Source organism: Mirounga leonina, unplaced genomic scaffold (genome assembly GCF_011800145.1).
Source record: "Mirounga leonina isolate KUSES-001 unplaced genomic scaffold, KU_Mleo_1.0 Mir_180, whole genome shotgun sequence".
Lineage (NCBI taxonomy): Eukaryota > Metazoa > Chordata > Mammalia > Carnivora > Phocidae > Mirounga > Mirounga leonina.
Window position 1 is genome coordinate 10,015,284 of NW_023270469.1, and position 282,985 is coordinate 10,298,268.

At 43.3% G+C, this 282,985-nt stretch overlaps 2 protein-coding genes across 2 annotated transcripts; one reads left to right on the forward strand and one right to left on the reverse strand.

Annotated features, from left to right (window-relative positions):
• Positions 1–69,726: 69,726 nt before the first annotated feature.
• LOC118023854 (ubiquitin-conjugating enzyme E2 E3-like) lies at positions 69,727–70,380 on the reverse strand. Its single transcript, XM_035025314.1, has one exon. It carries the CDS (start codon positions 70,348–70,350, stop codon positions 69,727–69,729), a length of 624 nt encoding a protein of 207 aa, XP_034881205.1. The 5' UTR covers positions 70,351–70,380.
• Positions 70,381–83,279: 12,899 nt separating this feature from the next.
• On the forward strand, positions 83,280–230,530 carry ADAMTS18 (ADAM metallopeptidase with thrombospondin type 1 motif 18; the record flags this gene model as incomplete). The annotated part of the gene is made up of 23 exons (XM_035024511.1): positions 83,280–83,315; positions 83,821–83,902; positions 86,755–87,074; positions 155,400–155,682; positions 157,946–158,139; positions 158,410–158,493; positions 160,564–160,723; positions 162,024–162,129; positions 163,871–164,008; positions 166,792–166,945; positions 174,386–174,481; positions 179,054–179,202; positions 185,432–185,604; positions 189,503–189,633; positions 190,383–190,506; positions 191,238–191,482; positions 209,816–209,957; positions 212,543–212,669; positions 215,739–215,943; positions 218,797–218,982; positions 220,375–220,587; positions 222,592–222,739; positions 228,640–230,530. Coding segments are annotated over 23 exons (3,612 nt in total), but the record flags the coding sequence as incomplete, so codon positions are not given.
• Positions 230,531–282,985: the final 52,455 nt, after the last annotated feature.

Below are 282,985 nucleotides of genomic sequence, written 5' to 3' on the forward strand. Positions count from 1 at the left end.
CCCAAATAAATTCTATAATCATTAAACAGTTACATACTTAAAAATGAAATTATAAAATGTTGATTTTTACTTTAAAAGATAAATGCTCCTTTTAAGTGGTTGGGGGAAAAAAAATCAAAGAGTCCAAAGAGGAGAATAAAAATGAACTATAACCAATCAGAAATATTCACTGTTAACATTTGGGAGTCTTTTTCTCCCCAGGATTGATCTCCCCCTCCCTCTCCCCATACATGTGTATCTTGCACTTACACAATTTGATTGCTATCCTGGTGTATAATTCGTTTTGAATCCTGCTTTTTTTTTAATCCAACTTTTAATCAATAACACTTTTTCCCATTTCATTAAATAGTCTCTTAAAGCACCCTCGGATTACTACCTGAATGGATGAGCCACAATTTTTAAACTATTGCTCCACTTGTTCGATGTCTAGCTTATTTCCAATGTTTATGCCAAAATAATAAACATTTTTCTATATATGTCTCTGTCTGAGTTTTTTCCCCTTTCTTTGTCTGTGTGAATATTTTTGTTACAAGTACAGAGAAATATGTAAGTTTAATTTTCTTAGGATAGATTTGGGAAAAATCACTGGGGAGAGCAAGGGACATGTGTTTTTGTGGTTTTTTTCTGAAGGATTTCATGCATATTATAAAATTATTTTCCAGATAATTTGTACCAATTTGCATTCCCACGAGAAGAGAATTAGAGTATCTGTTCCATTTCTCCTTTGCCAAAAATGTTTGACTTTTAAAAGCTTAGTTTATTTGATAAGGAAAAAAGAAAATCTCATTTCAATTTTCATTTTCTAAAAATTCCTGGTGAGGGGGGCCTGGGTGGCTCAGTTGTTAAGCGGCTGCCTTTGGCTCAGGTCATTATCTCGGGGTCCTGGATCGAGCCCTGCATCAGGCTCCCTGCTCTGTGGGAAGCCTGCTTCTCCCTCTCCCACTCCCCCACTTGTTTTCCCTCTCTTGTGTTTCTCTCTGTCAAATAAATAAATAAAAATCTTTAAAAAAATAAAAAAAATTCTTGGTGAGGCTAGACATTTATTCATATCATTAGTCACTTTTTATTTTTATCTTTAGGTGTTATTTAAAGCGGTTTCTGTTGTTGTTATTGGACACTAGTATGTCTTATGTGAAAGGTACACATTTTTAATCAAATTTTTCCATTGGGATTTTTTTTCCATTGGGATTTTGAGCCTTATAAATTTTTATGAGTATATTTCACTTACTTATTTTTAAGTTTTACTTATAATTTTTAAAACACATATTTCTTGATAGGAAGTCCTGCCAATGGTGTGTCATGGTGAATTCAAAAATACTTATGCCTAGGCACATCTCGGTGAAATCTAGAAACAGATAATTTTTTTGTTGTCTTTCTGAAAATACTCTAAGTTGGGTATGGTACCTTCTGTCCTGATACTCCCGTATGTCTCAGGAAATAAAAATACCTCATATTGTCTCTGTGTCTTTTCAGTTGGTTTTCTTGGAGGTTTCCTTAATGTTTCTGTAGACTTTTCTAGGGTGCTCCTTTTTTTTTTTTGTCTGTCTTATGGATATTATAAGTTTTCAAATCTCTTTAAGACATTAATAAAAATTTGCCTTTAAAATGATCTTCTGTACCCTGCATTATCTCTATTTTCTCCAGGATCAGTTCTTTTTCTATTTATCACGTCTTCTCTAGTTTTTATATTGGACATTTTCCTCAACTGTGTAATGATTGATATTTAGTATTGAACTAGGGTTCTGTGTATCAGGGTAGGGTTTGTGGAAGGGTGGACTTTGTATTTGGGGAACCAGAAGACAGTGAGTAGCCATCACACTGGGGAGTACAATATGCTATGACGTGAACAAAGATAAGGTGAGGTGGATGACATCTGCAGATAGAATTTAAATAAATGTCTCTTCCTATCACCCACTCCTCCATTTTCATCCCGTATCTTACTACAGTTCTCAGTAGTGCCCATATTTACAAGTTCCCCAGACTCTACAGGACTCCATATGACTAACAAACTCCCTCCTCCACAGAAGGCTCATTCACACACCTGGACTGTGACTTCTCTCACTCTGTGTGGCAGATGTTCCTGGAGCCTGGCCTCACAGCCTTTCAGCCTCACCACTAGTGTCCACTGTGGCTGCAGCTGATGGTTCATGTGGGTTTGGACTCACTTCACACTGACAGTAATTTGCCTCAAGCATATACAACATGAATTCCACATTTTGACCCAGAGTTTCTCATTCTTGGCAGATGTTAAAACATGCCCCTCGTGAATCAAGTGCAAGAAACCTATGAGTTTATGGAAATTTATGTCTCCATCAACAGCCTCAATGAGTGGGGCAATGGAAGTGAATGGATTGGTACTACTCTCAATTAGTCCTTGGGTGTACAGCTCATTTTGTACCATCCTCAGAAAATCTGGGTGAGATTGAGCTTCAGCTGCCCATAGCAGTGGCCCTGATAATGTCGATAACACACTCTTATGTTGGCTTTTCCTCTTTCTCTGTCTCTCTTTGGTCCCTCACTACTGTTCCCTGGATTTCAATCTACCTCAAGTCCTGTTTCAGCTTGACTTTCAGGAGAACCCAAGATCCCTCAATAATTACCCTCTATCTTCTTTCTTTGTTTTTCTATGTTTGCTGAGGATCCCTCTCCCATTCTCTTCAGAATTATGGGATTACATTTAGAGACCACATTCGCTATCATTCTGGTATGAACTCAGTAAGGAGTTTTGAATGTGTTATTAAACCTATTGACCTTTCTCCCTGCATTTTTAAAATTGCTCTTGCGTTTAGAGTATGCACTGTATACACTCTTTGAGGGTAGGCTTTATGTCAGTTTCTATAGAGAAAACAAATAAATAATTTACCGTGCCTGATTCAGAAAGTTTGTTGAATAAATGAACATACTCACAATGCCCATCAGCCAGAGACTACATCTGCAGTTGAATAAAATAGGATTTATTAACTTGCTAATAGGGAGAAAATGCGTATCATTGGAAATTGTGGGTTTTCTCAAGAGAGGGTGTTTGGAAGGACTCATTATAGGCTTGTGTTAGGTGATTGTGGGGAGGGCTCTAGGAAGTGGGGCTTTGCTCTAGACTGGATGCTGTCAGGATGGCAAAGGTAATTCTGTAATTAGATGTCATAATAATTTCTATCTAGAAGGCAGGTGGAATAAAGCAAAGCTCACGCTCTAATTGGTAAAGTAGTAGCAGTGGTTTATAGTTGCCAGGGAAGGATGATGCTTGGTCTTTTCAATGAATAAATGAATATGATTATCATTTTTTTGTTTGAACAACGTCCTTTTTTTTTTTTCTGCATTTGCTCTGTCTTTTTTTTTTTTTTTAAAGATTTTATTTATTTATTTGAGAGAGAGAGAATGAGAGAGAGCACATGAGAGTGGGGAGGGTCAGAGGGAGAAGCAGACTCCCTGCCGAGCAGGGAGCCCGATGTGGGACTCGATCCCGGGACTCCAGGATCATGACCTGAGCCGAAGGCAGTCGCTTAACCAACTGAGCCACCCAGGCGCCCCTACATTTGCTCTGTCTTGATTACTGAGTGGAGTTGTCCTTGTCTTGCTCCATCATGGCATTTTCCCAGCATTGGTGTTCGGTGAAATTATCTGTGTTCAACAGGGATATGTGACAATCTGCCTTCAAGTGCCAGAAGGTTCTTACCGACACCAAGGTGTGCCTGATAGTGCCAACCCCATCCCCAGTGGTTAGGAGCTGCCTTTCTCTTTCTCAATCTTTGTGAAAGTTCTTTGTAAAGTATGATGTGATATAATTTCCATGCAAGTTTGCTGGGGCCATTGTATATTATTAATATTAACAGGTTTTGAACTCCTGTTTTCCACTTGCTAATGTATTTTCTTAACTATATTAAGCTCCCTTAGTCCATTCCATCACACATGCAGGGTGATAATGATCCTCAGAGAAATCTTATACAAGGACGTAATCGATACAATAGAATAAGTACCCAGAAGACCAGCTGATCCCTAATAGGCACACACAAAATGAAGTTCTCTTCCTGTGCTTTCCTTTCCCAGTTTTGATAAGAACATTCTCCTGAGAAATCATTGTCCTTAAGGGATCTCCCTGCCCCTGAATGGCTATGAATACATCCCTCTCAAAAAAACTCAAATAAACGCGCCCTCCTGCCCACCTCCTCCACCTCCTCCACCACTTTTCCTCATCTTCCTCTTAGTCTTGCTCATGTGGCTAGTTTTCACTCTGACACATAGTTGGAAAGCAAAGATCTTGTTTTTTTCTCCTAACTGAGATTTGTATTACATATGAAATGTTTTGGATCTCCCCCCCACCCCCGCCTTTTCTTCAGAAAGCTGGTAATAATTAATCCTGCTGTACTTGCAACAATGGAAAAATTGGTAGACGTTTTAGAAGCTGCAAAAACCCAAACACAATCTGAAGTGTTCTCTCAAAATAATGTCCTCGTGACCATAATGTGTTATATTTAACTTTAAGCATCAACTTCTTGGGCATAATTTTAAGTAATTAAAGAAATACAAGAGAGTGTAGAAAAATGGGTGTGAGCCTACAGTTGTGTGATGGAAGTTATGAGCAGAGTTCACACATACACCAAATTTTCTCTGATGCTTTTTGGCTGCCCTAGAAGCAGACCCTGGGCAAGGATTTGAGCGTAAGCACTTTATGCGGAGGAGGAGAGAAACACCACTAGGGAATGGACAGTTGAGATAGGAAAGAGAAGACTACTAATAAAGCCCATGTTATCAAGCCAATAACTCCTCTGACCACTGACTCTTAATCTTGCTGGGACAAAGAGCCACATTCCTCCATGTGGCTCTCCTGAGACACAAGCAGCCGGGGCATTCATTCACTAACTCCCTCCGGTCCTTGGTTGAGGGATGTTCCCAAGGGAACTCAGTTCCCAGCACTTACCGGTAGGCATTTGCAGGTGGACAGGTGCAATGCACTTCAGCAGCTGGAGAAGGCACTCAGGGAGAAGCCAGCGAGTACTAGAGTGGTAAGAGTGAGGACACAGGGGCGCCTGGGTAGCTCTGTCAGTTGAACATCTGCCTTTGGATCAGGTCATGATCTCAGGGTCTTGGGATCGAGGCCTATGTGAGGCTCCCTGCTCAGCGGGAAGTCTGCTTCTCCCTCTTCCTCTGTTTTTTACTGCTCTGCCCACTTGTGCTCTTTCTTTCTCTCTCTCTCTGTCAAATAAATAAAGTCTTTAAAAAAAGAGAGAGAGAGAGTGAGGACATAGGGTCGGGTACTAAACCCTACACTGATGAACACAAATTGAAATTTGAGTTTGATACGACTTAACAGAAATGTCTTATTTTTAAAGGCAAATAGCTTTTTAAGGCACATTATCAGAGTGAGAAAGGTAATGAGGTTGGCGAGCAAGGGGCGCCTGGGTGGCTCAGTTGGTTAAGCAACTGCCTTCGGCTCAGGTCATGATCCTGGAGTCCCGGGATCGAGTCCCACGTCGGGCTCCCTGCTCGGCGGGGAGTCTGCTTCTCCCTCTGACCTTCCTCCCTCTCATGCTCTCTGTCTCTCATTCTCTCTCTCGCAAATAAATAAAATCTTAAAAAAAAAAGACCTAGGATGTGAAGTCAGACAGGCTTGTTTGCAGCTTTCTCACGGAGGCTGCGTTGCTTGGATTTCTTTGGGTTCTGGTTCCCTTATACCTTCTGAGGTCATAGCCAATGTCAAGTAGCTGCTCCACCCAGCGTGGAGTAAGGTACTTGGGAGGCATTCAGGGAACTGTAATTGCCTTTTTGTTGTCTTCTCAGTAAATTAGGAAGTTCATTTGGCCCCAGTTGCTTTCAGAAATGGGTGAAGAGAAACTTAAAAGAGGAAAAAGAGTTTGAGACAACAGTTTCACCCTCATGGGTTCTGACTGTTCAGCAGCTGGATGCTCCCCCAGATGATGCAGAGAAGAGATCTGGGTCCTGGGAGTTGTATTTGGGGGCCTACTGCTGCCAACTGCCCTGCGTAGAATCCGGTCGTCGTGTAGGACTTTCCACGTTCACTCGTGGCTTCTGATTCTTGAAATAAGAGATGTTCTTTCATCCTCTGAAATCGGTTCTGATCAGGTGGCCTCAGTCCGTTCAGACACACCAAACCTAGGAAAGCTTTGAGCTCTCTTGGTCTTTGCGTGTGTTTACTGATGGAGGTGGTCACCCCCTTTTCCTTTCCCTGTGACTCAGTCGGGAGATAGAGTCTGAGGCTACAGATACCTTCTCTGACTCCTGCCCCCACGACCACCTCCACTGTGACTGTGATCGTGGTGCCAGTGACTATAACTAGTCTTGCTACATACTAATGCTCATGCCATTATTACTGCTAATAGGCCTACTGGTGCCCCTGCTTCTGGAACACCTCTGATAGCTATTGTCCTTCAGTGTGGCTGGCACAGTGCCTGGCAGAACAGAGAGACTCTAGATAATATGTACATAATATATACATACTGTTTGCATGCTTAAAATGTTCATCCTCACAACATGGGGAGGCAGGCCCTGCTTTCGTCCCATTTTCCAGATGGAGATCTGAAGACTGAGAGAAGCTAATTAACTTGTCCACCAGCAAGAATGGGTAGATGCCAGAAGCCTCAGAATTTGATTTTCGATCTGCTCAACACCCATGCTTTGCTCTCGATCTTTGAACACGCCCTCTCATACTCCCCACTCTTTGCAGAAGGTCAGGCCACACGAGTGCAAGGCAGGAGGGCTGGGTCTTCTGAGACGGATGTCGGTGGGGTGATTCTACGCAATTTAATCCCCGTTAACAAAGGAATGTGTTAACGGGGATGGGAAAACCACACGACTGAAAAGTATGGGAATGTACAACAGTCTGCATTCTCTTGAACAAATCTCTTAGCCTCTCTGAGCCTCAGATTTCCAGATCCATCATGCTGAATGTTCGATAACACCTAACTTCCACAGTAGCTCTGAGGACCAAAAGGATGATTTCTTTGTGAAAGCCTTTTATAAATTATAAACATATTCAACCATAACCAGTTGCTCTAATAAATTTTGAGGCTGCGTGATGATTAGACCAAAAATGTTAAACAAAGCTCATAAATAAAGGCAATTAAGCAGTAGTTTAAAACAAATTTCTTTATTTTTCTAGTTTGCTTATTGTGCAAAGGACAATCATCACATGAAAAATATGTAGGGAAACCGTCATTTGATGTTGCTGGTGGTCCTGGGCTTTGTGGAGATGGCTAAGTGGGGCAGAAAATGTGCCCATCTTCCTTTCTAATTCCTGGACTCTCTCATCCCTCATCTTACCCACAGCAATGCCTGAGGGATGGGGTTGTCTACTTTCATCCAACACCGTCCTGCTGGCTTCTTCCTGCCCTGTGGGAGGGAAGGAGGCTCAGGGGCAGGGTTTCTGACTCTTTCCTTTCCCAGACCTCCTATGTTGAAGAATTTTAGAGTTTCAGAAAGATGAGGGAGGAGTGAGTCAGAGCTTCTAGTGTTTCTGGCACTTCTAACAAATTAATCCTTATTTGTTGAATGAATGAATGAATGAATAGCTCATGGGTTTTTCCTTTAAGAAGGGATTTAATTATCCCTCCCTTCCATTATTAAGCAAACTTATATTAGCTGATTAAATACACATGTGTTATCTGAAGAATACATAATGTAATCATTTATTTCAAATTCAGATCCCATCTTCCAATTTATACAGAATCTGTGGAAAGAATGGCCCCTGTATGGTCTTCAACTTGTCCCAACCCCACCTCACACTTTAATGGGTGTGGGTTAGATGACATGGACTCTTCTCACCTGGTCCCTCTTTTCCCATGGTCAATAGAGGAGCTCTTTTTCTGGAAAGTTCCAACTTCTCTCTCTCCCCTTTCCCTCCATGGCCACTTAGATCATTTAGCCCCTCCTTTTCCTGTTCCCAGAATCCCTCTTCTAGGTGGGTTGTCCATCATTCTGTTCCAGTTTAGATAGAACTGGGTTGAGGTGGAAAATGAGGCCTGTAGATCTAATTCATCACACACAGGAGCCAATCAAATTGCTCAGACTGACCTTCATTGAACATGCCTCTTTTTCCTTTTGAGGCCCAAAGAATCATTTATTGGCTTCTGTCCTACTTATTTGCATTCAATTCTCCTCCACTATTCCTAGAGCCTAGAATTTATCTAATCAAAGATTCATAATGAAGCTTGAAGAAGTTTAGTGATGAGTGCATAGTAAGTATTAGGAAATTATTTGCTTGATGAAAGAAATAACAGTGTAGATGACAACTGAGTAGTGGAGGCTCAGGATGTTCAGCCATTTCCATAAAGAGAAGGAAGCTTTCTGTCTTGTGTTTCCATCCCCTCGGAGGGTTTTTCTTCATCAGCCTGTTATTTCAATCATATTTGAGTGATTTCCTATTTTGATGAGTTCAGGTCACAATTGAACAAAATGAAGAGAAGTGACTTAAACTTTCTTAGAATGACAGAACATATCATTCTTACCAGGACAGATGTAATTTCTGGTAGATGTGGATGGTGTACGGTCATAGAGCATATTTAGAGATTTTAATTCAGTTCCCTGATTTTTCATCTAAAGAAAGTGACTTGTTACTGGGTGGAGTTTGGCCCCCATCAAAGTGCGTTTTATAGAGTTCAGAGGCTGAACTTGTACATCCCAGAGGGAATTGACAGTGACCTGATCTGGATGCAGTGGACCAAAGTGTCCATTATGCCTAGCCCCAAGATCCCTCTCAGATGCTTTCCTTTGTGGTAGGAACATAGGCCCAGATTTTCACCATTAGGTTTTGTTGCATGTATGTTCAACCAAGCAGAGACATAACAATAAAACTAAAATTAAACATTATATTGTTGGGCCTCTAACTATTTTATTTTAACCTGGGATGTAACATGCTTTGGTATAATTAGGAAAAATCAGATGATATTAAGGAAATCATGTTTTTTACCTCCATCTATTTGGACAAACCTCCTATGGCTTAATCTCAAAATAGATCACCTCTCAGCTAACATATAAGTATGTCCTTAGGTCTTCAGGTTGAAAGAGTTAAATCTCTTTACAGAGAGCAAAGAAGACACATGAGCACCTTTAGAATAATAGCTAATGAACAAAACACTTAACAAAGGGTTTCTTGAACGCAGTAAAATTGCTACCTTATTCCCAAATTTTGAGATCTGGGAGATTCCAGTCTTGCAAAGTATATAAACTTGATATCTGAGGGGCAGTGTATAAGACCTGCAAAACCGTCTATTGAGGTTTAATTTGTTTGTCTGTTTTTCCAACAGAATGAGTTTTACAGATAACAAACTCCATTTTGTTGGGGGTCCGGACCATCTCTAGCATGATTGCAGGGCTAACAGGCAAGGCTGGTTGTGAGCTGCAGTTTTTTCTTAGTCCATTTATATATCTTCAGTCACGTATCCAGCTTATCTCCTCTGCTGCTCCCCCTTGGTTTTCTTAGCTTCTGCTTCCGGCCAACGAAATGGCAAAGCGTGTCCAGTGTATACAGCTCTTCTATGATGCCTCCTGTTTCATCCTCAACATTGTACTCAACCCTGCTTCCTCACGCCTTGAGAGCCCTGCCCCTCTGTTGAGCTGTAAATCACAGGTGGATCTGTTAAAGGAACACAAAACCGAGCACAAGACATTTCTCTCGCCTGGCTACCGATTGGTCTTGCGCCCATGTTAGAGGCACCGTGGTGGGAAATGCTCCCAGGTGTTGCCCAGGCTTGGGGAGAGGTGGTAGGAATGCTCAAAGGTCTGCTGTCAGCACCGGACCAGAGAAATAAGTGCAATTCTATGACTCCACTCTGCTGGGATTTTAACACGGGAGGCCTTTCTGAAAGTCCTGTACATTGCAGCAGGTGAGAATTTGGCTCCCGGTTATAACTAGAATCGAGAAGCACTTGGGGGTCTTAGCAATCTTTTAGGCAAGGCATGGCTTTCCTAAATGGTGATTTTCCAGGTTCTGGTTAAATATGAACCCTGGTGAGAGCTCACTGTCTCCCCAAACATCCTGAACGAATATAATGTTGGCTAGTCCTTGCTAATAGTAATTATAGTGGTAAGACCGCAAGAACTAATATTTATTGTGAGCCTTCTTACGTGTCATGCCTATCCTAAACATTGTGCTTTTATTAAGTTATTTATACACTGAGCAAGGTACTGATGTTATTTCCAGTTTACAGACAAAGAAACTGGAGCTCACAGATGTCAAGTTATTTACCCAAGGTCACACAAGTTTAGATTTCTGAGCCTAGTCTCTAAACTGTTGCACATGTTACACAAATTCCTACTCATTCTTCCAAGCCAAGCCAACGCTCCCCTCCTGGTCACACTGTTGCATCAGGTCCGAGTCTCTGCTCTGGGGCCACGAAGAGCAAGCACAGCTCCCTCTTCTCCTATTTGTATTCATTCTGAAGACATGTAGAGAACCCATCTGTGCTCCAGCCCCTTTGCACACAGGATCTACGTTGACTGATACGCTGCTCCTGTTGAATACATGTTAGTACTTTCATGTTGTCGAAGAGTAACTTCCAATCCTTTCTGGGATCTCAGCTCTGTTCAGAGATGACCCACGGCCCTTTTGACTCAAGCTTTCATTCATCCAAGGGAAGGAATATCCTTGGCATGTTAGAAAGCATCCATTCCCATATCCTTTGTTAAGCATTTTATTTATTGTCTGGACAACATACAATAAAGCGTTGGCTAATCATCTCAGGGTTGATTAATCTTTTCACACACGTTGGATATTATTCTCTTGGCACTTAGTATACATGCATATGCCTTTGCCAAGAACTGTGTGTGGAAGGCATAGGCAAGAGTTGATTCCTTTCTATGCTGTGGCTTGTTGAGATTCTGATGAGTCAGATGGTTGTATTTTGAAGAGGACAGATTAGGTTTCTAGAAGTGTTCTCGGTTAGGGGAAGAAATGAAACAGTGGAATCTATCTACCTCTTCCTGATCAGCCTAGAACTTCATTCTGGACTTTGGTGTTGAATCCCCCACAGTCTGCCAGCTTCTCTCTCTAGCAATGAAGTATCCATACAGGTTTCAAGACAGCATTGAGAGGCAGTAAGTCATTTTCCTACTGCTTTTCTTGGACTCCCCCAGTAGGCTAGGCGAGAGGAATTTCCCCTGAATGAATAATTTACAGTCCTCTCACAGATGATGGATTTACAGTTTTGTGGTGAAATGGAGCCCTCATCCCAGCTACCATTTGCTTAGAGGCCACACTTTGGGAAAAACACACCTATTTAAAATTACTTTAAGCTTATATGTAGCCCGACTTCAAGTATCAGGAATCACAAGTTGTTTATATTATAATTATAATATTATGTTAACAAGCTGTTAATATTTTAAATATTTTGATGGCTCTTTTACTGTGTTAAAGAGAGACTGTTCACTGGGGTGCTTGGGTGGCTCAGTCGGTTGTCTGCCTTTGGCTCAGGTCATGATCTCAGGGTCCTGGGAGCCAGCCCCATGTGGGGCTCCCTGCTTGGCAGGGAGCCTACTTCTCCCTCTCCCTCTGCCACTTGCCCTGCTTGTGCTCTCTTTCTCTGTCAAATAAATAAATAAAATCTTTGAAAAAAGAGAGAGAGAGAGACTTCACAGTTGGAGGGTCTACTGGAGACTCCCTTTTCACAGAACATGGTAATAAAAAAAATCCTGAGAACGTACTTTGATCTTAAAGCTTAAAAATCTAGTGTGGACAACATTTTAGATGATTTTTCCCCTTTGATGTTCCCTGTCATTGGTCGATTTATGTTTATTTTCCAGGATTCTTCCTGAGGTCAGGAGAACAGTTCATATGTTCATTAGTATATCATGGTGCCTACGTTTAGTGGATACTTTTATCATTTGACATTCAAAAAATAATGAAAGTAAATGCAGTCTGAAAAAAAAAGTTAGCTGCAAGGGGAATTTCTGTAGTTTATTTTTTCTGTTTTAATCCACACATGAAACAGGGAATCTCTCCTAGCATAGTATTAGGAGACCCTTCTCCACCACCCACTGTCCAATTCTAGTAGGCAGAGCACCTCATGAGGCTGGAAAGAGCTCACCCCACATAATGCGCAACTAGCTTGTGCCTGTGGGGAAGAGTAAGCTATACTCCTTTCTTTTTCTTATCATCCTAATAGCAGTTATTCTAAGACAGCATTTTTATTTATTTATTTATTTATTTATTTTTATTCTGATGTTAATCCCCATACATTACATCATTAGTTTTAGATGAAGTGTTCCATGATTCATTGTTTGTGCATAATACCCAGTGCTCCATGCAGAATGTGCCCTAAGACAGCATTTTTCAGACTCAGCACTGTTGACATTTTGGACTAAATGATTCTTTGTGGTGGGGGGGCTGTCCTGTGTCTTGCGGGATAGTTAGCAGCACCCCTGGCCTCTACCCGCTAGGTAACAGCACTGCAGTCTCTAGCTGTGACCACAAAAATGTCCCCAGACTTGGCCAAATGGTCCCTAGGGTGCAAAATCACCCTTGGTTGAGAACCAGTGGTCTAAGCTCTTACACCCTCTACCATTTTCAGTTCATAGGGGCAGTATTAAGAGCTCTTGGGATTTCTGATAAGCTGGCTTTCCATGGTTAGGGTCTGTGTGTCAATTATTTCTTTCGGGTAGTGGTTGATTGGAGAAGGCAAGGAGGTACACTGGAAACAATACTGTCTTTAGAGTGGGCACCACCACCTTTTAATTGCAAAGTCTCTAGTGGTTTTCCTGACCTTTCTGAGACTAAGTTTCCTTTTCTATAACCTGGAGATAATAATCACTGTATTGATATGCCTGGCTCAGAGTCCACTGTGAGTATGAAATAAAAGAATGCCTCTGAAAGATCTTTGCAAACTCCAAAGGGTTGCACCAATGAATGGGTTCAGCAATACAATGTTAGGTTGCTAAAGCAAAAGAGTTAGTGATGATACATTCGTTAGGCTGAATAGTGTCTCATCTATTCTGGCAAAGCTATGTAGAAATTATTCTCATGTCCCAATTATATACTATTTGCTGTAGCTCAGAAACAAACATGTACATGTGGGTGCATATAACCCGAGGAATATATAACTTGGATGACTAGAAAATTAGAAAAAAAAATTGGTAAAGCCTGAATTTGACCATTCCCAGCGACACTGGGAGGGTCTATACCAGAATGAACTCCCAGAATTGGAAAGTGCACTTGCAATGTGACATAGGAGTCCTGGGTAAGTGCTTTGTGCACCCCTGTTAGATCAAGAAAGGTGCTGAGATTATGCCAAACCCAGGAGACTAGAATAAGCTGAAGGAGCTATGTGAAGACAGAGATTCTTTAGGGGTGGCTATACTTAGAATCTCATCAATTCAAATGCTAATGAACACTCATTTGTTTATTCTTTCAGCATAGATTTAGTAAGCATCTCCTGTGTCCTGGGTATTGAGATTATAATGGTGAATGACAAAAATAAGGTCCTTCTAAATCCAAATCAAAACCACAAAGAGATACCACCTCACACCAGTCAGAATGGCTAAAATTAACAAGTCAGGAAACGACAGATGTTGGCGGGGATGCGGAGAAAGGGGAACCCTCCTACACTGTTGGTGGGAATGCAAGCTGGTGCAGCCACTCTGGAAAACTATATGGAGGTTCCTCAAAAAGTTGAAAATAGAGCTACCATACGATCCAGCAATTGCACTACTGGGTATTTACCCCAAAGATACAAAAGTAGGGATCTGAAAGGGTACGTGCACCCCGATGTTTATAGCAGCAATGTCCACAATAGCCAAACTGTGGAAAGAGCCAAGATGTCCATCGACAGATGAATGGATAAAGAAGAGGTGGTATATATATACAATGGGATATTATGCAGCCATCAAAAGGAATGAAATCTTGCCATTTGCAACGACGTGGATGGAACTGGAGGGTGTTATGCTGAGCGAAATAAGTCAATCAGAGAAAGACATGTATCATATGACCTCACTGATACGAGGAATTCTTAATCTCAGGAAACAAACTGAGGGTTGCTGGAGTGGGGGGTGGGGTGGGAGGGATGGGGTGACTGGGTGATAGACACTGGGGAGGGTATGTGCTCTGGTAAGCGCTGCGAATTGTGCAAGACTGTTGAATCTCAGATCTGTACCTCTGAAACAAATAATGCAATATATGTTAAGAAAAAAAAAAAAAGAAGAAGAAGGTAGCAGGAGGGGAAGAATGAAGGGGGCGATATCGGAGGGGTAAACGAACCATGAGAGACGATGGACTCTGAAAAACAAACTGAGGGTTCTAGAGGGGAGGGGGGTGGGAGGATGGGTTAGCCTGGTGGTGGGTATTAAAGAGGGCACGTTCTGCATGGAGCTCTGGGTGTTATGCACAAACAATGAATCATGGAACACTTCATCTAAAATTAATGATGTAATGTGTGGGGATTAACATAAGAATAAAAAAAAATAAGGTCCTTCTACTTTCCTGGGGTTTATATTCAAGTGGGTTAAGACCAGACAAGCAAACCAATCAATACAGAGTATGATTAAGCTTATAGGGAAGGAGAGAGGGGTGAATATGCAGGTCACACATGGATGGGAAGAACCTGAGCTGATGTGCAGGGAAGATTCCTGTGAGGAGGAACATTTATTTGACCTGAGGCTGAAGGAGATAGGTGAATCAGCAAAAAAAAAAAAGTGAGGGGAAAATACTCCAAATAGAGGGAAGGATAAATGCAAAGGCTGAAGAGAGAAAGGAGCTTGGCGTGTGAATCAGGGCCAGTCATTGTGGTTGGACCCAGTTGTGAAGAGGGCATGATGTCCACTCAGGAGGGCCTTGGAGGCTATAGTTAGGAACTTCAATTTTATTTCAGAGCCGTTTGGGGAACAAGAGCTTATTTGTTTAATGCTATATGGAGAGTTGAAGGGAGAAAGCCAGCTATTATTCTCTATTGCCTGAACACAGCTATCTTGGCTTTGGAACATGGCAGTGGAAATGGAAAGACACAGAAGGATTCTAGATATATGTTGGAGATTAAAAGCCATAAGATTTATGATGGATTGATTAAACTAGAGGGCAAGAGAAGTGCAGGAGTCAAGGATGACCATACAGGAAGGTGGGTGGATCAACAATATGAAAATGTCATTGGGCTTTCAAGGTCAAAAAGAGTGGGACCTGTGAATTAATTATAGAACACATGGTCTTTCAATGACTTGATCGGGATTACTTTTCATCACCATGACCAGCTTTTGTAAAGCTCAGGTGTCAAGAGCATGGTATACCTTCTAGATCAGTCGATCTGATGGTCTTACCTGGATGGCCTGCAACGCAGGATCACTGGAGCCTAGAATGCTCCTGATTGTTGAGTTCAAAGATTTTCCAACCCCGATCCTCAAAGTCATGGATATCAGAGAAGCTTCATGATCAAGCATAGATACATGGATTGATTTACACCACATGTTGGGACTTTTACTTGCGAAAGGACTTCCCCTACAGGATAAGAGGTTTGAAAATCACTTAGCCCAAACCACGAACTTTGCAAGTGAGGAAACCAAGGAAAAATATGGCTACTTCCTCCCAAGCAGGCTCCAGAATTCTTGCTGTCTATCTTCTTTTTTCCCCTTTCTACAAAGATAATGAAGCCACTTGGGGTGATTTTAAAAGCATATTTATATACATCTCACCCTTAATTTTCATCTCTATTTGAGTACAAGATATTATTTCCATTTTCTAGGTGGGGAAACTGATGCTTGGAGAAACCAAATGTCCTGCAACTTGAGTTTGGTGTGTACAGGTAGAACTTGATACCAAGACTTCTTACTCCAGACTTAGTCCTGCTCCTGTTCTCCTAAAATAAAGGGGAAATGGCCTGGATTTTGCCATTCCCCAATTCATTTAAAACTGATGGAAAACTTACCGAAAGGAAATGGTTAACGTCAGATCCACAGTTTTAAAAAAAAGTCTGGTTTCAAATCTCATCTCTCTTTTAGTGCTTGGAGTATATGAGTTTGAACAAGTCACATAAACTCAATAGGCATCAGTCGTCTCATCCACTAAATGGAGATGATAATGCATATTATGGAGGGTTGTTAGAAGGATGAAGGAAGAAAATAACATGAAAAACAGATGACTAATACAATAATAGCTGTTAGAACATGGTTCCAAACTAGACACTATTATAAAGGCAAATCTGAGTAAACTTTCTTTTTATCCTAGAGTTTCTTCGTGTGAGTGAGAGAGCAGAACAGAGAGACCACATGGTCTACTCAGGTAGTTCATTGTTATTAGTGCACTTATATGAAAAAATAATTGTGACCCTCCCCCCTTTATTCCTCCATGTCCCATTTAGTACCACAAAAGACAGACCATCTCAAATAGGAGGGCTTTGGAAGATCTGATGGAGAGGGCTGGAATGGAGGGGTGAGGGGAGCCACCCTCAGATAAGACCTTCCGTGCCTCGGGTGCTGTGTGAGGCACTTCGTCCTTATGTTGCTTCTTGTTTGTGAAACAAAGGGAGGCATTCCATGGTCAGCTGACATTCTTCAGAATTGGGCTTTTGCCCCATAAAGAGCTTTCCCTACCTTTCCTCTGGAATAGATCTTTTTTTTAAATTTTATTTTATTATGTTATGTTAATACCCATACATTACATCATTAGTTCTAGACAAAGTGTTGCATGATTCATTGTTTGTGCATAACACCCAGTGCTCCATGCAGAACGTGCCCTCCTCAATACCCACCACCAGGCTAACCCATCCCCCCACCCCTCCCCTCTAGAACCCTCAGTTTGTTTCTGAGTCCATAGTCTCTCATGGTTCATCTCCCCCTCCGATTTCCCCCCCTTCATTTTCATCTTCTCCGTGGTTTGTGGAATTTTCTTTGTCGAACTCTTTGATGCAGATGACATATTAAGTGCAGGATGTGTCCATGCCTCATTTATCCCAACAGACCATAACTCCTTTGAAGAAAAGACTTCAGTATTTGTGTGTGTGTGTGTGTGTGCATGCACATGTGCACACACTTGGTATAACACACAGACCCTAAAGTCAGATGGCCTGGGTTCAAATCTTGACTTTACTTCAGTTCCGTGTCTTGTTTAGTTGCTTCATGTTCTCTACCTTCTATTTCCGCATCTGTGCAAAGGAATGATGACAGAATGTGCTTGATAGCATTTTGGGTGAAGATGAAGTGAATTAGAATATGCAAGACACGTAGCTCTTAATAAATATGTGTTGCTCATATTGCATGGAACACTGGGTATTATACGCAGACAGTGAATCACGGAACACTACATCAAAAACTAATGATGTGATGTATGGTGACTAACATAACATAAAACAAACAAACTAAACTCAGCTTCCCTTTCTCCTCAGTGGCCTTTTCTCCTCATTTTATCCTCCCCAAGCAAACAAATAAAACAAAGTGATATAAAAAAATGTGTTGCTGTTATTTTGATTATGATTCTTACTTCACGTGACTTTGTTCATGTTTCCTGAAATGCTCTTCTTCCTCATATAAACTTACCAAAGTCCTGCTCACTCTTCTAAACCAACCTTGGATGTCACCTTCTGAGAGAGGCCGTTTCCATCCCCTCTCTTCTTTTTTGGCTCCCGGTGCACCTACCTGAGTATTCCTCTTCAGGGCATCCCATGTTGTTTTGTGAATTGGGGGACATTAAGCCTTTTAAAAGGCACTTGGCACCAACTAGGGAGTTTACAAAGAAAAGCACGGAAGAGTAAATGAATATAGAGGAGGATCTCAGTTAATTTTGTTCAATTGATTTCAGTGAATTGAAGTAAATGGGTTGAATAATTGGTGGGCAGATACTCCAAGTAACTCTGAAAGAGTTTAAGAAGTTGGCTCAGGGAAGGCATGTAATTTTTCACGTTCATGTGCCTTTAAGAGAACTAGCCAGTTAAACCCAAAGCAACAAGGATGCTAATTAACTCTGATTAGAGAATTTATTCTTAGTACTTTGTAGAGGGATAGATAATTGTAATGTTTGTAGTGAACAAATTACTTATTATCTCTTTGAGGCATTCCCACTTGGCCAAGAGCTCTTTGATCATGGGGACAAATACACACAGGCGATCGTGTATTAGTTCCTTTAATCCTTATGGGACAGAAAGATTTATCAGTGGAAAACAGATCTGAACCCTCCTGACCTCACCTCGACACAGAAATCCTTAATTCGTGTATAAGGACAGGCTGGAAAGAGCAAATGCTTTTAACTAACGTCAACACACTCTGGCACTCTTTGTAATTAATCAGGGCAGAAAATTTGCAGACAAGAGAGTAACATAGGCCCTGCAAGTCATATTCCTGTCTAATCAGCAACAGCACATACTTTTTCTTCACTGCACTTGGCGTTTCCAAAGGACCATCATTTGAAAATGACAACTGCTATTGTTGGGGATCACTGGAAACTTGGTCAGCCTTTGAAGACCGAGTGTTTATTGTTGCGGGCAAGGAATGGTAATGCACTGTGGTTTCAGTCAGTTATCCCAAATAATTCCGCCCCTAGAAACCCCCAAATCCAGCCCTCTCGCTGCGACAAAGCCCGTCTCTATTAAATCTGTGTCTTATTTTATAACAAGAGCATGTGTAAAAGCATGGAGAAATGATGGCTGAGACTATAAATAAAAAACACAAATGGAAGGGCGGGAGTGCAAAAGCGGATGGTGTTAGGAGAACCACGTCAGAAGGAGGTGACTTCACAATCCCAGCACGCGCGTGCCAGTCCTCGCTGTGCTGAGAAGCGAGTGGAGTCGGGACGCTTTCCTGTGTTTATCGTGAGTCGGTAAACACATTAGAGACGACATCTTAGAACGAGATGGGGTTAGCATTTTTAAGTGAATTGGAACAGTTGAGAATAATCCTCATATTTTTAATTGAGAATTTATTTTTAAATAGCTTTCGTTACTGACCTCAGGAAAGACTCAAGCTGAAAGAGGCCCAGATGTTGGCTTTGAGCAAGTTAACCACCCTGAGCCTCAGGCTCTTATAAAATGAGGCCAGAAATGCCTACTTTGGAGGTTTATTTGGGGATTAAACGAGATCGTTCCCATAAAGAGTCAGAATATAGTAGGTACTAAATGATAGTGGCTGTTATGTTTTTTATAACTGTTGAGGAGCTCACTTGTATTTTAGTGTCTGTGAGAATAGAAAGGAATACATAGGCCAGAAATATTAAGGAAATGGGGATTGTGAAATTAAATGTCTTCTAAAACGTTTCTGTAGAAAGTGATGACATTTATAATATTGAGCAGCTGGTTTGATGTAGGCACCAATCAGAATGGATGAAGGTCACATCCCTGGGGTTGGGAATGGGGGGCTGTCTGTGCTAAGCTTTAACCCTCTGGTTGCTGGGCCATGTGGAGATGTTGTTTGGGGGCTGCTGGAACAGCCAGAGGCTCTATAGGGTGGGGAGAATCTTGGAGTAAATGACTATTTATCCAGCTACTTGGTTTCTAGCACATATAGAAGTATTTCAATACATAAATAGCCAAGACAGATATACCAAAGCCTACCTTCTATCAGCCATGTTCATAGAGAAACCAGTCATGAGAATACTGCTACCCAGGTGCTCTAAGGATTGTGTTAGGGCTGAATAAGCCTAGCACCACGTAAGGGTTGGGGGGGGGGCATGGCTTGGGAAGGGTAGGGACCCGGTTCCATTCATCAGGGACCAACTTCTGCTCCTAATGAGGCCCGCCTGGGACTCAGATCTGACTCTGCTGTGTTTCACTTTCCTGTCAAGTGAAGTCAGACCTCTCAGATGGGCTCGAGTTCCCCCATCTGTGTGGGGCCCTCGCAAATCCAGGAGCTCATCTGGCCCAGTCTTAGGGCAGCATCGCCTTCACAAACCACGCTTCACCCTGAACAGGCATTACTGGCATCAGTTGAAGGACACTGAAGGGGAGACCCAGATTCACACATAATTATACTCATTAATCCTCTCTAGTCATTTTCCTTCTACACCTTAGCATCTTTCTCTGAACTCCCCTGGTTGGGGTCTATGTATGTGCTGTGCATGTATGTGTACTCGCTTGAATGCATGCACTGTCTGGGAAGAATTCACTCCTAACCCAAGTATACTCAGCATTTTTTTTTCTTTCTATCTCTTTCCTTTATCATTTAACTAAAATGAACCTCTACCTCTGATGAGCAAGGAAGAAGGGAGGAGGGTGCTAGGCTGATAATCATAATATTTTCTTTGGCTAGTTGGGTGAAAAAGGAAGACTTGGGCACTCATAGGAAAAAGATTCATGGTTTATTGCATTCAAAATGAAGTCTTTGGGTTCAGTGTCCACTTAGATACCTTTTAGACCTAAATCTAAGTCAAGCATCTATATTTTTAAAAGGAAAGATAGAATCTGTTCAGAATTGGAAAATTCCGTATTTTAGGATGTCTCCAATTTATATCTCCCCAAATTGGTCTATAGATTCAATGCAATCCAAATTAAAATCCCATCAGGCTTTTTTTTTTTTTTTTTTTTTTTGAGAAATTGGCAACTTTATGGCATGGAAATATAAAGTACCCATAATAGCTAAAAGAACAAAGAACAAAGTTGGATGACTCACATTGTTTTGGGAACTGCTAAAATACTACAGTCATCAAGATAATGTGATGTTAGCATGAAGATAAACGTAGATCAAATATATTACTAAATCCAGAAATACATCAACAGAATTAAAGGTACTAGGGTAATTCAATGAAAAAAAGGATAACTTTTTAAAAATGAGGCCAGGACACCATTTATTGGATATCCAAATGGAGAGAAAAACACCTTGACCCTTATTTTCCACCATATACAAAAATTAATTAGATTCATACACTTAAGTACAAAACCTAAAGCTTAGGAGATGATGCATAGAAGAAAATCTTTGTGACTATGGCTGAATAAAGTTTTATTAAGGAATAAAAATCATAAACCATAAATTTTTTTAAAAACTCAAGTGACTTTTAATAAAATTGAAAATATTTGCTCTTTGAAAGCCATCATTCAAAAAAAATTTAAGCCACAGACTTGAAGAAAATATAATACATGTATCTGATAAAGAACTAGTGATCAGAATATTTAGGAACTCTTAACAATAAGATGAATAAACTAATAAAAAGCAGACAAAATATTTGAGCTGACACCTCATGAAAGAAGACACGTGAATAGTTAATAAGCATAACATCACCAGTCATCAGGAGAATGCAAATTAAACTCAAATGAGACACAACTCTCCATCCACTGAATGTCAGAGATCAAAAAGGCTGACAACAACAAGTGTTGGCAAAGATGTGAAGTTACTGGAATTCCCATACATTGCTGATGGGAGTATAAAATTGTATGGCCACTTTTGAGAACACCTCTGGCAGTTTCTTGAAAAGTTAAACACGCACTTACTATACAGCCCAGGAATTCCACTCTTAGATATATACCCAAGAGAATGCAAGCCTAGGTTCACACGAAGATGTGTGCACAAATGTTCATAGCAGCTTTATGAATAATAGCTCAAAACTGGAAACAGTTCATCAGGAGATGAATGGATGAACCACAGGTGGAACATGCATGTGATGAATACTGTTCAGAAAAACAAAAAGAAGAAATTACTGAGACATGCTCCAGCAGGAGGGAAGCTCAAAACCAGGGTGCTAAGTGAGAGAAGCTTAATGCAGATGGTTACATGTTGTAATGGTTTCATTTATTTACGTGATGTAGCCAGAAAAGGCAAATTTGTAGAGAGAAATCAAATTAGTGATTCATTTAGCCAGAATCTGGGGTCAAGAGTTAATTGTAAAGAGAAAAGAGGGAAGGTTTTAGGACAATAGAAATGTTCTATCATGATTATAGTGATGCCTACCTACACGAATAAACCCATCAAACTCTGCATTTTATTGTACGTGAGTTATAGCTCACAAAGTTGACCTCAAATATTTAAATACATAGTAAGTAATGCACAAAAGAATTAATACTGTACCTTGTTAAATGAAATAATGTGGCAGGACCCTGGAAAACAGTGGGCTCACAACATTTCTTTCCTTCTTACTCCTGCCTGCCTTCCTCCCTCCCGCCCTTCTTCCTGCCTTCCTGCCCCTCCCCCCCCTTCCTTTCTACCTCCATTCATTCCACATTATTTTTCTGCTTGACAACTCACCAGTGCTAGTCTTTGCTAAGGTGTGAATGGCCAATGGTGTGTCAATGCGTGGTCGCTCTCAGGGGTCTCTTAATGAGGAACTCTTGAGATAGTCTGTCCATGGCCTTTGTGAGGGATTGGTCCCTGGGGATAGAATTTTTTTCGGTGGAGTAGACTTTGAAAGAAAGCTGTTATTAATTAGCTCAATGTATTCTTGGCTGGGGAAATGTAACCATTTATTTAGTAGAAAAACAAACATAAATCTCCAGATAGGCACTTTGTATTAATCAGACAAGTGGAATTTCCAGCTTTATTTCTCATGTGTAGTCTTTGTTGCTGGCGGGACCAGAATAGCATTTATGGAAAGAGCATCACCTTTGAAGTCAAGCGGACCCCAGTTTCAATAATAACACCGCTTGTTAGCTCTGTAACGGGGAACTCCTATTTAGGTTCTGACTACAATTTGATATTTGGAAACCAGGCATTAGAGAGAGAAATGAGCCCAGCTAAGGTTCACACTGACATAAACAGAGAAGGTTCAGTCCCCTCGGGGGAAATTGTAAACTCAGGTTTAGGGCTTTCGCTAGTCAGGGGACATATGGCTATTTTGATGGAATAGGACCCAGAATCTGCATTTGTTCTTATATTCTTTAGAGGGTACGGTAGTTCGGATGACCAAGAGCAGATGATAGAGAGGTTAGGTACCTGCAGATGATAGAGAGGTTAGGTACCCATCTCGTTAGTTGCTCTGGACTCCAGTTACCTGAACTGAGGTCTGAAACTAAAGATGCAGCGTATATGTTAAAATTTCCCAAACGTTGCATTCATAAAGCGACTGCTTTGTTCTTTCAAAGGTGTCTTTGCATATGTCATTCTGTTTGATTATCACAAAGGCCCAGGGAGGAAGGGGTCTAAAGAGAGCATCCATCTGTGTTTTAAAGGCAAAAGAATAAGAGTCTGGATATGGTAAGTGGTCGTTCAAGATTCATAGGTCGTTGATGGAAAAGGCTCACCCGGGGTCCCCATCTTCCCCGTGGCGCTTTGTCATTGGGACACGCTGGCCGTGGCTGTCCATTCCCCCTGAAATGCAGTCTGCGGTCTCATCCTTTGCTGTGGTCCTTGTGGCCATCATCAGTGGCCCTTGGGTAGTGTTGGGCCTTTACAGATCTGGGTCCTGGGTGAAACATTAGATCATCTTTGCCTTCAGATTCAGAAAGGTCTTTGTGGAGGTCGCACACCAGATTCCCATGGAGGCAGCCTGGTTGAGTGAAAGATACGTGGGGTTGGGAATAGGGAGAACTGGGCTGATGTCTCTGTTCTGGTGTTCTCTATTTGGGTCACGTGATGCACATTTCTTACCACCACCAGGTCTCTGTTTCCTCATCATTCAATTAAATCCCTGTGAGAAGTGAAATGACGTCTGCACAGTTCCTGGCCTGTAATAATTACCAACAAATGATGATTCTCCTTTTCCTCTTCCCTTCCTATGCAGTTTTGGCCTGGTTTCATCTTATGTGGAAAGTAATAGTCAATAGGAGGGGTGGTCAAGTCACCAGAGGAACCAGGAGGAAAACAGAGATGCACCCCTGCCTTACCTTCGGGTGCTTTGTGAGAGATCTTTTGCAGTTCATTATGGTTAATTTTCTACCACTGTTGATACTTTTGAGGAATGTTTTAAACTCAAGGATAGTTTTTAATGCTCAAAGCAGAGGCTGAAAGGAAAATGAGACAACTATTTATTTTCAGTTCTTTATCGAAACGTAGCCTCTGTTCCTTCTTGCTTTGTCTGCAGAAAGATCTTGGTCTTCTGTTCACACACACACGTCAACATTGAACTATTGATTTCTCTCTGGGGAAAGCTTATCAGAACTTCTGGAGGGTCTGGGATGTAAGCGTTCACTCTCTCATGTGCTGGAAGGAGCTTTAGAGATTATATGGCACAATCCTTTCACTTTACTGATGAAGACACTGCAGCTCAAGATGGGGAAGTGTCTTGTTCAGATTCACCCAGGGAGAAACGAGTGTAACCTTTCAGCTCCCCTGAAACTTCTTCTGTGGACTTATTCATTATGACACCTTGATGAAGAGTGAAAATCTCAGAGGTGACTCTTTGGCATCATTCAATAAACCTTTTTAGTGACTTTATCAAAATGGGAACTTTTCCATAAGAAACAAAAGCATTTCGAAGAAGTTTGGAAGCAGGGATTTTACTTATTTCAAAGAGTAATTTCCATGCATAATTAATTTACCGAGCAAACCTTTTCTTTCTAGAGGAAGGTCCACGGGTGGTCTCAGAGGGAGCCACGAACTCCTAAAATTAAATGCAAAACTTCATGTATGTTTCCTGATGAGAGGGTCAGGTCGATTTCAGAGACCTCAGAGTCAGCCAGACACAACCTCCTTTCAAAGCCTATTGTACATGATAACAAAGGAATAATTTCTTGACTATCTTTGGTTTTTAGTTGGAGAAAGCTCTAGGCTTTTTTTTTTTTTTTTTTTTTTTTAGACAGGCTTACGCCCACTTTATTATGTGTGCTCATCAGTGGAGACTGGGAGACGTGCAGTGGAAACTCCCATCTCCTTTCCAGAAACTTGGTTGGGCAGCATAGAATAATCTAGAAGAATCTTCTGACCTTCCCTCCCCACCCCCACCATCACCCCAACATGCTTGTCCCTAATAGTGAGCAACATATCAACCCCAAGCCCTCAGCATCCCTGATAACAAAACATTACTTCTCCTCTCACACTTTTCTATTTTCTTCCCTCTTTAGGGAGTTTTTCAAGGGTAATTTTATATTATATAGGATTTGTTATTTAGGTCATGACTTTAAAACTTTATACTTGAATAATGTGTGACTTCAGTGTGCGTGTGAGTGAGTTTATCTCGTGGCACTCTCACTTCCACATCTGTCACTGTCTCCGTCCCTAGAGCACTCTTTTCCCAACATGCCCTGCTCTTTTCAAAGTGAGAACAAATGCAACATAATATACTGTGGGAATAACTAATCCCCAGATATTTTGGACACCACATATTTTTATCAGTGGTAATGGGAGCTGTGAAAAATGAGAGCAGACTAGACATTTTCATGCTACCATAGGCTATACAATTCCTTTTCCTGTCCCCTGCCATTGGCCAAGCACCCACTACGTTTGATGTGTGGGGTAGGAGGTAAAGCCACCAGGCCTGCCTTCCACCCAGTGGCCATGTTTTATACACACACATACACACACACAGACACATACATATACACATTTTATAACAGCCAGTTAGATAGCTTAGGTTTCCCAAGTCTGAAATGGTGTTGACATATCTTATTGGAAAGTTTTAAAATGTGGGGGAAAGAGTTGCTGGTCATGATGAAAAACTCTCAAGTGCTGGAGGGTGCCATTGAAGAACCTTCCTCCTCAGGAAGTGATGGCCCACAAGATAAGCAGAGATCCAGGCTCAGAAATCTGTGCCAAGAGTCACCCTACTGGGGTCACCCAGCCTCCCAAATGGGCATGCCCATCTTCCTCCCTATCAGCCTGTTTGGGGTCCTGCCTCTGCTTGGTTTGCTGAGCTGGTGTGTCTGTTTCCAGAGGGGCTATTGGGAAAAGCCTGCTGGTGTATGGCTTGTCACAGGTCCCACATAAAGTGTAACAGTCTTGTTCATTTTTCTGCCTTAGGTCTTTTTGCTGGAGAGAGATTTTAGGGGATTGGTGTGAAGTGTAGGACATAGGGGAGAGTTGAAACATCCAAGAAGACCCCTGACCCAGAAGAAGAGCTCTGAACACCACAAATAGGCACATGCTTTGGTCATCTGGCCCCTGCCCACCTCTCCTCTCATCCTTTACTTTTCCTCCCTTTGCCCTCCAAACTTCACCCATTTTGAACTACTTCCTTCCTGTTCTCTTTGACTCTAGGAAATTGCACCCATACTTGCTTTATCTGAACTATTTCCCTCTTCCAGTTTGGCTAACTCCAAATTGTTCTTTATAATTCTCTTTGTATCTTCTCTGTTAGCAAGCTTTCTAGAACCTTCCAGATGAGATAAATATGTCTGCTCTGTGTTCTTGTAACCCTTTGTTCTTCCCCCGACGTAAATTTCATTCACCCCACTTAAGGCAATTGCTTACTTTTCCTTGCAAACTCTTAATAAAAGAGACTCTGTCCTCAGTACAGAACTCAGGAAGTGCCTATTGGAGATGTGTGGAAGGAAGATAAGATACTAGAAATATCTTGGGGTGTAGAGTGAGAGTCTGAACCCTACTTTCTAGCTGTGTGATCCTGGATAAGTTACTTAATGTCTCTAAATCTGATTCTTTGCTTTTAAAGTGGTGGTGGTGCCCCTCTCCTTGTATGACCTAAAGATCAAAAGGAGATTTTTAGGAGATAATGGACATGTTTATGGCATAGACTGTGCTGATGGTTTCACGAGTTATACTCATCTCCGAACTCATCAAATTTCTGCATTAAAACGCACAGCTTTCTGTACATCAATCATACCTCAATAATGTTTTATAAGAACATGAGAAGACCAGGAGCACAACATACTTGATAGACGTTATTCATAAATATTAAAGCAACTTGCATGGGATGGGCAGCAACAATTTGAAAGAGTATATCTTGCCTGGAATAAAGGAAACAAGATTCTCAAATGTGGGCATTATGAGGGCCAATTGGAAGTCTTGCAAAAAGAAGTACTTATTTTTAGAAGTCCTTTCTGAGCTTCTTCCTCACCTACTGAGGGCCCACATACAGTGCACTTTGCATGCATTATCTCGTCAATTCCGACAGTGACTCTGTGAGATAGGAATTAACGTCTCCATTCTTTACATGAGAAAGAAGCAGAGGCTCAAGGAGAGTGTGCAACTTTCCCAAAGCCGCAGAAATTGCAGACTAAGAATCTGAAGCCGTATTTGTCTCTTTGCTGTTTTGCAATCGGCTGATTTTTACCAGCCCCCTCCCAGGGGACCTGGGGCAATATCTGCAGACATTTTTCAATGTCACAAATTGGGGGAGGAGGTGCAGCTGGTATGTGGGTAGAGGCATTCAGTGTCCTGCAATGCACAGGACAGCTTCGACCAGAAAGAATTGTCCAGCCCCGGGTGTCCCTGGCGCTGAGCTTGAGAAGCTTCCCTGGTCTAGTTTCACTGCTTCGAGGTCTCCTTTCATTCCCAAAGATAAAATGCTATTTCCTGAATACGGTTTTGACAGAATGGAGTCCTATCAGAGGGCAGGGTTGTTGCAGGGAGCCCTCTGTGCCAATAAACTCAGATGACTCTGTGCCCTCCCAAAAGTGATGAAATAAACATGTTCAAAGAGACACTGACACCCTGAAAACCCAATTAGAAATTTGGCCTGTTTAAGGTTCAAAAAGGCCACGCCCAGGAATCCTGGATCCAGGAGGGGTATGGAGTGTCAGGAGTGGAAGGAATGCAGGCCGAGGAGTGCTCTACTTAGCAGCTGCTTGTCCTTGGGAAATTTAACTCCTCTCCCAGGAGTCGTTTTCTGTATCTGCAAAATGGGGATGTTAATGCCGGACTCAACGAGTCGATGGGAGGATTATATGAAATCATGTCATCAAGCGTTCAGTGTTGGCTGTGGCACACAGGGGGTGTTCCGTGTCACCCCCAAATGAACCTGCGCTATGAATATGGTTCTTGGCCCCATCCTCTGCAGTTCAGTGCGAGAAACTAGATTCGTACCCAGTGTTGATTCTGAGGTCTGTGCTGTTCTACACGTCCCTGTCCCTGTCACCTTCCCAGCACTCACCTTTGCCTGATAGGATTGGTACCTCTGGAATTGGGGGTGCCGACCCTCCTACCCCCAGGAGCCCCCAGAAGAATGATGACAAAGAATGCTTTCCTTGGGTAACAGTCCCTCATATTCTTTGTCCTCACATTCCTCGCCCTCCTCCAGCTGCTGAGGGGAGACTTCTCTGGTTACGCTGCAGTGGAGCGGGGCACCTCCAGTCTCCTGAGAAAGGATGCTGAGGGTATCTGGTCTCTCTGGTCATCTTCATACTGAACCTGGCAGATTTCCTCCTTTCTCCGCCATTTCATATAAGGTATTCAGTTGAGCAAAATGCCACTTGCCCAACACCTCCAACATTGCCAGAAACCTTGTAAGGGCTTTATATGCCTTATTCTATTTTCCCATGGCGCCCAACAAATTAGTCAATAAATGTTTGTTTGAAGGAATGATTTCTACAATGATCTCATGAAGCCAAACCACATGGCCATATTATGGAGTCTCAAGGAGGCTAAGGAACATGCTGAGGGTTCACACAGGAGCTGCAGGGAAGGGGCAGCGCTAGGACCCCAGCTGTCTAGCCGGGACCAAATACTAATGTGTAATGGGCAGGAGATGGTGCACGCCAACCAGGGGCTACTGGAGTCGTTCCTGGTGCCGGCTGTTTATGCACCCCACTCTCTCTGACCCTCTCCCTCATACATTCATTGACTCAAAGGTGTTTCTTGAATTTCTACTACATTCCAGGAATGGAGCTGGTGTGTATAGGGTAAGAAAAACAGACTAAAACTCCTGCCCACGCACATTTGACACACCCATGAGTGGGAGGTGGTGGTCCCAACAGAAAAGTATATATGTGGGCGCCTGGGTGGCTCAGATGGTTAAGCGTCTGCCTTCGGCTCAGGTCATGATCCCAGGGTCCTGGGATCGAGTCCCGCATTGGGCTCCCTGCTCCTTGGGAGCCTGCTTCTCCCTCTGCCTCTCTCTCTCTCTCTCTCTCTCTCTGTCTCTCATGAATAAATAAATAAAATCTTTAAAAAAAAAAAAGTATATATGTAATGTGCACATGCTGAGTGTTACCAAGGAGATGAAAGGACTGGCCAGGTAGAGGATAAAGGAGGTCTGAGGGAAAGCCTGACGGAGCAGGTGGTATTTAAACAGAGATCCTGGAGAAGTCACGCACGCATAGGTCCTGGGAAGCATGTTTTAGGCTGAAGGAACAAAGACCCTAGGGCCCCAAGGACCTGGCATGTTTAGGGAAGTCAAAGGAGGCCGGCATGCCTGTAGCGTAGGAGAAAACGAGGGAGTACAAATGCGTGAAAATGACATTATTCTATTTTGTTCTACTGTAATAGATGCAGGATGACTGTATTGCTCACAAACGGGCACTTTATCGTTAATAACTGTTGTGCATTGAACTGTGCAAAATATACATCCCGGCCCTAACCCCTGGTACCTGTGAACGTAACCTTATTTGGAAATACAGTCTTTGCAGGTGCAATTAAGATGTAAGTTAAGATGAGGTCATAGTGGGGGGGGCGCTAATCCAATGGAACCCATGACCTTCGAAGAGAAGGACACAGACACATAGGGAGGAGAAGGCCACGTGGAGACACACACACACACAGAAGACAGCCGTGTGATGAGGGAGGCAGAGGTCGGGGTTATGTAGCAGCCGGTCAAGGAAGGCCAAGGATGGCCAGCCATGGCCTGAAGCTGGGAGCGAGAGCGTGGTTCTGCCAGGGCCTTAATTTTGGGCTCCCAGCCCCTAGAACTGTGAGAGAACAAATTGCTGTCTCATACCCGCCACTTTGCTGTAGTTGGTCAGGGCGGCCCTGGGAGACTAATACAGTAGCCTGTTATTTGCAGTGATTCTCCCACCTGATCACAATGTTTTCCGGCTAAGAGCTCTTGCTCATGGCATGAGCGTCTCCGAGGAGGTGAGGGGCTTCTCCTGCATCCCTCAGCTGGTGACAGACCCAGAGGGAGCGCACCTTGTTGACCACAGTGCCTGAGTGCTTTCTCCACTCTTGCAGAAGGGCTGCATGGCGCCTCTCAAAGTGGGCTTTGTCAGAAGGCAGGACACCTTGAGGACGGCCGGCACACTGTTCTCCAAGTCACAGAAGCAGGGGGCAGGCCCACATTCGTACCTTGACCTCACTCCTGACTGTAGCGTGAACTGAGGGCTTGCTTATGTCTCTTGGCCCAGCAAAAGGCACCTCACTGTCTATGCTTATTGGCGTCCTGGCTTCTTTTGCTCCAGAAGGGTCACTCCCAGGTCCTCATATGTCCTGCAGTTGAAAAAAGGGGAAAATATGGAATGGGGTTATACAGACTGCATCCTCTCTGTGGGGAGGTTTGGATTACCCTAACATGGACTTCAGATAATTAAGGAAAAAAATAGTTTCATTTGCCCCAGAGAGCTTCTTTGCTTGAACAAGTGTTCCTCATTAACTAAACAGGGTTGGTTTTTTTTTTCCCCCACCCCGAATGGCGATTGCCTCTTTTTACTAGCACATCATTCTTTGTCTAAAGAATTTTTCTTAAGGAATGGAAAGGGAGTATGTTTGAAGAATAATGAATCCACTGGTGGCAAAGAAAGAGTCTTATAGCATGCTAATGGCAGGCATGGGTTCGGTTAGATTTGGGCACCAGCTTGGGAACAACACGGGTTAGTTACCTTTCTGAGAGCTGTAATTCCTACTCTGTGGAGTTACTGTGAAATGAGATATGAAATCATGTACATTAATTTCTCAGAGTGTGGGCCATTTGTGTCCCTATCCCAGAACCTTCCGAGGTTGCATCGCCGGAGGATGCGCTAGATAGCTGAAGGCTTTCTGATATGCCACATAGGGGCATCTGGACCTTGGTTCGGTGCCAGAAGACAAGATATACGTCTGGAGTCCTCTGTCCACTCCCTGCTTCCCCAGGGAAGCGTCCAGTGTTGTGGGGTCTGAGCTGCTACCCTACTCGCAAGCTAACACGTGAGTCTGCCAAGGATTCGTGGATGTTGGCTGGACTCAGGAGACTCAGGGGTCACCGATCAAGAACTCTATTACCCCAGGCACAGCGACAGCATAAGTCATGTTTCTGTCAGCTTCCCTTGTGCCCGCTCCCACAGGGCAATGCACAAAGGGCCAGAGGCCACATGACAAGCTCTAGGGTGTGTCACAGAAGAGGAACCGTCAGCTTAGGGAACCTGAGTCTTTACGCTGACCAGTAAGCATGGCTGCCCACAGCTCCAGAAGAAGACACTCTCTCTGTTCCAAGGCTGTTTGCTACATATCCTTAAAAAGATGGTACCTAACAAAAACAGTGTCTCTGTTCACAAGATGTGCAGGAATGTGTAAGACTCACGCAAAGTTGTCTTTTTTTTTTTTTTTAAGATTTATTTATTTATTTGAGAGAGAGAGAGAGAGTACAAGTGGAGAGAGGAGCAGAGGAAGAGGGAGAGACTCTTCAAGCAGACTCCCCAGTGAGCTCGGAGCCTAACGTGGGGCTCAATCCCAGGACCCTGAGATCATGACCTGGCCAAAATCAAGAGCCAGACACTCAACCAACTGAACCACCCAGGCGCCCTGCAGAATTGTCTTCTAATGGTATACCTATTGCTATTTTGTGTTAAAATTACAGAGCACTAGTAGTAGTTTAGAAACTACCACATGCCACTTTGTTCTCCTCCCTTTTTCTCAGCCCCCTCCTGCTTTTAATTCAGGGAGAGACTATGGTGGAAAGAACACAGTCTTTGGAACTTGGTATGGCTTGGGGCTGCTGGTATTAAAATCTCGATCTGCTTCTGATTCATTATGAAACCTAGGCTTATCCTTGAGCCTTAATCTTCCCATCTGTGAAATGGGGATAAGAGTGTCTGCCTCACAAGATGAAACTGCTTGGCACATGATAGGTGCTTAAAATATCCTGTCTTTATCTCTAATTTGAATTGGCATGTGATTGCATTCTTGCCATGGGTCATTTGAAAGAGGAGGATGAACTCTGGGTGCTCGGGTCTCTGCAAAAATGGTACCAGAGTGGAGGCTACCCTGAGCATGACTGACATATTTTGGGCAAAGTTGCATAAATGGGAGCTTGCTTGCCCCAAGCTTCCCTCTGGGTTCCTTACAAAGAAAGCTCACATGTCATCTTGGTGGGAGGCTCATGAGCGGGCCAACCTTTTCTCAACCGTGACCTGCATGTATCCCTTTATGTTTTCCATTTCGCTTCTATTAATCTAATGCAAAACGCCCTCCACACTCCCACCCTGCCCTCCCTGGCCTGTTTCTGCATCATCCTCACCTCCCCAAGGCCTGCCTCTCAGATTTTTTTCCTTAGCTGCCGCTTTGACTGTGTAGGCAAGCTATAATTCACTGTCAGCACCTCCTCCTCCCTTCCCAATGACTCTGTCTCTCTTCACTCCAAATGGGCCTTGGCCAGCCTCTGGAGGGGTCGATGGGGTAGGCGGGAGGAAGTCAGATATACTCCTCCATGCTCAGCGTTCAGGACACAGGTAGCTGAATTCCTGCCAGCGACCTCACTTCTGCTCTGTGAGTTTCTAGTGGTTTGGATTTCTTAGGCAGAGAAAGCCAACTAAACCCTCAGCTCCTCAAAGGATCCAGAGTTAAGAGGAGTAAGAAGACTGCTGATCACCAGGGTTCTGATTTCACCCACATCCCAGTGAGGAGTGCACCTGTCCCATGAGAATAGCATCTTTCTGCCAGTTTCCATATTACCATCCTGGTTGGTGACTGCACATGGAGAGAATGATACAGTTCCTCATACTGAAATCTCTTTTCTGATATTTAGCTGGTGTGTCACGTCAGATCCCCTTTTAGAATGACTTCAGAGAACTGATAGTGATGGAGAAGGAAAATGTCAGCTCATTCAAACAAAACTAAACATTAATTACCTATCCGTCCATCCGTCCACGCACCCACCCACCCATCCATCCACCCACCCACCACCGTTTGTCTTTCATTCTTTCTCTGTGTCTGCCTATCTGTCTATCTATCTTTCTTTCTATCTCTCTACTGGACATCTATTTCAGATGACCTAAATGTTACTGATTAAAGCTGTGGCATTGAGGATGATCTGGATTTGTTTGGTTTTCTTTAATTTCTTTCCTGATGAGGAGAATCTGTATGGTTCGAAGTTTTACAGACATGGAATATTTGTTCTGTGGGTTTTCGGATCAGTACTAACAAATATTCATTGGCCATTAAGATTTTGGTATTGGGCGCCTGGGTGGCTCAGTCGTTAAGCGTCTGCCTTCGGCTCAGGTCATGATCCCAGGGTCCTGGGATCGAGTCCCACATTGGGCTCCCTGCTCAGCAGGAAGCCTGCTTCTCCCCCTCCAGCTCCCCCTGCTTGTGTTCCTGCTCTCGCTATCTCTCTGTCAAATAAATAAATAAAATCTTTTAAAAAAAAATTTTGGTATTATTAGAAGTCTCATTCAGAACCTTTTATTTAACTGGAAGATTTTCTTTACCCCTTCAAGAAGAAAGTTTAATTTTTGCTCAAAGGAAAAAAATGCAGAGCAGCTCTGAGCCCAGAGTACAACTCCATTCTTTTATTTTTTCTTTTCTTGTCTTTTTTCTTTTCTCTTCTTTCCTTTTCTTTCTTTCTTTTTTTTTTCAGTGAAAGCAGGGGATGCCTGACGGATCCCCCATCACTGTGTGTTCTCACAAGAAGAGGTAATTCCCAGAAACTCCAGCAGGCACTCCATGACAATCAGGAGGAGCCACTGCAAAAGGGGAAAAGGGAAAAACAAAAGGCATAGCAGTAGTCCTGGGGGTGGGGGGCTCATGTCTTTATCAGAACAGTGCTGGGCCACGGGTGCTGAGTCATAGTGGAGGGCAGCGCAGAAACCTCATTTTCAGAGCGGGGTCTCTGAGTAGAACCAGATCATCAAGTATTGAACTAAAGCCTGCTTCAGTTCTTTTACCAATGGCTTTGGAGTGGTCCAAGAGCCTGGCGTGGGCTCGCATGGCCTCAGTGACATAAAAGGAAGGGATGTGAGGGTTTGAGATGCCTACAGAGGTTTACCCCGAGGCCCTGCAAAATGGTGAAATGACGATTTATGAGTTCATTCTTTTTAATGAACAGATTTTTAAGCTGCATGTATAGAAATAGAATGGGTTGTTGGTGACTTACTGAAGCATTCCTTTTCTTAAAAAACTGACCTATGAGATGTTGAGGGGTATTTGTTTAAAATAGGCATTTTATCTAATCCTAGACAATGGACAGACACAGTAATGCTTGCTGAAGGAATGAAGGAGTAAGTAACAGGACCAGGCTATAGGACAATGTCACAATTACTAATCCACCCTTTACTAATCCACCCTAATCTTGAGTGCAAGAAACCTTAACCATCGGGGCCATCTGCTCACCAGGGAAGAGATGATGTCTACCTTCCCCTGCAGTCACCCAGGGTCCTTGGTTCAACATCCTTCCCCTCATCTGTCCTTCCTCCCACCTCTTTCTATTGCAATCTGTCCTCAAAAAAAGACATAATTCTTGGTCACCTGTATTTTAGTGTGATTGTAAGTCACTGATTCTGCAGCTTCGCATGCATTTACTTCATTTCTCCTTGGAAACAAATGGTCCATGTTCCAAATGGTAACTATTGTTATCCCTGTCTTTATTATCACTATGAATATTAGGGGCCAGTTCAAAGCACAGGAATAATTGAGACTTTCTAAAACATATTACCTTTTATTTTAAAGCTTTAGAAAAGCCAAGTCTTCCCTACACTGAAAGACCTTGGAGATTGCATATAAAAAAATGATCATAATGCAAGCTTGCGCTTTAAAGCTCACAGAGGACCTTGGCAACGAAGCAGTTCCTTTAAGAGTAATGATGACGGAGTAAGAATGCATCAGCCTGGGTGTCCCAACCGTAAGGAAGCAATCCTAACCATACAGAAAAATTCACACTTCAAGAACCCGCCTTGTAAATGTGAGGACACTATTTTCCTCCTGGACTTTCTTGTTGGAATTTAAGTTCTTTTGGAGACAGATGTATCCAATTCAGACTGTGGTTCAAAAACCATAACATACTAAATGCTGTGAAGCGTCAGGGGTGTTCGGGTTTCTAATTTCTGGGTGGACATGTTGGAACTTCTCAACAACTACGGGATGTCCGGGTACTGCAAACATTCCTGCTGGGACTCAGGCAGCCCCAAGTCGAGCTGGAGTTCACGTGAGCTGAAAGGAAAGATGGAGCAGAGCAAGGAGTAGCCTGAGTTAGACAAGGGCCGCCCTGCTCCCTTCTGTGCTCTTCCCAAGTGTTCACTGACTACGGCTGGGTGACCACTTTGCCCCCTACCTGCTGACGAGACAGCAGTAAAGATGCCCAGTCTGCCACCAAGGTGCTCACAGCTTGATAAGAGGGTCACATTCACAGTGATAATATGTGCTGTGCATGCCATCCAAGTTAAGTACAAAAGGTCACAGACGCATAGCACATGTATCTGCTTAAGTTTCTAGGCATTTGGGGAAGGCTTCTTAAAAGACGTTGTTATAGACTGAATGTCTGTGTTCCCCCGCCCCAACTTCGTATAGTGAAGCCCTACCCCAGTGGGTTGGTATTGGGAGGTGGGGCCTTTGGAGGTAATTAGGTGTAGATGAGCTCACGAGGCTGGGGCTCTTGTGATGGGATTAGTGCCCTTCTAAGAAAAGGATGAGACACCAGAGCTTTCTCTCATCACCATGTGAGGACACGACGAGAAGGTAGCCATCTGCAAGCCAGGAAGAGGACCTTCACCAAGAACCAAATCTGCTGCCACCTTGACCTTGGACTTCCAGCCTCTAGAACTGAGAGAAATAACTGTTTGTTGTGTAGGCCACCCAGTCCATGGTATTTTGCTTTAGTAGCCCAAACAGACTAGGATGTGGGTAGCACTGGATTTGACTCTCTTAAGGATGCCTCTAAGTTCAACAGCAAGAAGGAATGTTTTCAGCAGAGGGAACAACACGTGGAGGGGAGGAGAGACACCTGGCATGAACACCACAGCTATCTCTTTTTCCTCTTTGTGACTGCATTGTATGGTAAGGAGAACTCTCAACATAGCCTACAGAGTCGAAGCAAGGACTTGGCAGGACAGACAGAAGGACAAGTTTCAGAAAATATCACAGAACTCATTCAGAAAATCTGTTTTCCACTGAATGTTTTCTTAGGTCCAAAAGAACCTGAAGACAAACACAGCACAAGGCTGTGGTCTTTTTTGCTTTCTGTTCTGTTCCGTCCCTGAGTTTGGCTGAAGGGATCACTCAGGACTCAACTTGCTGTGTCATATGCATTGGACTTTAAAGAAAACCAAAAACCCAATGAATGCCAAATATTTCTTTTTGATTCATCTTTAATGCCCTTCTGAACTTGCCTCAGATATTGGTATTCTTTCTCCAGATCGTGTTTAGTTGGTATTTTAATATTTTAATCAGGGTTTATTTAGACTTGCAGAGCTTGACTTTTGCTCAAGTAAAGTCTCTGGAGCTGAAGCTGCGCTTGGGGAGTACTGCAAATGCCGAGGAGCATTTCTCCAAACCACACATACTTGCTTTTATCTCTCTTATATATTGGGGTTCTCCATAAGATTACATTTGGAAAATACAAAAAGAGACACAGTGAGAAAAAATAATAAAATATCTTAAAGTGTCCCCCAAAACCACTGATTTTGAGCATCTGCAAAAGATGCTGGCCATCTACACCATGGTAGATGATATTCATATTTTTATTTAAAAAACACTTATTAGTATAATTTGTTGAGTGTTTACCTATGCCAGGCACCTGGGTGAATTTATTTCCCACTTCAGTGTGTCATTCGTTCAATGCAAACATATTCTTAATCCCTAGCAGAGAATAAAACATGCTCTCAATCAAGACAACCAAGACATCTTGATCCCTGCTCTTTAAGGGTCTAGTGATGAGGCAGAAGACACAGTGATCACCATGACCTGTGATAAGGCTCACAGCAGGATCCAGTTTGGCAGAGACTCCCTCTGTTGACTAGAATAATTAGAAACACCCCTCTTCACTTTTAAAAAGGCCCTAATTTGGAAGATAAATTAGATTGTCCACTCTAGCTTAGGCCAATAGGCCAAAAGTCGTATGTGTGTTAAAAAAAAAAAAAAAAAGGCGTCTTTTGGTAAAACCAATCACATTTTCTGCTTCCACTTCAACAAAAGTTGATCGTTGACATTTATGTATTCAACTTATATATTGATAGTTAAGTTACATTCTGGGGGTTTGCTATATCATAAATTATTGGTAATTTTCTAATTCTCTTGACCAATATGTAAAACTAGTCTTGCTTTACCCAGGTTGAGAGAAAATGAACTTTAGTTGGCTCACTTCTTTCAGCTCTGAGAGTTTCCCAGTTACCATGGACAACATTCCTCCACTGGAGAGCATAAATATCTGCTTTCCTATATGGAGATGATGAGTATCTTGAATTTCTGGGGAGGGAACCTACCACCCACACTGTACTTTCTTTTACTTTCTACTCCTCCAAGGAATAATTGTGAATCAGAGAAAACCTATATGGAAATCAGAGCTGAAATAGCCTATAAATCACACTTGTCATCGTTTTCCCAAACTGTGGTTGATTTATGAAACACCCTAATGCCTCATTGCTATGGCGACACCATTCTCGTGATATGAAATCACACACACACACACACCATCAGGGACTACTTAAAGACTATACAAAGGGAGAAATAAAAACAAAACAATCAAAGCTGGAGAGCAGTGAGCCACGTATGGGATGCAAACACATCAGTGGGAAATCTGGGGGATGCTGGAAATACATGTTCACACTATGTAGAGCAAGAGGGACAGTCATTTGGTCAACACTGGATTATCTAAGCTCATGGAGAATGGAGGGGGGCTCATGCGAATACTGAAATAATCAAATTTGTGTCTCTAGAGACAAAGGAGCCCCCAGTGGCTTTATCCTTGGGCACTCTGAGTTGGTTATTTCTAAGCAGAGGAATGGTCAAGCTTCACTCCAAATCAAAGCTGGGTGAAGGCTTCCCAGTCATGTTGGTAGCGCTGTGTGTTCAAGGGAAAGTTAAGAGTATGGCCAGGGAGAGGAAGAGTAGAGAAGTGGGGCTGACTAATTGTCCTCTTCCACCCTTAACTAAGCCAGACGTTGGGGATCTGGGGAGAAACTTGGGGAACTGCCCCCTATCCATGTCCACCCAGATTAAAATCACAGAGCTGGGATTCAGCTTCTAGTACCCATCAGTATTACCCCAAGAACGTACTTCCTCGGATGAGTCAATATTTAGGCTTGCTCTCAGTGGAATGTCCTTCATTTAAAATATGTCCAAGTCCTATGTATTCCAGAAATCTGTCTGGGATAATTTTCTAAAATACTTCAACAGAGAAAAATAGTCAGTGATGAAGTCGTGAGGGAAGCTAATGTGAAACCTAATTGTCATCCTTTTGGGCTGCCATGAATGTTGAATGTCCAGGGCACGTCCAGAATCAGCAAAAATCCATCACATCACAGCAGTGTATGGAATGGGCAGAGACACAGAGTGAGAGGGATCTGGATTGTGCTTCCCTTTGCCAGGGTAGCCCTGTTTCTTCCAGCAGCCTGTCTCTTCCAATTGTAGATGATTTTGCTGGTGATGGTTATTGGGAGGTGATTCCACACTTGTGGGTCTTCTCCCTTCACATGTTCTGCCACTTAATTTGTTGCATTTTGCCTGGTTACTTATCATCACATCAGGAACGAGCACAGTCTCGTGGTCAGATAGACTTGAGTTCAAGTTCCAGCTCTGTCTCTTACAAGCTGTGAGACTTTGATTGAGTTATCTGATCTTTCTGAGCCTCAGTTCTCTCATCTGCAAAATGGAGGTGATAATAGCTATGATGTAGAGTACTTATGAGGATTAAATGGATATAAATAACCTGGCATATAGCCTGATGTATAATATAGGTCCTCAGTATGACTGTGTATGTGTGTGTGTGTGTGTGTGTGTCAGAGTTCTCCAGAGGACAGAACCAACAGGATGTGTCTATCTGTCTATCTGTCTGTCTATCTGTCTATCTATCTATCTATCTATCTATCTATCTATCTATCTATCAGTTGATCGATCAAAGGGAAATTTATTTTAAGGAATTGGCTCATTCAATTGTGGAGGCTTGGTACATCCAAAATCTAGAGTAGTCTGGCAGGCTGAAGACTCAGAAAGAGATGCACCTCTAGTTCAAAGGCAGCTATCTGGCAGAATTCCTTCTTGTGTGGGGGAGGTTAGTCTTTGTACTATTAAGGCTTTCAACTGATTGGATGAGGCCCACCCACATCATGGGAGTAATTTGCTTTACTTAAAGTCTACCTATATAAACTGTCAATCTTATCCAATAAACTCCTTCACAGAAACATCCAGAATAATGTTGGACCAAATATCTAGGCACTGTGGCCCGGTCAACTTTGACCCATAAAGTTATCCATCATGGTGTATATCTATTTAAAATGGGAGCTGTGTAGCTCCTCATATGTGTCAAATAATTATAGGCAGTGTTGACTTACTAATACCTTTTCAGTAGTCACTGACTTTATGTGGAAAAAAAAAAGTTGAATAACTTCGGCTGGTCATTCCAGACCCCACATTTTGGATCTTTCAAAATTTATTCCACTCCAGCTCTTTGTGCCAAATCTTGAGTTAAGCAAAACTCCTCTCTCCGGCTGACCTGAAGCAAATCTTTTGGAAAAAAAAAAATGAAGCATGTCTAGGCAGAGACATGCTAAAAAGAAAGAAAATCCAGTCACTCTCTCCTCAAAGAGACATGTGACCCCTTCTGGAACTGTAAACTCCTCATTTTGGCTTTCTTGGTGCCATGCCACAGCTTTGATGGAGAGACCATTTAGCTTCGTCAGTTCCTTGAGGGATATGGGCCTTCTTGGAGTGGGCAGGGGGATATCCATTCTGTTACCACCCTAACCACATGGAATATTTTTCACTCATGGCAATCCTTGGACCCCCTTGAAATGAGCCTTTTACATGTAGAAGGGTGGGCCCACCCGAAGGAACTCTTGGATTGTCAGGTGGAGTTACTAATATTGCCCACCTATGGAACCAACAACTATGGTTCATGAGACTTGCTTTCTCTGGCTTTTGAGACATTAGTCTTGGCTTCCCCACTGTCTCTCTCAGATTACGTGTCTCTTGGTGTCACTAAATTATATATGGCTTCGACCATAACCATAAGCTGCCTCCACAGAAGAATATGGTTGAAAAAATGCTCTGCTTCCCTGGTACTCCCCCACTTTCTTCTTCTTCTTTTTTTTAAGATATTATTTATTTTGAGAGAGAGAGAGAGAGAGTGGGCACGAGCGAGAGGGAGGGGCCCTACTTTCTTCTCGATGCTGACAACCATCTTAGAAGATCACACTGATGTGAAACACGTTAGGGCAAGTTAGATAGATAGGTCTCCTCAGATATTTTAGGTTGTTTTTAAGACGGTTATTCCAGACTGACCACATTTCCATGGATTCCTCTGGTGGAAGGTTTCCCACATCCCAAATATTTTTCAAGGTAGCCATTGTTTCTACTTTTTAAAGCTTCTTCCACCTCTGTTTTTAGCATCCATGTGAGATGAAGGCTCTCTTTCTCATCTCCACATAGCCGCTCACATATCTGTGCCATTTTTTTAGATTACCCACTCTCTCGCCTAATGCACTGTTTACTCATCCCACAAAGTTTGGTTCAAACATAACTCCTTCCAGGATGCCTTCCCTGGAAAGTCAACCACCTTCTTCTGTTTCTGTAGAATCTATATATATTTATTGCAGTTCTTACCAGATTACTGTAACTGTTGGATACATGTTTCTCTCCCTGCTGCACTATAAGCTCCCAAAACGGGGAATGGGGAGTTCTTATCTTTCAAACTCCATCATCTTGTATAGACAGCAGCAAAGAAGACCTTTAACGGAAGTTTGTTGGATGGACGGGTAGAGGGATAGAAGGAGCCTTCAGGAAGATCTCGGAGGTATCCCAGTTGAAGTTTTAGTGCTGACTTTACCACCAACTTGCTGTGTGACATAGAGCAATTTGCTTGCTCTCTCTGGTTTTTCTTATAGGTCAAAATGAAGGTGACTTTTATTTGATAACTGAGTCCTTCCCTGTTCAAATAATCTGTGCTTCCAGATGATTTGCTCTTAGGTGTCTGTGTGGCCAGCAGCTTCTAAGGCAAGAGTCATCACTTTTATATGGTTTTAGCATTCTACAGCAAACCTGCGTCATGTCCTACCAGCTAGGACTCATGCAAAAGTCTTGGCGCTTTCACTGCTATTTATTGCCTGATTCACTGGGCTGAGAAAAAGCATCACTGCACTCTCAGAAATACTTCTCTCTAGAATTCACATACCCTGTGAAGACAACTTGGCAGTATGGTCAGGACATATACACCTTGGTGACACCAACAGGCAGCAGAATGGTTCTAGAGAGTTTTGCCGTAACCATCTTAGCCACAGCACTTTTGCCCCATAATGAATTGGCGATTTTGCTATGAAAGATTAAAAAAAACAACAACAACTGGTTGACAGTTCGGTTTCATTTCTCCATTGACAGAGTACTTTTATTTTATATTATATAAATGTCAGCCCTCATAATGGTCCACAGTGGTGTAGTGATGAATCCATATTTCCTGTAGAACTTTGGAACATCTATCGACAGACAGGATGCCAAGAACAAACAACAGTGTAGAGGTTTCCACAGCACAACACAAAGCTCAGTTACAAATGTGCAGCATAGAATTTGGAAACTGATACCTCTGTTAATGAAGGAAGAAATTTTAGCAAAAAAAGAGAAAGTGATGGGACACCTGGGTGGCTCAGTCGGTAGAGCATCTGCCTTCGGCTCAGGTCATGCTCACGGAGTCCTGGGATCGAGTCCCACGTCAGGCTCCCTGCTCCCTGGGGAGTCTGCTGCTCCCCCTGCTTGTGCTCTCTCTCTCTAAAAAAAAAAAAAAAGGAATGCCGAACGAGAAGATGAATCCACAAGCAATAAAAAAAAAAAAATGTAGACCATGAATGAAAGACTTCGAAGACAAATGCTTAGGTACAGTCCCCAAAATAAAATCAGTTACTTGCAATGTTGCCATGAATATACACTATACATTTGGAATGTATTCAGATATTTTGCATTTTGCAATAGCATTTAATTTTGTTCATTTTTCATGTTTCATTATGTCCTTTTAAATGAATGTCCCTCTTTTACTTTTCATGATTTTATCTTTTATGGAAAAAGTGCCTTATGGCCAATTAGTTACGCAGCAGAATTGCTGTGGCAAAGATACCAGACACGCACCACGATCTGAAAGATACGAGTGGGAGAGCCAAGATCGATGGATTAAAAGCTAAGAGGCAAGTCCTGAGCATCATAGACACCCAATGTTGGAAAAGACCTCAGGTCAGTGGCTTCACCCTGGATCAGAGACATCTTTTCTCAGTGGACATTCTTTTTTTTTTTTTAATTTAAGATTTGTTTATTTATTTGAGAGGGAGAGAGCAGGGCAGGGGCAGAGGGGAAGAGAGAAAATCCTCAAGCAGACTCCCCACTGAGTGTAGAGTCCAACGTGAGTATTGACCCAGGACCCTGAGATCATGACCTGAGCTGAAACCAAGGGTCAGCTGCTTAACTGACTAAGCCCCCCAGGCACCCCTCTCAGTGGACATTCTATACCTACTTGATTCCCCTCTGTGATGTGTAGCTCACTACATGATGATGCATGCCATTTTGTCATCAGACACTGAGAAGGAATAATGGTCAAATTCTACTCAAACTCTACTCAAGCTGGAGCCCACATTGAGAGCCCAAAAAACTATGATATTAAATATTCCTATGTTCCAGCAATTAGGAGTATGGGTTCTGCATTCAGTTGTCATGAGTACTCATACAGAGTCAGCCATTTGTTAACTGTGTGACTTTGTGCAAAATACTGAGCCTCTGTCTCACCTGCAAAATGGGGGTATTTGTAGTACACAACTTACAGTATTGTTATGAGGTTTGAAGGAGATGATACATATAAAATGCTTAGCACAATGATTGGCTCTAATAACATCTATTGAGCACTTACTATATCTAGTAGCATATCAACTGTCACTCAGAGGATCCTCATTTTCCTCTTGTTAGCAGAGAGCTAATTGGGACAGATACCAAAACAGGTACTTCTAGCCACCAAATCCAAGAACATCACAAGAAGGGGGTTGAGTTTAGAATCACAGTAATGGGTTCCAAGTCTCAGTTCTGCCACCTCCACTAGCTGGATTGCCTTTTGCAAGTCACTCTGGGATTAGTTTCCCTGTCTATAAAGGAGAGGTTGTTACATAGTCAACATTGCTCACTTTTTAATAAGCGTAAACAGCTCAATCCCTCGAAATTCCAAAATGGATTAAATTGTTTGAACAACAGTAAATCTAAGCAGCGAGATGGTTTTTAAAATATTTTTAAGTGTGTGCATGAATTTTCTCCTGGGAAAATCTGATGTGTACTTTCCCATTTTCTCCCCTCCCCATAAGACTCATCCACACCAAGTTAAAATCCCTGTCCTAGACAGCCTCTAACTTTTCTCTTCCAGCCTAGAAATGTTTGCCCATTATGCTCATGAAAAACAACCAATGAAAGTTATTACTCAAGAATTATCATAGACATTTGTTCATCTGTCAAAAAGTAACAAGAAAATTGCTTTGAGGGGAACAGTGGTATAAAATTTCATGAGCTCTTTCAGTAGTATATTTTAAAATAAGTGAAAGTCAACGTGTAGTGGAACAAAAACATGGTGGATCAGGATTAATATCCTAAAAAAAAAAAAAAAAAAGAGAGAAAAAAAACCAAACTTGTGCACACCCTGGACTCCAGTACATTCATATTATCCACCCCACACAGAATTGAAAAATCATTAAGCCCACAGAAATTCCATGTGTCCATCGTGTCTGCACTCATTTTCTTTCTCCTCCACCCATGCATCCATGGCTCTGTGTTTCCCTTCTTAGCAGGTTCTGCCTCATGCCACTGCCCATCTCAGCCTGAATTAGAAAAAAAGGAGGCTTGCAAATACCTGAACAATGGGCTTCCAGGCTGGATGACTTCCTCCCTCCGTCCCTGTCCCTGAAGGCTGCATCTTTGCCCCCACACTTCCTTGGCTCCCACCCCCAAAGGCAACCAAAGATAACAATAGCTGTCAGCCCCTGCCAGGCTGGGTCTTTCTGAGATACAGATGAATAATCAGTTACTGGGTGAGTGTATCTCAGTTTCCCTGGCTGTGGTCCACAGGCCTTCACAACATCAAAGTCTACAGGAGCGGGGCTGCCGGGCCCTCCTCCCAGACGCTCGCACCAGCCTGCCGCTCAGCCCCAGCCCTCAGCCCCAGGCAACTCTTGCCCTCGCCAGCCATCCTTTCCACAAGGTGTCTGGCAAGAAAGACCACTGTTTCCTTGAAAAGGGACCAGTTGGAAAGGAGAGACGGTGCAGACAGCAACATTTGGCAACTTTGTGCCTGGGGGCGAGGACCAGGAGCTATGAAATAGATACTTCAAACAATTTTTATTTTTGTTTTGCTACCTTAAGTGGCTATATGAAAATAAAGCCAGTAGATCCAAACTATGAGGACCTTCCACAAGAATCCAGGGCCCCGAATGCCCTCCTGTTTCCACGTACCCAGAACCCACATAGTCGGAGAGGGTGCCTGTGCTCCTGGTTGTTTGCGGGGTTTACTGTAAGAAAAGTCAGAAAATCAAGTGATTGAACAGAGGCATCTTGCCAGCTTGAGAGCAAGATGGGAAACAGTTTAAGGAATAGAAAAGTTCTTGTCTGTGAAGATGGCCAGTTTTCCTGAGTGTTGGTGTGGATATTTATGTCACTTTGGGGCAAATGATGGCACACGCAGGATGCCTGATAGGAGGGTGGTTGGCGGGCAGATCAGACAGCAGGTTGTAAGGGTTCAGCTGAAAAACAAATATTGTTTATATAACAGGTCGCACACCCAGGCCGAAGTAAGTCCTGCTAAAACAACATTTTCTCAGACTTGGGGATTTTGCATTTTTTGGCTTGGCTAAAGCTGAGGACCCAGATCTGTGTTGAACAGATGGGTCAGCAGTTCTCAAAATCAGCCCGTGGGTGAAGGGGAGACAGACTCCAGTGTTCTCATCTGTCAAATGGGAGCTATGAGTGTTCCATTCACAGACGTCTGTGGTGGAGGCAAAATGAGATCATTACCGGCTGCCAGATAGTGTGATTTTATTTGTTTATTCTGGACACCCAGAGAAAGTGATGAAGTTTACCAAAGTAGCAATAAGTAGTTTGAAAAATCCTTGGGGGGACTCTTTAACTTGAGCATGTATGCTGACAACAAAAAGATTTTAACTATGTCCAGTGTGTATTTATGGAGTGCCCACTACACGCGAGGTGCTAGGAATGGAGATTTGTACCTATTTCGTGCATTTGAAACATAGAAAGTAGAGTGCTTGTTGTTTAGGGTTGAAACAGGGGAGAGAAAAGTGAGTGACTGCTAATGAGTATGAGGTTTCTTTTGGGTGGCCCAAAACTCTATAATTAGGTCATGTTAATTGTTGCACAGTCCTGCAAATATAGCTAAATACATTGGCTTGTACATTTTAAATGGGTGAATTGTATGGTGTGTGAATTATATCTCCATAAGCCCACTTTTGAGGGCGCGTTCTGCATGGAGCGCTGGGTGTTATACGCAAACAATGAATCATGGAACACAACATCAAAAACTAATGATGTAATGTATGGTGATTAACATAATAATAAAAATTATCAACCAAAAAATACAGATATATATTCAATATAACATATCAAAAGGCAAAAAAATAAATAAAATAAATGTAGAGGAAACGATAAAAAAAAAAAGGAAAGAAAAAGCAACAAAAACAAGATGACAACAACAATGAAACCAAGTCTTATGTGAAATTGACTTGGTTTCTACCCTCATGGAGCCTGATGTCTTGTGAGATAGCCACACATTTGCTAATTGGCCAAATAGAGACTAAATGGGAATAGGGCAGTGTGGCCAATACTGGCGATTACCTGGCCATATGTGTACATGTTCTTCTGTTTTCCTGCTGCCAGAGGTCAGAGACTATGCTTCCAGGCATCCTCACAGCCGCGTATGGCCCTGGCACTAAGTTCGTGGCTGGTGGGGTGTGCATTTTCCAAGTCAGGTAGGTTCCTTCCTTAGAACAAACTCTCTTTCCTTTCCTGCTCTCCCTGGGGACTGGGAAACCAGTATCACCCCTGTGAACGGGTCAGCCCTTGGCAGATGGTACAGAAGAAGACAAAAGGCGTGGCCGACGTCTTGCTCTGGACTGCCCCTCTGTCTCCTTTCTTGCCTCGTTCCCAATAAGAAAGTTGCTTTCATCTTTATCTTAGCTTTCCTGTACATAACATGTCCCTTGTTCTCTGGCTACTTTTTTTTTTTTTTAAAGATTTGTTTATTTATTTGAGAGAGCGAGAATGAGAGAGAGAGAGTACATGAGAGGGGGGAGGGTCAGAGGGAGAAGCAGACTCCCTGCTGAGCAGGGATCCCGATGCAGGACTCGATCCAGGGACTCCAGGATCATGACCTGAGCCGAAGGCAGTCGCTTAACCAACTGAGCCACCCAGGCGCCCTTCTCTGGCTACTTTTAAGAGTTGCTGTTTATCACTGGTTTTAAGCATATTTCAATGATGAATTTGATGATTTTGAGCAGGTTTTGATTGCAGTGTACTAATTCATGTCTCCTGTGCTAGGAAGACATTGAGTTTCTTGGATCTATAGGTGTATGGCTTTTATTAAAATTGAGGGGGGATTGACCGATATTTCTGCAAATATTCTTCCTGCCCACACCTATTCTCTTCTTCATGGAATACAATTACACATATATTAGGCTGCTTGCAATTGTCCTTTGGTTCACTGATCCTCTTTTCTTTTCTTTTTCTTTTTTTTTCTTCTGAGTTTTAGTTTGAATAGTTCTTACTGCTATAGCTCCAAGTTCACTAATCTTTTCTTCCTCAGTGTCTAATCTGGAATCAGTCTCATGCAGTGTATTTTTCATCTTACACACCATACATTTCATCTCTAGAAGCTCAATGTGGATCTTTTTTAAAAAAAGAAATATCTTGTAGGCCTTTTAAAGTCAAAGCCATCTTCAATTAAAGCTCAACTTTTGAACATCTGGAATACAGTTATAATTGTTCTAATGTCCTTGTCTGCTCATTTTAACATCCGTGTCCGTTCTGGGTCGGTTTCAGCTTATTCATTATTTGCCATTTGGGTCGTATTTTCTGGTTTCACTGAATGCCTGGTGATGTTGGGATGCTAGCTGTGGTGAATTTCACCTTGATAAAGGTTTTTGAGGTTTTCCTGAGATGCAGCGAAGTTTCTTGGCAACAGCTTGATCTTTTTGGATCTTCGCATGTATGATTTGCCAGGCAGGTTTGAAACAGTGCTCCGTCTAGAGCTAATTATTCCCTACTACTGAAGCGAGACCTTCCTGAGTACTCTCCCCAGTGCCCACAAAATGAGAGGTCTAGCTGGGGTAAAGGGCATTATCCCTGGTCCTGCGAGAGTACCAGACAACGTTCCCTTTAATCCTTTTGGATGACTTTTTCCCTTTCTTTTGAGTATGTTTCCTCCCTTGCATGGGCTGATCACTACTCTGCTGAGTATTCAGGGAAGGCTGTCTTGCTGATCCTTGGGGTTCTCTCCACGTGCAGCTATTTCCTCTCCAAAATTCTGCCCTGCATACTCGAGTCACAGAAGTCTGCACTCTAGCCGCGTCAGTCTCCCTGGATACTCAGCTCAATGACTCAACTCCCAGAGTCTCCCAGGTTCCTCCTGGGGTCCCCTCATCATGCCACAGACTGCAAGCCTTGTCAAGGAAGCGAGCTGGGGCACTCATAGTGCTACCTTCATTTTTCTCCATCTCTCAGGGATCACAATCCTTTGTTGCTTGATGTACAGTGTCTTGAAAATAATTTTTCCCTGTATTTTGCCTCTCTTCATTTGTTGGTTTGTTTCAGGTGAGAGAATAAATCTGGTTAATTTATCTTCTCTGGAAGCAGAAGATATGCTTCCCAGTATCTTACTTAACCTTATCAACGAGGCTTTGAAATAGCTAACCTATCCTCATTTGCAGGAGAGGAAGGTGAGGTTCAGGCGGGCACCATAACTTGTCCAGGCTCACACAGCTTGTAAGTGGTAGAGCCCAGACTTCATCCCAAGTTTGCGTCTTGAAAATAGTTGTTTGTACTCTTTTCTGTGCTCTGCATTCCCTTCACTGGAAATGCTCTCGAGGGGGAGGGGAGAGTGGGAGGAGAGGGCTTGAAAATAGGAGCACAGAACATTTGTTGGAGCAATGCGGACCACTTCGCTGCTCCTTTAGGGGGTGAGTTAAGTCGGGGTGGAAATCGGGACATGTGGTTCAGACACGGGGACCACACCAGCATTGGTCACCATGCTCCTGTCTCATAGCAAAGGAGCCTCTAGCTCAGCAGGTCTCAATGTTGAAAACAAACAAACAAATGAACTCTTGGTTGGGGAGAATATACAACGTCTTGAGTTCTTTTTTTTTTTTTTAATTTTTTTTTTTAAAGATTTTATTTATTTGAGAGAGAGAATGAGATAGAGAGAGCATGAGAAGGGGGAGGGTCAGAGAGAGAAGCAGACTCCCTGCTGAGCAGGGAGCCCGATGCGGGACTCGATCCTGGGACTCCAGGATCATGACCTGAGCCGAAGGCAGCCACTTAACCGACTGAGCCATCCAGGCGCCCCACGTCTTGAGTTCTTAACAACAACAAATTGGAGAAAATAAAGATTAAAAATTAATACACTTCGTTTCTTTCCTGAGGTTCTGGTGTGTGCCCCCCATGCGAATTAGGGAGAGAAAATTCTTTGACACAGAGAATTTTGTACTCTGAGTGAAAGTGTCCAATTATCGCTCTCTTTCGACACCCCCTTTCTTCTGTGGATAGGCGCCACTGCATTCAGAGTGGGCCAGCAGAGACATGGTTGGGCATAGACCGCAGACCCAGCCAGCCATCAGAACCACGTGTCTCCAACCATGGCAACTGGGCCAACCTTTAGTTCCATGCCCCAGGCTGGGTCACTCCAAGTTCTTCCCCAGGACTTTGTTCATCTGGGGCCGAAAGAAGAGGAGTTTTGTCTTTTGGGATACAGCATAGGAAGGCATGAGTCAGAGCTATCTGGGAGCCATCTACCAAACCATGCAAAGACCTTGTGTGCAGTAGGAGAGAATAAGACAACACATAAGGCAAACATAGGCAAGAACTGGAGTACAGTGGGGCTGGGCAGGGAGTGGGGATGATACATCAGAAAAAAGGAGATCATCAGGGTTTAGGCATTCATAATCTGCAGATCATCTCACCGGATCTGAAGCCAGTGCTTGGATTTCACAGTTACACGATCCGTTAAATCCTATTTTATGCTTAAATTGATTTGAGTTGTGTTTCTGTCACTTACAACCGAAGAGTCCCAGTAAAACAGAGAGAAAGTAATGTATGCAATACGAGGTCCTGAATTGTAGGGAGGCAGGGATGAGACTTCTACTCATTCTATATCAAATATGCCAGGCAAGAGAGAGAATTTAGGACCCTGTTTCTTCATCTTGGGGTGAACAAAGGCTGCCCCATGCACAACCGCCACTCAGTTTTTATCGTCATTGGTATGTGCCTGTTGAAGGCATAAAAACTCAGTGCTGGGCACATTCTAAGGGTTTTGTGTGATCCTTCCCCAACCAGTGAGGAAGCTCTTGTTATAGTCTCCCTTTGGAAGGTGAGAGAATAGAAGCTTGAAGAATATAAGTGCCTCAAGTCCAGAACTGGTTAGTGTTGGAGGCAGGATTCTCAGACGCAGGCAGCCTGACTTTTCAGCCGTGTACTTGACCGCTGTGCTGGTTCCTTAACAGCCTTCTGCCTGAGCACCAGGTGACGTCAGGAAATGATCTTTGACCAGTCTCTGACAGCATAGTCTGAATTGTCATTCTGTATCAGAAGGTTGCCTCCAGATGTCCCCCTGAAGGATGAAAGAGCTGGAGGCGGCCGCGTTTTAGAGCAGAGGATGAGGGGAACAGGATCGCTTCCCTCTTGTAAAGCTGTCTTCTCCCACTTTAGCCAAACAATTCCTCATTTGATGTTTGCTACATTTCAGAGAGTGCTGATCAAGGTAGCTGAGAGTGAACCCTGGTGCACAAGGGACTATCCTTAGCCTAAGTTCCCAGAAAGAGTCACTATCGCATCTCAGGTGTCATTCTAGCAGAATTCAGATGCGGTTCCTGCCGAACCACTAAATCAGCGTGCTTCTTTGATGACACTGAAGCACTTGATTTTACAGAATTCCCAGTGGCCCCGATTACAAAACAAACGAGAGAAGAAAAGCCCAAAGGGAAAAAATGGGGGCCAGCACAAACTTAGCAATTTTCAGTCTCTGAATGTGTACAGAATCCATCTGCGATTCAAGAGGATGCATGTCACTCTAGGGGGACAGATGCCTGTTTGGACAAGTGAGGCCAGGAAGTGATTTTTCCTTTGAAATTCTTTTTGTTAAAAAGTAAGTGGGCTTTCAACTATCAGTGGGAACTGCATCTAATAAACAGAAGGACACAGGCACCTCTGGCATTTTCTACAATGGCTTTTGGTTTTTATCAGCGGTAGGGTTTGGGGAGGTTTTGCTGGGCCAACCAAAGAGAGCTCGGTAGGGGCTGCATGTTTAGACAGGGTGGGGCTGGGAAGCAATCACAGAAGGCCCACCCCGGGTCTGGGTTGTAGGAACAATAAACACAGGGGAGACTCCCATGTCATAGGAAGGAAGAGACCATCATTAAGCTCTCTGGAAGAACGGAACTGCGGGGTCTCCAGTGGCTTTGGGGCTGGTGTCATCCCATCCCTGAGGTCATCATCACACATGTCTTTCTCACACACCAGATGGTCTCTGCCTTGGAGTTGGCAAGCTGACGCTCCTCCTATCCCAGTTGGCCAATACCTACAGGCTAGAGTTTGCAGGAAGAAAGTACATTTGGAATCACAAAGAGGGGACTATTGCCCCAAACCCACTGGGGCAGTTTCGCTCAGCAGATGGCAAACAGGGAGCCGGGAGTCCCTGCATTGGCCCTGCCACTTACTAGCCCTGTGAATTTGGGCAAATTCCATTACCTCTCTGTGCCCCAATAGTCTCATCTAAAAAGCAAGCACTTACAGCCTGAAGAAGCCTTAGAGATTATCTAATTAAAACAAGCTACAGCTCTAAAAATGAAGAGAATATCCAAGAGACCATTGTTCTACTGCACACAGAATTTTCAGGAGATTAAAAATTCCTCTTTTTTATTCTCTACCATCAGGTTGCAAGTAAAGGGGCAAAAAAGTAGATTATACAGAAACATCAGAATCCCTCAGCACATATTCAGAGGACCCTGTGTACTAATATTTCCTTAATATTTGTCTTTAAGCCAACTCACATTTTTTCCCAAATAGAAATACTTAAAAAGGAATCTTTATATCACTTGCCATAATAAGAATTTTAAAACATTGTATTATTTTCACTGTATTTTTTTCCCAATTGTCTTCTAATTAGATACTGTTGCCTGCCAAAGGTTCTAGCCCCCAGGCTTGTTCTTTCTTTAATGCTTTCTAATCTCTCTTTTTAATAGAGAAGTATTAAAGACCTACTCATTCTGAGCCAAAACACTTCCTCTTGATGTAATCAGCAAGTGAGAAAGCGGGTCCCTTTTGAGTAATGTTCAGCTCCTGAGATTTCATTGTTGTTTTCTTCATGTGCTTGTGAAAACCATCTCCAAAACTACCACTGGTGCCTGGTTCCCATTTTCTGCGCCCGGGAATAGGAAATGTAGGCTCTCTCATGCCTAACCAGGAGTCCAACTGAATAGTCTAATCCTGGGTAGGCTGAAATCAGTCATGGCCTTCAAAGAGATTTCCCTGCAAAGGGCAGGACCCTGGGCCTTGATCACTGTGTACTTTGGTGCAAGCTTTATACAGGTCTTCCATAAAAATAAACTCTTTTCAGACAACACTGGCCCTGTCCAGTCCTTCCTGGAGAGTGACAGAACGGAAGCTTTGGCAACTAGGACCAGGCATTGTACCGGCCACCCCTCTACCCGCTTTGAAAAGTCAAGCTTCTTGGGAACTGATAAAGTTTATATCAGACATGGCTATGGAAGTCAGGCTATTCCTATCCACACAAAATATGCATGAGCAAGTCCACATGGGTCAAAATACTTAGCACAGCAGTAAAATGTAAAGGTGGAGAGGTTTGGTAGAAAAATCCCTGTTTTTCTTTTTTCTTTTCTTTTCTTTTTTTATTATGTTCAGTTAGCTAATGTATAGTACATCATTAGTTTTTGATGTAGTGTTCAATGATTCATTAATTGCGTATAACACCCCATGCCCATCACCACACGTGCCCTCCTTAATACCCATCACCCATTTACCCCATCCCCCCACCCCCTCCCTTCTGAAACCCTCAGTTTGTTTCCCAGAGTCCAGAGTCTCTCATGGTTTGTCTCCCTCTCTGATTTCTCCCCCTTCAGTTTTCCCTCCCTTCCCCTGCGGTCCTCTGTGCTATTCCTTATGTTCCACATGTGAACGAAACCGGATGATAATTGACTTTCTCTGCTTGACTTATTTCACTTAGCATAATCCCCTCCAGTTCCATCCATGTTGATGCAGATGGTGGGCATTCATCCTTTCTGATGGCTGAGTAATATTACATTGTTTTTTGTTTTGTTTTGTTTTTAAGATTTTATTTATTTGCGAGAGAGAGAATGAGAGACAGAGAGCATGAGAGGGAGGAGGGTCAGAGGGAGAAGCAGACTCCCTGCCGAGCAGGGAGCCCGATGCGGGACTCGATCCCGGGACTCCAGGATCATGACCTGAGCCGAAGGCAGTCGCTTAACCAACTGAGCCACCCAGGTGCCCCCACAATCTTATTTCTAAAACTTTGTCATCACCCCAAGCAGGAACTCTCTAACCCTTAAGCAGTAACTCCCCGTTCTCCCTTCCCCTGTCCACTGGTGACCTCCAGGTCTGCTTTCTGTCCCTCTGAACTTGCCTATCCTAGATATTTCATATAAGTGAATCATACAATATCTGTCCTTTTGTGTCTGCCTGATTTCAATTGGTGAGACGTTTCCAGGTTTATCCACATTGTAGCACGTGTCAGAACTCCATTCCTCTTGATGGTCGCCTGATACTCTATTGTGTGGATAGACTGCCCTCATCTATCCCTGAATCTGTTTGTGGATCTCGGGTTGATTTCACCTTTGGCTATTGTGAATAGTGCTGCCGTGAACAAGGATCCGAATGTCTTTTCAGTTCTTTTGAGTATATACCTAGTAGTGGAATTGCTGGACCTCAATCCTACATTTAGCTTTTTGAGGAACATCGCGCTATTTCCCACAGCAGCTGCATCATTTTACATTCCTATCCCCAGAGTACGCAGCTTCCGATTTCTCAACACCCTCACCAACACTTGTCATTTTCTGTTTTTTTGATTATAGCCATCATAATGGGTATGAGGTGGTATATCATTGTGCTTTTGATTTGTATTTTCCTGATGACTACGTTGAGCATCTTCCTATATGCCTATGGGCCATCTGTATATTATTAGAGAAATGTCTATCTAAGTATTTTGCCCATTTTAAAAATTGGGTTGTTAGTCTTTTTTGGTGTCGAGTTTTAGGAGTATATATGTGTGTGTGTGTGTGTGTGTATTCTGGATATTAAACCTTTATTGCATGATTTGCAAATGTTTCTCCCCATTTTGTAGGGTTTTTTTTTTTTCACTTTCCTGATAATGTCCTTTGATGCACCAAGTTTTCAAGTTTGCTGAAGTCTAGTTTGTCTATTTGTTGGGTTGTTGTCCGTACTTTTGGAATCTGTATTAGCTTGTGAGGGCTGCCCTCACAAAACACTCTGGTTTTTTCTTTCACTGTATCAAGAATACTTTGGTTTCCTCTGAGGCCTCACTCTTTGGTTGGCAGATGACTTCTTGTTACCACCTCTACACATGGTCTTTTCTCCTCCCTGGTGTCTCTTCATGTGTCCAAATTTCCTCTTCTTCTTCTTTTAAATTTTATTTAGTTATTTGAGAGAGAGAGCACGAGCAAGTGTGAGTTGGGGGATGGGGCAGAGGGAGAGAGAGAAGCAGACTCCCCACTGAGCAGGGCACCTGACACGGGGCTCGATCCCAGGACCCTGGTATCATGACCTGAGCCAAAGGCAGACATTTAACCGACTGAGCCACCCAGGGCCCCCAAATTTCCTCCTCTTATAAGGATACCAGTCATTCTGAATTAGCTTACTTTCTTGTTAAAGGAGACAGAAAAGAAACAAATAAATGAGATCATATTTGATAGTAATAAGTTCTATGATGAAAAATAAACATAAAATTTAGAAAATGACATGCCAGAAGAGAATAGAGAGTGAGTGAGAGGGGGAGAGAGACTGTACTTCAATGATACGGGAAGTCCTCCCTGAGAACTTGGTATTTCACTGGCACCTGGACCAGTTATTTAAAGGTTTGGGAGAAAATTGCGTCTCATTGCATAGGAAACCACACACTTGAAGTCAATACCCTTGCTCACAGTGGGAGAGCCGAGATTTGCATCCAGGTCTCTCAACTAACTTTCAAAATAAATTGTATTATGCATTTCAAGATTAATTAGCCAAATTGAGTGACTCAGTATCTTATCACTTGGGAGAGAAAAGGTAAAGGGGAAAAAAAAGGGGGGGGGAATGTGATTGATTGATTTACCAAATGTATGGATACTTTGGTAACCATGAGGGGAGTAATCAAATGACATATTAATTTGACCAGTATTTTGACAAGCTGCCCTGGCATGTAGGTCCCCAGAATTCTGTAAGATCAATAAACAACATTTCTTGCTGGGTAAGTTGGCAGGCCCCTGATCACACTATCCTGGAAAGGAATGCGATGCATACATTCCATTCTCCAGACCCAGGGCTGGCCACAGTGGGATTTCTGGGTTGTCAAGGAGAAAAGAAGTTGCAGATGCTTGGTCTTGGGTGGACTTGCCTGATGAATATCGAAATGACAAATTGTCTTTCATAGTCCCTAGTGTGGGATGACAAAACACGGTGGTAACTCAGTGTACAAGGCACATTCCACTCTTACAGGCTTGCGACAAACCCAGCCCAGTTCTCAGAGTCCTTCTGGACCCCAGACCAAACTCTCCTCCTTGGGAAAGCCCCACCCAAAAGCAAACACACCCCAAACACACTGCATTCTCCCACAGCACAGCTCCCATAGAATTGCGTTGCTCAGCACAATCTCAGCTTTTAAAAAACACACCAGAGGAGAAGACCCTTCTCTAGGGAGAAGAGTTTATTTCTGATTCCCTAGGACTTGGCCTTATTTGGCACTCTTTTCTAACTTGAGCAGTAGAGAAAACATCTCTTTTGGGTTCTGATAAGTCTTTATCACCAGGAGCCCCACCTTCCCTTCCTGCTTACGCAGGGAACTTTAAATCCCAAATTCATTTCTCCAATCTCTGTCCATAGCATCTCATACATTCAGGCATTTTCCATATTCTGCCCCCAATGTCCATGCTTTCTTTTCTTTCTTTATTACCTTTCCTCAATTACATGTTTCTGAATATAAGCATGTTATACTCATCTTTGCTGATAGGACCACGGCACCTACCATGCTTGGGATAAATACATTCTCAACAGTTTTTTTGGGGGGGAAGATCAAGTTAGTCAGTTTTGAGAACTACTTCATATTTTGCATGTACTTTTACAAAGTTGAGAGCTGCCATTGTTGGCTTATGCAGAGCTGAAATAAAGTTAGCATCAGAGCCAACTCGGATAAATGGACTAGACGGATACTGTAGAAAAAATGATGTAAGGTTGCCACATCACAAAATCTAATTGCACTATTTCAAAAGGAGAGGAATAAAATGAAACAGAACCAGTTTCTTTTTAGTTTACCATGGGGGAAGTTGCTGTAACAAGTGTCACAATTGGTAGACTGTCCAAATACCTACAGCCACAAGTGTAAGCTTGATAGGACAATGTACAAGGAAAGGCTCTCTAAGAGAACAGAACACGTGAAAACTTAACAGGACATATGATGAAGCTGTAGTTTTAAACCACGTAGATGGTGCCTGAGTGGGAGCACTATAAATTATTGTATTTTTTATTTATTTATTTTTGAAATTCTTTTTTAAAAATTTTTTATTGTTATGTTAATCACCATACATTACATCATTGGTTTTTGATGTAGTGTTCCATGATTCATTGTTTGTGCATAACACCCAGTGCTCCATGCAGAACGTGCCCTTTTTAATACCCATCACGGGGCTAACCCATCCTCCCACCCCCCTCCCCTCTAGAACCCTCAGTTTGTTTTTCAGAGTCCATCATCTCCCATGGTTTGTCTCCCCCTCCGATTTCCCCCCTTCATTCTTCTCCTCCTGCTATCTTCTTTTTTTTTTTTTTTTTACATATATTGTATTATTTCTTTCAGAGGTACAGATCTGTTATTTATTTATTTTTATTTTTTATTTTTTTAAAGATTTTATTTATTTATTTGAGAGAGAGAATGAGAGACAGAGAGCACGAGAGGGAAGAGGGTCAGAGGGAGAAGCAGACTCCCTGCCGAGCAGGGAGCCCGATGCGGGACTCAATCCCGGGACTCCAGGATCATGACCTGAGCCGAAGGCAGTCGCTTAACCAACTGAGCCACCCAGGCGCCCAAGATCTGTTATTTATTTTTTAAAAGATTTTATTTATTTGAGAGGGGGAGAGAGAGAGCGCAAGCAAGAACAAGAGCACAAGAGTGGGGGGGGGCGGGGAGAAGCAGACTCCCCCCTGAGCAGGGAGCCCAACACGGGGCTTCATTCCAGGACACTGAGATCATGACCTGAGCCAAAGGCAAACACTCAACCGACTGAGCCACTCAGGCACCCCTAGTTATTTTAAGCATAAATAGTAATATCCATTAAAAGGAATGAAAATACTCAGGAGCAGCGTCAGACCACATGTCACTAGCCTGGGGACAGGTCCTGATTCAAAATTCAAAGTACCGTTTCTACTGAATGCAGATCACATTCACACCATCGTAAAGTCAAAAGATCCTAAGCTGCATCACTGTAAGTCAGGGACCATCTGTACAGACAAGATCTTTTTCCTATTTACCCAAAAATTAATTTGAAAAATTATGTGGTTGTTAGACTTGCAGCTTTTTAAGATCTACCTTATAGTCTAGGCAGCTGATCTATGACACTTTGCTTAAATGTTGCTACTAGACAATAGCACAAACTAGGATATGCTTTGATAGGAGTTTTCAAATGGGAATGTACAAGCATATCAATGATTGCAAATAGGTAAAATATTCATGCATATAGGCAAAAACTGATTTCTTGTAGTTATTGGGCTGAAGTGACCAATTCAAGAAGCTTGTGGAAATGTAAAGACTTTTTTCTGTAAAGTCTTGTAATTGTAAGCCAATTTTCTGAATTCAAAAGATAAATAAACTAGAATTGACATAAGGAAGAAGAACTAAGATTGGTTTGATTTAAAAAAGGTATTTATTTTTATAAGGTATTTATTTTAAATAAGGTACTTATTTTATATTTATGTCCATTCCTCCCTTGCTGGTCTGAAATGAAGCTCTATCACTTCGTCTTCTAACAACAAAGAAAAGATCAAATAAATTTTTGAAAAGCGGAAACTTGCCTAAATAGGAAAGAAGATAGTGATCACATACATAAAAGTAGATACTTCCTTCAGGGCTTGTGAAAACAATTCTAGGGTCTGAAGACTCATTAGCGTCATTTTCTATAAATTTTGCATTTTATTAGAGAATAAGAAGGATGCCATTCGACTAGAAATACCCAAATGTTCTAAAAATGGAGATCATTTAAGTCACTTCTGAAAACCAAAGAAGTGACTGAATCTTTTTAAAGAGAAGTAATCTTGTCTAAAGAGCCTGGTGCCGGTTGTTAAATTGATGAACATTTACAAATGCGTGTTTAGACTAACACGGTTTGTATTTTGTGCCAAAATAATGCCACAGATTATGTTGATGCCTTTACCTTGAGGCTGGAGGAGCAGGGGACATTGCATCCTGGTTTCAGAGAAGCATTTGATGAAGCTTCTCTGGTAGTCATGTGTGCAGGACTATGACATGGGAACCAGATTGTAGGGCTTCTGAACACAATCATACATGACTCAGGAGGTTGATTAATGACTTGTCAGCTTGGTGGGAGGTCTGCAGCACAGTGACATGGGCATCACTCCCCGGGTCTGTCCTGTTTGTCTATTTTTTATCAGCCACTTGGGTTAAAAGTATGCTTATCACATCTTCAGTGCCACAACGTGGGGAGGGATTGTTAATGGTGTAGACGACAGAACCAAGTACACAATGAAATCAACAGGTGGGAACAGGGTTCACCAATGGAATGTAACGGGGAGAAAAGGAAGTCTTACTTTTTGGACTAATAGGAAAATTAGTAAGTTTACCATAGGAGACATGAGACTTGGTTGGAGATCAGAGAAAAGAGGTGTGATTTTGTTTGTTTGTTTCATCCATTTCTAAGGCAAACAAGGATCTTTGGAATGATGAGGACATTTAAATAAAAAGTCAGTGTTTATGCCCTGGGGCCTGGCAATTCTACCTTCCTTTGAGTCGGGTACATCTACAGAATTATGTCTAGATGGGAGCCTCACATTTCAAGAGGTTCATTTAAAAAATTTAGAGAAATCAGAGGAAGGTCAATGAAAGAATGAAAGGGGAAAGAAAGCCAACAGGTACTAGATTCTTACTCTGTGCCTGGTACTATGCTATACTGGGAACTTTATATTTTACTCCCCAAAAACCCTATGGCATAGACAGGTGTGTTCATCAATTTATAGATGAGATTAGGACTCAGAATTTAAGGAAGTTGTCCAAAGACTAATAACTAGCAAAGGGCCAACCTGAAATTTGAGTCCAGGACTATAAGTTGCCTAAACCTAAACTACTTTCTCCTCCAGCAAAACCTTCCAGGTTTATTGAGAACACAAGCATTGTCTTCATATATTTCAATCATTAGCATATAGAAGAGGAAACAGACGTAGTTATATGGGTTTCCATATACAAGAACTACGGCATTTGGCATAATTTCTTAGCGCAACCAGCTCTGCTTAATTTAAGGAAGAAGTTTTAACGCACAGAATTATCCAACAGTACAAACATCTGTCCACGTGAATCTTGAATTTCCATTTACTGGAGCTATTTAAGCAAAAAATAGAATGTTATCTATCCTGGATATGTGGAAAATGTTCCTAATCTCTTTCTGAGAAAGAGGTTGAGCTCAAAGACCTGCATCATCTCTTCCAATGCTAAAAACCCCGAGTCTATAAGTCAAGCCCGCAAGAACTTCCAGTATATTCAGAAAGGATCAATTTGCCAATTTCTCTGCTTCAGTACTTTTGAGTTACTGTTTTTTTTTTTTTAAGGATTTTATTTATTTATTGAGAGAGAATGAGAGACAGAGAGCACAAGAGGGAAGAGGGTCAGAGGGAGAAGCAGACTCCCCGCCAAGCAGGGAGCCCGATGTGGGACTCGATCCAGGGACTCCAGGATCATGACCTGAGCCGAAGACAGTGGCTTAACCAACTGAGCCACCCAGGCGCCCCTAGTTCCTGTTTTTTAACCCCATGCGTTCCAGATGGCTGGGATTTAGCTTCCAGCTCTGCAACTTGCTAGCCCTGTGACCATAGACCTAACCTTTCCACTACCATCTTTCCCCCCCTGCAAACGGAGGTCATAATAATGCCTTCTTCAAAGGCTGTGCAAACAAGAAATGAGACATTAACTTAAAAAAAAAAATACTAAGCACCATTCCTAGATCACATCAAAATCCTAATAAATGTTAATGATTGATAGTAACAGCATTGTGATGCTAGTTATGATAAGCAAAGTGATTTACATGTTCTTTTTCTTTCATATTCTTTTTTTTTTAAAGATTTTATTTATTTATTTGACAGAGAGATACAGCGAGAAAGGGACACAAGCAGGGGTAGGGTCAGAGGGAGAAGCAGGCTTCCTGCCGAGCAGGGAGCCCGATGCGGGGCTCGATTCCAGGACCCTGGGACCATGACCTGAGCCGAAGGCAGACGCTTAACGACTGAGCCACCCAGGCGCCCCTTTCTTTCATATTCTTAAACTCTTCAAGCAAGGATATCAAGCTGCTCCATGGGGCAACTTGAGGCTTGGATGGGCCAGAACATCTGAGCTGCCGTCTTTCCTATTACTACTCCACTGCACACTTTCCTTAGGATCAACTCAGTCCCTGGCAGGGTGCCAGATGTTCTGCGGAAGGACACAGACATTGAATTCCACTTGATATCACTTGATTCAGGATGCAGATCTAGGCCAAGAACCCCTCCCATGGGCACCTTTTGTCTTCTTGCTATTTTCATTCTTAAATGTCTTTTTAATCATTGACATGTATACATGAGGAATGCTCATTTTTAACACATTCAAATGGTTTGGAAGTATGTGAGATACAAAATGGGAATCCTCCATCACGCCCAGCCCTAACACACACCTCTCCACACATACACATTCCCTAAAGGAGAGCTTGCTTGAGAACTTGATGTGTTACCCTTCCAGATTTTCTATTTCTGTCCAACCACAAAGAGTTCCCACTTCACTATTTCATTTATAGCCTCAGCAATCATGGGAGGTATTACCACTTTAAATATGATGACTGTAAAGGTCCGAGAGGCAGAGTGGAACATTCTACAGGTAGTAAGTAGCCATTAGGGTTGGAAGTATTCACTCTGTTGATTCTTATCCCAACAACGGGTGCTTAACCAGACAACCAAAGGTTGCTTAAACCAAACTTCTGGCTTCTGGCACAAAGAATCATGAAAAAGATTATGAAATCAAAATTAAATTCATTAGTATTTGCTTTGAAGCTTTCACATTTAAGAGAAAACTGATTTATAGGACTCTGTAAAGAAATATATAACCAAACCTGTATCGTCAAAGAATGTGTCATAATTCTTTTCTTTAAAGTATAAGACAAAGCAATTACACTTAAATTTTTAAGAGACAATTTAGATATTTTGATTTCTTTTATTTGGAATAAAATATGATTTGATATAACCTCAATTTTTAACTAGTTTAGTCTTTTCCTACCACCAGCTTGTGGGAGGAATTCAAAACGCTGCAATTTAGGGGAAGAAAATGTTTGTCTTTCTTCATAACGCTTCCTTTTTTGGGAGTTGTTTATTTAATAATCACAATCAGACTTTTTTTTTTTTTGCAGGCTTGGCAAGTGGCTACCAGTTTTAGATTCATTCTGATTTGATTAATTGGACCACAGAGAAGACAGTGGAACAGAACTGACTAGATGTTTCTTTTTTTTGCAACTAACTATTTGGACTTTGCTGCCTTTTTTTTTTTTCCCCATATACATGAGACCACAGTGTTATATTCTTAAATCCACTGTTGAATTTAGAACATTTCACATTTTCTTTCTCTTTTTGAAGTTTAAATTCAGAGCTCACGGTACATGAAATGTTCAGCCTTCGGGTAACATGTCAATGACAGGTCCCTTAGTGTGGCTAGGGGGGCCTTCCATATGTCACAGGATGATATGTGGTCAGGTCCTGCAGACGGGAGTTTCCCAGGCAACCGAGTCTGTGCCCTATGGGGATTCCTCGGGAAGTTGAAAAAAGAGGATGGAGATGAGAGGTCGGGAGCCACCACGTCTCCAGGCCATTGTTTTGCTTTCTTTTGTCTGCTCTCCTGCCTTCCCCTTGATTCTAGCCTGAGTCTCCAGTCTCCAACATGGGGAATGCATTCCTTTGCTGGCCACTCCAGAAGCTCCTGGGTGGGTGGGGGAGGGGGGCACAGAGAATTTTAAATATATTTTACAGCTTGATGTTTTAAATGATGAATATATTCACATTTGGTAAAATCACTGTAATGTTTGTAAAGTGATTCAAGTTACATACATTTGAGTAAATAGTTCAGGTGGAACACAGCTTTGGCTAACAGGAAAAAGAAAAACACGAGGTGGCAAGGAAACCATTGGACATAGTTTCCAAAATTTCTACCATTTCTTGTTTTTCTGTTTATAGCATTTTTCTTATTCCTTAACAGTAATGGTGCTAATGATACCTAATGCTTTATTTTCCTTCAAATTCACACAACTTTTGTATCTATCTATATAACCATATGATCTTTCTTTAATTTTTTTTTTTTTTTTAATAAGGAGGAAGTTATTATTTGTTGGCTGGAGGGAGGGAGAGAGAGAAACCTACAAGACTGCTTCCTGGTTTGTGTTAAGATAGTTTAGTCTGGAGTCAGATAAGCCTTTATCTTAAGCCCGGCTTCATTGTTCACTAGTCAAGTGGCCTTGGGGAAGTTATTTGATCTCTCTGTGCCTTAGTTTCTTTCTCTGTAACATGGGGAGAACAACAGGACCTTCCTTGTAGGATTATTGATTGGATTCAATGGCCTCTGCATACAAATGCTTAGCATGGTTCTGCACACAGGAAGTACCCACTAAATTCTAGTTATTGTGTATTCATCTCATGAACATGTTTCTAAGATGCTGTTTATTCCACAACACCTTATTTCACAACGCTTCGAATGTGAAGAGAAGTATGTTTCAGAAGGATGGTGTGTGAAATCGCCTCAGGGAAGCTTTTGGAGTCCTTATAAACACCTTGCCAGTTTGCATCAGGCATTAGTATTATCCCCTTGTAATTAATGAGATTTCTGGAGCTATCCCTGATTCCGAGACTTCCTCCCACTCATGGTCATTGGCTGAGGACATCTTTGGAGTTAATAATTCTCCCATCATATCTTAGGGCATGGCATTTGTGGGATAGTGCTCCCCCGTTCTCAGAGGGCTAAGCAAAGAGAAAGTGAAATTCCTTCATTTGATCCCAGGAATATACTTTTTTCTTTCTTTTAAGATTTTATTTGACAGAGAGAGACATAGCAAGAGAGGGAACACAAGCAGGGGGACTGGGAGAGGGAGAAGCAGACTCTCCGCTGAGCAGGGAGCCCGACATGGGGCTCGATCCCAGGACTCTGGGATTATGACCTGAGCGGAAGGCAGATGCTTAACGACTGAGCCACTCACGCGCCCAGGAATATACTTATTTCTAAACAAAGATATAATAATGCCTTTAACCATTTTAAAAGTTTGCTTTCTTGTATCAATCCTGGCTTTTTTTGTTTTTAAAAAGCAGATCCCAGATCACCTTCTACAAACATAGCTATTTGTCCAGCCATTTTGGAGTCTCTTATAACTCTTGATAATTGCCTTTTAATTTTATTGTAAACGTGCACTACAGATGATAGTTCTGAAAGAGGTGAGATCTTCCAAAGTAATACATTTTTTTCTTCTTTTTTGAGAGAGAGGGAGCGAATGAGTGTGAGCTGGGGGCCAGAGGGAGATGGAGACAATCTCAAGCAGACTCCCATTCTGAGCATGGAGCCCAACTCCAGGCTCCATCTCATGACCCTGAGATCATGACCTGAGACAAAATCAAGAGTCAGATGCTTAACCAACTGAGCCACCCCCAGCCCCATAATACACATTTTTCAAAGTGATGAGTGTGTAGGGTGAGTGAGAAAGGTCAGATGAAGCAATTGGCATAATCCATCCTGATACATGTAATACAAGGTGACACTTCTTAGAGAAAGCAACATGACAAAGATAGTTTAATCTTTTTCTTTTTCTTTTTTTTTAAATTTTGCTAGGATGAAATCATGCCTCAGCCTTTTCCAGTTTCTCTAATAAGGATAGAGGCTCAAAGCGAATGCCCAAGTTTACTGGATGGAATGCAAAGCTCAAACACACTCCCTTCCCTGCCGCCCCCATTCCATTATTACACATTGGATCTCAAAAAAGATAATTCTATGAGAAAGGAGATTGAGAACATTATTCAGTCAAGCATTCATTTATGTAATAATTCCATAAATAACAGTAAGAGTCTTTCCTGTGCTTTGCACGGGGCGGTAATCACTAAGCTTTGCTGTGTGTGAAATGTTACATCGTAGAATCCTGGAAATACATATATGAGATATAGACCACTTTCTCCCCCTCTTACAGATGGAGGAACATGCTTCTCTTCACACTGGAACCAGCTTGCAAGGAATGAGTAGCTCATTGGATGGCAGCACCAGAGTTTTATTCCAGTGCAGTCCATGATACTCTTATCTTTTCTACCTTTTTCCTCCTTTCCTCTTCATGTTACTATACAAACTGTTACGGAGCCCTACCCATTGAGTCCCACATACCGGAGTCCCTCTAGGAGGGATCCTGAGACCTGTTATCTTCTCATCCTAGACTCTTTCATTGGTGCGCTTCAACCCTGAGACACCAATGTGGGCGTCGCCTCACAATTTTGATATTTCCAGCCCAAATCTTTTCTCTCAGAGCCTACTCCAGGCTGACCCCTGTAAGTCTCAAGGACAGCTAAGACTCAACATCTGAAAAAGCTTACTTCTTTGCATCTCAGCCCCGACCCTGTCCCAAACCTGATGCTTTTCAGAGATGCTGCTTCACTGAATGGTCTCCCCATCCCTCTAGCCGTGTGAGCCGGAAACCACACTCGCTCTTGACACCTTTGTCTCCCCTCCCCCATCTCAGGACTTGTGATAGATTTGTGGGGTTCTCCACGTCCACCACCCTGATGATCCCCCCCTACCTCATCTCTGGCCCAAACAACTGCACTGCCCTCCAGATTGGTCTTCCTCCCTGGTCCCTTTCCAGTCCATTCTCCACACATCAACCAGAGTGGGATTTTTCCAAATGCCGATCTGCTGGTGTTGCCCTGCCCCGTCTTCAGACTTTTCAGTGGAATGCCATGGATCTGGTAACAGACCAGTATTCTAACATGGTTCCAAGTCTCTTTAACGCATCCTGTCTCATGAGTCTTTGCCCTTTGATCTCTGCACTTAGGCCAAGCTCATGCTCCACCAGGTCCTTAAATGAGCCACCTTCAGCCACATGCAAGGCTTTGACATATTGCTGGTGGCCTGAAAAACCACCTCCATTCTAAAGTTTACCACCATGATGTCTATGTTGCCTTTATTTCCCAGCTCAAGTACCACTCCCTCGCCTAAGCTTTTCTTAATTTCCCATACTGACTTAGGTGTGTACATTTTATTCAAAACACTTTAAATAAGCTCCTATACACTTATCTGTGTGTTTCTTTGATTAATATCAGTTCTCTTTACCAGAAGGTAAGCTCACGAGAACAAGGACCATGTCTCCATATTTACCGTTATGCCCGCCTACGCCTAGCATAGAGCCTAGGACGTGGGAAGAGTTGAATATGTATTTGAATAAGTACACCGTGATAAGGCACAATACGATTATTATGTGATTCAACTATCTTGTGTTCTAGTTGTTGGTGAAACAACGATGTCTGTCTCTAGAGTAGGGATTCGCAAACATTAGTGATGATCAGAATCACCTGGAAACCTTATGGAGCATACTGGCTCCCATCCCCAGCATTTCTGATTCAGTAGGTGAGACTGTGTCAAAGCTCTGCGTTTCTAACCAGTGTCCTGGTGAGACTGTGGCTGCTGGTCGGGGGACCAGACTTGGAGAAACACTGTACTGGCCCACATACATTTTAGAATACAGTTCTTACATTTTTGAGAAATCATGCCTTCTTCATCTATTGCACTAGGCACAGCACAGATGCTACAGGAAATGGACAGGTTTGCTCGTCCTTAGTCATTTCTAGCCCTTCGGAGAAGCTCCTAGATTTCAACAGCCGTGCCTGGCATTGCTCAGGGATTCAGTTTCCCGCAGGGATTTACTCACTAGCAGGACTCTCATGATTCTCAACAGGGATAAGTGCCTGCAACTGAAACGAAAATGGGGAGGGCGGGCACGGAGGCTTAGGTTTCAAACATCTTTCACTGAGGAATTAGTTGTAAAGAGACACACAACAATAAAGCATGAACTGAGCCCAGACACCGTCATTCACAGCAAGCGTACCCTCTGAAACTGGCCCCACGCCAGCTCGGAGCCAGGTGCCTCTCTTGGATCTGAGTCAAGTGCCCTGCGGCCACCTACGGAGCACTCAGGTAGGATCCTGAAAGCCCCTCACCTCCATCTGCCCTGCTTGATTACTATTTCAGGTCCCACCGAAGGACTCCCAGCTGGCTGGCTGGGGTCCAGCCGCTCAGGCTCGCCCGTCCCATCATCTGTGCCACCATGGGGAGGCCGGGCAGGACGGTCGGGAGAGGAAGGACAATTGGGCCACCTTCTTTGCTTGGCGCTCACCTCAGAGAGGTATTGTTTACACATGATTAGAGTGTTTATGGCTTATTATCCTGGGCCTAGTGGCTGCAGAAAGAAACAGGAGGGCCAGACCTTCAAAGCTAAGATACAGGTTTTCATAAGAAACAAAACAGAAGACTAGGACGTTCTGGGGCGTAGGCGGGGTGGAGGGGCGGAAGATCAAGTGTACGTAGAGAAGGGCATTTATAGCAGGTCGTGCAAGCGGATAAGCTCACTGGCTGCACACATGATGCTCGAGTGCAACGGGGAGGGCGGGCACGGTTTGCCCAAGGGCACGTGTCTGAGTACATGCACGGCTAGCTGAATTGAAGGCAGAGGATTTGTGCTGGTTTTAGTAAACGTTTGAAAGTACCTAGTGTGATGGTCATGTGAATGCTTCACAAACACTCAACTTCAGGCAGGGTAATGGGCCGAATTCCGTGGCTGCGTTTGTGACCCGGCCATGCTTCGGGTGGACTCCTCCTAGCCTGTGAGTGAGTGAGAGCGGCCGCTATGCTAAGGCAGACCCCCGGCCACACACACACACCGCTAGGAAACGCAGCACTCCTCTGCTGGCTCGCTCCGGCTTGAGGGCCCTTCCGTGGGCTTCTAGAACCTTCTTAACGTTGCACAGACATCTCAGATGCTCCCACCCAGCCACCGTTCCCTCTCGCCTTCACTTGGGGTCAGAGTCACGTCACGGACTGATGGGTTTGCCAGACACCCTGGCTCCTCCCATTTCTTCTCACAAACATTTACCCCCAAGGTTCTCTCACAGTTTCTTCTTCTTTGCAGAGTGTCCTCGTAACATGGGAGGGTACAGACTATTTATTCTTCACCCGGGTGAGGAAACAGGAGCTCCTACTGAAAGGGGCAGATTGAGGTTCTAAGAAATAGAGATGTTTCTTTTGTCCCTTGGTCCAGGCCCTCATTATCCACATCATCTTCCCGGATTCTCTCTGTTTTTTGCCCTCTGTTAAGTTCCCCTCTCCCAACACACCCACACACGCACCTGCACATGCATGCATGCACATACACACACACACACACACACACTCATTCTTCTGCAGAGGGTCTTCAACAAAGGTCATCATCCCTGGAGAATAATTGGGCATTCAAGATCCCCTCTCTTCATGACCCCTTTTTAGACTTCTTCTCTCCCACCTCAAATGATAGTCCAGCATCTCTAAAAACCACCCACCATGGCAAAGGTCATCCTCAAGTTTCCAGCCTGAAAACCTACTCTATTTGTGGAGTCATAAAATACAAAGAGTGAAATAACCTAACAGCCCTATGATGTATATACTATGATTCCCAGTTGCTTTTTATCTGGTAGGCAATTGTGTGCAATTGTTATGGATCAGGAAACGTAAGTCAGATGCTGTGTTGCCTTAGGAATCCTACTCAGCCTCTCTGAGCTTCCATTCTGTCATTTGAGATGGTGACATTACAGAGCTATTGTGAAGATTATAGAAGATAATATTATATGTGTGAAGAGTTAGTATAGGACCCTACACCCTTTAATGCTTATTGGGTGCTTACTATTATTAATGCAAAAATAATTACTGTAAAGAAGTAGGAGCATGGTGGCGCGCCTGGGTGGCTCAGTCATTAAGCATCTGCCTTCAGCTCGGGTCATGGTCCCAGGGTCCTGGGATCGAGCCCCGCATCAGACTCCCTGCTCAGCGGGAAGCCTGCTTCTCCCTCTCCCACTCCCCCTGCTTGTGTTCCCTCTCTCGCTGTCTCTCTCTCTCTGTCAAATAAATAAAATCTTAAAAAAAAAAATGAAAAAAAGAAGTAGGAACATGGTGATTCCAACCCTGAGCACATGGTATGATACATAGACAGTGCTTAATAAATATTTCCTAAATGAATATCCTGTAAGATATGGTTTCTCAATCTCAGCACCATTGACATTTTGGACAGGATAACTGTGTTGTGGGGGTTCTGTTTTGTGCAGTGTAAGATGTTGAGCAACATCCTTGGCTTCTACACACTAAATGCTAGTAGCAACCCCTATCCCAGTTATGACAACCCAAATGTCTCCATACATTGCCAAATGTCCCTTGGGTATAGGGAATGTCCCCAGTGGAGAACCACCAGTTAAGATAGAATTAACTTAGCCCCTAACCCTCAGAGGCTTAAAATCCAGCAAGGAGGCTATCCCACATTATTTTAGTTTTTGGTTTAATTTCCTATGTCCTGTGACAGAACAAAATACTGAATGTTAGAAGAGCACAGAGAAAGGTCATTGACCCATTATGGCGAATTTGGGGGGAGTTTGCTTCCCATGAGCTCAGGCTCATGCCAATTATGGTCTATCGGATTGACCTTTACAAATGGACGCATTAGGTCAGTCTGAACTCATGATGAGATCTGGCTTCGTTTCTAGCTCTGTGGTTGGGAGTATGTGTTCCAGCTTTTATATTTTAGAAATTGACAACGTGAAAATTAATAAAAGGAAACTACCTTTAGAGTGGAGCTGGGAGGCCTGCAGGGGGAGCTCTCCCACTTAGCACTCAATTGCAGACCCAACAGGCAGAGAAGAATGGACCTTGCCGGTGGATACTGCTTTACCATCCCAGCCGGACGAAGAAAGACTTTCCTTCTCCCCCAGCAACAGCCCAGCCAATGAGAGAGTGTTACAGTTCAGCCAATGAAAAGCCACCATACTTCAAACTCCCAGTTTACTCCAATGGCCTGTGTGTTTACAACAGCCTTGCCAACACCCCCGTTCCTCTGTAAGCGAGCCGTCCTCTGTTTTGTGCCGTGGGTTTGCCTCTGGTTTCGCCTAGTAGCTTAGCTTCTGCGTCTTGCCCTTCTCCGGTATTCCCAAATAAACTCTTTTTTTTTTTTTTTTTTTTGGCCTTCAGGAGCATGTTTATTGTGTTTGAGATGATACATCAGGTGCTCTCTGAGCCACAAAGGGTAAAAGGAAATCCTCTCCTTACAGACTGACAAAGGTAGAAGGTAAAACATTTTTCACAACAGCGAACCACATACTCAGAAATAGATCTGGGTTGAATACAAATGACATAATTCCTAGTCATCTACGGCTACTTTTTTTTTTTTTTTTTTAAGATTTTATTTATTTATTTGAGACAGAGAATGAGAGACAGAGAGCATGAGAGGGAGGAGGGTCAGAGGGAGAAGCAGACTCCCTGCTGAGCAGGGAGCCCGATGCGGGACTCGATCCCGGGACTCCAGGATCATGACCTGAGCCGAAGGCAGTCGCTTAACCAACTGAGCCACCCAGGCGCCCCATCTACGGCTACTTTTATAACTTCATACAGATAATGAATTAGGCTAAAATGCACTATAATATTTGGTAGACTTCAGGACCAGTACCCTTAGTACATCACAAAATACATTTTGATATCCCAACGAAGCAAGACTTGCAAGTAGGCATTTTACACGTAACTAATCTACAGCGACAAAGTTCCACTCTTGATAGCATTTACCTTTTTGGGGAGTCCCCTAGTCTCCAAAAGATAAAAGCAGAGAGTACAATCAATGTAACATACACACAGAAGTCCGTATTGTAAAGTCTGTAAAGATTTGCAGCATAGTGGGAAGGGGCCTTCTGCTCCTTCATGTCGCATGCAAATTCTGTGAATTATGTGGCGTATCTTTTGGTCCACTGTCTGGCTATCCTGTCATGTTCTGCTCTGTTGGTCAAATACTGAATGGCTATGCTTCCAACCAGAGGATCTGCAGGGTTGCAATCTGTCAAAAGAGAACAAATCGACAGCAAAACCTTTGAAATAGTCCAAGCAGGAGTCCAGTTGTCTTTAAGGATGTCCAGACAGATGACTCCCCGACTGTTGATGTTGCAGTGATAGATTCTGGTGCAGAAAGTAACCTTTGGTGGCTTAAATGGATAATCAGATGAAAAAGTGATATCCAGAAAAAACACACCACCTTCATATACAGAACCTGGTGGACCAAGTAGAGTCGTTCTCCATTCATAAATGTTACCTCCTTTAGGCCCAGCACTGCAGTTAGGAGGAGGATCAAGAGTTATTTCAGCTAGCTCCTTCTGAATTCTTTTAGCACTAGTGGATAACTTAGCAGGGGTTTTGCTGGAGAGTTTGGTGTTTTTCTTCTGCTGGGTGGCAGAAGGTTTTCTTTCTTCCTGTTCTTCAGGCTCTGGAGCGGCTGGGTCTCGCTGGTCCGCATCTGAACTACCACCTCTGGTGTTGGGGCTCTCATCATCAGACCTTTGCCTATCAGTGGACATCTTGGTGAAGTTATTTCTTGGAAAACTCGGCCGCCCGCCCGGCCCGCTCGTGCGCGGCTACGATGTGGTGGAGGGAGAGAGAAAAAAACCCTTCCTTAAGGAAATGGAGGCAGCTGGGGGGCAGGGGGAGGGGGTGGGCAAATAAACTCATTTTTTTGCTGATAAAATAACTGGGGGTTTTATTTCTAAGTTTAGCAACAACAACAACAACAACATTTTTTTGTCTCACACCTAAACCAAAGATTAATATTTCTGCTTTCTGAGGGTCCGGGCACTCTCCATAATCTGAGGAAATCATGCTCTTTTCAGCTTCTTTTCACTTGGGGAGACTGGGTAGTCAGAAAGCGGTCTGAGGGCGCCTGGGTGGCTCAGTTGGTTGAGCGACTGCCTTCGGCTCAGGTCATGATCCTGGAGTCCCGGGATCGAGTCCCGCATTGGGCTCCCTGCTCGGCAGGGAGTCTGCTTCTTCCTCTGACCCTCCCCCTTCTCATGTGCTCTCTCTCTCTCTCTCATTCTCTCTGTCTCAAATAAATAAATAAAATCTTTAAAAAAAAAAAATAGAAGGCTTTCTCCCCCCCCCCCCCCCAAAAAAAAAGAAAAGAAAGCGGTCTGAGACACCAGCGCTTCTGTTAGGTGCTCTTCACTACTGATGAGGGAAGCAAGGGATGGACAACCTATTATTTCTGCAGAGCATCGGTGAGTTATTTGCTAGGCTAAGACAGGTTTGGATCTGGACAGAGGTGGAGGCTAGATAGTTCTGCATAAAAAGCAAGGAAAAAAGGAGAAGAAAGGAGAGTCTTTGGGTTTATGGAGACCTCCAGCAACATGGTGACTTGTAAGAAAGGGATATCTGATACCCCCTTAAATCAGTTTAGTCTCCACTGTAAACCCATTTGATGGCGGTGATGGTAATACACTATTGGGGATGCACTTAATGCCATCAAATTGCACACTTTCAGATGCTTAAAATGGTAAACTTGATGTTATGTGTACTAGTGATGGTTCATTTTATGGGTCAGCTTGACTGGGCTAAGGGACGCCCAGATAGCTCCTCAAATAGTCTTTCTGGGTGTGTCTGTGAAGGTGTTTCTGGAACAGATCAGCATTTGGATGGGCAGTCTGAATAAACAAGATCACCCTCACCAATGCCTGTGGGCATCATGCAGTCCTTTGAGGGCCTGAGTAGAAGAACCAAAAGTGGGAGGAAGGATGAATTCACTCTCCCTGCTTGAGCTGGGACATCCACCTTCTCCTGCGCTTGGACATCAGTGCTTCAGGTTCTCGGGCCTTTTGGATTCAGACCAGAACTACACCGCGGGGCTCCCCTGGTTCTCAGGTCTTCGGGCTTGGACTGCAACCACCCCAATGGCCTCCAGCTTGCAGATGGCACACTGTGGACTTCTCGGCCTCCATAATCAGGTGAACAGACCCCTGCTAAAAGCTATGTTTCTATATATCCGCAACGTTCCTATTGGCTCTGTTTCTCTGGACTAAGACAGTATTTCACTACAACGAAAAATAACAAGTATCTGAATCCCCACACTTCGGTAACAGCTGCTGTGGACATAGATGGCTCTCTTGAGTGGTTTGGGACAAATCAGACATGGTGCTCTTTGTTCGGTCGATGCAGGACAGAGAGGAGAGTGGAAGAGGTGAGAGTTGGTGACATTGAGAGTTTGGTGGGAGCCAGGGGACACGTGAGAAAGCACATGTCTGGGGAGCCCCTCAAAATCTGGCAAGGCTGCTAGATGTCCAATGGTACAAGGGACCTAGGGGCCACACCCATTACGTTCCCATTTTAAGGGACGGGGTGAATTCAGTTGTCATCCGGCTTCCATGAAGATGGAGCTTAAAAGGTTCAGAAAGACTATAATCTGTCCTAGCTTAGGGCTTATCAATTGGTATTTATATTACTGATCTCATGGGGCCGTTTTAAGGGTTGAAGGAGCTAAATAGCTCTACAAATTTAATACATACCAATGTTTCATGTCTGATGCTACTTTTCCACACACTGTTCCCTCCCTTTGCATCTGTTAAATGGTTTCCTGGTCTTCAAATTACATCCATTTGATAGTTATTGTCTTTGGTTTTTGTTCTTTAAGTTTTTAGCCTTCTAACTGTCCTCCTCCCTCTGGCATGCCCTGATTTTTCCTCCCTCAACTCCTTTCCCCCCTCATTTAAGGATACACATGCCATGCTGGGTCCAGCCTATGACTTTCCTGGATGAGCGTTCTGACACGCAGGGATAGCCCAGGTGAATTAGGAAGGTCCTTTTTGGTGTAACTCTGAAAGTTAGGGATGAATTCCAAACACTCTCATTCTGAGCTGAGGTCTGGTCCGGTCAAGCCTTCAGGGCTGGCCACACAGACATCTGCTGGTGGACTCCAGGAATACAAGGGTTTCTCTTCCCACACAAAGACTCCCTAGAAACCTCCACTACTGATTGGGGGTGGGTTGTACCCCCCCCCCCAGCGCAATGCATCATGCTCCCCAGGAAAGGATGGTGAGATGGGCCTCACGTGTGTTTCTACCACTGCCACTTACCCAAATTTTGTCAGCTGGTAATGTCCCAACTTTGTTGTGCATTGGACAGTCTTACTTTCATTTCCCAGTTTAGGAAACTGTTTTGCACAGTACTTGGATGCTTATTTTTTTTTAGCGTGCATGGTGCTGGGCAGTCAACGGGTGGGAGTAACTTTGACCCTCGCTGTTGTCATGACTGTTCATTTCTCAACCAAACTGGAGTCTCCCTCTGCTACAGTGGAACTTTCTGAGATACACGTATGCCCTGTGCCTCTGTTTTCCTAGTTCTACAGCATTGATTAAGCCTATGCTATCCTTCATATGCAAAACTGAATTCTAAATTGTGGCTCTTAGGAAAAGATACAGCCTTGTGAATCTAATGTTTGTGGGTGCAATCCCTGGGTGTGTGAGTGATGGTAGCCCTAAATAAAAGGTATTTCTGCAACCTGTATTCGTTGGGCACTTACCTGTTGCATGGTTTGAGACAAGTAACACTTGGGCTCCCCACCTCCCTTCCCCATCGTAGGGGCAATGACACAGATGTTCCTGTTGCTGCCATGATTTGTTTTTTGTTTGTTTTGGAGGTTTTTTTTTTTTTTTAAGATTTTATTTATTTATTTGAGAGAGAGAGAGAGTGTGTACAAGTGTGGGGAGGGGCAGAGGGAGAGGGAAAGAGAATCCCAAGCAGACTTTGTGCTGAGCATAGAGCCCGACCCGGTGCTCGATCTCATGACACTGAGATCACAACCTGAGAGGAAATCAAGAGTCGGAAACCTAACCAACTGAGCCACCCAGATGCCCCATGCTATGATTTGTAATAGCTCAGTGGTCTCACAACAAACGGAATTCTAAATTTCTGCTAAGTGTGTTATGTTATATTCCTCTGATGGATTATGTCCCAGCCATTCACACTGGCGGTGCAGGAAATCTTCATACCTGCAACATATTCTGTATATAATGCCAGTCAAACAAAGTAGTTCACAAAAGTGAATCCAGCCGGATCTCAACTGTGTAAAATGGTGCTTAAAGCAGGAAGATACTATGTTATCTGTGGTCATCTTTGAAGGGTAGATAACAAATTATCTGGTTCTTTCATTCCATTTCTCTTTATTTTCCAAGACTTTCAAAAAGAGCTTGTACTGGTACTTACTACTATTTTTAAATTAAGTAATTTCTTCAGTCCCTCCGCAGTAGACCTACTCTGCCAGTTCCATAGCATATGTGGCAATTTATCTGCTTTTTTTGGGTGGGGGCTGTTTTTGTTTTTGTTTCGTTTTTGTCTGTATTCTCTTTATGTGCTTTTAAACCAAATAAGTGTTTTATAATTAAAGCAGTGTGTTCAAAGCTGTGTGTCTGTGAGAGATCTTTCATTTACTGTACAGTGAACTCATTGAACAAAGCAATATTTAAGCAATTCTGAATTTTTTTTTTTTTTTTTTTAGTCATGGGGGAGTATGGGGTGGGGGGAGTTTCAATTGTAATGATTTTCCTCCGTGTCATTTAGCAGTTTTCCAGGGCTTTTCATTATGGCAGCACTGGGCCATTTGAGGTACTTGCTTTCTAATCAGCCCTGGATGCCTTCCAGTGAGCCTGGGCGGAAATTCATCGGGCACAGGGTTTAATTGGGGCCACCCACCATGGAAGCGCTTCCCCCCTTTGTCCAGAGAGATGGAAGCTCTTAACGTAATGCACATAAAAACGTCCAGTATTGCAGGGCAGGAGCAAGCAGGCTCTGATGTCCCGAGGCTGTTATTATGTCCCAGTTTAATGTTAGCTTTTCAGGGACACTCCATCCAATCACGGGGGATGCGAGAACTCTACGGAAAGAGAGCAATATAAAGTATTAGGTTGCCGTCTGAACGCAACCCCTGATGTTTGGAACCTCTCTAAATAGATCCCAGACTGCTTTAAAAATAAGAAATACCCCCTCTCCTCCCTTCTCCTATAATCCCTCTGGCACCTTGGATTCCTTAAATTAATTCGTTGCAAAAGCCGGTTGAGTTCCAATAATTGGTTTTAAATGATCTGCCTCTTGAAATTGTGCCTTGCAGTCTAGTGGAAACGCCAGCCTCAAGCGCGGTGGGGCCAAGTCACTCTGCAGCTTCTGGAAACAAATTGCCTGTGTAATGGGGTGCAGGCTCCATACGGCACTCCCAGCGGGATGGTGATTGTGTAACTGGGGAAGGCAGCGTGTCTAGAAGGCCAGATCATGGCGGTGTTTTGGACGATGCAGCTAAGTCAAGGGAGCTGTGACCTCTTTGCATGCTTGAAATTGGAAATGTTTAATTTGGATGTGACTATGGCATCTGCAAGCTTCTTATTGGCTGTGCTTCCCGGGGTAACACAGCCAGCTTCCTGGGAATAACGATTATTCTTGCTCTGCCCTCCCCTACCGCAGAGGGTAGAGGGATGAAGAAAAGGAGAGAGAGTGGTACCGAGGCCACTGCTTATCACGTGTTTAATCTAGCACTTTACCTGATGAGCAGGATGATCCCCCACCCCCGCTCCGTCCCTATGAGACAGCACTATTACTACCGCGTCTTGTAGATGGGAAACTGAGGCTTACAGTGGGGAGGAGACTAAGTTCATCCAGTTAGTGGCTCTGTCCTGCCTGTTTGACTCTACTGCAGCCCTTGGGAAACCTAAGGGGCATACAGTCACCTGGGGATCTTGGTCTAATGCCGGTTTTGATTCAGGGCTGGGGCGGGGCCTGAGACTCTGCATGTCTAATGAGCTCCCAGAGGATGTGGATGCTGCTGGTCTGGGGATTGCCCTCTGGGCAGGCAGGCTCCAGACAATGGCGGGCCTCAACTGACCACACATCCCATTCATCTGGAGCCAGGGGCCTCTGACAATACTCCCGATAACCTTTTAAGACCCACTGACTCAGAATCTCGGGATGGGGCGCAGGGAGGGGGGGTGGGGGAGGGCCTGACTGCTGAGCACCCAGGCTGAGAACATCAGCCGAGGTGGGGAATGGTAAGGCTTCAACCCAGGGTGAGCATCGGGGCACTTAGACTTAGTAGAGCAACAAAACTCAGGAAGGGAAGGAGGAAAAGACCACTGTGTGTTACAGGGTGAGGGAAGAAATAAAAATGGGCCATGGTGGGGGGTGAGGGAGGGGGCGAGAACAACTGGAGCTCCTTCACAGGCAGGTGTGGGACATGCTTGACTGTGGAGCCTGATCCTCACGGGAGGCCCTAGAAGCAAGGTTCCCCACACAGGGCTGGCTGAAGAGGTCAAAGAAAGTGTCTGTCTCGGTGGTCTGGATCAGTTTCCTTCTGGGCAACGGGGGCTGCGTTCCCGTTCAACGTCTTTCCAAACGTGTATGTGTCAGCCCTGTTCTCGGTACTAGAAACGGAGAGGGCAGAGTTGGCCCGGCATACTCTGCTCTAGGCAGCTGGGGGGGGCAGCCGTGCCTGGGGCGGGGAACAGCCTCTATAGCACTTGTCACCCAGAGCTAAAAAGCCCCCCCCCCCCCAGCCAGGGTGATCTGGGAAGTCTGTCCAGGATGCTGAGGGCTTGAACTAAGGCAATTGCCATGAGGGTGTGGGGGACTGAGCCTATGGCATTTCTAAAGCGGGTTTGGTGACCAGCTGAGCACCCCCATTCTCTCCCACATCCCAGGGGGGCTCCCAAACTTCCCAGCTTGGGATTTGGGGCAGATGGCAGCCGCTGGAGAATAACTGATGGCATTTGCTTGGTGCCTTGTTGAGTTTAAGGTGACTCTCGCACGTCCAATTAAAAACGTCCCATACATGGTTGGAAATGTGTGTCTAGAGCTTGGCATGGAGATTCAGGTTGGAATAACAGCTCGGGGAGTCATCAGCTATTCTGATGGGATCTGAATACCCAAGGGGAAGAGAGGACCTAATTAGAAAAGATAAGAGACAGGGATGTCAATCTGGGGAGAACCAATATTGAAGGGACACCAAAAGGGAAGGGAAATAATTGATGAGTAAAAATTAAGAAAAAAAAAAAATCCAGGATATAGTAATGACCCGGAAGCTGAGGAGGTGAGTGCTTTTTGTGAAGGAAGCAGCAGTGATTATTAGTTTCAAATGTTACAACTATTTTAAAAAGATAAACACCGACAAGGGCTTCCCCTCTCTAGAACATTTTTTAATGGTTCTCTCTGAGTGAAGGGAGCGGGGTCTACATCTTTCTATTTTTAAATAGCTTGATTCTCATTCCACCATTATGAAATTATCCTTTAGAATCTGGCCACCTTGGGGACTGTTTCAGGGGACTTTGGGGCTCAAGTGAGGGGCAGGTGACTAAGGGCATGATGCCTTTGCCTTCAGCTGCAGAGCCCAGTCTTTGAAGGGCTCCCTGACACATGGGAAGGATGCTGGGTAAATGTGGGAAATGATAAAATTGGTGATTTAGAGGGGCGCCTGGGTGGCTCAGTCACTTAAGCCATTAAACGTCTGCCTTTGGCTCAGGTTATGATCCCAGGGCCCTGGGATCATTCCTCATGTGGGGCTCCCGATTCTCCCTGTCCCCACCCCTTCCCCACTTCTCATGTGCTCACGCTCTCTGCCTCAACAAATAAATTTTTTTTAAAAAAATTGGTGATTTAGAAATAGTAGCAGTACATAGTGGTAGGTGGGATGAGTCTTTGCTTCTAGTCAATCTCCCAATTCAAGATAAAAAAAGGCCTAAGAGGAGATTGCACCCCAGGCTGGGCACCATGAATGGTTGTGTCCTGCCTGGGGGCTGAATTGAAATGAAATCTACTAGGTCCTAGGCTTCCAAATCCTGTCCCCAAAAGGCGCCATTAGCTCAGAGGGTCTTCTGTTGTTCTAATTTGCATAGCTTCCAACTTTTGGCCACTTTATGTGCTTGCCTGTGCAGAAGGGAGCATTGTTTTCTGTTTAATTTATTTATTGAGGCATAATTGGCATACAATATTACATTAGTTTCGGGTGTTACAACATAATGATTCAACATTTATATACATTGAGAAATGATCAACATAACAAGTCTAGTTACCATCTGTCATCTTACAAAGTTAATAAGATATTTTTGACTATAGACCCCATGCTGTACATTACATCCCCATGACTGTTTTATAACTGGAAGTTTGTACCTCTTAATCCTCCTCGCCCATTTTGCTCCCCTGTCCCCCACTCTGTGGCAACCACCAATCTCTTTCTGTGAGTCTGGGTTTTGTTTTGTGTTTTAGATTGCACACATAAGTGAAATCTTGCAGTAGCTGGCTTTCTATCCAATTTATTTCACTTTGCATAATATCTTTAGGTCCATCCTTGTTGCAAATGGCAAGATCGCATTCTTTTTTTTATGGCTGAGAGGTATTCCACTGTATAATACACCACATCTTTATCCATTCATCTACTGATGGGTGCTTAGGTTGTTCCTATATTATGGCCATTGTAACTAATGCTGCAATGAACACGGGGGTGTATGTGTCTTTGATTTAGTGCTTTTGTTTTCTGTAGCCCAGCAGTGGAATTGCTGGGTCATCTGGTAGCCCAATTTTTTTTTTTTTTAATTTTTAGGGAAACTACATACTGTTTTCCACTGTGGCTGTATAAGGGAACATCATTTTCTAATGCACACCTAGGCATCATATCCAAGAGCTACAACCTGGAATTGGATGAGAAATATTAGGGGTCCCGTCTGGGGTTTGGATAAAGGAACATTCGGGTGACACCATCTCTGAGCAAGAGTTCACAGCCTCAGAAAGTGGAATGGCCACAGGAATAAGGTTCAAAAGAAGTTCAGGAAAGGGAGAAGAGCTACCGTTTATTGAGCACTGGTGGTTCTGGGTTCTGCCTCAGACATTTTATATACGTTGCTCCCTGCAACTCGAGTGGAAATAAAAATAGGTGAAGGAGGGACTATCTTCTCAGTGTGAACCACGATGAGCACATTAAGACTTGGTGTCTGCTTCTCCCTCTCCCACCCCCCCTGCTTGTGTTCCCTCTCTCCGTCAAATAAATAAATAAAATCTTTAAAAAAAAAAGACTTGGTGTCCGAGGTCACAGAGCAAAAAAGCACTAAAACTACTTCTGCTGAAATTAATGGAAACCCAATACAGACCAACTCAAAGGGGGAAAGAGAGTTAGCTTAAATGGTAGTGATTTCAAGGATTAAAGGAGAGGGTACAAGAATCATGGCCTCTGATGAGAGCCTGTTTATTTCCCTCTTTCCTCCTCGAGGAGTTTCATTTATTGCAGATCAGGAGGATGGCTGCTGACAAATCCAGGCTGTAATCACACATTTTGACAACCTCAGCTGAAAGATGGGTCTGTTCTCCCAAATGGTGTAGATAAACACCAGTGAACGATTCTCCCAGGTCACACTTGAGTCCAGATCCCACCTCTTCGGCCAGTAATTCTGGCCCTGAAAAAGTACTATGACATGTTTGGGCAGGTCTAAATCACGGATTAAACCAGAAGGAGGGAGATGGAAATGTTTACAAGGCAAATTAGCCTCTCCCACCCCAAAATCTAATCAAACAAGCAACAAATACTTACTGCTCATCCCTACAGCAAGGATTCAGTCCCACGGCTGCCCTTTATGATTTCTATTATACTTTGATTTTTCCCCAAGTAAGGAGTAACTCAAAGGCACCTCAGAAGCTGTAAATCCTGTTGACCCAAAAGTAGCATTGGCATTTAAGCGAAGGTGTAAGTACAGTGGGCCACAATGAGCTGTTTGTAATACATTTAGTGACATCAGAAACAACCAGGTGTTGGTTAAATGACAAATCCTGGGCTTCATCCCGGACCCACTTAACTGGAATATTCATAGGGATGCCCAAGAGCGTGGTTTGGACAATTATCCAGGAGATTTTAGTTAGTAGTAATACTTCCCAGTCTTGGCTCTCTGCGCTGAGTGAGGACTTGCTGGCCTTAGAGAGGCGAGCTTGGGAATCCCTGGGGCAGATGTCTGAGCCTGCGTGTGCTGAGATCCTGGTGGTGGAGAAGGAGGAGAGAATAGGTCCCATAGACAAAAGTTATTTCCTTTTCTTCGATGGCCTGATTTTTTTCCCAGAGCTTTTGCAAAGTCTCTATTCCACTCTTCCCCTGTGCAGAGAGCTCAGCATTTGGCCTTGAGTCCGGTTGTGGAAATAAGTAATCTAGTTCTGATACAGCCTCCTGGGCCTTGGGCAAACAAACGACTTTTAATAGTAGGTCTTGGGAAAGCACTAAAAATAGAACAGGGGAGCAGCATGCGTAGCCAGGGCGGGATCAACAGAGGCAAATGGAGCGGAGGAATCTCATTGCACAGAGAAGTTAGGACACAGGCAGGTTGTAAAGCTAAGAAATCAAGGTCCATGTCCTAAGAAGTGCCATGAAAGACTGAAATGTAACACTAGAGGGGAGGAGAGCGGTTGACAATTCCTAAATGGTGCTTGATGACAATCTATTTCTAAAGCTAGCTATTAAGCTAAGAGGTTCTACTTCCTATATTGTCACTGACAAATAAAAAACAAAACTGGCTACATGTCACTTGTTTGAATTTCACTCTTTGTGTGGCACGCACCTTGTCTTTCTGGTTATCGCTAAAGAAAATGGAAAAAGTTTGGACCTGCCATTCTTTTCTCTCTCTCTCTCTCTCTTTCTTTCTTTTTTTAGGGAGGGAGGGGGGAGAGGTAGAGGGAGAGAGAGAGAGAGAGAAGATGACTCCCCACTGAGCTGGGAGCCCAATGACACAGGGCTCAATCCCAGGACCCCAAGATCATGACCTGAATGGAAGGCAGATGCTTAACCAACTGAGCCACCCAGGTGCTCCAGTGTTTGTTGTTTAAGTCACCACTGCTATAGAATTCTCTTATAGCAGCCTGAAAAGATTGAGACAGATGACTATGAACTTTAGATATTCATTAATGTGTCTTAGATTCGTAGTTTTAAAATCAGCTAATTTTTTTTTTAAGATTTTATTTATTTGTTTATTTATTTGAGAGAGAGAGAGAGGGAGCACGAACGGGGGGAGAGGGGCAGAGGGAGAAGCAGACTCTCGGCTGAGCAGGGAGCCCTACACGAGGCTTGATCCCAGGCACCTGGAATCCTGACCTGAGCCGAAGGCAGACGTCCAACCAACTAAGCCACCCAGGCGCCCCCAAATCAGCTAAGATTTGTATTTCCAAATAACTTAAGAGATGAGTGCTATTTTGCAATTCACAGCTGAAGGGCCAGACCTTATGCTCCTGACTCTCTGTCACCATCTAGAGGCAATTTATACATATTGCAGGGCTAGTTCTGGGAATAATTGAATATATACAATCATCTCAGAAGTTAAGGCTGGCTTTGCAGTGTTTATATATTGGCCCTACAGAAGACAGTGGACCCAGTCATCTGCAAATGGATGGAATTGGAAGTTATGATCTCTCCAGCCTCCACTCCCTTGGTGTCCAATTCTTTACTGAGACCACATAAAGCCCGGAAGTCACCTGTATCAGAAGCCCCCACAGGTGCTTGCTACAGATGCATATCTGGGCCCCGCACCAAATCTACCGAATCAGAATTTCCGTGGTGCATGGCCCAGGAAGGTGCATAGTAAGCCAGCACCCCAGGTGATTTTGATGCACATTAAAATCTGACATCGGATGTACGAAGTCACGGAAATACAATGTATCCTCTGTTCTCACTTTTAAAGTCCACATATAAAGTGCTCAGAAAAATACAGTCAATCCTTGAGCTATCCTTCCGATGCATTGTGTTTATTCCCGTTTCACAGATTATTCAATGGAGGCCACTAGAGCTGAAACAGATTATGTTGGGAAACCCTACTGGTTTGTTCAATCTGGATTTCCTCACTGCATGGCCTTTCCCAAAGGCATTCCCTAGCAGGAGGGCTCTGCTCGGGCAGCCTGGAGGTCACCTTGTCGCTGCTGTATCCAGGGACACAGACTACGTGTACTGAGCTGTCACTTGTCCTAAGCTGTGATGTGGACCTCCTCTTAACCACCTCGGTACTCTTAGGACTGGAGCAGGGTACATGTCCCCCTCTCCTGCTACCATCCTGGTCCAGGAGGTGTCATTATTAACCTTGATTCTAGCAAGTATGCTTACCTGTTCTCTGGCCCGACCTCAGCACCGCCAGCCCCTATCCACACACTGAGACTCTGTATTAGAGATAATGCTGTCCTCCACACACCCTCTCTCTCACATCTTAAATCTAACAGATTCCTACATGCTTCCCCCAGCCTACAAGGCCCTGGCAACTTGGCCCTCTGCTCTCTGCCTCTCCCTCTGGCCTGTAACTCCCTCACCAGGGCGAGCCCTTTTCATGCCTGAAGACCTTCACTTCTGTTGTGCCCCCTCTGCTGACACACAAGACCTTATTCCTCTCTTCCCTTGTAAAACCAGCACAGTCTCTTTGGTCTTATTTGAAATGTGAGCTCTGAAGAGACATCTTACACACACACTCTCTAATCTCCACCCTTAGCTAAATTAGATATAGCTGTTATTCTAATTTAGGAGCCTGTTCTGTTCCTTTAGAGTAGTTGTGATCATCTGGGTCCTGGCATTGTTGAGTTATCCAATGAGAGTCTTTCCCACGGGCCTCGCTCGGAGACGCTATTCGGTTCATCCCTGCGAACAGGAGGGATCCAAAGATTAAGTAAATGTCTTGAGTAGATGAACAGGCACGCGGCAAGTGAGCCGCACATTCACGGTGATGGCAGCTCTGTGGGTGGTGGTTGAGTTCTCTGACTCGTGTGTGGTGTTTGGGGCCGGGATTCAGTCTCGAGAAGTTGGGAGACGGGGTCACAGGGAGAAGAAAGCGGAGAAGTGGCTAGGCCACGGCCAGCCTGCCTTGCGCTGCAGGCAGTGACCGGGCTCAGGGTTCCAGCCCTCCAGGCTGCCCTAGACTGGCCAGGCCTCCGGTTTCTTTGGGTAGCTAGGCTCTCTTGAGCCCAGCTGAGCCCGGTTTCCTCCTCTTCCTCGAGGGGTTAATAATTCCCACCTTGCAATGATAGGGCCGGAGGTAAATGCGATGGGGTGGGATGGGGTGCGGTGGGGAGCACCTGGCGCTTGGGAGGCGTTCAGAACGCCGAATACCTCGGCTGTCTCGCCGGAAGACTTGGACAAGAGGAGACTGCACAGGCCGCCAGAGGGGTCGCGCCACTTACCTGAGCCTGCCCCCTCTCAGCTCAGCCCGCGGTGCGCTTCGATTACGTTTTCCAAGCCTGACCCAGCGCGCTCTCCCGCCTCCCTCTCCTCCACTCCCCCCCCTCCCCTCCCCCTCGGCCTCCTCCCTCCGAGCGGGAGCCGGGGATCCCACGCCCTTGCACCAGCCCGGGGGCTCGGACGGGCCCGGGAGCCGCTGGTCGCCAATCACCGTGCGGTGGAGAGGCGGGCGCTCGGCTCGGCGCGCTGGGGGAGCCAGCTGGCGCGGCTTTCCCCGGGAGCCTCAGACGCTCACGCGGACAGACAGACGCTCAGACCGGCGGGCAAGCGGGCGGGCAGGCACGGACAGAGTCCCCCCACCCCGGCCGTCTGCGCTCCGAGACGCGCGCCCGCCCGGGCCGGCGGAGCCCCCGTGCCCCCCGGGAGCGGCCGGCAGGCGGCTCGGCGGGCCGGCGCCGGCAGCAGGGAGGGCGCGCGGGCGGCCGGAGGAGGGGAGGCCCCGGCGTGCGCGGCCCGCGATGTGAGCGGCGGCCGCTCGCACCTGGCGCCGCACCTGGAGCGCCGCGCTGCGGGCCGGCGGGGAGAATGCGCGGCGCCCGTGCGCTGCGCCCGCCGCGTCCGGCCGCCCGCAGCCGCCGCGCCCGCCCCTGACCATGGAGTGCGCCCTCCTGCTCGCGTGCGCGCTCCCCGCCGCCCGCTCGCGCCCGCCGTGCGATGCGGCGGGGCTGGGGCGCGTGGCCAAGGCAGGTGCCCGGGCGGGGCGCGGCGAGAGCGGGTGGCAGCGGGCGCCCGGCGCCAGCCCGGCCGCGCCCCCTCACGCGCGGTGTCGCCTTCTCTCTTGCAGGCGCTCCAGCTCTGCTGCCTCTGCTGTGCGTCGCTCGCCGCAGCCTTAGCCAGCGACAGCAGCGGCGGCGGACTAAACGTCGGTGCGTATTTGCTCCCCACCCCCAGAAGGGCCTTGCCAGGCACTTGCCCCTTCTTTCCCCCCCAAAGAGGCAGAAGTAGAAAGGCGGTTCCGCCACCCCCCGGCCTGGCAGGTGTGCGTGCGTCCTGGGAAGGGCTCCTGTTTGGCGAGGGGGGTGGTGGGGATGTGGCAAGGACTCGGAACTGAGCAAAAGAATCCATGCCTCAAGCCGTAAGTCCCATAAATGAGAAAACAGTACTTTCCTTCGTTCACAAATGGCTTGTTTAAAAAAAAAAAAAAATCCTTACTGTGGTGAGAAATTAGGAAGTGGACTAGATGGTTGATACCAAAAGGCACCTTCCTCATTTCCTTCCTCCTCTGGGAAAGCCTGCAGGAGCTAATTCTTGGTGGGAGATGAAAAAAATGTGAGCCCTCCCCTCCTCTCCTCCTCCCATCTTCCCTTCTCACTTTCCTGTCCGTTTGTGTGCCTGATCTTCCTTTGCTTTTCTGCTTTCCCCTGCCCTTGTGTCATGGATTCCCAAAAACTGCTTTTAGAGAGAGGAGAGCGGGTAGCTTGAGGTCTCTGGGGCTTTCATCTCTTCTGAGGTTCCCAGTTGCAGGGTCCCAGAACACTCTTCCCGTCTGTCGTTTATTAACTTCTTGCTGGGACCCAGTGGAAAATCCTTCATGCCATTGTTCCCACCAGCTACAGGAGAACAGCTGATCCAGGTGTCTAGCAAGACTGTGATGTCCAACCCAGATTCTAGAATTTTTAGCCTTGCAGGGTCATCTCCCGCTGCTGAGGGAGAGCACGGCATACTGGGGAGAGGGGGGATGGCAGAGTCATGGAGTTAAGGGCTGGGAAGATGTGGGTGAGTGAGGGGACGGGAGAGAGCCAGGAATTAACTCTTGAGAAATTCACTTTTTGTCCACCGGGAGAGCGAGGCCGGCTGCAGTTTCTACAACAACCCCTCATTGTTCCACATGTAGTTCCCTCTGTTCTAGCCACCACCTGTAAGGACCTCATCTTTAGCCCCTGAGCAAACGGATTAGATCACTCTCGGCAGGAGGCTCTGACTGCCGCTCTTTCTCTCGAGGACCGAATATTACATCCACCTGCTCATTCTCCCGTTGGAAACAAACTAGTAGCTCTGTTTGGGGCAGGGCGCTTTGGGGGCTGATTGCTTGGAAGGCTGGCTGGATAAGGCTGCCCCAGGGCCTCCTAAATAGGAGCAGGCAGAGTTGCGGGTGGGTCTGGACAAGGAGGTAAGAAACGACTTCTTGCAGAGACTGGAGCACGAGCAGGTGGGGTTTTCACACTTAGGTTTTAGTACGGTGGAGGAAGGAGGTGGTTTTTTGCTTAAAAAATTTGCATTTAATCAAGAGTCGCATAGCTGTAAAACAACGTGGCAGATTTTTAAACGAAAAATCGTGTATGGCCTGCTGAATTTTTTTTTTTTTTTTTAGATTAAGAGAGGAGAAAAAGTTTTCTAGTTTAATACGTGTGTCAGATAGTATTTCTAGTTAAAGGAGTCAAGGAGAAAATGGGAGAGGCAAGACATAAAGTCCATTGTGAGAATGGGAATTGCTCAAGCAATTAGAGTCACAGATGGTTCATACAGAAGAGAACAGTTGAAAGTTATGATCCTGTTGGGATTTTTTTCCCCCAAACGTAGGCTCAATTAGAATATCCCTCATTGATCCCTGTTAGCTACAAGGCTTCTGTTCATTCCTGAGCTGTTCTTATTTGGTTGTTGACTATTTTGGGAAAAGGGAAATTCCTCTTTCTTTTCCTCCTCCAATAATCAAGGACCCAAGTGACTCATAGATGCCTCTTAGTTATTCGGAATCTTTCTAAACACTTTCCAAATTAGTTTCCCATTCTGTGCCTAGAAAGTGGAAATGCAGAGTGTGTTTGAACACGCAGAAGCCATGCTCCAGATCATCTTGTGATGATACTTTTCAGTTTCAACGTTTTGTGATAGAAAAAAACAGTGTGCCGGCTGCAATTTTCCAGCAGCAGATAGGTTTTTTTTGGTTTTTTTTTAGTTCCTCCCCTTTAGAACAAGCAGCAATTAGTGCTGCTCTAGAGAGCAATGGGGAAAGTATTTTGAAACATGTCTTTCCAGGTGTCCCCTGACTGACACTCCCCCACCAACATGTCTGAGCAATTTTAAACCTCAGACTCTATAGGAAAGTTCTGACAATTTTGAGGCATTTTTATGCATCCACTATATTTTAGTTTACAGTGAGATGGGATTGTCCCTGTAAAAGCTCAGAGTAAAATGTTCAGAGCCATACAAGTGCTGGGGTTTTATTATCACATATAGTTAATATCGGAAATAGGAAACTGCCGGTAGGTGCTCATTATCTGGGATGCCATCTCAAGTTACTTACTCAGCACTGTGAGTTATCATTTGAAATTTAAGCTCGGCCTCCCCAAGTGCTCCCAATTCAGTTTAAACACAAAGATGTTAATCTCCTGAAAAAAAAAATTGTTCTTTTCTCTCCTTTTGTGGTTTTATTTTGTCTCTAAAAAAAAAAAAAAATCACTTTTTATGTATGGATGGCTCTGACTCATCCATCTGTCTCTCCAGCCCATGAGAGAGAGTTGTGGCATTTTCCACAAACATTCTCGACATGCATGAAGCCTGTGCTTGACTTTTCGTTTTTTGTAGGACTCACTGTCACAGAGCTCATGGCAAAGGCCACAGAGCTCTCTTCATGAGCTGCTCTGAATTGTTGTGGATCTAGGTGCACTGCGGTAGGAACAGAGCCACCTTTGAGCTGCGTATTTGCACTTAAGCCTGTTGCAGGGTGACCCTCTGGCACTGTGGATTCTTGGTGCTGACAGCTAAACCTTTCCCATTGCAGATTACGTCTTTGTCACCCCGGTAGAAGTGGACTCGGGCGGGTCGTATATTTCACACGACATTTTGCACAACGGCAGGAAAAAGCGATCGGCGCAGAGTGCCCACAGTTCCCTGCACTACCGATTTTCAGCATTTGGACAGGAACTACATTTAGAACTTAAGCCCTCGGCGATTTTGAGCAGTCACTTTATTGTCCAGGTACTTGGAAAAGATGGGGCTTCAGAGACTCGGGAACCTTCCGCAGTGCAGCGATGTTTCTATCAGGGATTTATCAGAAATGACAGCTCATCTTCTATCGCTGTGTCTACGTGTGCTGGCTTGGTAAGTACCCCACACTCGGGGTCGACTCCCTCTCTCGTGTGTTTTGTGTAACTTGAATGAACAGATGTCTGCAATATTAAGTATTCTTCCAGCCAACTCGACACATTCACACTGTCAGCTTTGATACTTATAATATTCTCAATTGAATTAATCTAATCTGCTCCCAGAAAAAGAAAATATAATAGAACTTTAATTACCATTTAGAACATTCTTTTGATGTTTAATGGTCTGGGCCTCTTTATTCTCCGTGTTTGAGACGATCCCCAAGGAAATTAATTTGATGGATGCCGTTCGCTTTGTAAAGTCTTGGGAGACCCAGGCATTATATAAATCTAACAAGCTGCATGCCTCTCCATTGCTTTGAAATGGGAAAACTGTATTTCAATGCGAAATTGTGTTCAGCCGCCCCGTGAAGCCCAGCCTTCACTGTAGTAGGGAGGCCTTTTGTTTTCTTTTAGCTAATCTGTTCGTGTCCTGCTCACATAAGACATCCTTTTAGAATGTGGTATGGTGTGCTTGAGGGCGGGCAGGCTTGAATGTGGCATCCAGGATGCAAACCACTTGAAAAGGATTTGGGGCAAGTGTTCTTTCCTCTCTGTGGAATCCTCAACAGTGGAGCTCCAGGACAAGGGTATTGGTGTAGAGGATACTTGTCTCAGGATTCATTCAAATCTATGAAGCAGTAAATGGGGTTCTGGGTTCGCATTGCAATTGACAAGTATCTTGAATGGATATCAGAGTGTGTGTCTGTTGAGACACATCATGGCCATGCTCTGGCATGGTTGGAAGAAGGTAAGTGTGAGAAAGTCCATTTGAGGATGTAGTTGGTAATGGACGTGGTACATCAGGACACAGAGCCAGAGGGGCTGGTGTGGGTGCCGGTGAATGAAAACTCCCATGTTCTCCGCTAGTCAAAACTTTATTATTTAATTTTTTTTTCACATTGTGGCCTGAAATTTAGCTAGTACCTTTCATCACAGAGTTTTGATATTCTTTGGTATAATCTTGGAAGCATAGAGCGAAGCAAAGATTTAACAATTCTCAACCTAGCTTGATCAATTTAGACGATCGCTATAACTCACTAATGACTTATATTCTGACATGGTTACACACACACGCACACACACACATGAATCCTGGGATTTTGTTTGTTTGTTTTGCTTGGTTGTGATGAGTCTCCTGCTCTTTTCTGGGCATTTCCCCATATTCCCCCCTCTTCTGTCTGTTCCAGTATCCTAACATCTTCAGGAGGTCAGGCATCTCACCATAGTGGCTTAAACTATCCCATTCCACATGAAGGTGGTTAAGAGCAGTCTGTTCAGGACCATTGTACCCCAGCACTCACTAGTAAGTAGGACTTTGGACAAGTTATTAACCTCTCTGTGTCTTAGTGTCTTCATCTCTAAAATGGGAGTAACAAGGTTTACATCACAGGGCTGTGGCGATTAAGTGACTTCTTCCATGGAAAATGCTTCCATGGAAAATAGCAGTTCCTGGCAGGGAATAATCGCCCTAGAGTTGTTCTAGTTCCAGCAAAACTTAGCCACCTCATGGTGATTTCTCTTGGGAATCCACTCTCCGAAAACAATAGGAAATCTGGTCAATTGCTTCATTTTAATAGATGTCAGGTTATTTATCCTAAGGAGGAGATTCAAAGGGAGCCAATGATCACTGAACACCTAGGAATGAGGCAAGTTAAAAATTTCCATCATGATGTAAAAATAGTGATGAATGTGGAAGAAGTAACTCACAGTCACGTCTGCCTGTGTATAAGGCCCATGTGAATTGGAATCAGGAAATTCGGATTCTGTCCCCACTGCTCAACAGACCAGATGCATGTACTTAGTTAAATAACTTCTCTAGGTCTCAGCTTTCTCTCCTGAATCCTGTAAAATTATTTCTCAGGCCACTGCCATCTCTAGGCATCTGACTCTGATTATCCAATTCGTTGACCCTGGCCAGACCCGCTTGCTATGGGATAGGGCAAGAACCAAGCTTACCCCCATTGCATTACCCACCTCTCCATGACCCAGCCAAACAACTGCGAAACACAAACACATACACCCAACCTCGATAAGAAAAAAAAAAAAGAAAAACATGAAAGAGAATAGAAATACAACTGAGAAACTGGACGCCACTCAGAATTAATTTTTATAACCGTATGTGGAAGTATAATGTATATACAGAAAAATATAAAACATATACAGAAAAATGGAAAAATCATAGGATACAGCCTAATGAATTTTCACAAAGTTCGCACCCATGTAGCCACCAAGGAGATGAAACAAGACATTCATTACCAGTGCCCCCAGAAGAGCCCACTGTGTCCCCCTTCCCAGTCACTTCCCCCGAGGAGGTAACCACTATCCTAACTTCTAATGTAGCTTAATTTTGCCTATTTGAATATTTTACGTAAGTAAAATTATACAGTATTCCTCTGTAGGACTATTTCAGTGGTTCCATTCAATTGTTGGTGGGCTTTTAAGTTGTTTTTGCTGTGGGCTGTTCTGGAGTACTGCAGAGCATTCTTGTATATGCCTCTTGGTGAGCATATGGACATTCTCTTGGAAGTCTACCTAACACTGAGCTGTTGGGTCCAGTTGTACTAATTTGCACTGCCATCAGAGTGTATGGGAGTTCCAGTTGCTCCACATCCTCACCAACACTTACTGTTGTCTGTTTTCCATTTTAGCTACTGAATTGATGGGTGTGAAGTGGTACCACATTACATGGGTTTAGCTTGTGTTGTCTTTTTTTTTTTTTTTTAAAGATTTTATTTATTTATTAGAGAGAGAATGAGAGAGAGCACATGAGAGGGGGGAGGGTCAGAGGGAGAAGCAGACTCCCTGCCGAGCAGGGATCCCGATGCGGGACTTGATCCCAGGACTCCAGGATCATGACCTGAGCTGAAGGCAGTCGCTTAACCAACTGAGCCACCCAGGCGCCCTAGCTTGTGTTGTCTTAATGGTTGATGAAATTGAGTACCATTTCTTATGCTTATCAGCCATTTGTATATTCTCTTTTGTGATCTGTTGTCCATATCCTGTGGACAGATAGTATAAATGTTTCCAGCCTACATTGTGGTGTTTTTCCTTTTCTCTGTGAATAGAAACAAGAGTTCTGAGCAAAAACACTGCTTTGCTGACTTAACATCTCTGTTATTATGGCTCCGAATCTCTAACAATGCATTGATCTGCTTGTGAAACCTATCAAATAGCAACAGTGAACTCTGTGATATCATCTGAGCTCAGTGAGGGGACACTGGACTAGAAACATTGAGAGATGGTGATGGAGAAATAATCATGGCAGGAAGAAGAATTTCTTCATCCTTCTAGCCACCTAGAACACATAGACGTCCCCTGCTTCTTTGGCCAAAGAAGGGGTTCATACCTTCACTAAAGTTAATTAGCAATTACTATAACAGATTCAGAACAGTGAATGATTTAAGAATTCAGGAGAGGGATGAACCACTAAATGCTTTTTGGAGTGACTCCTCAGAGTTAACATGCTAAAGGAGACGAGCAACTCTTCTTGCATTGACCCAGAAGCTGATGTGAGATGGAGGAGACTGAGAGGTGGAGCCTCTTCCACTAGAAGTCTCCACACCAGGGTTTCTACCTCAGTAGAGCTGGATGACTGGCATCAGAATGCCTTTAGGGGTTACAGCAATCTCCTGTAGTGCATGCAGTGTGTATCAGGACATTAGGTCACCTTTCAAGAGCAAAGTACCCATGGGAAAACTAACCATGATCTTGATTGCCAGGGAAGCCCCAGGAGAGAATGAAAAAACAAAGGAGGGTTATAATAGTAAAATATACATGAAGGTACAGGCATGCCCACCTGTATACCTACATTTTCCAGTGAGGATTTCTCCGGCAGGGAATTTGCCTCAATAATTCAGAATTAAACTGTGCTTAAAATATTTTTTTTGTTTTTTTTTTTATTATGTTAATCACCATACATCACATCATTAGTCTTTGATGTAGTGTTCCATGATTCATTGTTTGCATATATCACCCAGTGCTCCATGCAGAACGTGCCCTCTTTAATACCCATCACCAGGCTAACCCATCCCCCCACCCCTCCTCCCCTCTAGAACCCTCAGTTTGTTTGAGTCCATAGTGTCTCATGGTTCGTCTCCCCCTCCAATTCCCCCCATTCATTCTTCCCCTTCTGCTATCTTCTTCTTCTTCTTCTTCTTCTTTTTTTTTTTTTAACATATAATGTATTGTTTCAGAGGTACAGATCTCTGATTCAACAGTCTTGCACAATTCACAGCGCATTTTGTTTACTGAGATTAAGAATTCCTCATATCAGTGAGGTCATATGATACATGTCTTTCTCTGATTGACTTATTTCGCTCAGCATAACACCCTCCAGTTCCATCCACGTCGTTGCAAATGGCAAGATCTCCATTCCTTTTGATGGCTGCATAATATTCCATTGTATATATATACCACATCTTCTTTATCCACTCATCTGTTGATGGACATCTTGGCTCTTTCCATAGTTTGGCTATTGTGGACATTGCTGCTATAAACATCAGGGTGCACGTACCCCTTCGGATCCCTACATTTTTATCTTTGGGGTAAATACCCAGTAGTGCAATTCCTGGATTGTATGGGAGCTCTATTTTCAACTTTTTGAAGAACCTCCATACTGTTTTCCAGGGTGGCTGCAGCAGCTTGCATTCCCACTAACAGTGTAGGAGGGTTCCCCTTTTTCCGCATCCTCGCCAACATCTGTCATTTCCTGACTTGTTAATTTTAGCCATTCTGACTGGTGTGAGGTGCTATCTCATTGAGGTTTTGATTTGGATTTCCCTGATGCCGGGCAATGTTGAACACTTTTTCCTGTATCTGTTGGTCATTTGGATATCTTCTTTGGAAAAATGTCTGTTCATGTCTTCTGCCCATTTCGTGATTGGATTCTTTGTTCTTTGGATGTTGAGTTTGATAAGTTCTTTATAGATTTTGGATACTAGCCCTTTATCTGATATGTCATCTGCAAATATCTTCTCCCATTCTGTCGGTTGTCTTTTGGTTTTATAGACTGTTTGTTCTGCTGTGCAAAAGCTTTTTATCTTGATGAGGTCCCAATAGTTCATTTTTGCCCTTGCTTCCCTTGCCTTTGGCGATGTTTCTAGGAAGAAGTTGCTTCGGCTGAGGTCAAAGAGTTTGCTGCCTGTGTTCTCCTTTAGGATTTTGATGGACTCCTGTCTCACATTGAGGTCTTTCAACCATTTGGAGTCTTATTTTTGTGTGTGGTGTAAGGATATGGTCCAGTTTCATTCTTCTGCGTGTGGCTGTCCAATTTTCCCAACACCATTTGTTGAAGAGACTTTTTTCCATTGACATTCTTCCCTGCTTTGTCGAAGATTAGTTGACCATAGAGTTCAGGGTCCATTTCTGGGCTCTCTATTCTGTTCCATTGACCTATGTGTCTGTTTTTGTGCCAGTACCATACTGCCTTGATGATGACAGCTTTGTAATAGAGCTTGAAGTCCGGAATTGTGATGCCACCAGCTTTGCTTTTCTTTTTCTACATTCCTCTGGCTATTCGGGGTCTTTTCTGGTCCCAAACAAATTTTAGGATCATTTGTTCCATTTCTTTGAAAAAAGTGGATGGTATTTTGATGGGGATTGCACTGAATGTGTAGATTGCTCTAGGTAGCACTGACATCTTCACAATATTTGTTCTTCCAGTCCATGAGCATGGAACGTTTTTCCATTTCTTTCTGTCTTCCTCAATTTCTTTCATGAGTGTTTTATAGTTTTGTGAGTACAGATTCTTTGCCTCTTTGGTTAGATTTATTCCTAGGTATCTTATGGTTTTGGGTGCAGTTGTAAATGGGATCGACTCCTTCATTTCTCTTTCTTCTGTCTTGTTGTTGGTGTATGGGAATGCCACTGACTTCTGTGCATTGATTTTATATCCTGCCACTTTACTGAATTCCTGTATGAGTTCTAGCAGTTTTGGAGTGGAGTCTTTTGGGTTTTCCACATAAAGTATCATATCATCTGCAAAGAGTGACAGTTTGACTTCTTCTTTGCCGATTTGGATGCCTTTGATTTCTTTTTGTTGTCTGATTGCTGTGGCTAGGACTTCTAATACTATGTTGAATAGCAGTGGTGATAGTGGACATCCCTACCGTGTTCCTGACCTTAGGGGGAAAGCTCTCAGTTTTTCCCCATTGAGAATGACATTCGCTGTGGGTTTTTCATAGATGGCTTTTAGGATATTAAGGTATGTACCTCTGTCCCTGTACTTTGAAGAGTTTTGATCAAGAAAGGATGCTGTACTTTGTCAAATGCTTTTTCTGCATCTATTGAGAGGATCATATGGTTCTTGTTCTTTCTTTTATTAATGTATTGTATCACATTGATTTGTGGATGTTGAACCAGCCTTGCAGCCCAGGGATAAATCCCACTTGCTCATGGTGAATAATCCTTTTAATGTACTGTTGGATCCTGTTGGCTAGTATTTTGGTGAGAATTTTTGCATCCATGTTCATCAGGGATATTGGTCTGTAATTCTCCTTTTTGATGGGGTCTTTGTCTGGTTTTGGGATCAAGGTAATGCTGGCCTCATAAAACGAGTTTGGAAGTTTTCCTTCCATTTCTGTTTTTTAGAACACTTTCAGAATTATAGGTATTAAGTCGTCTTTAAATGTTTGGTAGAATTCCCCTGGGAAGCCATCTGGCCCTGGGCTTTTGTTTGTTGGGAGATTTTTGATGACTGCTTCAATTTCCTTAATGGTTATAGGTCTGTTCAGGTTTTCTCTTTCTTCCTGGTTCAGTTTTGGTAGTTGATACGTCTCTAGGAATGCATCCATTTCTCCCAGATTATCTAATTTGCTGGCATACAGTTGCTCATAATATGTTCTTATAATTGTATTTCTTTGGTGTTGGTTGTGATCTCTCCTCTTTCATTCATGATTTTGTTGATTTGGGTCATTTCTCTTTTCTTTTTGATAAGTCTGGCCAGGGGTTTATCAATCTTGTTAATTCTTTCAAAGAACCAGCTCCTAGTTTCGTTGATCTGTTCTACTGTTCTTTTGGTTTCTATTTCATTGATTTCTGCTCTGATCTTTATGATTTCTCTTCTCCTGCTGGGTTTAGGCTTTATTTGCTGTTCTTTCTCCAGCTCCTTTAGGTGGAGGGTTAGGTTGTGTACTTGAGACCTTTCTTGTTTCTTGAGAAAGGCTTGTATTGCTATATACTTTCCTCTTAGGACTGCCTTTGCTGCATCCCAAAGATTTTGAACAGTTGTGTTTTCATTTTCATTGGTTTCCATGAATTTTTTAAATTCTTCTTTAATTTCCTGGTTGACCCATTCATTCTTTAGTAGGATCCTCTTTAGCCTCCATGTATTTGAGTTCTTTCCAACTTTCCTTTTGTGATCGAGTTCTAGTCTCAGAGCATTGTGGTCTGAAAATAGGCAGGGAATGATCCCAATCTTTTGGTACCAGTTGAGACCTGATTTGTGACCTAGGATGTGATCTATTCTGGAGACTGTTCCATGAGCACTAGAGAAGAATGTGTATTCTGTTGCTTTGGGATGGAATGTGCTGAATATTTCTGTGAAGTCCATTTGGTCCAGTGTGTCATTTAAAGTCTTTATTTCCTTGTTGATCTTTTGCTTAGACGATCTGTCCATTTCAGTGAGGGGGGTTTAAAGTCCCCCACTATTATTGTATTGTTGTCAATGTGTTTCTTTGCTTTTGCTATTAATTGGCTTATATAATTGGTTGCTCCCATGTTAGGGGCATAGATATTTACAATTGTTAGATCTTCTTGTTGGATAGACCCTTTAAGTAGGATATAGTGTCCTTCCTCATCTCTTATTACAGTCTTTGGTTTAAAATCTAATTTGTCTGTTATAAGGATTGCCACCCCAGCTTTCTTTTGGTGTCCATTAGCATGGTAAATGGTTTTCCACCCCTTCACTTTCAATCTGGGGGTGTCTTTGGGTCTGAAATGAGTCTCTTGCTGACAGCATATTGATGGGTCTTGGTTTTTTATCCAATCTGATACCCTGTGTCTTTTGATTGGGGCATTGAGCCCATTTACATTCAGGGTAACTACTGAAAGATATGTATTTAGTGCCATTGTATTGCCTGTAAGGTGACTGCTACTGTATATTGTCTGTGTTCCTTCCTGGTCTATGTTGCTTTTAGGCTCTCTCTTTGCTTAGAGGACCCCTTTCAAGATTTCTTGTTGGGCTGGTTTCGTGTTTGCAAATTCCTTTAGTTTTTGTTTGTCCTGGAAGCTTTTTGTCTCTCCTTCAATTTTCAATGACAGCTTAGCTGGATATAATATTCTTGGCTGCATATTTTTCTCATTTAGTGCTCTGAATATATCCTGCCAGTCCTTTCTGGCCTGCCATGTCTCTGTGGATAGGTCTGTTGCCAATCTAATGTTTCTACCATTGTAGGTTACATATCTCTTCTCCCGAGCTGCTTTCAGGATTTTCTCTTTGTCTCTGAGACTCGTGAGTTTTACTATTAGATGTTGGAGTGTTGACCTATTTTTATTGATTTTGAGAGGGGTTCTCTGTGCCTCCTGGATTTTAATGCCTGTTTCCTCTCCCAAATTAGGGAAGTTCTCTGCTATAATTTGCTCCAGTATACCTTCTGCCCCTCTCTCTCTTTCTTCTTCTTCTGGGATCCCAGTTATTCTAATGTTGTTTTGTCTTATGGTATCACTTATCTCTTGAATTCTGCCCTCGTGATCCAGTAGTTGTTTATCTCTTTTTTTCTCAGCTTCTTGATTTTCCATCATTTGGTCTTCTATATCACTAATTCTCTCTTCTGCCTCATTTATCCTAACAGTTAGAGCCTCCATTTTTAATTGCACTTCATTAATAGCCTTTTTGATTTCAACTTGGTTAGAATTTAGTTCTTTTATTTCTCCAGAAAGGGTTTCTCTAGTAACTTCCATGGTTTTTTCAAGCCCAGCTAATATCTTTAAAGTCATCATTCTGAATTCTAGTTCTGACATCTTACTAATGTCCATATTGATTAGGTCCCTGGCAGTCGGTACTGCCTCTTGTTCTTTTTGTTGAGGTGATTTTTTCCATCTTGTCGTTTTGTCCAGAGGAGAATAGATGAATGAGAGAACAAAATGCTAATAGGGTAACAACGTCCCCAGAAAATATATACTAAACAAATCAGAAAAGACCTGAAACGGGGAAAAGAAAGGGAAAGAAAGAGAAAAGAAAAAGGAAAAAAAAAAAAGAGAGAGAAAAAGAAAAAGATAAAAACAAATGAAAACAAAACAAAACAGAATATGATCAAATATGATCAGGCTGGTGCATAGATCAGTGCCACACACTAGATTTTGGGCATAGTCTGTTAGAAGAAAGTGTCTCTCAAAATTTTAAAGAAAGAACAACTTATATATGTACAAAAATAAGGGTTAATATGATGAAGGGATGGAATATGACTCTAAAAATGAAAAATAAAAATATTTTTTAAAAAAGGGATTGATAAGATGTTGGTTGAAAAAGGGAAAAAGAAAAATTCAAAAAAAAAAAAAGACCATTAAAAAAAAATTGAAAGACTAAAGAGTCATGGTAAAAAAGGCATGGATTCTATGTGCAGTAGTCCCCTAGCTCTGGAGTTCTGCCGTTCTCCTTGATCGGTAAACTTGGTCTTGGCTGGCTGTTCTCGCTGATCTTCTGGGGGAGGGGCCTGTTGCCGTGGTTCCCAAATGTCTCTGCCGGAGGCGGAATTGCCCTGCCCTTGCTGTCTGGGCTGAGTAATCTGCTCAGGTTTGCTCTCGGGAGCTTTTGTTCCCTGCACAGTTTCCGTACAGCTTTGGAGGCCTAGATTGAAAGTGGCGGCCTCCCAATCTCCGCCCCGGAGGAGCCGAGAACTCGGGGCCCCGCTCCTCAGTGAGCCCCCAGAGAAAAGCAGTCAGTCACTTCCGTCTTCCTGGTCTCCGGCCGCACTCCGTGCTCACCTGGCCTGTGACCGCGCGTTTCTATCTCTGGCACCCGACCCTGGGTGGAGTCTGCAAACCCAGCAGATCCCTGCGGTGTGCTCCTGCGCCTCTCCTCCTGGGGGAGGAAGGTGAGTCTCCCCGGATCTGCCGCTTGTTGGGTCCCTGCTGGAGGAGCAGTGGCCCGACTGTGCTGCGGATCACGGTCTATGGCCACCCCGAGCTGAGAGCCCGCTCCTCGGCTCCGTCTCTGCAGCCGGCTTCCCCACTCTGATACCTGGGAGCTCTGCCACACTCAGGCACCCCCAGTCTTTCTGTGACCCCGAGGGTCCTGAGACCACACTGTCCCATGAGGGTTCCACCCCTCGCTTAGCCACCAGAGTGATGTCCCTCAGCGGAGCAGACTTTTAAAAGTTCCGATTTTGTGCCCCGCGGCTCTATCACTTGCCAGAAGTGGCCGACAGAGGCCCCTCCCCTGCCGTCTATCCTCCCGAATATTGCCTCGGATCCACTTCTCCGCACGTCCTACCTTCGAGAAAGTGGTCGCTTTTCTGTTCAGACAGTTGTTGCTATTCTTTTCTTTGATCTCCTGTTGAGTTCGTAGGTGTTCAGAATGTTTTGATCCCTATCCAGCTGAATTCCTGGGACCAGAGCAAATCCAGGTCTTCTACTCCTCTGCCATCTTGCTCCGCCCCCGCTTAAAATATTTTCTTAAATGCCATCCTCTCCCCACAACTGAAAGGGCTCACTTTATTCAGGAGTTGAGCAGGTAGTTATTTACTTATAATAATGGACAAAACAGAAGTTGCAAACTTCCCTGAGTGAATCCTGCCCACTGTGATGTTTGGGCAGGATTATTTTTAAAAATTTTAAATGCCTTTACACAGGAGCAAACGTGCACTCCATGCCCCCTACATCTGAGTGCCTTGCACTCTGGGAAAAGGTGTCTGGGTTTGCAAACTTTGCTGCAGAATCTTGGGGTCACAATTAATCTAATCACCATCTGCCATGTACATCCCTTCTACTATATCTAGCCTCTCCTTGACTACCACAGTGAGGAGAACGTGATTACCTCCAGGAAGCCGGCACCATTGTTGGGAGATTCTTCTTGATGTTGAACTACCACCTACCTTCTCATGACTTTCCCCTGTATTTCTTAGTTCTGTCTTCTGAGATCCAAAGGCCTTTCTGCTCAAAAATGTTTGACCCTAGAGCTCCTTTTCATTAGGACAGTGTTTTTCAGAGTGCAGTCTGCTGCCTTAACTTTGCCTGAGGTGTTGAAAATTTCAATGTCTTTACCCACAACAGAAGGTCAGAGAGGCTAAGCTCAGGAATGTGTGTTTTTAATCCCCAAATGATTCCTAATGCATACTAACGTTAAAGAACCATTGGATCAAGACGATGAACGTAAGGCAAATTGTTTTAATAATAGCTGTTAGAAAAAAAATACCATTATTTTGAGACACTGATCCCATATCTGAAACTTAATGGAAATGTCCTATTTTGAGAGCTGACTGGAAGGACACATTGAATGATTATTTTATTCAGCAACTATTGATGAGCTTCAGTTCAGGGCATGGTATAAAGTTGCAAACAAGTTGGATGCCATATTCTAGTTTATAGAAAACGTTCATGGAGTAGGATTTTAAAAATGGGGGAAGCATAGTCAAATTAATGTTAAAGCCACCTTTCTGAGCTTTACCAGGCAAATTAGCATATTAACAACTTAGAAATGCCTACATTAAAGACCTTTGTTTACAACTAGAACTTTCCTAACTTATTTGGTCATGGAAACTTTTTTTTTTTCAGGAAGCATCTCTTCACAGTCTGGTAGTGACAAGAAAATCAAAGCAGTGCTTCCCCCAAAAAGATATATCATGTATTGTTTTCTATTGGTGAGAGGTACTCCAGGGAGAAAAGGATTTCAGGACCATATAAGTGGTTTCCTGGCCAGATATTCCCATAGAGTGAGGGAAACTTTAGGTTTAAATGCAATTAGTCAGAGTCTTCTCTGTGATACATTTCACACCTTTTAATATGCTAATGTGCATTGTGAAGCTCCAGGAGGTGGAATTGTAATACTAATTGGACTGCTCCCCTCTCTTTAAGGCATACATACTTCCATCAACAACTTGTCCAGGTTTCTGCGTTCACCAGGAAAGAGCAACTTCTAGATCTAAGATTAATTGCACTTTATTGGTACCTGATAAACCTAATTACCAGGGGTTTCAGTTGGGGAAATGCACCCCTTGCTTAACAGACTCTTAACACCAAGCTCCCCTCACAAGGTGAAGAGCAAGAGACAAGGCATGCAGGTACTGCCACCATCTTGCTTTCCTGCCCAGATCTGTACGAGGGTACTTGGTACTTCGCCTTCGATGAATAACCTCCGCCAACGCCCAGCCGGCAAGAGTGGCGGAGTGGTCTGCTGGCATCTTCGGTCATCTCTGATCAGGACCCAGCCTCAGCACCGCATCAGGGGCTCCCTGGAAAGTGTGCCATGATCAAGGCTGCAGGAGATCCCTCCAGCCTCCATTCCTGACACGCCGCCTAATTTTGTCTTTTAGTTTTTCTTTCGTTTCTTTTCGCTTTGTCCCCAACAATTAAACCTTAAGTGGTGTTTCTCCTGCATGGTTGGCTGCCCCAGTGTCCTCGTGTCTTTCTCACTGGTGTCCCTTTTAGACTGCGACTGCAGGGACCCATCCTCCAGAGAGCCTGGGTCCCTGCAAGGAGCTTTGGAAGCAGTCGGGTTTCAATAGGCGGTAGGGAAGCTTTGATCTCCCCTTTTCAGAAGTATTTTATGACTCAGAAGGCTCGGCCATTGAGTGGTCTGCTGGTGGCCATTGACTGCACAGCAGTCTTTAGAAAGCTGGTTTCCATTCATAAAAGGGTTGAAGTTAAATGACCTTAGTCCAGAGAGGCCGAAAGAGACCAGTTTCTCTTGCTTTGTGGGCACCTTGTTAGCTAGACAGGGGTTTGCTGAATTACATACACCCCCTTGGAACTTTCCAATCACTTGAGAGGATCATGTGAAATTAAGGATTAGACTGGGCTGTACTGATAAGTTTTTGGATACAGCCTCTCCCCAGTCAGAGATGTTTTCTTAGGCTCTTGATTCATCAAGGGTAAAAAGATTTTTTTTTTTTTTTTTTTTTTTTTTGGCCACTCTTCAGAGGTGATTTGTGAAGACAATTATTTGCTCATAGCAATACTTTCAGCAAAATGCTGGCCAGTCTCTTTTGAAAACCTAGCCGAGGGTCTTGCCAGAGAGCAGGATCCCAAGGCTGATGTGAGGGGTGCTCACATGGGAGGGCAAAGGGCTGACCCTTCCTCGTGCTCTCTATGCCTGTTAGAGGGTGACCCCTGGAGGAACGCACCCCTCAGGCTCCAGAATTGTGAGTACTGCACTTTCTGCCTCGCTCAACACCTGTTTTCTCATCTGTAATGTAGACGGTATCTCTCTCTCTCCTTTTCTTGGGGGACTGTGCTTAGTGAGTGCTTAGCCTGACATGCACTGGGTGCTCTGTCCTTGATTATTACTCTTGACTTTGGACTAGGAGGGGGTGGGGGAAGGAAATGGCTCCATTTCTGGACCTCCTCAAGCCTGTCAGGACAGGAAGAGGGCACCTGGGTGGTGGTAACATCCTGCTGAGGATGTGTGGAGATTTTGTGGGGAAAGTCACCACTACATTATCTACCATGAAGAAAGGAAACAGAGAGAAAGATAAAGACTCCAAGAGGAAGGATCAACAAATCCATAAAGGTTTGGATCGGGCGCTTACGGGACTGCAGTGTGATACACTGACTTCAAGCTCAGACTTAGAAGTCCCAGCTCTGGCCTCTGCTAACTGCACAACTCAGGTCAAGGTCCTGATCCTCTCTGTGCTTAATTTCTTCATTGGTAAGATGAGGATAATGGGGCTTACGGATACTGAATTGGAAGAAAAATACTCTCCGTGCAATGCATAGGACAGTGCCTAGCACATAGTAATAATGTTAGTAGTGGTAACGAGAGAGGAATAATCATCATTATTGCAAACCTCCTTCCATAAAGGAGTTTCCAAAGCTGGCTAATGCCCATCATCCTTACCACCCACAGGCGGGAAAGTTTTCGCCAAGATAATAATAATAGTTTCTCTTTATTGAGCACTTCCTGAGTTATTAAAACTGGAGCCATGGAGAGGAGAATTCAGCTAAGACACAGGCCGAGGCCTTCATAACATTTAACTGCCAGTGAGCATCTGGGTATTCAAGGTCTAAAGTGGCATTTTTTATTCCATGCATTTCAAAAAGACCTAGGCCCTTCAAAACAAACCCCCAGTATCCGATATTTAGGCCCTTCCTCAGAGAATTCCATGGGTCGTGGGTAGAGCCTAGGTGTCCATTTGAGGAAAGGAAAGAAAAAGCTTCACAGAGGGTCCCAACCCGGCGGGCGCTGTTGACTGAATTCGTGTCCTAACTGTATCCACAAAGAATCTTCTCAGGGGATGTTTGTTTTTCATGAGACTGCTGGATCCTCTTTGGGACCATCGTTTTTGCTTTATGGAATGCATCACGACGTGTAAGCGTGACTGTCCGTGCTCTGACTCCCATCAGCCGACCTGTACGCTAACAGGGGCAGGTGGGGGTGGCTCGTGTGAATTGAAATACAGATTGTTCTTATTTGTGTGTCCTAGAAGTTTCACTGGCAAGTAGGATAACTCCATCTCAAACTAGGTGAAGCATAAAAAATATATTTTTTTGGCTCTGAGGGAATTCGAGTTCATGCTTCCCACCCCCACCCCCTCTTCCTTGTCTTAGGATGGCTAGCTTTCAGCAGGACGGCCTCCAACGTACCCAGTGACGTCATCACTGTTGTCTTTGTCTGACTCAGCTCTTTGACCTTGCTGCTCTTCCTTCTACATGCAGGACCTCCTGCTTTCCAGGGAGGAGGCCCCCATTTCCTTGGGTGCCTGGTGTGTCATGTGCCTTACTCAGCAGTGATGCCACAGTTGTAACCTGTATCCTACGTGAGAGCGAGGGTATGGAGCTCTGGACTTTATTTGCTCTCTCCTCTGTAAGCCTCAGAGGGCCACGCTCATTTCATCTGTATATCTGAACAAGACCAACAAATTATGTCTTCACTTATGTATGGATATGTGAACTAATGCATGGAAGGAAGTCAGGGATGATGCACAGCAAGCCAAGGATTCCAGTTAATGCTTGGAAGTTCCTTTTGAAACCAGAGTTTATTACGACTGGGTGTGTGTTTGTGTGTATGTGTGTGTGCCCGCATGCATGTGTGCACTTTTAAAATATATGTAAATTGTATTACCCAACACTTTTCCTGAAGCATTTTCTTTTGATGGGCAGGGGGAGTGCTTAAAAATAATGTATATCTTGGAGTTCCTTCCTTATCAATACATGTACATCTACCTTATTCTTATAACCGATACATATTTAATCATTCCCTTCCGGTTAATGTGTTTGTTTCCAGTTTTTTGCTGTAGCTGAAGAAAACATGTATATACATGAGTCTTCGTAGTTGCATGCAATTCTATATTCCATCAAAGAGACACCGAGAGACCTACTTTGTGAAAAACTGAGGTGCCAAACATATACTAAACATTAGCTCTTCCTTGCTGATATTGATATTAGACACCCAACATCACTGGCTATCACCTCGGTGGTAAATCATGCAAAGTTCCCTTTGAACTCATTTCACCTTTGTTTTTCATGAGCCTAAGAAAGTCACATGGTGCTGATTAATTCCTGAAGTCCAAATAGAAACAGGCCCAGGGAGCACTGCCCATTAAGGCTTTCATGACCAAAACCATGTGCCCGGGCTTCCTACCCATCCTCTGTCCACAAACCCAGGAGTTCGCTTTCAGTTATATCCAGTTATTTCCATGCAAGCCTGTTCCCACGGTTTCTCTATCCAATTACAGGGCAGAGTACACTCAAATGCCGTAATACAAGTCTGGTGAGAGTGTTCTATCTGGACGTCACGCTCACCTCTCCTGAAGGGACGCCTTTGATGTATCCACGGATTTCATTTGCAGCTCAGTTCTTTTCATTGCTTATTCATGCCGCTGAGCTCCGGAATATTTTATCTGCCCTTATTACTACTACCAGTCAAGGGGGCATGCTTTCTAATATAAATTAGATAATGCACAACACTCATTTACTGGAAGTCGGCTACCCTTATTTGAGAGACGGCACTTGAAAGGGACTGACATAAGCTAGTAAAAGGAGATTATCTCTCCAGTGATTTCCCAAGTTCTCTCTCCAGTAGTAAAAACCTCACACAGACACTGCTTTTTAGGGTCTCTGGGTTCATTCTGTGAATTTATGATTCCTCATCTCCCTTTCATAGTGTCCTTTGCCAGTTCCAGGAGGCAGATGAAGAGTTACCCAAAATTAATTTCTCTGTTGATAAAGAATGAACGCAATTATTCTCCAACCTTTGTTATGGAGTAGGTCTCTTTTAGGCAGCATAGCGATGTGGTGGAGAGAAAAGACTATTTAAATGCACTCTTGTTCTTTATGTATACTTTATATATATATATATATATATATATATATATATATATATATATATATACACACACACACACACACATACACACACACGTAACATATACACACACACACATATATATGTATATACTGTATTTTCCTATGTCTTGGTCTTATCTCAGGGCTTTACAGACATTTTTCAGTGAGATGCATTAAGGCAAAATTAATTGCATTCTTCTAAAAGGACTCTTTTTGTGTGTAAAGCAAATACTAATTTCTGTTTAATCCTGCATATGTAACGATGATTAAATCATGTCTAGAGCAGTGATTCTTTTTTTATTTAAATTCAGTTAATTAACATATAATGTATTATTAGTTTCAGAGGTAGAGTTCAGTGATTTATCAGTCTTACAGAATACCCAGTACTCATTACATCATGTGCCCTCCTTAATGCCCATCACCCAGTTATCCCTCCCCCCACCACCCTCCCCTCCAGCAACCCTCAGTTTGTTTCCTATGATTAAGAGTCTCTTATAGTTTGTCTCCCTCTCTGATTTTGTCTTGTTTTATTTTTCCCCTCTGTTCCCCTATAATCCTCTGTTTTGTTTCTTAAATTCCACATAGATCAGTGATTCTTAGCATAGAGAGCTTTAAAAAACCCAGATGCCCAGATCCCACCCTAGACCGGTTGAAGCTAAATATCTGGGAATGGGGCCCGAGCATGTGTATTTTTTAATGGCTCCCCAGCTGGTTTTCATGCACAGTCCAGATTGAGAACCCCCTGGTCCAGATAAATGCCAGGGGCTTCAGAGGCCCTGTCACCTTAGAAATGTCTTGTGCAATAGTTTAAGAGGGCAGGATGGCATTTTAAAACGCGTGAGATTTTAGAAGCCCATCACTTTTACTTACTAGTTACGTGATCTCGGCAGAATTATTCTTTTTGAAGACATTTTATTTTGGAATACTTTTAGACTCACAGGAAGTTGCAAAAATAATACATAGCGTTCCCATGTATCCTTCACTCAGCTTTGGGAAATTATCAACTCTCTGGGAATCTAGCACACGTGGCCTCCCAGTTATTCATCCAGTCACTAATTCAGGTACTGCTGGGAAGAGATCTTGAAGATGTCATCAATTCTTCAAATAAGTTGACCTTAAGATAAGGAGATTTTCCAGGTAGGTTTGACCCGATAATCGTAGGATCCTACAGAATCAGATAAGGTCAAAGAGGTTCATAGCTAGAGGGATTTGACATGTGAACGTCTCCATTGCTGGCTTGGGAGATCGAGGGGTCCACGTGGTAAGGAATGCTGGTGGCCCCTAGCAGCTGAGAGTGGCCTCTAGCTGGCAGCCGGCAAGGAACAGAGGCCTTAGTCCTACAACTGGAGGCAACTGAATTCTGCCAACAACCTGAATGAGTTTAGAAGTGGATTCTTTCCCAGAACTTCCAGCGAGGAATGCAGCCCTGGCTGACACCCTGATTCAGGCCTTGGGAAACCCAGAGCAAAGAACCTGGTCACACTGTGCCCAGACTTCTGACTTGCAGAACTGCGAGCTGATAAATGGCTGTTATTTTTAAGCTGCTAAATGTGTCATGATTTGTCAGGCAGCAGTAAAAACCTAACACAGAAAAGTTCTACATTGCCAACTCTGCAGCAGGTGGGTCACATAGTAAGTCCCTTCCATTTCCAGAACCATGGTCCTCTTACATCATCTGCCAACTGCTCATGCTACCTTATGGGGCATGTGAGACCATGGGTTCAAGGAGAAGCAGCAAGTGTCCATAGATATCCCCTGTTGAAAGTGCTTAGGAAATTGTTTCATGATTTAGCATCGGATTTCTTAGCAGGGCGCTACTCACATGGATGGATGCTTGTGAGACCTGTCCTGTGCATTCTAGGATGCTTGACCATTACCCAGCAGATGCCAGGCGCACCGCACAGCTATGATTGATAAATGCTCCCGGATATGGCCGGGTGTCCCTGGGGTATGATTGTCTTCAGGTGAGGATCATGGATAGCGCCCGATCACAAGCTGGCTTCTTTAATAGAATTCATTTATGTAAGTTTGTCTTTTTTCCAGAGTATACTTGCTTTTGATTTCAGAGTCATTAAGAGCGATGATTTCAGTAATGACTTTAACTTTTGAGGCATGTCGCTGGGGAGACCATGTATGAATGGTGCATGGGGACTGGGGGTGGATTGGAAGGCAGCAAAAACACCATCTGGAAATCTTTTTAGAGATGTGTATTTGTGGCGTGCCTGGGTGCCTCAGTTGGTTAAGCGTCTGCCTTCGGCTCAGGTCATGATCCCAGGGTCCTGGGTTTGAGCCCCACATCCGGGCTCCCTGCTCAGCAGGAAGCCTGCTTCTCCTTCTCCCACTCCCCCTGCTTGTGCTCCCTCTCTCACTGTCTCTCTCTCTCTCTCTGTCAAATAAATAAATAAAACCTTAAAAAAAAAAGATGTGTATTTCCTTTTGTATTTCACAACATGCCAACCCAGACTGCTGAAAATAAATGGATCTCTGAAGAAACAGAGATATATTTTTTAAGATATTTATTTATTTATTTAAGAGAGAGAGAGTGCATGCACACAAGCAGGGAGGAGGGTGAGAGGGAGAAGCAGACTCCCCACTGAGCAGGGAGCCTGATGAGGGGCTTGATCCCAGGATCCTGAGATCATGACCTGAGCCAAAGGCAAGACACTTAACTGACTGAGCTACCCAAGCGCCCCATAGAAACAGAGATATATTTATAATAAATTTTACTTTTGCATTCTTACAAGGGAGGAAGGAGGGAGTCTATCCATGTGGATGTAGATTAGAAGTGTGGATTCCATTTCTGGGTTTGCTGCCAACCTTATGTAAACCTCTGTATCCTGTGGATCTATAACAATGAGGGCAGTGGGCAGCTCTGGAATGAGATCTGGAATGTTCTCTGTGTTTTATGAATGTGTGCTCAAGTCTGAGAATCTTGTCAACGTATATTGGATTTTTCTATCTACTGCATGTAGTTGGGCATACTTAAGTTCACTGTATTTGAAGGTTCAAGGACCTCTGTTTTAATTGGAATGCATCATAAGGGAGCTAATTCTTTCAGATGCATAGACTGATCAGCTGACCTGATTATTGAACCCATCGCCTCATCCCTTCCTTGAATAGACCCGTCATATGAGAATGCATAGTACACTAGTACCTCGTACCTATATAATAGCAACATCCTTTAAATTACCCAACTTCTTTATAAATCTCATAGGTAAGGAAGGTTAAGGTCGTTTGGGGGTTTGTATGCCTGGCTAATTGCTTGACACTTCTTTTCCCTTCCTTCCTCCTACCTACCACCCCCCCATCTCTACACCCATGCACCCCCTTCACCCACCCATCCTTCTAACCCAAAGCATTTATTTCCAGCCTACTATGTGCTTAAGTACTATGATAGACCATGGAAATACAAAAATGATAATATGATTCCTAAATTCTAAGATATTGCAGTGTGAAGGTAGAGAGTAATGGTGACAGGAATATAACACATAAGGACAGTGCAACAAAATTAATATTATAATTAAAGTATCATTTAAAGCACCATGAGAACACAAATAAGTGTTGAGTGACTACTTTTAATATGGTGGGCAAGCAGTTTAAATGCAGATGTCTAAATAGCAGGTGATTTTATACACCTGTCCATGTACATTTCATTGCTCATGGGTCAGTTGAATTGGGTATTTTGAAAATATACCCAGTTCTGACTACTTGATAACCCCTCTCGTGCTACCACCGTGATGCACGCCCCTCTCCTCTCTCACCCGGATTCCTGTAGCAGCTTCTAGTCTGATGCTTCTCCTTCATCTCTTGTGTCCTATAATCTATGCTTCTCACACTTGCCAGATTATTTCACCTTTTTTCCGCTGGCAGCTAATGGCTTTCTATGACTCATAGTTTGTAATCCAAATTCCTTACCACGGCCTGCAACGCCCTATGTGATCAGGCTCTTTTGGCCTAATTTCCTATCTTTTCTGCCATCGTGCACTCCTTGCCCTCCAGCCCTTCTGGCCTCTGTCACCTTTCATGGCCCCAGATGCCCCTATTCCATTGACTGCTCTTTGGATGCTCTTCCCCCAAATATTCACCTACAATGAACAATAACTTCAGTTCTCTGTGTAAATATCATCATTGCAGAAAGTTCTTCCCTGCACTGGTCACTCCGCCATCCCCTTACCTTGCTTTCTTCTTCTTCATCCTCTTTATCACTCGTAATAAAGACTTTATTATCTTGCATGTACTGCCCTCCCTGCCTGAATAGCAGCTTCCTGAGGGCGACACTTCATTTCTGCTGTTAACAGCTATGTCTACAGTGGCAAGAATGGACCCTGGCAGATAGTAGGCACTCAATAAACACTTGTTACATGAACGTATGTAATTAACATCCTGGTCATTTAGAAATAACATACATCATTTCTGTTTGGCATGCATCATGAATTGGATTTTTCTTATGCATCCATGCATGCATGCATTCATTGGAAAAACTCCTCAGTAGCTATCCTTATTTGCAGGTTAGCTATGGGGATTCAGAGAGAGCAGTTGGCCACCTGTGATTTCTTGTCTGCCCGGCACCTGTTTCCCCAGTCTTTTGGTAAAAACATTGCAGTTTTCCTTGGGGAACCTACGTTCTCCACCTCTGCCTCAAGTCTTTGGGATTTGGGTGGAGGTGACATGTTTTCATAGCGACCGGTCAGAATATCAGATATCCTTGACTACAGTGATTGGTAGGGATTCGCATGTAATGGGATCAGAGCCAATGAAATAAAATTCTGGGACACCTGGGGGTAGCAAAGAGGATGGAACGTAAGTTCAGAGTTGCTGGCCACCTTTATGTCCCCCGAGAATAGTCATCACAGTCTTGATGCCCAAAATTAAAGTACTTCAGACCTTTCACTCTAATGAAACATATCCCCCTTTCTTGTTAGTCTGGTTTAACGTTAGTTTCTGTTGCTTTGAAATGAAAAGTTCTAACTGTAATAGGACCGTAGAAGTTACGGACACTTTCTGCAAAGAGCCTCCAGGTCCCGCAGGGGAAGCAGGCAAGCGTAATGCCACAGGGCATTCAGCACATGTCAGCCAACACGTAAATGCAGTGACGTCTTGCCTACACTTTGTGAATTGACATTTCTTGGGTGCAGAGCCCACTGCATGGAGCGAGAGCACATCTACCGTTGTCAGTAATTGTTCGCGACTGGGCATCTTGGATGCATCATCTATCTTCTTGATTCACTACTTTGTCACTTGTCTTGTTATTACACACCTCTCCATGTCTGCCGACAATAACTGCAGATGGATTTGACACAGCAAATCCAAGTGAGCATGTTCCATGCCTGTCAGTGAGCAGTTGGAGAGAGACCGCTCTCCACAGTTGGCTTAGAGGATGACTTCACGCTCCATAACCACTTTGAATTGATTTCTTTGATTTGTTTGGACGATGACATGTGGGGAAATGTTGTAAACCAAGAATGCTTATTGATGGATTACATTGCCCAACGTTCATATGCAGCTCATTTGCGTCTTTGAAGATATTTATTTTAATGAGTCTAATTTTAGTAGGCGGTGGGTTTTTATTTTTAAATAATGACAACAGAAGTGTGTTTTTTTTCCCTCCCCCATGCATGCCCTGTTTCTTTTTTATGACGTATGGAATTCCATCTCCTCTTTGCTGTGGCACAATGCTATCCAGTAGAACGTAACACAAACCAACATATGTCATTTAAAATTTTCTAGTAGTCTTCTTTAAAAAAAAAAATGGCAAAATTTGTGTTGGTATATTTTATTAATCTAGTAGATTGAGAGTGTTATTTCAAAATATAATCAGTAAAAAAAATTGAGATCGTTTGCTTTTATTTTACCCACAAGTCTTCAAAATCCAGTGTGCATTGTACAGTTCCTGCACATTTGGTTCAGACCATCCGCATTCCAAGTGCTCAGGACCAGAGTCCATACTGGACAGGATAGCTCTAGTCCTCTCCTATCTGGAAGTCCTGGGATGTATACAGTGAAAGTAAATGGGCAGAAAAGAAAGATTCCCTTTTTATCTAGTTTGCTATGGTTACGTATCTTCCAAAAAGTACTTCCCCAGTGTCTTTAGTTTTCTTTTGAATACTCTCTGGTGTATACAGGTTGATATTTGGGTTTGGAGGCCCTTTGCCATTATACAGTTCCGTAGACAGTTGGACATTTCTGATGGTGGAGATCAGATGTAAAATAAAGTGAAATATTTCTTTTGAAGATAATTGAAGGTACTAGGTTTTGAAAAATTTCAAAATTTACACATGGATATTCTTCTAATTATTTTTGATCAAAACTTGTTTGCTTAATAACTTTTTTTTTTTTTAAGTGGAAACCTCTTTATTAGGTCTCATTTTTCGAATCTTCATAATAACTTTGGCAGTTCTGCTCATTAACATATGTAGAAACCAGAGCTAAAATAGAGTTTTAAAAAGATCCAAGGTCGGGTCAGGACATTAAGAGGTAATGTCACACTAAATTATAAATTCCTCTCTCTAAAAGAAGGCTTGGGTGGCAAAAATAACCCAGATCAGTGAACAGTCAAAAATACATTGTATCTGACCTAGGATCATATTTAATGTATCAGAAAATTTAGTTACCTTATTATATTTTTGCTCACATGGTGATACCTGAGCGATTTTTCCTTGGCAGTGGCCATGCTCAAGGAAGCAGGCCACTCCACAGAGCGGCAGGAGAGATCAATCGATGGATGAGTGTGTCCATGCCCTTCCCAGCTGGGCAGCTACAGCTGCTGGACTGTGGTTCCGGTGTGATAGTCTCTTGCTGGGCCCTGCCTGCTTTAGGCCAGAAGAGTGGAGGAGAGTTTTCTCAGGAACACTTGAAATGAGGAGCCAGTGGCTTTTATTCTAAGAAAGGAAGGAGGCCTCAGTGCAGGGAAACCCCAGCAGGTGCTTTTCAGGGGAGGCCCCTGGCCCTCTCCATTCCTGGTGGTAGACTGAGCATGCCTGGGGCTGTGTTAGGGTTTCTGGAGAAACAGAAACAAGTGTGCGTATATTATATATTATATGTGTGTAATAGTAATATGTATTTATATCAATACTATATTAAATATTAAGATATGATTAATTCATAATTGTAGAATAAAGAACATATTAATGTATTATGTATATTTTATATGTATATATACATATGTGTGTTTGTACACACATAAATAAATTTATATATACATATATATATAAATAAAACTATGGGATTGACTCACATATTAGGAGAAGCTGAGAAGTCCCAAGACGTGCAGCTGCCTAGCTGGAGAGCCAAGAGAGCTGAAGGTGTGGTTCCCGTCTGAGTCTGAAGGCAGGAAAAGACCAGTGTCCCAGCTTGAAGACCATGAGGCAGGGAGCAAGTTCTCATTTCCTACACCTTTTCATTCTGTTCAGGCCATGAGGGATTGGCCGATGCCCACCCACACTGGGGAAGGAAACCGGCTTTACTCAGTCTACTGATTCAATCTCAATAAGAAACACCCGGAAAGACATACCCAGAATAATGTTTATCTAATTTTTGGGGCCCGGTCAAGTTGACACGTAAAATGAGGCATTGCAGAGTCTTTCTGCCATCTTTGGGCACAGTCGGTTTCGCACCTCTTCTTCTCATACGTTGTGCTTTCCCACTTCCTAATGTGATCATTTCAGTAATGCCTATCTCCTACGCTCGATGACAAGTGTCACGAGGACATGAACCCTATCTTTATAATTTTTCTCCCTCATCATTGTATTTCAGGCATCTGTCAGGGCGCCTGGCACTCACTCATTCACACACTCTGTCTTGAAATACATATATGGAAATACGTATCTAGGCAAAAATGCACCTCCACATTAGATATTAATATAATGAAATAGTAGTATTTCTTCAAGTGAATTTCCTCACTTATCAAGTGTGTACTGAGTGCCGACCAGGACGCATCCAGGGAGCATCGAGCCTGGTAGTTCTGAAGAAGGGCGTTAGCCTCCTACCGCCTCCACCGTGAACCTCGGCATCTGAGCTTGTGAGCCGAGAGACTCTGAGCAACCTTGACCTCTGTGTGTTTCTCGTTTTCCTCATCAGTAACATATGGGTAAGATCACCTGCCTCTTACGGTTGTGGTGAGGCTTACGTTCTTCATGCAAAACCCGTATCACAGTGCCGTGGGGAGACCATAAACATACAAATGGGTGAATATGAAGTAAGTCAGAAGGTCCCAGTGCTCCACGGTGGGTGAGGGAGGTAAGGAGTGCCTGCCAGTGAGGAAAGGCTGGGGAGGGGGTATTTGCTGCTCCCTGCTGGATACTCAGGAAAGGTCTCACTGAGGAACTGACGATTGAGCCAAGACCCCACGAGGGAGAGGAGCTGTGGTGTGGCTATGCTGGGGAAGAGCACCCCACGAGGAGAGTCAGTGAATGGGAATGCCCTCGGGTAGGTGGGGATGGCCAGTGTGCTCTGGGAGCCCCAAATACTGGAGGAGCACCTGCCATCACAATAAATCTTTGCGGTCGTGCACCCTCTTCAGCTCATCACCCGAAACAGGTAGGCAGTAGGTATTTACACTTCATTGGCGCCTTGCAGGAAAACCAGGGTTTCACTTGGAATAAATGAATCAGTTTAAAATGATGGGAGGATCTTGCCAAACTGCTGGTTAAACAGAGAGTATCTGAAAGGCTAGATATTATATTCCTGGCCACATTCTGAGGTCTGAGGATCAAAGGGAAGGTTTTGGACAGATTCGCTGAACACATTGTGTTGCCATATTGATTGGAAGGGAGACAGGGTTGTCAGCTACCTGTGCTCAGTCCTGGGTTTGGTTCTAGCTAATTTCCACCAAGGGCCCTCTTATATTATTAGCCTTCTTCCCTGCTAATGTGCAGTTTTATTGGTCACTTTCTCAACAGAGGTTAAAATGGGGAAAAATGGTTGACTACCTGCTCAGATGGTCTGGGAGCCTGGACATTTGGTTCTAGTCCCAAGGCTCTTACTAGCTACTCTGTAACCTTGTACTTATCTGGGCCTCAGTTTCCTCATCTGAAAATGAAGGGATGGGATTAGAGAAGCATTTATCAAACTGGTCATTCTTAGTCTACTTGCAGAGGCATTGTTTAGAGTGCTTGACAGAAGTTCAGGTTCCTAGGACTCATTCCAACTCTCATAATCTCTGGGACTGAGACCCTTGGAATCTGCACTTAAAAAAAAAAAGATTTTATTTATTTTGAGAGAGAGAGGGAGAACACATGAGCAGGAGGAGGGGAAGAGGAAGAGGGAGAGAGAGTGTCCCAGGCAGACTCCACGCTGATGCAGAGCCTGAGGTGGGGCTTGATCTCACGACTGTGAGATCATGACCTGAGCCAAAATCAGGAGTTGGACGCCCAACCGACTGAGCCACCCAGGCGCCCCAGAGTCCGCATTTGAGTAATTACCATGTTCGTCAAATTTTGAGAATCTGTGAAATTAAGAAAAAAAAGAAAAAAGCCTGAGTTCCACATTTGAAAATAAAATTCTGCTTCCTTATATAAGATGTCCTTTTCAAACTCGGGGTTGAAACTGATCAGTGGGTCATGAATCCATTCAGTCAGTTACAGTGAGCATTAGTAAGAAGGAAAACACAGGAGAAGCATAAAATAGAGTAGCGTGGACAATACCAGATTATTATCTAGGAAAAGTATTCTGTGAAATTTTGCAGTGTGGGTGTGTATGTGTATGTTTACTGAGCCATGTTATAAAATGTGTGGAGGTGTGTATGCTAATGTTTTGGACCTGGCTTCTAGTTAAGGTGGTTAGGAGATGCTATCATGGAGGATCCATATTTAATGGATAGTGTGCTCTGTGTAGTCATCCCTCAAGAAAGTTGTATTGTGTGAGCCACTTAGAGCCAACCCAGACAAACATGGAGAATTTTACTGTGGTGATGTCGGTAGGAGCTCTGGAGTCACTGAATAAATAAATCTTTTCTAGCACGGAGAGGTCTTAAAGATTATATACATCTCTATACATTTGTGCCATTTTTTTTTCTTTATCCCAGCAGCACAAGAAAGATTTCCATTAAGTATTTGAACAGAAATGGAGCATTTTCCCCTCCCATGTTAGCAAATGCTTGCTTTTGATAGTCCAGCGTTGAGCTGAGCCCAGATTCAAGACAAGGCTTGTTTGACGAAGCAGACCTGTCAGAGTGCTTCACCGTAAATGCCATAACCTGTTGATTTAAGGGTTTCAGTGTATACTGTAGGTCATCAAGCCCCAAACAGAGCACATGGATTTTGATCTGAGGATTCAGTTCTCCATTGTAAATCTGTCAGCCTCCGCTGTTGAGTCAGCTACCGAGAGCGGAATGTCTGTGGGACTATTTATCCTGTCATATCAGCTTAGGTCAACAATTTTTTGTTACTCTCTGTGGAATAAGCCAGTCCCCCGTTAAATGCTACTTTTGACTCTAATGTAAGTTTCTTATCTCTGCTTTCTTCAGTGTCTGTCTCAGCAGGACAGGGCTGCCGGCAGTGAATGTAGCTTTGGTCTAGAGTTGTGGTTTTTTTTTTTTTTTTTTTTTTACTAACATGCGTCCCCTCAGCTCACAAGGTGCTTCTGAAATCTTGCATATCACCTCTCTCCCTTCAAGAATGTTGGGATTTCTGCTTTAAAAAAAATCAATTGAAATAGCATAAATATGGAAAGATGCAGGACGACTGAGTAGAGAGCTCATTTATTTGTTATGAAGTGGCCACATTCATGTTAACAGCCAACTTGATCAGAGTATAGAATATCTCCTACACCCCCAGAGCCCTGCTCATGCTTTCTCAGTTCCTAAATGCCTCACTCCCAAACATAACTGTTATCTTGGCTTCAATCACTGAAGATTAGCTTTGCCTGTTTTTGAACTTTGCCTCAATGCAAAGAATGCTCTTAGTTGACTAGCTGCTTCTGTTCAACAGCATGTTTGGACATAGCTATAGTTGATCCATTTTTATTGCTCTAAAACATCCCATTGCATGGAGCGCTACATTTTATCCATTCTACTGTGGATGGCCATTGGACTGGCCCTGGCTTTGGGCAGTTACCAGTAATGCTGCTGTGAATATTCTTTTGCAGGTCTTATGGTTCAAAGGTGTTCTCCTTTCTGTAGGGTTTCTAGAAATGGAGTTTCTGGGTCGTAAGGCACATGCAAATTGGTCCTACCAATTTGTTTTCAAAGTAGTTCTACCAGTCTACATTCTTAAAAGCAGTTTCACTTGTTCCTTATCCTTGCCAACACTTGGGAATTTTTTGTCTTCATTTTCACAAATATGGAGTATACGTAGTATATCATGGAGATTTTGCATTCCCCTGATGACTAAAGAGGTTGAGGGATTTTCCGCATGTTTAATGGACACTTTAATGTCTCCCAGTTCATCAGTCTTGGTGTATACTGTAGGTCAGCATCCTATATCAAAACCCTTTCCTATACCCAAGATCATAAAGATATTTTTTCAATGTAAAATTCTAGAAGCTTTATGGATTTAGGTACCTTCATGGGTAGCCTACAATCTACTTGGAATGCATTTTTGTGAATGATGTGAGGAGTTGGTCAAGATAACTTTTTTCTCCAAGTGGATATCCAGTGGACACTGCACCATTTATTTCAAAGATGATTGTTCTAAGCATACTGCATTGCAGTATTATCTTTGTCATGAATCAGGTGATGTTGTATGTATTATTGGTCTATTCCTGATTTATCTATTTTATTCCATTTTAAAAACTGTCTTTGTTCTAATACCACACTTTTATTAATTACTGTAGCTTTATCATAGATCTTGATGGCAAGTAGTCTAAGTCCTTCATCTTTGTAATTCAAGACTGTCTTGGCTAATCGGGGTTTACATTTTCATATGCATTTTAGGATCACTTTGCTAATTCCTACCAAAATGCTGCTGGGATATTTACTTGGATTTCATTGAATTTATAGGTTAATCTTTACAATAGTATTTTTTGATGCATGATATGGTATATCTCATTTGCAAGTCTTTACATTATTTCCTGTTTTGTAGTTTTCATTATTGAGATCTTCGTCATCCTTTGCTAGATTTTTTCTTCACTGATGTTTTTGATGCTACTTAAAATGAAATAATTGTCCTTGTTTTCTAAATTTTTGCTACTGTACTGTTACGGAGAAATGAAATTTATTTTTGTATATAGACTTTCATCTGGAAATTCTTCATTATCAATTTTAGAAATTTACTTATAAATTATTTTGATGCCTCTATGTATAATTATATCTTCTGTGAATAGTGACAGTTCCCCTCCCCCAATCTTTATTAATTTTTTTTTTGGACTCTTGCAAAGGTAAGGACCTTAAGTATGGTGAGGAATAGATGTGATAATATTAAACATCTTTGTTTTAGTTCTGATCTTGCGGGGGGCAATATTTTACTCTTTTATCATTAAGTATGATGTTAGCTGTAGGTTTCTTTGTAGATACACTTCATCACATTGGTAACATTCCCTTACATTTGTAGTTTGTTAATAAATTTTATTAAAAATTCTTCATCTATTGAGGACATATGATTTTTTTTACATTTTTTTCCCCCATTAAGTATATTGACTTATTTTTTTTCAGATGTTAAGCCAACCTTGCCTTCCTGGAAAAACCTTATTTGGCCATGATGTACTATTATTTTTAGTGATTGCTGGGTTTGATTTGCATGTATTTGTATAGGTTTACCCATGCATGTTTTTGAGAAAAATTGGTCTGTAATTTTGTTCTCTTACTACATCCTTATCAAGTTTGGGTATTGAGATTAGGTTGGCTTCATAAAATGAATTGAAAACTGTTTTGATTTTTTTGTTTTCCCCTGCCACTTTCCTTGGGTTTAATTTATTTCTTTATTTTTTTATGTAGAATCTTAGCTCATTGCTTTTTTTTTTCTTCCTGTGTTCTCATTTTGTTTTTTTTTTTAATTTTTTTATTGTTATCTTAATCCCCATACATTATATCATTGGTTTTAGATGTAATGTTCCATGATTCATTGTTTGTGCATAACACCCAGTGCTCCATGCAGAACATGCCCTCCTCAATACCCATCACCAGGCTAACCCATCCTCCCACCCCCTCCCCTCTAGAACCCTCAGTTTGTTTTTCAGAGTCCATCATCTCTCATGGTTGATCTACCCTTCCGATTCCCCCCCTTCATTCTTCCCCTCCTGCTATCTTCTTTTTTTTTTTTTTCCGTAACATATCGCATTATTTGTTTCAGAGGTACAGATCTGAGATTCAACAGTCTTGCACAATTCACAGCGCTTACCAGAGCACATACCCTCCCCAGTGTCTATCACCCAGTCACCCCATCCCTCCCACCCCCCACGACTCCAGCAACCCTCAGTTTGTTTCCTGAGATTAAGAATTCCTCATATATGGGGTGCCTGGGTGGCTCAGTCGTTAAGCGTCTGCTTTGGCTCAGGTCATGATCCCGGAGTCCTGGTATCGAGCCCCACATTGGGCTCCCTGCTCCGCAGGAAGCCTGCTTCTCCCTCTCCCACTCCCCCTGCTTGTGTTCCCTCTCTGGCTGTCTTTCTCTCTGTCAAATAAATAAAACCTTTAAAAAAAAAAAAAAGAATTCCTCATATCAGTGAGGTCATATGATACATGTCTTTCTCTGTTTGACTTACTTCGCTCAGCATAATACCCTCCAGTTCCATTCACGTCGTTGCAAATGGCAAGATCTCATTCCTTTTGATGGCTGCATAAGATTCCATTGTATATATATACACCACATCTTCTTTATCCATTCATCTGTCAATGGACATCTTGGCTCTTTCCATAGTTTGGCTATTGTGGACATTGCTGCTATAAACATCGGGGTGCACGTACCCTTTTGGATCCCTACTTTTGTATCTTTGGGGTAAATACCCAGTAGTGCAATTGCTGGGTCATATGGTAGCTCTATTTTCAACTTTTTGAGGAACCTCCATACTGTTTTCCAGGGTGGCTGCACCAGCTTGCATTCCCACCAACAGTGTAGAAGGGTTCCCCTTTCTCTGCATCCCTGCCAACATCTGTCATTTCCTGACTTGTTAATTTTAGCCATTCTGACTGGTGTGAGGTGGTATCTCATTGAGGATTTGATTTGGATTTCCCTGATGCCGAGCGACGTTGAGCACTTTTTCATGTGTCTGTTGGCCATTTGGATGTCTTCTTTGGAAAAATGTCTGTTCATGTCTTGTGCCCATTTCATGATTGGATTCTTTGTTCTTTGGATGTTGAGTTTGATGAGTTCTTTATAGATTTTGGATACTAGCCCTTTATCTGATATGTCATTTGCAAATATCTTCTCCCATTCTGTCAGTTGTCTTTTGGTTTTGTTGACTGTTTGCTTTGCAAAAGCTTTTTATCTTGATGAAGTCCCAATAGTTCATTTTTGCCCTTGCTTCCCTTGCCTTTGGCGATGTTTCTAGGAAGAAGTTGCTTCGGCTGAGGTCAAAGAGTTTGCTGCCTGTGTTCTCCCTTTAGGATTTTGATGGACTCCTGTCTCACATTGAGGTCTTTCAACCATTTGGAGTCTATTTTTGTGTGTGGTGTAAGGATATGGTCCAGTTTCATTCTTCTGCATGTGGCTGTCCAATTTTCCCAACACCATTTGTTGAAGAGACTGTCTTTTTTCCATTGGACATTCTTTCCTGCTTTGTCGAAGATTAGTTGACCATAGAGTTGAGGGTCCATTTCTGGGCTCTCTATTCTGTTCCATTGACCTATGTGTCTGTTTTTGTGCCAGTACCATACTGTCTTGATGATGACAGCTTTGTAATAGAGCTGGAAGTCTGGAATTGTGATGCCGCCAGCTTTGCTTTTCTTTTTCAACATTCCTCTGGCTATGCGGGGTCTTTTCTGGTCCCATACAAATTTTAGGATTATTTGTTCCATTTCTTTGAAAAAAGTGGATGGTATTTTGATGGGGATTGCACTGAATGTGTAGATGGCTCTAGGTAGCACTGACATCTTCACAATATTTGTTCTTCCAGTCCATGAGCATGGAACGTTTTTCCATTTCTTTGTGTCTTCCTCAATTTCTTTCATGAGTGTTTTATAGTTTTGTGAGTACAGATTCTTTGCCTCTTTGGTTAGATTTATTCCTAGGTATCTTATGGTTTTGGGTGCAATTGTAAATGGGATCGACTCCTTAATTTCTCTTTCTTCTGTCTTGTTGTTGGTGTATAGGAATGCCACTGACTTCTGTGCATTGATTTTATATCCTGCCATTTTACTGAATTCCTGTATGAGTTCTAGCAGTTTTGGAGTGGAGTCTTTGGGGTTTTCCACATAAAGTATCATATCATCTGCAAAGAGTGAGAGTTTGACTTCTTCTTTGCCGATTTGGATGCCTTTGATTTCTTTTTGTTGTCTGATTGCTGTGGCTAGGACTTCTAATACTATGTTGAATAGCAGTGGTGATAGTGGACATCCCTGCCACGTTCCTGACTTTAGGGGGAAAGCTCTCAGTTTTTCCCCATTGAGAATGATATTCGCTGTGGGTTTTTCATAGATGGCTTTTATGATATTGAGGTATGTACCCTCTATGTCTATACTCTGAACAGTTTTGATCAAGAAAGGATACTGTACTTTGTCAAATGCTTTTTCTGCATCTATTGAGAGGATCATATGATTCTTGTTCTTTCTTTTGTTAATGTATTATATCACGTTGATTGATTTGTGGATGTTGAACCAACCTTGCAGCCCAGGGATAAATCCCACTTGCTCATGGTGAATAATCCTTTTAATGTACTGTTGGATCCTATTGGCTAGTATTTTGGTGAGAATTTTTGCATCCATGTTCATCAGGGATATTGGTCTGTAATTCTCCTTTTTGCTGGGGTCTTTGTCTGGTTTGGGGATCAAGGTAATGCTGGCCTCATAAAATGAGTTTGGAAGTTTTCCTTCCATTTCTATTTTTTGGAACACTTTCAGAATTATAGGTATTAATTCTTCTTGAAATGTTTGGTAGAATTCTCCTGGGAAGCCATCTGGACCTGGGCCTTTGTTTTTTGGGAGATTTTTGATGACTGCTTCAATTTCCTTAGTGGTTATAGGTCTGTTCAGGTTTTCTCTTTCTTCCTGGTTCAGTTTTGGTAATTGATACATCTCTAGGAATGCATCCATTTCTTCCAGGTTATCTAATTTGCTGGCATAGAGTTGCTCATAATATGTTCTTATAATTGTTTGTATTTCTTTGGTGTTGGTTGTGATCTCTCCTCTTTCATTCATGATTTTGTTGATTTGGGTCATTTCTCTTTTCTTTTTGATAAGTCTGGCCAGGGGTTTATCAATCTTGTTAATTCTTTCAAAGAACCAGCTCCTAGTTTCGTTGATCTGTTCTACTGTTCTTTTAGTTTCTATTTCATTGATTTCTGCTCTGATCTTTATTATTTCTCTTCTCCTGCTGGGTTTAGGCTTTATTTGCTGTTCTTTCTCCAGCTCCTTTAGGTGTAGGGTTAGGTTGTGTACTTGAGACCTTTCTTGTTTCTTGGGAAAGGCTTGTATTGCTATATACTTTCCTCTTAGGACTGCCTTTGCTGCATCCCAAAGATTTTGAACAGTTGTGTTTTCATTTTCATTGGTTTCCATGTATTTTTTTAATTCTTCTTTAATTTCCTGGTTGACCCATTCATTCTTCAGTAGGATGCTCTTTAGCCTCCATGTATTTGAGTTCTTTCCGACTTTCCTCTTGTGATTGAGTTCTAGTTTCAAAGCATTGTGGTCTGAAAATAGGCAGGGAATGATCCCAGTCTTTTGGTACCAGTTGAGACCTGATTTATGACCTAGGATGTGATCTATTCTGGAGAATGTTCCATGGGCACTAGAGAAGAATGTGACCGCACGTTTCTATCTCTGGCACCCGACTCCAGGTGGAGTCTCCAAACCCAGCAGATCCCTGCGGTGCACTCCCATGCAGCTCCTCCCGGGGGAGGAAGGTGAGTCTCCACGGATCTGCCGCTTGTTGGGTCCCTGCTGGAGGAGCAGGGGCCCGACTGTGCCGCAGATCACGGTTTATGGCCACCCCGAGCTGAGAGCCCCCGCCTGGGCTCCGCCTCTGCAGCCAGCTTCCCTGCTCCGTTGCCTGGGAGCTCTGCCACACTCAGGCACTCCCGGTCTTTCTGTGACCCCGAGGGTCCTGAGACCACACTGTCCCGGAGGGTTCCACCCCCTGCTTAGCCACCAGAGTGACGTCCCTCAGCGGAGCAGACTTTTAAAAGTTCCGATTTTGTGCTCCGTGGTTCTATCACTTGCCAGAAGCGGCCGACGGAGGCCCCTTCCCCGCCGTCTATCCTCCCGAATATCGCCGCGGATTCACTTCTCCGCACGTCCTACCTTCCAGAAAGTGGTCGCTTTTCTGATGAGAGAGTTGTTGCTCTTCTTTTCTTCGATCTCCCGTTGAGTTTGTAGGTGTTCAGAATGGTTAGATCCCTATCCAGCTGAATTCCTGAGAGGAGACGAAATCCAGGTCTCCTACTCCTCCGCCATCTTGCTGTGCCCCCCAGCTCATTGCTTTTCAACCTTTTGTCTTTTCTAATGGATATGCTTTTAAGTCTAAACATTTCTATTTAAGCGTTACTTTAGCTGCATATCACAAGTTTTACTATGTGAAATCTTTATTGCCATTTATGAAAAATATTTTGTAATTTCCCTTTGGATATCTTTTTTAACTCAAGGATTATTTAGAAGTCATTTGGTTAATTTGCAGCCATTTGGGGTTATCTTTTTGGTTTTGATTTCTAGCTTAATTTCACAGTGGTGAGAGAACATCCATCCACTTTTCAACCCTTTGAAATATGTTGAGTCTTGTTCATGGCCTAGAATGTGGTCATATTTAGGGTGAGGATAAATATTCCATAAGCCCTTGAAATGAAGGGGAATTGAGTCCTTGTGTGTACAGGGTGTTAAACATCAATGTTGTCAAGTACATTAATTGTGCTGTTCAGTCTGTTTTTGTCTTTGGTGATTTTTCTGTCTGCACGATCCATTAGTTTTTGAGAGATGTATGTTAAAGTCTGCCATTATGATTGTAAAGTCTTTTTTTTTTTTTTTTTCTAGTTTCATTTTCTCTTTCTGGTCAATTATCCCCATTTAAAATATGCAGTGTCTTGCTTTACCTCTAGTAATGCTTCTTGCCTTACGGTTGGCTTTGATTACTATAGTAACAGTGTATTTCTTGGTTGATGTTTTCGTGGTGTAACTTTGTTCCATTTTTTCACTTGCAACATTTTATCTTTAGTTTTAAGGTGAGTCGTTTATAAACAGCACATAGTGGGAGTTTTGAAAATCCACGCTTTGATTCTTTGCATTTTAAATGGTGTGGTTTTTTTTGTTTTTAAAGATTTTATTTATTTATTTGAGACAGAGAGAATGAGAGACAGAGAGCATGAGAGGGAGGAGGGTCAGAGGGAGAAGCAGACTCCCCGCCGAGCAGGGAGCCCGATACGGGACTCGATCCCGGGACTCCAGGATCATGACCTGAGCCGAAGGCAGTCGCTTAACCAACTAAGCCACCCAGGCGCCCTTAAATGGCGTGTTTTATCCATATACTCTTAATATGATTACTTACATGTTTTGGTATTAAACTTAGTACCCATTTGTTTTTGATCTGCTGGAGTCTAACAAAAATGAATACCATTACCACTTTGATTACAATGTCATAAAGATGAGACATTTGAAATTCACCTCCTCTCACCTTGTTAGGTTATTATTGCCACGTATTTTAATTTTATATTTAAATCCAAGATATCACTACTGCTTACAGAATTCATATTTATTTAGATTTCCCCATGTTCCCTTCGTTGTTACTCATTCTCTTTTATTTTCATTCTTCCCTCTGGGAGTAAATATGTGTGTGGGTGGACAGGTAGGAATGTGCATTCATTTATGCATATTCTGCCTGAAGAAATCTCATTTATATTCCACATACATCTGATGGTGACAAACACTTCTCTCAGTGTTCATTTGTTTGCACATATCCTTTTTTTTTTTATTCTTATGTTAATCCCCATACATTACATCATTAGTTTTAGATGAAGTGTTCCATGATTCATTGTTTGTGTACAACACCCAGTGCTCCATGCAGAATGTGCCCTCCTCAATACCCACCACCAGGCTAACCCATCATTCCACCCCCCTCCCCTCTAGAGCCCTGTTTGTTTTTCAGAGTCCATCGTCTCTCATGGTTCGTCTACCCCTCTGATTTCCCCCACTTCATTCTTCCCCTCCCGCTACCTTCTTCTTCTTCTTCTTTTTTTTCTTAACATATATTGCATTATTTGTTTCAGAGGTACAGATCTGAGATTCAACAGTCTTGCACAATTCACAGCGCTTACCAGAGCACATACCCTCCCCAGTGTCTATCACCCAGTCACCCCATCCCTCCCACCCCACCCCCCACTCCAACAACCCTAAGTTTGATTCCTGCGATTAAGAATTCCTCATATCAGTGAGATCATATGATACATGTCTTTCTCTTTTTGACTTATTTCACTCAACATAATACCCTCCATTTCCATCCACGTCATTGCAAATGGCAAGATCTCATTCCTTTTGATGGCTGCATAATATTCCATTGTATATATGGACCACATCTTCTTTATCCATTCATCTGTCGATCGACATCTTGGCTCTTTGCACAGTTTGGCTATTGTGGACATTGCTGCTATAAACATCGGGGTGCACGTACCCCTTCGGATCCCTACTTTTGTATCTTTGGGGTAAATACCCAGTAGTTGTTTGCACATATCCTTAAATTTTCTTCCTCTTCATTAGGTCTAGAATTCTAAGTTAGCCTTTAGCTCCTTAAAGATGATAATTCTTGCCTCCTGGCTCCCCTCCTTTCTGTCAAGTGGCCCATTGCCGTTCTTGCTGTTGTTCCTTTTAAGGTAATATAACTTAAAAAAAAACTCCCTCTGGATTTTTAAAGAATTTTTAACACCTTTGGTTTTCAAGAAAAGTGTGGTCTACTTCTCATTTTCCTGTACTTCCAAGAGATATCCCTCCCAGTGTCTCAAGTGCAGGTGTTCACCGGTGTTTATTCTTCCTTGTTCAGTTTTCTTATTATCTCCCCTTGAAACTGCCGAGGCCTTGGTTTGGCTCCTCCGAATTTGGGGTTGTTGCTTTTCTGCTTGGCTTCCCTGGTTCAGCACCATTTTTGAAGTAGCAGGTTACTCAAAGAGGTAAGCATTTCAGACTATGGGCTTCGCTTCTGTATGAGATGTTGGCCCTTCTAGTCCTAGATAATTTGGTAGCACCGAACATAAGTGTCCACATTTCCTAGTTCGAATCAAATGAATCACGCTGAGGTTTCTAGGTGGTTTTTTGTTTTTTTGTTTTTTGGGGTTTTTTTTTTTGCAATTGCTTTAAATTGGGCTTTTCAGCCTCTTCATTGAACGCCTTGAGGGGACAATAACGTCACATGCTCAGATCACCTACTTGTGTTTCCCTTCACTCTGGCATCTCCACCCTTTTGGTCCTGAATGTCTAGATAGTTATTTAATGTCTCGAAACAGATTTTTTGGGGGGGCGGGGGGAGTAGAAATCTTACAAAGTTTGTCTAGTTGTTCTCAATGGAAAGAATGGTCTACTGCAAGATAGCCTTGATTATGTCTTTATTGTTAAACAATTGTTATTGAGGGCACTAGAAAAGAGAGAAAAGAAAAATTGGGGCATGATAGGAACAGCTACCATAAACTTCTGCTGCACCCTTGTTTCGTGGCTGGCACTGAGGGATGGAGATACAAAGAAGCCACATGCATATGAATAAAGAGGTGTCATCATTTTGCTTGTAAAGCCACTTTATTTTTTATGAAGGGTTGTGCTTAAGAAGGTAGTGAATACTCCATTCCCTTATCAGAATCCCTTCTACATATACCTAGTTAGTTTAAAAATGTTTTTCTTGGTCCAGGGCCCTAGATTTTAAGCACTATACTATACCACCTTTCACTTGATACTAAGTGTTTACTTCTTTTTATTTTTAATTTTTTAATTTTTTTTATTTTTTAAAGATTTTATTTATTTATTTGACAGAGAGAGACAGCAAGAGAGGGAACAAAGCAGGGGGAGTGGGAGAGGGAGAAGCAGGCCTCCCGCCGAGCAGGGAGCCCGATGCGGGGCTCGATCCCAGGACCCCGGGATCATGACCTGAGCCGAAGGCAGACACTTAACGACTGAGCCACCCAGGCGCTCTAACAGTGTTTACTTCTTTTTAAAAATATGTTCCAAGTGCTTCACTTTGTTATTCATTTAAGTCTTATAATACACACATTACAGAGGTTCATTATCATCACCATTTTATAGAAAGAAATGGTGAGAAGGGTGTTATGGACTGAATGTCTGTGTCCCCCACCACTTGCCTGAATTCATATGTTGGAGCCCTACACTCAAAGGGGATTGTATTTGGAGGTCGGGCCTGCCAGGAGGTAATAAAGGTTAAATGAATTCCTCAGAGTGGGGCTCTAATCTGATATGGTGCCCTTAGAAGAAGAGGAAAAGACACTAGAACTCTCTCGCCTCCATGTGAGGACATCACAGAAAGGCAGCTCTCTGCAAGCCAGGGAGAATGCTCTCACCAGGAACTGAATTCAGTGACACCACGATCTCAGACCCCCAGCCTCCAGACTTGTGAGAAAATACATTTCTGTTGTTTAAGCCATTGGTCTATGGTATTTCATTATCTCAGTCTCGGTCCTAGCAGAGCAGTTCAGGAGATTCATCAGTCAAGGTCTCTCTCATCTGTTGAGGGTGAGGAAGAACCTTTGTAGAACACTGCTTTCTTGTTTATGCAAAGCAGTACTTAAGACACGCCGGAAGTGCTCATTTCCTAGGAGGTATTCTTCAATATTAGTTGGAGCTGAAGTCTGACTATAGTCATTCTGCTCATTTAGAGCCTCAAATCTGTTCTCTTGATGAGTGAAATCAGGGCTGTGCCGGACTCGGAATTGGACATCACAAGATATTCTCCATGGTGGATCGGGGAGGTGATCAAGACAGCGAAAAGAAGGGCGCCTGGGTGGCTCAGATGGTTAAGTGTCTGCCTTTGGCTCAGGTCATGATCCCAGGGGTCCTGGGATCGAGTCCTGCATCGGGCTCCCTGCTCCTTGGGAGCCTGCTTCTCCCTCTGCCTCTCTCTCTCTGTCTCTCATGAATAAATAAATAAACAAAATCTTTTTAAAAAAAGTGAAAAGAATTCAATTGTTTCAGTCTGGTTTTCATTCAGGATTGAAAAACTGGGGATGCATTTGACCAAGGGCTGCTTGTCTGGACATGAATTTGGACTTACCTGTCAACACACCGGTGAGGTGTCTAGATTTTTCTCCCCCCAGTCCCAGCACTGGGAGGCCAAATGTTGCCTCAAGACAAAGTCTTACATGAATTCTCTTGCATTGCCCTGGTCTGGATTTCAGTGTCACTTTTGGTCAGAGCTGACTGACCTGAAATCCCTCGAAATTTTTTTTCCTTACCAATGGCTGGGGCAATTAACAGCAGTGCTAAAAATATTTTTCTGGAGGCTCAGGCCTTGTTCTTTCGTTAAGATGTTGTTCAAATATCTTCTTCACTGAGAAATCTCTGATGCTCCCACACAGAGTAAAGGGCCCCTGCTTTGTGCTCCCGGGGCTTTCCTTTGTCATCATGCAGTGTTGCAATCACCTATTTTCTTGGCCATCATCCGCACAAGATAGGTAACTCCTTGAAGAAAGAGACCAGATCATAATCTTTGCAGTTTCAGAACCTGGCATGGAATCAATCACATTAGAGGAAAGAATCACAGAGTAGACTGTGTTAGAAATACTTCAGAAAAGCAGATCGGCAGGATGACCTGGACTGGGCTTTGAGGACAGTCAAACAAATAGAACAAACAAACAAAAAGCACTAGCTGTATTAACTAACCCATCTCCCAAGTATTTGAGAGCCTAAGTATGTTTACTTTTTTCCATGTGGATTTTTAAACAAGATTTAGCCATGGAGTTTACAAGTGAATTTTCCATGATTGTATCTTTTCTTATCATTTATGACTGTCACTGGCTAGGTTATTAACTGACAGAGGAGCCCGGAGTCCATATGATAATAGAGTGGGATGGAGCTGAGGCTCACACTCCTTTCTTCTGAAACCTAGTTTTTTGTGGTCCTGAGAAGTTCTCCCCCAAATCTATCTTCTTGTCTCTCTAAGAAGCACCCCCTTCTCTTTGGTCACAGGCACGCATCCATTGTCCATGGAGTTTTATGATCATTGTAGCAGCAGTGCAGAATCAGTTCAAGATTTTGATTCATTCGTTCACAATGAACGAATGAATTTGCTTCCTCCCCCTTCTCCTCCTGCTGGGAGACACAGTACAGTTGTCCCCACGTATCAGCAGATTTACTCTCGAGGGCTTCAGTTACCCGTGGTCAGCTGTGGTCTAGAAGCCCCTCGGTGTCCTTGTGACATCATGTCAGAAGGTGAGTAGCAGCCTAATGCTACGTCATCGTCCTCTCATCCTGTAGGCACTGTGTCCCCTCCTGTCATCACAAGAGAGCACATTCACGTCACTTTTATCACACCTATTGTTAAAATTGTTTTGTTTCATTATTAGTTATTGTTAATCTCTTGCTATGCGTCATTTATAAATTAAAGTTTATCCTAGTTGGGAACATATAGGAAAAAACAAGGTCTGTGTAGGGTTCGGTACTGTCCGTGGTTTCAGGCATCCACTGGGGGTCTGGGAATATACCTGCCCCGCAGAGAAGGGGAGGCTGCTGTATTCTCTCTTTTTTTTTTTTTTTTTAAAGATTTTATTTATTTATTTGACAGAGAGAGAGATAGCAAGAGCAGTAACACAAGCAGGGGGAATGGGAGAGGGAGAAGCAGGCTTCTTGCCGAGCAGGGAGCCCGATGTGGGACTCGATCCCAGGACCCTGGGATCATGACCTGAGCTGAAGGCAGACGCTTAACGACTGAGCCACCCAGGCGCCCAAGGCTTCTGTATTCTTAAAGGTCAAGGCTTTGGATTCACAAGAACCACATGTGCAGAATTTTCAGAGGCCCCACCCTGAGGAAAGCAGGTCCCACATAGAGCTCCCGTTGTCCCTCAGAATCTCTGTTCCAAGGTCACTTTCTTAGGAAAGCCCTCACCCTCTTCCCAAGTTGGGTTCGTTGGGTTTTTCTCTGTTTTGCACTCTCAAAGCACTGTGTCTCTTCCTTGCTGATTACATCTCTCCTTTGGTAATTGTACGCTTAATTGTGTGATTGTGTGGTCATTGTTTATCCCTTCCACTAGACCTCAAGTACTGTGAGTCAGGACTGTGTCTGATTTTGCTCACAATACCAGACCTACAAGTACGCCCCCATCTCTGTTTTGAATAGAATGAATGACTCTTTCTCTCCTGCTGAGACATGAAGAGCATTTACACATTGTTCTGACACTGAGACAGCAACAGGCTGTATTCCACTCAGGGAGACCTGGATATCCAGAAACAAGGGGACTCTTGACTTCTCACCATATCGGTCCCTAAGACCTCCCAAAGCCCCCCATTTCCCAGCCTCCTCAGTCATCCCATAGTGTGAGGTAGTGGGTTGAAAGACAGACTCTGAGCGTAGACAAGAATCTGAAGTTCAAATCCTGGCTCTGCCATTTGATAGCATTGTGACATTGGGAAAATCGCTTCAACCTTCATTTCTAAATGGGGATAAAATACTCCTTACATCCAACTATCACTACATGGATTAAGTGAAGGGACTCAAGGAAAACTTTCTCAATAAATGCTTGCCATGATTATTGACAGTCATGTCACATCTTAGCCCAGGGACTTCGTTTATTAGCACACCTCTTAATGGCAATAGCACCTTCTTGATGACAAATTAGTGCGCTCTCCTCTTCCCATCTCCGTGATCTCAGGCAAGTTACTTAGCCTCTTGGTGCGTCAGTTCTGTTCAGTATACAGTTGACATTATTACTACCTATCTCATAGTCCTACTGAAAATAAAATTGGGCTAATGCACATTGAGAGGTTTAAGCAGTGCTTGGCACAGGAGAAGCAGTTAACATAGTAGCTTTGTTATAATTTATAGCAATGATGTTGCTAAAAATAATAATTATTACTAATGTATCACCATGTGATTGTGGCCCAGCGATTGCTTCACGTGTACTTGATACAGATTGTATTTTTGTGACATCGTGGGACATTTCCCATGAAAAAGCCAAATGAAGAGGTAAAGAATTCAGGCCTTGGTCTTGAGCCAGGCATCTCTTAAAACTGCGGAGAGTTAGTTAGAATAATTTTTTAAGACTAAGTACTGGAAACTCAAACCTTGGTTTTTTTGGGGGGGCCAACAGTGCTAATCCAGCCTGACTTTCTTTGTTTTGTAAAAATGCGTTTTCTATTGTTAGTCTTGAGACTGATTATCCATTTTGATCAAATGCAGGTTTGTATATCAAGGGGATAAGAAGGCACATAAACATTCTCTTACTTAAAGATGGTTTTTAAAGTTGTTTACATCCTGCTTAAATTTGGGACTTAAAATGTACTCTCCGAGTTTAAATTCATCCAGCACTCAAAAGTGGGCTCCATTCTCACTTCCCATGCTTGAGTGCTCCTGGACACACACGGGGATCCGAGGGAACCTGGAAGAGCACCGTCTGTTTTAGTCTCTGTGTTTAGAATGGTGTCTCCAGAATTGTCAGGATAAGGAAAACTGCTGGTGCTTTCCCTCCAGGAATAGGGCAAGAGTGATCAGAGGTGGGGGACTGGGCATCTCTCAGTGGAATAGCCCTTTCTTTGGGTGGGAAGAAAACAGTGGGTCATATTTTGTGCTGTAAAAGGAAATTTAGGAAACTGAGTATCTCATTATATAACTGAAGTTCTTCTATGCCTGTGGTTTTTGTTTTTGTTTTTCAATTGTTCTAGAAGGAGGCTGGGCTTGTGAGTTCTAGTGTCTGATGAGGATAATATGCACAGTGATTAAAGCTCTGGAATGAGACCAGAGCCACTGTTTGATGGCAATTTTCTTGAACGCTCTGTGCCTCAATTTCCACACCTCTAAGGCAGGGTCATTAATATCACGGACTTCAAAGGACTGAAGAATGAATTTAAGTAAAGCTCTGGATGTGGCATCTGGTACACAGGAAACATGTTTGCTGTTATTATCAAGGGTTATTGGGCCTTGGCTCTGTCTTAATTTGTTTTTTCCCAAAGCAGAAACCGAGACAAGGATTTAGGTGCAGGTGGTTTATTTGGGAGGTGATCCCAGGAAGCAGAAGAGAAGAGAGAGAAGTGAGAGAAGAGAGAGAATGTGATAAGGAAAAACAACAGTATTGGGGTGCTTTCTAGAAGATTCATCTGGGAGCACAGTGAGCTCAGTTCTGCCAAGATCTCTCAAGAACCATAGGATTACCTTCTGTAACTCCCCCTGAAGAGTAACTTTCATGGAGTCCCATCCTCCATTAGTTGACAGTTGCCCTGGGGGTCTTCATTCACTCCATCCTCAGCGCTAGAGGCTGAGTGGGCTCTGACGTAGAAGAAGGGCACAGGGCAGGTAGGCAAAGACAGTGCTGACTTGAGGTGGGATGTGGCCAGCTGGATACAAGTCTGAGCCCACCTTGAACTGCTCATTGCAGCTGGGGCTGAAATCAGGGGGGGCCATAGGGGAGGTCTCCTAGGAGGACCTGAATCAGAGGGTCGGAAGTTCCATTTTAAACTTTATCAGCTTATTTGAGAGATCTGTGGGCATCGCTTCACTCTAACCAGTGCCACCAGCTACTTCTTGTTAATAGAAAGTCTTTTTGCTTATTTTAAAGACCGATCAGCTGGTCAGGTTTCATATGAGCCACTCTCTTCCTCCAGATAGATGCACGTGGGCTTCTAGATTGTAGAGGGCGGAGTTATCTGTAATTTCTATAAGTGACAGTATGACTCAGGCTGATTACAGTTGTAATTAGTGGTGGTGGTCATTAAGTCGTGGTTACATACTGAATAGTGGTTATGGTCATGTATTAGGTATGAAGTGCTTCGTGTAACCCAGGCACTACACTTTGGGCCTGACAGCATCATCTCACTTTCAGCCCCAGACGGCTCTAGGAGTATAAGGTACCATCTCCACCATTTCATGACTGAAGCAGCAGAAGGTCAGAGAGATTAAGCAACTTCCCAGCATCCGAACACCAGCAAGGAGTAGAGTTTCTTACTGAGAATTAGAGGAAACAAAGGACATCACTTAGTTTCATCTTCCTTTGCGAAAGAAAACACATAAAGACTTAAGACCCAAACTTCTAGATACAGATTTTCAATTCTCCCTCTCTTTGGGTCTCAATCCGTCACTTCTTGGCCCCTTTCCATCTGTTTTCCACCTAGAACACGAGTTCTGAGCCATGGCTGATTCTGCCCCCCAGGGGATGTTTGGCACTGTCTGGAGACATTTTTGGTTGTCCCGGTGTCGAGGAGGAGGGCGATCCTGCTGGCTTAGAGCGGGCTGAGGGCAGGGTGGCTACTAAAGTCCTACAACGCCCAGGAAAGACCCCAGCACAGGCTTGCCCAGAGAGTCAAAAGTGCGGAGGCTGGGAAACCAAGCTTAGGTAAGTGCCTTAAAACTGTTGTGACCAAAGTTAGTTCTCACATCCTCCTTGTTCCTGAAACTGGTCCATGGCTCTCCGCCCTTAGATTATCTGACCTTTTAAACATATTGGACAATCTTCATGATGGACCTCCATTTCCTTGGAATATGTGATACACCACCCACGGTTTCCTGCTAATCTTTTGACTGCTTCTTCCCCGTTCTTACCATTATTGTTCTTTATACCTGGTGTCCCAAATGCAAATGCCAGTACTGGGCAGGATATGCAAATAAGTAACACAGTCTTGATGCGTGATGCACTTGGAGGGCATGGAGGAGCGTGCAGCAAACCGGGCTGCCCGCCAGCTTCTCTCAGTTCTCTAGACAAGCCACGCATCTTGGATGTGAAATCTTCCCATGTTTAATGTAGGCAACTTACTCAACTCTTCTGTAAGATGCTCTGTGTAGACAAAGCACATCTCTGTGTTATCAATATGTGGCCACCTCTACCTTAAATACCAGCATTTCCTGGGGATTTTTTTATTTTGGGGAAAATTAGAAAAATGAGGATCCTGGCCATTTCTCTTCCACCACCTAGAGAGACATAAACGCACAGTTCCTCCTTTCCACGTGGTTGATTTTTCTTGTTTTCGCTGTCTAAAACAGATTCTGAAACTATTTTTTTCTTCCTTATTCCACTCGTGGAATTAACAGTATTAGAGTTGGAAGAACAGGAGTGTCTTAAACTGCCATGCAGGTTGGCACCTATTTAGAGGACAAAGCCGGGATCTCTGCAAACAGTAATGTTTTTGGAATTCACCTGATGTGTGACTTTGGTTTACAGAATAAACCAGTCCCCGTTCTGTACATGCTTTCTTGAAATCCAGATTTTCCCTGTGTGCTGGAATTGAGAACTTGTTCTTTGCAGGTTTTCTCGTGACCAGTTGTCTTACCGTCCACATTTGTGTTTTCATTAAGATTTTTACCTGCGAATATTTCCTGCGGTTTGGTTGAAAATGGTTTTTCGACTTTGTGGTTCTGATAACAACTTCCTTCAAAAATTATACTAATCATATGAAACTGGTACATAACCCATATGGCGTCTGGAAACAGTTATTTTTAAATGACTTTATGCTGAAGTGTAGTCATATTTTTGTAAAAAGCCTGCGATCTGTTTTTAATTTGTGGCAGTTGGAAGCCATATTGATTTTTTTTTTTCTGCTGATATTTCAAATTTCCCTTCGTAGCAAACACAGTAAGTCGATTAACCTCTTGGCTTCCATCACTGTCGAGTGGCAATAGCTTTCTTTACCCAGTTGGAGTGTCCAGAGATTAAAAATCCCTTGAATTCTCTGTAAGGCTTGGGTGGAATACGGTAGAGAGTTAGAGACCATTTTGGTCTAGGGTTCGGGCTTGGAACTCAGGTGGCTGGTGGAAATTCTAGTTTTCCCATACCAGCTGGGTGGCCTTGGGCAAGTTGCTTAAATTTTCAGAGGCTTGGTTTCCTCATCTACAAAATATTAATGGAATTTCTCTTACTCTAGAGTGCTATTAGGGTAGCTAAGTGGCCTGGCGCCCTGCCTGGTTTTATGGTGGTAAGTACTTCCTGAGTATAAGAGAGTACCCGCTACCAACCCTGGTGCTTGCAGTAAGAGTACTTGTAGTGACCGTGGTAGTCATAATAGCCCTAATCCTATATCACGTTTTTCTAGAGTGGGTCTAAAAATGCCGCAGGCTTTTCCAAATCCAGATTTCTCCAGACTCTCATTTGCCATCGTCCATTCCATCCTTTTGTTATTTTTTTTTTTTTAACTCCTACTTAATTCCAGGGCCTTTGGTAGGTGCTAGAGATGGAATGATGGACTTTTTAGGAGGAATATTCCTGCCCTTATGGAATTTATAGCTTATAACCTTGCTAGAATGGAGAGATGTCCATTAAGGAATCCTAGAGATACACAGTTATGTTGGTAAGTGCGTCACAAGACAGGCATAAGGTACGGTGAAGACATGCCTGGTGGAGGGGACTTGAGAAGAGACAGCCCTAAAGAAAACAGTGATTAAGCTGAGAGGTAAGGGAAAGACATCTTAACTAGAAGGAGGGAATGGCTTGTGCACATGTTCTGTCGGAGGAGGAAGCATGGCTCATCTGAGGAGCCAATGAGGCCACGTGGCAGAGCCACACTAGATGGGCAACTGGCCGAGCCCCTCCTTCGTGAGGCTGTGGAGGAGGCAAGGGCCAGACCCTATAGGCCTTATCGGGCTTTCAGAGAACTTTGGCTTCCCCCAGAAACACTCTCTCTCCTCACCTTCTAATCTCATCTCAAATCACATTTACTAACTGCTGACTGAGTTGAGAAGAAGACCTAAGTATGGTTTCCAGCTTCCCCAAAGATAACTGTCAGGAGCCTTCCTTACGTCTCCTCTGATGCTCTGGCTCACTCTGTACTTCCTCAGACCTCCTTGGACCAGAAGATTATCATGAAGCTCTACTGATGAGGGGAGAGTCTTCATATTCTCACTAGCCACAGGTGGACTGATACCAGCATTACCAGCTTTGCCTGGCATGTAGTATGTGGTCAGCAATTGGATTAAATGACTCACAGCAGTTTGTTCAGTTTCCTACGCAATGACTAGGCCATATGTGAGAGGGGCTTTTTGTGGTACTGAAGTTTCTGGGAACATAGGTAGTCAAGGGGGAACATACTTTATCAGTAGCGGTATGAATTACATTTACATTTCTCAAAGTTGGGGCACCTCTGTCAAATCCACTGGGCCACCTTATCCCTTTGTGAGGCTCTTTGAAAACTCAGAAAGTGAGGTGTCCATTGATTTGAGATGAACCTGAGTCCCCCTTGCCTACCCTCCGCACGAGGAAAACAACAGCTTTTCCTTCTGTTCAATTTGAAACCAAATACAGTTGTAGTAGTTTTTGTTATTGTTTTTGGATATTATAATTCCCTTTTTTTTTTTTTAAAGATTTTTTTTATTTATTTATCCATTTGAGAGAAAGAGAGAGAGAGAAACAGCATGAGAGGGGAGAGGGTCTGAGGGAGAAGCAGGCTCCCCACTGAGCCGGGAGCCCGATGTGGGACTCGATCCCAGGACTCCGGGATCATGACCTGAGCCGAAGGCAGTCGCTTAACCAACTGAGCCACCCAGGCGCCCTCCCATTATTTTTAACCCCAGCAGATTATAGGTTGTTCATAAAGCTCCTTACAGATATTAAAAGAGAGATTGAGGGGGTAATTGGATGGCTCAGTCGATAAAGCATCTCACTCTTGATCTTAGTCCAGGTCTTGATCTCAGGGTCTTGAGTTCAAGCCCTGTGTTGGGCTTCATGCTGGGCATGGAGCCTACTTAAAAGATAATGGATGGGGCAGGGGAGAGGAGATTGATAGAACTTTATTGTTGACTCCTCCTCTCACACTGGCTGTCGAAACTACATCAGGAACACCCAAATCATTGTTACCTGAAATTGCCAGGTTCCCCCTTGTTTGCAGCAAGCCTCTTCTATACTGATCTAAGACTGAGAAATCCTATAAGGTTGATTTCTACTCTTACCATGTATCTCTTCCAAATGCATGTATACAGTGGCATTTAATTCATGCTTGTAGGCAGATGGAAGACTATATGTACAAGTAGCCTGACATCTTTTAGACTTCAAGGGAAAACAAAATATAAATGTATAAGATCAGGGACAATTTGTGGGCTAAAGTTGATGGAAGATGGTGGTGTGGTGTGTCCAATAGAACTTCCTACACTGTCCAAGATGGTAGCCACATGTGGTGGACGAGCACTTGAACTGTATGGCTAGTGTGACTCAGGAGCTGCACTTTTAGTTTTATTTCCTTCTAATGAATTCAATTTAAATAGAAGTAGCCACATGTAGCTAGTGGCTATTGTATTGGACAGTATAAATTTGATGGGTTCAAGGGGTCATCTACAGGAAGTAAGCAAGGCTGAGTGATTCTTTGTCTTTGAGCCAGGCTTGATGTCTACTGCAAGGATCTGAGTAACTTCCTTAACTACCCACTCCCAATAACTAAAGCTTCCTAAGTCTACATTCTGAATTTTTAAAAATGTGTTTACTCCCTCTTTGCCCTCATAGCTGGGTTTCTGTTGCCATTTTGTCTTGCAGAAACCCAGGCAAAGCCTCTGCTGGGTTTCTGAGTCTCGATTTCTTGTCTTCCTTTCAATCATCTTCCACATTTCAGCCACACTAACTCTCCTCGGGATTAACATCCTTGATCACGCTCCAGTTTTCGCAGGATAAAGTTCAAAGTTGCCAGCTTTAATGAACATAATGGCTTTTTGGGTTTTCTCTCAAGTTGTGAAATTCTGGCTGTTTCCCTGTCAGCTGATTGTAAGTTTTACTAATAATGTGATTTTTATTCCTAATTACATACAGGTTACACATTATCTTTTTATATTTAGGGCTTTTGAAAAACTCTGCCTCTTTCCACCGCCCCCCCGAGCACATACATGCCAGTGCACATAACAGTTCTATGCTTGGCAAGTCAAATAGCTGCCGGCAACTGAGCCTTTCACCTTTGCTCCCTCACCTGGCTGCCCCTCCCCACCCCCACCCACCTTGCTAGCTCCCTCAGCTGGTAATTCTCGCTCCCCTGCCCTGTTCACCTGGCTGACACTAGCTAGCCTCATTAAAGACTAAGCTTTGATAGCCCCTCTTTTAAGAAACCTTTCCAAGAATTTGTTAGGTGTCCCTTCAGTGATCTCCCCGGCTCTGTGTGGGGAATAGGGAGTGGGGCAGAAGGAGGCTGTCTTGTGATGTCTGTTTAGCAGGTGGCCTCCTCGGTCAGAACCTGAGCGCCCTGAAGCAGGGGCCGGAATGTCTCATTCTTCATCTCTAGGGCCTAGGTCAGTGCTGAACCCCTTAGAGATAACAAATATTTGTTTGTTTGTTTGTTTGTTTTTAAAGATTTTATTTATTTGAGAGAGAGAATGAGATAGAGCATGAGAGGGGAGATGGTCAGAGGGAGAAGCAGACTCCCTGCTGAGCAGGGAGCCCGATGCGGGACTCGATCCCGGGACTCCAGGATCATGACCTGAGCCGAAGGCAGTCGCTTAAGCGACTGAGCCACCCAGGCGCCCAACAAATATTTGTTGAATGAATGAATCTAACGGTCATACATAGGCTGTCATGTGGAGAATTTTCCAAACCCTCCCTCATCACCCCCCCCAAAAAAATAACAAAGCCAAATTCCTCATCATAGGTTGTAATCTTATGTACGTTTTGTGGAACTAGATAATGCAAAGTTTGGGATACTCTTGCTTTTATTCATTATTAAATCATGTCCTCGGTTCTCCCACTACTGACTTCTTTACTTAGTTGATTCCTGCCAACTTCATGAGTGGTGGTGGTCTCATCACGAAAGCGTCGCTGGGACATCATTCCTTCAGTCCACAGATAGTCATTCAGAATCTGTCAGGCATCAGGCCCTAGTCCTGGTGCCTGGAAGCTAGGGATAAAAGATGGGGCAAGAACATACAAGGTCCTTTCTCTCGACGACCCCACATGCTAGTGGAAAAAGATAAACAACCAGTCATTGGAGAAATATAATACTTTCAGGCAGTGAAGCAGCAAATGAAATAGGCCAGCCCCGGCACTCACTATGTGTCAGACTCTCTTCTGAGTGGTTTACTTATATTAATGTCTTTAATGCTCACAGCAAGCCTATAACCTTCATTTATCCTCCGGAAACTGAAGCCCAAACGGTCAGGTAACTCAGCCAAGGTCACAAGTCTTAGAACAAGTAGGGGAGCCAGAATTTGAACGCAAGCATTTGGTTCCAGTCTGTGGCATGACCGAGTGTTGCCCAGAGTCATGACTTAAGGAGCGGTGTTTTGTTTGTTTTTGTTTTTAAAGATTTTATTTATTTATTTGACAGAGACACAGCGAGAGAGGGAACACAAGCAGGGGGAGGGGGAGAGGGAGAAGCAGGCTCCCTACCTAGCAGGAAGCCTGACGCGGGGCTCGACCCCAGGACCCCGGGATCATGACCTGAGCTGAAGGCAGATGCTTAACCGACTGAGCCACCCAGGCGCCCCAGGAAGGGTGTTTTTGGTTATATGGTCAGGGAAGAGTTTTCTGAGAAGGTAAATCCAGCCTTACAGAGAGCTTGGGGTTTACCATGTTCCTACTGGAGAAAGTGAGAAACAGGTTTGGCAAGTTTAAAGAACAGGCAGGAAGGCCAGCCTGCTTAGGAGGTCTTAAAGGGTAGGGGTGGGGGTAGGGATAATGGTGAGAGAGAAAGCCAGAGAAGACCACAAGAGCGAGCAGGCACTCTCTTTCTCATGCAAGCTGTGTAGATGGATCCCCCATAACACCCAAGTGAAGGCCGTAGTCATCAAGTACATCAACTCCCAGTTAGAAAACATACAGTTTTACCCATAGTCTTGGTCGTTGATGGATGAAAGTGAGATATTGGCTGTCATCTCAGTTCACGTTATCTTGGCTATGGTTGGAGAATCCAACAAAACCCTTTTTTTGGCCCAAGTTAAAGAACTCAACATCTTGCTGATTTTCTCAGTATGATCATGGTAAACCACTGATAAGCAGGGTGTAACCTCTGATTTACGGAGAGACATGACAGCAGAAACAATTCACTTTAAAATGCTTTATGTTGAAAGAATGGGTGGGTATGTGGCATGAGCAGCTGGGTTATGATGGAGCTGCCTTTGGCCGTATGCTCTTGAAGAGTGTGTTTTGCGATTGCTTCCAAGAACTAGCTGTCCATTTGTATTAGTAATCTGGAAGCCTACACATACTTGGTTTATTGAAATACAACTTAGCCTAGGAGAAGGGTGGCCAGAGCCATCTGACATTTTAAACATCTTTGTAAACTGATCCGTGACCCATGACAGACTAATATGTAACTGTTGATATCAGATGGAAGTGACCCAATGTTTGGCAAGAAAGCTACTTCTCATCTTCCTGCCACACTGTGCTTGTAACAGGAAGAGAACTTGCATGACAGTTGGATGAGCCAAGGAAATCTATGAGAGCACAAAGAAAAACTTGGAAATGGCTGCACACGTTCAATTAATCCCTCCGTTATATGTTAACGACTTAACAGCATATGTGTTTGTCTAACATCCTGTCTTATTTATGTCCTTCTGAAGCCCAGTCGGGATGGAGGGTATTAGTTTAATTTAATGCAAAAGGTCATTTGCTATTTTTGCCCTCTGGCTCCCCTCCTCCATCCCCAGCATCTGTTTGGAGTAGTAATCTGGATACTGCAGAAGGCAAGTTTGGTTCACAGAACAGAAATGTTTACCCATGGCAGGCTTCTGTAGTTTGTTTTTCTGCATGAAGGCACCGAGTATTTGCAAACTCCCAGGCTTCACAAGGTAAATAAACTACACTGCTTTTCCAACCTTCCAAGAAAGCTGTGTTTATCTACCTGCCTCATGCAGTGATCACTCTGTGATATCTTAGGGACTGTCTGTCACCAAGCAGTGTGCTGGGCAGCATTTCCCGATATAATCCCAAGCGATATTATAAAAAAATAGAAAACTGTGTTATTCTCATTATACAGTTCAGGAAACTGAGGCTGAGGTAGGGAAGGCGCATGGTGCAAAGTTGCAGAGATTTTAAGGGGTGGACTCCAAACTGGAATCTAACCCCAAATCCCAGTTCTTTTCCCCTTTGCTCACTGTAGACTCTCCATTCATAAGCAGATCTTTTCCCCTAAATAATTACATCTGTGTGTGACGCATATGTGGAGTTGGCATTGTGCTGGGTAATCTGGCAGATACAGAAAAAGGAAAAATGCCTTGGATAATGAGACCTAACTCTTACATAAGCATTGCACCAAAGATAGGGCTGAATTAAGGCAGAGGTCTCTAAGCCAGACGTCCACAGGCACCAGACTAGACATGTAACGAGGGATGTGTGACGGTGGGGAAGGTTGGGGACTGTGGGAGCGTATCCTGTATGCTTAGGGGACAGCCACTCCTTAGCTGCTGTCCAATAGCTGTGTAGACAAAATAGAATTTCTGACTTCTCTTGAAAAATTGGATGAAATGACATTAACACGGAGTTGAAGAACAAACCTACTGAGTAGGGCTTTCCATCAGCAAGAAGGTGGAGAAGTTTCCAGCGCTTGTCCCCTCGTAGAAGCGTCAGTATGAACAACTAGCCGTGCATGAAAATACCTTTACGACAGTGCAGCTAAATGAATTAAAGGCTTAAGCAAAAGACTGGAAACTGCAAAACTATGTTAGAAAACAGAAATTCAACTGAGGACATTTTAAAGATCTTGTTGGCTTCGTTCCACGATTCGGGAATTAGGCAGCAACCCATCAAGGGGATAGAAAGGAGCTCCAAGAAGCCTGTATAAAGTGGAAGACTTTTATAGGCAGAAGGGAGCAGGGTAAGAAAGTTAAATTGGCAAAATGTGGAGTGGTTGTGGCGAGGCCACCGTCCTTTAGGGGAAAGCAGGGGTCTTTCAGGAAGATTATGTCCTTGGTACTGACTAGGTAATTTCTGATTGTCTGGTTTAAGATTCCCTTCCTGAAACAGGCTGAAACTGTAATTAAGTATTAGGACTGGGTTGGGGACATGGAGCTGAGCGTAAGTGATACCATTTGGGGGCCTATTGTCTCTTTCTTCACTATTGGAAGAGAATATAGGGAAAATGCTTCTGGACATTGGTCTGGGCAATGAATCTTTGGATATGACCCCAAAAATGCAGACAACAAAAGCAAAAATCAGCCAGTAGAATTGTGTCAAACTGAAAAGCTTCTGCACAACAAAGGAAACAATAAACAAGGTGTGGAGACAACTTACGGAACGAAAAAAAAATTGCAAATCGTTTATCTGGTAAGTGGTTAATGTCCAAAACATGTAAGGAATTCAGGCAACTCAATAGCAAGAAAACAAATATCCAGATTTAAAAAATGGACCAAGGACCTGAACAGACCTGCAGATGGCCAACAGGTAGATGAAAAAATACTCAACATCACTAATTATCAAGGAAATGCAAATCAAAACTATAATGAGATATCACCTCACACCTATTAGAATGGACATCACAAAGACAAGATAATTGGTATTGGCAAAGACATGGAGAAAAGGGAACCCTTGTACACGGTTGGTGGGAATGTATAGTCACTCTGGAAAACAGTATGGAGGTTTCTCAAACAGAAATAGAACTATCATATGATCGGAAATTTCCACTTCTGGATATATATCTAAAGGAAATGAAATTAGGATCTCAGTGAGATATCGGCGCTCCCATGTTCATTGCAGCATTATTCACAATAGCCAAGATATGGAACCAACCTAAGTGCCCATCAGTGGGGGAGCAGATAAAATGTGGTTTACATGCACAACAGAATATTATTCAGCCATAAAAAAGGAAGGAAATCCTGTCATTTGTAACAACATGGATGAACTGGGCGGACATCATGCTAAGGGAAATAAGCCAGGCAGAGGAAGACCAATTCTGCATTTGTGTGGAATCAGAGAGTAGAATGGTGATTGCCAGGGACTGAGGGTGGGGGAAATGGAGGGATGTTGGTCAAAGGGTTCAAACTTCCACTTATATGCAAGATGAATAAGTTTCGGAGATATAATATATTACCTGGTGACTATAGTTGATAATACTGTGTTATATACTTGAAACTTGCTAAGAGAGTAGATCTTAGAGTTTTCAACGCATATACAAAATAGATGGTAACTTTGTGAGGGATGGATCTGTTAATTAGCTTGATTGTGGCACTCATTTCACAATGTATATGTCTGTCAAAATATCACATTGTACAGCTTAAATATATATAACTTTAATTTGTCAATTATACCTCAATAAAGCTGAAAAAAAAAAAACCACCAAGAGCTAGGCTGGGTCTGTGGACTTCGATTTGTCATCTCTGTTCTAGAAGATTGGTCTTCAAACCCTGGAAATCTGGACTCTGAAGGTCTGAGTTAGGAGTTACATCCTTAAGCTTAGTGTTCAGCGGGGTCGAAGACGGGCTCTAATGCCTGTAACTGGGCTCTTCTGTTGCTACATGTGTACCAGGCTCTCAAATAGGTTTGCTGCCTGTACAGAGATTGTATCTGCATCACAGTAAGTTACCTGCATGTCATCCCAACTGATAAAAAAAAATACAATTCCAGATGTGGAAAGGCCCTTAAATGATCGAGTCTAATCTCTTTGTTAAGTACACGAGAAAACTGAACACCCAGCAAAAATGATCAGCTTCTGATCAGTTGCGAGGCTTTGGGCAATGCCTTCATTCTCCCTGGATCCCATATTCTTTCTGTGTAAAATCAGGGGATAGAGTACACAATTCTTAACATCCCCAAATGCTATGATTATTTTCCTTGGTTTTACCTTAAGGCAGGGGTTGAGGAAGGGCACGAGAAGATAAATAACTGGAGAAAATTGGGACCAGCCGTTTCCAACATAGTGTTCATCTCTGGCTCTTCCACACTACCCCTGGGAGAGCTTGGGAAGTCCCCTAGCCACCCCGCTCCTCTGTGCAGCTATCCAATGAGTGGATGCCACGTGGCATACTTCATCACATCTCTGACAGCTGGTTACTGGCTTGGCTTCCAGCTCCAGCTGTCTTTGAAACAAATGAATGTTGTCAGTTCCAAGGGAGGCGGGGCAAGGTGGGGTGGAGAGCTTGACATAACCCATCACCGCTACAGAAACAAGTAAAAACATATGTCTTCCTGATGCCGTGCATCCGTGGGCAGGAGCCTTGGGAATGGAGGAGCATCATTTATTCCACAAAGGCTATTTGCACTGTCTTGCAAATACGGCAGACACTCTTTGTGCTGCTCCAGCTGAGTCACTGGGCCCGTGTTGATGGTTCCTTCTAGGAAAATCTCTACTTTCGGCAAACACGTATGAGACATCAGCCACCTACGTTCCCTACTCTCCAGACTCAGACACCAAATAAACTTGGGTGGTGAGAATTTAAATAGCGGGAGGGACCAATAACCTATTGATTATTGATTTTCAGATAGCAAGAGTTAGAGTTTTGATAGCAATACTTTTACGAAAATATTTATCTGGGTTGATTTGATATTGAGAGTTTAAATTTCAGTACTTGAATACCTATATCTGGAATGCTTAGGCTCTTTGAGATATCAGTCTGAAGCAGTGATGGTATAATGAGGTGAGAAACTGGATGTTACTGAATGTGTAATGTTATCATTTTCGAGTCTAAATTTTTGGCATGTCTCACCAAAATGGCAAGCACGCTATATAGTGTGAAATTAGCATATCCTTGGGGCTCCTGGGTGGCTCAGTTGGTTAAGCATCTGCCTTCTGCTCAGGGCATGATCCTGGGGTCCTGGGATTGAGCTCCGCATCTGGGTCCTTGTTCAGCAGGGAGTCTGCTTTTCCCTCTGCCCCTCCCCCCACTCATGCTTGCTCACTGTCTTCTCTGAAATAAAAAAATAAAAATCTTTTAAAAATTAGTATATCCTTCACAGTTACGGGAGGCAGGGTTCCTACCACTTGGGTCCAGCCATTTTTCTATCATATAGATGGGTTCTTTGGGCTCTCCCTTCAAAACCCTCAGCCATTTCTCGCTGTGCAAGCGTTTGATATCATCCTCAGAGGTGGTCTGCCTTTGCAGTCCCTTGGAATTTTGTGTATTCCCTCATACCTTCAGCATGATCTGATGAGTGTCATGCCAATGCCATCTGAGTGTCAAGAGCATAAAGTCGAAGTACATTATCTGGACTTGTAGCGATTTTACATTACAAAAAAAGTTGTCTACCTTGCTTTGATAAGTGCTGTAGTAAGGTGCAAGATGATAAGCCTGCAAGAGAAACATGTAAATCATAATGATGAATCAGCAGAGGAACATAATATATCTGATTCTTTGGTTATGTGTTTGTCTCTCAAAGGAGATGCATCCTTAAGGGCAGGCATCAATATCTTGCCTATTTTTAGGTCTCTCTCAGTCCCAAGCATGTTGCCTTATTTCTGGTTCATTAATTCTACAAATATTTACAGAGTACCTTCCATGTGGCAGAGATGAGCAAGAGAAACACAAGCCCCAGGCTTTATGGAGCTAATAGAAGCAACAGACTGTAAACACAAAAGCAAACAACTACAGGAGAGACCATCGAGTAATGATAAGGGCTATACAGAAAAATAAAGCTGACTGACATGGAGAATGACAATACTTGCTTTGTTTTATAGGGTGGTTTGAAGAGGTGGCTTTTGGGCAAAATGAAGTGAGGTATGTGGGGACAGAGCATTCTAGATGCAAGAAACAGTAGTCACAAAAGTCTACGATGGGAGCTTGGATATCCTGTTGATGGAACAACAATGGAGCCGGTGTGCTTAGAGTTTAGCAACAAAGGGTTGAAGATGGTTAGAGAGGCTACCGGGGGCTGGATTTGGATTGGACTGGTCTGCAAAGTGGTTTGAAATCCATATTTCTTGGTTTGGCACTCATCTTGTAATAATAGAGCATGAATGTGACCTGTTTTAAGTGATGCTTTAGAAAAATAACTTTGGAGCGAGAGAGGGTAGGGCTTGCCAACAGGGAGACAAGATAGGAGGCCCCAGCTTTATTCTAGGCCTGCGACGATACATGACCAAACTGGAATGAGAACAGAGGGCAGGACAGGGTTAGGAGCTCAAGAGATCAACTGTGCGTTGAAATTTGTCAACACTGTTAACCACATAATGCCATTTTCTGTAGGACATTGTTGGAGAAAGTGAGGATGGGAGGTTGGAAGCCTAAGTTTGGATTCTAAAACTGACATTAAAAAGCATTTTAAAAAACTTTGATGGATATGAGTTATGACCATTTCCTCTCAGACATTGAGCATGCCTGCCCCTCCCTCCAGAGGATGCTGACATGACATGTGAAGAAGGAAGACTGTTTATTAGCAGCCACAGCACCAAACCCTGGAATGATTGACCCCATGCGAAATTGGTGGAGAGTCTGGTTTCTATTAAATCCAGACCAGCTAGCTATCTCTACTTGGTCCCTCACAATTAACCAACAGCCATTATGGTAGTCATGTGTTTTCCAAATGACATCCTTCCTTAAGCTTCCTTTGAAATGATCTGATCCTCAAGAAGAGGCTGGAGCAAAGAGGATCAAGGCTGTCAAATGACTCCCTCCTTAGTCTTCCCTAGATGAGAAAGTCTTCATGACCAAACTGCTTGTAAGGGTCATGCAGCTCTGACGTCTGTTCTTGTTGATTGTCAAGGTCTCTTTTGCTTTCTGAGGAGCTGGGACGATGTGGTTTCTCTTCCTTCTTATTCTGTGTTTATCTCTCCCAAAGATGTGTGGAGTGCCCCTGGCATGCAGGACATGCCATGGTTGGTGCAAAGCAGGGTGTCCCAGCCCTGCCATGAAAGTTACTTGCAATATACCAGACAGATGGAAACCAGAGCATTGCAGAATGAAATCTGAACCAGATTAGTAATGTCCAGTAAGGCCACATTCCAGAGAGTAGTAGAGCCACTCACCTCCAGATCCACCGAGGAGCTTTCTCAGTGACACTGGTGAACACCTCCCCCCGCCCTCCACTCCTTTGGTGGGAAAATTGAGAGGGGAAGCCAAAAGGATGACTGGGTTTTAGTGCCACTTGACCCCAGCCTTCATTTCTGGAGATCTGAGTTTACGGGTATTCCTGCATGTTCTTTGGATCCATCTAAATGCCAGGAAAAGATCATTGCCAAGACGTTAGGATCTACCTTAAGCCAGCTCAGAAGTATTTAGTTCTTAAGAGTCCATTATTTGGGCTGCTACCCTACTCTCCCCAAAAGTCATATCCTCTCTGGAACCTTTCTTTTTTTTCAACTTTATTGAGGTATAATAAATAAAATTGTAAGATTTTTAAAGCCTATAACATGATGATTTGATATACATTCACAATCCCCCCCCATTGAGTTAGTTAACACATCAGTCAGCTCTCATATATATTCATTCATTTTATTTTTGTGAAAACATTTGAGTTCTACTCTTAGTAGATTTCAATTAAACAGTACAGTGTTTCTGGAACTTGTCCTGAATCCAAATAGCATGTGTGGTTAAGAGCGAGCAAAGGCTGTGTGGTCAGATAGCCCTGAGATACAGAGAGGTTAATAAAAGTACCCAGCAAATTGAGCTGTGTGAGAGGTAGGATTTTGCAGATAGAATGTCTTGTACAGTGTCTGGTACATAGAAAACAACTCTTCCTCCAGGTAGGGCAATAAAAGATGGGGGAAAGGGGAAGAAGGTGAGAAATTCCCCAACCTCTATTGATCATGATTAACCACTTGGATTAATTAATAAGTGTTGAAACATAGATTATAAGACTGCTTATAAAAACTGTGTGCATTTATGAGTATTTGGACATTTAATTTTTTGAAATTAATACTAAAATATAGACAGTCGGCCACGGTAAACATGTCAACCATTTTGATACTTATACATTGTTTCCAAAAAAAAAAGGTTTTTTGGAAGTCTATGCCCTACTGAGAATGGGCACAGGCATAAATTAGAACAGAATGGGCTTATACCTCCCAAACCAGTGTTGCATTGGGAACCACCGTACTCTGGTCTTTTGAGATTTGGGCTATTGAAGTCATTAAGTGTTTATTTCAACAGACATATTTTTAATTAGCCAAATAAATAGGTTTCCTCAGTATGTTATTGATACCTTTGAAGAGCTGCTAGGATTGCCTCGTCATACCAGTACAGATGGTTATGCTTTAAGTACTGCAAGGAAGGAGTCAATTCATCTCTGTGTCAGTAGCTTAAACCATTGCACATGGTCAAAGCCATGTTAGTTAATGCTGTCTCGGAGCCAAATTTGGTTAGCATAAGTGAAAGCAAAGGATAATTCATTTTCAGCCTACTGGAGTATTTGAAGAAGTAGCCCAATATCCCAGGCTAGGAAAGAGATAAAAAGCCAGGCAATTTTAAGAACTGCTGCAGAAAGATTTTTTTAGACCTTTCTTCCTAATCCATCCTTATCAGTATGACTCAGAAAGCTATAGAGACTGACAGTACATGGAGACTCTACCTGCCTAGTGGAGGTCAGGGGTCACCGGGAGAACTGGTCTTTGCCCAGTGATGCTCCTGTGTGTACCTCAGGCAGGATACTCGGTGAGCATCTGGAGGCATCTGCCATATTCTCCAGAAAGTCAACTTCACTTTTTTTCTCCCAGCAGCAACCTCCCATTTATTCTCATGGCCAATCAGAGTGTCCTTTTCCCCATGCTGCTGCTTTTTTTCCAGTAGAAGGCAGGTGGATAAGAGATCCACCATCCAACCCAGGATGGACCAAGGCTGGGTTTCACATTTAACCTGTGAACATGTGGATGAGAAGTTAATGGGTCCAGGGGCGCCTGGGTGGCTCAGTTGGTTAAGCGACTGCCTTCGGCTCAGGTCATGATCCTGGAGTCCCGGGATCGAGTCCCACATCGGGCTCCCTGCTCAGCAGGGGGTCTGCTTCTCTCTCTGACCCTCCTCTCTCTCATGCTCTCTCAATAAAATAAATTAAAAAAAAAAAAAAAGAAGTTAATGGGTCCAAAAGGGTCATTGAAGAGGAGCAGTCTAGGAACTTCCTCTCTACCTTCCATCTGTCTTTCCCATCCCCATCAACAGAAACCAACAAACAACTCAAAGTTAAAACCTGGAACCTTTGGGTTAAGCAACTCTCCAAGGTAGAAAAATCCATGCTTTCTCCTGTCTTTAAATATCTTCAGTTACATTTGCAAGAATGTCATTAATATGTCTCTTTGCCAGTCTAAGCTTTGTGTAGTCCTTTCATTATTTTCTCAATAAACAGAATATTTATGCCACCTCCCAGAATTTCAGGTCCAACTGAAGGGGAAAATTATAATACCAACACACTACCAGAAAACGGCATGACTTCTCTGCTTTGTTCCCTCAAATAATCAAACGGAATAGTGATAATAATAAACATGTACTGGATGTTTCTCTGTGCCAAGTGCTGTTCTTAACACTTCAGAAGTATTAACTCTTCTAGGCCTCTGAAAATCCTCAAAGGGAAGTGATATTATTATTCCCATTTTACAAGTCAGGGACTGGAGTATCTGAGCGATTTGTAAACTTCTTCAGGAGTAAAGGAAAGGATGAAAGAGTCACTTAACCATCACAGAATTGAAAAAACTTCATGGCTCTTGGCTTCATGGTCCCTTCTCTCTCTCTCTCTTTTTAAAGATTTTATTTATTTGACAGAGAGAGAGAGAACACATGCACAAGGAGGGGGAGAAGCAGAGGGAGAGGAAAAGCAGGCTCCCCACTCAGTAGGGAGCCCAATGGATGCAGGGCTTGATCCCGGGACCCTGGGATCATGACCCCTGGGGTCATGACCTGAGCCAAAGGCAGATCCTTAACTGACTGAGCCACCCAGGTGCCCCAGTGGTCCTTTCCCTTGCCAGGCAATTTGGGGATACTGATAGTATCTGATGAAATTTGCACTGAGTGGGCTTTACAGTTTTTTGAAGGAAGATTACTGTGTATATGAATCTGGAAATCCTAAATCTTCTCCTAAATCATATTTGTATTATGAGGCTAGCTGATGGTAATACTGCTATCAATGAATGAATGGGAAATGCCAGTTTTGTGTTGACATGTACATTTTTTTTTTCCTCCCAAAGTGTAAGAGATTTTTTCCCCCTCTGACAGTAATAGGGAATCTGGAATATATATTTCTTTTTTTCAAAAGGCATGTCTACATGTGAGGGCCTATCCAAGTTGTCCTTTAACCCCCGCCCCCCTGCATGTATACATGCAGATGGGAGAAAATTCTATTTCGGTGTCTTAGAATTATATGCTTTGTAGAGAACCGAGGATGTTATCAGCGTCTGGATGCTCTCGGCATAATGTCAGATTTTGTCTCCTCAGCCTGATCTCTGGTCCAAATAGTTCTACTTGTTCTCATCTCGAACCTAGTAAATCCTTAATCTCAAGCCTCCAATTTCCTTTTGGAAAGTCACTATGGCTCTATGTTTTATGTTAATATTTACTGAGGAGTTGACAGCTTACACGTTGCCTGATAAATAAATACTCACTTATTTGATCAGTAAGAAGCCCCATGTTAGGGATCCTTTTATTTCCATTTCACAGGTAGGGGAAAAAAAAAACAACCAGGAGTTGAGAGTGCTTCAGCCCAGCTAGCAAGCAGTCGAGCTTCAAGTTTACCTCTAAACTGTTGGGGTTTTCCTAAAGATTTATTTATTTTAGAGAGAGAGCAGGGGGAGGGGCAGAGGGAGAGAGACAAGCAGACTCCGCACTGGGTACAAAGCCCGACATGGGACTCGATCCCGCAACCAAGAGTTGGATGCTCAACCGACTGAGCCACCCAGGTGCCCCCTGAACTGTTGTTTTTATGTTGAGCATTTCCTTTACTTCATTGTCTTTGTGCCATTCCATTTTATCTGAATTTTTATCACTTCTTCACACGGTTCTAAAACATCCTCATGCTGATGGTTTTCCTCTGTTAGAGACTTTCCTCAGCCTTTCTCAATCCCTAGTCCTTCGCTTCTCTGATGCTTCCTTTCTCCTCCTCCAATCCCTGGACCATGGATTCCTGTCTCATAAGGACTGCGTACACTTCCTTAAGCTTTTCGCTCACTCTAAACTGAGATTTCTTCTTTGTGCTATCCTCGTACACGTTGGGCAACAAATCAGTTATTCTTTAGTGCTGTTGTTTGGGCAAAATAGGAGTTTTTTTTAAAAAAAGAATGTGACATCTTGCCTAAAGTTGCAGTTATTTTAATCGTTATTTTTGGCAATGCGTAAAAAATTAAAAAGTGAAAAATCAATGGATTTTTGGTAAGCACAAATATATATCTTTGCCAATATTTTCTCCAGCCAGCCTCATGGGGGCTATTTTGTTGTTCCATTAGCCTTTCCTAAAAAGAGAAATAGAAGGTTGATACTGGCCCTGGGCGTTTTTTTTTTTTTTTAATTTTTTTAAAAAATTACTTCAAGACCTTTCTTTAAGATATATCATCTCACTTTTAGCAAACATCATTAACCCATTGAATCGGTTTTTGATTATTTAATAGGGACAAGTGTTGGGATACAGGTCGCTCAAGACAAGGACCTTGTCCTTTCTGGAATCTGCAGTCTCCCTTTTTCTGTTAAGTCTAAAGCCTTTAATAGAATTTAAATATGACCTAGGGGGAGAGTGTTTTAAAGGGCAGTTTCCTGAAGTATGATTTATACCCTCCATGAGTCCTTGATGTATTATTTGACCATTGAAATCTGAAATAGAAAACAACGACTAACAGTATATCATCTTATAGTCTCTCCTTTCTAAAAGTATGAAGTGGTAAACTATGATCTGCATAGAATATTGAGTCTTGGTCTGTATCCATTGCATCTTTAAGTTTAGCAGTTAAATTATGTGACTGGGTTTCTAAGTCTTTGAAACTGGAGAAGGTTGACACTTAATGTGGGAATAGTGTTCCATCCAGAAGGGGGGGTAGCCAGGCCTTTATCCCTGGCTCCCTCTCTCTTCTGAGAGCGAGGAGGCCCCTTGGGTGGGGAGTTGGGAACAGCTCTCAGTGTAGCAAACCCACCTCCCCAGGGACTTGAGGCCTTTCCTGTCCTTCCCTAGCCTAGGGGAAGCCTCAGCGCATCATCAGACTCCATCCCCTTCTGGTAGGCCACTGGGTCTCTGTCCCCTCCTGCCCCCCTCACCAGCTCCCCCCCGTCCCTACCATGAGCCAGGAAAGGGCTCTGGTCTCCTGGAAATGCCATCCTCAGGAAAGCCTCCCGTGATCTCCCACTCTCCTCATCCTTGTTTTCTCTCATAGAGCACTTAGTTTCTTCATACTTTGCCCAAAGGAATATTCCATACCCATTTGTGATCTTACTTAATCCTGGCCTCCCGCATTTAACTGGAAGGCACATGAGACCACCGCTCCATCTTCCTCACCTCTGTTGGAGCCAGAACGTGGCGTGTGTTCAGTAACTCGAGATGCTTCACATATTCTCCAAATAAACAGATGGCTCTTTTTGGAGGTGCTGGGTTTGGATTTTTAAACTATAAAATGTATTTATTTGGTCAGACTCCAATGTTTTTTGTCAGACTGAACCCAAAAAAGAATGTTTCTTCCTTAATATCCGGCATTGTAAAATTCTTTTTTTCGTTTTGAAGAATCGTTCTAGATTTTTGTCCTTGTCACTCTGAACTGAAAAAGAGAGGGCCGTGTGGGGCCAGTGTGTTTGTCCCAATATAGGGTGACAATTCTTTTTTTTTCTTTCTTTTTTTTTTTCTATGCTTTCTCAACACAGAAGCTTTCACTGTGCCTTTGAGTTGCTTAAGGTGCTCAAGAAACAGGGAGAATAGAGAGAGAGTTTCCCAACCGGTTAGTCCAGTTTAGGCACTTAAGTGGCTTAAGCCTTTGATATTAGTTTAACCAAGTTAGGAAGTTAGTAAGGCAGGAGGGCTTTCATGGATAAATCACTGCTCCCCCCCCCCCCCCCCTTAACTGTTCACTCTGTCTGCTGGGGACTGTTAATGGTGTCTTTTGTCTTCACGCTTGTGGAAGAGGTGGGGGCCCTGGGAGGCCAGGGTTCACATCAGAGGGACCCCATTCTACCTGTGCTTCCAACTGAGATTTCCTCACAGGGTGGTTGTGAGGTTCAAATAAAGCACCCCCAGGAGTGCTCCAGGCTTCACAGCTGGACTCAGGAAAGAGTGCCTGGTTTTTCATGTATTTGAACTTGTTGCTTCCCACCTCTGGTCTCCTCCTCTGCTGTGGAGGGAGGGGGCGCTGGCTAGCGTGTCCTCAGCAAGCCTGCGGTCAGAGATTCTTTCATTCCCTTATTCCATCAACATTTGTAGACTAATAAACAAATGTCGATTTGCTGATAATGTGTGACACACAGCAGGCTCTAGCTGTCACAGAGTGTATGGTGGGGGGAGGGTGGCATTTTGTTTGTTTCTGTCACTGTAGATAGACATGAGCAAAGAAACGGTGGCGTCAGAGCATTTGGAAGTAGGGGAGAAACAGGGCCATGAGTGTAGTTTCTTTGAGGGGAAGGTGACAAAGCAGTGAGCAGCAGGAGCCAAGCAAGTCGATGGGAGCAGGAGATCAGAGGTCAAAGAAAAAGTGTGCAAGAGTGTGTGGGGGAGGAAGAATCATTTTCCCTCTACCCTACTAGGTTCTTGGCTCAGACCTCCCTGTAATAAAAGACAGATCAACGGGAGAAAACAAAGATGTTTAATAACATGTATACCTCCTGCATACATGGGAGGGACCCAGGAAAACTTAGGTATCTCCCCCAAAAGGCCCAAGACACCACCCTAAATACCATCTCCAGCTAAAGACAGAAGAAGATGTTGAGGGAGCAAGTTATGGGACCTTATCAGGCCAAGTGCAGTCAGCAAGGGTATGGTGGTTAGGCAGATTTAAGTCCACACCTTCTCCATTGAGAAGAGTTTCCAGATCTTTGGTCATCTTCCTATTCCTGGTACACAGAGGAAGATACTCTTAAATATGGAGATTTCCTTTATAAACATAAACGTCTCTTAGAGAAGGGTAACTTCTCTAGGTTTTCAGAGCTTCTCCTGTGCGGGGTTAATTCTTTGCTTTTTTAAAGATTTTATTTTATTTTATTTGACAGAGAGAGAGAGTGAGCACAAGCAGGGGGAGCAGAAGGCAGAGGGAGAGGGAGAAGCAGGCTCCCTGCTGAGCAGGGAGCCCAGTGTGATACAGGGCTGGATCCCTGGACCCTGAGATCATGACCTGAGCCGAAGGCAGCAGATCAGTGGACTGAGCCACCCAGGCACCCCTGTGTGGGCTGATTCTTAAAAATAACCAGCTCAAGATATCCTTGTGCCAAAGAGGCATATTTTGGGGTGGCAAATTCTGCTCCCCTGCAAGTAAGAGAACATAGCAGATTCAAGAAGTGAAATGCCCTGTAAGAATGATGAGGAGGAAGGGAGAGGGGACAGATAAACTGCCCAGCTCCACACAGAGCAGGTTATGCAGGGGCCTGAGGGCCAGGAAAAGGGGTTTGGATTTGAGATCAATACCAGAGTGCATGGGAAGAGTTGATTACCAAGGACAAGGACTCTGGCCAATGTGAGGAGACCATATGAGAGGAGTCTTTGGGAAACTAAACAGAAAGTGTCCAAATGAGGGATGAAAACCTCTACCAGCATGGCCCTGGGCTGGGTGGGGAAGGGCGGGTTGCTCTGAGAGCCAGCCTGAAGAGATGATGGACAGGATTTCTAGATTGTGGAATTTTACTTGTCTGAATTTTTATCTTGCCAATCGATTTCTCTTCTTCTAGAATCTCCCCTGAGAACATGAATGTGAACAGTTCTATTGACTTACTGTGTGCCTCTGTTCTTTATGCCAACCCCTGGCACAGGGCTGCTAATTGGGTGCTCAGTGGGAGTTCACCGAGCCAAGGAAAACATCTGTCTATGTCCTAGTTCTAGATAATAGGTCAATGCTTCAAGTCAATAAGGCAGTCTTTCCGAAGGCAGCACCCCCCTGAAGGGGGAGGAAAATCAGGACCAAACCACATGTTCTGGGACTTCTTTTAAGAATGAGGAGCTAAGGGGCGCCTGGGTGGCTCAGTTGGTTAAGCGACTGCCTTCGGCTCAGGTCATGATCCTGGAGTCCGGGGATCGAGTCCCGCATCGGGCTCCCTGCTCGGCAGGGAGTCTGCCTCTCCCTCTGACCCTCCTCCCTCTCATGCTCTCTGTCTCTCATTCTCTCTCTCTCGAATAAATAAATAAAATCTTAAAAAAAAAAAAAAAAGAATGAGGAGCTGAACCCTAACAGCGGGCCCAAATTAGGCCTGGACACAGAGCCCATATGCAGCAACCCCTCCAGCCCACAGGCGGGTTAAGTGCCGGCGCCTCTGTGTTCCCATAGTAGTCTGTGCTCGCCCCGACACCCCCTTAGCATTTGGTAGCATCCTTGAATTTTTAGGTGTCTGGCTCCCCAGCAGAGCAACCTCCTCTGTTTGTGTATCTCCTGCACAGTTGTGTGCCTCGCACTTCCCTGGCATTCAGTGACTGTTCATTCAATCAGCCGTCCTCCTTAGCCACCTAGGTTGCTGTAGGTGAGAGTGTGTAAAGGGCTTCTTCAATGGTTATTCTTTCTCCCTTTGTAAGGTAGTCAGGGAGGGGAGGAGCGTCCCCATTTTGCTCACGAAGAAGGGAAGCCCTAGAAGACTGGCCCGCGAAGCCCTTGGTGCATGGCGATAGTCACCAGAGCAGTTCAGCACTGAAGGTCTGATGCATGAGTCACAAGGATAGAGATCTGGTTTTTGATGGTGCAGGATTCTGCCTGGGAGTGAGGAAGTCTGTGTGTGCATTTCAGATCCCCGCGGGTTTCTGATGTTCGGCAACGGTTAAGAGTGGCCAGCCTCTATCAGTGCTTCTCAGATTTTCATAGACCTACACATCACATGGGGATCTAAATAAAATGCAGACTCTGATGCTGTGGATTTGGAGTGAGACCTGCGTCTGCATCTCTAACAAGCTCCTGGGTGGGCTGAAGCTGTAGGGTCAGCAGACCATACTTGCTATCCCAGGGCCCAGATGTCCAGGACCTTCTGAACCAAATACAAGAAGAGAGAGGGCGGAGGTGTGGAAGGGAAGGCAGGGGTGTGTTGCGGCTGAAATATCAGGTACAAAGATACACACTTTGTGCCGTGAACTTGGAAAGCGAAATTGTGATTGGATGGGCTTGCCGAGTCCCCTGCTATAGCTGAGGCACAGGGGTTCAAGAGCGCCTGGCTCCAGTGGTCCTGAAACAGACCAGGTCCGGCCACTTGCCACTGACAGAATCCAAAGACAGAGGGACGAGTTGTGGGGAAACAAGAAAGGGCATTTATTTCAGTGAGGCCAGCACCAGGAAGACAGTGGATTCATATCTCAAAGGCTGTCTCCAAAGTGCTGAAAATACTTCCAGGTTTATGTCAGGAAAATGTGGAGCAAAGGTTAGTGGGTACGTGCAGGTGGGCAGTGAAGGTCAGGTCTGTCATTGTCTTGGGGTCAGTCACATGGGGTCTTGCTGGCTCAGGGGAGTCATTCTTGCTTGAGGAGGTAGTTTCAGTTTCATCCAGGGATATGATGCCCCCTGGGGCTTTTGCCTGAGTTAAGAGATAAGCCGGAAAGAACAATGGAATCAATTAGAGTGTACAGACTGAGGTCAAAGTGGAGGAGGTAGAAGTCCCGATTCACTCTTTCTTCTCCATTTAGCAGATTCTGTCGATAACACATGGAGATGACCGTGACCACTCTCCCCGCTCCGCCACCTATGCTAGTCCTGTTATTTAGCACTTGTGAAACCAGGATGGAATGTCATAGTTTTTCCTGCCCATGCTATGGGTCCCTTGAGGGCCGGGCTGCTATGAAGCAGCCCCCTCCATCCTGTGTTTGCCACTGTGTCCCCCTTGTCATAGATGCAGAGGCTCCAGGACGACACGTGGCTCTGCCCTCAGGCACAAGAGTCCTAACGCATCACGATTAGTAGTGAAGAGTCTGGAACTGTAGCTAAGGGCACTGCTTCTGAGGGTAGAGAGCTCTGGATGCCCCACACTCTGCCTCTTTGGCATAAGGATTATTTTCAGCTGATCGTTTTTAAGAAACAGCAGACATAAGAAAAGCTCTGAAAACCGAGTAGAAGTTACCATTTTACCTTCACAAGGGAAATCTCCATTTGTGGGGGGTGCCTCCCTCTCTGTGCCAGGAACAGGAGGGTGACCAAATCTCTAGCAACTTGTCGGTGCAGAAAGCCAGGACTTAAATCTGCATATCAACCATAGCTCTTTTTTCTGTGCTTTTCCTGGTAACCTTGCATGACTGCCCTTCCCCCGCCCCCATCACCACCTCAACATCTTCTATCTTTCCCGGGAGACAGAATTTATAAGGTGGTATCTTGGGCCCTTTTGGGGAGTTACTCAGTTTTCCTGGGTGACTCCCATGTTGAAGGAAGGTATACATGTTACTAAACATCTGTTTGTTTTTCTCCTGTTAATCTTTTATTACAATGAGGTCTGAGTCAAGAACCTAGAAGGGTGAAGGGAAAATTATTTTTTCCTTCCCTACAATGCCAGTGCTAGCTTTCCTACTTACTCTCTTAGTCTCAGTTTTGTCTTCTGTAAAATGGAGGTATTTTACAGTATTGTACTGTTTATGGTACATATGAAACATACAGTATTGTAACTATGGTATATATGAAATAGATAATGGACGTCAATTACTTAGCACGGTGCTAACAAAGTAGCACACAGGAGGTAGCCATTAAACAGTTGTTGAAAATCACCACGTAAGAAGGGATTGCCTGGAACCATTAATGTTTTCTGTGTGTTTGGCTCTTTAGTCAGGTCTAATAAGGACACGACAAAACGAATTCCTCATTTCACCGTTACCTCAGCTGCTGGCCCAGGAACATAACTACAGCGCACCTGCCGGGCACCATCCTCACATACTGTACAAAAGGACAGCTGAGGAGAAGGTCCAGCATTGCCATGACTACCCAGGCTCCAGCAGGCATTATCCCGGGCACTCCCCAACTCATACTCCCCATGCGTCTCGGAGTCAAGAAAGAGAGCATCACCACCCAAGGTTGCAAAAGCAGCATTTTTGTGGACGACGCAAGAAATGTATGTAAGGAAACTTTTTCTTACTCTGTTCTTATGTGGGCCCTTGGCAGGCTTTCTTGAGTGCAGTCAGGTGTGCTGACTCTGCAGGTTAAAATGGGGCTACCCTAAGCACTCCCTGAAATTAGTCTTGGAGATGGACCAACATTCATCCCTGTCAGGCAAAAACTGGGTGATCAGTTCTCAATTCTTCTAGGTTAAACTAGGAAAAGTCTTGATATGCTTTTGTTTATTTTAGTCACGGGTCCCTATATTATCTTGGTTTCTGTGCTCCTGAGAAAGGCCCAGTCTTCCAATAATGAAGGAAATCAAAGATGAATCCTCAGGGGTGGTTGGAATGTTTGTTCCTTTTGAGCTCTTGAAGGATAGCTTCACAGGAAATGAGAACATTGGCACTTATGTGGAGGTGGCAGTGAGATACAGGTTTGTGACCCAGGCACAACCCTCTGCACTTTGTAGACCAGCGGCATCTAAGAGAAATGCAATGTCAGCCCCACAAGTAGTTTTAAGTGTTCTAGTGGCCACATTTAAAAAAAAAATTAAAGATAGGCAAATTAGTTTTTGTAACATATTTTATGTAACCCGATAAATTATAAAATATCATCCCAATATGCAATCAGTATACCAACTTATAAATCGGGTATTTTATATTAAGTTTTGGAAATCTAGTTATTGTTGGACACTTAGAGCACAATTCCAATGTAGACAACAAATTCTCATCAGAAATACTTAATCTGTATTTGGATTTCATAAAATTTAAGGTCAGAAAAGTAGACTTACATATTCATGCTGTTCCAGACTTACTTGTTTTTCAATCACCGCATCAAGGTCTGCTTTCTTAATTTAAATGGAAATTAAAATTAAAATTAAAATTAAAACTTCATTTTCTCCATTGGCACCAGACACATTCCAAAGGCTCAGTAGCCATGAATGGCATGTGAGTGCCGAGGTGGACAGAGCAGCCAGATGGTGGTTCTACCCAAGAAGAAGGGGTACTGGTATCCGTGAGCTGTTGATTGGGAGCAATAACGAAATATCATGTTTGTACCATTTTAATCGGTCTTTGGGGCTTGGGGTGTTAACAGAAATACCCTCTTTAAGGAACATCAATTTAGCACAGATTTATGATAATAGTGATACGAATAATAGTGGTGCTGTCCATAGTGACCGTGGTATGTATTTGATAGATATATCACAGCTGATCTTTAGAGCAGCCTTATGATTGGTGTTATGGGTATTATGCTCTTTTCACTGATAAAGAAACTGAGACTGAGGGTCACTTATCAAAGCGGCCAACTTGAGGTTTTATATCTAACTCTACATAATTTGATTTTTTAATTTCACTCTGCGGAGAGTTAAAATGACTTTACTGTCATTATAGTAAATGTACTATACTATACTAATTGTGATTTTCTAAATCTAAATCTATACTATACTAAATGTACTGTACTAGTTGTTGAAGTATTGAAATAACTCTCTGTTAGTATTACGTTTCCAAATGCCCTGTTCTCTCCCAGCAATCCTTGGACTTGTCCCTCCCCATTAACTGAAGGGATCATGCCTGGCCCAACATCCTGACACTGCCAGGTGTCTTTCTCAAAGGCCATGGCCAGTATCCACTCTGTTAAGGTGGTGCCTGCACCTTACCTCTTGTGAAATATTTAATATCATTTTAAATACCACCCCTGACTATTATATGTCCCCAAAAACTAACTCAATATTGGGTCAAAGAGTCCTTATTGAGCACTTATTTTGTGCTATATTCAAGTTTGTGTTGATGAAACAAGGATGTTAGACATGGACAGTGTTTTGTAGGACGTATATTTCTAAATTTTATTTAGAAAATAATATATAAAGTGTTATGAATTCAGATGCAAAGAAGAATGTCTCTTTCTGCAGTGTTTAGAATAAAATAAAATGAGCATTATCTGTTTTTAAAGACTATTCGGACAAAATTCATTTTTGTTGACCTGCTGTACTAACTAGGTTTGTAGTTTGTGTGTGTGTGTGTGTGTGTGTGTGTGTTCCACTTGTTAGGGTATTTTTGAGTTGTTGAGTCTATCCATCTACCAACCTCTTTGAATGAATCTTTCTCTACCACAAACTAGGAGGAAAGCCCCAGGACAAGCACCGAAGTCATCATTTATCAGTAGATCTTTCAAGTGTTGGTTACGGACTCTCTCCCTGCCCTGTTTAGATTTCTTTCTATCTCACCCAGATGTTCTCCACTGATAATCCCCTCCAAATGCTCTTATGTTCATTGTAGATGCCCCTAAGCCTCCCACGGAGGATACCTATCTCAGGTTTGATGAGTATGGGAGTGCAGGGCGACCCAGAAGATCAGCTGGAAAATCACAAAAGGGCCTAAATGTGGAAACCCTTGTGGTAGCAGACAAGAAAATGGTGGAAAAGCACGGCAAGGCAAATGTCACCACGTACATTCTCACGGTCATGAACATGGTAAGGGAGTTTGTTAGGACTCCAACACTCTGGATCTCCAGAACAGCCAATAATCACAGAATATCCTTGTATGGATTGAACAGCAGCTATAGTCACATAATTTTATTGGAAAAAAGTTGAGTTTTGAGGAAATTGCTTCATACGTACATATACATATATTCAATTTCGTAAAATTGAAGCCTGCATACTTATAAATCTGTCTGATTAATACACAGTTTTGGAAATTTTTAGATTTTGTTTATTTTCATTTGATTTCAATTGTTCCAACAGGTTTCTAGCCTCTTTAAAGATGGGACCATTGGAAGTGACATAAACATTGTTGTGGTGAGCCTCATTCTTCTGGAACAAGAACCTGTAAGTGCCAAACTTCACTTATTTCTTAATACATTCTGCTGTTCAGGAGGTGCCTGGGTGGCTCAGTCATTAAGCGTCTGCCTTTGGCTCAGGTCATGATCCCAGGGTCCTGGGATCGAGCCCCGCATCAGGCTCCCTGCTCGGTGGGAGACCTGCTTCTCCCTCTCCCACTCCCCCTGCTTGTGTTTCCTCTCTCTGTCAAATAAATAAATAAAATCCTTAAAAAAAATACATTCTGCCATTCAGGATCTACTTATTGAATACCTACTGTGTACCGATCCATGAACTAGTCATTAGAAATTCCATCTTTTATTTATTTATTTATTTATTTATTTATTTATTTATTTATTTATTTATTTATTTTTAAAGATTTTATTTATTTATTTGACAGCGAGAGACACAGCAAGAGAGGGAACACAAGCAGGGGGAGTGGGAGAGGGAAAAGCAGGCTCCCCGCAGAGCAAGGAGCCCGATGTGGGGCTCGATCCCAGGACCCTGGGAACATGACCTGAGCCGAAGGCAGATGCTTAACAACTGAGCCACCCAGGTGCCCCTAGGAATTCCATCTTGAAAATAGGCTGACCCTGTCCTCAAAGAAAGTACAACCTAATAAGGTTATATATTCAAATAACTAAAACATCACAAAATAATTATATATATATATATATACACACACACATACACATATACAGTACATGTATCTATACAATGGCATAGATATGATTAAATATGCATATATAGTATAAATATTACATTATATATAAAAATACAAATATTATGTAGGCTTTACAGGGAAGGGGCATTTGATAGTAGATTTAAGGGTCAGTTGGATCTTGCACGTTGGATATGCTGGGTAATTGCAGGTAGATTTAAAAAGATATTTTGAAAACATACTGAAAATAAGTCACCAGAAAATTCTTGTAGTAAACCTGCTGTCTCCCCAATACCATCTTAGGTACTACAGGGAATAAGTAAGGAATATTTAACTGCCCTTGAATTGATTACCTTGAGGTGCAAGACACAGGCATGGAGTAAATCATAAAACCAGAACATATAATAAAGTGTTAATTGCATGGCACTCCCAGCTTCTAGTGTTTTGATGCTGTTTGAAACTGTATTTTTCTGAGGTAGAGATTACCAGGTTTTTTAAGTCCCCTGTGGCTTCTCCTCTTCATCCGTTACCCCAGTAATTAATGTACAAAGCAAGGAGTCAGAGACAAGACAAAAATTAATCTCATCATCCAGGTGTGTACAGCTGCAGTGGTTAACCTGTCAAATTGTTCTTGGAATTTTAGGAAGGTAGAAAGGAGGGTGTGTGTCATTGGGAGACACTTTTGTCTTTAACCTACCACTTAATACTTTGCCCAAGGATATTGAAGCCGGAGGCATCCTAATTCACGGATAATTAAAGACCTACTCTAAAAACCCTCAACTTGACCCAAGTCAATAGTTTTAAGCAAAGATTTGGTAAATAATTATCTTAAAGCTAGGTCCTATCTTACCTCCTCAGAGTCTTATAATTATTTGCTTCTACATCCGTTCAGTGAGTTTTCTTTTTATTGATTGATGGATGGATTGATTTTAATCTGTGACGTGGCAAGCCCTTTGCTGGAAATTTTGACATAGGGGTAAATAAATTGTGGTCACTGCCTTCCTCATGCGGTATTGAAGAAGGCATTGAACTTTATCACTATTAACTTATAATTAGGTTCTAAAAACTTTAACAGTTTTATAAAGGTGATACCAGCATGAGATGAACACAAATATTCCTAACTGATGTCAGGTTATTATTATTATTATTATTTTTTTTTTTTTTAGAAATAGAACCAGTCATAAAGTATACTACTAAAACTTTGTAGTTGCTTTAAATATTGTGAGAATTTACCTGAAATAGCTTTAAGGTGTTTTGTTTTGTTTTTTAATCAGTTGTCTCCAACCTTAGCTCAAGTATTTTCCTCTACTGACCTTTCTCCCTAGAAATGTGTTTCTGTGGTTGCTTGTACAAATGGAATAATTCAACGTTCTCACCTCTGACAAATTCACACTCTGATTTGTGTGGGTTTCCCATAGGGAGGATTATTGATCAACCACCATGCAGACCAGTCTCTGAATAGTTTTTGTCAGTGGCAGTCTGCCCTCATTGGAAAGAATGGCAAGAGGCATGACCACGCCATCCTACTCACGGGATTTGACATTTGTTCCTGGAAGAATGAACCATGTGACACTCTAGGTAAGGTATGAATGGGTGTTTCACTCACACCTGTGAAAACTGTCTACTGGGTGGGTGGCCCTAAGGATCCTTAATAAGAAGACCTAATATTTAAATTGTGGAGTAGTTATCTTCACTGTACCCTGTGGTGAATATTGTTCTATTTAACTCAAGTCAGGGTGGAATGGTGAGCTCCTTTATTCGTTCTGTATTTTTCCTTATTAACTCTTTTGATGATCTTTGAGGTGAATTGTTTAACTAGACGAGTTGTGATTTATTCCATAAGCCCAACTGGGGCTGCTGAAGAAAATTTGATCTCCATGGTGCATCATTGTGCCCTTGGGTAGCATAGACGTGCATCCTTTAGAAAGTTACTTGACCTTTAAAGGACTCAGCTGTTCTATATTTGCACGAGACAATGAGTAAGGACTATATCTTCCACATCTATACTGTATTTTCTAGTATATTCCATTGCACACAGTAAGAAATCAACAGTTTGTTTTTTTGATGAATTAATGCTCCTCTAGCTCAGTGTTGTTGTTGGTGGTGCCAGTGATAATATATGCCTCCACATTAAGTTGCTCAGATTATCTCACGGACCACATAGCAGCAAAGTGGATGCAGTCCATCCACAAGCATGTATTTAATACTAACTGGGTACATACTCTTGTTCTGCATAGGAGGACCCCAAATGGGGAAGAAAGACATTTAACGCTGTAATGTGGTTCAAGATAGACTCAAACACTGGCTAGAATGATTTTATAGCTGCTCTTAGAAGGAAGTAGTTTTTGAAAACAGAAGCATTTGTCACATTCTAGTGAAGAGGAAAAAAAAATGCATTTAATCTGTTCCCATCGTTCAGACCTTTTCATGTTGTCTGCTTCAGAAAAAGACCAGGATGTATGTTCTCTTAGAAAATATACCTTGAGCTTTAACGCTAACAGTGCTGTTAGGTGGATATTTTGCATTGGTTTAATTGAGATAAGGCATATAAATGTCCTGCAGCTTCCTGTTCTGTATGTAAAATGGAAAATACAACAGCCATAGTGACTTTACAGGGTTGGGAGGAGGATCTGTTGATGACAGTATCTTTTAAAAGGAAAGAAAATGTTAAATTCTGCATTTATCTGGGCAGGACAGATAATCCTATGCCTTTAGTGCTTCCCTGCAAAAAAATTAAGTATGTGCATCAATTAAACTGAAATTAATTATGTTAACCAGTGAAACTAAAACTGTGCAGAACATTCTGAAGCCATAAGAAATGGTCAGGTCTCTGTATGTGTGCCCTTTGGACTAAAACTTGAAATTGCTCTCTCAATAGGGTTTGCTCCCATCAGTGGAATGTGCAGTAAGTACCGAAGTTGTACCATCAATGAGGACACGGGGCTTGGCCTGGCCTTCACCATCGCTCATGAGTCAGGGCACAAGTGAGTGATTCTGTGAAAACCAGTTGGGTGATTCATTGGCATCCCCCTAATGATAATTGTTGGTCTAGTCAGAATAGATAGGCTAAATCTTGGGTAAAGCTCAGAATCGTACCTGACAATAAGGAGAGCTCCCTCAGTCAAGGTGTGTCATTGTGGGTGTTGCTTTTTTTAAACAACAATGTTTCATAGCTGCACAGAAATCCATTGTGGGTATAGATGGACTGCAAGGGGCAAGCTCTTTGGATAGATGGGTTTAGGAGTGTTGGCGTATGTGTCTCGTATTCAACATTTATGTTGGAGGCTCATTCTGACTTAAAAATAAAAGCAAAATCGTCTCCACAACTATAATTTATATTTGAATATTTCGGTGCTGGTGTCTCTTATGAGCAGATTATCTTCAGGGAATTTGAATCCTGGTATGTGCACAGCCGCTTTCTTAGCAAGGTATGAATGAACCGATTTTATTGTGAACACCAGTACAAAAATGCCTGTTAAGCACAAGGCCCCTTTGTACAGAGCAGGAAAGAAATATGAATGTCAAACATATGTCTAAATGCTTTTTTTTTTTCTTTTTACCTATCACCTACTAACCGTGAACTTCCTTATCACAGTTTCACAACTGGTGGGAAGAAAAAAAAATGTGGTACTTGAAATAAAAGAATTTGAGTGTCCCATCATTTTAATTTAGCTTAGATGTATTGACCAAAAGTTTCTCGTCCTTAAAATATACAGCAGACATACCATTCTTTGATTTTGTGGCCAAGACATAATAGAACAAAGCCCTTAGCATTTTTTAGAATTTTCTATATTACTTTTACAACACTACAGTTGACTCTTTTTTCTTAAAAAAAAAAAATTTATTTTAGAGAGGAGTGTGCAAACAAGGTGAAGGGGCAGAGGAGAGGGAGAGAGAGAATCTCAAGCAGACTCCGTGCTGAGCGCACAGCCCCACGCGGGGCTCGATCTTACGACCCTGAGGTCATGACCTGAGCTGAAACCAAGAGTTGGACACAACTGACTGAGCCACCTAGGCTCCCCTACAGTTGACTCTAAAACAACATTGCTTTGAACTATGTGCATGCGGGTCCACTTAGATGTAGATTTTTTTTTTTTTTTTTGGTAAATACAATATAGTACTTTAAATGTATTTTCCTGGGACTCCTGGGCCTGAGTTGGCTCAGGTCATGATCCTGGAGTCCTGGGATTGAGCCCAGCATCAGGCTCCCTTCCTCGGTTAGGAGCCTGCTTCTCCTTCTCTCTCTGTTGCTCCCCCTACTTGTGCTCTCTCTCGCTCTCTGTGTCAAATAAATAAATAAAATCTTTTTAAAAAATTAAAAAAATAAATGTATTTTTCTTATGATTTTCTTAACATTTTTTCTCTAGCTTACTTGATTGTAAGAATATAGTACATAATACATATAACATACAACACATGTATTAATTAACTTTAAGTTATTGGTAAGGCTTCCAGTCAACAGTAGGCTATTAGTAGTTAAGCTTTGGGAGAGAGAAAAATTATACTTGAATTTTCAGCTGCAGGTGGGGAGGGTCAGTGGCCTTAACCCGTATGGTATTCAAAGGTCAATTGTATAGAGTAACTCATTTTTTGTCTTTGTTTTTTCTTACAATTGTGATAACTCTGTCTCTCACTTGGGTTCATTGATTGTCAGTGTATCTTCTTCCTTTGATTATCATTTGGAAAATGGCTTCACAGAAAGCTTTCTGTTTTCTTCTATTTCAGCTTCGGCATGATTCACGATGGGGAAGGCAATCCCTGCAGGAAGGCTGAAGGCAATATCATGTCTCCCACACTGACAGGAAACAATGGGGTGTTTTCCTGGTCTTCGTGTAGCCGGCAGTATCTCAAGAAATTCCTTAGGTAAGACAAAAAAGAACAGGGGTATTCCCGGGGCGGTGACCTCAAACAGTGCTCAACAGCTGTTTAAAATAAATACTCAACGGCTTGATAATGGTGATGGTGATAGTGATAGTGATGATGGGGATGGTGCTGGTGATGATGATGATGATGGTGCTGGTGGTGATGATGGTGAGGATGGTGCTGGTGAGGATGGTGGTGGTGGTGGTGATGATGAGGATGGTGCTGGTGATGATGAAGATGGTGCTGGTGATGATGAAGATGGTGGTGATGGTGAGGATGGTGGTGGTGATGATGGAGGTGGTGGTGGTGATGATGATGGAGGTGGTGGTGGTGATGAGGATGGAGGTGGTGGTGGTGATGAGGATGGTGCTGGTGATGATGATGAAGATGATGGTGGTGATGGTGGTGGTGGTGATGATGATGAAGATGGTGGTGGTGGTGGTGGTGATGGTAAGGATGGTGGTGATGATGATGGAGGTGGTGGTGGTGATGATGATGGAGGTGGTGGTGGTGATGGTGAGGATGGTGCTGGTGATGATGGTGCTGGCGTTGATGATGATGGTGCTGGTGATGATGAAGATGGTGATGGTGGTGGTGGTGATGAAGATGGTGGTGGTGATGGTGAGAATGGTGCTGGTGATGATGACGAAGATGGTGGTGATGGTGAGGATGGTGCTGGTGATGATGATGAAGATGGTGGTGGTGATGATGATGGAGGTGATGGTGGTGATGGTGAGGATGGTGCTGGTGATGATCATGGTGCTGGCATTGATGATGGTGCTGGTGATGATGGTGGTGGTGGTGGTGCTGGTGATGATGGTAATGGTAATGATATTGTCATCATTACTGCTACTGAAAAAATACATTAACGGTCTAATACCCGTGCTAAATGCTCTGCACCTGTTGCCTCATTCAGTCCTCTCTGGCAATCCTCTTAGAATCCTTAGTCTCTGGTTGAGGAAACTGAGTCTTAGGGAGGTTAATAGTATTGCTTAATGTACTACCGCTGGTAAGTTGTAGACATAAGACTCACACTTAGGTCAGGTATGACTCCAAGATCTATGCTTATAACTATCTCCCCTTTATGACCTCCAGAGGTTGCTAGATATACTTTTTACTGTGATTAAGTATTTTAATCTTATCAATAAATTTGGTCATAAGAGTATTAAAAATGCTAAAATGGTGTGTATGTTTTATAATGAATGGAATATTGTCTTGCTTACCTATTTTGTTTAAAATAACCATGAGCTCGTTTTATGTCCAGAAGACATCCAAAGGGGATGATAGCTATATAAAATCCGTTTGATAACTCAAACTACTTGTCATTAGTAAAATGGGAGTTAGGAAGGTAGCACTCTGTGATACATATTCAGTGATGAACCCAAAGTTGGAACCCTTTGAAGTTTCCTCTCATTTTATGTAGCAACAATGTATATTTGACCGTTGTAATTATAATAGCACTCTAGTTGTTATGATATATCTTATAATGCTATGTTGACTCATAAGAACACTCAAGTTCTAATCCCATTTCCCTTTGACCAAATGTTAGGGAAACTAACAAAATATCTTTGGGAATTGATAATATTGATACTTTTTTTCTTAAATTGTACTATTGCATACGATTTTCAAATGTTTACAGAATTAGTAATACACACAGGCAAAGCTGATTAAATATAAGGTGTTTAACCAAATAATACCCCAAAGAATAGTAAGAAATTGACAAACCTTTTGCTAATGATAAGTTTTATCAAATAGAAGATTGTCTTATTATAAATTTATTATTTGGGGCTTTGAAATTATCTTTTCTATCTCATGTGAGAATAGAATCAATAAATATTATAAATCAGGGTCAACTTAATACAGATTGAATTTCTGTCATTAATATGATACAATTAAATGTTTTGGGATGATGATAACAGTTGACTTTGAATGCTTATTGTGCTAGGTTGAGCATATTGCATTTTCTTGTTGGATCTGTTAAACTCTTAATGGACCTCATTGTCAGTAATGAGGTATATTAGAGTTGCTCTTGGTCTCATGGCTGATTCGGATTCCCATCTGTCTGCCTCCAAAATCATACTTAACCACCATGCTCTTTTACCTCTCATTGATATCATAGTTTAGCTATTTAATTTAAATGGAGGGAAGGTGCTATTTAACAATATCCACCATCCAGACTGATTTTTTTTTCTTAACACATCCCAGTTGAGCACACTTTGGGGAATTATTCTGCTTATTGCCCCAATGCGTCCTTTCTCCTGATACTTTCAAAAACCTAATTTATTTTCTGCTTGTAAAGATTATTTAAGGTAAAGTACATCTTTGACCACTGCCCCATTATTTATAAAAGATGCAGCCTGACTTTCAACTCCATTGCAGGTACCAGCTCTGTCTAGTTTATTTTGTACCTTTAGCACTTAGCCTGGTGCTCAGCACACAGTAGGCACCCCAATAAAAATCTGTTGAATATTGTTGAATACCATTGTTGGGGAGAGTTTTCAAATATATTGGCCTTTCCCATCTAGCTGGCCAAACCAAACCACTTGGAGAGCTATGACTTCCAGCGCCAGGTGAAACGTTCCGTAGCTATGTAAATTCCCTCTTCTTAGGCAGGACAGGACTCACTCTCTGGAAAAAACAAATACCACTTTAACATTCAGTATCACCTATATCTTCCGCCATGCTATGCTTTTCTTCATGTGAGTGCATTCAGAGGCGTATTGCTTTACGTGGAAAGATCACAGATAAACACGGGAATTAACAAGGCTGTGTTTCCATGGCAGCACACCTCAGGCTGGCTGTCTGGTGGATGAGCCTAAGCAAACGGGACAGTATAAATATCCGGACAAACTACCAGGACAGATTTATGATGCTGACACACAGTGCAAGTGGCAATTTGGAGCAAAAGCCAAGTTATGCAGCCTCGGTTTTGTGAAGGTATGTTTGCTTGTGATCTCAAACTTACATTAAGATTCTGCAATGTGTCTGTGTCCCTAACAGAAATCTAAACATTTGGTTTGCGAAGGCCAAGGGTTAGAGTCTGGGTTATCTCTAAAATGTCAGTTGTTTGGCATGATAATTAAGTGGCGATTTTACTGTCAGTGAATTATCCGGGCTTATCCCCCATAGACCATGCCTGGTTTAAATACCATCCGACTGCATCCGTGGGAGAAAATCCCTCCTGGGTTGATGAGGATTTCATCACAAGTAGTAAATCTGGGTAGAGTCACATTTACCTACTTCTCATCATTCTGATTATTATTGTTGTGTTCATATTCCCTTTTCACGTGATACGTTGAAAAAGCATCACCACCTCAAAATATATACCTATGCCTTTATGGAATATGAAAACTACCCTTGACAGCCAACTTTGAGTGTCCAGTCTTCCCTTCAATATTATGAGAAACATTGATGGGAAAAGCAAAGGTCCAGGATGTAGAAATGGGAGAAACATTGGACCAGTTGGTCCAAAACTCCACCACTGACCATCTCAACATCAATACAAAGTGGAATCAGTTTTAAGTTATTCTTCCCTACTATCCAGAGAGAGAAAGGTGGAATTCCTAGGTATCTGGAAACTGGGAAATGACAAAGTTTTATAGCTCCCTTTCCCTAGTCTCTTCCTGTTCTTCCCCTTTTCCATCCCTCCTCTTGTCTGTTCCTCCTTCTGCTACAGCCCCATTGAGGATAACACTGCCCCTCCCACCGCCCCCCGGCACTTGCCACGTGAGCCTCTGTTCCACAGAAGACATCTTCTTTTTTTTTCTTTTAAGGTTTTATTTATTTATTTGACAGAGAGACACACAGCGAGAGAGGGAACGCAGCAGGGGGAGTGGGGGAGGGAGAAACAAGCTCTCCGAGGAGCAGGGAGCCCGATGTGGGGCTCGATCCCAGGACCCTGGGATCATGACCTGAGCCAAAGGCAGATGCCCAGCGACTGAGCCACCCAGGCACCCCGGGGGGGCATCTGGGTGGCTCAGTCCTTTAAGCGCCAGACTTTTTTTTTTTTTTTTTTTAGAAGTCATCTTCTTAGAGACTTACTTTACTTCTCAGTCTTCACAAAGACTTTTTGAAAGGAGAATTATCATTTTTTACATGGAGCTCAGAGAATGTGTATTCCATTTGCCCAAAGCCTCAAAACTTTTAAACCTGTCCATCACATTGATGTTAAGCTTCCTTCTCTCCAGTTAATAGGAGTGTTTCCTAAGCCTCAGTCATGAACATCAACATTCAGTCATTGATAATTACCTTCATTCTTTGTGCTGTCTCTCTATATTGTTGGGTTTTTTTTTTAAGATTATTTATTCATTTATTTGAGAGAGAGAGCGAGCCCGGGCAGGGAGGGAGAGGGAGAGGGAGAAGCAGGCTGTCCGCTGAGCAGGGAGCCCGATGCGGGACTCGATCCCAGAACCCTGAGATCATGACCTGAACCGAAGGCAGACGCTTAACCGACTGAGCCACCCAGGCGCCCTGTATCTCTGTATTGTCATTCACGTGTTGCTTTTCTAACAAATCAGCTCACTTAAAAGTACATGAGTCCAGTCCTAATAAATAACCATCAAATCACAGGTTTGATATGGGATCACATATTTTTCTAATGCTCTTTAAATGTATGACTATCAGAAAAGTTTACCCACACACCATCCACAATTTTTTTGGTGTATCCTCCGTGGTACATGGACCTTACTTTGGCAGATGCTGGTGTATCGTGTATACATTAATAAATGTACAGCTGTTTCTAATTGCCTGTTGATGTGCTTGGCAGAAGTCAGTGGACATTCACTTTGCGGACAAAGTTTGCCTAACTCTGTCTCCTCTTCCCTTCATTCCTAAAGGTTTCACTAGCTTACGCAGTCATTAAACATTTTTTAAGCGCTTACTCTGCGGCAAATGCACAATTGCTAACAAGTTTGATTTTCTTTAGGAATATAAAGAAAGTTTTAAAAATTACTAAGATGCCTCAGGATCAGACATTCATCAAACGTGTGGGGTGCCTGTTCCGTATATGACAGTGCGCAGGGCTCAAACAGCCAGTCTTCAGTGACAGATATTTTCCTGGAACCATACCATATTTTCGAGAGACAGCACCTTAGTCTGATGGTCTCCCTTGGGGAGTGGAGCAAAGGGAAGTGGGAATTGCAGACTAGAAGACTGGCTAGAATGAGGAAGGCACAGGGATGGGAATGCCTGGAGGGGCGGGGAGATTTGCTTAAGGGAGAGGTTTGAGATGACCATGAGGTAAGACAGGGAAGGTGGTGGATCCCGAATGCGGAATGTTTCCCCCCACAACCTAGGGGGCGGAAGATACTGTTTGTAGCCAACCGTGGCGTTATCGCTGATAATCACAGATAGTTCCTGCCTGGCCCTACGTGGGAGGGGTTTCCTAAACAAGCAAACCTCCATTCGCCCTGCTGGTCTGGACAGTGTAGACCTGTCTCCGGCAGCACAGGGAAAGGATGGTGTTTGTTTTCAGAGTCTTCACTGTCCTGTCATTGCTTTCCCTTACAAACGTATTCTCCTCCACTGCCTACTTTTTTTGAACTTTATGCCTCCTGGAAAAGTAGTTTTGCATAATAGTTAGAAGAGGAAAAAAAAGGAAAAAGGAAAGAATTCTCAAGTGTCTTTGAAACCAGCGATGCAATTGATCATCAGCATCCCCTGGAACTTGTTATAAATGCAAATGATCAAGGCTCATCCCACCCTAAAGAATAAGAAGGTTTGGGGGTAGGACTTGGCAATGCTTGAACAGGGGCTCTAGGTGATATTTGGATGCACGCTCAGGGTTGGGAATTGTTGAATTAGGCAGTCTTCAGTTTTACACACACACACACTCACACACACACACACACACACACACCACCCCCTCCACCCCCCCACCCCCATCTGACTTTTGGAGTTAGGTAGACCTGGGTTTAAAACCTTATTCCACCACATCCTAGAACCCTGAGCAAATGGCTGAACCTCCCTCGGCTTTTGTGGCCTCATCTATCTGTAAGGCGAGGATAAGGACAGTTCTTCCCTGGTAATTGTGAGGGTGCAGCTCCTGGGACGGCGGCACCCCTCAGCGAACACCCAGGCTTTCCTTCATGCTCTCCCCCTCCTGTCTCCAGCAGCATGGCCATCCCAGGCTCCTCTCTCCCCGTGGCTTTCTTGCCCAAGGCCCCGAACTCTGGAAGACTCTGGTCAGTGCTTCCGATGCCCCTTATTTTACTGAGTTAGCAGCAAAGCAGCCTGTATTCTGTTACCTCAGCAGCCAGCAGTTACTGTCAACAGCAGAAGCTTCGTAAATGTTCACTTACAGATGCACCAAGAGGGCTCGAAGCAGAATAGGAATTATGGGGAAGGCATTTGAATTCCAGGGACTACGTTCGCACCCATCACCTCAGAGAACACTTCCTTCAAAAGAAAAGGCACGTCAAAAATAGTAGGATGGGCATGTATTTCTTCTTTCAAGAATCTGACATTGCAATGCATAAAGGACGTCAAAAGATACAAAGTTCTAGAAAAGAAATCAAGGACATGCAATGTACAGCATGGTGACTATAGTTAATACTCTATTGCATGTTTGAAAGTTGCTGAGCGAGTAGATCTTTTTTTTTTTTTTTAAAGATTTTATTTATCTGACAGAGAGAGAGAGAGAACACAAGCAGGGGGAGGAGTAGAGGGAAAGGGAGAAGCAGGCTCCCCGCCGAGCAGGGAGCCCGATGCAGGACTCGATCCCGGGACTCCAGGATCATGACCTGAGCCGAAGGCAGCTGCTTAACCAGCTGAGTCACCCAGGCGCCCCGCGAGTAGATCTTAATAAGTCATCACAAGAAAAATTGTAACAGTGTATGGGGACAGATGTTAACAGGATTTATTGTGCTGATCTTTTGTAATATATACAAATACTTAATCATTATGTTGTATACCTGAAACTAATACAGTGTTACCTGTCAGTTATACCTCAATTTTAAATATTATTTTAAAAAAAAGAACTTGACATTGGGATAAAAGAATGGGGAATAAGGAGAAACTTCCTAGTATCTAAATCTAAATGTAATCAGTAAATTTTACCTACTTTGCAATCTACTAAATTTACTACATCAGGTTTCAACTCTTACTAACTTCCCCCATGGACTTAAGTTCCAACTGTGTTGATGTCCTTGTATTTTCTCATACCGTTCCTTCTTTCATGTCTACAAGCCTTTGTAGACATGCCTCCCACCCTAGAATGCTGCATGGTCACCCATGTGACAAATACCTAATCATCTTTTACTGTTGTTGGAGATTCAGTGCAAGCGGTACCTCCGATTTTCCCCAAGGAGATTTAAGCATTCCTTTTACCCAGGCTCCATCTGCACCCTCTGTGGACCATCGTAAACTTGTGGTTCCATATTATACCTGACCAGGTTTGCCTCTTGCCTCAGTGGATGGCAAATACGTAGCGTGTACCCGCCGTGTTGCCAGAGACCCAGGAATCATTTACTGAATTTACATGGTAACTAAAACTAACATTTCTTTAGCACTCCCGTTTTCATCAAGTGGAGGATTTTGCCTCTGTCCCCGTCTCATCCCTACTCAAGGAAGGGAGAGTGAGAGAGAGAGAGAGAGGAGTCAAGGAGGACTCTAGGATTTTTGGCTTGAGCATCTAGAAGTACGGAGGTGTCATAACATGAGCTGGAAGAGCCTGAACAGGTGTGGGGGGACAGATGGGGAATTTTGTTTTGGATGTGTTCGGTGCCTTATAAAATTCGATTTGCAGAAACCATTAACATTTTGAGCACATCGGGTTTTGCTTGGAGGGGCGTCCTTCAGAATCTTTGGAACACAGCAGGACAACATGGTCAACAAGTGATAGGACAGAGTAATGCCTAGTATCGAGACTCTCCTTAAAAATCACATGCAGGCAACATGAGACCTTGGAGTCTCTGTGGTTATTTCTTTTTCCCTTAAATTATGACTCCAGTCTAGGGAATTATAGATAAGGAAAAGTTAGTTGAATATGTTGGGAAAAAAAAAAAGAGGGAAGAGCAAGCAAAAAAGTACCAACTCTCATTTCTGTTTACTTTGCAAGGGAGCTTTCTCAGAAGACTCTCATGGTCGTCAAAGCACGTAGTTGGCTATAATTACGTTTGACTTATGTCCTTCACCACAAAAGAAATAACATGTTCATACAGCCTGTCTGATTTCACTCTGGAATCCTGTGTTTTTGTGTTTTGCCTCATTTTCCCGGTCTTCTCCAGCTGCCCCTTCTCCTTCGCCCTGTGGCTTGGCATTGGCTGTGGAATCCGGGTCTCCTCTGCCTGGGTCTGCCCCAGGGTCATTTTCGGTGGCTGCCACATAGGCGAAGGGTGTGGGTTATGGCTGCTCGCTGGCTGTCAGGAGGGAAACAGTTTAATTCTGAAAGCCTTTCTAACTGTGGCTGGGTTTCATTGGTTGCCTCTCCTTTCTCCATTTTGATGTCGACTGTCTTTTTCCACATAAGTTGTTCCCCTCAGGCCCAGGGTGATACATGGAGGAGAGCACACAGAGATGATGAAGCTGATTCACTTGTTGGCAGGCTGCCTCATGCTTTCTACTAATGCCAGTTGCAGGTCCACGTGTGTGGGAAACACTGTAATATTGTGTCTTAGGAGCTGTTTTGAGATTTGAAAATGGTATGATGGTATGTGTGGCACATGTCTGGGGCCACGGGTGGGTTATAGTCCCCAGCAGCATCCTGAATATCCTTCCATTCTCTTTTTTTGGGGGGGGCGGTGGGGGAGAACTTTATGGTTTACACAATCAGGCTCACTGCACATCTCTCTGGTTTCCCTCTATTTCCTCTTCTTGGTTCTGTGGAAAACTTTTTGTGAAATAACCCCTGAGCATGTTCTTGCCATATTGTGTCACCGTGAAAGCTACATTAACCGGAAGGCTTGGGGAATTGGGTGTCCGGTTAATGGAATTTTCGGGGCCACACCAAGTGACCACAAAAGCCATTTTGTTTCCTCCCTTGTTGTTAATATTTTCCTCCAAATTGTACACGTTCACACGTCTATCCCAGTAAATAGAATGTGGCAAACAAAATGGAATGATTTTGACATTTCATGATTTTGACCTTCTCTTAATGACATAATTCTGAGTAGCAACTTCAGCTGTTTGAGCTGGAGGGAATCTGGTTCGGTCCCCTCACTTTATAGATGGATAACAGAGGCCCAGAGACGTTGAGAGCTTTCCAACTTCCTTTAATGGCAAATCCAGGTCCAGAGAGCCGTGGTCAAGGACTCTGGCTGGAATCAGGCCAGTGTGAGTCCTGCCTTTGCCACTTACCAGCTGTGTATGACTTGGTGGCTTTGAAAGTGTCAATAGCTTGCTCAGTCCCATCATCTAAATTAGTTTATGTGGGGAATTAGCTTAGTGTCCAACACTAAATGGTGTTAGTAACAGTACTAGTTTCCTGTGACTGCTCTAACTTTCCATGAAATTGGTGACTTAATACACAAATTTATTTTTTTACAGTTCTGGAGGTAGACATCTGGAATGAGTCTCACTGGGCTAAGATCAAGTGTTGTCAGGGTTGTGTCCCTTCTGGAGGCTCCAGAAGAGAAGCCATTTTCTTGCCTTCTCCAGCTTCTAGAAGCCTCCTACGTTCCTTGGCTCATGGCCCCTTCGCCTTCCCCCATCTTCAAAGCAACAACATCCCCCTTAGTCCTCCTCACACTGTCCTTTCTCTGGTTCTCTTCTGTCTTTCTCTGCCCTGTTTAAGGCCCCTCATGATTATCTTGGGCCCATGTGGAAAATTAAGATAGTTTCCCCATCTCAAGGTCAACTGATGAGCAACCTTAATTACGTCTGCAATTTTAATTCTCCTCTGCTATGTAAGTGCACAGAGTTACAGGTGTCAGTGATTTGGATGTGGTCCTTTTTGGGGGGGGGTGGGCAGCATTCTGCCTACCACAGTCTCGCATGAGAGTTAAACTCTTTCATGGTGTGAGAATTGTCGAAATGCTTCAAAATTACTAAAGAGGAGGAAGGTGATGATGGTGATCATTCACACCATTTATCCTTGAGAACCGATGGAGAGGCAAGAGCTACTTTTATCACTGTTTGCACAGGGGAGAAAACTGCACATCGGAGACTTCTAGAACATGTCCGTCTATAGGGCGTGGAACCTGGGATTCTGGGGCAAGGATTTGAATCCGATGTGCTCGATTCCAATCTTGGCCTCTCCTGCTTCACTGGTGGTGGTGTTGCTGGTGATTATTACAAACCAGGTCTCTTAGTTTCAAGCCCAGTGGTCCTGAGATGAACTATTATTACCTCCCCATCAAAATACAATATTGTGTACAAAAGCTTTGGATATTTTCATTTTTATTCTAGCAACGCCCTTACCAGCTGCTTCTTTCCTTTCAGGACATTTGCAAGTCTCTTTGGTGCTACCGAGTGGGTCACAGGTGTGAGACCAAGTTTATGCCTGCAGCGGAAGGGACCGTTTGTGGCTTGAGTATGGTAAACTGCATACGTGTTAGTTTTTAGTTCTGGAAATACGGTAACGCATAGAAACAAACCATCATACAAACTCTTTGCACTGGGACCTTCAGAATGGAATGCCTTGGCCGCATACATTTTCTGACTTGTCTTTAAACCCACTAGCATTCTGTAGCAGCTATTATAAAAACTCAGTGCTAATATCACCCAGTTGGCTCCATTGTTTATGATGATTTTTTTTTTCTTCTGACTTTGGTTTCCATTTTTAGATGAAATATTTCAACAAGGTGGAAGGTTTCATTGTATACTGTTTGCCTTTTAAACTTGATTTAGTATAGAGAAGCTTCAGGGAGCAGATGTCCCCTTAGTAGCAAAGGAAGGACTGTCCCCCCATACAAGGCTTCTACTTCTCACCTCCCGGGACCCATCAGTGAGTTTCTGATACGCTCAGGGGAGTCCCGTCACGTAGAGGGACTCCTGGCAAAGGGTAAGCTGGGTCACTGTTGGTTGTACCAGAAAGCTGGTAGCCGGCAAGTACGGTCAGCCCTCAGAACCATCTCCAATATGAGATATCTGTGTTTTGAATGAAGAACATTCATAGTTTCTGGGGGGTTTTTCTCCTTTCTTAGTAGCATCTGCAGGGAGAGATGCACTTGATATAGCAGTATATGACCCAGATTTGGTGCATTCCTTTGGAAGATCATGATCAAGGGCTATGAAAGAGGGGAGCGTGGAGATGCTCCAGGATCTCTGATCTCTGCTTCTGGCTCTCCCGAGGCAGCATGAGCTGGTAGAGAAGACTCGGTCATTTAAAGATTTTTTATTTATTTATTTGAAAGAGAGAGACACAGCGAGAGAGGGAACACAAGCAGGGGGAGTGGGAGAGGGAGAAGCAGGCTTCCCGCGGAGCAGGGAGCCCGATGCGGGGCTCGATCCCAGGACCCCGGGATCATGACCTGAGCCGAAGGCAGACGCTTAACCGACTGAGCCACCCAGGCGCCCCGAGAAGATTCGGTCATTTAAAGTGAATTCAATTGCACAATAACTTATTGACTGCTAGGTATCAGAGACAGGAGACCCTGGGGATACAAGAATGAATAAAATTCAGTTTTATCTCTTCAAGAACTCCCAGTCCAGTGGGGAAACCTGTGCAGAAGCCAATAACGTGGACTTTCTTTTTAAACAGACCTCCTTTAAGCCCTGAGTTGCTGTCGATGCTCGGGATTAGGTGTGCACTTATTAGAATGAACTACAGTGAGTGGGTACACCAAGGTGGATGTTGGAATGTGAATCCCATCCTCAGTTGGATGGGAGAGAGACTTTCAGTGAGAGATTAACGATAAAGGCAAAAATATAGGCACACAAAAATTAACAAGTGTTCAGAAAATGCTTACTAATATTGAGTCATTTATTCAAAGTCTTTTAAAATATTTTCATTTTTTAACTCTTTGATTTTAAAGAAAATAATTTTTTTAAAAAAAGTTGAGGTATTATGTGCAACTTTCCTTCAGAAGTACCTGTCTTAGGAAATTCCACTAAGGATGCTCATTGAAAATGGGCATGGAATGTTTTAGGTGTGATGAGGCAAAATAGTGAAATAATTGAACATATAAGTACTGCTCAAGTCATTATTATTTTTTAAAGATTGTATTTATTTATGAGGGAGCACAAGTTGGGGCGGAGGGGCAGAGGGAGAGGAATAAGCAGACTCCCTGCCGAGCAGGGAGTCCAATGCGGGACTCGATCCCAGGACCCGGGGATCATGACCTGAGCCGAAGGCAGCCGCTCAACCGACTGAGCCACCCAGGCGCCCCGTCATTTTTATTTTTAGAGCATCAAAATTTAGGACTTGAAACTCGAGGATTAGTGGGTATTTTTTCATTATGAACGCAACAGCATTAAACATAAGAGGGATGTAGAAGAATAGATTGATCTAATAAGTAACTGCCAAGTGGCATAGGGCTGAAGTTTTTATTACCTACCTACACCAGGGATGTAGTTCCACGGGCATGAAAATGCCCCTGGATTAGACTTTAGTTACTGTAACCTGAGACAAAGCGGTCCAGAAGTTAGAAAACAGATGTCCTCATGCCACTCCCCCACCTCATTATTTTAAGAGACCAGGCTGCAGTTTTAAATACTGGGGGAATGCCCCTGAATGAATGGGGGAAGGCCTCCCCCTCAGCAGAAAACGTTCCGATGAGTTCCATCCATCATCACTCCGGTTTAATTATTACTACATCCACATGCAAGGTTCTCGGACTCTTCCTCCTCTAGGGGATGGAACCAGCTCTTCATTAGACTATATACTCCGTGAGGCCAGGATCATGCCTTATGCTTTATATCAAGCATCCTACAGCGTAGCGACTACTCTGTGTTTTGTTCCTTTGTAACTGGAACCTAGCTGAATTCTTCCCCATATCTTTCTAGTCCCTGGTCATTCAGTGACATTTGGACCGTGAATGTTCAGTAAACATGTGAGGATGTGAAAAAGCACATACGTTTATCTAGTTACATGTGCAAGAAAAGAAAGGCTTGTGTTTTCTGTCGGTCATAAAAGGTGTCTGCCCAGTTACAGCCACTCATTTTGAAATTAGAAGAAATGCCTATCTGTATACGTATGAATAGATACAATTTTATATGTAGAATTTTATAAGTGTATTATGCACGTGTGTGTGAATCACACACACATATATATATAATATGTATATTATGAGCAAGTTCTGCATGACTTAGAATAACTTCACACTTTCCTGCAAGCCTCTGCAATGAGATCCAAAGAGGATGTGTGTGTGTGTGTGTGTGCATTCATGTATTTACTTCTGATTTCTATACTGAATGAAAAAGCCAGAGGAGACAATCTTCTGGCAGCCTAAGCCAATACTAGGATGAATCCTGAAGTAAAAGAAAGTTAAATTAATTGAAGGTTTGGAACAGATCTAAAAACCATATTTCTTTAAAAAAAGAAAGAAATTCAGGTTAAGACCTGTGCGGGGGGCGGGGGGGCGCATTTGCCTCTGAGGCGAGAAGGATACATATCCTGTTGAGGGGCTTTGGTGACTGAGTTGAAATCGAGCCTCAGCTGTACCTATGTGGTGGCTGCTTTGGGTAGCTGTGTTAGTATTTCTTTGCTGAATTTCTCTCATCCAGAAAATAGTTACTAACTCCTTAGTGCTTTGGGAGGATTAAGTTAGGAAGTGCATGGGAAGTCCTCCCGCTCCCCCTGCCTGCACTCTTTCTGGCACCTAGGAGCAACTTCATGAAGTGCAGCCCCTGCTCTTGCTGTTGGCTCTTACCTTGTGTCCGCCACTGAGCTCAGCCGGGACATTCCCGGGGACTCCTGGTCGGGAAGATTCTGATTGCTGCTCCCAGTGGCCCAGATCCTCTAATGACCAATTGCTTTCCCCCTAAAAGGGCTCAATGGTGTTACAGGAGTTCATGCAAACTCTGAAATGGCACTTAATCCAGGGAAAAGACAAATGAAAAACACAAGAAGTAATCCGCACACGGCAAGAATTTGAAGAAAGGAAGCAATATCTTGAACTGGGCAAAGTTCACTCGCTACGCAATAAACAGCCAAGGAGCCAAATGTATCCCAGGGGGAAAGCGAAGATTTGAAAGTCAAACCACCTCCCCCTAATTCTGTAACTGAAGCCCCACTCCTCAACAGAACCTGGCATGCATGGTCCAAACCCCAGTCCATTGGATCTCACTGTGGAGGCTTTTAGGAAAGTGTGCAGTTATGCTAAGTCATGCAGAACTTGCTCATAATAAAAGCACCACAGGAATAAAACCACTACCAGAGGCTAATGCAAGCCCCAAGGACAGAGATGACCAGCAAAGCCTGGAATGTATTGCAAAAGAAAACAAATGGAGAGGTTAGCCCAGAAAACTGTTCTCGTCCTGGCTCGATCAGAGCACTAGCAAATGAAAGACCCAGAGCTAATTCCTAAAAGACACTCGGAGAGCTCAAAGTCATCCGAGGGTCTGGAGCAGGGACCTTTCATACAGACAAAAAGGTCAAAGGGTGTTATCTACAAGCACAGTTGGCCTGGACTGAGAACTATTGGGCTTCATAAGAAGTGCTCCGTAGGGATGGTCTGGGATAAACAAAAATGTCTGCATAATTGTATCTGTTTTTATGATAAGATCATCAGAACGATAAATTCTGTGTTCATACCTAAAAAAAAAAACACCCGGTTCTCCCTGAGTGAATGATCCACATTGTTCTCAAAGCAGCCTTGTTTCTAGATTTCAGGGGAGGCTCCGTTGTCCTTGTGCTTGCACTGAGTCCCTTGGCTGTTGGGTGGAATCTTATCTGAACATTTCACCTCGACAGCTCACAAAGCATACGATCCTCGCCTGCTGGTGACAGATGCCCCCTCCCTAGATGTCAGCCTTTCAAAACGCACACAGTAGATGCAGAGCAACCCGGTGTCGGTAAAGTGCAGACGGCCAAGGAACCCGTCAAGGTGTCCTGCGTTCTCCCATTTGCCGACGCGCTCGTTTTTCCGTTAACGTGCAGGTGTCTGCCTCTCCTTCCCGTCCCCGCATGGACTCTGACAGGAAATGTGTCACACCTTCTCTTTATAGTGGTGTCGGCAAGGCCAGTGTGTGAAGTTCGGGGAGCACGGCCCCCGGCCCGTCCACGGCCAGTGGTCCGCCTGGTCCAAGTGGTCAGAGTGTTCGCGAACCTGTGGTGGTGGAATAAAGTATCAAGAGAGACACTGCAATAACCCCAAGTAAGGCTCAAAGACAGTCCGTATTCGTAAAAGGCAAGAATGTACGGTTTGGGTTTTGTTTTGCTTATGTACTGGTTTTTAAGTGCAGTTGCCTTCCCTCCGGTGAATCGCAACCAAACTGGGATTTTACGGTTTGCATATACAGACTACAGGCACTGGGCAGGGGGTGGGGGTGTGACGGTCAGAAACCCCAAAACAACAAAGGAGCTACTCTATGTATGTGTGACTAGGACAATCAGGGACTCAAGTGATAGCCCGAGCTCGTTTCCGAATCTAAATTTGAGCCACACGGTCACAGAGTCAAATGCCTGTGTTGTGGAGCTGAGAAGCTTGGCCAGTGGAATGTGCGTGTGTGTGTGTGTGTGTGTGTGCGCGTTTCAAACTGATGAACTGGAGAAAGTATGCTAATTTTTGCCTTGCAGGAATGTACATCAACACATGGTGACAGATCTGCCTGACTTTTCAAGAGAAACCAGAAATCCAAAAAAAATGTGTGTGAAATTTCCCGACTGTTCAGATACTGACAACAAATTCCGTTTCCTTTAAACAGAACCCAGTGAGGACTAATCGCAGCATCTACAGATGGGAGACTGGCCTGTGGTCACCTGTGGGCACACTCTGGGCCCGGGTGTACTGGGGTTCTGTGTTCTTTGAAAACGAAGGCGGTTTTAGGTTCCTTTCCTCTGCTCTTGTCCCCGTGTGCAACCCGTGGGAGATGCCCGCTCCCTGATTGGCACAGGGATGTGGAGAGAGCCCAGGGTTGAGAGCCAGATGGGACTGCAAATCCTGGGTCTGCCGCCTATTAATTATGTGACTTCGGGAAGTTCACTTGAACTCTGAGCTTGAATCTATGTGTGAGATTGAGACAGTAATGCCTCCTCTGAAGGTTTGGGGGGATGAGAAGGGGGTCTGTAGAATGCCCCCTACCAGGGAGCCTCCAGTGGGCATTCAACAAAAGGATCCGGGGTCCGTGTGGCTTTTATCACCTTCATCCTAAACTCGACCCGGAGTACAGGGTAGCAGAGGATGGGTCCTCCAAAACAAGGGGAGGGGGGAGGGAGACCTTACTGACGAAACTGGACTTTTGGGGAATGTGGTAGAGAAGAGCGTGAGGGGGTCCTTGGAAGATAGGGATGTCACTTCACAGCACTGAGTGGTGGTATAGCGTGAAGGTCAAGACCACAGGCTCCCAAGCCCAGAACCCTACCTAGGTTTGCCTCCCGGCCCTGCCTGTCTCCAGCTATGTAGCCACAGACAGCTTTCTCTCCCTGCTCTAGGTTCCTCACTGGTAAAAAATGGACTAAGGAGAGTGCCTACATCAACTGAGTTAATGTTTGCAAAGCGCTTCTACAAAGTGCCTGGCATGTTACAAGCATCGCATAAATGTTTGGTAGATTAAGAATTAAAATAAATAAATGAAACTGGAGCAGAAGGAAAAATTTAAAAGGGGCCTGGCCTTTTATCTGAGTCAGCAGCCTGAGCTGGATCAAGAGGCCAGTTTGTTCCCAACTAGGAGAGGGTCAGAAGACACTTTGACCATGGTTTGCTACGTGCTCTTTGGGATCTCAGGCCAACAGTATTCTTCGACTTTGACACTGTTGACATTTGGGGCTGGAAAATTTTTGTTAGGGGGTTTGTCCAGGGCATGGCAGGATGTTTACCAGCAGCCCTGACCTCTCCCCACTAGATGCCAATAGGATGGCGCTCCCTCCCCGACAGCCCCCTGATAACCAAAAATGTCCTGAGACTGTAACATGTCCTGTAGGGGGCAAAGCCATCCCCAGGTGAAACTCACTGGTTTATTCCGATCCAGTAACTAGGCGTGATGGTAGACAGGCTTGTGATGCATTTCCAGCTTATATCAGACTATTAAAACCACCTTCCTCGTACTTTGAATGTAGCCCGTATCTTGGGTAGGATTCTTAAAATCATTATATTACTTTTCATTTTTTCAGCCTATTTCACAGATCTGGTTTTCATACATCACAACATTTTACAGCTCAGTATTTTCCCAAGAAAGAAATAGATTACCTAATTTAATAGCTCTGCTGGTAACATGCGTGAATGACACCCCTGAGATTTAAATTAAAACCTCTCTCATATCTGTGGGATTGAGAACTCTCATTATAATAGGGTATTGTTCATGGAAAGATCATATTGTAATTTCAGAAATGCCTAATAGAATGACTAATGTAGTTCCATTTGGTGCCGTTTTATCATTTCAAGATTAAGGCTCCTCGGGATACTGTTTACTTTAATTATGCCTCACAAATAAAACAAGTACATGAGCAGTGTCCCAAGGCAATTGAATTAGTTGTTCTCTGTTCTTATTTCACTTTGTGGTAGTAAAACTGAGGTTACCCCCCCCCATTTTAAATTACTGATTTCTTCTTTGCTTCAGTTCAAACATTTGGTGTGTTCACATTATTCCACCTAACCAGTTTGATTTTCTCATGTGAGAAGCAGTAGGAGCTTTTATTTCACATAATGATGGTTTTCCCAGAACATACTGTGTTTCATAAAAATGAACTATTCCCGGCTGATTTGGGGACTTACCCAACTTTTCAGCTTTAAAAGTGTTTGAAGGTTATCTGGTTACCTTCAAGCTTTGATGGTTACCACACACATATGGCCCTTCTTTTTCCCATGTCTAGGGTAGACATTTTTATTTTTATTTATTTATTTTGAGAGAGAGAGCATGTGAGTGGGGGGAGGGACAGGTGGAGAGGGAGAACCTCTCAAGCAGGCTCCATGCTCAGCGCAGAGCCCAACGTGGGGCTCGATCTCACGACCCTGAGATCATGACCTGAGCCAAAACCAGGAGTCCGACGCTTAACCAGCTGAGCCATCCAGGCACCCCTGAGGTGGACATTTTTAATGGAAAGAAGCTCTGTTTTCTACTGAGCCTTACTATGCCGCAGGAACCTCAAAACATTTCTTCAGGCCTTCCCTCCCAATCTACCTAGAACAGATGCATGAGTTGCAACCTGTTGTCTGATCCAGTTATTTGATGAATGAGTAACCAGGGCAGGTGGAGGGTCCCAGAGCAGCAATCTTCGCCCGGGTCACTAGGCTGGTAGTGGTAGAGTCAGACCAGGAGCCCACACTTTTAATCCTCTGACATTCCTTCTGGTTCCATGACTATTCAATTATTACAGTCTAAAGGAGCCTAGTGGAATTTCTATAAAGTCTGTTCAAAAAAATCGCAAAAATTTAGGTAGTGAAAATGAAACATGCAAAGGCGTTCTAGAACTTTCCTAAAGTGCAAGTCTATTTGAGAAAAAAATAATATGCCTCTAGAGTCATAGCTCTAGAATAATAATTGAATTAAATCTCTGTCCCACTTTTCAACCAGTAATTTCCAGGCTCAGGTGATTATCAAAATCACCAAGTATGCTTAAAAAAAACTCACTGATTTCTGGATCTTCCCATCATACATTCTTATTGAGAAATCTGGAGGGACCCTGGAGTCAGTCCATCTGTCTGTGTGGCTATCTTTTTTTTAACAGAGCTCCCCCACTGGTTCTGTTGATCAGCTAGCCAATGTTGTGACCATCTGTAGCCAGGACATGATAAATTATGCAGAAGTAAAAATGAGGATCCTTTATAATGGTCTAATATAAGGACAAAATCATGTTCCCAGACATTTGTTTTCTGACTGTTTATATTTTTGTTTTAATCTTGTTACACCAAAAGATGTCATGGTAGAATTTTCTTTCAATTTATCCTCACTTTTGTGAGTTTTGTAAGTTTTGTAAACTTTTGTTTACAGCTGCAGAAGAATGTACCTGTATTTGAGGATTTGATGGAAAAGTACAAATTCTTGCCAGTCATTAATCTGTTAACTCTGTCCTAGACTCAACCCTAAATTCTTTTTTTTTTTGAAGATCATATCTCATTTATTTTGTGACCTTTGTTTTTTTATCATTTTATTTTATTTTTTTCATGATGATAAATGTACTCTTTAATCCCCATCCTCTATGTCCCCCATCCCCCCACCCACCTCCCCCCCTGGTAACTATCAGTTTGTTCTCTAGAGTTAAGAGTCTGTTTCTCGGTTTGTCTCTCTCTTTTTCCCCTGTGATTGTTTGTTGTATTTAATTCCACATATGAGTGAGATCATATTTCTCTGTATTTCCCTGACTGACTCATTTCCTTAGCACAGTACCCTCTAGCTCCATCCATATCATTGCAAATGGCAAGATTTCATTCTTTCTGATGGCTGAATAGTATTCCATTGTGTACATATACCATCTCTTTATCCATTCACCTACTGATGGCCATATGAACTGCTTCCGTACTTTGTCAGCCCTAAATTCTTTACCAACGTCACACTGTTAATCATCACAACCGCCCCCATTTTACAGGTTAGGAGGTTAAACCAGTTGCCTAAAGATAAGCTGGGAAGAGGCAGAGAATATTTAAATCCAGAGCAGCCTCATTATAAAAGGCCAACTCCCTAACCATGGTGCCTGACTGTCTTCCTCTTTCCTGCCGGCCCCTGCTGCCTAACTAGCTGAATGCAGGCAGAGTGGCTCAGGGAAGGGATTCCGGGGAGTCGAAGGTAGGGGGCTTAGCTGTGCCCTGTCTCTTGCTGGCTATGGGATCTTCACTCAGCAAGTTTTATGAGCTTTCTCATCCGTCTTTCACCTCGTCTACAAAATGAGGGGGTGCTATAGAAGTTTCGAGGTCTTTTCCGTGTTACGGTTTCCGAGTTGAAAAAGTAACACATATGGTCCTGTTTCGCTTTATCAAATCTGAGGAGTCTAAATGAAGGCTATTTGTAGAATCGCAGACAGAATGTCTTCAACTAAGAAAGTTTTAAAAGTGCCTTGTAAAAATGACCAGGAATAGTAAAGCTATCGTAGGGCCCTTTAAGGTTTTTCTAAGCACTTTTCAGATAATGATTTAAGAAGTCTTCGGGGATTTAATCCAGCACAATGGCTGCTGAATGTTTAAGTAGTTGCTCCAGAGTGTTTTGAAATAGCAAAAAAATCTCATTCTGGCATTGTGACCCTTCCCGTTTCTGTTGAATCCATCTTAGCTTGCAGTTGCACGAGGATTTGATAAAATATGCTGAAGCAAATCCAGGGGTGTTTTATAGCATTCTTGTGCTTCCTAAAGAGACAAGGAATTTTAATCACATAAATTTATTAACCTGGAGCCTTCTTTCATGTTACATGTTTGCATTGAGCTTTTGTGTGAGATGATCCGTAGTTGGGTTTTAGCCTTTGGAGAAAAGCACAAAAAAGTGAGCATGAGAAAAAGCAATTGCTTTGTGCCTGTAAGAAGCTGGATAAGCCGTTATTGGTCATTTTCGTTTTGGTTTATGCTCCTTTTTTGTTTATATTGCTTTCTGGTTTTTGCAGTCTACCTACCAAGAGCTTAAAGAGCTGGCCATTAGATCATAATTATTTATGTTCTAATGGGATTCCCTACTCTGGAAATCCATTTCCCATTGTGCTTGGCAGGAGAGGAGTAGGCCACCTACAAAGTTAAAAAGTGATTATGCAGATGAAAACAAGGGGATTTTTGTTCACAGTTTAGGATCAACTAGAGTAAAATATACAACAGTCAGACAACAATCAGAACGTCGGCTCAATGACTGACAGAGCCAGATGGGAGGACATGGCAAATGGGGCTTTCTGCTCTTTCTCTTTGGTGTCCTGACTTTCTACATAGCAGCAGGTGGATGACATACTGTAGGAAGCTGGGTGTGTTTAGAAATGGGAGGAGAGCTGGGGAGTAGGTTGGGTCCACATTTGAAGAGCTTTGTAGCACACAGACACACATCTATCTACATTAATGAGAACATTTAGGTGCATTTACAAATTTCCCAAAACAGGTAACATGAGGAGCATCAAGAACATGCTCTCATCATTCTTTAAGGAAATAGCCAGAATGTAACACTGGGATCAGGGATGACAAGTCCGTTTTATCGAACATGGCAGTTCCAGTTGCTGAGCAGTGGTAATGCCTCCCCAAGGGCCATACTGGGAAAAGAAAGAAAAGAAAGAGCAAGTCCCTGATTGATGGGTTCTGCCTGCCATGGATACAAGGAGGGACATGGCATGTCGTATACTACATTATTTCCGTTCTTGTCACAGATCACATACACTGCATGCCTTCTGATAATGTTCATCTTGATTGTCCCTCCTTACATTATTGCTTATGACTAATAATGAGCCCTCTGTTTGCTCACACTAAAGCTCTTTCATTTTATTTTTAGGCCTCAGTATGGTGGCAAGTTCTGTCCAGGTTCTAGCCGTATGTATCAGCTGTGCAATATTAACCCTTGTAATGAAAATAGCTTGGATTTCCGAGCCCAGCAGTGTGCAGAATATAACAGCAAACCTTTCCGTGGATGGTTCTACCAGTGGAAGCCCTATACCAAAGTGGAAGGTAATTTGGTCTCTCTAAACCTCCAACAAATATGACTCTTTGTGGACAGCAATGTGAACGAAATCGCTGCCTACATAAAAGAGTTTCGATGTTGACGTCATCCTCTAGACCTGTCCTGACCCAGTTTTTCATTCACTTCCATAGGTTTTGTTTATTTTTCCATACTTTTTTTTTTTTTCACAAGACAACCCTTTGTCCCCCACATTTGTAAGCCAAAGGGTTCATGTGTTTGGAATGTACTTATGTTTCAGAACTTACCTTTGACATTTCAGCAATTAAGTCTCCCAGGGATGTTAATTGAAATTGGTATGAATTGTCCAAACCAAAAACCCATGAAACCATATATGCCCCATAGAGGCACCATATTCAGCAGTTGACGTGTTAGATGATTGCACGCATGGGAAGGCCTGTTTGCAGGGTATTACACACACACACACACACAGCCATGAATTTCAAAATGTCTCCATACTGCGTTCCTAGTACTTACTATTACTTAAAGTTGTGGCTTGTATTTTACCTTTTAAATTGAATTGTTTTTATTTTACCAAAGTATCCAAACATTTATTTTAGTTATAATGTACACATTTAATGCGCTTTCTGTTACCTTCGCAGACTAAGCTGTCACCGTTCTGGTTGTTTGCCTTCTATTATTTCAGTTCCCTTGCTTTATCAAAACTCAGCCATCCTTGCTTGAGAAAGGATAACTGGGAGCCCCAAGGGCACACGCGTAGAATGGGAAGACCCTGATGTTAGTGGCAATTCGTGGGAAATAAGACTGAGGGTCGTAGCTGGGCAGAAGCTCAAAAAGAACCCGTGTTGTCAGTGACCATAGAGAAGCCAGCGGAGTTAGAGACCGCACACGACGCCTAACCAGGGGGATAACAGTAATAGTGCCGCTCTGCCCAGCCCCCGCCCAGCCGTCGCGGGAGCTCTGTATGGTTTTGGCTCATGACTGGTTGTCCAAAAGCACAGAGAGAGGCCGGCATGAAAATTCTGCAATTGCAGTGAGCCATCTCTAAGTGTCTACTTGTACGTGTTTCTTTTTTTAAAATAGAAACTCAGCCCTTTATTGTTATTTCCAGGGTTTCAGACTGCACTAAGAGATAATAGGTGCAGGGTTTATTAATGAGTTTTAAACCTTTTTTTTTAAAGTCCTGCTTCATGGTACGCCTCTTTCTTGCTTTATGGAAAAAATGTGTACTTGCAAAATTAGTTTGTCTTTCATTTCTCTTGGACTTCAGTGACAAGGCTGGGAATACATCCATTTAAAAAAAAAAAATTTCTCCAGTAGAATAATATAGAAACTTACCAAGAAAAAGAGAAAAGCCAGGTACCTGCAAAAATTCAGAGATAATAACTAGGAAAGGATTTAGATTTATTTGAAATCACTTCAAAGGACAGGATTTGTTCAAAGGCTAAGAACTTCTTAGCCATAGCCCCTTCTCAGGGAGGCCTCCCTCGCCAGCCTGCCCAGAATATCCTTCCTTCTTGTCATCCTCTCAATCCTTAACCTGCTTTGTTCTTCATAGCTCTTAGCCATGCATGAGTTTATATCATATAGTCGCTTATTCATTATCTTTCTCCCCGTAAGAATTTATGTTCCGCGGGATGAAGCCTTTGTCCATTTTGAGCATGCTTGGACCTCCAGCATCTGAGAACAGCCCTTGGCACATATTTATAACTTTTGGAATGAATGAGTGAATAAATAAGCATCAGCTGTCCATAATGGATGTGTTTCCCCTTTATGAGTGGCCAGCTCTCCATCGCTGGAGGCATTCTATCAGGAACTGAGCGATTATCTAGGAAGGGCACTGCACGAACATGTTCCTGGGGACAGATAGATAGAACACCTGCAGTTGCTTTCAAGTCCAGCATTTGAAGGTTTCTTTTCTCTTGGTTGAACACTCCTGTCATTCCGTGATTCTTAATGTATGGCCCTTTCCCCCAGACCCTGCTGTCCTTCCTTTCTCACTTCCCCTTCTGTTCCTTGCTTTGTCGTCTTAGAGATTCCTTGGTCTTTCCCACATCGTGTCTTTCATTCATACACAGTGTTTACAGAGTGTGTGTTGTGATCACCCTTTAAATAGGTTCTGTGTTGAGTACATGAGGAGACAGTGAAGCAAATAAACTTCGTAACTTGTGAAATATATTTTGGTTTCAAAAGTTTTTCACTAATTGCAGCCTTACTGAGTAAGGAGCATGCTACTTCATTCATTTGCTCAATGGATGTTTACTGAGCATTTCTTGCATGGGCGCCATTCTGCTAGATGCAGGGGGAGCTACACTGAGTAGAACAGAGACCCAGCCTGGGGAGCCCCCATCCTAGCACAGGAGACAGAAAAATTAAGGCCTTTTGTCTCTCCCTCTTCTCCTTCTGATACGTACTTAGAATCGGGAAACACTGACCATGATTTGAAGGTCTGGTGACATTCACGCAGGTTGGGAAAGAACAAGGGATGACTATTTGTTTTGTTTTGTTTTTTAAGATTTTATTTATTTGACAGAGCACAAGCAGAGGGAGAGAGAGGGAGAAGCAGGTTCGCTACTGAGCAAGGAGCCCGATATGGGACTCGATCCCAGGACCCTGGGATCATGACCTGGGCCGAAGGCAGCTGCTTAACCGACTGAGCCACCCAGGCGTCCCAGGGATGACTATTTGTAAATGTAGGCAGTCTTTGTCTTAGAGTAGTGAGATTTTTTTCCCCCCTTCTGTGTTTCCAATAGACCAGTTGAGAAACTTGCCCTGGAGCCTCTGTGGGTAAAACTGAACCTTTTAGAACTTGTTCATTCCTTGGCATGACTGAGAAAAGAAAGGGTATAGATATGTCTTCCATAACCTCTGATGCAAAATTTGGGAGGTGTTTAATAAAGCTATTGAAAGAGATTTCTAGGTAAAGGAGAAACTTTTAATCCATCGGCACATCACATGATCCACATATTTGGATCATGATAAGCTAAGTACTTTCACATTTAAGTTTTGACTGTCTTTTATTAAGAGGTTTTATGAAGCACAGCGATTTGCAAACTGTTTACACGTTTGTTGTACAACTGTAGTCAGGGCTGATCTACGGTGTCGCCCACGCATGGGCTCCCGTGAGAAATGTCATCTGGAGCTACTGGCCAAGAAGAATGCTTTGTATTTGGGAAATTGGCATAGCTCCCTTCTGATAACAAGAGCTCTGTAGAAATACAGTATTTTTTTTTTCTTTTTGCCTGTGATACCAGAAACTTCTCAGGGACTTTATGGTCAATAAAAGCTGCATTTTTTAGCCTTTAGGTTTAGTTTGTTTCCTCTTCCTTTTCCTGACGTGATTATTCTCTATATGTTTTATAAACATGAACCATATGCCCCTCTTTTTTTCCCCAAAGTGCCTAAAACGTTTTCTCTTAACTACCCGAATAAATATCTAAAGTAATCCATGTCCTCAATCATGGTCAGCAAACTACACCCTGTGGGCCAAATCTGACCAGTTTTGGTTTGTTTGTTTGTTTGTTTGTTTTTGTAAATAAAGTCTTACTGGAACACGGAAACGCTCCTTCATTTATATATTGTCAATAGCAGACCATAAGCCCTGTAAAGCCTAAAATACTTGCTAACCAAGGAGAGTAGCTGTATAACCCACCGATCATGTGTACTGTGGCTATTACTAAGGATTAGAAAAATGAAATTTTTGTGTTAGAGCAGTTTTATTTGAATTGCAAACGAGATTCCTATTTTTAAAAGCACATATATATGCATTCATGCATGCACACCCACACCCACATGCAAAACTGTGTAACATTTCCCATTTTAGTCATGATAGCTTTCTAAATAAACTTAATTCATCCTTCTGGCCATCATGTCATTTTCCTGTGATTTCCTCCTGATCACGTCCTGTCTTGATCTCTTTGCTTCTAGAGGCAGATCGATGTAAACTATACTGCAAGGCTGAGAACTTTGAATTTTTTTTCGCCATGTCCAGCAAGGTGAAAGACGGGACTCCTTGCTCCCCAGACAAACACGACGTGTGTATTGATGGGATTTGTGAAGTAAGAGGACATTTCTGCTTTGGGATGTGTGGTCATGCTGGTGTTTCCTCCTATCAAACGTGTACCGTGAGAAGTGGTACAAGAGATTCTGTGTCTGGAGAGAACGCAGCTTAGGGGAAAAGGCCAGTGTTTGCAAGTTGGATGTGCAGACTGTCTCTAACATCCCCACTGATGTTCTGCAAGACCCCTCCGACCTCGTTATTAGCTCTTCACCTGTCTCCATGAGTATGCAATGGAGATGATGTATCTACTACACGCAGTAGCTGCAAAAATTAAATAAGAATGTAAAGAATAGTAGTAAACTTCCGTTGCAGGTTTGCTAAGTATGTTCACTCTACGGTCAGAGCCTCAGAGGTGTGTTTTGACATAGTACTCCTATTTCCTGCCGATTAGTCTTCCTTTTAATTCCATTGTGTGGGGGGGCTCATCATTTTTCTGTTTCAGCAGGAGAGCTGGCCCAAGGAAGCTCACCTGCCATGAGTAGCAGCAGTGACTTTTTCTTCCAGTTTTCCAGAGGAAGAGTCTCAGCAAGCTTTGGATGAGTTCTGTAACTGCCCTAGTCCCGCATCTGGTAAAGGCAGAGGAGGGATTTGAACCCCCAAACATGAGACTCTGCCTTTAACCCTAACGCTGTACTATCTTCCCGATGTTCTGAAGATAGAGCCCCATGTATCTCTTGGTTATTCGTAGCCGTTGGCTTTTCTGATTTTTCTCACTTTATTGTTGTTATTTTTTTATTTTGGTCACAGCCAGTGGGATGCGATCATGAACTTGGCTCTAAAGCAGTTTTGGATGCGTGTGGTGTTTGCAAAGGGGATAATTCGACTTGCAAGTTTTATAAAGGCCTATACCTCAACCAGCATAAAGCCAACGGTAAGAGATCCCTGCTGTTTCATTGCAGTGACTTTGCTGCTGACAAGTTTCTGTCAAGCTGGCCGTGATCGAGCCGTTTACCAGCTTGCCTGACACGCACAGAATGATGGCTTTGACACCTTGCGAGAACAAGGGAGGACGGGTGGTTTCTCAGCGTGAGGAGTTCCGTCAACACATACAGCTCTGAGATGTGTCTGTCAAATGCCTTTTTACTTTGCAGTTTGTCCTCTGTCCCACGGGCCTTTGTTAAACAAAGATCAGATTTTGAAACTTACGGTTCAGGATGTGAATCGTGATCCACACTCATGACGCCAGATGAATATTGGGAGCAATTATCTAAACGAATCTTGAGTAAAATGAAACCCAGAGCCCTGTTTCCTGAATATCACTATTGAGGTCCATGGCTCTAAGTTTCTTCCAAGTGGATTAAAGATTTAAAAGCGTTATTGAGTTTCATGGCCTTGGTTATTCTGGAAGGAAGAAGAGTGTCCCTCCTGTCCACAACATGTGCTTGGGAGAGGAACACACACTTTCTCTCTGGTGTTCCTTCCACTGGGAAAATGAAATAATTGATCATTTATTTGCACTTCATAGAGTAGGAATGAATGTCCGTTCATGATTCAACAACCCCACTCTATAAAAGTGGACATCACTGTGTCTCTGAGCATTGTTAGCTCCATTTCTCCAGTGTGCAACATGGAAAACAGCACTGTTCTATTCTTTCCGTTTAGAATATTATCCAGTAGTCACCATTCCAGCGGGGGCCCGAAGCATCGAGATCCAGGAGCTGCAGCTCTCCTCCAGTTACCTTGCGGTCAGAAGCCTGGAGCAGAAGTATTACCTCACGGGGGGCTGGAGCATCGACTGGCCTGGGGAGTTCCCCTTTGCTGGGACTGTGTTTGAATACCAGCGGTCCTTCAACCACCCAGAACGGCTGTATGCACCAGGACCCACCAACGAGACACTGGTCTTTGAAGTAAGCCCCTTCTGTTTGTTTAGTGCTCGGTGCCTCTTGCTGTATTTATAGTGAGCTAGCTTGGAGAACTCCTCTCCTTCTAGTGCAGATTTGTTTCCTAATAAGCTAAATTGCAAAGTGCAAAGAGGAAGAGACAGGCTTTCCATTTTGGGGAAGAGGGCAAGAGTCCAGTGGGTCTCTAAGAGAATGCACAGATTTTCAAATTTAGATGCCAGCCTCTCAGCATTGCCCTTGGCTGCCCTTGACTGCCTTGAATGCTAAGGAATATAGTAGGAGTATTTTAGATAATTCCGTATTGTCTGCTTCTGCCATTTGGATAGACCACTGTAGCTCTTCACCACATCGGTCACCCAGCCTGGGACCAGTAGAATGATAGAGTAGAAAGAACACTTGCTTGAATGCCGAGAGCGTTTTAATCAGAGCAAACGACCTTCCCTGTGTAGGTTGTTGTTTCCTTAGAGGTAAGAGAAGAAAAATTAATGGATAGTAATCAGCCAGCATATCTGCAGATGACTCTGCAGACAAGTATCGCGCGTTCATTTTCCTTGTCCGTGTTGTGTCTCTGAGGTTGTTTTCTCTGCAAAGCGGGGCCAATCACTGCTTTTAGAGGCAATCAGTTTGCTTCAGGTTGTGTAGAAGCCATGCTGGCTACCACTTGCTAAGGGCTGAGATTAACAGACACCCAAGGTCGTCTTCCTGAGTTTCAGTTTCTCACCTACAAAATTGGTATAGAAAACCTACCTTGCTGACCTGCGAGAAAAATAAGCAATGAAGTGGGGAGACAGGTGAAGAGGCTTGTCTAACTCACACAGTTAGGGAAAAAGCAGAACTGAACTGGAGTCTGAATGGTTTCCATCTACAAGTATTTATTTATTTACTTTTTTAGAGAGAGCATGAGGAAGGAGGAGGGGCAAAGGGAGAAGGAGAGAGTCTCAAGCAGACTCCATGCTGAGTGCAGAGCCTGATGCAGGGCTCAATCCCATGACCCTGAGATCACTTTCATTAAACCTAACACACAGAAATGGAATTCTGATCAAGATTTCTGGATATTTTTTCAAAAAAAATTTTTTTTAATGTTCTTTTTCTTTTCTATCAAGCATCTGAGCTGGAAACATCTTTTCCTTCTCTTTAGGAAAGTTATATTTTCTCTTGAGAGGTGTATTTAGCTTGCAAGGTATCAGATTTAGAGCAACAACGCTTCATTACTTTTGCCAAGAGGCCTTTGATCCATCTCTGAGCAAATGTACACAAACCGAGGTCTGGGGCTGCAAAACAGCCTAAGTCAGGAAACGGGGCGAGGTACCTCTCACGGTGTCTGCCACGGGTGATCAGAACAAAGTGCAAATCCTTCCCGGGGAGAAAGACGTGTTTGACTACTTCGTGACAAGCAACCATTTTTTGGTCATTGTTTCTCTAGTCTTGTTCCTAAACACAAAGCTTCTCTAGTGGGTTTTTACAATTCTGCCTGTAATTTAAGGTTTGTCATTACACATATATTATCTGCAGGAAAACCACAACAAAGATTAGGACAAGAAATGATGGAATGAACAAAGCAGAATAATAGAGTTCCCTCTTGCTTTGATCTTTGGGACCTGAAATATCCCCTGGCATTGTCTGAGTTGATCACACTAACCAGATAATTGACACATTGTCACTGAACATTATACCAGCCTGGAGCTAAGAATTTTTATTTATCCTTTGCTTAATTTAAACATAACTCCTTATCTCATTCATCCATATTATGTAGCTCGGACTGACCCCAAATCTTTGGAGCGTTCACCAGGTCCTCAATTTTTCCTGATGGAGCTATTTTTGAGAAATGAAAGGAGGACCTCAATTGGTGATCGAGTTCTCCAAAAGTGGCCAGGTCCATCACCTGTCTCCTTGCAAATACAGACACCACTTTGAAAATAGGTCAAAATGCAAGGACAAATATTGGCTAGCTCTAAATAAAATTATAAAAACATGACGTCTTCCCTAGGTTCAACCAGACAGGTATTTTTTAAAATAATTTCTTACTATTACATGAATAAGAACTATAATAATATCTATTAATACAGGATTGTAGTTTTGTCACAATAGATTAAGGTCACATTTGTGTAGCTATTGTTGTACAGAATCTTATTTTATGGACTCATTCTACTTACAGATTGAACGAAAGCTTAAATTAACATCTTAGGAATGTGACCTGTCTGAAAACAATCTAGAGGGAAACTTGTATGATTAATTGGACATGCCTTGCTTGTATTTTTAAAGGAGTTATGGTTTCATTCAAAAGTTGCAACTATGTTAGGAGCTGAAAAAAAAAGAAAACTCTAGTAACCTAGTATTATGTCTGTTTTATCTTTTAAAAGACTTTGGGTTAATAACTTTAATATTTAAATTATACCTTATTGCTCTTGGGGACATCATCAAATATCTGGTCAGTTTTTATCACATGTTCATACCTTTCCAAACTCAGTGGAACACAGTGATTTTTAAAACTTAAAATCACAGTAAGCAATAACATACATTTTCCAAAATGAAACTACATATCAGTATCCAAGTAATCCACGGCTAGATTCTTTAAAGGAAGTTAAATAAAGTTCACGTGCCTTTCCATACAGCTATGGATTGAACCAAAATGAATACTTTGGGAGCCAAAAATATGTTCACTCCAATATAAAAATGTTGAATGTGTTTTAACAGCCCTGTGGGATGCTGGAATCAAAGTGTGGGAACCTACCAGAATGAAAAATGCTATTCCATCCCCAGAAAGTATAAGTCTCTGAAAGAAAGCACTTTCTCTCTTGGCCTCTTAAAATTACTGAATGTTCACTAAGTTCTTACTATAGTGTAGAATTTAGCAGAAGGGTATGTTTGCCAAAATACATGGGGGTGGCATTGGGGGGGATAATGTTTCTCTCCTTCATACGTATTAATCAGATCCTCCCAATATCTTAGCTAGCTCCCATCTTCAACCACCGTGGTATGTATTGACCTAGGTACCTACCTTCAAAGCAGTTTTCCTCTCTTCACTTCCATGTCTGATAAAAAGAAAATTAAGCAAACATTCATTGGGTGCCCATTCTATGCCCAGTCCTGTCTGAGGCATTGGAAATGCACAAATGGTTACAACATAAATGATTTTGCCAAAACACTGTAGTCTGTAGTGAGTGAGTGTTGTATGTGTGGAAGCAGCATGGGTTAGAACAGAGAACATCTATATATAAATAGTTGGCTCTGTTCTTCCCTATGTCACTTTGCATGAGTCACTTCAACTCTCTGGGTCCCAATCTTCTCATTTGAGAAATGAGGCTAAGCTCATGTCTTGCATTATATCCTGTGGCAGTGTCCTGAGGTGCCTTTATATCATCCCAATCCCCGTAATAGCAGAAAGAAGACTTGCTCATCTTTGTAGCCTCCAAAACCGGCATGATATCTGGGACATTGTAGATGCCCCCAAAATGTTTATTGAATGAGTGACATCCATTGATAAAAAGTACTTATTCACTTAAAGAGTAGAACCTTCTTTCCAAATGAAGAAGTCATACAAGCAGGTGATGAATAAAACAAATGACCAGATGGTGGCTATACTTGGGTAGGGGGGGAGCACAGCATAATGAATAAATTGGTTCAATCATTATGTTGTACACCTGAAACAAATATAACATTGTGTGTCAACTATACTCAAATAATAAGAAAGCATATGAAAGGAGAGCTTCTGACCAAAGTCAGGAGTAACAGGCCGAGAGGCCAGCCTTCTCCTTCCAGCCGCACCCCCCACCCCCAGCTTCCAGCCCCTTCTGTCCCATACCGCCGTCGTAATCCGAAGTTCTCTGAAGAGGTCTGAACTTCTGCAGTACACATTGTAAAAACCACTGGATTTCATCATCTCTTAGCACTAGTCTTAAAACTGTACAGTTTCAAGTAGATTGACTAGCACTTAAAGAATTGAAATTTGATCTCCTAAATTACATTTGAGGAATCAGTATGTAGGCAAATGCTTGCCTTTCCCAGAGTGAATGATTTGCACATAAGAAGTTGCTGACCAGTTAGTTCACAGCAGATTTAGCTTAGTTTAGGAGAGTAGCAACTTGCCCTCTCAGGGTGGTGGATTTATCAGATCTTTTCAGTTTTTTTCTGGGTGTAGCCTAGTGCAAGGCAAGGGTTATGCAATCCTGGGAGTAATTGACTGCTGTCAGTTAATCCCAAGAAATAAGCACATGGCCTGACACCAAAAAGAAGTGTCTTCTGCATCTGGTTCTTTTTACATGTCGAAACCTTCTAGAATGTCTTCATAGGGAAGCTCAACTTAAACTAAATGGAAAACAGACCTTCACTTCTATCACTGAGTCACCCCGTTTAAAATGCAGTCTCTGTTACAAACATTCATTCTCCCTGGAACCTTGACTCAACATGTTTCCACATTTGCAACAGGTGGATGTCAGTTTAAACAGAGCTGGCCCCATTGATTTCCTCAGTGGCCAAGGGAAATTCCTAAGGGTAGTCAAGGATTTATATGATTGTCTTAGGTCTTAAATTTTTAAGGCATTATTTAAGTCCATCAATCAAGTTTTTATTTTGAAGTATATTCATACATATACATGTTAATGACTTGAAGAAAAGGAGCTAATTTTCAGGACCCTGTATTAAATTTCTGCATTCTTCAGGGAAAACCCCCTTGTACACACACAAACACACACACACACACACACACACGTACCCCAGCAAAAAAGAAATCAATATTGACTTGGCAATCATCTGCTTTCTGAGATCACTACAGAGACAGTTATTATAAACTAGATAACTTCCACATATTTCTTCTATTCAACATATTCCCACAACGTAAGTCTGGCATAAAGTCTAAAGAATTTCTCATTGAACTAGTGCATTCATTAGTCATCTGAAGGACTGAAAAGTCAGCTTGTGTGTTAAGTCTTTAGGACATTATGTATGGACCGCACCATATTATGTTTATTTTATTGGCTTTCGGAGCACGGGAAAAGCTAAATGTGTTACTTCTATACCCCACGTAGCTAGATTGGGTGTGGGGGGGTGTGTGTCTGTTGTGTAAGGAATTACATTTTGAACAATTTCACAGAAATGTGGAAATTGAACATCAGAGTTGAAATTTACACATGGCTTTTGTTGAAAAATAGTCATTTAATCTGACACGGATATATATATGTCGGGCTTTTTGAGGATAGCTGAAAACTTAATATTTTTCCATGTTGAGGTTGAGATATAGGAAATGTAATGTCACGGACTTTGTACTTTGTTTAATCACTGTGCAAAAGGCCTGTTTAACATACAGTTTTAAGAGACCTTGGTAATAAGAATTAAAAACACAAAAAATTGGGGCACCTGGGTGGCTCAGTCGGTTAGGCGTCCGAGTCTTGGTTTCAGCTCGGGTCATGATCTCAGGGTCTTGGGATCCAGCCCTGAACTGGGCTCTGTGTTCAGCATGGAGCCTGCTTGAGATTCTCTCCTTCTTTCTCTACCCCTCCTCACTGCACTGTTCAAATGCACTCGCGCTCTCTCTCTCTCCCCAAAACAAATAAATGAATGTTTTAAAACACACACACACACACACACACACGATTTATTTTTTCATGATCAGGTGTCCCCTTAGAAATGACACATTTTTTAGAAGTGACTGAAGGTGAGCTTTTTTGCTAGTTGATGCATCTTGTCCCTCCTCCTCCTCCTCCCCGTTCTTGCTCTCCTCCCTTCTGGCTCTTTCTTCCACTTCCTCTCTGTTCTCCTTCATTTTCTCTTTCTCCATCTCTCTGTGTCTATGTCTCTCTTGATCTATCTCTCTCTCTCTCTCTCTAACACACACACACACACACACACACACACACACACACACCCAACAACCACCTAGTCATACTCTGCATCAAACCACCCCACAGTGGGAGGGAACGTGAGGAGATTCATCATGAGTGTTTCATTATACAGTCACTTCATCTCTGTGTGGTAAACAGGATTCAGGATGACATGATAACACAGGTTGTTTTTCGAAGACTGAAATCTGATCACCTGTGTTTTGATGGCATTCTTTCCTTTTTGAAAAAGTCTTAAAAATACAAGCTCTCTTGAATGCTGAGGACTTTTTTCCTCCTCCTCCGTGTGAGGTGGCACAAGGGATGTTTAACCCTTGGGAAGCCCGTTGCCCTTTGTAAGGCTGGTAAGTGAGAAACCGGGGAGCCACAGGCCAGTCTCAAGGCAGAAAAAGACATCTCAGGAAAATTAATAAACAACTTCCTCCACACTGCGGCAGACCAAGCCGGTGGGGCCGTGGGGAGCAGGTGGATGGGCCGGAGTGTTGCCTTGTGCCCCTGCCATCTGAATTCTGCCCCCCTCAAGAGGCCAGCCTCGGGAAAGACGTGCCTCAGGATCAAATCAGCGTCGGGGAGAGGAGATTAGCCAAGTAGCACGGACTTGAGCGAAGACACAAAACCCAGAAGAGGCAAAGAAGTAACGGAGAATTAATTCGGAACAGATGAGAGAGACCTCCGGCTCCAGAGGATGATTCCGAGGAGCTTTTGTGATGCCACCTCATTTGTCTAGAGGCTGCCATTTGCTATTTGAAGTGTGCCTCCCCCCTCCCTCCGCCCCAGTTGATTCATGGCAAATACTTGAGTGACGGGTGGGAGAACACTATTTATTTCTCTTCATTAAACTCCGAGGAATGAGGGCGGGGCTCGGGGTGTCCACCCCCACCTCTGAAGCTGCCTAATAGTTGCATTTCCGGGGAGCCCACCCCAGTCACAGTCCTGCTGATCCCTGGGTGTGTCTTTCCAGCCCGGAAGCAAACAAGAAGGCAGAGACAACGGGCAGAGTTGTGACATCACAGGGGCTTCCAGAAATCACAGCACCTTACAAAAACATGGCTCCATACCACCGAGCTGTCCCTTCCCTGAGTGTTATTCGACATGTGAGGTCCTGTGCACTCGAGTCACAGTCTGTCCAGAAGGGCCAGTCTACAAAGCCTATCCTGTTTCAGTTGTCACAACAGCAGGTTTGGTAAAACCTCTAAATAAACCCAGGGGGAAAATAGATTGAGGAGATCAAAAGTCACCTATGCCTAAACCAGACCTTAGCACGGTCAAGAAATACAAGTTCCAGGTTTGAACCCAAAGCGCAAGGTAAATGCTATAGCATGCTATTGAATCCCAGTGACAGAGTACTTCCCATGGCTCGTACCATTTTTAGCATTTTAAAGTATGGTCCCAGGCATTGTGTTTCAGAGCTGGAGAAAGAGTGTGGTAAGAGAGAAGACGTCAAGTTTTGGAGTCAGACTGTATCAGAGACTCGAGTCCCAGTGTTGCTACTTAACTAGCTAGTGCCCCTGTAATGAGTTTATTCATCTACAGTACTGGGGGAAGAACAGCACTCAGTCTTCCTCGTGATACCGTTATCAACTTTAAATGAGACGATGCATGTACAATCCTTTGGCATACAATAACTACAATAAGCATTGCTGTTATTTCAAAGCATTGCTGTTAAGTCAAATACATTATTGAGGACAAGAAACAAGCTTTCTAGCTTACATTAGTTAAAAGGCCAGTCCTTAAAGCCTATCTGTAACTCTCTGATTTACTTGGGAGAATTCAGACAACTTTTTTTTTTTTTTTTAAAGGCCTTAAATGAGGGTTGTCTGGGTGGCTTAATTTCCTCTGAGGTGGTGATCTCTCGGTCCTGAGATTGAGCCCCACTTGGGGCTCCATGTTCAGCATGGTGTGTGCTTGATCCTCTCCCTCTGTCCCTCCCCTCCAATTCTCTCTCTCTCTCTCAAATAAATATTTTTAAAAATTTAAAAAATAAAAGGCCTTAAATTAAAAAAATACAAAACTGATTGAAGGCATTTATAGTTTACAATGCATATATAGACATAGTTTATAGAAGGCATTTATAACATTAAAAATTAAAAGGGGGAGCAAAAGAAAGAGAGGCGTTTACCCAAGATGACTCAATGTGTCCTTTGTTTTAACTTTGTGTGCCCTAAGCAGAAACCGAACCCCCCCTCCTTCAGAGGGCAGTTGGTAGACTCCAGTCCGTCTGTGGTTTTCCAACTTAAGAAGCTGTAAATTTTATAACTCTGCACCCTGCGGTCAAAGCTGTTGAATGTTGTGTCTGAAGTCAGGTGGTTCGTGTGTTAGAGGTAGACATTAAACAGTTCTACTAAGGACCTGGAAGTAGTTATGGAGGTTGCTTGTCAGCTGTAAATTAGAGACCCAGTGCCAGTTGGCTGGAAAATTCTCTGGACTAAGTCCAGTTAAGTAGACTGAATCGCTGGCGGGCTCTCTAAATGTGCGCATTTACCAGCTCGCCGTGCAGGCTGACATGCAGCGTGGGGTGGCTCAGAAACAGAATTGTGATCCTCGTGCCGCGGCTGGGGGGAGGCAGTGGGGGGCGTTCCCGGGACCCGGAGGGCATCTGTGTTCTCCACTAGAGCCAAGAACAGTTACTGACTGCTTTCGACAAAGTCACTGAAAATGCTTTGAAATAGATGTGAGTGGCAGGAACGATCGGGTTCACATTGCCCCTTGTCCCAGCCGGGTTCCTCTGCGTTCATGGGGGCAGCTGGAGTCTCAGCTGTGTGGTTACTCCTGCTCTCCAGGTGCAGGTGGGAGAGTCTGTGATCAAAGGGATGGCCAGAGTCATACTGACGTCCTTAGGTGCAGGCCCACCTGACCAGAGGCTATTGTCTCCGTTTAGGAAGGGTGGGTGACATCAGTGTTAGACCACAGGGTCATTTAGAATTTGGAAAGTCTAAAATTGTGTCTTAAACCTGGTGCAGGTGACAGCCTTAATGGCCGGGACCTACAACGTCCACAAAGCCTCATGCTCAGAAGGACTCTCTGTTCAGTCTAATGCTCTGCTGTCACTAACTTGAAATTCTTAATAATGTTTTTAAGATTTTTTTTTATTTGAGAGACCGAGTGAGAGAGAGCATGAGCAGGGGGAGCAGCAGAGGGAGAGGGAGAAGCAGACTCCTCGCTGAGCAGGGAGCCCGATGTGGGGCTCGATCCCAGGACCCTGGAATCATGACCTGAGCTGAAAGCAGACACTTAACCAACTGAGCCACCCAGGCATCCCAATAATTTTTTTTAAACAAGGGGCCTTGTGTTTTCATTTTGCATCAGGCCCCACAATTTATGTAGCCATTCTTTAGGGTAGGATTTTTTTTTAACAAAATCCTATCTTTTTGAGAACAGGGTGAAAGAGTGACCTACAGAGATTCTATTGGCTAAGCAGACAACATGTTTCCAAAGGATTGACTATTTGCAAGCATCAGAAAGTGAGAGACAAGATGATTGCTGTGTATTCTGTTCTTGGTCACTTTGCTCCTCAATACAGGATAAAGAAAAGGACAAAGAATACCTTAATTATCATTGAGAAGCAAATACTATGTTATAATTGGCAAATACTCATCTTTTATATACTTGGCCTTGATGTCTATTTGTTTAAATAATTACTGCCTTTCAGAGGCCTGTATGAGCTGATGTTAGACTCTTAAATCAGCTTTTTGCTGGTTTACACAAATATTGTCTTTCAGCCTACGTGATTGTGCACACAACTCTGCATGTGAATTTACAGCTACGTAGACATTATAGTCAAGCCTTAAGTCATTTCATTTTTTAAAGTTGAGAATCTTTTATTCATTATGTGCTCACTGAATGCATTAATGTGTTCAGCAAACAAAATATAAATATGTCCTATATGCCATATATTATATGAACACATCATATAATCTTGTGAATATTTATAGTAAATTGTGTTAAGTTATTCTTCTTCTTGCTTTGGCTGGCTGAGTAAACTTATTACTTTGATAATATGAAATAGATTAGTTGCCTTCTTGGAATCAAATCTGCTTGCTGCTGTTGCTACTTTTAGCTCAAGAATTTTACTCTTCAAATTAATACTTATTCTTCTCAATCTCTTCCAAAAAGTAGAAAAAGAAGGAAAACTTCCAAATTCATTCTATGAGGCCAGCATTACCTTGGCATCAAAACTAGATAAAGACCTCACTAAAAAAGAGAACTATAGGCCAATATCTTTGAGAGGTAGATGCAAAAATCCTCAACAAAATACTAGCAAACTGAATCCAACAAAACATTTAAAAAATCGGGGCGCCTGGGTGGCTCAGATGTTAAGCATCTGCCTTCGGCTCAGGTCATGATCCCAGGGTCCTGTGATCAAGCCCCACATCGGGCTCCCTGCTCGGTGGGAAGCCTGCTTCTCCTTCTCCCACTCCCCCTGCTTGTGTTCCTGCTCTCGCTATGTCTCTGTCAAATAAATTTTAAAAATTAAAAAAATAAAAAAAAACATTTAAAAAATCATTAACCACGATCACGTGGGATTTATTCCTGGTTTACAAGATTGGTTCAATATTTGCAAATCAACCAACATGATACATCACATTAATAAAAGAAAGGATAAGAACCATGTGATCATTTCAATAGACACTGAAAAAGCATTTGACAAAGTACGACATCCATTCATGGTAAAAACCCTCAACAAAGTAGGTTTAGAGGGAACATGACTCAACGTACTAAGGACGATATATGAAAAACCCACAGCAAATATCATCCTAAATGGGGAAAAACTGAGAGCTTTTTCTTTATGATCAGGACAAGAGCAGGATGTCTACTCTCACCACTGTTATTCAACATAGTACTGGAAGTTCTAGCCACGGCAATCAGACAACAGAAAGAAATAAAAGGCACTCAGGGTGCCTGGGTGGCTCAGTTGGTTAGGCGACTGCCTTCGGCTCAGGTCATGATCCTGGAGTCCCGGGATCGAGTCCTGCATTGGGCTCCCTACTCAATGGGGAGTCTGCTTCACCCTCTGACCGTCTCTCCTCCCATGCTCTTTCTCACTCTCTCTCTCTCTCTAAAATAAATAAATAAAATATAAAAAAAAAATAAAAGGCACTCAGATCAGCAAGAAAGAAGTAAAACTTCCATATGATACTATATATAGAAAACCCTAAGAACTCCCCCAAAAAACTGTTAGAACTGAGACATGAATTCAGTAAAGTCATAGGATACAGAATCAACATACAGAAATCTGTTGCATTTCTATACACCAATAATGAAGCAGTAGAAAGAGAAATTAAGGAATCATTTCCATTTATAATTGCACCAAACATAGTAAGATTAAGGATTAAGTCTAACCAAAGAGGTAGAAGACCTGTACCCTGAAAACTATAAAACACTGATGAAAGAAATTGAAGATGGCAGAAAGAAGTAGACATGCCATGCTCATGGATTGGAATAACAAATATTGTTTAAATGTCTATACCACCCAAAACAATCCACACATTTAATGCAAGCCCTGTTAAAATACCAACAGCATTTTTCACAGAGCTAGAATAAATGATCCTAAAATGTGTATGGAACATATAAATTTGTATGGAAAGACACTGAATAGCCAAAGCAATCTTGAAAAAAACAAAGCTGGAGGCATCACAATTCTGGACTTCAAGTTATATTATAAAACTATAACAAACAAAACTGTATGGTACTGGCACAAAAATAGACACATAGATCAATGGAACAGAATAGAAAACTCAGAAATGAAGCTACAACTCTATGGTCTGTTAATCTTCAACAAAGCAGGAAAGAACATCCAATGCTGCAAAGATAGTCTCTTCAGCAAATGGTGTTGGGAAAACTGGACAGCAACATGCAAAAGAATGAAACTGGACCTCTTTCTTACACCAGATGCAAAAATAAATTCAAAATGGACTAAAGACCTACATGTGAGACCTGAAGCCATAAATATCCTAGAAGGGAACACAGGCAGTAACTTCTTTGACATTGGCCATAGCAACATCTTTTTAGATATGTCTCCTGAGCCAAGGGGAACAAAAGCAGAAATAAACTTTTGGGACTACATCAAAATAAAAACTTCTGCACAGTGAAGGAAACTATCAACAAAACTAAGAGGCAGCCTACTGAATTGGAGATATTTGCAAATGACATATCTGAAAAAGGGTTAGTATCTAAAATAAGTCCTAAAACTCAACCCCCTAAAACCAAATAATCCAACTTAAAATGGACAGAAAACATGAACAGACATTTCTCCAAAGAAAACATACAGATAGCCAGTAGACACATGAAAAGATGCTCAACCTCACTGATCATCAGGGAAATACAAATCAAAACTACAGTGAGATACCACCTCACACCAGTCAGAATGGCTAAAATCAACAACACAAGAGACAGCAGGTGTTGGCAAGGATGCGGAGAAAGGGGAACCCTCTTGCACTGTTGGTGGGAATGCAAGCTGGTGCAGCCACTGTGGAAAACAGTATGGAGGTTCCTCAAAAAGTTAAAAGTAGAACTACTGTTTACCATAAAGAATACAAAAATATTAATTCAAAGGGATACACACCCCCCGCTATTTATAGCAGCATTATCTACAATAGCCAAATTATGGAAACAACCTAAGTGTCTATCGACTGACGAATGGATAAAGAAAAGGTGGTATATACATACAATGAAATATTACTCAGCCATAAAAAAGAATGAAATCTTACCATTTGCAATGACATGGATGGAGCTAGAAAATCTTATGCTATGTGAAACAAGTCCATTAGAAAAAGGCAAATACCATAGGATCTCACTTATATGTAGAATTTAAGAAACAAAACAATTGAGCAAACAGGGTAAAAAAGAGAGAGGGGCAAACTAAGAAACAGAGTCTTAACTATAGAGAATGAACTGTAGGTACCAGAAGAGAGATGGGTGGTCAGTGGAGGATGGGTGAAATAGGTGATGGGGATGAAAGGGGGCACTTGTCATGTTGAGCACCGGGTGAGGTATGGCAGTGCTAAATCACTGTATTGTACACCTGAAGCTAATATTACACTATATGCTAACTGGAATTTAAATAAAAATTTTTTTTAGTTAAAAAAAAAATTTTACCCTTCAGAGGATCCTTACATATTTTTGTTTAAACTGTGAGGGAAGGGAGGTGGGAAACTCAATATACAAGTTTGCCCCTTTGAGGGGAATAGAAATCCTCAAAGAAAACTTAAATTCTCTTGGCTGTTTTGTGGCTTTTCGGCGGAAATTATCGCCAAGATACTTCATTCATTAAATGACAGATAAAAAGCTTCTTTAGGGAGTCATGTGATCTGTCCTCTCCTCCCCCTCCCCCGCCCCAAATTTCACAGCAGCATTTGATTTTCCTTTGCAGGTTCTAGGGGATTTTCATCCCTTTAGTAATTGTCAGCGAATGATTATTATAGTACTAAATGGGGCGGCCTTATTTCCTCTACTGGAGAATATGGCTTCTCCTCATCCCTAGAGCGCCGTGAGCATGGAAATCAGAAGAGGTGATGAGCGTAGCTTAGACCAGGGAAACAACAGTGGCAAGAGACAAAGTGAGACACGGTCAGATTGGAGGTACCCTGGACATGAAGAGAACACCATTTCCTGGTTGGTTAGTTGTAGGGTGTGAGAAAAAGGAGATGGGGTGCTTCCAACTTTTTATCTTAGCCTGAATGATTGGAAGGATCGGTTGCCATTACATGGGATTGAGAAGAACATGATACAGGGAGGAGAACCGTGAGTTCAGTGTTGTATGTTGATATGCCTTTTAAAACTTCAGGTAGAGATGCTCCATAGGCAGCTGAATGTGTGAATATGGACCTCAGAAGATGGGTTTCATCTCCAGTTCTGCTGCCCTATAGGGCAACCACTATCCACACATGGTTATGTAAGTTTAGATTTAAATTAAATGTAAAGGCTTATGTAGTCACAGTAATATGCTGTGCTCAGTAGCCGCATGTGGCTTGTGGTTACTGCATGGAGCACCATGGGATTAGAGTACACGATCATCATTGTAGAATGTTCTCTTGGAAAATATGGTGTGGAGTGATGAATTTGGGAGTGGTCAGCATGTGGATTGTACTTAAAATCAGAGCACTGGATGAAGTCACGTGAAGGAGTGTGTATAAATAAACGAGAGGTCAAGGTGTTGGAGGTCCCTTTGATAATGAATAGTTAGGAGATGAGGAGGATTCAGCCAAAGAAATTAGGAATGAAGTTTTGTGGGGCAGGAAAAGAACTGAGAGAATCCGCTTCGGGTGGCAAAGCAAGGAGGAAGGGATCGATTGTATCCAGTAAGACGAGGCCCATCAACTCTTGGATATGGCAGGGTGCCCTTGAAAGAGCGGTTTCGGTGATGTGTTGGGGAGGGACGCCTGATCCAGAAGGATCATGGGTGAATGAGAAAATATATGGAGACAGAGAGTAAAGACAACTCTTTGAGGGATTTTTGCTCTAAAGGGAATCAGTGAATTGGGATATGAGCTGGAGGGATATGTGGAGATATATCCCACATGTGTGGAGATTTTTTTCAGAGGCGATAGATAATAGCGTGCTTGGATGCTGATGGGAAAGATCTAATAGGGACATTTCAGTAAAGCTCAAGATAAAGGGGCAGTTCTGGTAGTGGTGTCCTTAGGTGGATGAGGGCAGATGGAATCTGGAGCGTAGTGGAGAACCTGGACCGAACAGGAGCTAGGGTCAGGCGTTGTGGGGAAGAGTAGGAGAGCTAGAGCGTGTGAGTACAGATGCAGAAAGAGGTTTCACGGGGGAGATTGTGTAAATTCTCTTCTTATTGGTAGCATTGTTAATTCTCTATGGCTAGCTTTACTGGAGCCTGAGGGACACTTGACATCTTGATTGGTTTTGTTCAATAGTAATGACACTTTGATTTGCTTAATTTTTTTTTCCTAAACACCTCCTGCTATTCACAGCAACATTTTAAAATGTTTTACAGAGAAACCACAGGCCACATACGGCTTAGGTTCTAGAGTCTCTCTAAAAGGTCAAAGAACATATTTTCAATGCCCATTGAAAGTGTGTTAAGTCCCTCTCAAATCACCAGAATGGAAGTCTTCCAAACTCAAAAGGCAAGAAGTAGTATTTTTAATATTTTATGCATTTCCACTGGGGACCCATTTGCCCTGTGGTAGTCAACATCAGGATCTAGTTTGAATGGGAGAGAATGGAGTGGTCTTAGGAAGTGGAGATAAGTGAGTGGATTTCTTTCTCTATCATGCTTAACACTTGAACTTGTGTCCCTTACACGCGTGTGTGATACATCATGTGTTATAAAATCATCCTGCCTCCTGAGCGTTATTGCTTACTACAACGTCATGTGCTTCACCTACGTTTTACTGCACACGTGGGCAGGTGCACTGCATTACTGTCTCCCTGTGAGGTCTCTGTACAAAGAGATCCCGCTAAAAGGGATATGGCACAAAGAAAACAGAAACCCAAAGTGTTACATACAAGATACTACTTTAATTGAAGGGGAAATTGAGTTGAAATAGCAATGAGCATCAAGATTCTTTTCAGAATGTAAAACCTCTCTCAAAATTCTGGTGTGATTGTGAATAAAACTCTCAATTGTGTACTTAATATCAAGAACAGTTGTATGACGTAGCTGGAAAAAGAAGAAAAAGACTAGAAAGGTCTTCAAAAGTAAGACCTCTAGGACCTTGATTTTGAGGTTTTCGTTGGTGACTAAGGAAAATTTGGCATGTGTCCATTTTAATGGTACTATTACCTATTGTGTTTTGTTTTGGATGGGGGTGAAGGGAACAAAGACCCATCTGACAGGATGTTGGTTGTTTCTGGGAGGCACCAAGTATTCATTTTGTTGTACAACAAACAATGTTCACACCATGGAATCTTCGGAGTAAGCCATAATATTCCTGGAGACGCTGAAACTAACAGCAAGTGGAAACCATTTTGTAGTATCCTGAGCAGTGGTTGGTGTAATGAAGGTCCCTGAATAGCTACCACCCACGCAGCCCTAATTGAAGTGGGTCCCACCAGACAGAGAAAGAGCCAGGGCTTCCTATTTTTAACTGGAAATCTGCTTTGCTTTTGGGGCATGAATGCCCAGTCCTAGTGGTAAAGAATTTTCCACAAGACTCATGGGGCGGGAGCTATTTATACTCATGTTTGAGATTAAAAGAAGAGGAAAAAAGGAAAAGCAATACTTAAGAAAAGAAAGCATCAGGAAGGGAGGCAAATAATGTTTGCCCCAAAGACAAGGTGATAGATTGCAATATTTAGGCACATTTGGCTGGCGGTCCTATGTTCTATTTTAAGCTTATTCAAGAGTCACCTGTGTGATCCTGTACAAGTTCTTTCTTGTCAGTTTTTTCCCAATGAAAAAATGAGCAGCTACGTTGAAGAGTTGTTATAGGAATGTTTTGAGATAATGCCTAGAAAATACCCAGCAGAGGGCCTGACATGTGGGACGTGCCAGTACATGATTGGTCTTATGTTAGTGGCCAGACCTTATAGGGTCAGATTTATCCTGAGTCCTTGTCCTCTTTTTTTTTTTTTAATTTTTATTCAAATTCCAGTTCACATACAGTGTAATAATTAGTTTCAGGTATACAATATAGGGATTCAGTGCTTCCATACGTCACCCCTTGCTCATCAGGACAAGTACACCCCTTAATCCCTATCACCTGTTTGACCCACCCCCACCACCTCCCCTCTGGTAACCCTCAGTTTGTTCTTTAGAGTTAAGACTCTGTTTCTTGGCTTGCCCCTCTCTCTCACTTTCCCCCCATGCTCATTTTTTCTTAAATTCCACATAAGAGTGAGATCGTATGGTATTTGTCTTTCTCTGACTGACTCATTTCACTTAGCATAAGGTTTTCTAGCTCCATCCATGTCATTGCATGGCAAGATTTCATTTTTTTTTATGGCTGAGTAATACTCCATTGTATATACATACCACATCTTCTTTATCCATTCATCTATTGATGGACACTTGGGCTGTTTCCATAATTTGGCTCTTGTAGATAATGCTGCTATAAACATCAGGGTGCATGTATCCCTTTGAATTAATATTTTTGTATTCGTGGGGTAAATAATAGTACAACTGTTGGATCATAGGGTAGCTCTATTTTTAACTTTTGGAGGAACCTCCATACTGTTTTCCACAGTGGCTACACCAGTTTGCATTCCCACCAACAGTGCAAAAGTGTTCCTTCCCCTTTCTCCCCATCCTCGCCAACACCTGTTGTTTCTTGTGTTGTTGATTTTAGCCATTCTGACTGGTGTGAGGTGGTATCTTACTGTAATTTGATTTGTATTTCCTTGATGATCAGTGATGTTGAGCATCTTTTCATGTATCCTAAGTCCTTTGGAGATTAAATCCATTCCAGTATATACATTAGCAACCCCTACTTCTGGTCCTATTTCATTTTGTCATATCTGTTCATCCTGGTACAAAATTGACAGATACATTCTCTTTGGAAATCCTACTGGAATTCCTTGGATTCTAAAATTGATGATAGGTAACTATGAGCGGGGTATTCTATGGTTTTTGGAGTTCCTCCCTCGTGCCCAGCTTCTACTGGCACCCAGGAGAAGGATTGTAAATTGTGGCCCAGGATAAATCTTAAAAATATATATTCTTAACCTCAGAAAACAAACTGAGGGTTGCTGGAGTGGTGGGGGTGGGAGGGTTCGGGTGGCTGGGTGATAGACATTGGGGAGGGCATGTGCTATGGTGAGCGCTGTGAATTGGGTAAGACTGTTGAATCAAAGACCTGTACCTCTGAAATAAATAATATATGTTAAAAAAGAAGATAGTAGGAAGGGAAAAATGAAGCGGGGGAAATTGGAGGGGGAGATGAACCATGAGAGACTATGGACTCTGAGAAACAAACTGAGGGTTTTAGGGGAGGGGGGGATGGGTTAGCCTGGTGGTGGGTATTAGGGAGGACGCGTACTGCATGGAGCACTGGGTGTTATACACAAACAATGAATCATGGAACACTTCATCAAAAACTGATGTATGGTGACTAACATAAAATAAATTTAAAAAATTAAAAATAAAGAAAAAAATATATATGTAGATTCAGTTTCAACCATTATCTGTGAGACACCACTCTGTTAGGCCCATGCTAGGCTTTCAAGTGTAATGGGAAGGTCGAGACCTCATAATATAACCTTACTGCCTTCAATATATTGTAAAAAAAAAAAAAAAAAATTTTTTTTTTGCTTTATTAATGGATATACATAGAGTTGAGGGTAGTGGGCTTATAGCAAAAGTCGTCATGTTTCCCTATTTAGCATCCATCTAAATCACAACTTTGATGATATGGAAATACACATTTTAAAGTATCAAGGGAAAACTTGAAATCAACATAAAACACACTTGCGAACAACGGCGTGAGCCAAGTTTAAGGTCAAAATGTCATACAAATATCTTTAAAATGTTCGGTGAGATTTCTGGAATTCCAGGGTCTGACCTGTCTCTTCATTTCTGGTTTCTATCTGTGCTGTCCAGGTCCTGATGCAAGGCAAAAATCCGGGGATAGCTTGGAAGTATGCACTTCCCAAGGTCACAAATGGAACTCAGCCAGCCTCAAAAAGGCACAGCCATGCCTGGACCACAGTGCAGTCTCCGTGCTCTCTCTCTTGTGGTGCAGGTAGTTGATTTTCCAATTCTACCTTACAAGTCTCTTCTCAAAACAGGTTCTTCAATCTCAGACCTCTTTACATTGTATGATTTAAATAAGCAACAAAAGAACTGTCTTTTATGGGAACCATCCCTGTAAAAAGCAAATATTATTGTCCTCTTTAAGGATTCTCCTATGTGGAAAGGAACCAAGTCTCAGAAAATTCAAGTCATTCATAACCAGGACTTAAAGTTTACCTATCTGAATTTACGGGGCAAAATAGTCAAATACCTGTTGTTGTTTTTTTTAAGATTTTTATTTATTTATTGAGAGAGATAATAATAGAGAGCATGAGAGGGGGGAGAGTCAGAGGGAGAAGCAGACTCCCTGCCAAGCAGGGAGCCCGATGTGGGATTCGATCCCAGGACTCCTGGATCATGACCCGAGCTGAAGGCAGATGCTTAAACAACTGAGCCACCCAGGCATCCCAACAAAATACCTGTTTGTTTATATTTTTCTTTTCAGCTTACAGTTTAGTTTCTCCCTATCCTGACTTTTCTGTTGGTAAGAACCTCCCACTGAGGCTTGTGGGAGGGAGGGTCTAACCCAGAGAGAACACGCGCAAGGCAAACGTAAGACGTCTGTCTGAAACGCAGGTATTATGTCATCCCATCCCCCAGGGGTGAGGCCAGCAAAGTCTCTCTCAGGAGGGAAGTGTGGTGAATCTGGGAATTCACCCTCCTAAGGGAGGGAAAACAATAGCTGTCCTCTCAGTGAGTAGAAGGCAAGCATTTTATTTAGATCCAAAAATATCATATATTTGTGTGTAAGTCAGTCTTTGTTACCCTTGCCCCTGTGAGAAGAAGAATGAAAATCTATAAATGGATCCATAAAACTGAAGCATGGAGGTTAGCCACACATTTTCTCATTATCAGAGCATGTGGTGACAGTGGGTTTCCCAAATGTGTCCATCCCCCTAAGCACAGTGGGGCATCTTGAACCAGACACAGAGAGCAGAAATATAGAAAACGAAGAAATTCTTCAGTCTATAAGACTTCTTCAGGTGTTCATGCTAATTAACAAAACACAAGGAAATACTTCTTTGTTAAATATATTAAATACTTGAAAAAAATATTAAATACTTGAAAAGTAATACATTTTTATAGAAACAAATAAAGGGGATTCAGAGCACATGGATCATGCTGAGCCCTTAGGAACGCATAGCATTGTTGAGTTATTATGTTGTACACCCGAAACTAATACAACACTGTTAATTATACTTAAAATGTAAAATTACCAAAAAAGTAATACATTTTTCGTAATACACATTTTAAAAGCAATAGACTATGCAGAAGAAAAATAATTTTCCCTAATCCTTTAATCAGCACATGCCAATGTTAATACTTTTGTCTGTGTCATTCTATCACTTTCTTATGCAAATATAAAGACACGTGTGTTACATGTTCTCAGACACACCCACACAGATCATTTTATATTATTTTTTTACGGCACAGAAACCATGCTATTGATACATGTTTACAATATGCTCCTTTTCACTTAAATTACAAGCAGTTTTTCATGTATCAAATGCTTTTTGAGATCATTTGCAATAACTTCCTGGTATTCCAGGGAGAGCACTGTTCTTTGGGAAGGGAAGAGATTCAATCCATTTTCCATTTATGGCGAATGAGTCCAACCAAAGGGAGGAGGCTGGAGAAGTGCATGGTGGGATCCTTCCCTTGCCTTGAGTTAGCGATCCCTTCATGTGACTTCCAGACCATAGTGTGTCCAAGGCATATGAGAAGGAGAGTCTAAATGAATAAATGGAAGTAAACAACTCTAGGGAATCCCAGTGTTTGGCAAGTGCCTCCTCCAGGCACACCTCCTTCACCTAATCATTATCACAGGAGTAACTTTTCATTGTTTCTCAGATTCCATTTTAAGGAAAAGTACCATGTAAATATAAACAAGCAGAATTCAAAGAGGCGGCAGCATTTCTATTTGGAGAGCTGACAAAATTATTCACACACATAAAAAATATGTGCTTCTGGTGAGAAGTCCGGAGACGAACATTGCAAGCCAGGCATTAAGTGTCACTCAAGCAAAAAACCAAAAGCCCCGAGTCCTAGCTGACAGATATGAACCCCTATTCAGAGAATTCAGCTTTTTGTTTATATCTATTTCTTATGGAAGTAGAAGATGCTTCATGGAAACGTAGGATATTAGAGTTTCCACACATAATTTGCCAAAGGTTTTTCTTTGAAGAACATTTTCCAATAGATGGATGCAATGTGAGTTCAAGTTTGTGGGATGTTCCCCTGTAAAGCCACCCTGTTTTCAAAAGGTTGCGTTTATCACTTCATGGTTCAAGAATCCATAGTGGTCTTGAAAACTAAGAAGCTACACATTCAAATTACTAAAATATGAAAACTATTATCTCGGGGGGAAATGGGATTCAAATTAGTTGCAGATGGGTGGGAGGTGTTCTCAACACCGTATTTAGATTCTGTATCTTAAGTAAAACATCAGAACCCTGGTAAGTCAGGCTGCACTTGGAACTGAAATTGAATTGGTTATCTGTAATTTTCACTTTGTAACTTTTGATGTCTTATTAGGTTACATAAGTGTAAAGGCCATTTGCTTACGAGATCAAAACACTCAAGTCAGCTCTTCGTTCTGCAATGCAAGAACCAAGCCAGCAACTGCACCCAAAATATGCAATGCTTTCCCCTGCCCTGCTTAGTAAGTCATCTGGAAATGTCTTTCTGGTAACATGTGTACTTGCATGCTCTTCTTGTTGATATGAGAAAACTAAAACCCACTGTTGGTGCTTCTGCTCACAAGTGACCCAGAGAGAGAGAGAATGCCCAAAAAAAGTAACAGAGAAAAGAAGACAATTGAGGTTAAAATATGTAACTGGAAAAACACAGATTGCTTTAGACAGTCATTTGACTCCAGCATTGCAAACCTAACCTTGGGGTTTTAAGGTATCTTTTTTTTTTTTTTTTTTTAATCTTTACATAGAGCCTCCTCTGAACTAAATCAAACAGATATTTAAATAATACAAAATCCCATATTAGTTAGATTTACATGTAGTTGTGTGCTTAACTTTCATATAGTCATCCAAGAATTTAAAAATCATAATACTAGGCAGACCATGAAACCCCCAATGCAAATTACACAGTAGCAAGACACGAAAAGAAAGAGGTAGAGGCCAAGTGGTAATCCGCTTCTGATGATGGCACTCTATGGGGAGCTCGGTGGGTGTGTTTTGGGGATGGATTTTAGCCACACTATTGTTTGAATGCTTATTTTAAATAATCTTCCCAGCCGAATGGAGTCCTTTGTGTGATTTATCTTCTGCCAGATGTATTTATAGAGAATCGGCAGAGTTCCTTCTAAAGCAGTGTTGTGTTCCCTAATGATTCAGATCATCTTAATAAGTAGTGTTTGCTTTGTGGTGATGCAATTATATTGCACAATCTTTTTAGACACATACATGCATTTTTTCCTTGTAATAGTGCAGTTGTTCTCATTGTCTGGGGCTTCAGCTGTTCACCAATCCCATATGCCCTGTTGTCCACCTCGTTTTTCTCCAAGAATCTGGAACCAGCTGTGTCCTGAACACAAAGAGTAAAAAGAAATTTGGTGGGCTTCCATGGATTTTCCCATTTTGCTAAGAAATATCTGATTCTAAAAGATATCCGGTGGCTCTAACATATGATTACCAGACAGTGTTACTGACGCTTGTGGAGTAATGTCTTCTTTAGATGGGGTGTGTGTGTGTGTGTGTGTGTGTAATTGTGAGTCTGCTTGAATGGCAAGCTGATGTTTTGTGATTTTAAGCCTCCTTCCCATTGTTGGCTGTTTCTGCCAAGCAAAGACACAGACCCCCTTCATATGTCCATCCAAGGAAAGGGAGAGAGCCCAGCTTGTGCCTGACTGCTAGAACTTCTGTGATGACCCTGTGTGGAAATAATACTGTGCAGTAACCAATTACTGGCTATTTAAAAACAGAACAGCCCTCACAGTGACTGCAGGGTTGGAGTGGTAGAACAGGCAGGATCCGTTGCTCCCTTCCTTTCTTCTCCACCTTATCATTTATATCTTTGTATTTTCCTGTTGGAATAATGGGACCTTCAGGGACATATACTGGAAATAAGGTCTTAGGTTATTTGAGTTAGAAGGACAAAGGAATCCATCCCATCTAACTCCGTTATCTTCCCATGCAACAAGCATGTCATATGCACCTACTGGATGCCAGCCTTGGGCTGACAGTGTGGATCCAGAGAACTTGTACTTCGTGCCACCAGTGAACTCACAATCAAGGGGAAAAGAGGGGTGTGTAAGGAAGTAATTGAGAGGCAGTGAGATATGTGCTATAAAGAGGGCATGTACAAAAAAGCAGGGGGGTGGAAATGGACAGTGTAGGAGCTGGGCTCTGAGGTGGGGTTGCTAGGGACTGAGGATAGATGGGGAGTGAGCCTGCGGCCCAAGGATGCAGAACCATGCCTGGCATGCAAAAGGTCTACCTGGTGTGCTCTTTCTGTACTTTAACAGATTCATCATATTTGTCGAATGAAGGAAAAAGTTGAATTGGTTAGACAAAAATGCCATCTTTATAGGAAAATGGTGAAATTAATAATCTCATAAATATGTTTCCTTGACATCTTACAAGACACAAATAATTACACAAATAAGGAATTATTCTATTTTGTATTCTCTTTCTTTAAAAGAATATGAATTATGCAGTGTTTTAGAACAACATCATCTAGAACTCATGTGCCATACTCTCTGCATGAAAGGAAAGGTTTTTAACTTCACACGTCGGGCTGGAGGGGTAAACCAGGGGAAAAAATTACAGGACTGGTAAAGGTGGCAGAAATGCAAATGTAAACCAAAAAATGTATTTGGTCTCAGGTTTTATTTCTTGAAATGAGATTTAGACTACTGGTAAACTAGTCTTAGACATCACTCCTATGACTGAAATGTGTAAGGTCATCTCTGGGGGATCTTTATGCCAGGCCTTCCAATCCTAGATTATCAATTGGTCAAATGCAGTCATTGGAAAGGATTAGTAGGTTCATTCACATGCACACCAAGTCTCAGAACACCGTGAAAAATGTGGTGTGGCAATCTCTCCATAAAGAACGCAAGGTTGTGTCTCTTAACTCATCCATGAAGTTGAAGAATAACCGAATAGTTGGGGGAACTGCCTCCTTATAAATAGTTTCTGTAAGACCACTGCTGAAGGGGCCCTGCCCTCCTGCAGGCATGTATGATGCATGTGCACCCCCCTCCCCTCCCATTGATCATTCTCCCCTCAGTCTCATTACCGTACTTTGTATTAACATCTATTATAGCCATCATCCCATAGTATTGTCCTTATTTGTTCACATATCCACCTCATCACTGTGTTGTAGGCTCCATAATGGAAAGAACATTGCCTCGTCCATTTTTCAACCCCGATGCCTGGGAGAGTCCATGGCACAAAGTGAAGATCCCAGTAGATTTGGCCGAATGAATGAATCGCTCAGGTTTCCAAATGGCACATGTTTCTTCCCTTGCAGAGAGCAAGAATGTGTTTTTGCCCAGAACTGTGTGATGATTAAATGTGACTCCCTCTCACTGGACCCCATTTGCATAGGCTTTGAAACCCATAGAAAAATAGTTGCTAGGAGTCGCCCTTATTGGTTCTAAAATCAACCCAAGGCTTTCATCAGGTGGTTAAAGCTTATACAATAACTGCTTTGGAAGGGATGATGCAAAGCCTCAGCCTCATTGGAAGTAATTCTGGTTTTTCACTGCAAGCTGGAAGCCAGGCGAATGGAGTGTGTGCAGCCGGTCGTGTGCGGGGGGCCAGCAGAGCAGGAAGATCCAGTGTGTCCAGAAGAAGCCCTTCCAGAAGGAGGAAGCCGTGTTGCATTCTCTCTGCCCAGTGAGCACGCCCACACAGGTGCAAGCCTGCAACAGCCATGCCTGCCCACCGGAATGGAGCCTTGGACCCTGGTCTCAGGTAACTGGGCAAGACTTGGAGTCGTGAGCCTTGTTCCTTCTGGACAAAGATGGTGGCAAAAACAGGGGTGGTATCCTTGCTCCCATGAGGCACTCAGCTATTTATGCTTTCCCGGGAATCACACTGAGTTAATGTGACGAGGCATTTTAATTTGTATTTTTTTGTGATTTTTATGCAACCTGCAGATTGGAAGCCCCTGCATCACAGCTCAGAGTCTTCCTTTGAAGTCTAGAAAGTAGAGCATGGGGGCCATTGAGGCTAGATTCATGAGCACAGCTAGGAAGGATTTGCGTGTCAGTGGATTGGCAGACGAAAGGGCTACTGAATTCTCTAAAGCAAATAGAAAACACAAATACAAAAAATGGCATAGGAAGGATATTCAACTCTTGGCTTTAGGGGAAAGAGCCATGGTGTTGGAGGGATCCAGAGGGGAGTCGGGTATAAAGTTTCCTATCATCACAAACTCCCAGTGAAAGGTAGAAAGTTACAAAGTCAGAAGAGGCACAGACCTACCCACCATTCACAGCCCTGAGGTGCTCAGTGGGGGCTGGGTTTGTCAGAGGTCCTCTCAGGTGGTGTCTGGAAGCATTTTTCACTGTCCCAGCATGGAGGAATGATGCTATGGGCATCTATTTGGTAGAGATAAACATCCTACAGTGTCAGGGACAGCTCCCTGAAAGATTTATCTGGTCCAAGACATGCTGACGGTGAGAATTCTGCTCCGTGGTAACCCAGCCTCTGCTAAACCATGGAGGTCAAGCCAGCTTTATGGAATCATCAAAAAGAGGCAGGGGTTCTAACTGTGAAGCCAGGGAGAAGTCCGCAATCACATTTCTGCCATGCTTTCCTTTAGGGAACATTATCCTAGAGCACTGATTTCTGATTAAGGATCGCAGTGTACTGCCCCATCCCCAATAGAGTTCAGATCAAAGCTGCTTTTTTTTTAATTATAGGACATGAGATTTTTTTTTTTTTTTTAAGATTTTATTTATTTGCGAGAGAGAGAATGAGAGACAGAGAGCATGAGAGGGGGGAGGGTCAGAGGGAGAAGCAGACTCCCTGCTGAGCAGGGAGCCCGATGTGGGACTTGATCCCAGGACTCCAGGATCATGACCTGAGCCGAAGGCAGTCACTTAACCAACTGAGCCACCCAGGCGCCCGGACATGAGATTTTTTAATGTTACAACTCTGGTAGGGGAATAAGGAGCTCCAGTGGGAAAGAGTATCTTTGACATGCATTGGTATGCTTTAAAATGAAGGAACATAATTATGTATAGCAGAAGGTCAGTCGAAATAGGCTATGGTGTTATGTCCGGTCTCTTTTTCTGCAAGTAAGGAGGTACACTTTACAAGAGGAAAATTCAAAGGGCTGTTTTAGCCAAATGTGTGTGGTAGGCATGGGGGAAAGATTTGGGGGGCCGAGCAGTTCCAAATGTGACCTCATGAAGAGGAGCTTTGGTTCAGAGTTTGCCCTAAATTTGACATGGAAAGATTTTAAGAGAGTATTTTATGTCCTTGGTTTTTTGTTTCGTTGTTGTTTACTAAGACCAAATGTGTCCTTTTGGGAACATCTTCCTGACAAATTTGAAAGGAGTCCCTCAAACTTTGTTACCTCAACCTGTTCTTCCCTTAGAGACCATGTCTCTGAAACCTTCTGGGAAGCAATTTTAAAATGTCTCATCGTTCTTAATTTAAAAAAACAGGAACACATAAAATAAGAATTCTATTGAAGAAGGGTCACCCTTGATATGCGTTAGTGGGACATCTCCCCGCCTGATGCCAGACAAACTTGTCTGCCCGTCTTCAGTATGTAACATCTGTTTGTTTGATCTTGGTCAAGTTCTCTAAGCTCCGAGTCTCAGATGGCCCTTCTGGAGAACTGGACAATAGCAGTGATCTCAGAGGGTTGGTAGAAGGTTGTGGATACAAGTCAGCATGCCTGCCTCATCACATGGAAGGCATTACATTATTGTTCTCTGCTGCTGTGGTTTGCAGATTATAATATCGTCCCCATCATTCCTCTCCCTTAAGGATGTGAAGAGCCAGAAGTCATGTTGATTCTTGGGGGAGGCTTGGAATTGTGCCTAGATGTTTGCATGTTGACAAAGAGCCGAGGCAAGAGGGGCACCTCTCATATGGCTCTTCTCAGAAACCGAGGCCGGGGACGTGTCCCTTGAGGGCAGATCCAGACCTGGAGCCTACAGCTTCCAAGCGACGCTGACAAGTTTTTAACTACTCATCTGGAAGCGAGGAGATTCTCCTCTCTCCCCGCCCCCCATATGTTTCACAGAGTTCTTGGGAAGGGCAAGAAAGTAAGACTGCAGGAGTGGCCCATCAAGCAGGTTCATTCACAGACATTCACCCAGTGCTTCTTTCTTTATTCCCCTCTAGTTAGCATGGAGCCCACCTCCCAGGCAGCAGGTGGGTAAGAACAAGGATTGGACACCCTGCACCCATTTTTATCAATGTCACGGTCTCTTGCTATTTTATGCGTGCATCTTTTTCACTTCCTGTCAGATGCACAATAATCCTCCTTAGCCGAGTGCCCAGACCGAGCCACCGTTACCCCAAAGAGCAGGCCCTGTACCATTCTCCCAGTAATCATGGATGCTGTGGAGAGGGAACCTCGTCTTCGGGCCTGGGCAACCAGCAGCCCCTGGGCATTCAGATGGTGAAGGTGAATGCTAACCTGCATTTACGGCCTCTAGAGAGAGGAAAGATTTCTCCTACGGAGTATAAGGCATTTGGTTTTAAAGCCTAAATATAGTTTGTTGACTCAGTTTTCAGCGTTCACCTGAAGAAAATCATGTGAAACGAGCATGCACATGACTTTTTTTCCTCCTCCATCTCCAGTGTTCCAAGAGCTGCGGGCGAGGGGTGAGGAAGCGTGAAGTCCTGTGCCAAAGCTCCCCCATGGCAGAGAATGTCCCGGAGACCCTGTGCTCCAGCAGCCCGAGGCCCGAGTCCCAGGAGGGCTGTGTGCTAGGACGATGCCCCAGGAACACCCGGCTGCAGTGGGTTGTGTCTTCCTGGAGTGAGGTAGGAGTTGCAAGTTCCTACTGCTGGCTTGTGTGTTTGACTGCTCAGTTCACCCACCAGCCCCCAGAGGCTCACTCCTCCTCCTCGTTCCACACACACAGCAGGTGCCTACTAATGATCTGTTCTTCCCTCCGGACTCTTCATCAAACCCTGACGAAGCACCCGTCGCGCTGAGCGGGCTCGTGCCTGGGTGTGAAAACAGCTCCACCCCGTGCGTGTGCATGGCAGCTCGGGTAGGGGGTGCCGAGTGCTGCAGTGGGGGTCTGTGATGGCACGGGTAGAGCTCAGGGTCCCCGAGCCCTGCCACCAGGGGGAGTCTTTGTCAGGAGAGACTTTCCGGGGAGTGTGAGGCTGAAGGATGGGCAAGAATTGGGCAAGGGTGGGGTTGAGGGAAGGTTATTTCAGACGGAAGGTGTGCCCCATACGAGGGTGAGGGGAAAGAAGGTGACACAACCCATACAGTGGGGTGAGGGGGTGGTAGAAACCGAAAACTTTACCAGGGCCCCTGTGTTGGGACCACTTAGCACCTAGAACAATCCAACGTAAAGCAGGCAGCCCCCCAGACAGGCAAGGCGCCCACCGGCAGATGCTGTGATTGGGACTGAAGAGGAGTGTTCCAGGAGTGGAGAGAAGCAGCATCTTCTTGAGTTCCTAAGGAGGCCATTGTCACCTTCGGGCATATGTGGGTGGAGGGGAGAGGGAGCCGTGAAGATGTCTCCTGGATTTCTGGCTTGCGAAACTCGGGTGCATGCACAGCCAGAGGAAATGTGAGAAAAGGAGCCCAGCCTGAAGCCTGCCCCAGTAACTGATGGGACGGGGGTCTCTGCTCTGGAGGAGATCGCAGTACCGGGAGGAAGACAGAGGCCGGGATGCAGAACAGGTCAATAGTGGGGATGGTGCGGTGCGGTGGAGGTGGGGCTTCTACTCCAGCAGCCCCTGGGTCTGGCCATCGGTGTCCTTTTATTCCGTCTAAATGATAAGTAACCCACATAGCAATGCATCCACCTCTCTTCCCACCCATTTTCTTTGAGATGTTACAGCCTAATGGCTAAATGCACAGGTGAATCAGATTTACCTCCACTATTTACTTGGGCTGTGACCTTGAGCTAGCCGCTTACCCTGGCAGAGCCTCGCTGCTGGACAGTGCCTCATTTTGCCTCATTTCATGGTGCTGACAAGCTCTGAGACGTTGGGACAGTTAATCGAATTCTCTACCCTCTGGTTTCTTCACAGTAGCATGAGGGACATGGTTGCCTTGTCTTTAGGATCTTTGAGTACCTGTGGTTCACCTGCAATGATCCCATTCCTAGAATTTCACGTGGATGGTGCATCTGTTCAGCAGACTTGACCGTGGAGCTCTGCACACCTAACGCCCCCCTTCTTGGCTCCTAGTGTTCGATGACCTGCGGTTTGGGTGTGAGGAAGAGGGAGATGAAATGCAGCGAGAAGCCCTTCCAGGGAAAGCTCATCACTTTCCCGGAGCGAAGGTGCCGCAATATTAAGAAACCAAACCTGGAGTTGGAAGAAACCTGCCAGCGAGGGGCTTGTCCCGCCCGAACGGGCTTGGGCGTGGCAGCGGGATGGTATCCATCACCATGGCAACAGGTGAGCACCCGCAGATTTCCGTGAGATTCTCAGAACGGGGGCAGCCCCCCAGTGGCTGCTGTGGGGGACTCGTCCAAATGGAAAGACCAGAAGCTCAGGTCCCGGAGGCTCAACGACTTGTGATCTTTGGCCAGCCTCATCACCGGTGTGGCCCTGGGCCTCTCCCGTCATCTGGGAGCTTCGGCTTTCACAGCTAGAAAATCAAGATGATAATGTCTTGAAGAGCTGATTTTTTTCATGAGCACCTAAGATAATATAAAGCACTTAGACCAGGCTGGTCACATGGTACCAAATATTCACTATTGCTCTGCTCTCAAAATCCCCACGAGTCTTCTGTATTCTAGCAACATTGCTCATAGCCTTGACTCCTTCGGTTTTTATGTCATGTTGCTGAATGATGTAATAATTCATTTGTTGAAACTGCCTTGTTCGTGGGTATTTTTGTCCCTATTTTGTAGAGGAAGCAGGGAAAGCTCCGAGTTGGTCAATTCAGGCAAGGACCCCCCCCCCCCCAGCTCTTAAACCCATTAGATGTTCGAGGCACCCTTTTTCTCAGAAGACTGGGGTAAAATTTTGGTTGCAGTGGTTTGGTTCTGATTGGCTGGGTTGGTGTGTGAAGCAAAGTCTGAGAGAGAAGCTGTGTTGTGGTCCTTGTCCTTTCCAACCTACAGATGTCAGAACTCGCTGGCTTGAGAAGTGCTGCCCACCCCATCATTAAACACGGGCTGGGTGGGGGCACGTGCAAGCACAAATGCAGGCCTATAGATTTGTGTCTGTCAGTACACAGAAATACAACGTAGAATGTGTGTATTTATGTCGGTCTGTATACACCAATGTGTGCCTATGTATTTGTAAGTAAACATACATACACATGTGTATATAATGCGCATGTGTGTATTGGGGAGGATCTGAGAACTAAACCATGAAGAAAAGCAAAGGAAACTAGTGTGATTGTGTATCTCTTAATCGGTTACATGCTATTTACATCACTCTGGACTTCTTTTTCAAATTTTATCACTGTCTTTTTTAAGAGATTTGGAAATTGCTTCATTTTAAGATTATTTAGATCAGGTATCAGCAAACAATTTCCAGCAGGCCAAATCTGCGCCCCCTCCAAGCCCCGCCTATTTTTTTGTAAATAAAGTTTTATTAGGACACAGCCATGCTCTTTTGTCTACATATCGCCCATGGCCCACAAACCTGAAAATATTTACTATCTTGCCCTTTACAGAAAAAGTTTGCCAATTCCTGGTTTAGATGATAACAGTCCTACAGCTGTATACCTTTAGCTCTTGGCGTTAAATCCAAAACTCGTATGTTTTCCATCCCTGCATATTTTTTCTTCCCAAAAGCAGTCCATATAAAGATGCTTGTCCAAAATGAACACTTCGCCTATCTGCAATAAAATAAAATAAGAATAATGTAGTGAATTTTTAAAAGCAAAAAAAATTTTCCTGATATTTCATTTGTTATAAAAGTTGATAGTGATTGAACAGTGAAATCATTGACTTCTAGAAAGCACCACACCCACTGTGCCAACTCAGAATTTGGCCGGGCACCGAGGGCAGGATTCCAAAGCTGGCTCGGAAGTAGTATTTCTTCGCTGTCCTAATGCTGAAGCATCCCCTGCCCCCCACTATTGCATCTGCAGAGATTATCTGGAATTCTTTAAATACTGTGATGATTTGTTCGGCGTCCTTATGGCAGCTTCTGTATTTCTGGAAGCTCTCTTCTTTATGAGTCACTGAACTGGAGACACTCTCTCTGGGGCGAGATAGATAGCATTTGCCTAAGACCCCCTTCTAATCAGATCACATGGCTGTTGTGTATTAGACTGTGGACGTGAGCACACGTGCTGGGCTCTGGCCAATCCCCCCTTCATCAACAGGGCACCCGGGTCATGGCATGAAGCCTGGAGATCCCTTCTATTTGACATCACTGACCTCCAAAAGGACAACCTCCAGCTGAGCGTTGCTGACTCCTAGCTCTTTCCCTCTTCTGCAGTGCACGGTGACCTGCGGAGGGGGTGTCCAGACCCGCTCAGTCCACTGTGTTCAGCAGGGCCGGCCTTCCTCAAGCTGTCTGCTCCATCAGAAACCTCCAGTGCTGCGAGCCTGTAATACAAACTTCTGTCCAGCTCCTGAAAAGAGAGGTAAAGGGCCCCCCACACACACCAGGCAGTTTTACTAGTCTTCAGAGAATTTTTCAAAAACCTGTTTTTGAATTTTTCAAAATCCTGTTTGGTTGTACAGTTTATTCCTTGCAACAACTCCAGCGGGTGCCATTCACACCACTGCGTGTGAACAGTGCTCCGCACAGGTGTACAATCTGCCCAAAATGATCTTGTTTGCACACCTATGCAGGGAACATTTTATTCTATGATAAGGCTTGTTAGCCATTAATTCTTACTTTGAAAGGGGGAAATAGTCATTTTGCAAGTCCATTTTTTAACACTGTTTTAGTTAAATAAGAAAACGAAAAAGTATCCACCCTGTGCCAGAGATTACACTCATCAGGGGCAATGTAGGCATGAAGGGGAATTGTCCTGGAACTCACACTTTAATTAGGGAGGCAGGTAAGTTGCAGTCAGTCAGTGAATGTGCATCGTCCCAGGACCACACCTTATGTGTTTCCTTAGTTACAGGCCATTCTAACAAAGTGTAGCATGTGCTGATGGGAAAATGGGAAATTGAATTATCTGAGTGAACTACACTGTTTCACTAGCCCAGCTTACTTCAAAGTAATCTGACAAACACACCAGGAAGAGTCTCCTCTCCCCCCCAATCAGATTTCCTTGTGCTAAAGAATTATGTTCCACCATGTACCTACTGCGTTTTCTTTTCATCCAATCACGGCTTTTCCAAGACTGTTTCGTTTCTTACCCTGTGCTTTCCAATCTGTGGTGAATCAGATTCAGGACTTTCACTCACTGGCTCTCCCTTGTCCCTACCACTTCGCGTGTCTTGTTTATCTGCGTGCTAGAGCCGTAGCTCCAGGCCCTGGGCATCGGTTTTCCCTCCTCTTCCCTCTCTCCTTCCTTATCTGAGGCTTGCAGGAGATAAGAGAACTAGTAATATAGCTGCTGCTCAGAACCACATCACTTCCAAGGCAATGCTGGAATTCTCCAAACCGGCAGCCTTTTTTGGCAGAAAGCTTTTGGGGGAAGAAATACACCTTTTGAGCAAGTGGTCATGTACTTGCGAACTGTCCCCTCCTTTCTTCCCCCTTGGTGACTTCTCCTCCCCGCCCCCCTTCAGTCAGATGGCCCCAGACAAACCCACACATGCCAAGAATCAGAAGTACAGGCCCCCTAGGTACTTTGAGACAGGCTTAAGGACAAGGGCCAACCATGAAAATTGCTCAGCGGTATCTCCTGGGTACGAGTGCTAGGTGGGGAGAGCCAAGACATATGTTAGATCCAAGATCGGGGGGAGGCCTTTGGTGTTACTATTTTGTTCATCCAGCACCCCGCCTGGCACACCATAGATGCTCAATGCGTGTTAAGTGGAAGATTGTAAAGTACCGTGAGGTTCTCTCCTTCCTTCAAAGCCAGGTCACTAAGCACCTGCTGTATATCCCTAGCATTCTTCTAGAGATAAAAGAACAAGGCAATATCCTGTTCTTCAGCTACAAGGAGTCAGTGTCTCAAAGGAGGAGGAAGATACAACAACAGATACGAGTGGTGGAGTGTTACCAGTGTTATAATGGAGGTCAGGTCTCCATGGGTTGCAGGGAGGGGGCCAGTGAAAGATGGTGGTATGAGAAAGGGTTATTAGAAGGATGTCTTTCCATGCCTCTTGACTAAGGTCTCTTTTGGAGTAAAGTAAGAAGGCAGATATGAAAGACACAAGCCTGGGTATTTCTTCTTGGCCAAAATGGGGCCTATGGTTTTGGCAAGTTGGAGGCCTCCTCCCATTTCCATCCCAAATGCAGGGAGAGTGGCATGCCCAAATTACTGCTGGGTTAGTCTTCCTTCTTAGATCATTGGCAGGGTGACCACAGGTGGAATTGGAGTGTGTTTTCTAACACTGGGGTTTCTACAAGCATTAGTGGGCAATAAGCCAACCCCTGGTGCGTTAGGGAAGAGCTCTTGGAATGTTCTGAGCCTTCCATGATGGGCCAGGTTTTTGAGGCACCGTCTTCCCCTCCAAGAGTTGAGAGAAGACGGTTCTGCCCAGATTGGCATCGTCCTGTCCTGGAGGACAGCCATGTGGGTGTGCCATCTCTCAGCCCCCCACCCATGCTGGAAACCAGTCTAGGGCCCTCACTTCATGCCATCATCACTATGGGATGCTTTACCTGGGTTTTCATTGGATCTAAACCAGTCTAGGGCCCTCACTTCATGCCATCATCACTATGGGATGCTTTACCTGGGTCTTCATTGGATCTCCACTTTGGGAGAACATCCTATGAGCTGGCCTTGTGCGCATTTTATGTGTAAACCTTCTTCAGAATAGAGGGAGGCCTCGGGCAGTGACATCACTCATCACTGTGTCGTGACTGGTTGTTGACATAGTCGGGAAGAGGCCTGGGTTGCAGCCTAGGGGGATTCAGTGGGGGATGAGCAGCACCCAATATGAGTAAGTTTACTCCTCATGGAATCTCACATCCTCACATGGAGAGGGGGCGGGATGGGCGTATTGAACAGCGGCAGAAGCAAGGACTCTGACGTCACCAAAAGGATTTGAGTCCACACGCTGCCATATACTGGTTTGTGGCCATGGGCAAGCTTTTGAACTCTTTATAAAATGGAGAAATGCTTACCTGAAAAGATCATTGAGAGTTAAGTAAGATGCTTCAATTTTTCCGCATTTATTTAGTACTTACCGTGAACCAGGATCTATTCTGGTGCCTGATTGTAGATAGAAGAGTGAACAAAATGTGCGAAGTTTCCACTTTATATCTGGAAACAAAGAAGCCAATCAATAAATATACAATCTCAGATAATAAAGTAGAAAATAAAACCGAAGCAGGGTATAGAGAAGGAGAATGGGGGGTGAAGACGGGGGTGGGAAAACTGGTTTAGGTAGACTAGTCAGGCAAGGATGATGTGGATGATGTGATATTTAAACAGGGACCTAAAGATGACCTAAAGGAAGGTGAGGAAGGAGAGTGTTCCTGGCAGGGGCAACAGCACATGCAAAGGCCCTGAGGTGGGAATGTGTGAATCTGATCAAGGAACAGCAAGACACCTGGAGTCAGATGTCTAAAGTGGACAGGGGTTAGGTGATTAGCTGAAGCTGGTCCTGGAGGCGTTTTCAGTCTTCGTAAGGACGTAAGATTTACCTCTGAGTGAGGTGGATGCTGATGGAGAACTTGGAGCAGAGGGGCAGTGGGATTGGACTTGTGGCAAGATCCCCGGCAGTTACACAGAGAAGAGCGTAGGGGCCCAGAGCTGAAGGAGGATTTGTCCTCTCTTGGTAGGCGGGAGGTTCCCTTAGAGCAGCGGCTATAGTGGGAGAGGCTGGGTGCTGGTATATTCTGAAAATTGAGCTCATGTATGGTATTTGTCAATTGTTTGCATGCAGGATGTGAGGCAAAGAAAGAGGACACCAAGGTCATCCTCAATAGCATACATAAAATACGTGACTGACCACAGAAGCTCAAATCACCAGCTATGAGAATAACCATAATCAAACACAGTGCTCATCTTGATGGCGCATTGACACACCTCCCTTCTGCTTCCTGACTTAAAGTTAGCTCATAGCAGAAGCTGCAGAAGCCAGCTGAAATCCTTTTTTTTTTTTTAAAGATTTTATTTATTTGAGAGAGAGAATGAGATAGAGCATGAGAGGGGGGAGGGTCAGAGGGAGAAGCAGACTCCCTGCTGAGCAGGTAGCCCGATGCGGGGCTCGATCCCGGGACTCCAGGATCATGACCTGAGCCGAAGGCAGTTGCTTAACCAACTGAGCCACCCAGGCGCCCCTGAAATCCCATTCTTAACTCAAAAGGAGTAAGAGCCGATACAGCAGTATAGTTAGGATCATGGTTTTAGTGATCGGTTTTTATCCTGATGCAGTTAATCTCTGCAATTTAAATAGAAACTGATTCAGACGTACATTCTGATTGATTAGGCTACCTGCTACTTGGCTGGGATAGAAGACACTGTACAAGTATATATTAAAAATAATTGAAGATGAAAATATAGATACATAGGCAAACAGTTTAGACGGGTGTTCATCTCACGTCTGACTTGTATCTTCTCCTGGGGCCCCACCCCTGCCCCCATGATGGTCTGCATCAGTACGCCTTCTTCTAGATGCTCAGGGCAAAAAGCTGATCATCATTACTGATTTTTCTTTTCTCTCTCATACCTTTACCAACCTGTCAGAAAGTTCTCTAGACTCTATATCCGGGAGTTATTGAAAAGAAAAAAGAATGATCTGAGTTCACCTTTCTACCCAAGTTGAGACGTTGTAGGTTTCATATTGGTTGTTTCAGCCATGAGGGTTACAGGGAAACTATTTTTTCAACAAATATTTCTTGAGCAGCTACTTTGTGACAGGCATTAAGCATTGGGAAGAAAGTAATGAAAACAGTAGGCAAAACCTCTGCTCTCAAGGATTTTACATTCTAGAGAGGAGCAGACAGCACAGAATAGGATGAGTGCTGATAGACCCAAGGTAGAAAAATAAAGCAAGGTGGGAAGTAGGGAGGCCACAGAGCACGCTGCTTGTATGGGGGAGTCTGGGAAGGCCCTACTCTCAGTGACCTTCAAGCAGAGACTTAAAAGAAGGGGTCTGGATGTCTGGGGGAAGCCACAGTGTGCCTGGCATGTTAGGGCATCTGCCAGGTGTCCCATGTGGGGGAGAGGATGAGCGGAGGAAGATGAGGTCAAAGAGAAGTGGGGGAACCAGATCCTAGGGCCTTGTCGGCCATTGTAAGGACTGAACCTTTCACTCTGGGTGGATGGAGGGGCCAAAGGGAGAGTTTGGGGCTGAGACATGACATGAACTAACTTATCTGTTCAAAGGATCAGTGGGGCTACTATGAGATGGGTGGGGGGCTGTGATTGAGGCAGAAGAACCAAGGCAGGGGGAAGGAACTGTAGGCAGTTCTGAATCAGAAGCAGGATTCAAATCGATAGGAGAGCTGAGAGCCTGGCATGCCATGTCCAAGGGCACAAACCAGAGCTACGTAAGGATCATTTTGGAAGGGGGTGGGTGGGGTACCTATGGGCCGTAGGGGGCGTTGGGCAAGGTGAAGGTAAAGTGACTTTTGAGCCTTGCATAGAGGAAGGGGAAAGCACTTCCAACCATGAATGAGAAGACTTACTCATATAGAGGGTAGACCATAAATTACTTCTGAAGTCAAAATTCCTTGAGAATCCAGTAAAATGACTAAGGCCCTGACTCCTAAAATGTGCACAGAGGTTTTTATAAAGAAAATCTTACATACAATTTCACATGTCTTCTGTGTCTAGTGAGGCCCTTCTGGGTGAGAATCCCTGATGTACAACGTTCTGCTCCCAGTCCATAATCCCATCTGTCAACAGAAGAAGTCAGGACTGGTGTTGACTTAAATTCACTCAGTTGCAAATTGGCTAGGAGATTTATTTAAATCGACCTAGAGTATTGCAGCTGGGCCTCAAATGCAGGTGTGCTGACTCCCCATATCTTAGGCCTCCTGTTCCCCAAAGTAAGGTTCCGTGGACCCAGCAGCAGCAACAGCACCTTAGCTCTCACACCAGACCCTCTGAATCAGAAGCAGTGGTTTATCAAGGTCCCCAGGGGATTCCTCACATGCTGTGCGAGGGAAGCAAGATGGTGGCTCCCAGGCTATTGGGAGGATCAGACATGAATCTCTGGCTGGATTTGACATTTTCTTTTAACATCCACTCTCCCCCCCTCCCGTTAACATTTAGCTAAGGGTCTTAATCCCTTTTGATGTCATAATCCTGCATCCCTAACCCTCCCAGCAAAGTCCTAGTGTATAAGGAGAACTCAGAGGCACAAGGCAGGTGCATCCAAGGTCTTTGACCTGTAGGCTCTCACCTTAAGAAAAAGGCTAAGCTTCCTCCTAAGGGGTGAAATATTTTTTCTCTCACTGCAGAAGATCCATCCTGTGTAGATTTCTTCAGCTGGTGTCACCTAGTTCCTCAACATGGTGTCTGCAACCACAAATTTTATGGTCAGCAGTGCTGCAAGTCATGCACGAGGAAGAGCTGATCTAGACACCCTCCCCAACACCCGAGGGCCAGGCTGTTCCCTCTCGCCTCTGGAGAGACCAGCGACGATTCACATTGAAAGCTAAACCCTGCAGACCAGCCATGCACTGCAGCAGAATCTGTGGGGCTGGCTCTCGAGGACAGACAGGCTCCCTTATCCACTTCCCCAAAGCACATGGTACTCTGAAGCACTTGAAAACGGGAAGCGAGCACAAAATGGACTTCCAAAAGACAAGACAAGATAACTTTGATTTGCACTGTTCCAATGAAAGAAGTGATGAATCACACTGACAGACGTCACGTTTTCATTTTGACAAAGTGAGAATCTGGTCAATGTTGGGAGAGACTCTCCCTTTGAACTTCAAGGGTTCCATGGCAAAGACTCTGTGTCGAAAAGGTCCTTGAAGACTTCGGGTCAAAGACGGAGCCTTGGGGCCATCAAATGTGGATGGAACCCATTGCCTGACTGTTACTTGGAGCTCCCAGTGTGCCTGACACTGTGGACAGCCCAGAGTGGCAGTTACCCAGGAAGCCAAATGGTGCTCATAACTGTGCTTGCTGCTGGACTAGCAAGCTTCATGTTATGTTTATCTAGTGTGCGTGTGTTGTTTTTATTATTTTGTTTAGAGTATATTCCGCTTCTGGAGAGTCTCCAAGACTAAAATTCACAACTTGAAAAGTATTCCGAGGAATATTCTGAAAACAGGGCAACATGGACTATTTGAGATCTGCATTTAATTGAAACTCAGACTCCAAAAAAAAGCCCACAAACTCACATAAAAGGCAAATGTTGATGTCCTACACGGTATATCAACCTCGTAACTTTTGGTGCTAGCTGAACAAGTCCACGGGAGCCTCTAGTCTGCTCTTTGGGGGTCAGAATTGGTAAGATGTTCATTTGTGGTAAAAAATCCAGGAGGAGCAAAATAGCAGTGTTTTGAAGGAGCGTAGACCATCATTTATAAGGCTCCCTACATACTGTCAGAGAGCTGCTTGGGAAATTAAAGACCACTTGTGGTTTTTTCCTACCAACTGTCATGTTTAAATTTTCCCTAAGATTTAGTTAACAAGAAAAAAAGAGTGGCAATAGAAAAACCCATCTTGTTAAGTTAATATTAATATATCATAATAAGCCAAGATCCTTCGATGAGTAAGAATATTTTATAATCTTTCAGATATTTTCAGTCATCAGAAGCCAGCTGTTGATAGGCACTAATGAGCTTAAAATTGTTCTCAATTGGAAAATACCACACTATTTTGCCAAAACCAGAGTAACTTACAAGACTGAGTCCTTCTGTAATTTTTTGAGATGTGGTTAAAAAGGGCATATTTATATAATTCTACTCTATTCCTCAGTTCCTTTGATGAATGTAACCCAATTTTACTGCTTTATAAAGTCTCAATTCAAACAGGGATTTGCCAGCTCAGCACAACCAACTAGACAGTGGTTTGTTAAATTTAGAGCATCCTTTGTTCCCATTCTAATTAAAATCATGTGTTCTTGAATCTCAGAGAAATAATTAGAATAGTCTCTCAATCCACTTGGCTTGGCCTAGAGTAGTGGCCATTTTATATCAGAAACACAGCTCCACATCACCCACCCCTCTGCCCTCTGAAAAATTGCAAGTTATTTGTTTCTTTATATAATGATCATTTTATTATTTTATGGAAAAATTAATTTATTAATAGCCTATTCTTATGTGTTCTCACTTGCTTCTGTAAGTGATATTAATTCTGAGGAAAAATCTTGAATAAAACAATGGGTTATAGAGAAAAGTCAAAATATATGTGTAATATTTAATTATTTTATAAGTTTTATAATAAAGTGTTCTGTTTCTTTATCTGTGAAATTTGTTAAGTTCTTGAATAAGGTAGAGAGGTCAGTTACTTCCAAGATCATTTAACTGTATAAATGTTGAATAGGAATCTCAGTACTTTCTCAATGAAAAGTTGGAAAGATAAAATACTCATTAATTGATTTTTCTTGCTTGTGTCTGAGAAAATTAGAAACCACCAAAAGTCAGGGTGAGATGGAGGATGTATTTAGCATCTTACAGAGATACAGAGTTATTTTTTCCTGCTCTAATGCTTTGTCAACATTTATGGAAATCATCCAAGTTAGATAAACCTACCATAAGCGTAGTTGGCTTTCTCCTTTATTTTTTTCCATTTGAATGGCATTCTGGTGAAATCCTTTTGCAAAAAGAAAGAGGGGAAGGAGAAAAGGAAGAAAAAACAAATTAAAAAGCAATTGTTTCAGGTTTTCCAAATTTGGAATCATCACACCAGTAGGGAATAAAAACAATCTGGGCAAAGTCAGTCCAGTTGACCTGAATATATATTTTCCCCTCCACATGTACTTATATATATGTACATGAATATGTCCTATATATATGTGTGTGTGTGTGTATGTATGTGTATATATGTGGATCATTTATGCATGCAGGTCTTTAAAATATATTTAAGAGGATTTTTATATGAATTGCTATTTGGCAAAAAAAAAAAAACTGGTTAAGAATGAAAAATAGAATAGATGGTACAAAAAATAGCAGAAGAGAAGGTATCCTTGTGCCTTTTGGTGATAAAATGTTAATGACAGCCATCATATATTTAGTGTTTGGTGTTTAATGGGTGCCAGAGACGGTGCCAAGTTCTTCATGTATGTTACTTCTTCTAATCCTCTCAAGACTCTAGTTAGAAAGATACTATTTTTTTTTAAAGATTTTATTTATTTGACAGAGAGCGAGAACACAAGTAGGCAGAGCGGCAGGCCGAGGGAGAGGGAGAAGCAGGCTCTCCGCTGAGCAGGGAGCCCGATAAGGAGCTTGATCCCAGGACCCTGAGATCATGACCTGAGCCAAAGGCAGCCGCTTAACCGACTGAGCCATCCGAGCGCCCCAGAAAGATACTATTTTTTTCCCTTTGCAGATGAGGACTCTGGGATTCTGAGAGATCACATATTTTGTCCGAGGTAGCCATAAAAGTGAGCTCCATAAATAATATAAGCATTTAAATTGTTCATTTTAGTTGAAAATAGTCACTATAAGTGGTTTACACAATTCCTATCTGGAAAAAAATTCCCCAGTGAGAATAGGGGAGCTGTTCAGAGCTCCTCAGGAATAATCAGTTTTGCATCACTAAGCTTAAGACAAAGATGGAATTTTCTCATCAGTAAGATGATTTTTATCTTTAGTCCTAAGTTACATTTGTGTATAGAAAAGGAAAATTGTGTCTATTTAATTGTACTTTTCTGGATAGACATTGAGTATCCAGGTATAAGTGACTTTGGTTCAAATTGCCATGTACTGAGAAACCATCAGGAGCAATATCCAGAATGTGTTTTTCTGAATGTGTTCAGTTATTTGTTTCTGCCAAGTAATGGCTAACTGCCTTACCCCTGCACACAACCACTATCCTGTTCGAACATTATGAAGCCATACGTCCCAGGTATGGTTGTTTCCCTAAATTCTGTTTAGTGAGGGGCAGAGTTGAGTTCACAATCAGGTCATTTAGTAACAAGAAGTGATTTATATAATTGTTCGTTGTTTTAATGGATAAAGAGGTTCAAAATTGTTCCTAGCATCCTAACTGGGATGAGAAAGAGGCACTAATGTCTAGGAAAAGGAAACCCTAGAGGCCATGTCTCCCCAACCCCCCTGTTTCTTTCCACCCCTCTTCCCTTCTTCCCTGCATCGCCTTGGCCCCCCCCCTTTCAGGTTGTCTCAGCCCCATACAAGTTAGGACATCACCTGACACATGCCCTTACCACATGTCAGAAAACACCGGATGAATACTCGGTGCTCCTTACCCCTCCATCTTACCGCTCACGGACTTTCTAAACCAGGTGCTCAGTACAGAGTGGCACTGTATAAAGTTAACCGTCAGAGCCCTTGAGAGATGGTCTTTGAAGGTGAACCAGGGCCAGAGGCTGTTCATGCTGGAGACAAGGCCCAGACAGGTCTCTCCCGCTGACTCCCCTCCTGTCTCTCCTTTTATGTGGCTGGAGCACAGGAAGGACCGGGCAGCCCCCTCTTGTCAGAAGGCCAAGCCAGCTCTTCTGTTGCTCTGCGAGCTCCTCCTCTGTTTCTGCAGACTCATTCCACCCACCGTGGGGCTCAGTATCTCCCCTTCCTTGGAAAGAAGGTTCTCTCTACCCTGCCTCATCGCTTTTGAAAGCCAGGTTGGATCTAGAGTAAGTCTCGGGACAACAGTTTCTAAATAATTAGCTGCATGAACAATCACTTAAGGATATTTTATACATTCCTAGGCCCCACTCCAGAAATGTAATTAATTAATTCTGGGAGTAGGGCCTGGGAACTTAGAGTTTAAAAGGCATTCAAGTTTCTCGGAGAAAAAGCTAGTTTTGGAACTGCTGGTCTAGGGCAAATAAAGAAAGTACCTCGAGTCTGTCTTCCTTGTGTAGGTGAAGGAGTTCCCTTGGCACCAGGCCCTCTGGTACAGCTCTGCTGGGGTCTGAACCAATCTCAGCCAGTAATGATGAGGGGTTTGCCTGTTCTCATCCTCTGTATGGAATTCACCTGGGACACTCTCGGGGGCTGTCGCAATAAGGCGTCAAGAAGAGGACTCACAGGCAAGGACCAGTGCCCTGGGCCATCTTTGTCTCGGTTTCTTATTCCCAACCATGCCAGTAGCCAACAGCAGGGTTTGGTGGGCAGGCAATGGAAATGTTTGAGGGAAATTGGCCATTCCTCTCAGTCAAGCACCCACATGCAAGAATTAGTATACTGTGTTGTTTTTTTTTTTAAAAAAAAGAAAGGGCCTTCAATAGAGAAGCCAATGAAATCCCCATCGGAGAGTGTCTTTTGGCAAATTACTCCAGGGCCTTGTGTGTGCATTGAGAAACCCACAGTACATGAAAAAAAAAAACAAAAAACAAAAAACTAAAAAACCAAACTGTTGTGTTCCTGAGATCCAGAGTCAAGGCAGAATAAAGGCTTCCATCCTATTTCCTGCCGGGACACTGGGTGCCAAGAGGTGAATTAATCACTTTTATGAATCGGGCCAACTGTCACTTGCTTACAAATGGCCAGAAATGCATTGGTTGACTCGAGAGAATGAAAATTGTAACTTCAAGCTTTTGTACAACAGAAGAAAAAGAAACAAAGGCTTTGGAAAGATAGGGAAGAGCAGCTACACTGATGCTTTGGCCACACTAAAGTATAAACAAGGTAATTTCATGTTGTGCTGTTCTGGGACTCTGATTTTTCTCATTCGGTGGCTCATTTCATTAATTTACAGGGTTTTTTTTTTTAATATATATATTGGCCCCAGATACTTAAAATGAACATGTCTGTCTATTTATGTATCTGCATGGTCCTAAACCAATGAAGGCCTGATTGTTATTGTACTCAGCAATTTTTCCCCTTTGTTAGGATGCCCACATTGTCTAGGGCTTTTATTACTTGCAGATAGGTCTGCAGAGGGGGCAAACATTTCACATTTTCTTAGAGGTTAGCATTTGCTTTCATGCTAAAAGTCTCTCTGACACACACACAGTCACAATCAGCCTTTCATGAGCTCTGCCTACACTAATGTTTTTTTTCTGCATTCTTGCTATCCAAAATACATTCGTTCTTTCAACCAGCATTTATAGAACACCAACCACACTCTGAGATCCAAACACTGAAACAGATCTTATGCCTGACCCCAAGGGACTGGGATTTGAAAATTCGGGATGTGTATCCATGCAATCGGGCAATGGTCCAAGGTCATACAGTCCTGAGATTTTTTTTTTTTTAATTCCTCACTGTTACATTCACTCCAGTCAATATTTGATAACGTGTGTTTTTCGGCTTGTATTATTGTCACATATGATATGATAAGATCACATATGCAAGTGAGGATCATGCAGACTGCAGACTTCTTTTCCCCTTCAAAAATAGTAAAGTCACAAAATTATAGCATTAAGCAGAGAGTGGCCCATTTGCAAATTATTGTATAGAAATTAAGAAATGCGGTGCCTGGGTGGCTCAGTCGGTTAAGTGTCTGCCTTCGGCTCAGGTCATGATCCCAGGGTGCTGGGATCGAGTCCCATGTCAGGCTCCCTGTTCAGTGGGGAGTCTGTTTCTTCCTCTACCCCTCCCCCCTGATCATGATCTCTCTCTCTCAAATAAACAAATAAAATCTTTAAAAAAAAAAAAGAAATTAAGAAATGGAAGAGGATTTTGTTATTTCACTCTCCCCCTCACAGATACAGACAGAAATATTTGAGGGCCCTTCTTAAAATTACACAGTGAGTTAATGGTAAGTCTAGGTGTAAGGCTAGTTGTAATAATTTTCATGCAGGTATGCTTTTCACTGGATTATAAAATATTTACTGATTTTTTTTTTACTCGATAGGCAAACACTCTTATTGCACTTCAGGACAATTTTAATGAATAGTAAGTTTCAAATAGAAACCTAATAAGAAACATTGCTGACTTCATGTGCTATCTATGGTATTAACTTAAATTCCCCTCCCCCAAAAGAAATACGTACTCTGGTACCATAAAAAGCATAACAAATGTTGTCATATAACCTCTACATAGAGCAAAGGTGACCTCATGAAAGTACCAGTTTAAAAAAAAAATCTGACCCTTTCCCTTCCCAACAGTCTGGTCTCCCAGGGAACCGAGCTATTGCTTTGCTTTGAGCCTGGAATTAAGAACAAGGTTGAAGGCCACAAACTCTTCAAATACACTAAAAACCACTAGACACTTTAAATGGGAAGATTTTATGGCACGTAAATTACATCTCAACAAAGCTGTTTGAATAAAATATATATATATGTATATATATATATGTATATATATATATATATATACACACACACACATATATATGCAACATGGGATCAAGATGGCGGAGTAGGAAGATCCTGAGCTCACCTCCTCTTACAGACGCACCAAAACTCTTTACTACATAGAGTATAACGGTCTCTGAGAACAAAGTGAAGACCAGTAGAACAGATGATTGATATAAAGATGGGCGGGGAGGGCAGAGACGTGATCTGGTCAGGACACATGCCCCTGGCACGGCAGCCTAGAGCAGGAGGGATGTCACAACTGCAGAGGCCCTCCCTAAGGAACCAGGGATCCGAGCCCCACGTCAGGCTCCCAAGCCCAGGGAACCTGCACAGGGAAGACGAGCCCCCATCCCGTCTGCTTTGAACACCAGCAGGGCTTATGTGAGGGAGAGCCATAGGGCACACCGCTCTCAAAGGGCACCTCCCCAGTCTCAATCCCAGTTCCAGGGCAGAGGCAGCAGTTTGAAAAGGACCTGTGTTACATGTGAAGGAGCATCGCTGGCTAATTTTAGGGCATGTGCCAGAGGGACCTGTTGGAATGTTCACCAGGGACAGAAGTGCCAGTGGGCACCATGTTTTGTTCATTCCCCGTCTGTCTAGCTGGGCCCAGTTCTGACAATCTCCATCTACTGTGCCAGCACCACTTGCCCTGCCCAACTGGCCTGCCCCAGATGGCACCACTCCCTGGCGGCTCCCACCACACCCTACCCAGCAGGCAACCTCAGCTAGCCTCGAGCCCCTCCCAAATGGCCCCTGCACCGCCCCCCCAGTGGGCAGCCTCAGCCGGCACTGATGTTCCCCCGCCAGGCAGCCCCCATCCCAGGCAGCCAACCTTGCTCAGTCAAGTCCAGGCCTCACAGACAGCCACACTGGGGGACAACCCCATACACCAGGGAGTCTGCACCAATCATGGGCCAACCACAACGGGAGGGTACATGAGCATGCACAGGGGACACACCTGGCTCAAATGTCAAAGGGGGGGGACTGGGCTACTGGGCCCCACAGGACACCTTCTACATAAAGCCACTCCTTCAAGACTGGGAGATGGAATTGATCGACCCAATACAGAGAAAAACACAGACAGCTAGGCGAAATGAGGAGACAGAGGAATATGTTCCAAATGAAAGAACAAGACAGAACCTCAGGGAAAAAAGCTACATGAAATGTGAGATAAGCAATCTACCAAATCAAGAGTTCAAAGTAATGGTCATAAAGATGCTCACTGAACTTGAGAGAAGAAGAGATGAACACAGTGAGAAATGGAAAAATGGAAAAAAGAACCAATCAGAGCTGAAGAATACTATAACTGACATGAAAAATAAATAGAGGGAATGAACAGTAAATTAGATGATGCAGAAGAATGTATCAGTGATCTTGAGGACAAGGTAGTGATATCACTCAGTCAGAATAGCAAAAAGAAAGAGAACTTTTTTAAAGGAGTATAGTTTAAGGAGATCTGGGACGACATCAAGCAAGCTAACATTCTCATTATAAGGGTTCCAGAATGAGCAGGGAGAAAGGGACGCAAAACTTATTTGAAGAAATGAGGCATGCAAACATCCTTTACTTGGCAAAAAAAAACAGACACTCAAGTCCAGGAACCACAGAGAGTCCCAAATAAGATGACTCAAAGAGACTCACAACGAGACACATTATAACCAAAGCGTCAACAGTTAAAGATTGAGAATCTTCAAAGCAACAAGAGAAAAACACTAGATACATACAAGGGAACCCCCATAAGACTATCAGCTGATTGTTCAGCAGAAAATTTATGAGCCAGAAGGGAGTACCATAATATCTTCCAAGTGCTGAAAGGAAAAAAAAAAACTTAAAACCAATAATATTCTACTAGAAAGGTCATCACTCAGATATGAAGAAGGGATAAGGAATGTCCCAGACAAGCAAATGTTACAGGACTTCATCACCACCAAACTAGCCTAACAAATGTTAAAGGCACATCTTTAAACTGAAAATAAATGGCCACAACTAGAAATAATTATGAAAGAAAAAAATCTCATTGGTAAAAGTAAGCATATAATAAAGGCAGTGGATCAACCACCTATATAGCTAGTATGAAGGGTAAAAGACAAAAGCTGTAAAATCATATAGACCTACAAAATTAGTCAAAGGATACACAAAATAATGAGATCTAAAATGGGACAACAAAAACATAAAACAGGAGTGTGCAAAAATGTAGTGCTTTGAGAATGCATTTGAACTTCAGCGACCATCAACTTAAAACAGACTATCATAAACATAGGAGGTTATACATGAACCTCATGGTAACCACAAACCATATACCTTACAATAGGTGTACAAAAAATAAAGAGAAAGGAATAAAAACACTAAGAAAAGTGACCAGATCACAAGGGAAGAGAGCAAGACAAGAAGAAAGAAGCAAAGAAGAACTACCAAAACAAACAAACAAAAAATCAACAAAATGGCAGTAAGTACTTAATCTATCAATAATTATTTTCCGTGCAAATGGACTCAGGGCTCCAACCAAAAGACAGAGGGTGCTGAATGGATAATATCTATGTGCTGCCTATAAGAAACTCACTTTGGATCCAAAGATACACACAAACTGAAAGTGAAAAGATGGAAAAAGATATTCCACACAAATGGAAATGAAAAAAAACTGGGGTAGCAATAGTTATATTAGACAAAACAGACTTTAAAACTAAAACTATAACGGGCGCCTAGGTGGCTCAGTTGGTTAAGCGACTGCCTTCGGCTCAGGTCATGATCCTGGAGTCCCGGGATCGAGTCCCACATCGGGCTCCCTGCTCTGCGGGGAGCCTGCTTCTCCCTCTGACCCTCCCCCCTCTCATGTGCTCTCTCTCTCTCAAATAAATAAATAAAATCTTAAAAAAAAAAACTATAACAAGAAACAAGGGAATTACATAATGATAAAGGAACCAATCCAATAATAATACTTGTAAGTATCAATACACCCAACATGGAGCACCCAAATACCTAAAGCAAATATTAACATAAAGGGAGAAATTGACAGAAGCACAATAATAGCACAGACCTTTAACACCCCACTTATTGATGATAAGAAAATCAATAAGGCCTTGGCCTAAAATGGCACATTAGACCAGATGGGCTTAATAGAGATATACAGAGCATTCCATCAAAAACAGCAGAACACACATTCTTTTCAAGTACATATGGAACATTCTCCAGGACACATCATATGTTAGGCCACCAAACGTGTCTCAATAAATTGAAGATTAAAATCGTACCAAGCATCTTTTCCAATCACAATGATATGAAACCAGAAATCAATTATAAGAAGAAAACTGGAAAAAATAAAACAGAAACACGTGGAGGCTAAACAGCATGCTACTAAACACCCAATGGGTTGATAAAAAAAATCAAATAGGAAATCACAAAATACCTGAGACAAATAAAAATGGAAATACAGCAGTCCATGGAAACACAACAGTTCATAATCTATGAGGCACAGCAAAAGCAGTTCTAAGAAGGAAGTTTATAGTGATACAGATGGACCTCGGGAAACAAAAAAAATCTCAAACAATCTAACCTAAAGGAACTAGAAAAAGAAGAATAAAGCCCAAAGTTAGTAGAAGGGAGGAAATAATAAAGATCCCAATGAAATAAAGACTAAAAAAAAAAAATCAATGAAATTAAGAACTGTTTCTTTGAAAAGATAAGCAAAACTGATTCACCTTTAGCCAGATTCATCAAGAAAAAAAAAGGCCCAAATAAATAAAATCAGAAATGAAAGAGAAGTTACAATTGGTACAAAGGATCATAAGAGACTACAAAGAACAATGACATGACAACATAGAGGACAACCTAGAAGAAATGGATAAATTCCTAGAAACACAATTTTCCAAGACTGAATCAGGAAGGAACAAAATCTGAACAGAGCAATTACTAGTAATGAAATTGAATCAGGAATTTAAAAGTTCCCAACAAACAAAAGTCCAAGATCAGATAGCTTCACAGGTGAATTTTTTTTTTTTAAAGATTTTATTTATTTATTTGACAGAGAGAGAGACACAGCGAGAGAGGGAACACAAGCAGGGGGAGTGGGAGAGGGAGAAGCAGGCTTCCCGTGGAGCAGGGAGCCCAATGCGGGGCTTGATCCCAGGACCTGGAATCATGACCTGAGCTGAAGGCAGACGCTTAACGACTGAGCCACCCAGGCGCCCCCACAGGTGAATTTTACCAAACATTTAAAGATAAGTTAATGCCTATCTTTCTCAAACTATTCCAAAGAACTGAAGAGGAAGGAATGCTTCGAAACTCATTCCATGGGGCCAAAAACCAGATAAAGACACCACAAAAAAAAAATATTAAAGATCAATATTCTTGATGAACATAGATGCAAAAATCCTCAACAAAATTTTAGCAAACCAAATTCACCAACAAAAACAATCATATACCATGAGTAAGTGGGATTTATTCCAGGGATGCAAGAATGGCTCAATATCTACAAATCAATCAACATGGTAGACCACCTTAACAACAAGGACAAAAGGAACAAAAATCATATGATCATCTCAATAGATACAGAAAAAGCATTTAATAAAATTCATCATCTACTTATGATAAAAACTCTCAACTAAGTGGGTATAGAGGTTACATATCTCAACAAAAGGCCACAGCTAACATCATACTCAATGGTAAAAATTGAAAGCTTTTGCTGTAAGATCAGGAAGAAGACAAGGATGCCCACTCTCACCACTTTTATTCAACATACTATTGGAAATCCTAGCCCCAGCAATCAGACAAAAGAAAGAAATAAAAAGCATCCAAATTGAAAAAGAAGTAAAACTGTCACTTTCTGCAATTGACATACTATATATAGAAAACCTTAAAGACTCCACCAAAAAACTATTCAAATAAATGAATACAGAAAATTGAAGAATACAAAATTCATAAGCATAAATCTGTTGTATTTCTATACGCTACAGTGAACTATCAGAAAGAGAAATTAAGAAAGCAATCCCATTTACAACTACATCAAGAAGAAGAAAATACCCAGAAATAAATCCACACTTCCATACTCGATTATTCCTCAGCAATGCAGGCAAGAACATACAATGGGGGAGAAGACTGTCTCTTCAACAAATGGTATTGGAAAAACTGAACAGCTACATGCAAAAGAATGAAAACGGACCAATATCTTACACCAGACACAAAAATAAACTCAAAATGGATTAAAGACTTAAATGTCAGACCAGAAACCATAAAACTCCTAGAAAAGAACCCTGGCATTAGCAATTTGTCATTGGTCTTAGCAGTATTTTTTTGGATCTGCCTCAGGCAAGGGCAACAGAAGCAAAAATAAACAAATGGACCTATGTCAAATTAGAAAGTTTTTGCACAGTATTTTAGGATTTTAATGTTTATTTCATGTTTCTCAGTTTCAATAAAAATCACTAAATCTCAAACTTCCTAAAAAAAATGATTTTGCACAGTGGCGGAAACCATCAACAAAACAAAAGGGCAACCCACTGAATGAGAGAAGATATTTGTAAATGATATAACTGATAAGGGGTTAATTTCCAAAATATATTTTAAAAAGCTCGCACAACTCAATATCAAAAATACAAATACTCTGATTACAGAATGGACAGAGGAGCCAAGCAGACTTTTTCCAAAGAAGACATCTGGATGGCCAACAGACACATGAAAAGATGCTCAATATCACTAATCACTGGGAAAATGCAAATTAAAACCACCATGAGAAATCACATCACACCTGTGAGAATGGCTCGTATCAAAAAGACAAGAAGTAACAAGTGTTGGCAAGGATGTGGAGAAGAGAACCCTCATGTACCATTGGTGGGAATATAGATTGGTGCAGACTCTATGGAAAACAGTATAGAGGTTCCTCAAAAAATTAAATCTAGAACTATCATATGATCCAACAAGTCCACTTCCAGGCATTTATCCAAAGTAACTGAAAACACTAACACAAAAAGATATATGCACCTGTATGTTCACTGCAGCATTATTTGCAATAGCCAAGATACAGTAGCGATATGTCAGCAGAAAGCTACATGGATAAAGGGGCATATGTGTGTGTACATATGTATATAATACATAATATATATTATATTGGCAAATATATACACACACAATGGAATATTACTCAGCTATAAAAAAAACGGTATCTTGCCATTCGGGACAACATGGATAGACCTAAAGGGTATTATGCTAAGCAAAATAAGTCAGACAGAGGAAGACAAGTATCATATGATTTCACTTAAATGTGGAATCTAAAAGCCAAAACAACCAAACCAAACCGAAACAGACTCACAGATACAGAGAACAATCTGGTGGTTGCCAGAGGGGAGGGAGGTTGTGGGACAAGTGAAACAAGGGAAGAGGATTAAAAGTTAACAAAATTTCTGTTACAAAATAAATAAGCCACAGGGGATATAGTTAATAATATTGTAACAAATTTGTATGATGACAGATAGGAGCTAGATTTACCGTGGTGATCACTTCATAATGCATATAAATGTTGAATCACTATGTTGTTACACCTGAAACTAATGTGTCAACTACACTTCAATAAAAAAATCTGCTTAAAATGACAACTGTCTATGCTCACACTTACAGTCACAAAGGAGTTTTTCTGTGTAGCATCAGTTCTTCCTGCACCCCAGTAGGGAATGTTTACTTGGGGCAACATAGAGCCCCAAAGAAGTTTTTATTACAGAAGGGGCAACTTTATTCACCCATTTACTATTTCACTCAACAAATAACCATAGAATGATAATTTTCAACCATTGTCCTTGGTACTGAAGAAGCAACTAGAATGCAAGGTCCACAAAGGCAGGGGAATTTTTTTGGTCTTGTTCAGTATGATATCACTGCTACCTAGACTCTCTTGAATGGATGATACACAGGGAAACAAGACAGACATACTCTCTGCTTCTTCAAACTTACAGTCTAATAAGGGATTCAGAAAATTGAGGAGCATTTTTCAAAACAATTGAAATCCTCTATGAAAGAGAATTTTTGTGAGGCTGGAAAAAAACACTGTATGAGATTGTTTCTAAAGTTCTTGTTTGTGATTATTTAATTTGATGACTGAGATGCAAAAGACAACCTTAATGTTAGCATAAAAGTTTTCTAAATTGATTCCCTATACTCCTTTGAAATGGAGAAACATTCACAGTTTCAATGTTTAAAGTGCAGATAGTAAGCATGTTTTTTAACCCAAATGATGTCATGAATAGATAGGCTTTAAACGTCCATATATGCCCAGTGAGAAGAGTAGTTTGATTTACTATGTTTGTTCAGTTAAGAAACAAAGAACAATAGAACAGTTGAAACAATGATAATTAAATCCTCCTGCCCCTGACTGGATCATTGGAGGAAATAAACCAGGTTGGAAGTAAACCCTTCATTTTTATTATTATGTCACTGAAGGATAAGGACCTTGTCAGGGGCACACCTGTTTCTGCTGGAAACACTTCTGAAGTTCTGAATTCTGGCTGCAGAAAACAGGAGAATCGGGCCTTGCCACTGGCCCGATACCTTATTCATTCAACCTGCTCTTCAAGAGTATGGCAGGAGCCATTCCATCTGGCATTTTTAACAACCTCCCTCCCAAGGGAAAAAGCTATTGGCTATAAGGTTGGGGCTGGAGAGGGTAGAGGGAAGGAAAAACTAATTTAATATTACTCCCTCCTCTCTACCCCACCCATTAAAAAGAGGCATACCTAGCGGAAGGTACTTGGGACACAGTAGTCTTTAATATCTGGTGGGTTCTCGGAAAGAGATTTTTTTAAACCTGCTTAATCATCTGATGAAATTTAAATGTTTTCTTTCTTTCCGTAAACTTTTCCTAGGACCTACTTGGAAAACCAGTAACAACAATGTAGTACGACACCAGAGTTCCCAAAGACTGGCAATAGGAATAGGAAGAGAGGGGAGAAGCGATGATGACGTCACGATGGCTGACATTAATGCGCATCTGCTACATGCAAGGGATTTTCCCTGTATGAATCTGAATCTCTGTAGTTGTCTGAATCTTAAAACGACATGTGAAATAAATCATTAACTCTCCTAACTCTGCATATGAACCGAGGCTCACCGACATTTCATACAATGGAATTAGAGTCACAGAAACCCCATTATGTTAACAGCCAGGAATTTGTAACCACAGGAACCTCAAGTCCATATCCTGGGTACCCCCAAAGAATCTACGTGGTCAGCAGCAATGCTGCTTCATCCCATTAAGCCTTAATTTCTTCATCTAGGAATAGGACTTTAATCACTTATTCAATGAAAGCGCCACTGCGCTGGAGGGTACACGGTTGAGGAGAAACAAGGTTCTGCCAACACTGAGCTGGTGATCCATGCATGGGGAGCACCATTAATCAAGTCAGCTCACAGACAAACACAAAGTGGCAACCACGATGAAGGTAAAGCAGAAAAGGTATATGATAGTAGCAGAAGCTATATAGTGTTCTATGCATTCACGCTTGGAACCCTTCGTCATTTTCTTGCACACCAGTCTGTGGTGTGGTTTTACCCCCAAAGCCAGGACCTGCATATCTTTTGCCAAGGCCATGTGCTCACTGCCGGCACCCACTTTGCCTGCAAGCACAAAAAACCACAAGTGCCTGGGACTGTATTCCCCTACTCAACCCTGAGCGGACGCTGAACCACAATGCCATTCATTCATGAGTGATCACAAGAAGCAGGTTCATGTGGGGCTGACATTTCTATTTTTTTTTTTTTAAAGATTTTATTTATTTATTCATGAGAGATGGAGAGGCAGAGGCAGAGGGAGAAGCAGGCTCCCCGTGGAGCAGGGAGCCCGATGCGGGACTCGATCCCAGGACCCTGGGATCATGACCTGAGCTGAAGGCAGACGCTTAACCGACTGAGCCACCCAGGCGTCCCATGGGGGCTGACATTTCTTGAGGCACTAGACCACCTGACCCTCAGCTACCAGCCTTCCCGCACAGGTACACAGCCGTTGTCCTCCAAGGACTAAGATCTGGCAGCCTGGCAAAGGCCAGCGGCCAAACTCCTCTTCCCCAAGTGGGAGGAAGCTGGTTCCTGTGTGACTATTAATTCAATCACGACTGGGTGGGCACTTTTAGCGTCCTTTCCAGAGGCAGTCTTGCTAGCCGAGTTCGTAAGTGAACTGCAGCCAGCCTCAGTCAGGGAGCAGGAAACCACCTTTGGGTGGGGCCAAATCACTTGTTCTGCATCCAAATTTACTCACCCAGGTAGAGGTCTGAATTGGAGGTCAGCCTGTGATTCTCAATGGATTGATTGTTTCCACCCATCTCCCCTCCGCAAGGTCCGGAAGACGTGAAATAGGATTTGGGGGTGGGGGGAGGATTAACATGCTGTTTTACCATATTGTCTATCTGGAAGGCACACTCTGGGTATTGTTTTGCTAGCACAAAGAGTCTTTCAGAGTTACCCTCTAAAGGATTGGTTTTTGGAAGATTACGTTTGGGAGTTAGGTGTCTCAGTATCCCCAGGACAAAGCGGCAGGGAGATTTAGCAGTGATCTAGATAATCTTATCAACCCAGATAATTCAGATGTTGGTTTTACTGCCTTCAAATGCACTAGGCAAATAATCAGCAGCTCCGTTCAATTCCTTTCCAAAGCGTTTACTGCTACACAGAGAAAAGGGGGCTGATATTTCCTAAGCCCCGGTGGTGAGCCTGGTGTTGTCCTGCGCACTGTGTGTACTCTCTCCTTAATTCCCACATCAAATCCCTCGTTATCATTTTCTCCCTTTAAGGATAAGGAAACTGAGGTTCTGTAAAAGGAAATAATTCCCTTAAGGTCACACGGTAAAACCTGATGTTACAGGGTTTAGAATACACGTCTGTTTCAGGTAATAAAATACTTGGGAGTGGAGTCAGAGCTTTTGAATCTCTTAAGCTCATGGAGGGGATTCTGGCTCGCAGCCAGGATAGAGAACCACAGCCCTAGACTAAATGCATTCAACCTAAGTCGCACAGCTAGTCTATGGTGAAGCAGATACTAGAACCCGGTTTTACCTGACTTGCTTTCTACAAGCTCTGCTGTCCCTTAAAAATAATAAATTCAGCCCAGTTCTCAACAATGATTAATTGAAGCCAATATTCTGGTGACCAAGGATCTTGGCTGCCTGACGTTCACTACTTAATGAAAGAGATCTTAAGATTTGCTGTCTCTATTCCCAGAATTGATTAGGTAGACATTACTAAGTGCATTACTTACTAAGTGCATTGGAAAGAAGACCACACTGAAAAACCGAAACCTGGGCTTTAGACTTTGCCCTACATTATTTTTTTTTAAGATTTATTTATTTATTTATTTGAGAGAGAGAATGAGATAGGGAGAGAGTATGAGACAGGGGAGGGTCAGAGGGAGAAGCAGACTCCCCGCCAAGCAGGGAGCCCGATGCGGGACTCGATCCTGGGACTCCAGGATCATGACCTGAGCCGAAGGCAGTTGCCCAACCAACTAAGCCACCCAGGCCCCCCTTGCCCTATATTATTAATTCCTTGGATGAACGTGATTTATTCTCATATCCCCCCTTGAGCCCAGGACGTCACTGGATCTTGTGATTCTCAACCCTAAATGTACATTATAATAACGTGGAGAGAAAGTAAACAATTTTATACCCATGTCTCACCTCCAGAGTTTCTGGTTCCATTGATTTGGGATAGAGCTATAAGGTCCCCCACGTTATTCTTATATTCAGCAGGGCTGGGAACCAGTGATTTAATTACAACAATTCTGTAGATGAGTCATTTCAGGGCTCTTCCAAGCCCTTGAATCTTCCATAATTTTTACGATGGTTTCCATTCTCACTGAAAATCTAAAGAATGACTTCAGCCCTATTGTGTAAGTTGCCTGAAAGTACAATTGCTCAAGCAATTTATCTATCTGCCCTGGGTGGGTTCAACAAGCAAAGATTGAAAACATCTGTGCTGAGTATTGGTTGCCGCAGTGACATGGGACACAATGAGGATGGGGGAAGTGGTCCTCGGGGAACTTGTTGGAAAATTCAAATCAAAACTTTTTTATATGGAGTTGCTATGATGCTATATTGGTGGATCTGGTACAATGGGCCACTTGACTTCTCTAGTTCCACAAATGCTTTATTTTCCTTCTCCTCACCCAAGAACATCTGAAAACTCACACTGATAATGGCTTAACTCTTGATACAAGTAGTTCTACTTGTATCTTTTGGATGGTGAAGGTCACAAAGGAATTGGGACAAGGACATAAGCGAGCCCTGATCTACGCCGAGAAAAAAAATAAAGCTTAAATTCAAACCTACATTTGAAAAGGGTATTATTCTCTTTCCAACTGCCTTGATTTCCTACTCCTAAAAGGAAGTCAAGTTTTAGTGTTGAATATTGATCTTCAGTACTCACTTAGCAAGTCTGAACCACTGTATCTACTTCCCTTCTCCAGAGAAAAACCACCTCACTCTGGAAGTTAGGGTTCTGCATTAAGAGCAGAGAATGCTGGAACCCAGAGCAGAGGTGAATGGGGTCTCCTCCAAATTTTCTCTTTATTAAAGAACTGTCTTCTATCTATGTCTGGCACCAGATGCCTGAGACTCCTGTAATGTTGTGGAGTTAATAATATCTGCTTTCTCTGTCCCTTTTGACTCATTCAATGAATTCAATATATATGGCTTTTCTTCCAGAAAGATTTATGGGGATGACATTAGACATTTTGGATTATGAAAGGTATGGAAGAATAAAAACCAAATCTATTCAAGTGATCTAATTTTCTTCTGGTTCCTTCCATGAAAAAAAAAAATTGGTGTTAAAATTGAACTTCAATGTTTCCCATTTCCAAAAGGAGAAATGTGGGCAATGTCACTTTTAAGGCTTTTTCCTACTCTAATAGCTATAATTTCCATTTTTTCCTCAGCCTTCTCCTACAGAAAGTTGTTTCCTATGAAAAGTGTACTTAGGTTTAGTGTTTAAACAAAAAATAACACGTGTGGTCTTCTACTTTATCCTGGGTGCTATTTTGTACTTTACTTCATTGGCATTGATCTTGGCCCCTAAAAGTAGGTTAAGGTTGACGAGAAGAGGGAAATGCTATTAACTCATTGACCTATTCCTTAAGTACCTGTTACTTGCCAAAATTTAAGTCAATATTAGAAATGCCAGATAAGATATGGCCCTTTCTCTTATATGTCTCTTTGTACAGAGATAAAATAGTACTTTACGATAAAATGCATCTTCTTTATGAGATAACATAGAAGTACATACAGAGTGCTGTGGAAAAGCAGAAAATTATTGATTCTGTTTAATGGATTCAGACAACATTCCACAAAAGCAGTGGTATTTCAGATGATTCTAGAAGGATGGTTGGGAGAGGACCAGGTAGAAGAGAGGCAAGGGCAGCAGAGGCAAAAGAAATAGCATGTTCAGAGTTAGGAGTGCAACAGCAAGCTTCCAAGAAAGCTCCCAATGACCTCTGCCTCCTGGTATTCATCTCCCTTCTTGTACAGTCCTCTCTAATACTTAAAAAAAAAAGAGAGCAAACCTTTTTTTTTTTTTTTTTGCCAGAATAACTGTGTGATTTCCAAGGCCAAGGACATAAAAACTACCGTGGGTTCTGTATTGTGCCCTCTTGGATTTACACCATGGAGTGGTCAGTCTCCATGTTGTAATGACGCTCAAGCAGCTCATGGAGAAGCCCTGGAAGAGGAATTGAGGTCTCCTAATGGCAACCAGAACCGTGTGAGAGCCATTTTAGAAGCAGATTCCCTAGCTCAGCCAAGTTTTCAGATAATGGAGACCTGTCTGACATCCTTCCTGCAACCTCGTGAGACACCCCAAACCCGAACCACACAGCTAACCACTTCTGAATTCCTGTGAGAAAATAAATCTTTATTGTTGCAAGCCACTATGGTTGGGGATAATTTGTTACACTGCAATAGATTGCTGAGACAGGTGGCATCCAAGTTTATGTCATTCTCTGAGATAAGGGGAGGGGGGAATGATAAGGGATGAAGTCCAAAGGGAAAGAGGAAGATCCAACTGGAAAAGTTTTGTAGTCAGACTGGATCAAAGAGAACTATCAAAGTGGACTGTTGTTGATTTTAGCAAGGAAGTGATGCAACTGGATGTGTGAGTTAGAAAACACATGCCTAGAGACTAGAGCACGAGCTGAAGGAAGGTGTTGGCAGATAGGATATTAAGCATGAATTATAGGGAATTTTTTGCATTGGATTATTTGTGTCTACCTTTATTAAAGAATGATTTTTCAGAGTTGCAAGAGAATTTATGGATTCCTACCTCCTTCCCTCTTTAAAACGCTCATCCACAGCCTACTTGACAGATGACCTTGTTCCCTCTGCTTGAATATCTCCAGGGATGGGGAACTCACCACTAGTTGAGCCAGTCACCAAAAGGTTGATTTGAAAAGCTGTATGTATAATTCTAATGGACTACTGGACTGGGTTTTAGACTTGTCTCTCCCACTAAAGTACTGGTGGCCTTAGGACTAGAACTTTTAAGATCAATGCAGATTGGATAGGGTTCAAGATTCTAATGTCACTAGTCTGCGCATTCTCTTGAGATGTGCTCACATAGATCAGTAATAAAGTAATAACTGCAGAGTTCCTAACTCTAGGTTGGGATCTGAGAAGTAGAGGAATAGAGACTTTACCCTTACCACCCTTTTTAGACGTGGCCTTGCCAAATTAAGCAACAGAATCACTTGAGAGAAAGCTGAATATATCTCAGTCTGTCCACTTAACACCTTATTTTGCAGCTATTTTAAGAGAGTGAATTGAAAGAAGAGGCTTTGTATTGATGGGTGGCTTTCTGAATACTCCAGAGAGTTGATGTAGCAATAGATCCTATGCCATCCCACCCTGATGGCTCTCAAGTGGCCATGGATGGAGGTGGTCTGAAGTTTGCAGTCCCAGGATGTCTATGATGGAGATGAGGTAATGGTTAATCAAGACTTGGCTCAGACCGAGCCCTGGTAGAGGAAGCATGAGAAGCAGTCCAGCTTGTATAAATCCCTTGCCTTTCCAGCCCAGGGTTACAACACTTGGCGACTATCAGAGCCCTGTTAAGTGATTTGGATGTCTACACAGTTGCTTAATCAGTAGATTCAATCATCTGGGCTTTTAATAACTTAATCATTCAGTAGATCTCTGTAGGTCCTGCCAAAACACAGTTTCCAGAGAGACACAGAGAGAGAAAACAGAGGAATGGAAGCAAGATTGTGAACGAGAAGGCCACCTTGTATCTTGTTGTACATAGGAGCTTAACCTTGAATGTCATATTTATGTTGGTATTGTGGTGATGTGGGTCATCCATTGGTCTGTGAAACTTTATTTCAAGATACGTAACAGGAGGCTCCATAAGTTTCAGAACTGTAATGTAGTGAAAATGGACCTTAAAGTCAGACTGACTCATTTCCAAATCATGACACTGTTGGGACATCTAGATTGAACATGGCAAGGAGTCCAGTTAGCTTAGAATTTCCAGCGGCACCACCTTCATTACTCACCTCAGCTCTGCACGCAGTGGGGACACTGGAGGACAACAATTTTTGCTCAACATGGGACATCTCTAATGGGCAACCTTTGCTCTGGAACTCCTGACTAAATTGACCAATGCATCATCAAATCTGCATCATGGTCCGCAACTCTCACTGCCACATCCCATGTCCCACCCCCCACCCATTTCTTTGACAGGTGCCAGATCCACACTGCAGTCTGAAGGATATCCCTGATGAATTCTGCCTCCTCCCTTTTTTAGCTTCCGACTTCCTGCCCCATTCCCTCCCACAGAACGACCCATTTGGACCACTAAGTCCATCCGAGTGTCACCCCCAAAGGATCTGATAGTAAGTTTTTGAACTCTGAGATTCAATGTCTTCATCTTTCACATCCTATTGCTACTGCACACATCATCAGAATTTGCAGAGGTTAAATGAGGTATCATACATACAGTATCCTGGCTTATCCAGTAGACCATCACCGACATTTTTTTTTCCCCTTCACTCAGCTCATCAGTAGGACCACTGGTGTGTAAAAAGAAGATACATTCTTCACTTTCATGCACCAACCATGATATGCCTAGAATTGCAGTAACCACCATGAGGGGGAGGGGGAGGGGAGGCTGGAAACATACAGTTGTGGAAAAGTAGGACACATCTGTCACAAGTCTGTGAGCATCATTGATGGTGGGGACTTTGGGTTTCCTAAGGGCTATGACAGATGTCAGAGAGGAGCACAGAGCAGGGGCAGCTAGCCTGGAATGTCAAGAGCAACCACCTGGGGAGGAAACACTTGATTCTGGAAGAACATGTATGTATTCACCAAGCAAAAGAGGCAGGTTGTTGCTAGAAGAGGCAGCAACACTTGCTGAGACAGAGATACTCCAGAAAGCATGGTAGAGTGAGACAAAGGTAAGATGCTGTACAGATATTACAGAGCAAACTGGGGAAGGGGGCAGAGGTGCCCCAGCAAAGCCAGTCCATGAAGGGCTCTGGGCAGGGATTCTCCACCCTGCTGTACAGAAAAGGAAGCCAAGTGGGGCCCACAGGTGTTAAAAGCCTGGCCCAAGGTCCCAGTTATAAAGTCACCAGAGACGGAGCCCAGGTGTTTGGTGCTCCTCTGCCTGTACATGTAGGAAGGCCTCCCCTCCCAGGGAGTTACTGAGGTGATCAGGACAAGCCTGGAGCAGGTCTTAGCACATTGCCAACGGAGCAAGGAGAGGGGTGCAGCTAACCAGCTCAGAACCCATACTTGAGGCTTTCTCTGTGGACTAGATATCTGTGCTCACTAGTTCCAGGAATTTGAGCTCCTTGAAAGCATGACTTTGGAGAAACAGAAGCCAATGTACACATTCACGGCATTCTGTTCCCCCGATTCAATTATGTTTGAATGATGCTAAGGGTCTGACAGAGCCACAAAAGAAAGAACAGTCTTTAACCTCAACACTGAAGCTGATCCCCATGCCTTAATCAAAGCCATTGTGTCTGGCCCTGCTTGCAAGCCCAGGTCTGGTTCTCATTGCTTTTGCGGATTTAAGTAAAATCCTTCATGTAACTGAAATTAGGGTTTGTGTTGATGATATTTCTTTTGTTATAATATAAGAAAGAAAACCACCCACATCCCTACAATCCAGGCCACTGGTCCAGTGGATACACTACATGCTGTCCTGAAAGAAAGAGCATCATCCTAAGGAACGAGGGTGACATCGGCGTGGGTATCAACACAGGGGGTGTGAAGTGCAACTCCTTCTGAAAGAGCCAAATGGGCTTGAGTTGTTCTCCTCCCTGTCATTGCTTGTCGGTGAGAGAGGCTAATGGAAATCATGCAGGATCAGGTGGTTACTAGAGAAGCTGCAGGGACAGCCTATGGGGCTACTGGGTCAAAAGCAGCCTTCAGATGCCATTGATCTAAAAGAAACCACATCCCAGAGTCTTCATCCGCAAAGGGAAAAAAATAGTATCTTTCTGGGGCGCCTGGGTGTCTCAGTCATTAAGCGTCTGCCTTTGGCTCAGGTCATGATCCCAGGGTCCTGGGATCGAGCCCTGCATCGGGCTCCCTGCTCGGCAGGAAGCCTGCTTCTCCCTCTCCCACCCCCCCTGCTTGTGTTCCCTGTCTCGCTGTGTGTCTGTCAAATGAATAAAAAATAAAAAATAAAAAAAATCCTAAAAAAATAAAAGAAACCACATCTCATGCTGGGAGAGACTACAGAGACCAGGCTAGCTCAAGTCCCTCACCTTCTAGGTGAGAAAATGCAGGATTTGATTGGACAGGTGACTTGCTCCCAATCAAGGTCAAGTTCATGGCACAGGCTGAATTAGAATCTAAACTTTCTGATTTCCAGACCATTGCTCTTATTTGGCTCAGCTCCTCAGAGGACAATGAAAGGCTTCTGGTTCCAAGTTTTTCTTTCCATTTGGGTGAGAAAAATGGGACACAATTCCGAAAGAAAAGGCTACCCAGGGAACAGTGGAAAAATCTAAAAACCAGTTTTGGCAACAGTAAGAATGTTGTGAAATGCATTTTTAGATTGTGCATACTCTTGTTTTCTTTGTGCATACACTGATGGGTGTGTATTTTACCCACGTGGCTCTGTGTAAATATAGACCTGTCAGTTGGCCTTGCCACGTGGTTTGGGATTGACAGACATGGCCCCCATCCACAGGAAAGCATCTCTACTTCTACCTAATGTCGAAACTATAGAAAAGCACATGGAACGTAGAGGACGTTGGTAGAGAGAAAAGATTGCCCAAGTTGAGAAGGCTCTTAGCAGATCAGCTAGTCCAGAATGTCCCAAAAAATAGTCCATGCCTTGTTGTGATGGAGAGGAAAAGTCTTGTGGTCAAATGGCTTAGGAAACTTGAATCCAAATCGAACAGGCTTCTTTACTACAGGGCTCCCTTACACAGGGTCCTCACTATGGTTATGTGCACTGAGGCATATAGAAGAGGAATGCAAGATAGAAACTTACCCAGACTTATATATCCACTGAAGCCCTTTTCACTCTAAGGATAATTTCATGAGGTGAATGTTCCTTGGAAAATAACCTTTAAGTGTTGACCTTTTCCCATATCCTAAATTTACAGATGAGTAAAAAAGAGCCTCAGGGAAAAAGTGACTTTCCTTAGGTCACGCTAGTCATCAGTGGGCAGAATCAGGACTCGAAACTAGACCTTCAGACAATAGCCGAAGGACCAAATCCCTTTCTTGTTGCTCTATCCCCAATGTGTTTCCAAGAGGGTTATCAGCAAGTGGTAAGACAATGACCAATAAAAATAGCCAAGTATTCTGCGTGCATTATTTCATATGATCTTGATTAAAATCCTAAGGGATAGATACTTTTATTACCAGTTTTACAGATAAGGACTTGGAAACTTAATATATCAACTAGTGGACCTTGGGCAAGAAGTAGCACATGGAAGATGAATGAATGATTGAATGAATGATACAAGACAAGACACTACTACGGATTTAAAAGATTCCCAGATACTTCCCCAAAAAGCAGCAGCCATAGGAATAAGAGGAGGAATAACAGAGGAGTATGGTTTCCCTAGGACCATGGCAGAGATCCTGCTCTCATGTTGGAGCTGAAGACCGCACCCAGATGCAACAGGTCTGTAACTCAGGCCCATGACCGATGGTTTGTGCACAGACTAGAGAGGTCATACAGGTCCAGCAATGTAGCATCGTCCTGAGCATCTCTGATCACAGCCTGAGGCATCCAGTCCTGGCCAGAAGGAAAGCATTAGCCCTGCCCACCCACACTTCTGCTGTCTCTTCAAAGTTGCTCAAGTCTTTTGTACCTTGACAGAAATCCCAGCTCTTGGGATTTCAGATTGTTTCCCATCTCTTGCCCTTAATTCTGTGTTTCTGTCTTACAGTGGAAAACTTTAAAACTTTAAGTTGGACCTGGCATTGTGCCCTAGCTCAGGACCTTACATGCTGTTTGACCCTGGGCAAATCACCTGAGAGATAACAGTCCATCATCATCATCATCATCATCATCATCATGGTGCTTATAATTGGCTTTACCCACCACCATCAACTTCAAGCTTCACAACAAGCCACTGGGGCAACTGTTACTCCTGCTCACATTTTATCAATAAGGAAACATGGCCCAGAGAAGCTAAACTAGTTCTCCAATTTATGAGCTTCGGCAGGTGCCAGAGCTGGAGTTTGAACACAGGTGGTCTGACCCCAGCGACAACTGCTGAGTAACCACTGGATAAACAACTTCGAGGGGTATATATTGCATAAGAGTGAACGAATTCTCCTCTGTGGTCCCAAGCTTATGAGGTAGACTTGAGTCTCAAGGAGATTTAAAAGATTTAAAAGTCTGCTAAATGTCACACAGCAAGTAAGTGGAGCTAAGCACTCTACTTTCTAAAACCCAACTTCCCCTGACTGTATCTGGACACAGTTTCCTCATATGCAAATTGAGGTAATGGTAACACCTCCTCCTCAATGACCACAGCACAGATCATGGTAACTTAGAGACCTCGTAATCTCTATGCTCAGGGGCGATCACCTATCCTCATCTTTGTCTACGCAAACGAACGAGGAGTCACCTCTCTGGAAGGCTGCCATTTGCTGACTCTGTGTTCATGCGTTGGCTGGACGTTAGATTCACTCACCTAATTTTTTAGAGCCTTGTAAAACGTATGAGGTAATTCATCTTTGTTAGTAAAAAAGACTTAGTGATGAATTCACCCTACGGCGTAATTAGCCCCAGGCCTCTCTGTCCCGGAGGGAATCCTTCCTATCTTAGCAAAACATGGGCAACCTGAGGTTCAGGGGCATGTCATTTTGCAGAATCGAGCTAATCAAACACAAAACGCATTGAATCCACGGGTCTTTATTCCTGCCACCTCTAGGAGACTCCACTTCTCCCCAAAGCACAACAAAGGAGTTTGCTAGCATCAAGGTTGGCCAAACGACGTAAATTCCAACTGATACCTATTAAGAATGGCTGGATGCTTGGGTTGTATTTCTCCGGATGCTCCTTGGGTTTCAAGGAACAAAGAGGTATGCTTAGGAAGCGGAAGACACTTGTCATCCTTGCTACTCTTCAAGAATGTGCCTCCACTTGATTTTCAAAAGACCTTGCGCACATAAAGGCTCAGTGGTTGCCAGACTGCCTCAACATGACAGAAGGATTTGCTCAAAGGAGAGGTTTAGATTTTATTTTGAAATCACCCTTTGTTCCTACCCACAGGGTCACCAAACGTGAGGAAACACTTGCTAGCCTTCCCCCGGGGCTTTGGTCATCTGGCTATCATAGGATCTTTGGTGATCTAAGTCACCTCTCCCCCGGCTTGGCCAACAAGTTGATGGCTGTTCACTTCTTCCTCTCGCAGACCATTCAGCAATAAAATGTCTTCTCCTTACCAACTGAAGATGAATCCACAGGAGGAAAAAAAAAAAAATCCTGTGGCGATCCAAGATGGGTGTTGGCTTAAATGGCTTCTCCCCTCAGGTGCTGAAGTCCACGTGCTTTCCTAATGGTCCTCGGAGTCACTGGTGTCAGCCCCCATGGTGAAGCCAGGTGGGCTTTCTGCAGCCAGCTAACAGTATGTGTCTTCTACTCCTGCTGCAGTAACATGTCCAAAACCAGGAAGCAGGACTCTCGGAGATGACCCAACGAGGGGACACAGCAAGTACCAATAACTAGGGCTTTGACCAAATCCATGGGAATGAAGTAATTCCAAGGCTACTTTATGCAGCAGCTGTGAAAAGACACTTCAGTTATAGAAAAACAAAACTCACTGTCTAAATCTCTTGAGGGAAGTGTTCTCTTGCTGAACTCCTACACTAATCCTTCATCATCTTAGGCTTCTCCAGAGAGGATCGATATTGACTGATCACTTCCCAGACCACCCAGTGCATTGTGGGACTCTGCCAGATGTGATGATGTTCTTCTCCTGATGAGTCTTTCCCCGCAATTGCTCCCCTGATCCCCTGATGCCAAACCCAGTGAACTCCTCCAAACAGTCCATCCAGGCTCTCCAACCTCTCTCCCTGCTGTACTCTGTCCTCCTCTGCTCTCCTTAATCAAATCTTATTTGTCCTTAAGCTCAAGCTTCAGTTCTCTGGAGTCACCTTTAGTTGACCAGACTTTGGGATTTCTCAGCATGATTGCTGTAGACGGAAGTCCCATCAAAAATAGGAACCATTTCTTCATTCTTTAGCTTCAAACTTGCTTTGACTGATAGAACACGGGAGAAGTGATACTATGTGAATTCTACCACTCAGACCTCAAGACGCCTTGAAATGTCTTCCTTTGCCCTCTTGAAACGCTGTCCTGAGACCACCACATCAAGAAGCCTGTCTTTCCTGCTGGAGAAAGTGAAACCAGGTGGAGAAGAACCGAAGTGCCCCCAGAGAATGCTAGTACCAACTGCCAGAAATCTGAGGCCATCTGGACCCTCCTCCCAGTTGAGCTAACGGATGGCAGCAGGCCCTGTGAGTGAGTCTAGACAAGCCAGGAGGAAGACCACCTGCCTGAGCCCAGCCCAAACTGCAAAATCAGCAGCATATAAATGGTCATGGTTTTAAGACACAACATTTTGAGGTGGTTGTTAGGCAGCAATAGATAAGGGATGATACAGCGAGACACTTTCCATACGGTTTTGGGAAAGTCTTATATGCATAGGGAGCTGTAGGCACCTCTGTGTCTGGGAAAACAGAGTATTTCCATGGGAAAATTTTCTTTCTCCCACATTCATTACCCAACTGACTCCTATATTCAAGGCTCGAGTTAGCCAGCCTTCCTCTGGGACTTGTTCTCCGACTGCCCTGAGAAGGAGTGAAGGGGATTCTCTGATGGGCTCCTGAGCTCCGCGCGCTTCCATGATAGTGCATTTCATCCCCCGGGGTTGCCACGCCTGTGTTCCTCATCAGACTGAAGGCTCAGCAAGGCAAGGACAGAGAAGGCCTGTCAGCACTGTGCTCCCGGCTTGGTTTCCACTTCCATACATGGGAAGGATTCGTGTAGCTCATCAGTGCAACAAGTATTTACAGATGCCCTCAGCCGGCCACCCAGGCCACCGTGGGCCAGTGATATGCGACCATGTTTCCCTCTGCCTCTGTGTCTGCTTTCTGTTCCCAGGCCTGCATCCGATCGCAAGGGCTCCCAAAACATATCCCCCGCATATATGCATATTTGCATACAGGTGCTCTGCTCTCCTTAAATCATCTCTCCTCCAGCCTCGGGTAGAAGAACCAGCTGAGGGCCCTGGGGATGTCTGGCTGGGAGCACTTCTGACCTGCCCCTCCAGTCTCTCTCCTCCTGACCATTGTCCTCTTGCCAAAATGTTGCAGTGAGAACTCAGCATCACCAGGAGTGGGCTGACCAAGGCAGAGTAGAGGAAAATGATCATTCATGGTTGAGAACTTTATTCTGTTCTTAATGCCACTTCATGCTCATACAGCTTGACTGGATAGACCCACGGTCCAGATTAGGATGCCCTTGCCGCCATGGTAGCATGTGCTAAAAAGGCATCCAAGTCGTGTTCATTCTCGTCTCACCTTGACCTGAGAATACGCTGTTGATTTATGAACATTCTAGAGAACAAGCACGGCCATTTTCACTTAGCCTTGTTTTCCAGTTGATACGGTTCCTGGGCCTTTCAGGTGCGCCTGTGACTACAGAAAATCGTGTCTTCTGCAATACTCCTGCAAATCCACCTGGAGCCAGAATTCCACGTTACATTCCATTTAACTTAGAACTTGCCTTTGGTGGAAAAGTTTCTATGCAGCACTTGGCAAAAGTTTTTATTTAATTCGCCTGTATCCTATTTGGAAAACGAAAAACAATGACAAATGGCACTCAATTCCTCTCAGAGGATTGAATATTTCTTGTTGTCCCCATGTCGTAGGAGAAGCAGTTAGAGGCTGTACAAAGGAGAGAGTGTTAGGAAGCAGACAAATTCGGGATGAAATCTCTTTCCTACCACTAGGTAGTTTATGACATTGGAGATGACTAAGAAGGGACATTAAAGTGTACAGGGGGGATGAAGATACTCCTCTTGCAAACTTAAGCTCTATATATTATGCTATAGACATTAATATATATAAAAGTATATATAAAGTATACATATATTAATATACACATATTAATATATATCGATACTCTCTCTCTCTCTCTCTCTATATATATATATATATATAATTTCATTTGATAGATACATCCGTGATCACCAGGCTGGACACAATTAGCCTTAGTTGTTTATTTGCTGTTCTTTCCTACTGGATACAACCTCTGTCCATCGGGTAACCTGGTTGATCTTGGAGTCTAGTAAATCCCGCCACTGAAACATGCATTTGACGTAGAACGCTTCTTGTGATTGCCAAAATGTACAAGAGTAGGTAAAGAAGAAATGGCACCTTGAGATTTGGTAGCTCATTGGGCCTATCTCAGCTTGGAGATCGTATGTGTGTGTGTGTGTGTGTGTGGACAGTCATATCGACATAGACAGCCATGGGACCCTCTTTGTGAATAGGCATAGGAGTGTGAGAGAGAGAGAGAGAGAGTGTGTGTGTGTGTGTGTGTGTGTGTGTAAACATGGAAACAAGGAGCTCCTCTGAACCAGCCTGCTCTCCAGCCAGCAGTGGGAGCCTGGAGCCCTCTTCCGTTCCTTGAATATATATCCCAAGGTGTTGGAGCTGGGGGGCCGACGGTTGGCACATCTCTGGGAAGATGGTGCCATCTGCTGGTTAGACCCACATTTAGCAAGTGTCAGATTGTTCTCTCTTCTAGGCAGGAAGCTGGGCCTTTCTCACCTGAACCCCCCGACTCGGCTTTTGGAAGGCAAGAAAACACAAAGGACAACCAGCTGGCTGCCAGCAAAGCCCCTGATTACTTCCAAACACACTCTGGGCCCATCTTTCCCTACACAAATCTCTGTTGTTGCACTTTGCAAACTGGCCCGTGCCCAGGGTTTCTTTCCAGGCTTTAAAGGTTCCCTACAAGAGGAATGATTCTGCAGCATCGACGTTATAGGACGATCTTGTTGGGGGTGAGAATTAAACAACTTTATCAGAAAGTAAGTTTTACAAGCTGTTCATACCCTGAAACAGATCATCCAAAGTATTGGTAAATAGCCTGTAACTTAGCAGGTGTTTTTCACATACTAACTCTGTTCTAACCTCCATCCCAAGACACCACACCCCAACCAGGCCTCTTATGTTAGTGTCCCAACCACTGCACACAACTGTGACTGCACACTTGTCAGCTGCTGCCTGACCTGTTTGATTACCTCTGCTGACAGAGCTCTCACTACCCAATGTGGTTGCTGACTCTACCATTGGACAGCAGTATTTGTTAGCAAATCCTTGTTTGTCTTGCTGGTTCTTTATTCCAGAGAAAATGTTCAGATGTACAAAGAGGATTTCAGTATCCAGCTCTCTGTTCATCAGAAAAAATATTTTAAGATTTATTTATTTCAGAGAGAGAGGGAGCATGAGCAGGGGAAGGGGCAGAGGGAGAGGGGAAGGAGACTCTCCACTGACCTCAGAGCCCAACACGGGGCTTGATCTCCAGACCGGAGAACATGACCTGAGTCAAAACCAAGAGTCCGATGCTTAACCAACTGAGCCACCCAGGTACCCCAGAAAAAACTTTTCTTAGGTTCTTCAGTCTCAGCTCTCATGATATAGATTTCAAAATCTTTATCATACTTTCCCCACTGGTTGTGCTTCATTTTGTTAATTCCATCTCAAACTGAGTTTACCCAAATTTTATGAAATGCTGTGAGCAAGGCTCAAACCGCAGAACCATGATCTCCTTGCTCTGAACACTGGAGTTGTATCAATGTGTTTAAAGATGCAAAAACATGGTTTGAATGGATGATAAATATTCTTGTCCAATGTCATCCAGATTTAACAGGAACCTCTGCGAAATTTTCTATATACTGACCCTGGTCCTTCAGCAACATAGAAATCATTCACATTTACACCAGGGCAGGGTTTCCAGTGCTCCCCTATACCCATCCTCCTCTCCCTCTGATTAGGACAGTTTAAGGCTGTGGTTTCTGTTTCCTATCCTTGAAATCTAAGAAGTATTTACGGCCTTTGATGCATGTCCTCATTGGTCAGAACTGTGTGGAACCCACTCATTTCATTTTAAATATTTCTTTAAATAAACTCATTCATTTTTTACTTACACTTATTTAAAAGAACCTTTTTGTTATTATCATAGGAAAATCTAACACAAGCTGTCTTTAGAAGGAAAATGCAAAAATAGAGTCAAAGCTAAACAAATACATTAAGTTCAAGATGTATTTGTTCAAGAAAAATATAGTTGTTCAAGAAAAATATAGTTGCTGGCCAAAGGTGTTACTGAAAGGAGAAAGTAGCATTAGAAGTTTCGGGGATGAATTTTAAATCAAAATAAAACTTTTTCTTTTTAACACATTTGGCCATTTGGAACATTTTTGAAAGGAGAATAACATCACCAGCATATGGTTCAATGTTATCAGATGAGCCACCTGGACCACAGGAATCATGAGTAATGTGAGTCCCACACTTTGGTGAAACACTGCCCTGAGCCACTGATAAAGAATATTACATTCTGGCAGATAGATTTAGCTTTCAAAGCTGGGATTCAGGGTGAATACACAGATGTGCTTATCATTCCCATGAATGCAGAGACTGTGTTTAGTCTAATTCAAGAAAAGACATGAAAAAGTGCAAGAATTAGGTAGCTTTTCCTTGTGACAGTTCAGTGGTTCTCAAATTCAGTGGGCAAGTCATTTATGAACACAGATGTGGATCTCCTCCTCTTTCTACGTGGGAGTGAAATGAGGTCAAGAAAGATGAAGGGGCATGCAAAACTGTACTGACAAATATGAAAAAAAGAGCTTAATGCTCCCTGTTGAAACTAAGGGAAGAAATTTCGCCTGCCTGCCTTTTGTTAGAGCATCTACTTTAGAAAACTTGTCACCTTTCTTCCTTTCTTTGAAATTTATATAAATCTTTCTTAAAAAGCTAAATAAGCCTCACTTTGTGACCCACGAGGGTCTTTCTCAAGGACCTGGAAACCATCCTTTTTTTTAAAGTAATCTCTACACCCGACGTGGGGCTCGAACTCATGACCCCAAGATCAACCGTTGCATGCATGGGTAAGTTCTATCAACGGGGGCAGCCATCTCTGTAAGATAGCACCCCCATCTCCCAGTTTCTGTGGGTTGGCAGGAGCCTGACTTCCACAGGCCCCTCGCTCCAAAACTACCTCCTGCCATTTGGTTATCCTTTGGATAAAGCCAATTAGCTAACACAGATGGTCTCCCCAGTTACCGAACGAATTTAGGATGACCTATGCGTGGCAGATGATGCTGTCAAGTCCTCTATTTGGGAGAGAGTTATTATTTATCGATGGGCTGTATCTGCTTGGTTATCCAAAAGGGGGAGATTTCTTTGTTCTTTAGCAGATTACCTGGGATATGCAGCACATTCTTATTTAATGCTTATTCAATAATGAAACTTTTTTTCTACTTTTCGGGGAGAAGTTTTCTGGGCTGGCAGGAGATTTTATTTTAGTTATATTTTCCCAGCAAGGTCGCACAATGAACCAGGGTGGAGTCAGAAAAGGAACCACCTGATTCCTAGCCCGGTGCTCTATTGGCCCCCCTGCCATTTATGAGTGAAGGGGAGCAGAATACGCCAGCCCAAATCATGCCTCTTTGGCATATTGATTAGTTTGACCTGGGTTCTCTTTAAGAAAAGGCAGACACTGAAGCAGCTCAGACAAAAAGAGTAGAAGCCACGCTTCTGTAACTTACCCTTTGTAATGTAAATGTAACATTTACATTTATAAGGGAAATCTCTCTGTGTAAGGTGCCTCCTCCCTACCAGGAAGGAGTGGAGAACGCTACCTCTCAAACTATTGTCAAGGAGGAAGGCAAGGATTTAAAGTTACCTAACAACCTTGCTCTGATGTGCTGTGCGCCCAGTAACTTCCCCTAACTGGCCTCTCCCTTCCCAACCCCTTCTTTTTTCTTTTGCTAGAGATGTTATTTAAGGTGGTGGCCTAGGCTGTTTGAAGAAGTTACTCCGTTTTTTTCCTGGGTACCTCCCATGCACACAGGGGGTAGACATGATATTAAACTTCTGTTTTTCTCCTGTTAATCTGTCTTATTACAAGGAGTTCTCAGGCTGGAACCTAGAAGGGTCAAGGGAAAATTATTTTTCCTTTCCCATGTGAACACAGGGTTTTATGTTTGTTATTGTGTACCATGTAAATCTTTTCTCCCCACAATCAGTTTATAAGCTCCTCTAGAGCAGAACCTGTGACTAATACATTTTCTGTTATTTTTCTCAAAGACTAAAAAAGTGCCAGGGACGTGGCATGGTCAATAAATGCGACTTGAATCACTGAACTTGGAAAAATGAAGTTAAATGGATTGTAACCTTTATGCACTACGAGACTGTTAAGAAGATGGCAGGCCCCACATGGACTTGCTTATGCTGTGCCCCACATCATCAAACGGAGACTTAATTTACATTTTTGGTTCTCCCAGACATGGCATCTTAAACCAGTCAATCAGGAATCACTTAATCAGCCCTCCTTGGATCATCTTCCTGATGGAACCCTGCTCTGCTATTCTCTCCAGGAAAGTGACCTTAAAATAACGAACCAGCTTTTTTGCCTAGTTTACCTTCCTTGTTCCTGCTCCCTTCTGTCTATAAAAGCCTTTGTTTTACTACAGCTCCTTAGAGCTCCTTTCCATCTGCTAGACTGGATGCTGCCCAGTTCATGAATTGTTGAATAAAAGCCAGTAAGAGATTTAAAATTTATTCAGAAAATGGTTTTTTAACAATCTGGTGGCAGTGACGGGATCCAAAGGAGACTTCTGATGGCTTCAGTGACAGTGGAAATGTGTGTGTTGGTACCCTTGAGCCTTTTGAGGCCTCTGTCTTCCTCGCTGTTTCCAAGGGCCATGGGTAAGTTCTTCTTGGTTCTGAGCTCTGCCATCTTTGTGTTGAGCTCCAAATCTAGTTGGCTTTCTAGTCCAGGTTAACAGGTCAATCTAGATTGGCAGGAGGTTCTGATGGAGCTCCAGCCCTCAGCCCTTGCTCAGTCCACAGCCCCCAGTCCAGGGCTTAGTGGGTCGGCTGGAGCTAGCAGATGTTTCTCCCCGGAGCCCAAGTCCATTGCCCTTGATTCATTCCCCCGTGTTGGGGTCTGGTGGTTCAAACCATAATTCCACTTTAGGAAATGCTGGTCCTGTACACCTGTGGCCTTCTCTTGGCCAATCCATGTACCGTCTTTGCTTACTATGGGTGTCCACAGTTCTATTTTCTTGGTTACTATTGGTCTCTGTTAATGTGCACATGACATAAAGGAACAAGAAATTGTTAACGGGAATCTCAGAATCCAAAGCCACCCAATTGGTGGGCACGGGTTGAGCACCGCAAGCTGCTAGAGCATTTGCCATCTAATTGTGAGAAGCCGATATGAGGACAAATTGGTCACACAATGAGTTAGATGGACACCAAGTTATCCATCCATCTCAAAATTTGCATGCAAGGAGGTACACTGTAAAACACCACACAATCTCTAAGCCAGGGGCTCATCCCTCTATTAATCTGACTCCAAAAACCTAATGCTTAGAGAAATGCAATCCACAAATTTCAAAGAGTTGAGTGCTCCACCTTCTGGCATACTTATTTCTGTGGCTAAGAACTCTGGTCTCAGAAGCTGTAGATATCTACAAAAATGGCAAATCTCACCAAGACCACGTAGAAATACAATGGCCACTCGGACAAACATTCCCTCTAGACAAGTTCATTCATCTAAGGAGTACACTTGAAAGCAAGGGCAACTGAAATCAAACCAACAGAATGGGATACCTAAGTGGCAAGCAGAAGCCTCCAAAAGTCTTCAGGATTCCAAAATAGCTTTATTGAAGGATTAAGTGCAAAAGTCTAATGAAAAATTAAAGACACAAAAGGTACCTGAAACAAAAGACCATAAGACTAACAGAACTCCTGCTACTCCCTCTCTCACCCTTTTCTCGTGTACTCAGCCTACTAATCCTCCATCTGAACTACCTTTCCATTCTGAAGAAACTACAAGACCATAAAAAAAAAAAAAAAAGAAAAAGAAAAAAGAAAGTCCACCAAGTTAGCAGCCTTACAGATGACCCTCTATTTACCCTAGAAGGAGCCCCCCCCCCCAATGGCCCAATATTTACCTCCAAGGGTTGATGGAACTCAAAGGGATTTCCTATAAATGGTTACTGGTTATTCCCTTCAGTAGCCAAGGGGAAACTAAAATTAATGGAAAACCTTGCCAAATTCTGCTAAATATTGGAACTACACTTGACTTTAAAGCCCACTTGATCTGTAGCCTTATAAGAAGGGATTGTCAGAAAATTGGCAGAAGCTGGCTAAGGGTGAGAATTCTTGCAAGTCAACTCTTCTGGGTCTGTCTGTAATGCCCAGTTGAGAGAGGAAGGTAAAATGTCACATTGTCCCTTCCTTCCTAAGTCCAGACTCATTGGTTATTGATCCTTTTTCTCCCAGGGATAGCTACTGCCTTCCTGTAGGTCCCATTTTGTGTCCCAAGAACATGGCTTGGCAACCATCAGGTCGGGGGGGGCCCCAGAAATGGCTGGACAGAAATCAGGGTCATGCTCCTTTTGTGGTTGGAATCCTACCACTTGCCAGCTTTCGGGGGGAGCTGTCTTTTGGGGGGCTACCTCTGGGTGTGATTCTGGAACTTGGGAAGTAGGATCTTTTGCACTCTCTTTGGGGAAGTCTCTGGGGTCCATGGGGTTGTTTGATACTCCCAGGAATATTTACTGTCTGTCCCAACTGAAGGCTGACACAACACTTGAAAGGATTTAAGTAGCTCTGTAGTTTGAATCTGGCCAAACTGGAAGCTGATATGCAGAGGCGGATAGGAATTTTTTTTGAGGCCTTTTCCCCAGCCTAAACGTTACCCAGAGAGAAAGAAAAACACTCCAAAGACAAAGCTATAAATCTAGAACATAGGAATCTTTTGATTTTCATCTTGAAGATCTTTCTGATAAAAAGAAGCAAATTCAACATAACGCAGCTAAATGGATAGGTCAGCCCTTTTGAAGTCATTCAGATTACAACCCAATTATTTGAGAAATTATACTGTTTTTTTAAGATTTTATTTATTTATTTGACAGAGGAAGACACAGCAATAGAGGGAACACAAGCAGGGGGAGTGGGAGAGGGAGAAGCAGGCTTCCCGTGGAGCAGGGAGCCTGATGCGGGGCTCGATCCCAGGACCCTGAGATCATGACCTGAGCTGAAGGCAGACGCTTAACGACTGAGCCACCCAGGCACCCCGAAAGCTACCACGTTTTGAATGAGAATAAATGTATGATCACCACAGACGAACCCCGGCTAATAACACAGAATTCCTCCTTCTCTGATTTCATAAACCACTTATAAGTAAATAGATATGTAGGAAACATGTATTAAATTCCACTTGATTTTAACTTTCCTGTGTCCTCAGTGGTGCAACAGGAGGACTGACAGACTCGAGTGCAAGAGATCACACGGCAGCCCCACCTTGTTCAAGTGCGGGCAAGAGTCCGTCCCTTGATGGAGAGCGCCCCGGTGTGACCCAGTTGTACTCTTGGGAAGAATCCCGTTATAATCTCCATGCTGCTGTAAATGCAGCCCTTGTCCAGAGGGGACAGAGAGGAAGGGGAAGCTGGACCGAGCCCATCAGGTGAACTAGCAAGTGAAAGGTTCTCTAGGCTCAGGGACGTCAGACAGCTGTCCTATTTATTCCACAATTCTCCCCTCCTTCGAGATCCTAAATGTTCATGTACACATGGAAATGTACCCACTATAACTTAGGGAACTGGTATAGTCTTAGCTAGTGGGAAAGATTACTAAGCTTTAAAACACACAGTTTTCCTTTAAGTAGTTGGTATTTTTGTTTCGGGTGATGGGAGCGATACAAATAGAGAAAGGGGTCAGGTGAAGGGTTTTTGCTGAGACTCTGATAAATACCGAGAAGAGCACAGCTCCCATTCCAGCCGCCCATTCCCTGGAAGCACATAGAGCGAATTGTCCAATTATCCTGGAGGCAGAAACGTCAGATGATACAAGCGGAGGAAGAGGAAGTTTACAGCACGGTTCTGGTCTATAAAATTGTCACACAGTCACGAGAGCTGGTGACTCTGGAGCACCCACCACCACGTGGGAGATACTCGGTCACAAAGAGCTCTCTTTCCCACAGACTTCAGGGACCACGTAGTCCAACCATCATTTGAGTCTCACGTGCTCCCCACCGTCCTCTGAGGGGTCATTCAGCCTAAATCAAACACGAGGCATCACGAGAAAAGCAGCAGTTTCTAAGCCTGGCTCCTCTAAAGGATCTCCCCCAACAGCGGGGCCGCGTGCCTGTGCTCTCAGACACGCCTCCTCTCTGACGGAAGGGCTGTTCTTCACATCCCCACCAATGGCATCATCATTAATTGTCACATGGACATGATATTTAAGTCTCAAACGTCAATGGATCCCACTCGGGTTGAACCGACAAGGGAGCTCCTCAAAAAGTCTGAAATTAGGAAAAAAGGAAAACCAGTGGTTCTTCTTTGCACAGCACTTTACATTCACAAACCATTTTCTCAAGCATTTGACTCATCCAGGAAACCTCCTGAGAACAGTGCAGCCTGGGGAGGTACATTTCTTCACGGCCAAGTTGGATCTCGAACACCATGTTCACCACCTGAACACTGGGCACTTCCCGCTGCAAAATCCTGCTTCTCGTGGCATTGACACTGCAATGTTTAATGTCACTAAAATAGACTTTTCCCCTGTGTAATTTCCCAAAGACAAAACATAAGACGATACTGTATTCAAGTGCAGAAACAAATTGAACAACTTACTGATCTTGATTTTTTTCAAGCCTGACTTCCAAATGCTTGTGTGGGAGATGGTGTGATGTGAAGAACCCAGAGGAAATGGGATTCCTGGTATCTTTAGTGAAACAAATCTTCATACCCACCCCTCATGGGCTCCCAGGGCAGGGGGCTGAGTTAGTCAAACCACCTCTCTAGTCACGCCTTGGCTTGGTTGCTTTGCTTATGTATTCGTTTGCTGCTATTGTTACCTGCTCAATATACAGCCACTAAAAAGAGGATTCTGTTAACACCGTTACACTGTTTTCTTTCTAGAAAAATCCTGCCTGAAAAAAAAAGAAGTGATACATGTCCAGGTGGATTTAGTGCCTTGAAAATCTCAATCTCATGGTGCTGGCGTGCCCTGAAGAATTGCATTTACCTCAAATGGGTGTGGTTTTGGGGCACCTGAGTGGCTCAGTCGTTAAGCGTCTGCCTTCGGCTCAGGTCATGATCCCAGGGTCCTGGGATCGAGCCCCGCATTGGGCTCCCTGCTCCGCGGGAAGCCTGCTTCTCCCTCTCCCACTCCCCCTGCTTGTGTTCCCTCTCTCACTGTCTCTCTCTCTGTCAAATAAATAAATAAAATCTTTAAAAAAAAAAAAAAAAGGGTGTGGTTTTCACGAGGTTATCTGTGCTAGGTTTTGGTGTGAACGGGCCAAATATGAGGCATATTCATTGCATCTTTAAGGATAGTAAACTTCTAAAGCTAATGTAAATATTTTTAAATGTTTGGTAAGATTTGTAGTCCAGAAGGATTTAGGACTGAGTAGATAATACAGTCTCTTAATGGTTGATATTTTCAATGGGCAAATAGCTCCTAGATATGAAGAACATAGAATCTCTCTCTATACATATACATACACACACACACAGCAGGTAACCCAAATTCTAAAAAAACTGTTATTATGCAGTCAGGGAGTAGTAATTATTTACATTTTATTCCATACTCTACATTATATTTTTAAGAAATATTGTAACTACATAAAGGATGCATGTGTCTCAGGAAACCAAAGGTTTTCTGCTTCTCATTGACATATCCCGCTCTATTCAAAGGGAATTCAGAGATAATTTTCATCTGTTTAGTCTCTGTAGAGTATTTTAAAATATTTTAAAATTCATGGGAATAATCAACACTCAGAAGAATTACAGCTTTGGGAATGAAAAACAGACTGAGAGGTTTTAGAGCCTCTGCAAACTGCCACTCAAGCTTATTATTTATGAACTCTTTGCTCTTTAAAAATTGAGTACAAAGCAATTAACTATAATTTCACACCTTCGGGAAGACTCAGAACACAGTCTGATATCTATTGTAAATACCTAAGGGTATTCTTCCACTTAAATTTATAGTCCCATTGTGTGAAATTTTCCTCTTTTTCCAAAGAAAGTTAGAGAGTGAATCTTTTAGTCTGTTCACTGAAAATAGTAGGTAATGCATACTAATCTGTTGCTAAGAAAGTAAGTTTAATAGACCCCATTGTAAAGATAATTGCAAGGCCAGTATTTAAGAACACAATACACAGAGGCGGACCATGTTAACTGAGGCAGCGTGCTCCCTGGTTTGTTCACGGAGTATGGTGACCAGAAGTTTGCAAATGCATGCCTTGATAACACCGTGTGTTCAGGTTAAGGGCATGGCACTTACTGTGGGTCAGGTCCTTAATCCCCCCACCATGGCTGTGCTACACCCCTATTACTACAAACCGCCTGTGCACTTGAACTGGGGAGATCGGGGTCACACAGGTGGGCAGGCATGGGTTGGAACGCAGGTAGCCTGACCAGAATGTGAGCACTCCCTCGCTCTGCCCGAACAGGAGTACCCAGCAGGTGCCAGGAAAGACACACCACATCCTCGGCGTCACACCAAAATACCACACCTCAACATGGCTTCTATAGAAACAAAGTAACGGGATATTCCTTTTAGAGAACAATAAAAATAACAAACAACTCACTTGGTTTTCATACTTTAGAGCTGCTCAAAGAAGGAATTAGAATTCAACGGGTATCCTTTGTGCTTTAGACCCATACATTATCCTCTCGTTCTTCCTATTCCTGCTGCCTGGTTTAGACCCCTGCCGCCGCCTCCTCAACTTCATCCTTCCAACCTCAGTCTCCTGCTCCGTTCAATTTTTCAGAGTGGTTGTGCTCATGACCAGTCCACTGCTCAAGGAAACTCTAAATGGCTGCTCCTGACCATAGGATAAATTACATACAGCCCAGACTTTCTGGGTCTGGCTTCCAACTGAGCTCTCAATACTCCCCTTCCTTCTCCCATCAAGAAGTAACCACCAAACCCACCATTTCTTTGTAATTCCCCTCCCCCACCCCAGCCCCCAGGACTAGTCCACAAATACCAGGATCTTGCTACGTGTAGTGGTCTGTTCTGAGCGGTGGGGCAGGGGGCACCCTGATAAATGCAAATATAAACTCTGCACGGATTCCGCCTTCAAGTCCCAGATACTCAGTGCTCACATGGACCATGCACCTCCCCGGCTAAAATGAAACAACCCCGAGGAATGAGTGCAACTTTGGAGATTTTATCTAATCAGCTGGGAACTGTGTTTTTTTGCTTAGCTATTTTAGTTGTCAAAACACCTCAAGCAAATGAGCACACCTGATGTGGAAATGGGGCTGAGTTTCAGGCTGGGGGAGATTAGGGTGAGGGCGTTGACCTTCAAGTAGAAAAAAGCACAGTGATTTCCTCTCCCTAGTCTGAGTTCCTTTCTGTATTTTGAAATTTGCCCCAACTACACTTATCCGTTCAAGGTAAGTTTCTGTTGGACATTTCACAAAAGCCCAGTACGTGGATCCTAGCATCTGAGGGTGTTTCTTGTTTACAAATGACATGGCGAGTCCGTGCAGGACACGGAAGGGGACTGAAGATAAAGGTGAGGGTCACATAACTGGAAATCACACGGAATGGATTGCGTTGAGTGCAGCCACACCCCTCGGTGGAGACCGGAGTTACGGGAGGAGGAAAACTGATCAACTGATCGCAGTCGGTCCTTTCTGCAGCAAGGAAGCCAGGCGGCTCCACCGCGTTGGAACGGATCCCACTCACCTCAGGGGGGGACTTAGCGCCGCGCACTGACCACATCTGTTTGCCATAAAATGCATGAGTGACCAACAGCAAACGGCCGGTCCTGCCTTCCCGTTTCCCTTTCGGTTCCCTACCTAGATAAATAATCGAACAGGTGCCTCTGTGTTATAGAAGGGATTGCCATTTAGTGTCAGGGAAGGAAAAATCCATCAAGGCATGCCGTCCCCACAGAGTGTTAACAAAAACATCTGGGGGGAAATGTGCTCCTAAAAACAAAGAGATTCGTTTGGATTTGCCATTGTAACTATTTAAGTAATTTTAATTTATTTTGAAATAGTTAATGCCTATATTTGTTATTTTCAAAGACACAATGGTTTTAATGAGATTAGGAACATGAGTAACAAACTTAAATCACAAAGCACCTGAGTTTTCTCTGGCTGTGTACGAAATTAGCATAAACTTAGCTGCTCAGTTTCCATGGGTCCGGAGTCCAGGCACAGCTGAGCTGGTCCTCTGCTCAGGGCCTCAGGGAGCAGCGAACACGGCGTCTGCTCATCTGGAGGCCTCGCTGGGAAGAACCTGCTTCGCGCTCACGCGGGTTGTTGTCAGCATGCAACACCCTGCAGCTGCCCGAGAGCCCGGCCCGCTGCGGCCTGGGGGCCGGACGCCGCCTCGGGTGCCAGGCCCACGGGTCCCAGAAGCCTCCTGCACGTCCTCACCTCGGGGCCACCTCCTTCCTCAGCTTCACGAGGGGAGGCTCTAGCTCCAGGCTGCTCTGACAGAGTCTTCTACGAGCTGATGTCATCACAGGAACGACATCCCACTGTGCCGGCCGCATCTGTGGGTCCCAAGCACAGCACGGGTCCTGCCTACACTCGGGGAGCGGGCACCGCACAAGGGCACGAACGTCGGTCTGCTGCATTAAGTTATGTGGATAATCTATAAAAACCCATTGGTAGCCATTATCTCCGTGTCTAAAATTAAAGGGGCAAAAAAATGACAGAGAAGCTCAACTTCATTAAAACTAAAGCCTTCTGCTCTGGGACAGATGACGTCCAGACAACGAGAAGACCAGCCACAGACTAGAAGAAAATACTGACCAAAGACACAGGTGATGGAGGACTGTTAGCCAAAATGGCAAAGAACTCTTAAAACGCAACGTGATTAAAAAATGGCCCAAAGACCTTAACAGACACCTCACCGAAGGAGCTACACAGGAAAATGCAAATGAAAACGAGCTACAACTCCACCCCTGCGAGAATGGCCACAGTCCCGACCGCCGACAACAGCAAATGCGTGCAAGCGTGTGGAGCAACGGAGTGCCCGCCGTCGCGGGGGCGGGCCGCGGGGGGGACGACAGGGCGGCCACTTGGGAAGACGGTTTGGCAGCAGCTTAGGAAACTAAACCTCTCTTCCAATACGATCCAGCAATTGCCCTCCTTGGAATTTCCCCCAAAGGAGTTGCAAGTGTACGTCCACACAAAACCCGCACACGGACGCGGTAACAGCCTGATCCAGGACTGCCCAATCTTGCAGGAAACCACGACAACCTTCAGTAGGTGTGGTCCGTCCAGACCATGGCATATTATGCAGCACTATAAACACATGAGCTATCAAGCCATGAAGAGACGCAGAGGAATCCTCAATGCGTATTTCTAAGTGAAAGAGGCCCATCTGAAAAGGCTACATACTCTAGAACTCTGATTACAAGGCATCCTGGAAAAGGTCAAAGGATGGAGACAGCAAGAGGATCAGTGGTTGCCGGGGTCAGGTGGGGATGAGTAAGTGGGGCACAGAGGATTTTCAGGGTAGGGAAAATACTCTGCATAATATCATGATGAGGGATATAGGTCATTCTGCCTTCGTCCAAATCCACAGAATAGCCAACACCAGGAGTGAACGCTAATGTCATCTTGTAGTTTAATTACAATGTGTCAATATGGGTTCGTCAATTAGAACACATGTACCATTCTAGGGGGATGTTGACCATGGGAGAAGCCATGCACGTGTGGGGTAGGGAGTCCACGGGAAATCTCTATACCGTCCCCTCAATTCTGCTATGAAACTTAACATTCTTTAAAATAATTTCTTTTAAAGCCTTAAAGGACTGATCAAGACTTACGTAGGATAATACCTCAGGACCCCATTTCACTGTAATCCTATAAAAAATGTCAAGTTCTTAAATCAGGTATCCTCATAACAAGGAGCTTTAAACACAATAAAGAGAATTTTTTTTAAAAATTAAGCTTCCTGATTATGTTACTATGTTTATCTAGGAACTTTGCATTTAAGAATCAACACTTTCATGAACCATATTTTTTTTTCCTAATTTGCTTCAGGAGAGTAAAATAAAAATCATATGGGATAAACAAAAACAGAATCCTGGCCCTTTATATGGGATGGAGCAGCTGCTGAAAATTCAATCTTAGCCTGGAGCCAACAGCGTTATTTGAATCTCAGGGACTAACTTGGGGAGTAAACGAATACTGCATTCAATGATTGCAAATTAATATTTTTAAAAAATCTTCAAACACAATCTGATTTCTACATAGAGGCTTATATATTTAGTCTAAAATTTTTTTTAAATAGTCCATACTATAAAAAGTTAGTGAATACTCCATTCGTTCATTTATATATATCAGACAATATTCTAAGTGTTGGAAATTGCATTACTTATTTATTGATGCTTAACAAAATAACCCCAGGGTCACCTGGGTGGCTCAGTTGTTAAGTGTCTGCCTTTGGCTCAAGTGGTCCTGGGATCGAGTCCCGGGTTGCATCCCACCTGCTCCCTGCTCAGTGGGGAATCTGCGTCTTCCTCTGTCCCCCCACCCCACCCCACTCTTGTTCTCTCGCTCTCAAATAAAGTAAAATAAAATAAAGAAAGAAGCTATCATTTTGGGAATATCTTTTCTGTTTGCCTTACTTTACAGAAACATTTTTCCCAGGTGCGTTGGATTCTATTGTGGCCATTCTGACATCTTGCTGGTATTTAGTACGGAATGTAATAAACACTGGATCATCTTAAAGTAGAATATTATGCCTTAGAATTGTTGAAACTGGAAATCTAGAATGTGCGTTTGTTTTACTCTCTCTGAGGAGGATGGATGAGAATACTTCACTATCCCTAAATAAGCTCTTGAACGTGGATTTAAAATCACCAAGGTTTTTGATGAATTAAGAAACTTGATGGTATTTATTTCTTTACAATATTTCTAACAAAAATAAACTATCATCTGCTCCAATGATCCCAACAATGCTTACACAAGCCCTGCAGATTTGAAGATAGGTTTTTAAAAACTTAAGCCTAATGCTCTAAAATTACAAACCAATTTCAAGTGGGAGATATTGAGCCACAGAGAAGAAACAACCAAACCAAGCCACCAACTTTTATAATTAGTATTTCACTCAAAGCTCATAACCACATTTTTTTACATATTTTTTATTGTTATGTTAATCCCCATACATTACATCATTAGTTTTTGATGTAGTGTTGCATGATTCATTGTTTGTGCATAACACCCAGTGCTCCATGCAGAATGTGCCCTCTTTAATACCCATCACCAGGCTAACCCATCCTCCCACCCCCCTCCCCTCTAGAACCCTCAGTTGGTTTTTCAGAGTCCATCATCTCTCATGGTTCATCTACCCTTCCGATTTCCCCCCTTTCATTCTTCCCCTCCTGCGATCTTTTTTTCCTTAACCATAACCACACTTTTTGACAGATCAGTATTATACTTATTTTACAGATGAATAAATCTAGACATAGCATTTTGCAAGTTTGATTAATGTCCTATTTCCAATTAGGCAACGTGCCAGATTTCAAACTATAAACCTACTGTGCCTTGTTCGGTTCTTTTTCTAAGATAATTAATTTAGAGGGTCCATCTGTAGTGGGTTCAACAGTGCCCCCCAATTCATGTCTACTCGTAGTATCTCAATGTGCCTTTATTTAGACATAGGGTCTTTGCAGAATTAATGAGTTAAGAATTGAAGTAAGATCATACTAGATTAAGATGGATTCTAAATCTGGGGAGACTGTCCTCAGAAGAGGCATAAAAGGATGCACAGAAGCTCAGGGAAGAAGGCAACATGAAGGTGGAGGAGACAGAGATGGGAGGGAGGTGTCCGCAAACCAAGACACATCAAGGATTTGCTACAACCACCGGAAGCAAGGAGGGAAGCGTGCCGAAGTTTCTCCCCCAGAGCCCCCAGAAGACCTAACCCTGCCAACACCTCGGTTTCAGACGTGTAGCCTCCAGAACTGTGAATGAACACATTTCTGATGTTTGAGCCACCCAGTCTGGGGTACTTTGTTACAGCACCCAAGGAAGTTGTGCCCCATCACTTATAGAAAAGAATTATTTACCAATGAAAACCATTTTTCTTCATGAAGCCAAATGGCCCTTGAGTCGAGTGTCTCTTGATCTATGTCATATAAATTGTTCTGTGATGAATCTGGAATCTGTGAGATAGCAGAATCATTTACTGTGTTTAGATTAACTCACTATTTCCATTTGCAATTGCAAACAAAACAGCTAAGGTTATGGCTGGTTTTATTTGCAGTATAGAGTCTCTAAATTTCTCTCTTGACCTTGATTTATCTTCCTAATATTTATATTCAAATGCTCTTCCTTTTTCAAAATAACTGAATTGCAAACTCATGGAGGGCAAAGTCATATTTGGCGGGTTACCCGTTGGACTGAACAACTCGAATACCATTCACTGCCTTTCTATCAAACCACAGCCCTGCAGGGAGTTACACTGGTCCGCCGATCTCTAGCCTTCTGAACCCTATAGACCACCATGAACAGAAAGCTTCCCAAGGCTGAGAAAGAGAACAGTGCCGCATTTGAAGTTCTTCAGTATCTTGAAGGCAGAGCAACGGCCTATCGGACCACATGACCCCGTGTCTGCCACGTGTCCTTTCTCAGATGGAGTCTGTCCTTCGTCTTGTCAACCATGGAGCCGTTAGACTCCATCAGATGGACGATCCTGGCCACCTTCTCATCTTTTTACCTGGCCTCTCCAACCGTGCCCATCCCTTCCATTTAAATTCGTATCAAGAGGACCTTTTCCTAAAACCCATGTTCGCAAGTATCTAGGACATCATTCTCCAGAGAAACAATAGTTAAGACCAGGTGATGGCCCCACATTTAATATTTAGGATCCGTTCATTCGTACAGCACTTAAACACAGTACCGTTTCTTTCTCGGCTGTCTATGGTGCTTGGGGCTGAGAGATGGAACACACCCGCGGACCACAGCCAGAGCACCCGGCGGGGGTGGGTGGGGGGGTGGAGACAGGACCCCCCACGGCAGGGAGCGTCTGCAGGAAGCCCACCCACCGCACCCATGATCTGCCGCAACTCGTGGGGGTGGGGGGAAGAGGCAAACATCAACTCCTTCGGCAACTGTCCCCAAACACCCAGGACTGGATTCATAACTGACCGTTTTCCTCATTTTTGCCCTCACTTCCAACTTAGGACCCACAGGACAGAGCCTTCACCACCGCACTGGGAGAAAGCACTCCCCCCATCACACAGGATGCTCCTTGGTGGTCAGCCCCAACCACAGCCTCCAGCCTGGGCTACCAGACACCTTGGGGCGTTTGCACCTGAAGCTTTTCTTCTCTCCTGTCTGCCTTGGAGTCTCTGCCAAAGGCAGATGATGGTGGCCGACTTCCTCGCTGGAGACTGTCAAGAAGTCGCTTCTCCTGCTCCCGGCCAGTGGCCTGCGCTTAGTCCCACAGGGCAGCGAGAAGCAACGTTCCTGCTGGACCGGCCCCTGAGACTTCAGTGTGACTGTTCCATCAGCAGAAACACAAACTCTGCCGCTCCTGGTTTCAGGGGCTGATTCTATACAATGATGAGTCCTGTCTCGCAACATGTACCCTGTACTCATAATCCAACGTTATAAATGTCCGTACGGGGCAACCTGATTCCTATGACGTGTTATGTAATACATGGGATTTATTAGATTATCTCTTAATTCTTGCTTATATTTTTATTTCTACTCATCTCTGTGGATTCCAACCTATCAGAAATGCCAATACGCTATGAATGGAAATATAATTATGTAAGGATTAAAAGCTTTTCAGTTTGTGCCACGTTCACATGGAAAACTCAGGAATTATTTCCTGATCATGCTGTTGTCTTTGCCTTACAAATCAAGGCTTAAAAAAAAAGAAAAGTGCATGCTAATATTTTAAGAGGAGATGTAATCACACAGAAAAGCCAGTGAGGGGAAAGAAGAGAGGCAGGGATGTTGGGAAGCAAAGACGAGGCAGCGCATTACTCAGGAGCCCGCTGCCTCTCCCAGAGAAGCAGCCGGTCCCTCCGCCACACAGGACATCGCTGGCCCGTGGACAGCCAATCCCCACGTCCGACCAGAGCGTCAGGACAAAGACAGCGCGTGTCTCCAGCTCATTCTCATCTCCCATCTCTCACTGGTCCAGACTTTCCCTACTAGGAGTTAACATTTGCAGCTCTTGTCATCCGAGCATTGCAGACATTGGCTGATGATGCCGTACGGCCCAGTCTGTTGCACCATATGGCGTCACGTCTTTATTGCCCAAATAAAGTGGGGCAGGGGGGGACAGAGCCTCGGTGGCTCTATCCCATTGGAGCTGCCTGCTGGGGTTTCTGTGTCCCCCATCCAGGGGTGACACCGGAGTCCTTCCAGATGTCAGCACTCACCGTGGAGGGAAGGGAAGACAGCCCATGCTGCTAGTGGGGATGTCCCAGTGGCCGGGGTGTGGAGGTGACATCAAAGGCAGCGACTCTCTCCGTAAACAAGGAGTCAAAAGCCCAAGACACAAGGAGACCAAGAAACATGTGACTCTTCTACGTTTAACACGGGAAGATTCTGAGAACTGAAGGGTCAGCACAATAAACCATCCTGAAAAATATAAATAACTGCCAAACTGGAACTAGAGAGCTGTAGAACCCCAGAATTGAGGCTATTGAAATATACAGCCACCTGTCCTCCCAACAGAGGAGACAGATTAAAATCAAAATATTTAATAATGGCAACCCCCAAACCATTTGTCTTCAGCTGGTGCTGGGACAGAGAAGCAACAGTGAAAATTAAGTCAACCTGCCCCCTCGGAGTAAGGACCGAAGTTAGGCTGGCCAGGACTAAGGCAAAATATAGAGAACATAAGACATTTCTAGTGCCTGAAAGTAGTTACTTCGAGGGGGAAACAATCACTATTGTCTTTGATGTAGAACTATATCCCTACACACAGGATAATGAAGGAGCATCGTTCAAGGAAAAGCCATGCTAAATGAGCTGCCACAATGTTTACCTGTTTAATTGCATAACACAAATACCAATGTTTTAATTAGTGTGTGTGTGTGTTACAAGAACTTAGAGAGTCTCAGTTGGAAAATGATTACAAAGTGGGTCTACAGGTCGGTCTCAGTTATGAATGAATCGGGTCCTGGAGCGCATGTGGTCTTGTCAGATCATCATCATCAAACGTGGTCCTGAAGCATAGTAAGAGGAGGACAGCACAGCGGACACGTGTGGGAGAGGCAACCATTTGGACAGCAGATTACCTTCCCTCTGATTTCTCTAATCCCCGTGGCACGTAGCACAGCAATGAGCTCGTCTGTATTCAATGCAGCTTCAGATGCAAGAAGGCCCTGCTGCCACCTCTGTCCCCCTCCCCGGCGTCCAGGGAGGCCCCTCCTTCAGGCTTCAGGGTCGACCTTCCCAAAGGACATGGTGTACTTCACAGTAAACCACCGGCAGAGACGAGACCACTAGCCAGGCAAGCGCAGTCTGGTGCCTCTTTGCGGGTCTGAGCTGAGCTGGTGCCCGTACTGATTAGTGACGGAGCGATTAGATTTGCAACAGGACGCCCCAGAAATCACAAGGCCCTTGCAGGGAGAAGGTGTGGTTTAAAATGCTAAGAACGGGACTTACGGCCCCGTGTTGCTGCAAGGTACCTCTCGGGACTGGTTTCCTCACTCAAACAAGGGAATTCCCAGACTGCATTGGAATCCAGAGCCAAGAGTTGTACCAAAATCCCCAACAGGAGGAGCTGGAGCAAGGTAGCAGCTGAGTTCCCCTCTGCCTCACACTAGGGTCAAAAGAGGCAGACACCTGGGGGGTGGGCAGCTCTAAGGGCCAGGGGCTCGGGCCCCTCCTTCCTCACTGTTCTCCCCTGGTCCCCCTGTCTGCAGGGCGGAGGTGGCCCGGAGTCAGCTGAGGGGAGAGAATCCTAAGGCCTGGAACACATACCCCCCCGTCTGAAGGGCACAAGCCGTGTTGTGCTCCAGGGGGCGAGTACCGGCCCCAGAGCCAGCTCTTCACTTTTCAGCAATCACATGAGTTGGTCGTGAAACACAGCTTGATCAAAAATTCAATTACAGAAACTCACAACAATTTATATTAGAAACAAGGGCAACAGACTCAAAACTCAACCCTTCCAAATAACTATTTTACTATTGTCGATGCTCTTACAGTTGGTTATTTACTCCCCTTGTTCATGCATGCAAATATTCCATAATGATATGCTACCGCATGTTTTCCTGACAGTGAAGAAACTTCACGTGGGTGGCGGGAAATCAATCACAGGGGTTGTATTTACACTACAGAAATTGGCAAACACTGCTACTCAGGCCTCCACTGATTGTCTTGTTGATGGTCTACACCCGCAGCTAGCCAGCCAGCTCACACCTGTTTTGGTTCAGTCCTTAATCTAAGCATTTTTTGTTTTAAAACACAAAAAGAACAGAGAAAATGGGACCACAACAGACTGTATGTGGATGCAAAACCTGAACTATATACTAGCAGGCCCTTTATAAGAAATGTTCCTGAACTGATGGAAAATATTAATAATGCAAATGACCCTGAAAAGCGTCCTTCCTGCTGTCAGCTGGATGACACCCTGGGCCCTACAGAAGCAGCCTCCTTCCTCACCATGTGGCCCCTCTAGCTTCTAAGCCAGCAAGGGAGAAGATCCCATGGGTCAAATCCCTCCCATGCTTGGAGTCTCCTTGGCCAGGAAGCACCCAGTCCCTTCTCAGGGCCCCCTGAATAGGTCAGACCCAAGCCTGCTGAGGATAATCGCCCTTTCTTGAAGTCAGCTGTGTCATAAGGCATGCTCTGATTACAAAGTGAGAGCCCGTCATAGTGCTAGGTCCCCCCAATCAAGAGGATGAATTACACATGGACTTGGATCCCTGGGGTCATCCTAGAGTTCTTCTAGGAGGGCAGCCTCGTCGTTTCTGCCATGTCTACCTCTTGTATTTACATTATTGAGAATTTAATGAGATCCTAGGTATAAGAAGCACCTTATTACCATGAAGTTTATCGTCTTAAAAAGTGCTCAAGTCCAAAGTGTTACTGACCTCTACAGCTTCTCAAATTCATACACTTAAATCCTTGATAACAGACTCCCTTTCCTGTTCCTAGTTCAGAACCCAGGATGGAGGTAGATCTTTGACCCTGCTTTGGTTTTGTACTTCTTCCAAGTCATCCTGAAGAGATTACTGAGCCCAGCCATAGGATGGGGCCTAAGAACAGGAGTAATACAGGAACCCCTTCACAGTGTGTCTAGCAAATTCCCTCCCTTCGCTTTCCCAAATGCAAGACTTTCCATTCTTCCTTCCTTCCCTCTTCTCCTTTCATTTCCCTCCCTGTCCCACTCCCCCTCTTTTCCTCTCCCTCCCCCTCTCCCTCTTTCTTGCCTTCCATTTCTTTTACCAGCACACTTAGAAACATGTATAAAAGAACAAAGCCATTCAGAGCTTAGGAATAGGAAGGGAGCAGTACCTTTCTTTAGTCAATTCCTACACACTCGTTTCTTTGGCCACAGGCCAAAAGATAATAATTGCAACTTTTTAACATCTTTACAATGTGCATCTGGTGCCTACGGTATCCATTCATAAGCTAGTCATAAATTTTGTAAAGTACCGAGGAGGCACATGTAACAAATTCTTGCTCCTAGCTGAGCCAAGCCTTTCAGGGAGATGTGTTTATGTGCCCAAGAACACTAGAATCTCTGAGGCTTCATTTAGCAGAAACAGCTACAGTGTTGGATTTGAGCTTCTTTTTAAATGAAAGCAGTATTTTAAGGACGGATGGTCAACAAGAACTTACTTCAGGGGCAGAACGAAAGCAATGAGCAACCAACCAGCGGGATTCCTCACGAGGTCCGCAGCAATACGTGGCACCCACATGCGTCCAGATGACATAGAAAGAAAACATCTCCTCTGCCACGTCAAATACACAGATGTCACCTGCACCCTCTCTTTTTAGCAAGGGTAACGCCCCTACCCTTTGTGGGAAACAAGACAACAGGCCCCAAATGGAATCATAATGCTAAGTCCCGTATCACAAAACTGAGACTTAATTACACTCCCGGCTCTTTCAGAAATGGAATCGTAAACCAGTCAATCAATCACCCGATCAGCACCAGTCAGTTCATCTGCCCCCTTGAGCCCTGCTCTTCCCCAAAGCAAAATAACTTTGCAATAACCAACCAGCTTTTCGGCCTGGTAAAACTCCCTTGTCCCCACTCCCGTCTGCCCACAAACACCGTTCATGTTCTACACCTCCTCCTCGGAGCGCCTGCCTATCTACTGAATTGGATGCTGCCCAATGCGAATTGATTTTTGCGCAAATAAACTCAAAATTTTTAATGTGCCTCAGTTTATCTTTCAACAGTTCTGGTGTCAGAGAAGGAACCAAAGGCGACCCCTGACACCCCCGAGGAACAAGAGCAACCAGACAAAGTACCTGCTGGGTCCCTCGGGCTCGCTGCTCCGCGGTCTCTGGAGGTGATGGGTGCGTCCCTCTCAGATCCGGGGTCCTGGCCCCCCTGGGACTTTGCGTTAGGACCCTGCAGGCTATTTGAGCTCTTCTTTTTCCAGAGGGCTCTGGAAGGAACCGGGCAGAGATTGAGCCGGGTCTGACTTAAGCTGGAGAAGCCAGCGTGAGGCCTCAGGTGAATAAAATTTTAAGGCTGAAAACAAGCAGGTTAAACCTATCAACGATGATCTTGAGTTACAGTGGCCACGGTGGAGCCACAGGTGAGCTTATCCATTTATGAGGCGTAGAAAAAAAGGGGTCTCGGCCATGCACTCACCATAAAGGGAAGAGGGAAAATTATTTTTCCTCCTTTACAGTTCTCTGTGACAACATTGAGGACCCAGACACCCCCACTCATTCCAGAGCCTGTCGAAGGGATCCTGGGAAAACTGGCCAAACTTGGCGTCAAAAGTCCCTAAAAAAACAAGTTAAATCAACAGATCTCTAAAGTAGTAAGCTTATCATGCACCCACCAAAAAGACAGTTGTGAATCAGCGCTGGTTAGATAATCTTCCTGATAGACCCCTGCCAGCTCCTAAAGCAAAGTGACCTTGCAATAACCAACCAGCTTGGTTACCTAGTATAAATTCCTCGTTCCTGCTCCCCTCTGCCTGCAAGTCTTTCACTTTATACAGCTCCTCGGGGCACCTTTCTATCTGGTACATTGGATGCTGCCCCATTCAGGAATCATTGAACAAAGCCAATAAAACCTTCAAATTTTATTCAGTTAAATTCTGTTTTTTTAAAAGTTGAAGCAAAAAGAAAAAAAAAAAAAAGCCAGACAAACCTGGGCGGACTGGGAAAGTGCATGTGTGCTGTGGTGTGCAGAACAGGAAGAGTTCTAGACTCCACGCAGGAAGACCTGGGATTGAAATCGAGCCTTATCCTGGTTGGTAAGCGGCCATCAGTTTCCTTTCCCGACAAAAACCTATGGTGTTGATTAGGATCGCAGTAGGACTGCTGGGATGGTGACCGACTGCGAATATAAAAATTCTCTGTAATGATGATGGCCGCTAACTCCAACAGAGTGCCCGTTCATGCTAGGCCAAGTCTTGTCTTACGCGCTTTCTTGACATTATCATTTCCTTAGCCCTCACAACAACCCTGTGCTTTGCAGGGGAGGAGACGGGCTCAGAGAAGCTAAGTAACTGGGTGAAGCCACGGAGCTGGTGTTCGGCGGAGCTGGGCTGCTTAGGGAGGTAGGTACCCCAGGAGCCCGGAGGTCAGTCACCAGGCCTGGGCAGAGAGAGGAATTACCACGCTGCCTCCCCCCCCCAACACACACAGTCTATGACGTCACCTGGCCACTCCCTCCCTCTCCCCTCTCTGGGAACCCCTCAAGTCCCTCTGGCTCCTCTGCCCACTCTCCACAGTTGCCTCCTTTCTAGCTCGGTTCTCTGAGATGCTCTTCAGCCTTTGGCAATGCTGAGCCCCACCAACCCCCCCCAGCCCTGGGGGCCATTCACATGTGAACCTGAAAGACAAAGCAAAGTTCTGAGAACAAATTACAGGAAATGAACACAGCACCCTGCAGACCGAGGAGGTAGGGGCGGGGGAAGAGGGAGGTCCGCTGATCCAGGAGAACAAATGGCAAATCAAAAGCCAAAGGACACAGATTTGTTGTGGACCAGGAAAGGCCACCATGTGTGAGAGCTGTCATCTCCTTATGGAGGCTGCTGTAGGCCAGGCAGGCTTCGTTCCCCTTTGTCATTCCTGAAATCCTGGCCAAGGAGAGGGTCAGAACATCTCCCAACTAGCAGTGGTGGTTGGGGGGAGACGAAAGAGCTCAAGGGAGAGCCTGAGATGCCCTTCTCATTTCTGAGGGACTAAATACCAACAAAGAAATTTCATTAAGAAGGCAGAGTTGTGGGGCACCTGGGTGGCTCAGTCGTTAAGCGTCTGCCTTCGGCTCAGGTCGTGATCCCAGGGTCCTGGGATCGAGCCCCGCATCGGGCTCTCTGCTCCGCGGGAAGCCTGCTTCTCCCTCTCCCACTCCCCCTGCTTGTGTTCCCTCCCTCTCTGTGTCTCTCTCTGTCGTAAATAAATTAAAAAATCTTAAAAAAAAAAAAAAAAGAAGGCAGAGTTGAGGGGCGCCTGGGTGGCTCAGTCATTAAGCATCTGCCTTCAGCTCAGGTCATGATCCCAGGGTCCTGGGATCGAGCCCCGCATCGGGCTC

Bases quoted from the DNA above. Each gene is read 5' to 3' on its own strand.
- LOC118023854 (XM_035025314.1), bottom strand. From the start codon at position 70,350: ATGTCCACTGATAGGCAAAGGTCTGATGATGAGAGCCCCAACACCAGA.